Source organism: Musa acuminata, chromosome BXJ3-10 (genome assembly GCF_036884655.1).
Source record: "Musa acuminata AAA Group cultivar baxijiao chromosome BXJ3-10, Cavendish_Baxijiao_AAA, whole genome shotgun sequence".
Lineage (NCBI taxonomy): Eukaryota > Viridiplantae > Streptophyta > Magnoliopsida > Zingiberales > Musaceae > Musa > Musa acuminata.
In genome coordinates, this window is record NC_088358.1 from 18,140,643 (window position 1) to 18,428,045 (window position 287,403).

At 39.0% G+C, this 287,403-nt stretch overlaps 22 protein-coding genes and 1 non-coding gene across 45 annotated transcripts; 13 read left to right on the forward strand and 10 right to left on the reverse strand.

Moving 5' to 3' along the window:
• The first annotated feature begins 20,664 nt into the window (after nucleotides 1-20,664).
• On the forward strand, nucleotides 20,665-22,166 carry LOC103999627 (cationic peroxidase 1). The gene is made up of 4 exons (XM_009421426.3): nucleotides 20,665-20,898; nucleotides 21,003-21,194; nucleotides 21,288-21,453; nucleotides 21,547-22,166. Exons 1-4 carry the CDS (start codon nucleotides 20,674-20,676, stop codon nucleotides 21,936-21,938), a joined length of 975 nt encoding a protein of 324 aa, XP_009419701.2. The 5' UTR covers nucleotides 20,665-20,673; the 3' UTR covers nucleotides 21,939-22,166.
• Nucleotides 22,167-23,343: 1,177 nt separating this feature from the next.
• LOC103999611 (5-amino-6-(5-phospho-D-ribitylamino)uracil phosphatase, chloroplastic) lies at nucleotides 23,344-33,642 on the reverse strand. Of its 3 annotated transcripts, XM_009421404.3 has the most exons (12): nucleotides 33,456-33,642; nucleotides 33,227-33,343; nucleotides 32,139-32,207; nucleotides 31,951-32,055; nucleotides 31,397-31,451; nucleotides 30,593-30,666; nucleotides 28,720-28,803; nucleotides 28,502-28,642; nucleotides 28,340-28,405; nucleotides 26,505-26,614; nucleotides 23,973-24,181; nucleotides 23,344-23,751 (listed from the first exon to the last, which is right to left on the reverse strand). In XM_009421404.3, exons 1-11 carry the CDS (start codon nucleotides 33,546-33,548, stop codon nucleotides 24,013-24,015), a joined length of 1,083 nt encoding a protein of 360 aa, XP_009419679.1. In that variant the 5' UTR covers nucleotides 33,549-33,642; the 3' UTR covers nucleotides 23,344-23,751; nucleotides 23,973-24,012. The 3 variants fall into 3 exon arrangements, with proteins under 3 accessions (XP_009419679.1, XP_009419677.1, XP_065028119.1); XM_009421402.3 differs by lacking the exon at nucleotides 23,344-23,751 and having other exon boundaries at nucleotides 23,876-24,181; XM_065172047.1 differs by lacking the exons at nucleotides 23,344-23,751; nucleotides 26,505-26,614 and having other exon boundaries at nucleotides 24,053-24,181.
• Nucleotides 33,643-37,414: 3,772 nt separating this feature from the next.
• LOC135650614 (transcription repressor OFP4-like) lies at nucleotides 37,415-38,236 on the forward strand. The gene has a single exon (XM_065170097.1). It carries the CDS (start codon nucleotides 37,415-37,417, stop codon nucleotides 38,234-38,236), a length of 822 nt encoding a protein of 273 aa, XP_065026169.1.
• A 2,051-nt stretch (nucleotides 38,237-40,287) lies between these two features.
• On the forward strand, nucleotides 40,288-52,789 carry LOC135651704 (uncharacterized). Its single transcript, XM_065172043.1, has 5 exons — nucleotides 40,288-40,420; nucleotides 40,572-40,653; nucleotides 48,075-48,673; nucleotides 51,498-51,673; nucleotides 52,165-52,789. The coding sequence occupies exons 2-5, from the start codon at nucleotides 40,632-40,634 to the stop codon at nucleotides 52,649-52,651; spliced, it is 1,284 nt and encodes a 427-aa protein (XP_065028115.1). The 5' UTR covers nucleotides 40,288-40,420; nucleotides 40,572-40,631; the 3' UTR covers nucleotides 52,652-52,789.
• A 1,579-nt stretch (nucleotides 52,790-54,368) lies between these two features.
• Nucleotides 54,369-62,141, reverse strand: LOC135651342 (transcription factor TGA2.2-like). 11 transcript variants are annotated; one of them, XM_065171377.1, is made up of 12 exons: nucleotides 61,749-62,131; nucleotides 61,434-61,674; nucleotides 59,904-59,998; nucleotides 59,256-59,329; nucleotides 58,956-59,153; nucleotides 57,252-57,329; nucleotides 57,097-57,156; nucleotides 56,593-56,670; nucleotides 56,431-56,482; nucleotides 55,625-55,896; nucleotides 55,202-55,447; nucleotides 54,369-54,958 (listed from the first exon to the last, which is right to left on the reverse strand). In XM_065171377.1, the coding sequence occupies exons 2-12, from the start codon at nucleotides 61,529-61,531 to the stop codon at nucleotides 54,812-54,814; spliced, it is 1,398 nt and encodes a 465-aa protein (XP_065027449.1). In that variant the 5' UTR covers nucleotides 61,532-61,674; nucleotides 61,749-62,131; the 3' UTR covers nucleotides 54,369-54,811. The 11 variants fall into 11 exon arrangements, with proteins under 11 accessions (XP_065027449.1, XP_065027451.1, XP_065027456.1 ...); XM_065171379.1 differs by having other exon boundaries at nucleotides 59,904-59,995; nucleotides 61,434-62,132; XM_065171384.1 differs by having other exon boundaries at nucleotides 59,925-59,992; nucleotides 61,434-62,131.
• Nucleotides 62,142-63,330: 1,189 nt separating this feature from the next.
• On the forward strand, nucleotides 63,331-65,865 carry LOC135650615 (uncharacterized). Its single transcript, XM_065170098.1, has 2 exons — nucleotides 63,331-63,520; nucleotides 65,051-65,865. The coding sequence occupies exons 1-2, from the start codon at nucleotides 63,331-63,333 to the stop codon at nucleotides 65,863-65,865; spliced, it is 1,005 nt and encodes a 334-aa protein (XP_065026170.1).
• Nucleotides 65,866-67,043: 1,178 nt separating this feature from the next.
• Nucleotides 67,044-69,882, forward strand: LOC135650616 (uncharacterized). The gene is made up of 3 exons (XM_065170099.1): nucleotides 67,044-67,615; nucleotides 67,668-68,900; nucleotides 69,213-69,882. The coding sequence occupies exons 1-3, from the start codon at nucleotides 67,044-67,046 to the stop codon at nucleotides 69,880-69,882; spliced, it is 2,475 nt and encodes an 824-aa protein (XP_065026171.1).
• A 4,761-nt stretch (nucleotides 69,883-74,643) lies between these two features.
• On the reverse strand, nucleotides 74,644-78,531 carry LOC135651757 (calcium-dependent protein kinase 2-like). Its single transcript, XM_065172164.1, has 8 exons — nucleotides 77,766-78,531; nucleotides 77,076-77,219; nucleotides 76,840-76,992; nucleotides 76,048-76,163; nucleotides 75,546-75,713; nucleotides 75,309-75,436; nucleotides 75,136-75,235; nucleotides 74,644-75,019 (listed from the first exon to the last, which is right to left on the reverse strand). Exons 1-8 carry the CDS (start codon nucleotides 78,436-78,438, stop codon nucleotides 74,927-74,929), a joined length of 1,575 nt encoding a protein of 524 aa, XP_065028236.1. The 5' UTR covers nucleotides 78,439-78,531; the 3' UTR covers nucleotides 74,644-74,926.
• Nucleotides 78,532-79,199: 668 nt separating this feature from the next.
• On the forward strand, nucleotides 79,200-81,882 carry LOC135651760 (calmodulin-like). Its single transcript, XM_065172170.1, has 2 exons — nucleotides 79,200-79,386; nucleotides 81,215-81,882. Exons 1-2 carry the CDS (start codon nucleotides 79,311-79,313, stop codon nucleotides 81,586-81,588), a joined length of 450 nt encoding a protein of 149 aa, XP_065028242.1. The 5' UTR covers nucleotides 79,200-79,310; the 3' UTR covers nucleotides 81,589-81,882.
• Nucleotides 81,883-82,708: 826 nt separating this feature from the next.
• LOC135651758 (magnesium-protoporphyrin IX monomethyl ester [oxidative] cyclase, chloroplastic-like) lies at nucleotides 82,709-85,083 on the reverse strand. Its single transcript, XM_065172165.1, has 5 exons — nucleotides 84,583-85,083; nucleotides 84,298-84,362; nucleotides 83,864-84,191; nucleotides 83,665-83,763; nucleotides 82,709-83,046 (listed from the first exon to the last, which is right to left on the reverse strand). Exons 1-5 carry the CDS (start codon nucleotides 85,051-85,053, stop codon nucleotides 82,783-82,785), a joined length of 1,227 nt encoding a protein of 408 aa, XP_065028237.1. The 5' UTR covers nucleotides 85,054-85,083; the 3' UTR covers nucleotides 82,709-82,782.
• Nucleotides 85,084-85,910: 827 nt separating this feature from the next.
• Nucleotides 85,911-90,616, forward strand: LOC135651759 (UDP-rhamnose/UDP-galactose transporter 5-like). Of its 3 annotated transcripts, none has more exons than XM_065172167.1 (6): nucleotides 85,911-86,109; nucleotides 87,242-87,448; nucleotides 89,092-89,276; nucleotides 89,366-89,566; nucleotides 89,714-89,875; nucleotides 90,043-90,616. In XM_065172167.1, exons 2-6 carry the CDS (start codon nucleotides 87,319-87,321, stop codon nucleotides 90,370-90,372), a joined length of 1,008 nt encoding a protein of 335 aa, XP_065028239.1. In that variant the 5' UTR covers nucleotides 85,911-86,109; nucleotides 87,242-87,318; the 3' UTR covers nucleotides 90,373-90,616. The 3 variants fall into 3 exon arrangements, with proteins under 3 accessions (XP_065028239.1, XP_065028241.1, XP_065028240.1); XM_065172169.1 differs by having other exon boundaries at nucleotides 85,911-86,083; XM_065172168.1 differs by having other exon boundaries at nucleotides 85,911-87,448.
• Nucleotides 90,617-92,285: 1,669 nt separating this feature from the next.
• Nucleotides 92,286-101,242, reverse strand: LOC135651906 (uncharacterized). Its single transcript, XM_065172531.1, has 13 exons — nucleotides 100,914-101,242; nucleotides 98,777-98,850; nucleotides 97,997-98,080; nucleotides 97,803-97,883; nucleotides 95,569-95,649; nucleotides 95,318-95,410; nucleotides 94,011-94,190; nucleotides 93,813-93,880; nucleotides 93,658-93,709; nucleotides 93,268-93,321; nucleotides 93,101-93,190; nucleotides 92,929-92,995; nucleotides 92,286-92,702 (listed from the first exon to the last, which is right to left on the reverse strand). Exons 1-13 carry the CDS (start codon nucleotides 101,050-101,052, stop codon nucleotides 92,611-92,613), a joined length of 1,155 nt encoding a protein of 384 aa, XP_065028603.1. The 5' UTR covers nucleotides 101,053-101,242; the 3' UTR covers nucleotides 92,286-92,610.
• Nucleotides 101,243-102,107: 865 nt separating this feature from the next.
• LOC135650393 (protein ROLLING AND ERECT LEAF 2-like) lies at nucleotides 102,108-110,909 on the reverse strand. Of its 2 annotated transcripts, none has more exons than XM_065169667.1 (6): nucleotides 110,740-110,909; nucleotides 108,364-109,512; nucleotides 107,950-108,024; nucleotides 107,444-107,658; nucleotides 105,704-105,927; nucleotides 102,108-102,865 (listed from the first exon to the last, which is right to left on the reverse strand). In XM_065169667.1, exons 2-6 carry the CDS (start codon nucleotides 109,481-109,483, stop codon nucleotides 102,181-102,183), a joined length of 2,319 nt encoding a protein of 772 aa, XP_065025739.1. In that variant the 5' UTR covers nucleotides 109,484-109,512; nucleotides 110,740-110,909; the 3' UTR covers nucleotides 102,108-102,180. The 2 variants fall into 2 exon arrangements, with proteins under 2 accessions (XP_065025739.1, XP_065025740.1); XM_065169668.1 differs by having other exon boundaries at nucleotides 108,364-109,830.
• A 14,304-nt stretch (nucleotides 110,910-125,213) lies between these two features.
• Nucleotides 125,214-133,745, forward strand: LOC135650937 (uncharacterized). Its single transcript, XM_065170650.1, has 14 exons — nucleotides 125,214-125,410; nucleotides 126,422-126,690; nucleotides 127,432-127,474; nucleotides 128,642-128,668; nucleotides 128,752-128,850; nucleotides 129,295-129,476; nucleotides 131,300-131,489; nucleotides 131,578-131,691; nucleotides 131,832-131,933; nucleotides 132,132-132,152; nucleotides 132,376-132,434; nucleotides 132,546-132,636; nucleotides 132,780-132,901; nucleotides 133,462-133,745. The coding sequence occupies exons 2-13, from the start codon at nucleotides 126,452-126,454 to the stop codon at nucleotides 132,849-132,851; spliced, it is 1,239 nt and encodes a 412-aa protein (XP_065026722.1). The 5' UTR covers nucleotides 125,214-125,410; nucleotides 126,422-126,451; the 3' UTR covers nucleotides 132,852-132,901; nucleotides 133,462-133,745.
• Nucleotides 133,746-162,332: 28,587 nt separating this feature from the next.
• Nucleotides 162,333-163,782, forward strand: LOC135650396 (protein RETICULATA-RELATED 3, chloroplastic-like). Its single transcript, XM_065169671.1, has one exon. It carries the CDS (start codon nucleotides 162,394-162,396, stop codon nucleotides 163,513-163,515), a length of 1,122 nt encoding a protein of 373 aa, XP_065025743.1. The 5' UTR covers nucleotides 162,333-162,393; the 3' UTR covers nucleotides 163,516-163,782.
• Nucleotides 163,783-167,470: 3,688 nt separating this feature from the next.
• On the forward strand, nucleotides 167,471-167,974 carry LOC135650617 (uncharacterized). Its single transcript, XM_065170101.1, has one exon. The coding sequence runs from the start codon at nucleotides 167,471-167,473 to the stop codon at nucleotides 167,972-167,974; it is 504 nt and encodes a 167-aa protein (XP_065026173.1).
• A 1,762-nt stretch (nucleotides 167,975-169,736) lies between these two features.
• LOC103999629 (ABSCISIC ACID-INSENSITIVE 5-like protein 2) lies at nucleotides 169,737-173,200 on the reverse strand. The gene is made up of 5 exons (XM_065170369.1): nucleotides 172,731-173,200; nucleotides 172,032-172,319; nucleotides 170,385-171,867; nucleotides 170,243-170,314; nucleotides 169,737-170,137 (listed from the first exon to the last, which is right to left on the reverse strand). Exons 3-5 carry the CDS (start codon nucleotides 170,949-170,951, stop codon nucleotides 170,018-170,020), a joined length of 759 nt encoding a protein of 252 aa, XP_065026441.1. The 5' UTR covers nucleotides 170,952-171,867; nucleotides 172,032-172,319; nucleotides 172,731-173,200; the 3' UTR covers nucleotides 169,737-170,017.
• Nucleotides 173,201-173,352: 152 nt separating this feature from the next.
• LOC103999624 (RNA-binding protein P) lies at nucleotides 173,353-184,073 on the reverse strand. 6 transcript variants are annotated; one of them, XM_009421423.3, is made up of 2 exons: nucleotides 182,656-184,073; nucleotides 173,353-173,627 (listed from the first exon to the last, which is right to left on the reverse strand). In XM_009421423.3, the coding sequence occupies exon 1, from the start codon at nucleotides 184,015-184,017 to the stop codon at nucleotides 182,656-182,658; it is 1,362 nt and encodes a 453-aa protein (XP_009419698.2). In that variant the 5' UTR covers nucleotides 184,018-184,073; the 3' UTR covers nucleotides 173,353-173,627. The 6 variants fall into 6 exon arrangements, with proteins under 6 accessions (XP_009419698.2, XP_009419696.2, XP_065026440.1 ...); XM_009421421.3 differs by having other exon boundaries at nucleotides 173,353-173,634; XM_065170368.1 differs by having other exon boundaries at nucleotides 173,353-173,657.
• Nucleotides 184,074-197,610: 13,537 nt separating this feature from the next.
• TRNAC-GCA (transfer RNA cysteine (anticodon GCA)) lies at nucleotides 197,611-197,682 on the reverse strand. Its single transcript has one exon. It is a non-coding gene; the product is annotated as a tRNA-Cys (tRNA).
• A 200-nt stretch (nucleotides 197,683-197,882) lies between these two features.
• Nucleotides 197,883-208,766, forward strand: LOC135650735 (mitochondrial import receptor subunit TOM40-1-like). Its single transcript, XM_065170298.1, has 11 exons — nucleotides 197,883-198,229; nucleotides 199,266-199,347; nucleotides 199,420-199,519; nucleotides 199,611-199,706; nucleotides 199,804-199,854; nucleotides 204,366-204,431; nucleotides 205,443-205,544; nucleotides 206,628-206,696; nucleotides 206,780-206,863; nucleotides 208,074-208,169; nucleotides 208,325-208,766. The coding sequence occupies exons 1-11, from the start codon at nucleotides 198,040-198,042 to the stop codon at nucleotides 208,379-208,381; spliced, it is 993 nt and encodes a 330-aa protein (XP_065026370.1). The 5' UTR covers nucleotides 197,883-198,039; the 3' UTR covers nucleotides 208,382-208,766.
• A 128-nt stretch (nucleotides 208,767-208,894) lies between these two features.
• On the forward strand, nucleotides 208,895-210,093 carry LOC135650736 (non-specific lipid transfer protein GPI-anchored 11-like). Of its 2 annotated transcripts, XM_065170300.1 has the most exons (3): nucleotides 208,895-209,577; nucleotides 209,661-209,717; nucleotides 209,784-210,092. In XM_065170300.1, the coding sequence occupies exons 1-3, from the start codon at nucleotides 209,232-209,234 to the stop codon at nucleotides 209,927-209,929; spliced, it is 549 nt and encodes a 182-aa protein (XP_065026372.1). In that variant the 5' UTR covers nucleotides 208,895-209,231; the 3' UTR covers nucleotides 209,930-210,092. The 2 variants fall into 2 exon arrangements, with proteins under 2 accessions (XP_065026372.1, XP_065026371.1); XM_065170299.1 differs by having other exon boundaries at nucleotides 209,661-210,093.
• A 1,127-nt stretch (nucleotides 210,094-211,220) lies between these two features.
• On the forward strand, nucleotides 211,221-214,198 carry LOC135650494 (uncharacterized). Of its 2 annotated transcripts, XM_065169884.1 has the most exons (6): nucleotides 211,221-211,377; nucleotides 211,690-211,760; nucleotides 211,845-212,021; nucleotides 212,353-212,451; nucleotides 212,540-212,782; nucleotides 213,556-214,197. In XM_065169884.1, the coding sequence occupies exons 2-6, from the start codon at nucleotides 211,692-211,694 to the stop codon at nucleotides 214,018-214,020; spliced, it is 1,053 nt and encodes a 350-aa protein (XP_065025956.1). In that variant the 5' UTR covers nucleotides 211,221-211,377; nucleotides 211,690-211,691; the 3' UTR covers nucleotides 214,021-214,197. The 2 variants fall into 2 exon arrangements, with proteins under 2 accessions (XP_065025956.1, XP_065025957.1); XM_065169885.1 differs by lacking the exon at nucleotides 211,221-211,377 and having other exon boundaries at nucleotides 211,692-211,760; nucleotides 213,556-214,198.
• A 1,424-nt stretch (nucleotides 214,199-215,622) lies between these two features.
• LOC104000034 (protein PHYTOCHROME KINASE SUBSTRATE 4-like) lies at nucleotides 215,623-217,469 on the reverse strand. Its single transcript, XM_009421972.3, has one exon. The coding sequence runs from the start codon at nucleotides 217,378-217,380 to the stop codon at nucleotides 215,845-215,847; it is 1,536 nt and encodes a 511-aa protein (XP_009420247.2). The 5' UTR covers nucleotides 217,381-217,469; the 3' UTR covers nucleotides 215,623-215,844.
• Between the last annotated feature and the right edge of the window lie 69,934 nt (nucleotides 217,470-287,403).

Below are 287,403 nucleotides of genomic sequence, written 5' to 3' on the forward strand. Positions count from 1 at the left end.
AGCTTGCTAGAGAAGCTCATCAGAACTCACCAAGAAGATCATCGTGAAGTCCAAGAGCTTGTTGGGAGTCCACTGGAACATTACCGAGAGAACATCGGAAGTTCGCTGGAAGATCGTTGGAAGCTCACCGGAAGAAACTAGACTTACGGACTTGTTTAGCTTAGGAAATGTCTTAGACTTCGTAGTTAGCACGTAATTGGGATTGGATTTGGGCCAACCCAATTAGGGGCTAGTTGGGCCCATATAAGGGCTGTATTGGGCCCAATGAAAGGCTCAAACAATGACCCAAGAAGTAGCACCATCGTGGCACAGTCTTGGAGACTGTGTCAGGCAGTGGTACCACCAGTTTAGGCGGTGGTACCGCCTAGTGGCCTAGTGCTAGGCGATGGTACCGCCAGACTGGGCAGTAGTATCGCCAGACTGGGCAATGTTATCGCCAGACTAGGCGGTGGTACCGCCCAACGCAGTGTTAGTGTCAAACTGACACTGGCGGTGGTACCGCTCGAACCTAGGAAACCCGGGATGAGATATTTTTAGGCTCCAAGTTTGAATCAACTTAAGGCCTATTATCTCAAAAGTTCTAAGTATTAGAATAGTTTGAGAAAGGAGTAAGTGAGGGTTGTAAGGGTTATCTTCTAAACCCGGTAAAAGGAGAATCGAGCTGTAAAAGGTGGTTGGTCTTCGCCTATTGAAGGAAGACCAATAATGGATGCCGGTGGCCTCGACGGAAGAGGAATCGGCGGAGTGGATGTAGGTCACGACGACCGAACCACTATAAAATCTGGTTTACATTTACTTATTACAATTTAAATTAATTGCAAACTATTTTCAATACGTTTACGAACACACCTTCAATCTAAGCATCTTTCCGAGATCGGTTTTAATCATACGAAACATTTTCAAAACCGATGTTTTTACCGCTGCGCTAATTCACCCCCCTCTCTTAGTACCAACTCTTTTCCTAACAGTTGGTATTAGAGTCACGTTTTTCTCATTTGGTATAACTTCCAAAGAGAAATGGCTCTTTTCGGCTTTCAAGAGGGTCACTCTCTCATTCGTCCTCCCTTTTTCAATGGGACGGACTACACATATTGAAAAACTCGAATAAGAGTTTTTTTTACTTTCCTTAGATTTAAATTTATGGAGTATTGTTGAAAACGATTTTCGAATGTCTTCTCTTCCAATGAACCATTGGAATGATTTGGAGAAGAAGACTTTTTCTCTAAATACAAAGGCTATAAATGCCTTATTATATGCTTTAGATAAAACTGAGTTTAATCGGGTTTTTACTTGCAAAATGACTTTCGATATATGGCATACTCTTGAAATCACACACGAAGGTACGAATAGAGTAAAAGATTCGAATATTAATTTTTTAATGCATGATTTCGAGCTGTTTCAAATGAAGTCGAGCGAAACTATTGTTGACATGTACACCCGCTTTATGGATGTCGTCAATAGTTTAAAAGCTCTTGGCAAATGTTTTTTGAATCTTGAACTTGTGAATAAAGTTTTACGCTCACTTTCTAAAACTTGGGAATCAAAAGTAACGACTATTCAAGAATAAAAAAACTTAAATCATTTACCAATTGAAGAACTTGTAGGGTCTTTGATGACCTATGAAATAACGTGCAATGCACGTGAAGAACTTGAGAACCACCTTCCAAAGAACATGAAGGATTTCGGACAACGAACAAAAGAAGACTACTCGAGTGAAAGCTCAAGTGACGATGAACTTAAACTTCTCACAATAAAACTTAAAAAGTACTTAAAGCAATAATCAAAAAATAAAAACAAATTGAAGAAGAAGAAAGCACTTTGGGACGAAATGAGTACCTCCAAAGAAGAGGAGCAAACCAATAAAGGCGAGGTGGCAAACTATGCCTTAACGGTATTCGACGATGAGGTAATCAAAATGCCCTTAGTTTACTTTAAAATTACTTGATGTTCTTCATAAGTTGTTTTTAATTTAGTTTTAAAAAATTATATATTTTTTAAAAAAAAAATTACATATTTAATGATGTAATGAAAATACAAAAATAAAATAGGATCATGCTTATCATGTTAGTAATTTTGAAAATGATAATAAAAAGTACATGTTTTATGTTAAAGGAATAAAATGTTAAATTTAAATCTAATGATAATCATATATATGTTTTTCAAGAAGAAATAATATGTATCATTTTTATGAATCTCTTAAAAGTGACTTTGTTGATTTAACAAGCTGAATGATTTGAATATAAATGATGATTTTTCTCTTGATTATAACTTGTGATATTTTTTTATATGAATCATCATCTTGATTTCTCTATATTTAATACATGAGATTTCTCTATGAATCAAGATCTTGTTTTTGAACTTCTATGTTTCTTCTTACCATTTTTCTAAAAATGGAGAGATTAATGAATCTATCTATGTCCTTTTTATGAATCTCTTGAAAATGATTTTGATTTGATGATTTGAATTTGAACGAGCTTTATCTTGATTTTTTTAGATTTATAACTAGAGATTTCTTATGCATCAATCAAGATATTATATCAATTTTTCTCCTATGTTTCTTTTTGACAATTGCTAAAGAAAAATAAATGATCAAAATGTTGATTTAATGATGAATATTTGGTACCAACAATCATGAAGTGATAAATGTTTAAAAATATTGATTTAATATTTGGTATCATGAATGCTTTATTTTCATGCTTGGGAGTAATGATAAAGGTTTTGAACACCAATGTTAGTATCATGTATGAAATGATGATTGATATATTGTTAGTATCATGCATAAAGTAAGTATGAAATATAAGATTTTGAAATTATGCATATTTTAATTTGAAACTATTATGATGCACAAACATATTGAAAAAAGATTGATACTTCAACTTTGTCAAGATTTAAAAATTCATGCAAAGGGAAAAAAAGAATTACAAACATTGTATTCTTCCCTTCTTTTTAACAATGACAAATGGGGAGAAATATTGCTAGCTCAAACATTGCAAAGAAAGCAAAAAAATGCTAGCTTGCAAATTGCATGGAGAAAGAAGTGCTAACTTGCACATCTAGCAAAATTTACAAACTTGCATATTTCAAGAAGCAAGAGTTGCTTTCTTGAACATCTTAAAATTTACTAGATTGCATATTCTAAAATGATGCATTGCTATCTTGCTAGCTTGCTATCTTACATTCTTTTTCAAAACCTTGTTCATGATAAATTGAGACATCATGCATGAATCAAGTTTTCATGTGAATCTATTTATGTTGCCATCATTGAATTTTTCGAAAAGTGATTTTGATGATTTGAAGATTTGAATGAGTTTTATCTATATCTTGATCGATCTTGAATTCTTGGAATCAAAACTTGATGGTTTCTTTATATGAATCAAGATCCCTCACTTTTTATTCTCGAACGAGTTCTTGCATTTTATTAAAGAGAATATTTTGAATCATGTCTTTTGGCATTCATATGATCTCATCTTTCATGATATGATTTTTACTATGCAAGTATATCTCATCACCAAACTTTTCTTGTTATCCTTTATGTGATGATTTGAAAATTGATGTAATGGAAAAAGTTTTGCACAATTGTATTCTTCCCTCCTATTTGACAATGATAAAGGGGGGGTAAAATTTGCTAGCTTACATATTCTAAAATGATGCATTTCTAGCTTGCTATCTTGCATTCTTTTTCAAAAACTTGCTAGCCTTCGTACTTTAAAAAAAAGTAACACTTACCAAATTGCTAGCTTGCCTATCTTAAGAAGCAAAAATGTGAACTTTCAAAATGTACATCTTTAAAATTAATGATGATTTGGTGATTATGCATGTTGTAAAGTGATGAAAAAATTTGCTAGCTTGTATGTTGTAAAAACTTGCATATCTCAAAAATTGGCTAGATGCACTTCTCCTTTTTGTTGATGACAATGGGGGAGAAGGTATGATGATAATCATGCATGGGATGATGTACTTGGATATTTTGATTATGTATGATTTTATGATGACATATTTCTTGGATTTTTGAATTCAAGAGTTCTATCAATATGGCATATTAATAGGGGGAGTTAAGGTTAACTCTGTCATCAACTGGTTGTCAGAAGAATCATGTTGGGTCGAAGTGGAACATGTCAGAAGATTGGACATCGAGTTGGAGGATCGATCGAAATATCAGCAGAAGGCTTCATGCCATTAGTTCGGGCATCGAGCCAAGAAGAGTAAAATTTACGTAAGGAAATCGTAGTTGCGGAGATCAACTGGTCGATTGGACAATAGGCCGTAAGAGATGATGATACGCAGAAGAATTGGACGAAATATCGATAAACCAATGACATATCGGACAACATTTGATTAGCTTTATAATAATAAATCGAAGTAGATTTTACACGTAATTGGGTTGGAATTGAGCCAACTCAATTAGGGGTCAGTTGGGCCCAAGTTTGGGTTGTGTTGGGCTAAGTGAAAGGCCCAAATAGTGACCCAACAGATGGAACCATCGGTGGCATAGTCTCCGAGATAATTTGGGTGGTGGTATCGCCTAGACTTAGTCTCCGAGACTATCAAGCGATGGTACCACCCAGACACAGTCTCCCAAGCAGTGGTATCTCTAGGAACCGAAAAACCTGGGATGAGACCTTTTTTAGCTCCATTTTTTAAATCAATTGGGGTCTGTAAATACCCCAACTATTTCTGCATGGAACAATAAGAAAGCTAAGCAAAACTCTATGATACTAAAGTTGTAAATGTTATTCGAAAGTTGAGTTCCCTCCTCCTAAAGCTTAGAGAGAATTCTAAAGTAAGTGTGTGATGGATACCTTGTAAAAGAGGATGGTAAAAGGTCATCTCCTAAATCTGTGAAAAGAAGAAGAGGGGTGTAAAAGGGTAGTTGATCTTCGTCCGTTAAAAGAAGATCGGTAGTGGAAGCCAGTGGCCTCAAGTGAAAAGGAATCGGGAGTGGACGTAGGTCATGACGATTGAACCACTATAAATCAGTGTGCATTTCTATTATTATCATTTACTTACTTTGCAATTGCTTCACTTCCTCCTTACTTTGCTTTCACTATGCTTATGTACAAGCATTAAATTTCAAGTTATCTTCCGAGACCAATTTTTATCATACGGAGAATTTTTAAACTAATGTTTTTATCCCTATACTAATTCACCCCCCTCTTAGTGTCGACTCGATCATAACAGTGCACACTAGCAATTCTTTTTTCCCCCTTTGTCATTGGCAAAAAGGTAAGGAAAGATATAATAGTGCAAAATATTTCAATCATTACATGAGGCATACAAGCCATAAATACAAAGGAATCATATCATGAAAGATATAATATCAAAGATCATGAAGGATTAAGTTATGAATACCAAAAGACATAATTTATTTTGACAAATCCCCCTTTTAGTAAATAATAAAAAGAAACTTTAGGAGATCAAAGATGTTGATTTAAAAAAAAATTCAAGTATTAAATATCGAGAATTCAATATCACGATTTAGATAAAGATTTTCCTATTGCAGAAAGAGTCATGAGAGAACACATAAAAGATCTCGATTCATATATAATATATCTCAATTCATCATGAATCATAAAAAAATTTAAGTTATAATTCTAAAAAATCATGAATCATTTGGAAAATTCTCCTCTTTAGTAAATGATAAGAAGAAAGGAGAGATTGGTTCATGCATAAGAATGAGTCATCAAGTGAAGGGATCATGATTTATGTGACAAAAAGATTATCAAATGATAACTACAAAGGAGTCATATAAAAATCATGACATGAAAGATATTAATATGAAATATCAAGAAATATCAGTTCATGAATGATTCATCTTGATAAATTTTCTTTTTAGTAAATAATGAATAGAATCATAGGAGATCAAATAAGAGATCTTGATTCACATAAAATAAATCCCAAATCATTAATGTCAAGAATCAAGATTTATTTGGATAAATCTTCTCTTAGACGATAAAATCATATGAGAATAAAATGATTCATATAAAATACATCTCATGTCATAAACACAAATAAATCAAGTGTTTAGATAAATATGAAAACAAATTGGCAAATTCAAAATCATCATCAAAATCAAATTTCTTTCATTCAACAAATTTATTGAAAGCAGCATTGATTGATTCCTATAAGATTAACAATAGCTAGAGTTCTTTTAGTTCCAAATTTTGTGATTGATTTTATACTCTAGTCTTCCATACAAAAGTCATGCATCATCATTTAAAATTGAAAAGCAATATAGAAATCATCAAGATATACATAATTACTTTTTAAAACATATATAGAATTAATCTTATTAGGTGTACAAGCATTATATTTAAATCTAACATTTTGTTCCTTTATCATAAAACATGCAATTGTCATGATCTTTTTTTTAATAATTTATATATTTTTTTTAACCAATTTAAAAATAACTCATGAAATGCATCAAGTAATTTCGTAATAAAGTAAAGGGGTTTTGGTTGAGTCACTTACCTTGTTGTCGAAAACCACCAAACTGTAGTTCGCAACCTCGTCTTCGGATGTACTCGTTTTATCCTCCACTATCACCTTGAGTGCTTTCTTCTTCTTTTGTGCGAGCACATTCTTCTTTAGTTGTAGACATTTGCTTTTGAAGTGCCCTAGCCGATTGCATTCATACCAAGTTATTTTATCCTTTTTAAGTTTATTTTTATTCTTTAATTGTTGTTTCATAAACTTTTTAAATTTTATAGTGAGAAGTTCAAAGTCATCATCATCACTTAAGTTATCACTCAAGAGGTATTCTATTGTTCAAAGTGTCAAATCCTTCTTGTTCTTTGGAAAGTAGTTCTATGTTTATCAAGTTCATCATGTTCCTTGCACGTCATTTCATAAATCATTAATGACCTAATAAGTTCTTCAAGAAGAAACTTGTTTAAGTCTTTTAGCCTTTTATATTGTCATCCCTTTCGGATCCCAACTTTTTGGAAGGGATCTTAGTATTTTGTTAATAAGTTCAAAATTAGAAAAATATTTACTAAGACTTTTTAAACTATTGATGACATCTGTAAAATGGGTATACATGTCTCCAATGGTTTCGCTTGGTTTCATACGAAACAATTTAAAATCATGCATCAAAAAATTAACTTTAGAATCTTTAACTCTACTTGTGCCTTCGTGTGTAATTTCAAGAAAGTTTTAAATGTCATAAGCCATTTCACAAATATAAACTCGATTGAATTTATTTTTATTCAAAACACAAAACAAAGTATTCATAGCTTTAATATTCAAAGAGAAAGTCTTCTTCTCCAAATCATTTCATTCATTCATTGGAAGAGAAGACTTTTATTCGAGTTTTCCAATTTGTATAGTCCATCCCATTGAACATAGGAGGATGAATGATAGAGTGACCCTCATGAAAGCCGAAAAAAGTCATCTCTCTTGGATGTTAATCAAAATTAAGAGAAACATGGCTCTAATACTAACTATTAGGACCAAGTCATCATTAAGAGGGGAGAGTGAATTAGTACTTACGTAAAAATTATGTCAATTTGAAAACTCGTTCAATATAGAAAAACTATTTCAATAAAGCCCATATTAAAAAGTTTTTAAGTTTAGCTTAGAGTAAATGCAAAGTAAAGTAAGCAGCTAAGTAAGCAACAAAAGTAAGCAGTAAAGGAAAAGAGTACATCGGATTTATAGTGGTTTGGTCGTCGTGACCTACATCCACTCTCGATTCCTCCTCTGTTGAGGCCACCGGCATCCACTATCAATCTTCCTTCAATGGGCGAAGACCAACTACCCTCTGACAACACTTTCTCCTTTTCACAGGTTTAGGAGATAACATTTACATGTCACTCTTTTATAAGTAGTCCCTCACACACCTCCCTTATGACTAACTCTAAGCACTAGGAGGAGGGAACTCAAAGTTTTGACAGAGTTTACTCAGTTTTTTCCTAAAGAATTCTTGCTCCTTTCTTGCTACTTAAATGGAGTATTTTTATAGGCCCAAAATGGTTTCAAAAATAAAGCCAAAAATTTAAATTTTTGAGTCTTTCGAGTACGGACGATACCACTACCTGCAGCCTGACACAGGATGGTACCATCTCCCAGTCTAACGGTACCACCACCTGACACACTATCACTAGGTGGTACCACTGTTCAGTTTGACGGTACCACCACCTTATAGCCTTGGAGATCGGGTTTTTAAAGTTTTCCAATTCACAGGTGGTTCCACCACTTGTTTTGGTGGTGTCACCACCTGACCCAATTTTTAGTCATTGAATGGGCTTTTCTCTTAGCACAAAATAGCTCCAATATAGACCCAATTGGCCCCTAATTGAGTTGGCTCAATTCCAACTTATTTACAACTTAAAACTACTTCGATCTAGACAATTATTATAAAGCATTAATCACATGTTGTCCGGCATGTCATTGGTTCATCAACGCTTCATCCAATCCTTTGGCGCATCATCCTCTTTTACAGCCTTTTGCCCAATCGACATGTTGACCTCTACAACTCCGATCTTCTTGGCATAATGTCTACCCTTCTAGGCCTGATACCCGAATTTATGGCACGAAGCCTTCTGCCGACACGTCGACCGATCCTCCGGCTCAACGTCCAATCTTCTAACATGTTCCACTCCGGCCCAACATTGATTCTTCCTACGTTAATTGTCTCTTCATGATCGAATCTAGTCATACATAATGTAAAATGCAGATTAGATCATAAACTCTATCAATTGGTTTCATCATCAAAATATGAGATTCAATACCGACCTTCTCCGACCAAGGTGGAGGGATCAGCTTCTGACCTCCCTCTCTAACCATGGTGGAGGGGTCAAGCACCAACCACTTCTCCAACTAAGGTGGGCTGGTCGAGTGCCAACCCCCTCTCCACCTAAGGCAGGGAGGTCAAGCACCAACCGCCCCCTTTGCTCAAGATGGAGAGATCAAGCATTGGTCCCCTCTAACCAAGGTGGAGGGGTTGGTGTTAGGATCAAGAGCACTAAGAGGGGGGTGGGGGGGGGGCGGGGAGTGGTGAATTAGTGCAGCGAAAAACTTTTAACGATTAAAATTATGTTTGTACAATGAAATTGTTTCCGATGTAAAACTGTTTTCGAAAACTTAACTTGAAAGTGAGTTCGTAAAAGAGTGCAGCAAAAGTAATAAGGAAGTAAAGCACATATGAAGGTTTGCAGTAAGGTAAGCAGCAAGAAGAAATGCAAACTAGAGAGCACCGCAATTTTAGAGTGGTTCAGTTAATCTTGACCTACATCCACTTTTGGCTTCCTCCTCCGACGATATCACTGACTTCCACTAGAGGTCTTCCTTCAATAGGCGAAGGCCAACCACCCTTTTACAGTTTCACTCCTTTTGACAGGCTTAGGAGATAACTCTTACAAACTTTTCTCTCCTCTCTTAAAAGATCAAAACTTGGAAAAAGAGGGAGGAGAACTTCTAGCCTTTACAACACTTTTGAGCTCTAAAAATCACAGAGTAAGATTGGATTTTCAGTGCCCTTTCATGCAGGAAAGGGTGGGGTATATATAGGCCCCAAACTGGTTTGAATTTGGAGCTCAAAAATATCTTTTCCTGGATTTTCGAGGTCCTGACGGTACTACCGCTTGACTGGGGTGGTACAACCACTTGGCAGCTCAAAGACTGAGCCTCTGGGCGGTGCCACCACCCAGTCTCGCTCGGAGACTGAGCCCAAGCGGTGCCACCGCCCAGCTTTCCTAGGAGACCATCTCTTGGGTGGTGCCACCGTCGACCCTAGCGGTGCCACCGCCGACCCTGGCGGTGCCACCGCTTGGCAGGAATTCTGGTCCGAATGGGTTGATCCATTCGGCCCAATTTGGGTCTATCAAGGGTCCAATTGCCCACATATTAAGTTAATGGGATCACCTCCCATTCCTAACTTAATCTATATGCTAACTGCGATATTTCTTAAGACATTTACTACAACTTGCTCCGGTGCATCAATCGCTTCTTCCGGCGAGCTTCCGGCGAACATCCGACGAACCTTCGGCGATGCTCCGGCGGACTTCCGACAAACTCCCGGACTTGCGATGATCCACTTGGCGAGTTCCGATGAGCTTCTTTAGCAAGCTCCTGGACTTCTCAGATTTATTCCCGCATAACCTCCGATGACCGTCCGGACTTCCGTCGAACTCTCGAACTCCTAACGTGATCATAGTCTTGACTCCGGCGTAACTCCTGCTGCATATCTTTCTTCCATCATAGTTAATCCTGCACACTTATCTCAACATATGGATTAAAAAACAAATGACAATTGACTTCATCATCAAAATCCGAGATTCAACAATCTTCCCCTTTTTTACGATGATAATCAATTGATAACGGAGTTAATCTTAACTCCCCCTATCTACATGCCATACTTGAGATAAGTCATTCTTGAATTCAAAGCCTTTGAATTCAAGGGATATATTGATAAGTTAATATCATTTATCCTTATCAATACTCCCATCATGATTCCTATCATAATATATTTATCTGAAAATGATGCCGACTTGACATCCATTTTCAGGTTTTACATTGCAAATGTGAAAGATAGCAATCGTAGCAATTCATCATATGGTAAAATATCAACATGTAAAACTGTGATGTAAGTTCTTGATATAACATAATACAAACATTTTTAGCTATCATAGCATTTCATCACTTGACAAGATATCAATTTGTAGAATTGCGATGTATGCTCTAGATATCTTAACATAGTGTAAATATGACAATAACATAGTGCAAATATGGCATAGTGCAAATATGGCAATCATAGCAATTCTATCACCAATTTATCATATATTTCGATGCAAGCTTTTGATACCTTAACATAATTCAATTTCAAATATGGCACTCATAGCATCAATTTATATAGCATTAAATTCAAATATGGTATCAATTCATATATTTCTCCCCCTTTGACATAAACAAAAAGGAGAACGATATTAGCAAATTTTAACTAGGTTTATCTCATTTTTCAATAATGAGTGATAGGATACTAATTATACAAACATCTCAAGGAAAACATGACATGGAGATGATTTTCATTGCTTCTTCCTCTTTATTTGCTATTATCTTTTTGCATGAAGGAGGAAAGTCATTTGTGAGCTTACTCGAATGAAGTTAAAATTGATAAGATATTAAAGCATACTTTCAATTTTACAAGAATCAAGATATGTGTGTAAATCAAATCCTTGCACATAAAACTATTTCTCAAAAGATACAAGAAGGAATCATTAAATCCATTTCTCGAAAGATATTTTTCTATGAGAGATGCATTTGCTACTTGATTCCATATGTCAAAAATCAATGATATGAATCCAAAACTCGATATGGCATATGTTTATTAAGTTCGGAAGAGAATAATGTATCGAGAAAATCTGATTGTTAGGATCAAGAAGATCCGAAAATGAAATTTAATACTTTCATGCATTCAGACGAGATTTTGCTATAGATTTTCAAATTCAATCATGAAGATAAAACATACTTATTATCATGAAAATTTTTGTATCCAAAACACATAATTTTCAACATGTAATTAAGGCAAGTAATTATGTAAAATCATCATAGCAATTAAGTGATTTGATCATTAAATAAAAATCTGAAAAATAATCTTAACAAGTTCATGCATTCGGACATATTAACATTCCTAATTCTCTTCTAATGAAATCAAATTGTTCTTCACTTAGAGGTTTTGTAAAAATATCAGCTAGTTGATGCTTAGTATCTATGAACTCTATGATTACATCATGATTAGTAATATGATCTCGTATAAAGTGATGTCTAATATCAATATATTTTGTTCTTGAGTGTTGAATGGGATTCTTTGTTAAACATATTGCACTTGTGTTATCACATTTAATGGGAATGTTTTTAAGATGGACTTTACAATCTTCTAAGGTGTTTTTCATCCACATAACTTGTGCACAGCATGCACTAGCTGCAATATACTCAGCTTCAGTTGTTGATAGTGCAACCGAGTTTTATTTCTTAGATGACCAGGAAACAAGGGAATGTCTCAAAAATTGACATGTTCTTGATGTGTTTTTTTTATCTAGTCTACACCCAGCAAAATCTGCATCAACATAAGCAATTAACTCAAAATTCTTGGATTTTGGATACCATAATCCTATATTTGTGGTACCTTTAAGATATCTAAGTATTCTTTTAACTGCTTTGAGATGAGATATCTTAGGATTCGATTGAAACCTAGCACAAAGTCCTACACTGAATATGATATCCGGTCTAGTTGCAGTGAGGTAAAATAAACTTCCTATCATACCCCTATAAGTTTTTTGATCGAAGCTTTCTCCACTTTCATCAACTTCTAACTTAGTGGAGGTGCTCATAGGAGTGTTAATAGCTTTTGAGCTATCCATATTAAATCTTTTTAGCAGATCTAAAGCATATTTAGTTTGACTAATAAAGATGTCATTACTTAGTTGCTTAATTTGTAAGCCTAAGAAAAAGGTTAATTCTCCCATCAAACTCATTTCAAATTTGAGACTCATGGTTTTAGCAAAAGATTCACAAAGAGATTCATTCATAAAATCGAAGATAATATCATCAACATAAATCTGAACAATGAGAAAATTATTTTTAAAATTCTTGATAAACAATGTAGTATCAACCTTACCTTTTGTAAAATTATTTTCAATAAGAAAAGTACTAAGTCTATCATACCAAGCCCTTGGAGCTTGTTTTAAACCATAGAGAGCTTTAGTTAATTTAAATACATGATTAGGGAGACTATTATTTTCAAATCCGGGAGGTTGTTCAACATAAAATTCTTCAGAAATAAAGCCATTAAGAAAAGCGCTTTTAACATCCATTTGAAATAACTTAAAATTATTATTACTAGCATAGGCAAGGAGCATCCTTATGACTTCTAATCTACCCATAGGAGCGAAGGTTTCTTCGTAATTGATACCTTCTTTTTGGTTGAAACCTTTGGCCACTAATCTAGCCTTGTTTCTAACCATGATACTATATTCATCTTGCTTGTTTCTAAAGACCCATTTAGTACCAATAACTAAATGGTCATTTGGCCTAGGAACAAGCTTCTATACCTCATTTCTCTCAAATTGATTTAACCCATCTTGCATTGCGATAATCCATGAATCATCTTTCATGGCTTCGTCAATACATTTAGGTTCAATTTGGGAGAGAAAAGCGGCGTTGGCACAAAATTTTTTAAGAGAAGAATGTGTTTGAACCCCCTTAGATGTGTCTCCTAGGATTAGCTCCTTAGGATGAGCATCTACATACTTCCAATCCTTGGGTAAGGATGTTTCAGAAGTGGATGCATCCAAGTTGCTAGTTGGAGAAGGGGTTTCATTTAAATTCAAAGAATCGAAATTAACATCATCATCAAAATCATTTTTCTTGATTTCGAAAATCTCATTGAAAACAACATGAATTGATTCTTCTATAATTAAAGTTCTTTTATTGAAGATACGAAAAGCTTTAGAAATCGAAGAATAACCAAGAAAATTTTCTTCATCGGATTTAGCATCAAATTTTCCTAAGGCATCTTTTTCATTCAAGATAAAACACTTACACCCAAAAACTTTAAAATATGAAACATTGGGTTTTTTATTGTTCCATAACTCATAAGTAGTTTTGGTGAGTAAGGGTCTTACAAGAACTCTATTCAAAATATAGCATGCAGTGTTTACGGCTTCGGCCCAAAAATATTTGGGTAGGCTATGTTCATTCAACATTGTTCTTGCCATTTCTTGTAAATTTGTATTCTTTCTTTCTACTACTCCATTTTGTTGATGATTTCTTGGAGTAGAGAAGTTGTGGTTGTATCTATTAGATTCACAAAATTCTTGAAAGTCACGGTTTTGAAATTCACTACCGTGATCACTTCGAAATGATGAAATCATACAACCCTTTTCATTTTGAACAAGTTTACAAAACTTGGTGAAATATCTAAAGTATTCATTTTTATGTTTCAAAAAATAAGTCCATGTGTATCTACTATAGTCATCTACAATGACGAAGGCGTATTTGCTACCTCCTAGGCTTGATATAGAGATTGGTTCGAACAAGTCTATATGGATCAATTGTAAGGGCCTAGATGTGTTTATTTGATTCTTAGATTTGAAACTACTCTTAATTTATTTTCCTAATTGACAAGCATCGCACACATTATCTTTGATGAACTTGATATGAGAAATTCCTCGTACAAGTTCTTTGGATGATATTTGAATGATTAGTTTCATGCTAGCATAACCTAATCTCCTATACCAAAACCAAGCATCCTCATTCAAAACCAAGAAACGCATTTCATTGTAAAGATCATTGATGTCAATGGTGTATACGTTATTCTGTTTTAATACAATCATAGATGTGTTTTTATGTGGTTTTTCAATGATGCAAGCATTAGATTCGAATTTGACGATATATCCTTTATCACATAATTGACTAATACTCAAGAGGTTATGTTTTAAACCATCAACTAACAAAACATATTCAATAAAGAAGTTAGATTTGTTACCTATGGTTCCTTTGCCAATGATTTTACCCTTGTTGTTGTCTCCGAATGTGACATAGCCTTCGTCTATGCTAGTGAGCTTAGAGAATTGAGATGGATCTCCGGTCATATGCCTTGAGCATCCACTATCAAGGTACCATCTCTTGCTCCTAGCTTGTGATTGTGTATGTCTCTACAAGAAAGGATAATTTTTAGGTACCCATTTACTTTTGGGTGCCTCAAAAACTAATCTACATTGTTTATTATGTTGCATAGAGTTTATCATGGTTCCTTTAGGAACCCAAATCAGTGTGTTCGGGCTAATTTTCTTGAATGGACAATGATACGTTTTATGTCCATGTTTGCAATAAAAGTTGCATTTGCTTTGGTGCCGAACATGTAAGATAGGGCCTTTTATAAAGGTGGTTGGATTTTGGTAAGGACTTCTCACAAATCCGATTCCACTTCTTTTGGGAACGTGACCCTTATTTGTAAGGATCATGTTTAAAGACTTGCTACCAACCTCGAATTTCTTCAAGGCGTCCTTAAGTAGTAAGTTCTCCTTTTGGAGAGTTTCTAGGTCATGACATTTTTCACATTGAGCTAAACTATCATGATATTCAGTTTTTTATTTATCAAAATTGCTAACAAGACTATCATGCTTATTTTTCAGCAATTTATATTTTCTACTAATTGTTTTACATTCATCAAATAAGTCATGGAAGGCATTCAATAATTCATCAAATGATAAATCTGCATCAATTAAATTTGTTACCTCCTCTCCGATGGCCATTAAGGCGTAATGAGCAACTTGCTCGGTGTTGGACTCCTCTTCTTCGGACGCGCTCGAGTCATCCCACGTTGCTTTGAGCGCCTTCTTCTTTGATGTTCTCTTCTTGGCTTAGGGATAATCACTTTTGTAGTGTCCCGGCTTTTTGCACTTGTAGTAAATAACTTGGTCCTTTTTGGGTTCAAATTTATTTTTTGTGTCATTTTTAAACTTGTTTTTCTTAATAATTTTTTTGAATTTCCTTGTTAGAAGTGCCAAGTCATCGTCACAGTCCTCATCACTTGAATTTTCTCTCAAGTGGTCATCTAAAGTTCTAAGTGTCATATCCTTCCTGTTCTTTGGAAGGATGTCTTCTTGCTCTTCATGAGCCTTGTAAGTCATTTCATATGTTATTAATGACCCGATTAGTTCTTTAAGAGGGAAGTTGTTTAAGTCTTTAACCTCTTGAATAGTAGTGACTTTAGGATCCCAACTCTTAGGAAGGGATCTTAGAATCTTATTTACGAGCTCAAAATCCGAAAAATTTTTGTCGAGTCCTTTTAGACCATTGACGACATCCGTGAAACAGGTGTACATGTCGCCAATAATCTCGCTCAGTTTCATTCGGAAAAGTTCAAAAGAATGTATCAAAAGATTGATTTTTGACTCTTTCACTCTACTTGTGCCTTCGTGAGTCACTTCGAGTGTATGCCAAATATCAAACATGGTTTCACAAACTGAAATACGATTGAACTCATTTTTATCAAGCATACAAAATAAGGCATTCATAGCCTTTGCATTAAGAGTGAAAGTCTTCTTCTCCAATTCATTCCAATCGATCATTGGAAGAGAAGACTTCAAAAATCCATTTTCGACAAGATTTCAAAGTTTAAAATCCATTGAAATAAGGAAGATCCTCATTTGGGTCTTCCAATAGGTGTAGTCCGTCCCATTGAATATGGGTGGACGTGTAATAGAGTGGCTCTCTTGGTTTCCGGCGTATGCCATCTCTCTTGGGTTTTAATCCGTTTGAGAGTTAACCATGCTCTGATACCAATTATTAGGATCAAGAGCACTAAGAGCGGCGGGGGGGGGGGGGGGGGGGGGGTGAATTAGTATAGTGAAAAACTTTTGACGATTAAAATTACGTTCGTACGATGAAATCGTTTCCGACGTAAAACCGTTTTCAGAAACTTAACTTGAAAGCGAGTTCGTAAAGGAGTGTAGAAAAAGTAATAAGGAAGTAAAGCATATATGAAGGTTTGCAGTAAGGTAAGCAGCAAGAAGAAATGCAAACTAGAGAGCACCGTAATTTTAGAGTGGTTCGGTTAATCTTGACCTACATCCACTTTTGGCTTCCTCCTCCGATGAGGTCACATACTTCCACTAGAGGCCTTCCTTCAATAGGCGAAGGTCAACCACCCTTTTACAGTTTCACTCCTTTTGATGGGCTTAGGAGACAACCCTTACAAACTTTTCTCTCCTCTCTTGAAAGATCAAAACTTGGAAAAAGAGGGAGGAGAACTTCTAGCCTTTACAACACTTTTGAGCTCTAAAAATCACATATTAAGATTAGATTTTTGGTGCCCTTTCATATAGGAAAGGGTGGGGTATATATAGGCCCCAAATTGGTTTAAATTTGGAGCTCAAAAATATCTTTTCCCGGATTTCCGGGGTCCTGGCAGTACTACCGCCTGACTAGGGCGGTACAACCGCTTGGTAGCTCGGAGACTGAGCCTCTAAGCGGTGCCACCACCTAACCTGGGCGGTTGCACTGCCCAGCTTTCCTGGGAGACCATCTCTTGGGCGGTGCCACCGCCGACCCTAGCGGTGCCATCGCCTGGCAGGAATTCTGGTCCGAATAGGTTGATCCATTTGACCCAATTTAGGTCTATCTAGGGCCAAATTGCCCCCAGATTAAGTTCATGGGATCATCTCCCATTCCTAACTTAATCTACATGCTAACTATGATATTTTTTAAGATATTTACTACAACTTGCTCCAGTGCGTCAATCGCTTCTTCCGGCGAGCTTCCGGCGAACTTCCGGCGAACATCCAACGAACCTTCGACGATGCTCCAGCGGACTTCCGGCAAACTCCTAGACTTGCGATGATCCACTTGGCGAGTTCCGACGAGCTTCTTTGGCAAGCTCCTGGACTTCTCGGATTTGTTCCCGCAGAACCTCCAACGACCGTCCGGACTTCCATTGAACTCTCGAACTCCCAACGTGATCAAAGTCTTGACTCCGGCGCAACTCCTACTGCATGTCTTTCTTCCATCGTAGTTAATCCTGCACACTTATCTCAACATATGGATTAGATAACAATTGACAATTGACTTCATCATCAAAATCCAAGATTCAACAGTTGGGTGCCGATCCTCTTTCTGGTCGATATAGGCTAGTCGAGATGTGCTGACTACCTCGTTGCTCGAGGCGGAGAGGACAAGCTCCCAACCCCCCTTTTTATATGTGCCCAAAGTATTGAATCTCGTATTTTGATGATGAAACCACTTGATATATGTTTATGATTTAATCTACGTTTTGAGTGATGTAGGATGCTTCGATCAAGATGAGACAATTATAGCAGGAAAAATCATGTTATGCTGGAGGAACATGTCAAAAGATTGGACGTCGAGCCGGTAGATCAGTCGACGTATCGACAGAAGGCTTCATGCCATGGACTCGGGCATCGGGCCAAGAAGAGCGGGTATTGTGCCTAGGATATCGGAGTTATGAAGTCAACTGGCTGATTGACAATAGGCCATAGGAGAGGACGATGTGCCAAATAATTGGACAAAGCGTCGAAAGACCAATGACATACCGGATAACTTGGTTAATTACTTAGGATTAATTATCTTGATTGAAGTTTTGTTTTACATGTGCAGGATTAACTACGATGGAAGTAAGACATGCAACAGAAGTTACGCCAGAGTCAAGACCATGATCAGGTTGGGGGTTCGAGAGTTCGACAGAAGTCCGGACGGTCGTCAGAGGTTCTACGGGAACAAATCCGAGAAGTCCAGGAGCTTGCCAAAGAAGCTCATCGGAACTCTCCAAGTGGATCGTCGTAAGTCCAGGAGTTTGCCGGAAGTCCGTCGGAGCATCACCGAAGGTTCATCGGATGTTCGCCGGAAGCTCGCTGGAAGAAGCGATTGACGCACCAGAGCAAGTTGCAGTAAATGTCTTAAGAAATATCGTAGTTAGCATGTAGATTAAGTTAGGAATGGGAGGTGATCTCATTAACTTAATCTGGGGGCAATTGGGCCCTTGACAGACCCAAATTGGGCCGAATGGATCAACCCATTCGGACCAAAATTCCTGCTAGGCGGTGGCACCGCCCAGGAGATGGTCTCCCAAGAAAGCTGAGCGGTGCAACCGCCCCAGTCAGGTGGTGGCACCGCCCCAGTCAAGCGGTGGCACCACTTGGGCTCAATCTCCGAGCAAGATTGGGCGGTGCAACCGCCCCAGTCAAGTGGTGGCACCACTTGGGCTCAGTCTCCGAGCGAGAGTAGGCGGTGCAACCGCCCCTGACAGGCGATGGCACCGCCCAGAGGCTCGATCTCCGAGCTACCAAGCGGTTGTACTGCCCCAGTCATGAGGTAGTACCGCCAGGACCCCAAAAATCCGGGAGGTGACATTTTTGAGCTCCAAATTCAAACTAGTTTGGGGCCTATATATACCCCACCCTTTCCTGCATGAAAGGGGAACAAAAAAGGCACTGAAAATCCAATCTTACTCTATGATTTTTAGAGTTCAAAAGTTTTGTAAAGACTAGAAGTTCTCCTCCCTCTTTTCTTCCAAGTTTTTATCTTTCAAGAGAGGAGAGAAAATTCTATAAGGGTTGTCTCCTAAGCCCGTCAAAAGGAGTGAAACTATAAAAGGATAGTTGGCCTTCGCCTATTGAATGAATGCCTCTAGTGGACGTCGGTGATTTCATCGGAGGAGGAAGCCAAAAGTGGATGTAGGTCAAGATTGACCGAACCACTCTAAATCTCGATTTGCATTTATTTTCTGTTTTCTATCTTAACTGTAAACTACCTCCATAGCTTTACTTTAACTGCACTTCGCCTAATCTAAGTTAAAGCAACTTCTGAATCGGCTTTCATACCGAAATCACTTTTATCATACGAACGTCGTATTTCAGTTTGCAATTACTTTCTGTTCTCTATCTTAACTTCAAACTACCTCCATAGCTTTACTTTAACTACACTTCGCCTAATCTAAGTTAAAGCAATTTTCGAATCGACTTTCATACCGAAATCGCTTTTATAGTACGACCATCATTTTAAATCGTCGAAAGTTTTTCGCTGCACTAATACACCCCCCCCCCCCCCCCCTCTCTTAGTGCTCTTGATCCTAACACAAAGTACATTAATCAAGCACCCTTGCTCCTCTTCAAATAAGCAATCAAGGTAGTATAAGACTAACGTATCTGATGGACCAGATATTGTGCTTCAAGACCCTTGCCAAAGAGCTTTTGAAGCATAGCTTTGGGCGAGACAAATGATACGGAGGATATTATCGATAAATCATCATTTGACATATATCCTCCATGTAGCGTCCAAACTGAAAGAAGACAAAAGCTACCCCTCACCGATCTGCTTGCATGGACACAAGTCCAAAACAAATAGTTATAGGTTGTTTCCACCCTTGTCACCTATATGAACAAAGGACCAAATTGATATTATTAAAAATGATTAAAAATTATCTCCTAAAAGAATATTTTATAAAATATTTTATCCATTTACTGCTAAGTATACTCTTTTTTACTATTGATGATTGAATTCATATATCTCGGATTACTTACTTGGGCATCAAAGGGATCTGATCATGAAACATCTTTCGATCTCGATCTACATATAGGTGCCAAGTATTTGACGTTTCCATGTGTGTGTGTGTGTGTGTGGGAGATCTGATCATGAAATATCTTTCGGTCTCGATCTACATATAGGTCGCACCTCAAGTATTTGTGTGTGTGTGGGGGGGGGGGGGGGGATCTGAACATCTTTCGATCTCGATCTACATGTAGGTGGCACGTGTGTGTGGGAGAGGGGATCTGATCATAAAACGATCATAAAACATCTTTAGATCTCGATCTACATACGTATAGGTGGCACCTCAAGTATTTGACGTTTCTATCTTGATAGTACTAATTGAATTGATTTGGATTTCTGTGTGTGTGTGGATAGAAGATTTGGTCAAAGGTTTGGCTTTTCCTGTCAAGTATTTGACGTTTCCATCTTGATAGTACTAATTGAATTGATTTGGATTTGTGTGTGTGGTTGTGGATAGAAGATTTGGTCAAAGGTTTGGCTTTTCCTGTTGGTTGTATTTCTTTGTGATTTCCCTGTTTGAAGAACTTTCAAAGGGAAGACCAGTCATGATTGGCAGCCAGGTATTTATTAATAAGAAACGGGAGCAGGTGCTGACCTCCCTGCACAGAAATGGCTTCGTTCCGGGGCTTATCTTGCAGTATCGCTTTGTGCTCGCTAATCATCAGCTTCTTCTTCGTTCCATTAGCTTCAGCTCAGCTGTCGCCGACGTTCTACAACACCTCATGCCCGAATGCTCTCTCCATCATTCGCACCGCCGTGAGAGCAGCAGTGGCCAGGGAACGCCGCATGGGTGCTTCCTTGCTCAGGCTTCACTTCCACGACTGCTTTGTTCAAGCAAGTCTTCTTCTTTAGCTTGATTAGGCTTCTATTTAGATCACAAGCGCACAATTAGGATCAACCAGAGGAGGATTAATGGACGATGTGTTGCTCGCTCGCAGGGATGTGATGCTTCTTTATTGCTGGATGACACTTCGACCTTCACAGGGGAGAAGACCGCCAACCCCAACAACAACTCCCTGAGAGGATTTGAGGTCATCGACGCCATCAAGTCGAAGCTGGAGAGCGCCTGCAAGCAAGTCGTGTCCTGCGCCGACATCGTCGCCGTCGCTGCTCGCGACTCGGTCGTCGCGGTTGGATCTCGTGACCCCATTTCGCTGCCGTAATTGTAGTAAAATAGAAGGCTTCAAGTCTTATTAATCTGCTACGGGGAAAACATCTCGCAGTTAGGAGGACCGGCATGGACGGTTGAATTGGGCAGGAGAGACTCCACCACCGCAAGCTTGAGCTCCGCGAACACCGACATCCCCGGTCCCACCGCCGACCTCCGCACTCTCATCTCTTCTTTCTCCGGCAAAGGCCTTAGCGCCTCCGACATGGCAGCCCTCTCCGGTAATTCTCCGTCACAGCCATTCCTCACCCCACCTTACATCCAATTCTGGAGCTCCATTCGATCGAGTAAGCTGCATGTGATAATACCTGCAGGGGCTCATACGATAGGTCAAGCCCGGTGCTTCCAGTTCCGAGCCCGAATCTACACCGACACGAACATCGACCCCTCCTTTGCGTCGTCGTTGCGGTCGAACTGCTCGAGCTCTGGCGGCGACAACGAGCAGTCGCCGCTCGACTCGACGACGCCGACCGTGTTCGACAATGACTACTACGCCAATCTGGTGAGGGAGAGAGGGCTCCTGCACTCGGACCAGCAGCTGTTCATGAATGGAGGAGGGTCGGTGGAGTCTCAAGTCGGCTCCTACGCCACGAACTCTGCCAAGTTCTTCAGCGACTTCGCCAGCGCCATGGTGAAGATGGCAAGCATTAGTCCTTTGACTGGTAGGAGCGGAGAGATCAGGATCAACTGTAGGAAGATCAACTAAGAAATCCATGGGGTACGCTGTTGTGCATTTGCATTTGCATTTGCATTTGCATTTGCATGTTCCAGCAGTTCTCTGGCTCCATGTTTTGGCATTTAGCTTAAGAGAAGGGCAAAATGTCATAACCATTACCAAGACATGTGAGCTTTTTAGAGTGGGACGGTGACATAAGGTATATTTTATCGATGCCTTTCTCTATGGGTCTAATTGCATATTATTCTAATTCCTATACTTTTAAGACTTATAGTGATTTCTATATTTATGAAACATTTAAACCTTTTATTTCAACAAAATTTTTTCTTTCTTTATTTTTAATCCTATGAAATTATCTTTTTAATCCTATCTCAATATAATTTAAAAAAATATAAATATCGAGATATTAAAAGTAACTAACTACATGATATAATATATAATTAACTCTTCTCGATTTAATCCTCATTTTAGATTTTACCGAATGTTTCAACATAGTTAGACCTTATTAATCTTATATTTGAGCAATGTTATGAGATTAAATATTTTTTAATAACTATAAATATTTAAATTTAATTTTTTTTTAATATTAAAAATATCTAGCTATAAAATAATCGATAATTAGCCCAAATCGTACATGCAAACCCGTAGCCCCGTGGCTCACAAACCGAGGTGAACTGCACCACTCAACGCGGGCCTCAGCTTCTCTTTCCAGAAGCTTCGAACTGCATTATCGCCCACCTCCACCACCAACACATCGTCGGCAAACCTGTAGACCTCCACTGGTAGCACGAAATCCCCGTTCTTCCTCTCGATCACCTCCCCCATCCCCCTCTGGCCCGCCCTCCTCACCGCCAAGCCCTCTGTCTCCCCCACCTCCTCGACTCGATCCATGATTCGGTCCGTCGGCTCGCCCGCCCTCCTCACCGCCAAGCCCTCTGTCTCCCCCACCTCCTCGACTCGATCCATGATTCGGTCCGTCGGCTCGCCCGCCCTCCTCACCGCCAAGCCCTCTGTCTCCCCCACCCCCTCTCGCCCGCCCTCCTCACCGCCAAGCCCTCTGTCTCCCCCACCTCCTCGACTCGATCCATGATTCGGTCCGTCGGCTCGCTAGACGTGAACCGCTCCCGATCCGAGGCTGGATCCGTGAACAAGTCAGAAAGGTCGAGCCCGGACACGAAGGGTCTTATGAGGTCAAAGACATTGAGCTCACCGCCACCGATACGACGGTGGATCTTGCTACTGTTGGGGGGTACCAGAGCCAGCAATTGGTCGAGGTCAATGTCCCTGGCAAACCAGGGGTCGCGGAGGATGCCGTCGACGGAGATGCGAGTGTACGGTGGATACCTTTGATGGTGGCAACCACAAATGGCCGTCAGCACACAATGTTTAAACTCTATGATCATTGTTATTATTCTACAAGCTTAAACTACAAAACTAAGTCAAACAGGAGATCCACTTCATTATATTGATTCTTATCAAAATTCTAACTATAGAATTTAATTCAAATTATATTAACAGAAAAAAGAACTCCATGAACTTCTACACCCAAAAGTTTAGCAAGAGGACAACATTTCTCCTCTCAAATTACTATAAACTGGACACCTGTCGCACTGGAAAACTAATTGTCATCAACTCATTTTGAAGTGCAATGGGAGGCGTGGCACATGATTTCAAGTACCCAACTCGGTCGGTAGGAATGGCAGATTCCAGGTGAGTGAAACCCACCTGATTGACAATTCCCATAGCTTCGATCTTCCATTCCATCCCATCCCATCCCATCATTCATGGAATGACAGGTTCCAGTGTACACCTTTTTGTTCTCCGATGCTTTGACAATGATGTGCTTATTGCGTGAAAAAATAATAGAACCATATGAGCAATTTATAACTTCCAAACAAATGCCCCAAGAAAACGATAAAATAGAATAAGGCATAACAAGAGACACAATGTCAATAAAGGGGGAGAGAGAGAGAAAAAACTTATTTTCTCATATTTGAATCGTTTTGCAAAAATGCTTATTGGAGGGCTTCAAAGAAAAGTGATATGTACAGGGCTTTTCTTTACCTGAACCAAAAAGAAGAGACGTGCAGAAGGGGGGGGAAAATTAATAAATTGTATCGGTCATGAGCTTTCTTTTCGGTGGTGATTTCTCTATTATCTGCTTCTGCAAATCCATAAAACTTGATCCCTTGTGAGCAAATAATCTTCTAAGGTTAATCACAGAGAGCTCACTAAAGCTAGCAACAGCAAGATCGGCCTGTACCAACTCATACCTGCAGAAAGAGTAGCGAGAGATTACAGTCACTTTTACGACAATAGCTATCTAGTAAACAAATTTCAGTGGAGTGATGAAAGACCATCCAAAAATCATACGGAAACAAAGCAAAAGAAGACTACGGAACACAACATCATGTAAGTTTTCCTTATAAAAGCCCATTGATTGACAGGATGGAGAAGGAACTCCATGTTCTAATAATACTCCAGTTATTTTCACATACTATAGGGGTCTCATATAAGACTGTCATATCTCAAGGTAACCCTCAATGATCGGTCTGTTAATATTAGAACAGATAACAGTGAAGTGAAAAATTCTTTTCAGCTCAATTTCTAAGGAGGATAAATCCATTATAGAAAGCAAAAATCTAAACTGTGAAAGCCCTCTTCCCAAGTGCCAGAAATGATGAAATATATGGTTCACAACTATGAATTGGAATGCAAAAAAAATATCAGCAATATCCTGTACTAAACTGTGCCACAGATGCACCATTAGACCACTCTTGGCTGCCCTTGTAAGTGATGAAGAATGCCCTCATCTAAATTGGGGTGGTTTTCTTAACTGGCCTCGGAACCTTATTATGGGCCCACAGATACTCTCAAAAGCAACCTCCAGTTACTTGTCAAGCAACTGAACTATTATAAGTATATCAGTTGCTGTATAACACCTTCTCTGACAATCAATAAATTCACAGCATGTTTGTCCAAATTTCTTTTAGAGGTCAGCGATGTCTCATCCATGGTTACTATATCTTCATTCTACATGACCAAGCTATAGCTGCCCTGGCTGAAGATATTGCTTTTTTAATTACTTTCATCTGTTAGGTATCCCATGTAACATATTTTGGAACTCCAAGATGGCAATAATGTAGACAATTTGTCTATCACGCCCTACATATTTATTGTTCCTAGTCCTAGATTCACTTTGCTCACATCACAAAATTAAAAGTGAAACACAACTACTCCGGTCACCAACTTGCTATGTTACCTTAGTTTTGGTAATTTTCAAGTCATTCATATTTTACTTGCCATAAGTCATCCCTCCTCACTTTATTAATGAGGCAGACAACGGCCCTCACTACAGCATGCCAGTGTTCCTGATCAGCAACCAAACCTTCTGATCTCTGATGAAGATTGCAAAGATTGCACCTTCATCACCTCAGCTAATTAGTTCATGTGCAATCTCATGTTTATTACGCCGCTAACCTCAACCCACACCCAAGGAACAAAAGGGCCTACAGTCCTCAATCACTGTTACTTATTATCAAGTTCCAGCAGATCTGTCACATTTCATGTCCCTCTTATTTCAACACTGTAAGATGCATAATATGTGTATAATCCACCACAGTAATTAAAATCTTGATCTTCAGCCAAACACTGATTGCGGCCAGATTGATATGGTATTGGTATAAATCAATGTACTAACACTCACTATGGATTGATATCTTTTGGACCAAAGAGGAGGGTGAGAAGAAGGGAGGTAGAGAAAAGGAGGCAGAGAAGGAGACTACCAGTAGGAGGCAGAGGAGGAGATGGTGACTCAGAGGAGCTGGCAGCAGCAGTGGCAATGGGAGGAGGCGGTGGCAACAATGGTGCAACGGGGAGGAGGGGAGAGAGCATGTGTGAGAGAAAGAAAGAAAGAAAAAGAATAAGAAAGGACAGTGACAAGTGGCTGAAATTAAAAAACAATACTGGTATTAGGTGGTACAATTTGAAACCAGTCTGGTTACCCCTAGATAAACTCAGTACAGTGAGCTTATTAGACAGTACAAGCCCATACTGGACCAAATCAGGTTAAATCCCTTAGTCCACTTCTTGATTGACCGTTTGATCAGTAAATACCGGTCTCTACCAACCAATACAGGTGAATATACTTTGATCCCCAGATAATTAAGCTATCCATCTAAACAATTCTCATATATGGCATGCTCGTCGTGACTTGGTTAACAACAGTCTTCTCTTTATGTGATTAGTCCCATTCGTCACACCCAATAAGTTCATACTACAATCTACAACTTCAATGCAGTTGCTATATCCAAATAACTGAAGAGTTCAAGGTTAACGCTTTAAAAGATTTGCCGGGAACAATAACTAGTTGCAAGCAATAACTGATCTGAAGGCACGTGGGTTAGCCAACTATAGTGGATTCTTGCTAGTACCTGATAAGAATTTATTAATTACTACATATCGCAATTGAATACTCAGAATCATAAGTTTAAAGTGGGTATTAAGCATATCAAATAACAGACGCACTTTGAAGGTACATTACAATCAAGTAATCTAAATGCAATCAAACTGTTAAGAAAGATGAAACAAACGTACGCAGGATGAGCACCAATCAGAGCTACAGCCATCATTGTGCAGTTATGGGCAGCAGTAATGCCTCTAGGATCATCCTCGAATACAATACACTTGGAGGGCTTTCTATCCATCTAACACGGAAAATGAAGAACATCAACCAACTAAAATATAGCAACACATTATTTTGGACACAACAATTAGCCACCATGGCAAGAAGTATACTAATGTTGCTCCTAATATCTTAAATTCCAGAGAAAGAAAGAATAAGATACATGCAACTCAAATACTGAAAACAAATGTATATCCCACAACATTGGAAGTGAAAAAAAAAATCACAAACCAAATTGTCTACAAATTTTATATTGAATTTACAGTCCACATATTGAGTCACCCAATTTGGGAAAGAGAAAACAGGAACTTATGTAAATATCTTTAGTTGAAAGTAAAAGACATGTAATGCATATAAGATATTTTAGATTTCAGATAACCTGAGTGTGAAATAAACACAGTAGAGATCCCACAAGGACTAAATTCTGTACCAGGATTACTGTTTCATTTGCCACATCTGCCAAGCATGCCACCATGAGAACTCAACAACCAACCCTTGCATCATTCTTCCACTACCATTTACAACACCTTAACTTCAAACCCATCCTAGCTACTAGACCAAGGCACCCTGTCAATTAGAGTGGCTAATAGGAGTGACATGTCAATCCCGGTAGGAAGTTGGCAGGAAGGTAATGCCAACTTGAACACTGTAATCAGAATTCAGTTGTTTGAAGATGCTGAAAAAGACAATATTTGCAACAGTAGCTCCATTTTGTTCTAAGATTAGTAGCTGTGCTGGAGAGGAAGCAGGCTGGCGACACAGCAGGATAATGGTATTGTGACAATTCAATCAGCTGACAGGTGTTCATCAAGTCAATGAGCAGATGATATTAGGTAATTAGATAAGGCCAGCGGAAGTGAGATAAGATTATTTATCATTAAGAAAAATGACAAAAGAAAATCTGGAGTATGTCGGCTTCTTGAAGTGGCCAAGAGTCAAGAACCATGAATTCAGTAGTTTTCACCCTTGAACTCAGAAGCAATGAAAAGCAACAATTTGGAGAAAAAAATCTTGATCCATGATGGGTTTAAAATGAATTAAAATCTCGAGGTGCCAATGAAAATATGACAACTCCAAGAATGTGTTTTAATTATTTTTTTGTTGAATTTGTATGTGTTTATTATAATGTTTAATTTGGCCCCTTTTTTTTGTTTATATATTGTTTTTCTAAATTTTAGTTCTGTAGAATAAGAATTTACTTGATTTAGCATGACACTTGATATTGTTTTTAAGTAGTAGCTTATTAGTTATTTCTCTTTCAGTTGACTGTCTGCACTGCACCATAGCTGGTTGACTATACAAGGATAACTAAGTTACTTTTAAATCTGTCACAAATTATCTTTTCACATTGACCCATGCTTAATAATCCATTGTTTCCCTTGGGCTTCCATCCAGTTTAATGTCAAAAAAATAACCAGTAAAGTGAGAAATTTATCCCACTTTTGAACTAGTCTCAGGGCAAAGATTAATACTTCATTAAATTTTTGCAGTAAAATGGAAACAGATTAGTAATTATCCAACATTTGGGTTATTCTCTCAGGGTAAAGGTTTGAGTTTTTACTTTATATAATATTGGCCATTGTGACATTAAGCAACATCATCAATTAAGAGAATCTTAAAACAGCATCTTCATTATAGAGATGATAATACAGCCTAGTAAGAATTCAGAATGAAATTAAACATCCACGGGAAAAAGAAAAAGAGATGTAAATTTGTATTGACATCAAGTTTTAAGTTTTGCAAATACCTTTACTGCAGCTGAGAGGAATCGATGAGCTATAGACTCCATTCCATCCTCTTCAGTCACAATAGCCTACATGCCATGAGAAGCAGCCATCAAGCCTTGATGGCTGCATCAAAAAAAATATATAAAAAGTAAAGGACGAGTGGAGTTCTGCATAAAATCCACCTGGAAATACTTTTTAAGCCCCATTTTCTGCAAGGACTCGTGCATATATCTTCGATCAAGACATGATACAATGGCACAAGGGATGCCTGCTGTATGGACTGCATCTAGCCACTCTTTTAATCCTTCAACTGGTGCATCTAGCTGGACAAGCAAAAAAGTTTGTAACTAGCTCATAGAGAATTCATTGACGGTCATGCATGTAATAAGGAGAAACATACCTTAATAAGATTCTCATAGTATAACTGTGACAGCCGTGACTTCAATCTTTCCAATTCACTTTCTTCTTCCTCCCAGCACAAAACCTGGAAACTCAAAAAGAATCCTGCAACATCAGTCATTTACTAATGAATGCAGCTCTATATATTAAAAATTCTTATTTGATACCAAGAAAAGAAAAACTACTCAAAGAAAAAACACAGGATCGACAACAGCATTGGTCTATTTGGTTGCCATTTTATAGGAGCATGACATACTCAGAATTTAATTGAGATGATACAAAAAAAATTCTTAGCTGCTCCTAGTAATTTCTATGGAAGATATAAAACTTCTTCTGATTTGTGCTTAGTCAGCCTAAAATGACAAGATGCACTCTTGTGATAGTTATATTTGGTAGAATTTGTAAAGACATGCAACCAAGCACCAGATGTCAGTTCACAATCTGTCCTTTCAAATTTTAGTTAAATAAGCTAAAACTAAAATCTCTAAAAACTCCAAAAAATCAAAGTTTTGTCATTCATTTGAAATTCCCTTATTAAAGCTAGCATGTATTCAAGAAATATTTTTTTTCATTTTTTGCAAAGGGTAAGTGACAAAGACGGGATTTGAGACTAATATCTTGCGATAAACTCTCAAAGTCCTTATCAACCAAGCTAGTTGATACCTTTATATCAATGTAGCAAGGTCAGGCGAAAAAAATGCATAAAGACATCAATATCAGTGTAGCAATGTTACATCTCTGCTAAAGTAAAGCTGATGACCAAACCCATATATATAGTATATTAATCCTGATCTGGGTCAGCCAATTTTTTAAAGCTTGGACAATCGCCATCAGAACATCAATCTTAGCTCTGTGTGAGTCAATAACATTTCCATCTTTTTTAGTCCTTAGCTGATCGTATTGTTTTCAAGCAAATTCTAATGTAACCTAGTTGAACTGGAGTTTTAAAAGAATGTAGCAATACCATGAAACAGTATATTATAAGTGAGAAAGGATACAAGAGAAAGATTAAGGAAGAGAAGCATAAAGAGGCAAGAGACAAGGGGGAGGCAGAATCCACTAGAAGAAATTAGTTCAGTCTTTGCAGTGGCCGCTCCAATGTCCACCAAATATGAAGGTCAAAGGCCCTAAAGGAAAACCCAAAACTAACCAAATTATCGGACTAGCTTTATAAATATCTCACTTTGTTCAGCCTAACTCATGATAACATCATAACACAAAGAAACTAATGACCTTTACACCTTCAGTCAGCCACAATGCCTTCAGGTTCTAGTAACCTGTTCAAAATCAGTCTGTTTTGTGCATTGAGTTTCATAGGTGCACCTTATCAAGGCATCACAAATTCATATAGATATTGACTCAAATTGGCTCCAAAATCCCACACTGGCTAATAGAGATAAGGAAAAAAAAGCAACCATGCTCGGGTTTTAGATTGGATGATTTTTGTGCCATTTCAGCAAACATCAGCAATCAGTGCATCACCTAAAATGAATGATTTTCCATCAAAATAATGTTGTATTTAGAAATATGTAGTAGCTACAGGTTTCTTTTGGAGGAGAAGCAGATCCAGACAAATAATATAGTGTAGTTACAAGCACATCTGTGTTTTTAACAGTTTGATGAAGAACAAGTCCTTGAATGCCAATGTATTATACAGATATTTTCATATAGGATTTCCACCAGAAATACCTAGAAGGAAATCATCTCCCTTAAGATAAATCAAATACATTACACATTAAATGCTTTTAGTGCATCAAAGTTCTAGATTCAATATGCCATTATTCTGCTTACCACTCAAGACATGATCAACATCTAGAAAAACAACTACACTAAATCAGTGGCCGAAGTACAATTATCCAAGCATAGATCTTTACCTTACGAAGGACATGATCAGCAGCTGTATGAAGAATCAACTTGTTTATGTGTCTGTCACTTGAAAATTCATTTCCTGCATGAGAATAGGGTACAATAACAGCAACGGCATAAGACCTCCAAAACAATCGAGCAAAACACAAAGATAATATTCAACTGCAATGAAGAAAACATCATGCCAAAAGTGGTCCCAATCAGGATACAGGATCCATTATGTGCCTTGTAGATAATGGCATGCAAACAACAAATTGCTTTTAGTTCAAACTATTCCAATATCTCTAGAATTTATGTACAAGATTATTAGGCATTAGACTGACAGAATGGTCACAACCACGAAGTTCTGGGAAACAAATGAGATTCGAAGGAAAAAAGATGCATTAAAACACATACAATCTCCCAAAACCAGGGTGCTTTAGTAGACCAAAAGAATGAATAACTAGATGATCCAATAACCAGATACCTCCAATACAACTGAGTTGAGAACTTAAGTGGGAAATTATACAGTCATGCAAAGACTCCTGGTCAAGCACTTAGGTATTTTCGTTCACCCATTCTTTTGACTTGCCCAATCATTAATTTAACAGATTCTTGATTGTGAAAAAACAAGAAAACAAAAAATTAGTAAAATACCAACTCCTTCCCACCACTCGCTCACAGCCTTCAAAACCCAGGAACCATCACTTTTGATGCCATAATCTTGGTACAAACTAATTATACTCGTGCTTTTTCTGTGGACCACTAAATGCTACTGAATATGTTGAATGCGTGACAAAACAGCATAATCCTTATATCAGCAGCAAACATACCCTCTTCAGAAGCAAGCTGTCTCCAAGCATCCAATTTCAAAGATCGGGTGTCAGCCTGAGACAAAAACAAAAGTATGCTCATGTCATACAATACACAAAAAACAAAAGCAAAAGACACTGAAAAAAAATGCTCCAAGATACTTGCAAGTTGCAACTACTCTAAAGAAAATAGCAGCTTTTTGACACTCTTCCTATAGAACCTATAAGGCATCATCAGGCTGCAGCTATTCACAAGACCAAACTGTGGTCTTAAACTTCTGAAGTCAAGCCCAAGCTCTCACTAAACTCTTTTCCACTGTTGAACTTCCCTGGAGGTTCTGGTGTTTTTCAACTAATGTCACAGTTGATATAGCACAGTTTGTTACTTTTGCAAACAACTGTAAATGTTGAAGCATGGACAGGATCAGATTACTTGCCTACAGTGGGCTAGATGGTTCCAGGAAATGACAGGTACAGATCAACAAATGTTGGCAACAAGTGCCTATGATTGATTTGGTTCTACTAGAAAAGATAACAAAGAGATACAAAGATACCAAAAGAGTTTCAGTAATTACCACAACATTGTCCCATGAGAAGATAAGTCCAAATGCTTCATCTGGCTTCATGGCATGCCGTACCCGTTGAAGAAAGCACTCTTGCAATTTATCATTTAGATAATCCTAAAAAAATCAGCATCATCAATTTTTATCTCACAACAATGAATATCACAAGACTGCAAAGAACAAGAAGTCAAGATTCTTACCACATCAACCTTTAGTGGACCATCCATTCTAAACGTCTCAAAACCTTCTCCATATTCAGCTCCAATTGCCTGGAACCAACATATGCAGGCTTGAACCACTTTCATTAATATGGTGACAGCCAAAGGCAGAAGTCATTATACAACAAAAAGACGAAAGATATAAAATTCAAGGCTACATTTATCAAATATGAAATCCCGGTTGTTCCTTTCTTGCTAATCTTCAAAAAGCTGTCTCATCACCATCAATCTCTGAATTTAGGTTTTAAAATTCCATAAAAATGAATTCCAAGCTTAGAGCTCATCTTTTAACACTCTAATTGGAACCAACTTCATGTAAAACTTAATCAACTTTAACTTAATTATAATTAAATAGATTTCAGTTGATTGAAACTGAGTTCAATTGAATTGAAAGTTAGCTTTCTGTTTGTAAAATAATAGAAATGAATTGAATACCTTAATACCCTTTGATGTTTGGAAAGAAAAAAAGGAAATGCTTTGAGTCACCTATTATTCCTGTAGTATTCTTGTTTAAGATTTGAATTAACTACTAAAATAAAGAAAATCATATTTAGAATAAATAAATGCAATCAGATTGTATCAACCCAATTCAGCCCGACCAAGACATTGTATGGGTTGCATATATAACTGGCGGATCAAGTTAGATTTGAATAAATTGTATATGTATTTACCATTGTGCTGTCATTTAAACCAAACCAAAGATGCTTTTTGGGTTGGGGTGACACAAAAAGAGGAATTATACCGTGTTAAAAGAAAGACAATGAGTACAAGTGTTTTCATGAAGAATGATGCTATATCAGGCATTCAATAAATAGTACGACTTCAATAAACGAATTCCATTCAGACCCAGCTTAAGGTCACGTGATTTGCTCCTAGTCATAACATACCAATTCAATTCCATCCAAACTAACACAATTATAGTCGCTTGCTGCTCCAATTAAGGCATTCAATTCAAGTATCCCGAATTCTGCTTTTGGACAACTCAGTTCATACCAGACGACCGTAAAACCAATCGATCGCATTATCCTGCGGTAAGAGCTAGAAGGAACAGTGAAATCGGAGCCGCTCACCTCCTCCACGAAAACCTTGCTGGTGACTCTCGGGAACCCGTTTCCCAAATCCTTGTCATCAGACCCAGCCGCTCTACAGAACACCAGACGACTTCGGGCGATCGAGGGCTTCAACCCCTTCAAAAAAAATATATATAAGGAAAATATCTCACAAAAAAGGTTAACACAGAGGGGAGAAAAAACATAAAGAGGGAATTCAGGAAAGAAACAGAGAAATAAGCCTCTGTACCACTAATCGGGGCTTCGCGGGTACCGAGGAAGTTCCGAGGCGAGACGCCGGCCTCGGCGGCACCAGAGACGAGCTCCGAATGCTGCACTCCATGGGCTTCGAGAATGAGTGACACGAGAGGAGAAGAGAGAGAGAACAGGGAAGAAGAGGGCGAGAGAGACTCGTGACGGCTCTTAGGTTCACCGCCACATTTATTATTTTTAGGGCTTTTCTGTGGTCACAATTACAAAAAGGTCCTGCCCTTATGTTCACGCGGATTAGATCGGGTCAGGGCGAATCCATTTGGATTAGGTTTGACTCGACGAGTCAAGAGTTGTTCACATCAGACTGCCGTGCACGTCCTTCTCAATTTCGGATGCATGTGAAATATTGCCACAAATATACAGTAGTCATTTATAATATAGATTATTTATTTTTATTATTTTTTATGAATTCTCAAAAAAAATATTTTTTTGGATTTTTGCACGAAACATTTTTTTTTAATCTAATACCTAAAATACTTATAATCCGACAACCTATCTATTTTTTTTTCTCTTTTTTAATGGACCGAAAGTGAATCGGCTCAATTATAGTATTTTTACACTATGTTCAGATGTTTCCAGTAGTATTAAAAAAAAAAGTATAATGTAATAAAAATATTATGTTTAAGTATTTTTATACTACGTTATAGTGGTTTATTGATATTATTGAAAACACCATGATATAGTATAAACATTATTGTGTTTAATACAGTATTTTTTATAAAAATAATATTTTTAATATTATTGAAAACATTGTAATATAAGATAAAAATACTGTCACTTAGGTATAGATGATGGTGAAGTCAATGATACTTCATATATTAGGCAAAGAATACATTATTGGGAAATTCTGAAAATGGGAATACTTCATGAGAAAATAAATTTAAAAAAAAATATATTTCAGGAATTCATCCATTCTTTTTTGTTTTATGGAATTTTTATTCAAGACAGAAGTAGCAACAATTTTGAATGGAAGAAAACTTGAGGATGGAGATAACTTGTCCAATTCCATGAACCATGTTCACACAAAGCTTTGATGAGCATTTGGTGGAGGAAGACAACTTGTCCACTACCACCATCAACCACGGCTCAGGAATACCGAGAACTCCAGAATCCAAAGAGTGAGGGCGATGTGCAAGAAAGTGCAGCAAGAAGCACAATATTTTGGCTACTTTTAGTGTTGTAGAACTGTCAACTTCATGAGAGACTTGTGTCTTAAAGCCACAAGAGAGATCGTGGGATGTTGTGTAAAAAGATCAAACTCTGTATCCTTGCTTAGATCTTTCCTCCATTCCCTAACCACGTCATGTCACTAAAAGAAAGTGATGGTGTCGTGCCATTGATTTCTTTTGGATGGTGTTTCACGGTAAGAAATTGTACTCCAACACTCCATCCATCCATCAAAAACTCGATCCTTAATTCATCGGATTCCATACTTCAGTAATCTTCAGCTCTTAGCATTCCAAATGCCAAACCGGACGTTGACTCCGGTGGACAAGATGAATAAAAAGTCAAACCACCAATTGACTTCTTTCGCCGAAAGAATCAGTGGGCGAATGCCAGTATCTTTGACGATTCGATCGATCACCATTAGCTCCCTGTTGATCTACGTTCCTGCACGGGTATCCACCACATCGATCAAATGTTTAATCACCTAATTTCCCACTTTAACTCTCACAATAACGTGCCATCTTCTTCTTCCTCTACTCGTGAACGCATGTGGGAGTCAAACAACGGAGGGTTGGAGTCCCTTCGCTTCTCTCACCTCTGACGTAACCATTTCCGAGCTCTCCAACAAACACACCTTCCGTCTTCCCCCTTCGTTCACTTTGCTCGCCTCCACTCTCCTCTATAAATAACCTCAACGCAAGTGCTGCTCTGCACTACCATACTACCTCTTGTTATCCGCCATGGCAATCCAATACAAAGTCACTGCATGTCTTCTAATCCTAATAATCATCCAGCAATGCACTGCGAGACCTCTCGGTCCGGTCACCTCCGGCCCAGGGAAGACAGCTTCGAGTTATAGTCCTCCATCTGCCCAGCCATGCAACACGGCGACGGCCACCACCGTTGGCTTGGTGTCGAAGAATAAGAAGCTCGTGGCGACGTCCTCGTCGGCGCCGGTCCTCTTCACCATGTTTAAAGACATCGTGCCACCGTCCGGTCCAAGTGATGGATCCAATGGAGGACATTCTTAGATGACAGAAGAAGACTGTTACAGTATCCACGAAAAGATATATCTTTCTGGTGTTTTGAGAGTGCAAATAAAAAAGGACGAGAAGAAGAAGTTTACGATAGTAACTTGTAATGTTTCTCACGCTTGTGTGTTTAGCATAACTTAAGGACAGCAAAATGGATGAGAAGAAGCCAAGTTGCTGTATATGTAATTGTTTTGGGGATTTAAACATCATCGTATGTGCTACTTGATTGGGTTACAATGGTGCAGAAATATGAACTGTGAACCCTGACAACAACAGGAAAAAGAACATATAGTTATAAATATAGATTGGAGAAATCATTCTATAAATGATATGTAAGTAATAATTGTGCATAAAAATGCAGGAAAAAAGTTTTTTTGATTTTTGGAGAAGTCTGGACATAATTGAAGTCGAGTTAACATCCATGAATAGGGCAACGAGAACTCGAGAGAGTTGAGACATGCATCTTGGCTTGTTATCAAAGAACAGTTGATGAGAGAGCAACAGTATTAGGTAGGCAGAACCTGGAAAATGATGGGAGTTGACAAACCGATCATGCGTTCTCAAAGTTCATGGGAGTTTGAGCATCAAGTCAACCCCCCATTAATTTCTATCAGTAGTTTTTGATCTGGTCTACCCTGAAACATGTTGACAATAATTCGAATTCGTTAATTGTCACGGAAACACATGATGAACTGTAGCTCAAATCTCATGTAGAATAATAGATCAGGTAAAGATAGCTTGTGATTATATATATATATATATATATATATATATATATATATATATATATAGTATGTGTGTGTTGTACGGATCCACAGTTTTATTCAGTATGAATTATTATATAATACATAGATTCAGTATGATATATATATATATATATATATAATTCATTCTGGATAAAGGTGTGTCCAGATCTAAATTCAAACTCAAGTCAGAAATAAGCCGATCCATAGTTCGTTGCCGACGTGAAAGTAAATGACATATTTGCCCTTTACGTGTGGCTTCTAAGCACATTGAAATCGCTTGCCGCCCACCAATAGCTGCAATGTATGACCAAATCGCGCTGCACATGTCGTCGGCATATCCTTCTCTGCTTTTCTTCCTCTTCGCCCCTCCCCCACGTTAAAAGTCGACCTTAATCTCGCCGGCATGTCTGTTGTTACAGCGCACTCGGAAGCGCACGGAGAGTCACACCGCCCCAAAAGCGCTCCACGTTTGGCTGTAAAGCTGCGGACTTCCAGCCATAATGGCCTCGGCACTCTTCTAAAGGGTGTGTACTCCTACCACACTCCCTGCAAGCAAGCAGGAGAAGGCCATGCGTTGTGGCATCTCAAGTTCATCAATTGATGAAATCAAATAATACACTTTTCATGCTGAATATTAGCAGTCATCATAATTGTGTTCTCCATCTTTCATTCAGTAGTTCCCTGTTTCTGATTTGCTTTTAGTTTCTGAGAGGAGGATGCGGTTTATGTTTTTGATCCCACCACCATCTTTATCGACAATCCCAACCTTTTCTGCTTCCTACCAACCTTTCACCTCTCTTTGTTTGTCTCCCACTATCCTCCTCCTCCTCCTCCTCCTCGTGACATAAAGAAATCTGGAGGCTGGAGCTTTACGTTTCCTATCCGTAAGAAACCGCAGAATTAGCTCATGCTCTTCATGTGGATCAAGCTCTACTTATCTAGTAGTCCATCACAAAGTGTTCTTCTTCCATTGAGAGTGTAGTTTGCAGATGGGCAATCATCGATTTAGGTTATCTGACATGATGCCTGGCTCCTGGTTCTACAAGCTCAAGGATATAGGCAGATCAACCAGACGCCAGAGCATCCACAACACCATGAAGCGAAGTCATCCTCATACATCTTCGCCACCCAGAGAACTGGCTCAACTCCCTCGAAGATCCTCCTACTACGTCTCCACCAGAGAAAGAACAGAGGGGTTTCCTCGTTCTCCTGTCAACCACAAGGCCTCAGACACTCATTTCCCCGCATTATCTCCGAGAAAGACCAGAGCAAACATCCAAAGGAAGGCTACAGAGTCTGAAAGCCCATCGTATCGTCACTACGTTGGTCAATGCCATGAAAATTCCTCCACGGATGACAACACCATGGGCACCATGAGTGGAGACTTGGAAGTACTGTCGGAGCTTAAACTACCACCAATTCTGACGAAACCGATAAAGGATGTCCATGACGATGACGCACCGGACAAGACTTGCGTTCTTCGGGAGCACAGGAAGCGGATTGGAAGGAGACCAGAGGTCAGAGCTTATCGCACTCCACGCCTCGCCGGTTTCCAGGCTTACAGGAACCGTAAGTCATCAGTGCAACAGAGCAAGGCATTGCTGGGGAGCTTGGTGGTGGTGAAGTCGTCCTCGGATCCGCAAAGGGATTTCAGGGAGTCGATGGTGGAAATGATCATCGGAAACAACATTCGATCGCCGAAGGAAATGGAGGAGCTGCTAGCGTGCTACTTATCGTTGAATTCGTGGAAGTATCACAGTCTCATTGTCAAGGAGTTCCAACAAATCTGGCTCGAATTCAGCTCCACTTAGATTGTGACGAAATGTCTAGCGTGTTGTAGAAACTGATATTTGCAAGAGAAGCTGCGTGATGTAAAGAATGGTAGAATGTCCAGTGTAACTACGCTACACTGGTGATCTTGTGCTTCTCTGTTTTCGTGTATAGGTTCGATTTCTTTTGCAATCTGATTCGTACATTGTGTGTCGACAGCCTGTGGGACTCTTCACTTGCACACAGTTGAGCTTCTTTTAGCGTTTGTGCTTTGGATCGGATATCATGACTCCTGCCATTGGTAGGAGAAGCAGTATTGGATAACCAGCACGATGCCCAGTCGTCCCACTGTTTCCTCAGCTATTGCTGTTGTAAGATGGCTGCGACGTCGAAGACGTCAAGCTTAGTTCGTCTTGCCAACCAGTGAAGCCACCACCATGGCCCAGCCACGAATCTTGTTGATCCAGTACTCTGTTCTCAGTCTGTGATTCTCGTCTTCCTTCTCTTTCCGCAGTGCTGCTGGTTGATCGCTGGATCGTTATCTCGTCTTCTGCAGGCAGGTCTGGGCTCGAGTCTTCTTCCACCTCTTTATCCACTTCGATCTCGGTTGTGGTTTGAGCTGGTTCTCTTCATGGATTGAAGGTGAGCAAACTGGCTCTGGTCATCGTTGTCGGCCAAGGAGGATATTGAAGGATGTCGTTCCATCATTATGTGTACAGTATCGATCTCCACGAGAATATGTCAGTGTCCTAGGAACGTTATAGTAGTGAATTAGATAGAGGTGGAAGAGACACAGGGACGGACACTTCACCTGAATCTGATTGTTCAGATTCAAACTTTTATGAGGAACTATAAATACGAGATGGAATTCAAACTATGATAATTGCGTTAGACAAAGTGCAAGGCTTTCAATTGGTCTGCTGCCACCTCTAAAGCCAACAAGATTATATCTCAAGGACGAAGTCAATCATCTGTGGTACAAGAAAAATAAACCAACGGCTTTCCTTGTGAGGGTAAAGTCAAAATCATGTCTAGTTGACTTCTGGTCAAGCTGTAATCAAATCTAACCTTTTTTGTTTTTTGGAGAGAAAAATTCCAGGTTGGCTCCACTGGCGGGAGAGATTTGAAGCTCCCACTCCCTCGCTCTACTGCTTCCGTAAAGTTCGATTTGATATGGCTCATCTTCCCCATTAGAGTGAATGCCCTTTGGCGGCTGGGACGATCCCTGCGTCACGAATGGTCTCCCCCATTTTCTGAGACACGACTTCGAGGGCGAGGATGGAGGGAGCAGTGGTCTCTGCGGAAAATTTAATAGAAATATAAAACGTAATCAAATTAAACAATATGGCCTATTAGCTCAGTTGATTAGAGCGTCGTGCTAATATTTAATTTTTTTGAGCTTTCATTAGTTTAGTGGGCTTTGGGCTTTTACGGGTAACCTTTATCAGTTCATTATGAGATTAGATCCGAGATGAACATTAGCTAAAACTTTGGGAGGGTCAACGTCTAACCCAGCTTTCATTAGTTTTGTGGGCTTTGGGCTTTTATGGGTAACCTTTATCAGTTCATTATGAGATGAGATCCGAGATAAACATTAGCTAAAACTTTGGGAGGGTCAACGTCGGGTCAACGTCTAACCCCACAAGCTCCTCACAGATTGCGTGGCGATGCACGTCTCGGCTCACCTAATACCCGTGTCGAACCTTTTAATGCGACGACTTCCAATGCCTCTCGAGTGCTAGGCCCCGCTCCCCGTCATTGGACCGCACCTGGTGGCCCTCCTGGTTTGGCCCGTCACTTCTTGCTCGAGGTGGGATCGGCAACAATTATCGTCCCGTTGTGCGGACACCTTTCTCTTAAATGTCCACTTTTCGACCGTTCGATTTGCCAGTTTCCGATCAACCAGGCCACTTTCAAGAAAGCATTTGCAGAGCAGATCAGAAGAACAGGTCAGTCGCGTCGGCCCCACCAGTTCCCTGTTCCAATAAGCGTACTGTTGCTGCTACTATTCGGACGGCAAACAACTTTTGTCGGTCATAACTCTCTGCCACGTACAGAATATCCTGTTGCTATTGGCGTCCGCTGTGTTGTATGGAACGGTGGATCTCGAAAAGGTTTCCCCGCAGTCGGCACCGGTCTCATCTTTTAGCGGGGCAGCGAGGCATGTAGTGGCGAGAGGCCGCTTGCTCGCCTCTCTCGTCTTCCCTCGCTTCCGTCGCTTACATGTAAGAACGGCAAATCTGAGCCGAGAGAGATCCGGTTTTTTTTCTTCTGTTCTTCTTGATCGAATCAAGGGCTGGTTTGTTCGATTTAAGATGACGTTGTTCCGTTTATCCTGGTGGATTTTGATTTTGTTTCGATCGTGGTGGGTTTTAGGTCGATGATGGGGAGCAGAATCTGACAGTGACCTGGAGGAACATAGCGTCCTCTGGGATTATGATTCATCGGCCAGCCGAAGGTAGGATATTCTCATTGTCAGATCTTCGAATATTCGTGTGCTTTTCCGGTAAAAGATCGTTTCTTTTATGGGTTAGTGATCGGTCTTTGGGAGTTGTAATGTAGGGGCGGTGAGTAGTATGAACGATTTGATTTGTTTTAGATATGGGCTCTTGAATTGGAAGATTCTTCTGTTTGCTATCACCAATTTTTTTCTTGTTTTCTTGTAGCAGATGTATCAAAAACAATTCTTTCAGAGAGTAATGCGAAGATCAATTTTTTTTTGTCCTTTTTTGTTTATAGTTTGTTAAATAGCTGTGGTTGATTTTTAGAATTATTTGGGTTGTCATTCTTGTTAGAATTTTGTTAAATTCATATATACTTGCTTGTTTGTCTTTTTTTTTCTTGTGATATGATCTCTTGAAGAAATTAGCAATTCGATAGTATATTTCCTGAAGAGTGGAATGGGCTTTGCACTAGAATACATGTATTCGTTTGCCAATGTGCTTGGAGTTAGTTTTTAAGTTTTTTGGCAGACGAGTGGTACGTGAGGCAATTGAACTTTATTTGATGAAAACTTGCTCTGTTTTATATATTGTGCGTCTACTAGAACTGTATAGCATACTACTGGCACATGAAGCACCTAGTACTAGACCACTCAGGTTTAGGCTAACATTGGATTTATAGGGAAGAACACTCAGCTATATATTGTGCCTTGAGCAGAACTTTATGAATAAATTTGATAGGAGAAATGACGTAGAACAGAGTAGGAAAGTAGAGAGAGAGAGGGGAAGAGAAACAAAGAAAAGTGTGAGATAAGAGAGGAGAGTAACAGACTAGAGAAATATAATTTTTTTCATTCAAATCTGAAAAATGCTTGATCCATTGACAAGCTCCACTGTTTATAGGCATTTTGAAACCTTGATACAATTAATGAAGATAATGATTTCCAAGAGTAATCTCCTAGGGAATTAGTATACTTGTTAGAAATCCAAAATATGACTTTTAGGCTATCTAAATAGTAAATAAGTGCACTTAATACAAAGTGAGTTCCTAGAAAGACCAAAAGACTTGACAATGATCACGCTACTGAGTATCCAAAGTAATCCAAGTGGTATCAGAAGTTGGATGATCATGCCACTTGGCAAAAAAGTGTTGAGTAATGCTAGTAACAGATGTGACAAGGTGGTAATGAAGAATGGCCTCTACGTCATCCCCATGTTGTGAGAGAATCGGTGCTTTGGGAGGGTTGTCGCATGTAGGAACACCGGTCGTAGATAGAGAATGAGGCTCAAAAGTACCATCATATGGAGTTAAATCATCCACATTGAAAATTGGACTAATATTTAAATTGGAAGGCAAATCGAGCATATATGCATTAGGTCTCGATTTTTGGATAATTGGAAAAGGACCAATGGCTCGGGAATGCAACTTTTTGAATGAATTTTTAAGGAACTCTCAAGGCAAACGCAAACCAAGAGATAATCGCCAACTTGACTCTTGGCTTCTACAACGTGTATTAGTAGCAAGTTTGTAACTTTCGTTACTTATAGCAATTTTATGTCGAATCTCAACATGCAAATCATAAATATGTGAAGTGAAGGAGTAGGCTGGTTCTAAGGCATGATAGTTAAGTGGAAAGGGTGCAAAGCCAATGGGGGTACGAGGAGTATAGTCAAGGGCAGTTTGAAATAGGCTTTTTCCGGTAGAGTGACCGATTGAGTTATTGTATGCAAATTCTGCAATGGGTAAGGTTAAGTCCCACTTTTCGAGTTTCTCCTCAGCTGAACATCTAAAAAGATTTCCTAAGGAACGATTAACAATCTCAGTTTGACCATCAATTTTAGGATGTAAAGCTAAATGGACCTTCAATGTTGTACTAAATAGTTTCTATAAAGTTTTTTCAAAAGTACCTAACAAATTTCATATCCTTATCAAACACCATGGTTAAGGGCAAGCAATATAATTTAATCACTTTTTGAAAAAATAATTTAGCAATGTGTGAGGCATCGTTGGTCTTGGGATAAAGTGGCATATTTTTGAAAATTGATTAAAAAAAGCAAGAATAGAGTTATGGCCACGGGTTGTTTTGGGAAGTCCAAGGGCAACATCTAAGCTCACATCTTACCATGGTGAATGTGGAATGGGTAATGGGGTGTATAGACCAGTACTGTGCTTGCGAATTTTGGTAATTTGACAAGTGTGAACTGCGACACCACTCGAGCAATATCTTGCTTTAAGGAAGGCTAGTAAAATATATTCTCGACTAATGCAATGGCCTTGTGTCGGCCTAAGTGACTTGCTAATCCACCCACGTGCATTTCCCAAACAAGAAAGTCTCGAAGAGAGGATCGGGGAACACAAAATCTAATAGATCGAGAAAGGTAACCATCCTTAAGAATGAAGTCCGTATATTCACAATTGTTTCCATCTTGGACTTCTCGATATATGTGAGTAAAGTCTGGACATTAGGTATACTCTTCTTTTCATCACTCGAATCCTGTGACCTTGACACTCATTGTAACACCTCCGATTAGTCCCACATCAGAAGTGGGCAAGATTAAGATTGGTTTTTTAGGGTCTGATGAATATATTATTATCAACTTCAGCTTAAGCATTTTGGCTAATGGTTTAGGCCAAACGAAGTTGATAGGCCAGTTAGCCCATCAGGCTCGGGTTGTGATAGTCATGGTAGATAGGATTATAGAAATTCTACTAAGGGCATCAATAGCTTTGTTTTGAGTGCCAAAATAATGCATAATTATAAAAGATTTAGGATCCAATAAGTGGAGTCCCTTAGTTGTTGGGGCTTGTTGAGGAGACTTGAGAGTTCTTGATTTGTCTTTTTTTGACAATTTTGTCGATCGTAAGATGATGTTTTTGCCTTTGTATGGAAAGACATAAGTGTTTTTTTTTTCATGATTGGTAACATCAAGGTCATACAACCAAGGCCGACCTAAAAGAATGTGGGCAATATCTATTATTAGGACATCACAGTAAATCTCATCTTGGTAATCATCCATTTTGATTGGTACTAGGCATCTCTCGGTCACGGGTAGAGTGGTTTTGTCAACCTAGGCTGCTTTAAATGAGGTTGGATATGACTCTACCTTAATGTTTAGTCTCTTGATAGTAGATTTAAGATACGTTCATAGTTCTACCCCTATCAATAACCAATTTGCAAGTTCTTTCCCTGCTTCGGATAAGAGTATGGTAGATACTTATCCTCTTCCATTCATTGGAATCACTAATAGTAGAGAGAATAATGCAGACAATATTAACATGGGCATCTTTAATTTTTAGTTCATGTTCGTCTTCTGAGTAGGCTTTTGGTTCAACTATTTGATCTACTTCCTTGATTTGATCCTTTGGTTCTTGTTTTAAGGTAAAAGTATGTTGAGGACAACGAGAGGCAACGTGACCTCTATTATGACAATAATGATACTGGACTGAAGACGAACTAGTTTGAGAATCAATAGTTGAACGAGCTAGACGATTCATAGTTGGGCTAGGATTGTTGAGAGACTGGGAAAATGCTCGACGAATTAGATAAAGTTTAATGTACTTCTTAATCTCAAGGGCTCATTGAGAAGCTTTCTCCATGGTGTCAGGGAAACTAAGGGAGATTTCCCGTTGGATGTTAAACCTCACTATGTTGGTTTAGGGATTCATTAGGATTGGTTTGGTTTTCACCTCATCGAGTCATGATAATGCTATCAAAAATTATCCTTTGGTAATGAGGCTGTTAATTATTACAATGCACAAGATAGAAATGCAATGTTTCAAATGGTTCTCACTTTTTTTCCTCACTTTTTGTTTTGCTTTTTTGGACAACTTTCAAGGGTTCAAATTTTAGTGGTACTGTAGTTGTAGCTAAAGGGGAGAGAGAGGGTGATAAATAGAAAAAAAGAGAAGGTGCAAGGATCCTTGAGTGTTGATCGTAGCTTTTGCTGTTAGTTGGAACCTAATGGGGTACAGGGTTGGTTTCTTGATGTGCTCTGAGACCAAACTGATGTAGAACAAAGTAGGGAAGTCGAGAAAAAGAGAGGGGAAGAGAAAGAAATAAAGAGAGGAGAGTAGGAGATTAAAGAAGGTGCAATTCTTTTCATTCAAATCTGAAAAATGCTTGATCCATTGATAAACTTCACTATTTATAGGGTTTTAGGAGCCTTGGTATAATTAATGAAGACAATGATTTCTAAGAGCAATCTCCTAGGGAATTGATGTGCTTTTTAGGAATCTAAAATGTGACTTCTAGGATATTTAATATAAGAGCGCACTTAATACAAAAGGAGTCCCTTAAAAGATCAAGATTTTTTTTTTAATTTTCAACACAATGTTTAGAATTTCTAGACCAACTAATTGATGACTTTTTGTTGATTTTTTCCCTACAATAAATTTTTTTGAAATTCTTTGTAAAGCTAGATGGCTCTCCATCAAGAAGGTTTTGATATTATTCTCCTATATAGAAAAACTAAAAAACAAATTAATGTCCAAAATTGAAGTTAACCAGAGAGACTAGAGGTGGACTCCTGTACAATAATACTTCAATGGTCTAGTATTTTACTCCTGTACAAATTCATGTAGATTATTTAAGGTAACCTGAGAAACAAATTCATGTTGGCAAGGACCAGTTACACATGATATTTGCCGGTAATTTATTTGGATCATTATTTTACCAACATAATCATGGCTTGTGTGGAATCTTTAAAGGCATCACTGAATAAGTTGGAAGAAGCCACTGATTCTATTGTGACCACGTTATGTAAGAACTCAAAATTTTGAACTAAAATACATTGAAACATACAAATATCACCATATTCTTAACCCTCTTGATCGACTCATCATACCTCTTAATCATGGCCTCCATCTAGTTTGCTGGGCTCTTGATACTTGATGAACTTGCAAAGGTGGATCTAAGTGCTAGGTTGGAGGTATCAAACTTTACACCGAACAAGATTAGTAGATTATTTCAAATTAAACACAACCTCAAAGGTTTTTGTAATGGTTTCATGATGATGGATCAATAACAGTATGAGACATAGACATCATTGGCCATGCAATATCACTATTCATGGCAGATATGATTGGTAAGTATTTAACCACACTCCATTCATTTCTTTTAAACTATAACCATCTTATTTGTTATTCAAGAAAATTTACTCAAAATTTTATAGCCTAGTGACCATATATGATTCAGTGATTTAAAAAGTGCTAGGCGCTTGCTTGAGCGAAGCGAGACGCTAAAATATAAAAATATATAAAATAATTAATAAATATAATTATTTAAATAAAAAATACTATTAAATTAAGAAAATCGGGTATAAGCACAATGTCACATTAATAAAAAGTCTCAAAAATCAAAACAATAAAATTTTACATCAAATCTATTGAGTTGCTCCGTACACTTGCCGTTTATTCTGAAACCTAACAATAATTTTAAATAAATAAAAATTAATAGTATTAAAATTAAAATAATATATTATTAATGTAATAAATAAAAATACTATTATTAGTATATACTTAGCAGTATACTGTTAATATACTGTTAACAGTATAGTGAGAAGAGTGTGGGAAGACCGAGGCTGCTGAGGCAACGATAGCGATAGCAGGCGACAGCGGTAGCTGGAGCGGGAGCGGGAGCGGTGAGCGGCGGTGGCAGCGGGAGCGGCGAGCAACAGCGGGAGTGGGATCGGGAGCTGCGAGCGGTAGCGGGAGCGGCGAAAGCAGCGGCGAGCGACGACAGCAGCAGCGAGCAACGATTGTGGCAGCGGCGAGCAGTCGGTGAGCGGCGAGCTGTCGGTGAGCGGCGATTGTGGCAGCGGCGAGCAGCGACAGTAGCGGCGAGCAGCAACAGTGGCAATAGTAGCAGAGAGCAGCGACAGCGGAGAAGAAATCTCGGCGGCAAAATCGCAAGTGTTAGGGTTGGGGAAGTCGGGGAAATCGTGAGAGGGAGCATGATATCAGTGATTTAGTTGGTTCGATCAAACCAACTAAAGCATCGAAGACCAACCAAACCTAAAATCTGGTTTGGTCGCTTGGTTTAACCCAGGCGCTCGCTCGAAGCGCCCGACGCCTGGGCTCAGGCGAGTGCCCAGGCAACGCCTCTTTGAAGCGCGTCACTTGGAAAAGAAGCGAGGCGCTCGGGCCTCGCCTCGCCTCGCCCGAGTGCCTAGATAAGCGCCCGAGCGCCTATTGTAATCACTGATATGATTTGTTTAAAATTAGATTAGATGATTTCCATCAAGGCTTATATTCTCAAACTTCAAATGCTTATAAAATAACAAGCCATTCTTGATGGCATATGTAATGTGAATATGCTTTTGGTTAAAGGGAGATGTCAAGAAGTGTTAGCTTTAAATTGATCCAGAATTACATTCTTTCTGGTGGTGCTAGAATAGCCCACCTGAGGTCATGCAGATGAGTGAAATCTGTAGCATCCAAGTGCTTTCGACTCTCAAATGGGGCTAATGTCAACTTCAAGATAAGGGTTAGAATATAATATTATGCATGACCAGGATCACATAAGCCTATGCAGACAAAGATGCTCATCACTCCTGCAAGTAAGTGGAAAACTCATTTATCTCAACCAGAAAGATGAACGAGGATGAACATATACAATGATGAGAAATCATGCTATTGTATCATCTTTATCCTCTTTTCATGTCTTGGCACATATTAAAAAACTGAAAGAAACCTCTGAAGCTGTCTGAAGATTGTCCCAACATGACAAAAATTAATCAGCTTCTGCTGTGATCTACCAGAGCTTGTGTAATGGACTGTAATAGGAATCTGAGACAATTTCTGTTTGTTATTTGCTAAAACTGGAATGTGTTATGGTGGGAATGATCTCTGTTTCAACTCAAGAACATGGGTATGTTAGGTCACAGCAGCCCAATAAGTAAACGTGAAATGAGAAACAATTACGTATATGATGGGTCAATGGTATTATGGTGACTCCAGTGAGAGTAAGGATGATTACACATTAAGAGAATACCAACATGACTTGACCAGTTGCAATGGAGAAAATAAATGGCCCTTGGATTGTATGAGGATTGAACTAGATGGAAGGGAGGATCTGCGTAGCTGCCCAATGGTTGTTTCTTGTTATCATCATTAATCTCATTCCAGCTTCATCTTGTTTTCCAAGAAGCTAATCCTAGTTGTGCATTTATTTTCTTCTGATGTGATGGAAGTTTGTACCAATATGTGATTTGTTGCATGTTCTGCAATCTTAAAGACCATGTGCAATTGTTATCCTATAATATTGTTTGCTATATCGCACTGAAGATTTTGACCTCATCTTTAGGAGCTTGCAAAGCAGCCTTTCTCTTTTGTAATTTTTTTAGACAAGCTATGGTTGAGCTTTATCAGTTCCTGTTTAGTTGATTTTTCTTTTGTATGCAACTTCTGCCTTTGCTTATGTTCTTTCCTTGGATGCAGACAAAATGCTAGGAAACTCCGAGGCATCCCAAGGATGCCCCAAAGTTACCTCTTACTCTAACTCTCAAGAAAGTGGGGATGTTGTTCAACAGATTTCTGTGCCAAAGAATGCACCTGTTCATGATCCTATAAAAGCAAATAACTCGATGATCTGGGATCGTAATGCAGTACTAAATCAAGGTTATAGTGGACCTTTCTACAGACAAGAACCATATGCTCTGCCATATCTCCATACTGATTTTGTAATGCGGCAGCAAGTCCAACTGAATGCCTTTGATAGCAATCTTTATCCTATAAACTATTATTCATTTCCTGTTGGAAACAGATTTAGTTATATGCCACCAGTCAACATGTTTTCACAATCGCACCCACAAAAATATCAAATTCAAGAATTCCAGTACTTTGTAGTTATTGACTTCGAGGCCACATGTGACAAAGACAAGAATCCACATCCACAAGAGATCATTGAGTTCCCATCCGTGTTAGTCAACAGTGCAACTGGTCAACTAGAAGCTGTTTTTCAGACATATGTGCGGCCTGCATATCACCAACATCTTAGTGATTTCTGCAAGGAGCTCACTGGGATCCAGCAAATTCAGGTCATCACACATTTCAACCCCTACCCTCTTCCTTAGTTTTGTTTTTTCTTTCTTCTTGTGTTCCTTAACATAGGGCTACACATTGAAAGTCTTGACTATTCTATTCAGTTGTATACATACATGCATATATGGAAAACCATTTCTATGAAATGCTATTCAGTAGTGTGATTGTTGGTTGCACTGTTTTTTGACAAAGAGAAAGCAAAAATGTGCAGGAATGCTACTTGTGGAATCAAACCTTTGGATTGGACTCATCAAGGCCAACAAAATAGTGCTTCTTTGTATATTTCAGAATTTAATGCAATGTTGTAAAAGCCTAAAAGGAATAGATAATTTCTTTCTAGGCATAGTTTAATTTGAAAAAAAACAGTAATAAGGTAAAGCATTAATTTGCACAGCGCGCTAAAATGGCTTAATTGCTGACTTCACCAATTGTGAAATCATTGTTCTGTCTTTCAAAACTAAGGGTATTTGTAGGTTATAAGGCTATAACTAATTTGTAACCATTTGCCAGTAGTCTTTTTCTTTCTTCAGGCTAGAGTTTGTCAATTTTCTTACAGTATGTCTTTTGTAAACAGTGATTTAAAAAGCGCTAGACGCCAAAAGGCGTCAAGGTCCAAAAACGCCCGAGGCGCTAGGCGCTCGCCCGAGCGAAGCGAGGCACTAAAATATAAAAATATATAATATAATTAATAAATATAATTATTTAAAATTTTAAATAAAAATATGCTATTAAATTAAGAAAATCTATTAACAATATTGAAAATTAATCATTTCAAATAAACTTAATATTAACAGTATACTGTATACTGAGCCTGCTGACTGAGAAACAAGGAAGCAGCGGCGAGCAACGGCAGCGGCAGCAACGGCGGCAGCGGGAAAGGGAGCGGGAGCGACGAGCAGCGGGAGGCGCGAGCGGCGACAGCGACAGCGTTTGCGAGCAGTGGCAGCGGGAGCAGGAGCAGGAGCGGCGAGCAACAGGAGGCGCGAGCAGCGACAGAGGCAGCGTTTGCGAACTGCGACAGCGGCAGCGGGAGCAGGAGCGACGAGCAGCGGGAGGCGCGAGTGGCGATAGAGGCAGCGTTTACGAGTAGTGACAACGGCGAGCGGTGACAGAGGCAGCGTTTGCGAGCAGCGACAGCGGCGAGTAGCGAGATCGGGATCGGGAGTGGCAGCGGCAGCGGGTTAGGGTTGGGTAAGGGTTATATCGATTTAGTTGGTTCGATTGAACCAACTAACCAACCGAACCAGGACCGAACCAGACCTAAAATCTTGATTCGATCGTCTTGGTTTACCCAGGCACTCGCCCGAAGCGCACAGCGCCTGGGCTCGGGCGAGCGCCCAGGTGGCGCCTGTTTGAAGCGCGCCGCCTGGGAGATTAGCGAGGCGCTCGGGCCTTGCCTCGCCTCGCCCAAGCGCCTAGGTGAGCGCCCGAGCGCCTTTTTCAATCACTGTTTGTGAAGAGGTCTAAAGTTGTTAAGCTGTTATTTTGTCATGGATGATTAAATGAATTTGTTGTCTAGAATTTTCTTTAATTTCTTTGGCCCTAAATTTTTTCTCTCCATAGAGAATCAAATTTGAGGGTGAGTCTTAGTGTAACAAGAAGATTGTTTCTTTATGACCTGAGTGACAAAGTTTTTGCAGCTGACAAAGTCTTAGTTTGCAGTGATCTGACAAAGTCTTAGTTTCCTTGGTTTCCCATGCTGTAGAAACTTGGTTCCTTTGATTCCTTGGGTTGCAAAAGGAATGGTTGGTAAATTAGCTTTGGTGTGTGCATGAGATTTATAGAAGAAAGGGTTTTGTTTTGTAATGCTTCTTTTATAAAATCTTGATGCCTTATCTCATTACCACTCAACTGGAGTTGCCTTCTAATAATAACTCATCAAATGAACCTGGAACTTGTTGATGTGTTGTAACATGGTCAAAGTACTGTATTGGTGTTCACATCTGATTCTATATCTCAATTTATTTGAGTACTACGACTTATGAGATAGCAGGAAGGGGGTGTTGGGAATTGGTGCAAAAGACTTGTTGGAATGCTAAAATGGAATTTTCCTTGGAAAAGAAAAAAATGATGGTCACGCATCATCTACCATTGCCGGGTGATCTATGTGAAGGATAAGTTGAGCTATAGCCAATGATTGGACTAGATACATCTAGGAAAATTTTTATTCAATGGTTCATTTTTCCACCTTTACGAGGGCAACCTGCTTTCTATCTGGCTTAACCTTTTTAAATATGCTGTTATGGTTTAATTTGTACATCAATCCAGTTTGCACGTATATCAAAAACCTTGTCAGAATTGTCCTTGCCCTCCATTGGCATTGATTTGATAAGTTGAATTAAGATTCTTGGTTTAGCAAGATCCAGAACTCTATGGAATAATCTTGACACCTTGGTCTGTTGGCAAAGCATGATCGACACCGACTACCAACTAGTAGTGAGTCCCAAACGTGGCTTTTCTTTCATCTATAACTGGTTCAATATATGAAGAATAGATACCATCGAGTGCATTCTGATGTCTGTGGTTATGACAATTCTTTCTTTGGTTATATAATTTTAATGTTTAATTTATTCTCCTGGTCTGTATTGCTTATCGTGTATGATGGGCCTAATTTGTCATAATTCATGGTCCAAAGATCACTATGTTAATGTCCAAAAGTAGCTTTTGTTTTACTATTTTCAAATGCAAGTCGTTTGCAGACCATTAATAAAATGAACTTTGAGGGAAAAGTGCTACTTGAAATCATATTTCCAATTAATGAGGTTGCTTAATAGTACATTGATATGAAGGTATTTAACTTCTCCTTTTATGAACTTCCAGGTAGACAGAGGTGTTCTTCTAAGTGAAGCTCTGTTGATGCATGATAAATGGTTAGAAAAGAGAGGAATCAAGCATAACAGCTTTGTTGTAGTGACATGGTCTAACTGGGATTGTCGTGTTATGTTAGAATCTGAATGCAGATTTAAAAAGATTAGGAAGCCTCCCTATTTTAACAGGTAACCTTTTTCATGCCTTTCAATGGTTCACAAAATGTTCTTTATAGGTGGAACAGTACACTTCCTGGCAATTAATTGTGTTTCATTTGTGACCAATACTTGTGCTAGACTGAAATTAAATTTTGTTCATCAAGAACATTTTGTGCTACCATGATTCTGCTGGCAGAACTTCTACTACAAACTTGTCAGCCTCCTCTTTCTGTCAAAACTAATTAGACTTCAGTTCCTTGATCCAAGGATGTTGCTCTTGGTTCTACACAGACAGAAGTAAGAAATGATGCCAGTTGACCTTTTGATATCCTAGTTGTCATCATTGTATTTAGTTGACAACCCAGATGTAGGAGATTTGTAGTCTTGTTTTAAGAGTTACTTGATAAATCTGTTTTGAACAAGTTCATAATGTCTTTATTTCATGTCTTAATTCACTGGTTAATGAAGATATATCTCTGTCAACATATTCTGAGTTCAATTTGCTTTTCATAATTGGGCAGGTGGATCAACTTAAAGGTTCCATTCCAGGAAATGTTTCAAGGTGTCCGCTGCAATCTCAAGGAGGCCATCCAGCTTGCTGGATTGACATGGGAGGGTCGTGCACATTGCGGCCTTGATGATGCCCGTAACACCGCCCGCCTCCTTGTTCATCTGATGGATATGGGCTTCAAGTTCTCTATTACTGATTCCTTAACTTCGCAAGCTGTGGAGTTTCCCATAAAATACGAGCCATTCCGTGATCTTTTGTTGGACCAAAACCACTACACCTCAAAGTCCAAAGAACTGGTCGGTGCTCCTGTCCAGTTTCATCCCTTTGTGGACCCCAATGGAAAGGAGAGGCAAACCTGTTGCTACTGTGGGGTGTTGAGCAGCAAGTGTGTCGTCCGCAAGCCTGGACCAACCCAAGGCAGATGCTTCTTTGGGTGTGGCAATTGGACTGCTGCAAGGTATGCGGTCTGTAGCTACTTTGCATGGGCATCTCCTTGATGCTGGGCATCTCTTCGAAAGGTTGATGCTTACAAGAATCATCCCTGCCCAAGAAGCTGCGTGATAGAATTCTCTAACTCAAGGAAGCAATTAGGTAACGTAGTTTTCTCCACGTTGGCACATATATATATATATATATATATATATATATATATATATATATATATATATATATATATATATATATAGCTAGAACTGTGTCTTGATGACAAGTCTTTAGGTAGTATCTGACCTGTGATACTGACTTCTTTTTAGTAGAAGATAATGGGGATTAGATGCTGCTTAACATATTTAACTCTTAATAATCAACATTGTGGACCATTTCATTCCTTTCTTTGCTTAAATGTTGTGTCAGTGTTTGCTTGGTGCATTGTAATTGTTGTTTTACCTCAAAATCAAGAAGGCTTCATGTATGACTTAATGTAATTGTGCAAAAATCACCATCTATGCCTTGTGTTGATGTTAAGTTCTTAGCCAACTTACATTTAGGTAAAATTGGGAAATAGAGAGAAGGAACTCAAAAGTGCTTGGGTTGGTCAGAGAAGTTGCTTGATTCAGACATGTTACTCGTGCCTGTGGTTTTATATGGTATGATAAGCTTGAATAATCTCTTTTTTTCAACTGTATTTTCTGATCTTAAGTTCCTGCTCTGATTGCAGAAAGAACCAAACTCATATGCATCTGAACTTTATCATCACTTTTGGAATTGATTGAAAAGAAATTAAAGGGGTTCCAAAATGGAAAATGGAGAGAGAGAGAGAGAGAGAGAGATGATATGATATGAAAACAACTGTGCTGTTCAAAGGAAGAGGAAGACTGATGGTTAACACGTGAGAAAAGGTTGGATCTGCAGAATTTGAGGTTTGAAACATTTGATAAACATATGCTAAAACAAAATAACTCCCAACTGAGGATAAAAGTAAAATAAATTGGTCAGATTCAAATCAAAGGAAGATAGCAGTAACACGTAATTGAGATAATAACATCATATCGTACTGCCCAATTTACTATATCCAATAACTTTGGATTATTCTATATATCGAAAATAATTAAAATGAAAGAAAGAGAGTATGATTCTAATGCTAAAAAAAAGACAAAAAAAATCTGAAATCATAACATTAAGATAGTGAAAGAAGGAAGAAGACAAGACGATAAAATACTATCTAAAATAATTACATTTGTGATGGTGAAAGAAGGAAGAATGTCGTCTTCTAAATGGTGTGTACCATCAAGCTCTTCTCCATCATTCTCCCCTGGACAGGGAGGGAGGGAGGGAGGGAGGGAGGGAGGAGAAATAGTTGGAGAGCGTTTTCTTCAACCTAGTGTGTGTGCCAAGGTTTATAGAAGCAGCAGCCTTTGCATGTTATGGAAATGACAGAAAGATGAACTCTGCAGCCATAATGTACTAATTTGAGCTCATGACATCTACAATCAACATAGGAATGCCTATTTGTGCAAGAAGAAATGGCTTCCTGAACACTTGAGAGCAGGCTCTTGAGCAAACATCTTCAGGATACATTGTGCCTTAAAATCGAGATAGATGAACACCTGTAAATGAAGGCAGAGGCAGTTAGGAAGAACAAGCTGAAGAAACTGTTTGTCAGTGACCGGCTCGGTCGATGCTGAAGCTGCCAAGGTGTGTCATCAGATTCTACCCAGTTAATAGTAGAATATACAGATAAGAATAAGAAAAATTAATGTTTGAAACTATAAAAGATCAATGAAACGACAATTTATGCTTCACAACCTTCTGAGTTAACAATGCAGTGGCATCTACATCATGGATACAATAAACAAGGTCTGATCCTTGTAGGTGATTGAATTAAGAAACAGATGAAACATTAGCGACGAATCTGATAGATTATTGTGACAATTGTATTTTTATTTTCACCTGAGACTTACAAAAGTAGACAATGAAAACAAAGATGACAGACGAGTTTTTCTTACACAGGCAATGGTACATTGCATGGTGATGGTGACCACTCATGCTCTACGAGATCTGGGTTAGCTCCCCTGAGAATCTTGAGACTAATGCACAATCATCCAGCCATCAGTAGTAGAGGAGCCAACAACCAACCACAAGATAAATACTTCGGCAAATAAGCCCTTAAGCAGGAAGCACTGTGCTTGGATAGAACAACAACACATAAAATGGGTTTCTTACTCCTGGGGCCGAGCAAGCCACAGAGAGCTCAGGGCACGAAGACGTGAGAAGTAATCACTGATGGCAAGAAGTGCCCGTGCAGACTGACGAGTAGTTAATATCCGGTGCATTTGTTGCAGGGTTTGCTGTCGCAGGTTGTCTGCCTGGAAGAATAAATGGAGAAGACTTATTGGAGAATAGGATTCCAAGTTCTTAGACAATGAGAAGCAAAGTTACATGGGTATGTTGATTGAATCAACAGTGACGAATGAGACTTGTGAAACGTATAGGACTAAATTTTGACCGGAGAAATAAATCCTGTGCAACAGCAAAATAATTCAAACACAACATGACAATTCATGCAGCATCCTAAACCAGTGTCGCAAGCTTAATAATGATTACTTTACCTGGTGAAGGAAATTCTCAAGAGTTCCAAGTTTCCCCATTGCCATAGCCATCTGACCCATGTAATTTGCAACATTCCCTGAAGTTCCCGAAGGACCAAGAGACCCAGCCAAAGTTTCTGACAATGATTGCTGTAATGCGTCCATCCCTTGAGAGAGAGCATCCTCAGCCTGCTGTGATGACTGCTGGAGGTTGCATATGCCCATCATTTGCTGCTCTGTTAGCGGCTCCAACTGATTTGCAAGTAGCTGTATTGTTACAGCAAAAACAAATTAATGAATTAAGACAAAAAACAACATAAAAAGTGCCTACTAAAAATTTTACATAAAAACAAAGCCAATTTTCTCGAGTAAATTTCTGGTGGCACAAAAAAGAGGAGAAAAACAAAGACCTTACTCAAAAGCATAAGGTATAAGGTTCTGCACCTTTAGAAGCTCAGATGAACGGAAACCCCCCAGCCACAAGAAACACCTTTCAGCTGGTGTCTTCCACATGCCTGATAATATGTGAAACACATCTGCCTTGGCAGCAATGCCCTTAAGCCTAAATATCTCATCATAATGCGCCATGACACCATCAACAATAACACGAAGATCATTTTCACTGGCATGAGCATTCACTGCAGCCCTCAGTTCACTGATCTGCCGATTATGTTCTTCGAGCCATCGTGCATATTCTACATCAAAGGTCAAGGCCCCTGCAACAATGATTTAACACATACCATTATAGAACAGGAGGCAAATACTATTGGAACCCAAAATTTATACCAGCAGTGACAAGGTAGGACATTAATTTTCTGATGCAAATTTGAAATTACCATATGAATGAAGAGTAGTTAGCATTCTTGGAAGAGAACCTAAGCTTTAATAGTTTTAGATATAATTTTTGTTCATGAGTTAATCAAGTAACCTACTTAACTAAAAAGAAGAATTGGCATGTTACATTTTATGTATTTGATACCAAGGATATTGTGAAGGGGATGGCTGAAGAATATCCTGCAGTAGAACCTCAACAATTTTGTTGCATGATGCATGTTTATATAACCTTTTTGTGCAGATACTTATGTTTTGTTGCCCCAGACAAAAAAATCAGATAATAACTAATAAAAGTTACCACTGGCATAAATTAGTAAAGCAGTTATGGAACTTAGTAAAGATATGTTCTTATGTTCCAAAAAGGCTAATGATTCTAGACTTCAACATCAGATTAAGAATCATGAAAGAGAAACTACCATTTCCACCCGTAGCATGGGATTGATCTCCTGAGTTAGAAATAAAAATTCCCTGCCGAAAGAAAGAAACATTTCAGACTGATTACATAATCTACAATGTATGTGAAAGAAACAGGCTGAATGTAATAGAGAAGAAGATATGGCAAAAGAAAGGGACAATACCTGGTGACGAGCTTTTTGAAGCTCCTGCTCAAGTTGAGTAAGCTTCAGTCTACTACTTTCTAGCTGTTGCACGTAAGCCTTGTGATTCAAAGAATAAACAGGTGGACATACAATTAGTTGAAAATATATCCAACTAAAATTAACATCCAAAATATTATTTGAAAGAGGAGGAAAAAAAGAATATTAACCATACGTTCATCAAATGACTGATTCCACAAATTAAATTACTTTTCCAGAATATGCTTAAGCTAATTTATTCACCATGCCCAGCAACCAAAAGAGACCCAGGTTATCATTGTTATACAAATATGTCTCTATGATTACAAGATAGGTTACATCACAGATTAAAATTCGAAGCCCAGATGGAGGATTAACAGCTAGGGAATCAAGCTGATGTCATCTAGTTCCTAGTATCCGATACTTGTTCTCCAGGATATCATAATGCTCGTTACTGACAGTTAGAAAATAGCAAAATGGCTTGCAATTAATATACAGGTGAAATACCTTTTTTCTTAACCTACTCTTCCTGGCAGCTTCACGATTTTGGGCAAGTCGTCGAAGGGTCTGTGCAACAAAAAAATTCAATATAAGTAAATGTAATAAATATACTTTTGGCTAATACATGAAAGCACCAACTGAAGATAAAGCAAATAAGTTACCTTCTGGTCTAGTGTTTTGTCCTTCGACCTGTCACTAGAATCAGATGCTGCTGCAAAAGCAAGTTGTCCTCGTTCTAACTGCAATTAGAAGAGATAAAGATTCAAAGCCAAAAACCATAAAAGAATTAATCAATCCTGGTGAAGCGAGTTCCCTTTTGCAACATAGCATGAAGAGATACACACCTCAATTCAGCAAACACAAGATTAGCATTTCCATTTATTTGCAGTAGTCATAAACATATCTTCTAATTGTCAAACCCTATTGTGATATGCACCAATACTCAACAATTAATCATGGTGACTGCATGTCTATCAATGCTGTATGTGGTTTAAATCTTTGAGAAAAGGCTTACAGTGCCCTCCTACACAATCGTTTTTAAGTTTTCAATTGGCCCATCATTAATATGGTTTTCTGAATATCTAAAAAATCTCATAATCATTTATCTCAGTCGTGATACAGTCCATTCCCAGGACAATTTACTTTATAATACCCATTTTCACAACATTTCCCTAATACAAGCCAAGGAATTAAGTTTCAGGAATACCAGCCATAAGGCCTGCAAAGTGCTGGTTAACACTGGAACCACCTTGCAGACCAGGTAAGTTTATAAAGCCTCATTTTGCTACAGTATTGAAATTAATTGAATAAAACTGGAGCAAATGGATAGTTTACAAAATCAAGATTTGCTCCCACGTTAGTTAGGGTTCCTCTTCTCTTCATTGGCACAAGGAGAGTCACTCATCATTCACCTGTCCACCATCTGTCTTTTTGCCCCTATCCATTATGCAATCTCGCTCCACCCTTTCATTATCCTTCCCCTCAATACCTAAAGCTTTACCAAATGAGGCTCAAAACCTATTGCCCTCCTCTTGAAGCTTCAATTTGAAGACAGATTGGATAATGTTCTGTGCTCAATGAAGATGATGGACACTGCTCGAACAGAAAAGCCAGTTCAACATCATTTCTCTGGTTTCCTGTCTTCTTTCCTTTTTCCCTGTGGCTGTGTTTGTGCCAACATGCTGGCATGTAGATGTTTGAGCAACAACCAAAATACCACTGACACCCAGGCTTATATCCTTGACATAAACACACAAATTGATGTAGAATAATAACACACCTACTGTATTCGATCTGTGCTATTAATTACCATATATCAACCATGTCCTCACAAAGGAAAAGGCCATCAGTTAGATTTAAAAAGTTTACCCAACAACACATGGAAATCAGATGCATATATACAGAATGAGCAATAAACACAAAAGTAGAGGAGGCAGTGTGTAGGAAAGGAGTAGGGGTGTGCAAATTAATTGGTCAAACTGCAAAGTCAAAGCAAGGCCTTTGTCTCAGTTTCACTCGATTTTTTTTTTTTTTGTATTATTCAGTTTGGTTTAGTATTTCACATAAACAATTACATGAATTTTTAATACTCAAAAGTTACTATTACTTGAAAGTTTAAAACTTTAAACTATCTTCTATGCATTTAAATGTAAGCATGCAGGCCAAATAACAATCAATTTCAATTTCATGGTGCTTTAACAGAGTGGGGCAACCATAGTTGCAAAAGCAAGTCAGGCCCAGACTTCCTGATCATTTACTGGAAAGTGACAGCGTAAGAAATACAATCTAGTGTTCAGATGATGTGGTTTATTGAAATTGTTTATGTGTATATATATCCAAAAAAATGAAAGAGCAAAGAAAATCACCCTCTGATTTTTGTCATCAGTGTCCACGTCTGTGGAGGTATCTGTTCTAGGACTAGCATCTGCCATTGACTCTCCCCAATTCTCAAATTGACCACTGGAAAATGATATTAAGCTGTGTAGCTTTTCCTTATGTTGGAATGATGTCAAAGATTCAACTCTAGCTGCTGAAGGTGCAATTTCAGTGGAAGCAATAGGCTGCTATCAGGAAAAAAGGATCAGAAGAGCATTTTTCTACTAGTAGCAAGGTAGCCAAGAACACCTATAAAGTTAGTGAGTGCAAAAAAAAAAGTGAAATCTTACTTTACCAAGAACTCCAAATTGAGAAGGGTCAGAATTTATAGATTGTCCACTATGTTTCACAGTAACTGCTGGATCTGCACAAATGATAAAATACCCTTTAGGCCAAACCATTTGGCAAAAACACATGGATCCTTCTGTCACTTGGATTTAAAAGTAGAAATCAAAATGGTTATAAGCTTAGTTAGTTGCAGCCTTCCAGCAAATACTAAACTATTTTCATCTCAAATTATCTTCTTTAAGATAAGAAGGCTCCATTACTACTTATGAAAACTAAAGCAGATTTCTTCCTATTTCTCTCACATTACTTACTTTAGGTATCACTGACCTTTTAAAACATGTCATTTCTTATATTACAAGGAAAAAACAAAGACAACAAAAAACTTCTTTGTAGCAAATATCCAGTGAAAATGAGTTTTCTAAGAAGAACAATCGAACAAAACTAGTCCATTAAAATTAGCCCCACAATACTTCTTTATGCAAACAAGATTGCAACAGAACCAACAGTTGTGTAGCAATGCGACCTTATGTACTGCACCTAGATGATGGTAGATTTACTCAATTAGTAAAGAAAATTACAGAATCAGACAACAATTTGAGGAAGCTAGATTACTTTACTACTCAATAAATACAAAAGGAAACAACTCCTACATAGGAGGCCAGAGGCAGAACCTATATGAAATGTGATAGACTGCTCGAGCACGCCAAAGTCTGAAATTCTCTGTGTCGTGTTTCCTTCTCTGCTACTGAGAGAAAGCATTAGCCATAGATGAAGTACATAGAAACCTTTAAAGTAAAACGTGTATTACTTGTATTCATGTATATAATTGTGTGTGTATGTATGCATAATGGGAACAAAGGTTGAATTTAAGAAGTTCTAATATGTGAGCACAGGTCAAGTAAACCAATGTATTACTGGAATGGGGCACTAGACTAGACTAGTTCTAATTCCAACAAAGCACCAGACTTGAACAATAAACATGGCGATGATTCCTTAGTTAGGAACACATTCTTGTCATTATTGGAAGCTCACTTTTCTGGTTTTGATAAAAACGTCTCCTGTGGAGTTGTCTCCAGGTAAAAAGGAGAGCTTCTCTATAGTGTATCACTAAAAAATTTTGCCTTAGGTTCTTAAATCCAATATACTAAATTTGTCCTAGCTAGGTCAATGAAGTTGCTTCAATTTACAGACTTTTATGTTAAATCCAATGGCTTGGCATGCAACCAAAACCAAACCCAAGGAAACCCCCTCTCAAGTTTCTTATATAAACTCTGTATCACTTTTCATATATCAAAGTAGAAAACAGTTTCCATATATACTGAGTTTTGGGTTTATAACACTAGATGCATTGCTTATCAATTTCTATTTACATAATCCAACTCATTTTTCATGTAAACAATACTTAATATTTGCAAAGTTTAATGTTTGATGAGGAATGCCTACCTACAATAAAAAAAACCAATCCAATAAGCATAGGGGTTGCTTCTTATTTTGCAATTTGAACTTTAGTGTGGTGTAACCAAAACTTTGGTCAATAATTTTCTTCACACTCACAACAAAAGATGACTTTTGGCTCATATCTGATATCGCATGCAGGTCAGATAGAGTTGGTGGCTGATATAGTATGTTCTGTCAGTAACAACCACATAGCAAGATCCCGCCACATAATCTGCTAAGATTTGTTCCTTTGCCTCCATTCCAAAAGTTATGCACAACCTCCCTTTGTCGTTTTACTTTTTATCTTCTAGACTGAGAACAGCAAATAATATTCACATAATACCATATATATCAAAGAACCATTTGTCTAAGAAATCCCATAATCGATATATGCAATATACCCAGCTAAATAATTTAAATGCAATATGCATTCTCAAGTCACATACAGCTCCATTTATTACTTTATATTGTCTAATGCCCACGCTTGCCATTTTAACAAATCCATATTAAGATTGAAGAAAAAGCTGTTCATATTGATTGTTACAATTGTAGAAATAAGAAGATAGTTAAGATAAGAAAAAGCACAATCATGAAGAAAATACCACAGCTTCTAATCCAAGAACCAATGAGCTGATAACAATGATATCAAGCTGCGGCGGTCAATTAAGCATCGGAAGGTACCAGATTTATCAAGAAACAACACGAGGGAGAAAACGTAGAGGATGTATAGACCATGGACATACTTGTTCTGAACCACCGTCGTGGACGAAACAAAGCTCGGCATCCCGGCTGCGGTTAGCTTACCATCTTCGAATCCAACCCCATCTATGCTACTCCCCATACACCATCACCATCATGGCCACCGCCGGCACCGAGCACCAGAAAAGACCCAAAAATGATCCCAGAAAAATCTCAACTTTCCAACCCTAGAAGGCTGCTAAAGTCCACATGGCCACACGACAACGAAGAATCCAGAACCCCCCTCTGCTCAAAATCCCCCTATAAACACAGGGCAAGGGCAATCCCTAACCGAGAACGACAAATTCTCCAACCCTTACCCGTACACTGGAAGCAAGCGTCTCGAGGAAGTACGAACGACCCACGATCCCGGGCGAATCGAGCTACGAAGGATCGATCCTGGCGGAAGTCGAGGCGGCGCAGACCCAATTCTGCCTCCAAAACCTCAGATTTTGGCGGAACTTCTCGCAGCTCCGAAGGATCGGAGGGCGGCCGCTCCTCCCCACACCTACTGCTTTGACTCCCACTCTTCGTTCTCTCAGCCTTCTCCTCTTATTTCTCGTCGGCAATAATTCCGCAGTGGCTACAGCGAATTAAAGAACTGCATACGAGAAGCAATAGATTACTGATCTCGAGAAACAAGCGAAGTCGGAGGGCAATCAAATCTCCAGGCGGCGTCGTGTTCTTCTTTTGCTTATTCTGCATTGGTCAATAATGCGGATTATTTTGACTTAGTTAAGTGGGAAATCTTTAATGATTTCGTTCTGCTGTTCACTGGAAGCGGGAATTAGTTTTCCTTTCCTTCTTTTTTTGGACCTAAATATCCATATTGCCCTTTTTTATTACTTATTATTAATAATATTTCACGTGATTAGGTACGATGTCCGGTCGGAATAATATCTTAATTTGTACCAGAAGGATAAAATATTGATGGACATGTAAACCATGATTTGGACAATAGCCCTTCATAATTTCAATTGGACCGGTCAGACTTCCAATTTAATTCAATTGGACCGGTCGAATCAAGACCCGGGTTTGATCCGCCCTGCTATGAAAGGTCACGCTTGCACCAACTGGGCCGGTCCAGTCCGTTTCGTGGGCCATCGACACGGTTCTCGTTTCGAGTGAGTCGGTCTCTCCCAATCCCCCTGCCGAAGAGACTGCGCATGAAGCCGGCGGATACCTCAGGATCGGGGCGGATTCCAGCAATTCGCCGGAGGGGCCGGTGGCCTGCAGGTAAGTATACTTATCTTTTTCTTTCTTCTTTCGTTTGGAGAATTTGGATGGTGCCATCGAGTATCTTTTAGTCACAAGGCAGATGGCATGAAAAGTAGGGGCTTTCGCTTTGGTTTTCTGGGAAAAGTACTCGGAGTATGTATCTTCTCCTAAAAAGATGTTTTTTACTCGGTAGGATGGAGTTTTAAGAACTAGTGCTTTTCAAGTTTTAGTTCTAGTGATCGATTGCTAAATGATTCTACTTTGGGACTCTCATCTAACGACCAGGAAACACGATGAATGTAGACCCAACTAATGATTGAACTTTTTAAGAAAAAAAAAAGCTTCCTAAGACTTTTAGATCAAAATTTCATCTTTTCATAATGCATATTATGAGCAAATCATTTCCCAGATTTGGTCAACCAGCACATGCAATTTTCCATTTGTGAGATCTCCAATTGAAAAGAGCCACCAACCTGGAGAAAGGTCTTATGTGCTTTTCTAAATGTTCATTGGACCAATGATTGATTCGCTGTACTATCAGATTGCAATAGACAATTGAGTGTGGCATTTGTAATTTTCATCGATGGAAAATCCAACATTGGATTATGATTCTTGGTAATGGCTATCTTTGTTGGAAGATATAACTAGAAATCATTTTCCGTTTAATAGAAATGTTGATATACTATGGGTAGAAGGCATATCCAAGATGTACCTGGGGATCTTGGATCTTTGGGTCTGGGCCCTGTGCTCCCAGACTCTGCTGCACCTGCTTCTGCCATGCAGCAGAAAGCAGACATCGCAGTTGGAAATCCAAGGATTGCAACTAGTGGTTACAAGACAACACTCTGCAGCTGTTTTAACACTGCTGAAGGCTGTCAGTTTGGAAACTTTTTGTCATTTTGCTCATGGGGAGGGTGATATGCTTCAACAGAAAAAGAGGCCTTATGCCAAAATTCCTTCTGGAAGCAGTGGAGGCTACTTCAATTTCTATTCAACTCCTCCAGGAATTTTCTCAAGTTCTAATCACAAGTTTATGTTGAGCTTAGTTAACTCAGTGTAGCAGGTACCTCTGCCTGCCCTTTCTATTTCCCATCTTGGCCAGGTTGTGAAAATGTATTATTTTGCTAATAAAAGGGTTGTTGGTCTGACTGTGGTCATCATTTTATGTATTTGCATATCTCAATTTGAAATAAGAGCAATTTATAGGATCAGTTTTATGGTTCTGCGCTGTTAAGGCTTATTCTCCGTGCCGCAGGCGGCTCTTCTGTTATTAGAACCTTTTTTTTGACATTTATTATAAGTGGAATTCGAAATTGATGAGGACAATAATGGCGACAAGACACGGATTGATGTCAGTTGCCCCAAATGACGTCTCATGCCTCGATTGACCCGACAACACCTGGTCAAACGAACCAGAACATCGATCGAGGCGCTTTAACGACCTGCTCAGGCTCGACCCTCCACACCACGCCAACGCCAGTGTCAGACGCTATCAGGAGTACGAGCCTGCCCCCTGCAAGCGAGCACAGTAAGCTTCCCTATAAATACCCTTGCATGCTAAACGGAAGGGGGGAGAAAAAAAGACATACACAAAACAGACCTCTTCACATCACTTAACTTGATCGTCGGAGGGGTTGGGCCGAGTTCCGACCCGACCTGTGTGCAGGTACGAAGACCGAGCCACCTCTTCGCCAGCGCCAGGGAGAGGGACCCTTCCTCGCAGGACGTTCCGGTGAGCCCCGACGCTGCCCGATCCGCTCTGCCACCCCCGTCGGCAACCCCGAGAGACCTTCGACAGGATCCCCACCATTTGGACCCGGAACGAGCCGTGTCGACCCCGAGGCCATGGCGTAAAGTTGTTTACACGAATAGATTGGCGCTAGAGAAAGGGCCTGAATGTCGAGGAATCCTCAGACTGACCCCAACGAACTCCCCGCCGAGGGATCGTTCTTAACAGGGGCGCCGGCCGAGCGCCCCTCACGTGGCGGGCCACGGGCCGACGACCTCGACACAACCTCATAACGCTACTGGCGTTTGTTCAACGACCCGGGTCTGCTTCCGCCCGAGGGCGCTCCGAGCGTCCCTCTGCCCGTGTCATCCGAAGCCTTTCAGGACCTTGCCCTTCAGGTCCGAACCTTGGCGAGAATGGTGCAGACCGTCATCCCGCTCATTTCCCAATCAACAAACCCGTCGGCGGCCCACCCTACGTGCCGACTAGAGCCATCTGCACCGGTTCACGCGACCACCTCGGCGCTCCCTGGTTCACCCTAGACCCGAGCGTTTCCCCTTGGAGATCAGGCAGGGCGAAACCCTACCGGCCGACCCGAGCATGAGGCGGTATCTTCAGACTCAACGGACTCCTTTCGGGCTCAGCTGCGCCTTCTCAGTCAATGACTCGAAGAAGTGCAGAAGGAGGTCCGCACCTCAAAGGGAGAGCCAAGGGACGATGTGCACCGGGGGTCACCGTTCGCAACGGAAATACGCGACCAGCCGGTGCCCGCAAGTTTTCGACTCCCCTCCCTGGACGTCTATGACGGCACCACAAACCCCGCGGACCATGTGGCCGCCTTTCGGGCTCAGATGGCGCTATACGGAACCTCTGACGCTCTGATGTGCAAGGCGTTTCCCACGACCCTAAGGGGGCCAAACCGCACATGGTACAGCGGCTTGAAGACCGGAGGAATCGCCTCCTTCGACCATCTCACCAAGGAGTTTGAGCTCAACTTCTTAGCTTTGTCCCGACCGAAGCCATCCGTCGCCCTGCTCCTTGGACTAAACCAAAAGGAGGACGAACCCCTCTCTCGTTTTGTGAACCGATTCGCCACAGAAATCAGGGGCTTGTTAGATGCTCACCCCTCCTTATTGATGCAGGCATTCATGGCGGGTCTCCGTCCCTCTAGGTTTTTCTGGTCCCTCGTGGAACGACCCCCCACCGCAGTTTCAGAAATGCTGCAGCGAGCCAACCACTATGTTGCGACGAAAGCCTGGATGTCGGGGAGGCGCGAGGAGCATAAAAGGCCCCGGACGGAGCCACCACAAGGGCAACTGCCCGGCCCGCCGAGGCGCAGATCGGACCGGTCCGACCCGTCCGTGCCGCGGTCGCCACTCCCCGCTTTGGGAACGTCCCGAACGCAGATATTCCTCCAGATAAAAAAGAGGGGGCTACTCCAAAAACCCAGTCCGATGAGGAGCCCATGGGAGCTCGCGGACAAGACGTGATATTGTCGCTTCCACCGGCAAAACGGGCATGACACGGAAGAGTGACGCGAGCTGAAGCGACAGATCGAGGAGTTGATTCGAAGAGGGCACCTCAGCCGCTATCTACGGCAGGATAAAGAGCTTTCCCCGCAGCCCGAGGGCCCCATCGAAAGGCAGATCGACGTAATCACGGGCGGCCTGACGTATGGGGGAAACAACATGTCTGGGCGGAAAGCATACGCCCGTGCCCCCGCAGTCGAGGACTTGGGCACGGGCCCACGCCCAAGGTCACGTTTCCAGCTGAGAGAGCCGAACCGCTCGAACACGATGACGCGTTGGTGGTGGCCGCCAGAATCGCCAACGCCCAAGTGAAAGGGATCATGGTCGACACTGGGAGCTCGGTCGACATCCTTTATTTGGACGCTTTCCAGAAGCTCGGGCTCTCCCGCGACGCCCTGGAGCCTATGAGCTCAGCGCTCACCGGGTTCACCAGTGAATCAAGTTCGTCGTTGGGCGCGGTCACCCTGCCCTTAACCCTCGGGGAAGTACAGAGGACGAAGACGGTGATGGCAATCTTCTTGGTAGTCGACCTTCCTACCGTTTACAATGCGATTCTGGGGCGCCCCACCCTCAATAAGCTCAGAGCGGTTATCTCCACCTACCATCGGACCGTGAAGTTCCCGACCCATACGGGGGTCAGAGAAGCCAGGGGAAGCGCCCACGAGTCAAGGCGGTGCTACTTGACCGTGATCTCCCTGCACAAGAGGAGGAGGGCTGAACTGTCCCTCGAAGACCCCCGAGAAGCAAAAAGGCCATCCCAACACCCCGAGCCGACAGAACCTACGGTGAAGGTGCCACTACAGGAGGGGCGCCCAGATCGAACGGTCAGGATGGGGTCAGAGCTTCCTGAGCGGGAGCGAGCCCAGCTTATCAATCTCCTCCAAGAGAATGTCGATGTCTTCGCCTGGTCTCCCACTGACATGGCAGACGTCGACCCTGAGGTATCTCAGCACCACCTGTGCATCTCCCCAGACGCACAGCCAGTAAAGCAAAAGCCCCGACGTCTTGCCCCCGAACGCCAGTAGGCCGTCCGAGGAGAGGTAGAACGACTTCTGGCGGCAGGCTTCATTGAAGAGGCCAAGTACCCACACTGGTTATCCAATGTAGTCCTCGTGAAGAAACCTAATGGAAGCTAGAGAATGTGCGTTGACTACACCGATCTTAATCGTGCTTGTCCAAAGGACTGCTACCCCCTCCCACGGATCGACCAGTTGGTCGATGCAACGGCCGGTCACGCCCACCTTTCGTTCATGGACGCCTTCTCCGGCTACAACCAGATCAGGATGGCACCCAAGGATCAGCAGCACACCGCCTTCCTCACCGACCAAGGGGTGTACTTCTACAAGGTTATGCCATTCTGGCTGAAGAACGCCGGGGCTACATATCAAAGGACCATGAACAGAATGTTTGCTCATCAGATAGGGAGAAACATGAAGGTCTATGTCGACGATATGATTGTGAAAAGTCGCACGACAACGACTCACTTGTCCGACTTGGCCGAGACCTTCGACACAATACGAAGGTACAACATGCGACTCAACCCTGCCAAGTGCGCTTTCGGTGTCAACTCGGGCAAATTCCTCGGGTTCATCATACATGAAAGGGGAATCGATGTGAACCCCGAAAAGGTACGGGCAATTATCGACATGCAGGCCCCTCGGACAATCAAGGAAGTGCAGCGCCTGAACGGGAGGCTCGCCGCCATGTCAAGGTTCCTCTCTTGATCGGGCGACCGATGCCTCCCCTTCTTCCGGGCTTTGAAGGACCCCAAGAACTTCGCATGGACGGCGGAGTGCGAGGAGGCTTTTCGCCCATGTGAAGGAGCATCTGGCGTCACTCCCTCGCCTCGCTTCGGTGTCCCCTCGGGAAAGGCTGGGTGTCTACCTGGCCGCCTCTCGACATGTAGTAAGTTTTGTATCGATCAAGGAGGTTTCTGGAGAGCAGCTGCCGGTTTACTACGTTAGCCATGTTCTTAACGGACCTGAGGAGCGATACCCTCCGATCGAGAAACTGGTGCTGGCGCTCGTATTGACTGCCCGGAAGCTGCGCCCCTACTTCCAAGCTCATCCGATCGAGGTAATTACTGACCAACCGCTTCGGCAGATTTTGTCTAAGTTTGACCTTGCAGGTCGCCTCCTCAAGTGGTCAGTAGAGCTCGGTGAATTCGACATCCAATACGTCCCGAGGACCGCCATCAAAGCGCAAGCGGTGGCCGACTTCATCTCAAAACTAACTCAGCCCGAGGACAAGGATCCGAAATGCGTGAAGGTGGAATGGCTCCTCTGCGTGGACGGATCATCCAGCCGAAAAGGCGTGGGGGCCGGGTTGGTCCTAGAAGCCCCCGATGGGCGCTCGTTCGAGCGCTCCCTTCGCTTCGGATTCAAGGCCACCAACAATGAGGCGAAGTATGAGGCACTGCTGGCGGGGCTCAGACTAGCCGTCGAAATGCAAGTGGGCGACATACGCGTCCTCACTGACTCACAACTGGTAGCCGAACAGCTCATCGACGGGTATGAGGCCCGAGACCCAACCATGTCGAAGTATCTGGCAGAGGTAAAAGCTCTCGCCACCCATTTTTCTCGCTTTACATTATCCAGGGTGCCGAGACTCCAAAATGAGCGAGCGGATATGCTAGCAAAACAAGCCTCGAGGTCGGGTCCCGGGGGCAAGCCCGACGTGGAGGAACTCCCCACCCACGCCATCACGGTCGCGGCGGTGGCCACCGCTGGCCCACCAACGACATGGGTGCAAGAGATGTTACAATTCAAACGTCACGGGACGCTTCCCGAAGATGAAGTCGCGGCTCAGTGCCTACGCCGAACCCAAGCCTGGTACTGTGAAATCAGCGGACGGTTGTACAGGAGGTCGTATTCACTCCCCCTCCTGCGTTGCCCGGAGCCTGAAGAGGCTCAGTTAGTTCTTGCTGAGGTCCATGACGGGATTTGCGGTGAGCACATAGGTGGGCGCACCCTGGCGTTCAAGGCGCTCCGTCAAGGGTACTACTGGCCCACTATGTGCCGAGACGCGAGATCGTATGTGCAAAGGTGCGATGCATGCCAGAGACACGCACCGACGCCTCGGCAACCGACGGTACCGCTGACGCCCGTGGACTGCGCATGGCCTTTCGCGTAGTGGGGGATGGACCTTCTCGGCCCTTTCCCCCTAGCTTCGGGGCAACGAAAATATATTATTGTCGGGATAGACTACTTCACCAAATGGGTTGAGGCCGAACCGTTGGCAGTGATCACGGAGCGTTAGGTGGAGAGATTCGTGTGGAGGAGCATTGTTACCCGGTTTGGTCTGCCCAGAGTCATCATCACTGACAATGGGACGCAGTTCGCCAGTGCTCGGTTCAAAGAGTTTTGCGCGACCTATGGCATACAGCTGAGGTTCAGCTCGGTCGCGCATCCCCAAACGAACGGGCTGGCCGAGGTGACCAACCGAGCCATCCTGGGCGGACTCCGGAGAAGGACGCTCGTGGCCCGATCCGCTTGGGTCGACGAACTCCCGAGCGTCCTATGGTCCTTGCGGACCACGCCTAAAACCGCAACTGGGGAATCCCCCTACAACCTAGCGTTCGGTAACGAGGCCGTCCTGCCCGCCGAGGTGGAGATTACCACCCCACGAACGGAATCTTATGATGAAGGGACATCGGCCGACAGACTCCGAGCCGGATTAGATTTGCTCGAGGAGAGGCGAGCCGACGCACACCTGAAGGCCCTCTCATACAAAAGAGTCATCGCCAGGATTTACAATAGAAGGGTGCGCCCCCGACCTATCAGGTTGGGCGATCTGGTGCTGCGCAGGGCCGAGGTAAGTAACCCGACCCGAGCGCACGGTAAACTCACTCCCAAATGGGAAGGACCTTATCGGGTCGTTGAGATCGTCCGACCGGGCACGTACCGACTCGTGACATTGGCTGGCTGTTCTTTGCCAAGGACATGGAACGCCCAAAACATTAAGAAGTTTTTCGTATGAGAAAGCATAAGTTTGGCAGTATGCAAGAGAAGAAAATTTTCTTTCATTTAAGAAAAACTAGGAGTACAGGACTCGACCCTGACTTACAGACCGACCAACACCTTAGAAAAAACTACAAAAATTACAAGACCCTTTTATTCCTTCGGGACCTCCAGGCGGTCGTCGAAAGGGACGTCCTCAGGCATGTCCACCCCCAGATCTTCGGGATGGGAGGTGAAGGAATCCTCCTCTACCTCGAGGTCGAGGTGGTGGGCATGGAAGCGGGCCAGAGCGATCCGGTATCCATATTCGAAGGAGACCTGCCCCGTCCGCGTCAGCTCGAGTTCGAACCCCTCGGACTTTTTGTATGCCTCGATCAGCTCTTTGTCCTTGTCGGGTCGGAGGCGAGCCTCCTCGGCAAGTGCCTCGGAGGCTGCTCTTGCCTCCGCCCTCACCTCCTCCAACTTTTTGCTAAGGGTGCTCGCCTCCGTCTTTAACAAACGGAGCTCGGTCTGCTCTACCCACATAGTTTTCTGGAGCTCCTGATTCGAACTTTCAGATGTCTGGAGCTCCGACTTGAGGCGAGCCACCTCCGCCTCCAAATCTGTCGCGCGCTTCTCAGCGGCTGCCACGGCTTCCAGGCCCGCCCCGGTTCGGACCTCCTCCACTTGGCGGCATAGCTCGGCGTTGCGGCCGCTGAGGCCCCCGATAATCCGGCCAGCGTCACGCATCCGATCCATCAGGGGCGTCGAGTAGTGAAGGCCCTGTAAGAAAGAGGAGAGGTCAGGAGAAACACCGTCGGATGTATAACTAGAAATAGCAGGCACAATACTTACCAATGTCAGGGACTTGGCTGACTTGCCAAGCAGAGCCTCCGAGGGCAAGGTATATATGTCCCAAGCCATGTCGAGATGAAGTGCACCCCGTAGGAATGCGGCGGAGGAGTCCCCTCCGGCCCACACTCTGTCCCCCTGGGACAGGCCCCCCTAGTGGGCGACCAAGGGGTTGATTGCCTCCCCCGTCGGGATCTCGCCCACCACCCACGAAAGAAACGGCTCGTCGTCGCCCATGGGTAGTCGGCACAAGTCGCACACGGAGGGAGGGCACGGGTCCTTCCCTGTCGCCTCCCGACTGGGTCCCGCCGCGCCTCTGCTCGGTCCGCTCGTCCCGGGCCCACCTTAGCTCCCTTGGAGGTAGTGATCTTTGCCTTCTTCCGAGGACAACCGACCTCAATCTCCAACGGGGCATCCTTCGAGCCGGGCTTCGAGTCGGCCGAGGGGCGTGGAGAAGAAGCCGGCGACACCCGACCGCCTAGAAGGGATCGGAGGTTCACCATTTCTGGAAGAAGTAGGACAAAAGTTAGTACTGAGGACGAGCCACGAAATACCTGGACCGGGCACTATTAACATACCCCGAGGCGTCGGACTGAGACCCGCCTCGACCAACCACCGCTCGGTCATGTTCCGGATGGCATGGGAGCTAGGGAGAACCTCCCTGAGCCTCCTCAAATCCCAGCGCTCTTCGTCGCTCAGGCTCGGGGTGGTGTTATCGATCGCTCTCGCGGACCACCGGACCCCGAAACCCCAATCCCTCGCACAACTGACATAAAAAAACCCCCTCTTCCATCCTTTGTTATTGGAAGGGGCCCCCCCGACTCAAAAACCCGCTCGGGCTGACAGGAAATAGCCCCCCGACCCCTTGGAAAGACAATAGCAGGAAAGGAAAAGGTTGAGGGTAGGTGTGATATTGACGTAGTGGCATTCCCCCAGGAATGCCACTAGGTAGCGCCAAGAGTTCGACACCACCTGGGATGGCGAGATTCGCCATAGAGAGATACAAGAGACAATGAGGGGGTGAAGGGGAAGGCGTAGACCCGCCTCTAGGGCGTCTAGGGTTAGCGCAAAACCCTTCGGAATCGGGTCGTAGGCCCGTTGCCCCGGTTCGGGGGCGCCGAGGATATAATCCTTCGAGATACTATAGCGTTCCCAGAGTCTCCTCAGCGATGACCCGCTCACGGTGGAGTCGAGGTCGTGCGACCACATTAAGGCCTCAAGGGCCCGCGCCGCTTCCCCATCGGAGGACTGGACGGGAGACAGCAGAAGAGATCTCTCCCTAGCTCTATTGGAGGATGAAGAAGAGGAAGAAGAAGAGGAGGTCATTCTCACTGACCTTAACGGGAAACAGGAAGGGGCTACTTGGGGAAGAGAAGCGACGCTGGAGGCGAGGAGAACGACTGGAAAGGGGGCGGCGAGGTCCGAAGAAGAAGACTCAGCAGCGAGAGATGGGAACGGAGCCGGGCGCACACCACTTAAAGAAGAAATCCCGCCAAAGCCAGCACCCCTTCGCCTCCCGAGAGTGGGTGACAGCCCACTCATGTATGCGCTTATCCGCCACGTCACGTCAGGGAGGTCAAAGGACGTCCCACCATAATTAAGGCCTAGTGTGGCGACTCAGGGGCAAGCTAAGCAAACGGTAGAGCCCTGACGCCTTGATCTCGACGCCTAAAAGCGTGTTGCTGATGCAAAGAGCCCACCCTCAAAGACTCAACAAGGCACAGAAGTCCTGAGCCCCCGCCACTGTTAAATTGGCATGGAGGGACAACAACGCAAGGAGCTCCTCGGCCGCATGTTGCCCGAGAACACACCTGCGCGGCCAGCCGCCTGCGTCGTGCTCCCCTGCCGCATGTTGCCCGAGAACACACCTGTGCGGCCAGCCCGCCTGCATCGTGCTCCTCGGCCGCATGTTGCCCGAGACCACACCTGTGCGACCAGCCCGCCTGTGTCGTGCTCCTCGGCTCAATGCTCCCTGAGACCACACCTGCGTGGCCAGCCCGCCTGCGTCGTGCTCCTCAGCTCCATGCTCCCAGAGACCACGCCTGCGCGGTCAGCCCGCCTTCGTAGTGCTCCTCGGCTCCATGCTCCCCGAGACCACGCCTGCGCAGCTAGCCCGCCTGCGTCGTGCTCCTCGGCTCCATGCTCTCCGAGACCACACCTGCGCGGCCAGCCCGCCTGCGTCGTGCTCCTTGGTCGCATGTTGCCCGAGACCACACCTGCGCGGCCAGCCTGCCTGCGTCATGCTCCTTGGTTCCATGCTCCCCGAGACCACACCTGCGCGGCTAGCCCGCCTGCGTTGTGCTCCCTGGCCGCATGTTGCCCGAGAACACACCTGCACGGCCTGCCTGCCTGTGTCGTGCTCCTTGGCCGCATGTTGCCCGAGACCACACCTGCGCGGCCAGCCCGCCTGCGTCGTGCTCCTCGGTCGCATGTTGCCCGAGACCACACCTGCGCGGCTTGCCCGCCTGCGTCGTGCTCCTCGACTGCATGTTGCCCCAGACCACACCTGCGCGGCCTGCCCTCCTGCATCGTACTCCTCGACCGCATGTTGCTCGAGAACACACCTACGCGGCCTGCCCGCCTGCGTCGTGCTCCTCGGCCGCATGTTGCCCGAGACCACACCTGCGTGGCCAACCCACCTGCGTCGTGCTCCTCGGCCGCATGTTGCCCGAGACCACACCTGCGCGGCCTGCCCGCCTGCGTCGTGCTCCTCTGCCGCACGTTCCCTGAAACACACCCGCGCGGCCCGCCCGCCTGCGTTGTGCTCCTCGGCCGCGTGTCACCCGAAACCGTAGCCTCTGCCCGACCTGCTCGCCTGAGTTGTGCTCCTCGGCCGCACACTACCCGGTGTCACCGTTGCGCGTCCAACCCTTCTTAGTTGCTAAACCTCACGATTCTCACACCCTTGGCAACGGACCGACAAACGCCCGGCTGAGACAGTTTCTCAAATCCGAAGCCATGCCTCAGACCCCCCCCTCACAGAAACAGACGCATAGCTTCCTTCGGGGGGGGGGGGGGGAATATGATTAGGATAATAATGGCGACAAGACACGGGCTAACGTCAACTGCCCCAGATGACGCCTTACGCCTCGATTGACTCGACAACACCTGGTCAAACGAATCGAACGTCGGCCGAGGCGCATTAACGACCTGCTCAGGCTCGGCCCTCCACACCACGCCAACGCCAGTGTCAGACGCTATCAGGAGTACGAGCCTGCCCCCTGCAAGCGGGCACAGTAAGCTTCCCTATAAATACCCTTGCATGCTAAACGGAAGGGGGGAGAAAAAAAGACACACAAAACAGACCTCTTCACATCACTTAACTTGATCGTCGGAGGGGTCGGGCCGAGTTCCGACCCGACCTGTGTGTAGGTACGAAGACCGAGCCACCTCTTCGCCAGCGCCAGGGAGAGGGACCCTTCCTCGCAGGACGTTCCGGTGAGCCCCGACACTGCCCGATCCACTCTGCCACCCCCGTCGGCAACCCCGAGAGACCTTCGGCAGGATCCTCACCATTCAGACTCGAAACGAGCTGTGTCGGCCCCGAGGCCACGACGTAAAGTTGTTTACACGAATAGAAACTTCAGAAGGATACTGAATAGTATGTTTATCGGATAAAATCAGCCGGTTGGTGGTGTCAGAAAATAATTAGCTTTACCAGAGATTTTTTGATCAATTCTAGTTTGTTCTATTAGTTCTCATTTAAAGAAGTTTAATTTCTACCAATGTTGCTTCTGTGCTATGGTTTAATTCATTATAATTTCTGTGGTCTAACATGATATTGGTGGCTTGGACTTTAATAGTCAAGTTTGTGTCATTAATTTATTTTGGATTAGCTTAATATGTTTCTTAAATGCAAACAATTAATAGCTGTGGTAATGGTTGGTGAGGAAAATTAGGGTATACAATTATTCATGGTACTAATACTGTTGTTCGGGTAATGATTCAATTTGCATTGCTAAAATTTTCACTGGCATTAGCTCACATAAGATTGTTTAACTCTGTATAAAGTTCACAAAAGCTAACACCTTTATATGCCATAAAGATGTTTGATCACTTCTCCGCCTAATTTAATCCCCACAAGCAAGATTTGTACATGAAATATCCTCACTTCCCTGCCCCCATAATTAGCCTTGAATCTTCTGCATGATTTCTCCACCACACCAAAGTATAGGATACATAGTCAAGTTCAAACAGATCTGATCCTCTCCTCCCTCTTTTACATGCTCAGGTTAAATAACCACATCTCTTCTTTTCTTTGGATTTGGTTCAGGGTTCCCTTTTCTCATCATGGCCGCAAACTCATCATAATTAATTCTTCCATCCTGTGAATTGAAAGCAAGAAGAAAACAAAATTTATGTTTCCTTTGATTTCTGAGTCCCTAATTATCTAGTATTAGGCAGATTTATGCTGCTGCATGGCCTATATCAACCAACTTACATTGTCCACATCAGCTTCAGAAATTATGTTCTTGATCTCCTTTTCGTCATACAGCCCCTTCTCTTTCAGAGCTTGCTCAAGTTCTTCCCTAGTAATATAGCTAAAGAAGAAAGGAGAAATATTGATTAAAGGAAAAAAAATTGTGTTGTACTATCAGTTTGGTCATAACTTACCCGCTGTTGTCCGTATCAAAGTACTGGAAAGCTGTATACAGATGTTCTTCTCTGCCCATTCTGTTCATGTGCATTGTCGCTGTAATGAACTCATCATAATCTATGGTTCCGTTCCCATCTGCATCAGCCTGCGTTCAGTATCGTATTGTCAGAAGTGTTAGTACAGAAACTTGGCTCTTTCCTTCTTGATAGACTGATTGAATTTATTAGTAGGATTTTAATGCATATAGAACATACAGCTTCCATTAGCTGTTTGACTTCATTCTCTGATAGCTTTGTTCCTTGCTTTGCAAGACCTTGTTTCAGTTCTTCAAGAGTTATGGTTCCACTATTGTCAGAATCCATATTTTTGAACATTTCCTTCAGCCCTCTGATCTCTTCCTCAGATAAGCATCCTGCTATTACCTGCAGATATATGCATCAAAAGCTGACAACTGCATTTTGAGTTATGAATGCCTTTTTCTTTCTGTCTCTTTGAAGATAAAAAAAATTCTTCTTCTAGGCTGTTGCTCAAATAGAGCAATGTCTTGTAGGATATCCAGTTAATCAGCATGCTTTATGCTGCTTGCCATGCCACTGTGATTCTATCTAATGTAAATTTCTACAAGAAACAGTTGAGGTGTGTGTAGTATGAATCGGTCCCCATTAGTGATCCTTAATTTGTGTTACTAAGAAATTATGGTCAAGAAGTTTACCCTTGAATTGATGCAGCATGTGAATTGGGAGGCAAGAAGTTTACCCTTAAAGCAGCTTTCTTGAAATGGTTCATTGCTGTGAACTGTTTCAGTCTGTTGAGAACTGCATTGTCAAGTGGTGTATCAGGTGCTTCTCCATCTTCTTTGATCCAAGGATGGTCTGCATTATAAGCCCATAATTAGATGAGACAACTTGCACCAAATGCAATCTTCCATAAGATTCCATGGAAAGAAACTACAGATTCAGAAAAAAAAAAGAAAAGGAAAGAGACCATATTTAGAGTAGGAGATTCTAGGATTTGCCTTTTACATGTGACCTCACCTTTTTTTCTTCCCCTCGAAAAGAAGAAAAGAACAAAACATATAAGAAATGATTTTTTTTGTCTTAATTTTTCTGTCCATCTGATCTTGCCAAGATGTAAGAACTTTGTTTGATTACCATTAGGCCTTCACCAACCAAAAGTTAGATGCATTTTTGTCCTTTTTCTCTTTGGATGTAATTTATTACTCCAAGATTTTCAGCCAAATAAATGGCTTGCTGTGTGATAATTAAGAATTGGTTATGCAATGCAATTGCAAGCAAACTAAAAATGAAACATAGATAAAGAATGCATGAGTGTCTATTAATGAAGAATAGACATGTTCTGCTATGCATATGAACTATCCAAGAAACCTACTTTTGCAGACTAAAAACACATTAATTGTTTTACAACTAAGCTTTTGAGGTGGGACACCACCAACCAGAGTTGACATAGATCAAATTCCTGCCCAGAGAAAAAACAAAGCTAGTAATGCTAGTAAGTTAAGAAATTTATTATCCGGAAAATAGATCATACTGAGAACTTCGAATGCTGTTAGCCTCTGTTTTGGATCCAAATTTAGCATCTTTCTCACAAGATCCTTAGCACCAGGTGAAATGTTAGGCCATGGATCACTTGTGAAATCAATCTGTCCTCTCAGAATAGCATTGAAGATCCCCTGTTCAGATTCTGTTGGAAAACACCTTAGTTTGACTTTGTTTTTCTCGACTTAGGCAGTATCGGCTGCAGATTGCAGAGTAAAAGAAAATTACCAGCCCAGAAAGGAGGAACTCCACATAGAAAAATATAGAGCATCACCCCTATGCTCCAGATATCAGCTTCTGGCCCGTATCTTCGCTTGAGAACTTCAGGTGCTATGTAATATGCGCTGCCGACTATGTCTTTGAATACTTCTCCTGTTTACGGAAGATCTTAGTGAAGCAATCAGCCAGATAACATGGATAAGAACAAATGCTGTATGGAAAAGATGTTAAACACAATTGCTCATAGAAAAAAATGTAGAACATTAAACACAAGTACCGAAATGAGAATGACCGGACAACATACCACCACACAAAGGAGAGAATTTTTCATAGGTTTTATGTCGAACAGAAACTCTTTATCCGATCATAAGAAGTATTAAGAATATATACAAATTTGTCTATTAGATAACAATAGGATGTGGTGATCTGTATCTGACTTGGTAAAAGAGTTTGAGCTTTTCATTGTTGTAACATCACGATTAGATCCATGTGCAGGCATTAACTTCCAATGCCTTTCTGTTTATCTACGGAAGAAAGGCATTGTTGGATTGTTGTTTCTTTTTACTATGTATTTTTCCAAATTGCTTTGCATTAAATCACCACATAACAAGTAGCTCTGTTAAAGAAAGGGGAAAGGATGAGAACGAGAAGGAAGAGAGAAACGGATCGAATTGACCAAGGCGGATGGAGGAATCGTACCTTGCTTGAAGAAAACGGAGAGCCCGAAATCGGTGGCCTTGAGAGGCGCGTCTTCGTCCTTGCTAAGCAAGAGGAAGTTCTCCGGCTTGAGGTCTCTATGCATCACCCCCATGGAGTGGCAGGTATGCACGATCTGCACGATGGTCCGCAGCAGCGACGCGGCCGCCCGCTCGGTGTAATGCCCTCTCGCGATGATCCGGTCGAACAGCTCCCCGCCAGCGCACAGCTCCATCACCAGGTGCACCGACTGCTTGTCCTCGTACGCCCCCTTCAGCTCCACGATGTTGGGCTGCCCGGACAGGTGGTACATGATCTGGACCTCCCTCCGGACGTCCTCGATGTCCTCCTTGTTGGTGAGCTTCCGCTTGGCGATGGTCTTGCAGGCCAGCTTCTCCCCGGTAGCCTTGTGGGTGCAAAGATGCGTCACGCCGAATTGGCCCCGGCCGAGCTCCTTCCCGAGGGAGTATGTGGTGCGAACGTCCTCCATCGGGCGGCCAAGAACCGGGCCGATGGCGGTCGGTTTGGAGGGCGGGGTGAAGGCCGCCGTAGGGATCGGGGCCTTCTGGACGGGGGCATCGTCGGGGGCGGAGCTGGGGACCGGATCCGCGCCTGCCTCGCCCTCACCCTCGGCCGGGGCGGGGTTGGTGGGGTTCTTGGTGAAGCAGTTGCCCATGGAGGAGGAGGCGGAGTTGGGCTATAGCGCAAGGAGAGGCCGTCGCATGATGGAGAAGGGGCACGGGGTAAGTTTTGGGGACTCCGAAGGAAAGAGAGGATTAAGGGAGGATATGAGTTGTGCATGGAGGGGAGTTGCGAGGGGTGGTTGGAGTAGAGGTGTAGAGACATTAGCGGGAACCCAACTGTCTTTTGTCTACAAAAAGATTTCTTTTTTTCTTTTATCTCTAAATCTTATAAATTGAAACTTTCAATAATATTAACACATCATATTTTCAAATTATTATTATTTTTCTCAATTAAGGTTAAAATAAACCCAATTTTAGATTTAAGTGATCACTTGGGCCACGGTGACCCTTTAGACTTAGTTAATTGGATTGACATCTTGAGCCTCCAATTGGGCCCCAGAGGCCCAACTGAAATCCAAAGACTACAAGTAAGGAACGAAAGCCACAGATAAAAAGTAGAGGAGAATATATGATGCTGCTAAGCGTTTTACCTTTCATGCCCTCATGACTTTGACTAAATCTCGGAACTATTTCCCAACTTCACACGTTGTTAACAAACATCGTCTAATTGGGACCGTTGCCTAACGATCAGACGGTCAGAATTTCGCCAAGTATACACTAGAAAATGAGAAAAGTGGAGGAGTAAATTGTCATTTTGGACCGTTAAAGCTTCTTCGTATACCTTTTAACCTTAAAACAGCGATAACGTCCGTTACGGGACCGTCGACGTGCCGTTGATCGATGGGGCTTCTATAAAGGCGGGCGTCGGAGTCCTTTGAGATCTCGCTTTTGCCTCTTCCTCTTGCTTCCCCTTCCTTCACTGCGGGTCTCCGGATCGCTCTTGCACTCGATCCCCTGAGGAGGAATGGCGGAGCAGCTCACCGACGACCAGATCTCTGAGTTCAAGGAGGCCTTCAGCTTGTTCGACAAAGACGGAGATGGTTAGATCCCGTCGATCCGATGCTAATCGTTTGTATTACTAATTTCTGTCTCTTGCTTGATCGTCATTTCGATTTTTGTGTACTTTTGCCGATTCTTGGATGCTTGTGGTTGTTCTGCTTTCTGTTGGAGCAGAGTGATTTTTGGTTTATTCATTCTGTCCCCACTAGATTGTTCCTGTGATTCTTTATATTTTCCTTTGTTTTTCTACGTATAGTGATCCATTGTGCTTACATTAGGGTTCATCAGTGGTGTAATGTGGGTTTTAGGTTCTGTTGTACGAGTCTTTCTGGTTGTATCTTTTAGTAATGGAGCAAAATTCATCTGCGAAAACATTTATTATACCTTCCTCTCAAGATTTAGGGTTTTCAAAATGTGAGAAATATTACGTTGCTTTAGAAATATATCTTCTTACAAAGTGAGAAAAACAAACAATAATGTAAACAGGTTTGTCTTAACAGCAACTTTTATACCTTATATATTTAGGTGAACCTACAAGTTCTTATGTTAGGTGAGATTCTTATCTTATATATTTAGAAAAACAAACAATAAAAGTTTGTCTTATCACCTTTTGTCCAAGCTAGCAAGTCCGTCTCCTGGTGTTACCCTCGCATGATTGATGTGCCATATTGGATTATTAAACAACGAAAGATAGGTACTTTAAAGTTGGGAAATCGGTGAAAATAATGGTTGGTTTAGTTGATGCAATGCCAACCAAAAGAAGAAAAAAAATGATAATTTACTTTTAAATGATAACTTATAGCAGGCCCAACTACCAGTTTCTTGGAAAAAGATAAATAAGATTTGCGAGGAATGCAATTAAGATGTGATAAAGGGGGACTGAGATCCATAATCCTCATCGACTTGCCACCTATATAAAACTGGTACGGCTTGATATCTGTATCACAATTCTATATCTGTTGCAAAACTAGTACGTACACTTATGGACAGCAAAAACAGTACTATGACACATGGTTAAAAGGGGACAATATATACACACACTACGAAGATCCAGGCCATAATTGGAGAGTGGTAAATGTTGAAATTTGCACTCGAAGAATTTAAACAAGTTAAATGACTTCATTGAAGTACCAAACTGCTGTCAGACTAGCAAGTTGTTTACGAGCAGTTTATTTTTGGCATAATGTGTAAACAATCAAATTCTTTCTTGTTTAGTTCCTTCAATAAATAAGCTGAGTTTGAGCCTTGCCTACTATGCAATATGTAGTTATGATATATAAATTAACATTTTTCTTTATAGTAACAAAATTTTTGTTTGTTGCGACTGGCCAAACTTACTAATGTGCATTGTTATAAAGAAGAAGGAAAATTGTAACTGTTTTAGCTTGAATTAAGAAAGTCTATATACTTGTGAAAGACTTAATTAGCCTTAAGCTCTCAGTGATCTGCTAAATGGGCTGATCTTGAACAGAGCAGCAATGCTTGCAATCAGATGAGATGGCTTGATGGGCTTGAGCTAGGGCTAGCTTGATGGAGCTCAGCTAGTTTACACTCTTAATTTTAAGATACTAATGCATGCTAATACAGCTTCTGAACCATTTGTGGAAATGAGTGTTATACAAATATACTATATATTTTATTATGTTTTATTTGGTTTAGCAAGTTTCTAAATCTACACATTTGCTAGTTTTATCCTGTATGCTTCTGACAAGCTTTGAAAAGTTCTAACTTCTGTTATTCGCAGTAGATCTATCAATGACTGGAGCAGAAATACTTATTTGGATTTTTCTTTTCGATACATAATGTTAAATGGGATAAACTTTGCTCCAAATTTTAGTAGTGTATTTATTCTTTTTGGAATTTTAACAGGTTGCATCACCACTAAGGAGCTTGGGACTGTGATGCGTTCTCTAGGCCAGAATCCTACAGAAGCAGAGTTACAGGACATGATAAATGAGGTTGATGCAGATGGTAATGGGACGATTGACTTTCCTGAGTTTCTCAATTTGATGGCTCGCAAGATGAAGGATACTGACTCCGAAGAGGAGCTGAAGGAAGCCTTCAGAGTTTTTGACAAGGACCAAAATGGTTTTATCTCTGCTGCTGAACTCCGTCATGTCATGACAAACCTTGGTGAGAAGTTGACAGATGAAGAAGTTGATGAGATGATTCGTGAAGCTGATGTCGATGGTGATGGTCAAATCAATTATGATGAGTTTGTGAAAATCATGATGGCAAAATGAGTCATCAGAGAATAAAATAAATTGTGACTATGCCTATCCAGGTAGTTATCTCAATAATCATGTTTACTAGATTGCTCGGCCTTCTTCCCCCTTTATCTCTGTTCATGTGTGGTTCTGTTGTGCTAGGTTGCCTATGTATGAAACCTGCTTTACTTATGGTGCTATGAGTTTTGCTTGGATGTAATATGTGGACAATTGTTTCGTCTTTTATTCAACTCTCCCAACTTGTAACAAGGAAGACATCATGTCACTTGGTTAATTATATATGCAACTCTTCTTTGTTTTTTTCCTTTATGATTATGCTGTAACTAATGCTGCAGTGATGCTACTCAATTGCTGCTTGGCATGCTTGAATTGATTTGTGAGGATTCAGGCTAAATACATCTGAACCCCTTCCAATCCCAGAACTCTTGGTTTGTCGAAGCCTTCTGTAGTGAGTTGCCCGTTTAATACTTTAGCAGTCAATTTGCTTCAGATCCAGGAAGTAGTAGATCATTCTGTACCACCAGGTTGCATATGTAAAATATAAAATGTCTTAAAATACTGTCCTACCATCAAGAAACTAATGGATTTTTGTCGACTAGCATATGCCATGTGTAGTTATAATCTGATAAAATTTTCCATTTTTTTGCTTCCCTTAGAAAATAGTTTTTACAAAGCAGAAAAATCTATGTGGGTGACAAGTTCTGTGCATCATATCTAGCTATTGCTTGGATGAAATATATTTTTCCATTAATCATTTTCCTGGACAACATTTTGCAACTTTCTGTTCAGTATATCATTTTCTGATGGCCTTGTTACAACTGTCTTTTGGTCAGCATTCCATTTTCTGGTGGCCTTGTTTGTGGCTTCTTGACGCAATTACATTACTTGGGTTGATCCTAATTTCTTTACAAAATACACTGCTTAAATTAGATGTTGGGAACTGAGTTTTTTTCTGAAAAAAAAAAGAGATTTATGTAATGTCTAGGAACTTAGTGCATGCCTGTGAGAGCACAAGCAACAAGATCATGGTGTTTCAGGTTATTCAAATAGTGAAGCTTGAAATTGCAGTATCTACTCTCAATGTGCTTGAACCAGCTTGTGCTGGACAAATTGTTCTGGATCAGTTGATATTAGATGACTGAAACATGCATCAATATGTTTTCAACTGGTAATAAGAGTACACTGAAAGATATCAGTCTTCTACAAGAATCAGTAAACAATTTGTGCTTCAAAATCAGCAAAGTCAACAGATCCAGACTCAACAGGGGGCATGAGGTAGGCAGCCACAAGCTCAGACACCAGTCCAGCAATGAGAGGTATCCTCTTCAAGTTCTTCACCACAGGAATATCCTGGCTCTCACCAACGGCAACCAGCTTCTCATTGATCTCCACCATTCTATCCAGCTTCCTCTTGAACTCGGGGTTTTCGACATCCAAAACAGCTGGGAAAATCCTCGCGGTGGTGCGGTTTGTCTGCGACCATCAATTTGGCAATGTGAGTACCCAAGTAAACATCAATTTGTTCTATGACACTGACTTACAGAATTTAGTTTTTGCATATGAGTGAGTGTGCCGTACGACATTATAAATCTGTTCCTCTAAGTCTCTCCTAGAAATGAAGTTCATATATTATCATCTGATGACAAAAGCTAGTGCTGCATCATGACATGCATTGTAGTCTTACCACTTGTTATCATTCTTTCATGAGTAGGAAGATTATAAGAGAATTCCTGTTCATCTACAATTGTGTCACAATCTGTTGTCTGGATGTGTGATCAGCTGCTTTAGAGTCTGATAAATAAAAGAGGAAGGGTATTTTTTTCTTTTGTCTCCTAATTAGATTATAACTGTGTTAAAGTATCAAAGTTCCATGCCACAGTCAATTTGTATTTTTGGCATGCATCACATTTTTTTTTCTCTCCTTGCAGTTGAAAATCTTCATTTGTATATAAAAATCTCAGCTCCTTCTGATCCTTGAGAATTCAGTAAGTTAGAAGGATGCTCATGGCAGCATAGAATGCCAAGTTTTCCTGTGTGTGCTGCTATCTGGTTAATAAATAAGCAAAGCTGAACTGGCTATATTAGGATTACCTCAATGATGACATGCATGTCGAATTCTTTGGTGTCGAGGCCAATTCCTTCATAGAAAGCTGTTCGCTGGCAATCATTCAGGTACATGGTCACATAGACCTGCCATAATTGTGAGTTTGATGCAAACAGTTCTCATTAGCTTTGATAATGAAAGACCTCATTGCCTAATATGGTGTTGACAGGAAAAAGAGAGAAATACCGAGAGGCAGAAGAATCGAGACCACAGCTTGGCCTTCCAGTCATTAAGGAACTGTGGCTGAGCTTTGAGCAAAGCAGAGAAGAAGTCTCCATGCCTGTTCTCATCCTGGCACCAGTTCTCAAAGTACTTGAAGATTGGATAGAGTTGGAATTCAGGATTGGCCTTCAGGTGCCTGTATATGGTGATGTATCTCCAGTACCCAATCTTTTCAGATAGGTATGTTGCATAGAAGATGAACTTTGGCTTGAAGAATGTGTACTTCCTAGCCTTCGTCAGGAAACCCAGATCCAATGCCAAGTTGAAATCAGAAAGCCCTTTGTTCAGAAATCTGCATAAGTTTACAATCCCAAGATTAGGAATGTGATGCATCCATGGCTACATGTCACAAGAAAATAATGGCTCTTTAAAGTAGAATGACCAGCTGCTCTACTTACCCAGCATGCCTGGCTTCGTCTCTGGACATGAGGGAGAAGATCTCAGCCACAACAGGGTTGGTTTTCTGTCTCCAGATTTTTAGGTTAGTGACAAAACTATTCCAATTATTATTTGATGATTAATGTGATGAAATAATAATAAAAAAGTAGGTTTTGGTAAATTCACAGGAAGCAGCTACTGTTGTCTTCGAGAAAGAACTCATTCAAAGATTACAGCTTTGCACAGAGCAAAGCTATTATTGGAAGCTCAGACTGCTAAAAGAGAATGGGGATGAAGGGTCCGACCTTGAGCCTTCGCCCGAGCTCCTTGTAGAGCAAGAAGCCAGAGAACTCGGCGGTGCACGACCGCTCCAAGAACTCCACGAAGATCTGCCTCAGAGGCCCCTGCATCTTGTCCGCCGCTTCCTTGAACTCGGGGTTGCGGACGAAGTGCGTCTGGTTGTAGTCGGTCTTGAACTCGTTGAGCAGCGCCTCGAACTCCGCCTGGTTCAGCTTCTTGTTAATCTCGGTGTTGAACAGCTGCTCCATCTCGTCGAAGTCCGTGGTGTAGAACCTGGGCGTCAGCAGTGTCTCGTTTATCTCGGTCTTGCCCGACTTCTTCTTCTTAGGCGCGGCGGCAGCAGTGGCGCCGGACTGCGAAGAAGCCAAGACTCTGAGTTGGGAGCTGCGAGGCCTCAAGGTGCCACCTTTTCTGAACTTGGAGATGGGGCTGATGGGCTTCATGAGAGCCAGCTCTGCTGCTGCTGCTGCTGCCATTTTTGCTGCCTCTTAGAATGAGCTTTGAGGGAATTGGTAAGGGTTTGAGGCTATAAGAAGAGGAGAGGCAAGCAAATCTTTGAACTGGAGGGATTGGGGCTCTCATCCACGAAATCTATAGCTTCTAATGAGATGGTGGCATGTGTCAAGAGAACCATTTGGTGTGCAGTCGGATAGAATTAGAAGCATTGGCCAGGATAGATACAGATGTCCATGCTGACGACACCTGGTCGAGAATACAGTTTATTTTTTGTTGTGGTAGTAAGTTAATTTAATTTTATTTTTGTTAGGGTTGTGCTTGAATGTAGTTGTCATCTAAAATAAGTTTAAATTATGCAATTTTTTTTATATCGGAATGTTGCTCAATTAAGATAATGAGATGAAAGATAATTATCAAAATTTATATAAAAATAACTTCTTTTTGCATGTCTATTGATCATATTTTGGAAATAGTCTAATTTCTTCCTCCAATTTAATATAGTAAATATATCTCCAAATAATTAAACCCTTAAAGTATGTCTCTTGGCATCCATTCAATAAATTATAATTAATCATTACTAATTATTCCCAAATGCCTAAACTATTGTTGTTATCCTCACTTATCATTCTATTATCTATTTTCATCTCTCTTCTTTTTCACCTTTCTTTTCATGCTTTAATCGTATTTCTAAATATTATTATTAAACATCAGCATATACCTTGACATAAACAAATAAACATAAATTTCAAGGGATAAATAATTATTTTCGAAAAATATGAACTTAAATTCAAAGAGATAAATACAAAAATCACTAATTTTGAAGGTGTATAATTTATATTATATATATACATATATACTTATATATAATTTCCGCGGACCAAAAGAGAGGAAAAAAAAAAAAAAGCAAGAAAAGAAATCGAGAGGCGAACAGAAGAAGAAGGAATCCCCGCTGCTGCCGAACGCGTCTCAAATCGGAACGCTCGGTTAGGTTCCTTACGCGATCGAATGCGTCGGTGCAGGAGGCGCGGGTCCACGATTTGCCCGAGCTAGGTTTTGATCTTTCTCGGCCGGATCCAGTGAGTTGGATCTGTTATACGTCGGACGATCGTCGTTGTTTCTACCTTTATTCTGAATTCTCTTCATTCTTTCCGATCTTGGACGATTCCGATGTGCTTGTGGGTGCGTGAGCAGTGGAATCGCTGTGGGGGCTTTGTCGTTATGATCTGAAATGGTTTCTTGATTCTTACGAGGAAGCAGTCGGTGACGAATCTGCAGGACTAATATTTTCTTGAGGTTTTTTCGGATTAAGAGCAAGGGGCTTTGTGAAGGGTGTGAAGATGTAGAAAAGGGAGAAAAGGAGAGTAACGAGGGATCAAGGATTCAAGATTCGACTTAAATAAGTCTTTATACCCTGACTATGCAAGTGACTTTTGGGTAGTTGAACTGTCGAGATCGATGTACCTTAGAGGGCTTTTTACCCTATTCCTGGTGGGGTATTAGGGTTCTTGCATCATTTGCATGAATCGTATCAACGAACTCGACAGTCACTCCGACTTCGGTGGCTTTTCCTTCTCATAGACATGCCTGTAGATCTTTATTGACTGTAATGTGATGATTCCTTGATAGCATTGCAAGGCATTTGAAGGCTGACTTTATCTTAAGATGCGGTACAATTGGGCGGTCAAGATTAAGTTGCACGTACTTCGACGGATATAGCTTAAAATCCGTCCTTTAAATAGTGTTAGACCTTGTGATATTCCATTGTTAAGTAGAATTGTTTTGTTTACCTGCGAAAGCTAATCACTGTTTTGTCTGCTTCATCTGTTCAATGACGCATGTTTTACAGGTTAAGTGGAACTGTCCTGACGATCCTATATTTGATGTCCCTATTGGGCATTTTGGCCCCTATAATAAGTCTAACATCTGGAGGTTTTCTGTCAGTGGAGTAGAGCTGCCTCTGGACTACTTTCTTTCATTTCTAGTGCCTCTGAGATCAATGTATAAATAAATGGAGAAAATAGACATATTAAAGGAATCACAATTTTTTATACATTGAAACCATGATGCAATAGAAGTTGATAACAATTGATGGATTGAAAATCTAAGTGGAAATTTTGAGGATATCTGCTGAGATCAGTGCCTTTTGAAATGCATTTATTGTTCATAACGAGTAATTGACTTTGTTTGAGCTGGTGGTTTCTGATGTAGGTTCATCCGTGTTGCTATGCAAGACATCGTTTGGAGATTTATAAACTAAGCTTGACCGGTAGTACACAATCCACGCCATGGCACCTGCAAGCAAGAGTGATAGGAAGGCACCATTAGATGCAGCTGCTTGGATGTTCAATATTCTAACATCTGTTGGAGTTATCATGGTCAACAAGGCCTTAATGGCTACTCATCAATTCAGTTTCGGTAAGCCCATAGAAATTTCCTTTTTATGATTTTCTCATAATATTTAGGACATAAAACAAGTAGATATCTAACAAATTCCATGCTTGTAAGAAACAGTGTCCCATTTTCATTATGTACAATTCTTATTGAGTTAAGTGTTCCTTGGTGAGAAATTATGCCAGATTCCGTGTTTTCTCTTTAATGAGTATGTTATCTTGAAACTATAGACATTAAAAGATTAATGGCTCTTGATATTTTGCTTTCTTTTTTTCTTTGTATGAAAATTTGTAAGTTTAATATCTATATTGTTGCAATTGTGCTATTTATGGCTGATTTTTGGATTTTCAGCTGATCTGTTCAATGTTATTCTGTTTTTTTTTGTGCATTGTAAATACTAAATAGTACTTTTGACAGGTATGGTTTATGCTCAACAGTTATGTAACATTATATTCTGCTCTCTTATATTAGGTGTCCATGTCTAGTAAGGTGTTCCTTTCATTTAATATTTTTTTACCACATGAACTACTACAGTTCTTCAGCAATTCATACTTGACAGCATTTAGCCATTTTCTTTGGTATATCTTCTGACCTTTTTGCATAAGGTGCTGTCACTGTAGACTGGATATTTCTAATTGTTGTTTCATGTCAATCCACTAGTTCAAGCTGCTGTTGTCTTAGTCATTGTATGCAAATATTCTACACAAACAGTTATATAAAAAATGAAAACATAAATTATGAAACACAATAATCAGAAAACTTGTTATATAAAAACAATCAACTTTTCACCATTATTTAGATTCAACTGCAACTTATGTCAATGTTTAGCATAAGTCACAAGCGAAATGGATGTGTATTTCTGCATGCTTATATAACTTTGTAAATCAAGGTAAATATAATAAACAAGTCTAATAAACCAAGGAAGTTCGTTTATGAATTTTATGAATAGCATTGAAAATAATGCTATATGAAGCAGAGTCCATAAATATCACCTGTAATTCTTTGGCAGTGCCCTTCCATTTTGTAAATGTACCTTTCATTGCTTGCCTCAGTGTAACAATATGTCCTATGCATCACAAGTTACTGACATAAACCAATACTAGTGAGTTATTAATTAGTTGTGATCAATAGCTATTTATTTACTTTAGGTTGTTCTTTATAAAACTTTGATAATAAATCAACGGGAGATGAATAAAATTTCAGTTGAAAAAAATGATGCATAAAGAATTCTTAAATCTCAACTCTAGTACTGTCTAATGGCATGTATATAAAATTTTACTATCTAGTCTAGTGAAAATTGAATAATTTATACTTTTGCAACCACAATCCTTTATTAGGTCTTGACTGCTTTATGATTTTAAGATCCTGAATTTAGATGACTAAATTGCTTTGGAATAACAATTTATCTTTGCTTTTGAATTTTTCCTCGTCCTTTGATTTAGGTGGAGAAAGTGCTTTGTATACTAACTCTGCTTTGCTCTTGAATTGTTCCTCATACTTGCTTTGAAAATGAAATCCTTAGCAAATATAAAATTGAGAAAATTGATAGATTTATAAACTCCATTGGTGAAGTTCCTAACTTAAACGTTAGTTTTAATTTCATTTAACTCTTACAAGTGTTTTTGCTTGTTTTATAACTCTTTTGTGATGCACCATCTTAACTGCAGCTACAACATTAACTGGTCTGCACTTTGTCGCAACCACACTCATGACTATTGTATTTAAGTGGCTGGGATACATTCAAACCTCTCATTTACCTTTATCTGAGCTTATAAAATATGTATTTTTTGCAAACTTATCAATCGTCGGGATGAATGTTAGTCTGATGTGGAATTCCGTCGGATTTTATCAGGTTCGTTCTGATCACAGACTATGGTTTCCACCATCTTAGGTATGGAAAATAATTTCACAAAGTGACAAACTTTTGTAATGTCATGACAGATTGCGAAGCTGAGTATGATCCCAGTATCATGTCTTCTTGAGGTTGTGTTTGATAAGATTCGTTATTCTAGGGCAACAAAGCTCAGCATAGTGGTGGTTCTTGTTGGAGTTGCTATATGCACAGTTACTGATGTGAGCGTGAATTCTAGAGGGCTCATAGCTGCGACCATAGCAGTTTGGAGCACTTCTTTGCAACAATATGTGAGTAAATAGATATACAGATTGCTAAATGCTCTCTCATTTGTGCATTGTTGATATTGTTTTCTTGCATAGCGTATAGACTGAGTGGTTTTTTTAAATTTTTTTTTTTGAAATTCGGATGCTGATTGTATTCACTGGCTTATGTAGTATGTGCATTCTCTTCAAAAGAAATACTCTCTCGGATCGTTCAACCTCATCGGGCATACTGCTCCAGCTCAGGCGATGTCGCTGTTGATGTTAGGGCCTTTTGTTGATTATTGGTTAACAAGCAAAAGGGTGGATGCATTTGATTACAACGTAACCGTAGTGGTAAGTACCTGATGGTGTTTTCAAACTGCCAACTTTCATGGTGGCTCCTTGTGTATGTTCTCTCCTATGTTATGATTTGTTTTCATAATAAAAATTGACTCCTATTATATTTGCTGTTTTCTGCAAACACTTCATCTATTAACTCCTTTAACATTTGTGTGCTGCAGTTCTTCATCTTTCTGTCATGCATCATTGCTGTAGGGACCAACCTTAGCCAGTTCATCTGCATCGGACGATTCACAGCAGTGTCATTTCAGGTCCTTGGGCACATGAAGACGATCCTCGTCCTAGTTTTGGGATTCTTCTTGTTTGGAAGGGAGGGTCTCAATTTACAGGTAATATTCGGAATGATCTTAGCAGTTATGGGTATGTTGTGGTACGGAAATGCATCGTCGAAACCAGGGGGGAAAGAGCGATGGAGTTACTCATTGCCCATCGACAAATCTCAGAAGCACGGACTGCTCTCAGAATCAGGAGAACACGATGGCAAAGTTTGATCTATTTTTCTTCCATCATCCCACATGTTGAATCCTAAGCTGAGAGCAGTCTTTGGCACATGCAGTAGAACCGAAAAGAAGTTGCTGGGGGTTTCCTTCTTCACCTTTGTATTGTTTTAGGATTCCCTCAGGTTATGCTGACTGAGGCACTACAATTTTTCATTCTTTTCTATGGAATTCTTTCTTCCTGGCACGTTTATTATTTATATTAGAGGAGAAAAATTCTCCATCCCGTTTTATTATATATCTTATTTTTGTTGTAATATATGGATGTTCCATTCATAAAATGTAGTAATATAACTTGATTGGCACTCAAGTTGGAGGGGTATATATATATATATATATATATATATAACTGCTCATCAAGATAAGCAGCTTCTCTTCACTGCTACGTATGGACTGCAGCCAAATTGTTGTCTCGGGAAAACTTAACGGTTCAGAATCGGTTCCACATTGAACTGGAAATTTTTCTTAACCTCCAAAATTGAGCTGAACCAAGCCACCTTTCATATATAATGATAAATCGAACGAAATCTTGCATCTCATGGGTTAAGCTAAATTTCTACATTTTCCAAGTTGAAAAGCATCATGCAGTCGTTCTGGCTTAAGCAATAGCTGTATAATAGAATAGAACACAGTAAATGCCACAGTTTCAACATACCATCGTCCGTCTTGCTACGCTACGTAGATAACCCATCACGAATCAAGCACTGTTTGCTGTAACGGCTACTCCAAGCCATAACCATCAATTGGCTAATCAGAGCAAGCAAAAAGACTTGGCATTTTGGTTTACAAGGAAAAATAATATGACTATGAACACTACACTCCAAGAAAAGACATGCAGACGAAGACCAAAAACTGACCCGCTAATATCAACATCCAATATCGAAAGCACCATAACCCTAATTGCAAGTAATTTACCCTTGAACATTGCACTCCACGAGAGGAAACATGCAGAGAAGACTGATCCGCGACAGGTGCCAAACAATCATGAAATCTGTCACGCTAATATGAACATCCCATATTGGAAGCACAAAAACCCAAACTGCAAGTCAAAAGAGCCAGGTGATATTGTTGCAGCATAGCTAAAAGTACCTGACAACCATGCTCAACAAGAACACCTATGTAGCAGGAACAGTAAACAAGAGACGACACCACATATTGATGCAGCACCCCTGTAAAAGATGCAGTACATGTAAATCACGTGCTATCTATAGCTATCTATTATGCATTTGAAACGATGCATCAGTTCAAAGATTCTCCACACATGCACCATAGTGTGTGCGCAGACAGCACAAGATCAACTAATACACCATTTAACATCAACCAAACCAAACCTTCTGTCCACCAATGGACGAGCAACAAGTATTCATCTTTCAGAAACATTACTCTTCCATAAGCAAAGAGACACTTAAAAAAAAGGATAATCCAAGTTAGCAACAACATAATCAATACTCACTGAAACAGAAGTTTTCCAGTAAGAGAGACCTCACAATCCACATTTTCCTTCACCATTTCTCTGTCGTATTTGGACAAAAGAAATACGGCCATTAGACACAGATGATTACCTAAAGGTCCAAAATAATCCAGCTATCTTAACCATAAGATGGTCACTGCCTAACAGGACATTAATCTCAATTAAAGTCTCCTATAGTAGTCAAAGACAGTCAACTAGTGAAGATTAACTAAAAATATCAACTTTCGAGTTTTGCAAAGACATATTTTAAACAAAAAATAACTAACATAAAAGGCATGCTACACATACCTGCATTTTTGTGTTGGTTTAAATGAAGGGTTGATTATCTTCAACACTGATGACCTACCTCCCAGGGCAGAAGTATTAAGAGAATATGTATCTTTAACAGATGAGCATAACGCAACCAACCTTTCAACACTACGTCACCAGGTATCCATTTAGTTGAAAGCCAAATGTCAATCAGGGTTTCTCATTTGAAATTTGACTTGTATCAACTATCAAATACTTCTCAGTTCTCTCATCGGGAGGGAATGCCCACAAAAGAATTTATACATCATATATTGGATTTTCTGCGAGAACAGTTTCACTAGGATGACCAACCAAATGCAATGAGCAAAATGACCAAGAATCGAACTAATAACAATGGTTTCTGAACTCCAGCAGATTGGGTCAGGTGATTTTTGCCCCTTGCAGAATTCATTCCGATGATTCATACAACATCACATGGTCGAAGAAGGAATGAAACACTGGCTTTAACCATATCAGGTGTGCTTGCCAAGCTCCATCTTCTTCTTGATTGCACGGTGACCATGGTAGACAAAGGCATCAATGATTCCGGCAACAGTAAAAACACCTGATCAATTCCAAACAAGTTCAATTTTAGATAATCTCCTTTCAATTTCTTGGTTAGAGAAGGATAATGTTCATGCATATAAGTGTCAATGTTTTAACTATATGTCGTGTAAGGTGATGTGCAGTGTGAGCAGCTATTTCACTGTCAGATTAGGGGATACCATATCCTAGTTTCATTTGGTTAAGTTCAAGAAAGAGTAGCAGCACATTGACAGATCAGAACACACCTCCTATTATAGCACAGGCGTTTGTGAAAAGGTGCAAGAGTGATGCATTTTCTTCTGTAAATATAACCTGCAAAATAAGAAAAAGAACTGATCTCAGCTCTTTAAAACACATAATCCAATACATTGTGGAACAAGTGTGCAACAATATAGTCCATTCTTACTTTTAGCTTACCTTAATTGGTGAGAAGTCATAAATGAAGTATACCCCAGGTGGGGGCTTTGGATACACATCTGCATCTCTGAAGTGCTCTGTCACTGAAAACTGCAAAAGAACACACTTCAGTGCAAATCCATCCTTAAAATAACAGGAATACAAAACACAGTTCACGAACTTCTTACCTGGTTTGAGTGAATTTTATGTCCTCTAATATCAATATAGATTGTAGGAACAACCTGTGAAGCAGGAAAAAACAAAGTAATATTTACGTCCATACTAGTGATATCAAATCAGAATGATCATGTCACACATTTTCCAGAAAATTAAAATGAGAGTACAATAAAAAGCAAACATGCTATATTAAATACATAAATGGTATTCAAGGAATTACATAGTAATCGAATTAGAAATTACTCATTAGTTTAAGGCTAATCGAATTACATAGCAAACTTATTTAATTTGCATCTTTTAGCCATGGTAATTTCTAATCGAATTAGAAATTACCATGGCTAAAAGATGCAAATTAAATAAGTTGCATATTGAATACAGAAGAACTTAAAATGATTGCTCACTTTGATGAAATACTGATACATCCCAGATGTAGTTTTGTGTATCCACTTCACACTGGATTTTTCATGCAACACGTTAGAACAGAATCTAAAACGATCCAAAATTAATAGAGATAAAGCAGCAAGTAGAATAAATGAAGATAGCCTGCCCAACTTACCCGTCAAGTGGGTTTACTACACCTGGGAACTCCTTTCCAAAGGATAATTTGTTTATTGTGTGGCTTATCTGGTGTTAGTCAAAAGAGAAAATGATTAAAGTTGATCCTCAGGTAAATTTTATACCTGATGCTGAAACAGAAAATCACCTACAACCAAGGGAAAAGAAGCAGCAGTGGTTAATTTAGTACTCTACTCACGTTATAATTGTCTGTCTGAATGCCCAGCAAATCTTGCAAGAAACTATAAGATCCATGAAAGCTCTTTCCAGGAGCAAAGTGAAAATTTCCAGCTACTCTACTGACTTCCAGAAAACCATTGATGTTGCATCCTTCACCTTCTTCCTCCTTTATTTTGCCGATGAAGCCCTCTCTCTTGCACTAAATTGGTGATTAAAGTTGATTACAAAGAACCAAGTCAGATGCTTAAAAGTACATACAAACCAAAAAAGTAACAAAGTCTCATAGGCCCAGGAACAATCTTCAGAGACCAGCACAAGAGAGTTACAACAAGACACCACAGACTTAACAAGAGGTGGGGTACAGCACAGTCAAACCTTCATAGAAAGATGCATTAGGATGACCTACATTCATCACATGAAGCTGGACTTGAATCTCCAATTAGATATGTGGAGAGATGACTGTCCAGTTCTGATGCTTACATGCTGGCAAAAAGCATCACGAGTTTTCTGTCGGTGTTCGTCAGCAGCAATTGTCCAACTATTTAGTAAAAAATATTACATTGGAGATACATGTACAAACTTATGATCTGGTCATATCACTGTTGAGTTCACTACAAATGAAAATTTTATATGATGTGTCATGTATGAATTCTGATACAAGGGAGAAGGGCAGAAGACACATTTGAATTATAGAGAAAAACCCTAAACTAATGATGAAAATAATAACTTGCAGGATTAATTGGGGATTGGTAGTGTCTGATAACTAAAAACCCCCCTTTCAGTGGATATATCAAGATTGATCACAGATTTTACTAATCCTGGCTAACCAAGTGATCTCAGTAGTGTAATCAATTAGTGACTGGTCAGGCCACTCGCAACTGGTTATGACAAATTTTGCCATTTCCAGCATCTTGGAAATCTAAACCAGCTTCTGTCCATCTTCTGACAAATTGGAAATCCCATTTGGTTTCAAAAAGATTCACATATACTTAATCCCATGATCCAATTCTAGATCAACTACAAACTCTCCATTTGTAGAAGTGAGAGAGACAAATCCCTTTGTTTCTCATCCCCAAGAATGTCCACCCACAGAGACAAAAGGTGTGATTCACATGAGAATCAGTAAGCAACTCATTGGTCTCATTTCATGTCTGTGGGGGCATTCTTAAAAACATTCCCTGAGGATTCAGAAACTTTATTCAAATGACAATATATGGCATGACAGTTACAATACTACGGTTAATTCAGCAGCGTAAAAGCTCATAAGAAATTATTTATGGTAACTCCAAAACCAAAATTTAGGTGAAGGAAAGCATTTTTGCAAACCTGGTCAATCAGATCTGGATTTGTCAGAGACCACCCCTTCTTCTGGTAAGCTGCACGAACTTCTTCACATGAGTTACAGCAATCATCATCTGACTACAAAGGAAAATGAACTGCACTATCTTAGGATGCCATTGGACAACAGTCATTACTATTGCTGCCTCAAGTTAGAAAAGGAATTGACACTCAGGCTAAATTAGCTGCACTGGAAGTAAGACTTAAGATACAAAGTGAAACATGATTTAAGCACATACCACTTCTGCCCCATAGCAAGAACCACAATAAGATTCATTGTGATCAAGTCTTCCACCATGCCTCTGTAAAGGTCTTTCAATCTAAAAGAAATATAACCCTAAAAATTTTAGAATAATAACAGATGCAAAACCACAAATTGGCTAACAAAAGGAACAAAAGGAAAGCATATAAAAAAAGTGTGCCTCAAGAAATTATCTATGGTAGTGTAAAATTTTTTAAGTGAATTGATACATTTCAAGCTGAGGAAAATATATAAAGAAAAATTCATTTTTTTGCTAGGCGACTTATGCCCTATAAAAGCAACAAGAAACTCAAATCTGGGCCAAACCATGGACCCACAGCACAGAACCCTTATACTAGGTTATATACTTTTGAGAACATCAAATGATATCAACAGATCTACAAGAATTAAGGACAACTGTCTCATGGAGAAGTGCATGTCAATACCCTTGGGCATCGTCAATACTATGTTGTGTCCATTGCCACACCTACATGCTGGCTGAAATGAGTTGGCACCTCCAATGCCAGTAACACTGTTGTGATAATACCTTTTTGGTGTAATTTGTTCTACCCTGTGCAAATTGGCACATAGACCATTGAAAATATAAACTAAAGGTGGAGTTCTTCCTCACATGAACATGCCCTATCCACCACTAGATTGCCATGGGTCCTAGAAATTTTGATTGTTATAAATGCTGAAGAAATTAGTTTTTGAAGAGAACTTGTTAAATCTCTAACATAGTCCACTGAAATACATTTTCCCACAAAAGGAAGATGGCCAAACAGATCAGTCATATTTCTGTTCACAGAAAACCAGGCCATCATGTGCAATACTTTCTAACAAGGTGGCTTCAAAGAAGATCATTTAATATACTTCCTCAACAATCTTTTATGAGGCCGACTTGCAGCTTATAAAATACCAAAGGCACAGCACACTAGGGTCTCAAATTATTTATTAAGTTCAGCCAATGACATATAACTAACTGTCAGGTGAAACTTGACATCAGAAGTCTATGATTTAATTTGAGCTCAAGGTTGAATTTGTAAATACAAATACCTTCAAACTAGTCAAATTGACTCATATTGAGCAGTATTTCAACACGACTTGAGCAATACAAACACCTACTGAAATTGAGAAAATACAAATACCTTCCACTGAAATTGAACAATACAAACACCTATTAAAATTGAGCAGTACAGATACCTTCCTGAATATTTCTTACTAATACCAACAACAAATCTAAAGACATGCCTGGAGAAAATGACTGCATTAGGAATTGGAAAAATGTTAAAAATTGGATACCATAGCTTGTAAATACATAAATTTACAAAAGATTTAGCTCATTATTTCACGTTATGCATATTCTACTCACCTGATGCAAAGATTTAAAAAATGAATGGCTAATTATAAATTATCAAGAACAGGACTGGATTTGGGACCTAAGATAGGGATCAACTAAAACAGATGGTATTGACTGATCAGTAATTGACCAAAGAAACAATTTTACAATCAAAAAGGGAAAAAAAAAAAGATAGTCAGAAAGGATGTCTAATCTTAATTCATACATTTGGAAGTCTTTACATATAAATCCTTGGTCAAGATTTAGAAACCTAAAGGTTTACCTTTTGTAAGATTGAAATAGACAGAATTTATTAGTCACTTTGTTTGAATATTATGTTCACTGGAACAAGCCTAAAGTTGCCTGTCTGGTAAGATAAAATTTGTCCATCTGATGTCTTGTTTAAAGAACTGCTTCATTTATCAGCATGTAAAGTCAATATGAACACCTAATCTCAACAAGCAATCTATTCTCCTGAAAGAGAAGTGAAGCCAGAATAGATCTCAATGCTTATCGACCTCTAAGTAAATCAAGAGTCAAAAGTAACTTCCATTAACCCCATAAAACAAAACTAGACCTGGAATTATTTTTTGACGATACTAATTATCAATAGTGGGCTTCACAAAATGCTCCTTGTCTTCCCAATAGTGCAGCAAATCCACTATGTTTAACATCAAAATCCAACATTATGTCAACGAGACTATCAATAATTCTTTATATAAAGCTCCACCACCTGAATTGTCTCATGGTATACAATAAATGAAAATTGCATAATAAAAAGCTAAAAGATGTAGCAATCAATAAAGAGGTGAAAGATTCATGGAACATTAACTATAAAGATTGTATACATATGAGAACTCACATCAAGTGGCAAAATATCTCAAAAAGTATACCTTTGGTGCACCAATGCCATCTTGTTTTGATTCAATCACATTACCAAGATGGTCCATTCTTATCTTCACAATATCATGCCTCTGCAAAAAGTAGATAGTTTCACTGACATTTATTCTATATACAGAACATATTTGACATAAAAACACAGAAACTAAAACAGAACCATATAGTATAAAATATTGTGTATACATACTATATCATAATGCCGCTCTCCACTGATATCCATTGTATCGACACTAAGAAGTGAACAAGGAAGTGATGGGAAGGTAACATCAAACTGCAAAATAACAGTATATCAAATACTTTGACGATAAACCAACATAAATATTCTATCTTGAACTTCTGTGATCTTGTATCATGTTAAAGAGAAAACAACAATCTACAAAAATCCACTATACTCCTATCATATTATTTGGTAGACTAATAAGCAAAAGGGAATAAGCATAGATGCCAAGCACATAATAAGGATAACAAGATGCAGCACATGACTAACTATAATATATATATATATATATATATATATATATATGTATATATATATATATGTATATATATATATATGTATATATATATATATGTATATATATATATGTATATATATATATATATATATATATATATATGTATATATATATATATATTTATATATATATATGTATATGTATATATGTATATGTATATGTATATATGTATATGTATATATATATATGTATATATATATATGTATATATATATATATATATGTATATATATATATATATATGTATACATGTATATGTATATATGTATACATGTATATGTATATATGTATACATATATATGTATATATATATATGTATATAAAATATTATATATACATATATACATATGTATATATATATATATATATATAATGATAAACTAAATGGACATAGCAATCATGAATGTGTCTAATTAGACAAATCAAATGTGATGTTTAGGACGATATACTAACATTGATACGCAGCATTTCCCCTCTTGAATTATCTACTATCAGCTTAGTTTCAGTTGCTGAATAAAGATACATTCCTGAAAAAATACAATAGCAAACAACATTGAACAGTAAGAGGTTGCAAAAGTTTGCAAAAAGCTTAATGGTAAAATGCTTGCTGACTTTATGTAAAAGATTCTCAGTTATAGTTCATGAATTTACTCAAAAATGTATCTGATTATAACTCAGGCTATCAATTTTCTTATACATGTATAATAATCCTATAGAACATTTTTCGCAGGAAAACAAAATCATAGAGTCTAAAATTTTAAAATTTACACCTCTGTTGTAATAAGTAACTCTATGATATGATACATGACCGAACAAAACTAAAAAGGTGAAGAGTTTTTCGAAAATACTTCCAAGCCAATACAGACCTCAGCAAACTCCCTCATCATTATTACTAGAATTTTTGTAATAAGCTTTTGCATTATCAACTGCAAATATTTTGAGAAAATGCCAGGATTATCCTCTGTGACAGTAAATTTAAGTAGATGGGCCAATATAGACCAGTCATCTAAAATCTCCTGCTATAAATAGTTGCTCAACCAGAAAATAAAGGAGAAACATTTAGTGGTTCAATAATTCTGTCATCAATTAGGAATCCAAGAAAAAATAAAGAGGGAGAAAAGGTTAAGAGGAAAAATGAAAGTTGATTTCAAGAACTCATATCAACATTTGAAACACATACTCCTTCGTTCATTTTCTTCTAAAATGACATAGTTAATGATAGGAGTTTAGAAATGTGACATAGATTGCTCAGAATCTTTTAAATAAAGAATGCATTTCCTATTCAACTCATAAGCATCTTGATATCGATGCATCATTGCCACAACTCTTTTGAAGCACTTGCCTTTGTAAGAATGATATTCAATGATGAATTAATGTACATCGGAAGGGACTACTCATGGATAAACACTCTCTTCAAGAACATCAGTAGCACTAATATAGATATGGAAAGTTATGACACTTTAAATGATCAAATAGCCAATTTTCATCAGCAACCCACAGTAATTGCCAAAGTATTATTGTGATTATATACCCAATACTAGATCTGCATATCTTAAACTACATTATTATCCAGATTCTTAAAAGAAGTCTAATAACATATCATGCTTAAAAAAGTTAATACCACAAAACTTGGAGAGAGCATATTTAGAAGGAGAACTTATTCATTACGGCATCAATCAGGGAAACAGAAAACTCACAAGGATTGGAATCAAAATGAAATTTCAAAATTAATTCATGTGATAACTTCTTTCTTCACTTACTTCCTAGTGACTGGATGAGCATAACGAGAAGAAAAATCTGAAGTGATTATTAAGTACTCCTAAGGGACTACACTCAGAAAGCACACATCAAAACATATTGACCCATAGAGCTCTCTGGAAGAGAGAACTCAGTTATACTGCACAAATACACAAGCCAATGGCAAAAGTAGTGTGCATATAGGATGGTGTTGAGTGAAGTGACCAACATCAATTTTCTGGTTCATGCAGCCAAGCCAAGTTGAACTCTGGAGCAGCATACGCATGGTACAGGAACTTCGAAAGCCTACCAGGAAGCTTTAAAACGAGGTGATCCTCATCTTATAAAGAATCCTATGTGTGGTATCTACTGCCTAAATATGCCTAGAGACCTTACCGTACACCGCTTACCCCTCTGTTGCTGTGTATTGTTTTGGCACTAGTTTGTCCGTGTTCGATTACACATTTCACTTGCTCTTGATTCCAAAGAATCCAACAAAAATCGATCGCACCATCAAGAAAATCCAACTCGCAATCCAACAAAAGAATTACCAGGTTATTGAATAAACTAACATAAATCCTACCGGAAATCTCGAAGACAGAAAACCAGTGTGGAGTAGCAAATTATTCGCCTGGTTTACTGAATCCATTAAACGCGAAGAAATTAACGACCCCAAGCCCCAAATCGTGACGAGGTAGCTGCAGCAGACTACAAGATTCAAACCAAAACAGCCCCTCGAAACCGAATCGCCTTCCGCCATATTCCACCACCACATTCCCAGCACATTAACCCGAAACGCATCGAGAACTACAAACAACGCCGAGAAAATAAACAGATAACAAGAAGAACTCACGGATCTCGGAGAGAAACAAGAACAGCATGACGACAGAAGAAACGATGGTGATGAGGCTCCCCGAGAGCGTCCGGTGGTAGAAATCCTCGTTGATCTTGGGGTAGGCGTCCAGGTTCCTCAACCTGTTCAGGATCTCCATCACCGAACGACGGAATCGCGGCTTCGAACCCTAGAAAGGCGTGGGTGGATCAAGGAGTTCCGGTAGTGAATCTAGGGTTCCTCTCCGCGATCGTTCTCGGACCGCGGTCCTTCACAAACGGAACACGCGATTGGTCGCCAACGCCGCTGGGGGTGTCTTTAGGAATTTGCCAAACTTATTGGAAGTTTTCTCCATAGACACGTCGCAATACGCACATACGGTCCCCCAAAGTTATCGACTCGTATACATTAATCTCTATCTTTATAGTTCTAATTATATTAGTACCCTTTTAAGGACTTGAAACTTGTTGTTGTTTTGGTGGAGACTATTCAGAGTGTTTTAAATATATTATATTTTTTTAAGTAAATAATTTATTTAGAAGTGATCACTACCAACACACACACACACACCATCTCAGTTCATACATTACCAATAAAAAGGAATATAATTTTAAAATTAATTCTTGATATAAGTCTATATTAATTAGAAATCCATTAGACACACTCGTTACAATTAATAAACATATATCTTCTTTAAGGTCTACCATAACAAATGTGGATTGTATCATAACAATCATATGTAAATCCTTATTGTTTTATCTCCACTTTTTCATTAATTATCACTCGATTTAGTTATCAGATATTCTTTTTTTCATGACCCTTAAAGCATGAATTTTCAGGAAAAAATTAAATAGAAAGAGAGATAAGTCAATCATATACAGCAACAGTTTTAGAATCACATACATGACAGCAAACCCGCCTTCAGCAATGGATGTCCAATAAGCAGCATTGAGTTTTTTTTTTTTGAAGATAAGACGAATATTTGCAGGTATCACTGGCCACTCACTATACTAATAACCTCTTCCATTTCCTATGCCTGGCTAATCTAGATTATATTGCACTCGAATCATCGATTAGCATCCCTACTTACATCAACATCATCAAGAGCCCTTTTATTCTGCAAAATAGATGTACAAAGGAAGCAGTCAGCCAAGGACCCTCCCGAATATACTTCAAGGGCTTCATACCACCAGTTATTCAGCAAAGATTAATTACCATGCAATTCTCTGGTCCACCTTAGTTTTACTTGTTTTTACTCTGCCCCAAAGACGTTGGAAAATGGCAGAATTCATGTTCGAAGCACAGTTCTCTCGTAAGAAACTCGAAACTCATCGATCGACTTCTGGAGAGCTTCATACCCTGAAACCGATGACTTCGCAAAAGACTTCAGCTTATCTAGGAACTCCACGAGAACTGATTTCAGGTTGCCATAATCGAGACTACCATTGGCATGTGTATCATTTGTGAGAACATGTTCTCCTAGTTTATCACCCTGCTCTGCATTTTGTCGTAATGAGAATGATAACTTTGAAGTCCCATAGCCCTTCTTCTCTTGGCAAGGCAAGTAATGGGTTGTCACAGTTACTAGATCCTTTATAGCAGATTCCACTTCCTTGGTAGGCAGACTATTCAGCAGCAGCAACCAATCTTCACAAGTAACAAAGATGGGAGGAGCCATGTCTCTTTTTGGACAAAATTCTGGAGGCCTTCTCCTATATGACCTGTTCCGTTTTTGTGATAATACTAAGCCTTTACGGAGCCACTCACTGATGGCGTGGAGATAGGATTTGTGTGCTGATACCCATTCTGTGAAATTTGAACCCAGAGAATTCAGCTCAAACTCAAGGACTGTGGCCCGACACTCCAATTCAGACTGAATTGACAGTTTGTTGCTGCCATTGTTGAAAGCCAACGAGATAATGCTGTACTGACGGCTGTGGTGGTCAAGCATTGTTCTCCACATTCTTGTTAGGCTGCACACATATTAGCAAAAAGTAAATATCAAACCCTGATAATGCAATGCATTTGAGATCATTTGCAAATTTTAAATACAGAAAAGGGTAATCATGTCAAACAACCAGATAAAAAACAGTAGTTTTTTCTACTCTTCATAAATCATAAGTTCATTACAGAAATTGGCTGCAGAGAAATTAATGAGTACAAAATATACAGGTCCATGTCGTAAATATTCCCCTCTTTTTTCTGTAATGTGTGTGGTTCTACGACAACACAATTGTCCCTACTAAGTTTTCTGGCGATATAAAAAATAGTGCCTTGGAACATAGTATTCTTGATCAAATATAGAAACATTATCATCTTTTACAAAAGAAACAGGAGAAACCTGAGAAATATTGTTATGAGCTCAAAAGAGAAAAAAATCTATCAAGGCTCCACATGCTTGAACAAGGGAAAGCTGCAGAATCATTTTTGTGACACCTTGCAAGTGGTCTCTTGTCACCAAATTTTATTTATGAGACTATGTGGCCCATTGGCCAACTAGAATTGAGAATGTACTTCTACATGGGAATTTGAAGTAATAGAAATAAGAACAAGGACCAAACCTCAAAAGAAGTCAAGAAAGATTTTCAAGAGAAATTTCCACAAATTTCATCAATATCTAAGAACCCAGTCATATCAAATGCTAGATTTTCATTAACTTAAAGATAAAAGCACAGCAAAGGTTAAAGGATTAGAAACTATGAGGATGGTAATACTATGGCATTATTGAAGCAGGAAAAGAGGTGGTACACATTTGTTTGACCAGTTCCAGTGCATTAGGAAATAAAAAAAATAGGGTTCTTATAAAAAATTAGCAGACGCTTCAATAACAAACAACGCGAATTGGTAGTTTGTGCAGTAATTAGATTTTCTAGACCCACAAGATAACATCTTATATAGGTGAACTCCTCTATTTGCAGTCATTGAAACTATCAACGAGTTTGTACTTTGTAATAAGCACCTCTTTCTCAGCTCGTGTAATCTCCTAACGATGCCATCTAAAACTAACTATAGGTAACTGAAGTTTTCGAAAAATGGAACAGTAAACAAAATCTCCACAACATTTATAGCTTACCATGCAACTGACAATAAATAAAGGATTTCAGACTGCATGGTGCTTTCATAGTACACCAATGTTCTAGAAAATTGCAGGCTGGTAGGCAGGTGTCCATAATGATATGCACTGCATAGGTGCTACACAAACATCTATGCAACCACCAAGAAGTCGAAGAAATTTCAGAACTTTGGGAAATACATAATAAGAAAAGGACGAAGTAATGTGTATGTATTCCAAAGTCGTCCATAAACCAAGATCCAATTTGAAAAAAAAAAAAAAATCTATTCATCTAGTCTTGAATCACATACAGAACAAAGATTCAACAAATGCATATAAAGAAGATCTTGTATTGACCACATGAAACTCCCAATATTATGGAGGGCTTCGTCAGAAATTCTACAAAGCCCAGCAGAGAAAAGGACACATGCAGTTGAGGATTCCTTGAACAATGTCCAACAAAACAATTGAGAGAATTCTTGAAATTGTTTCATATGGATTAATATTTTCGTTGTCACACTTATATTATTTAGCATGTTCTACCTGGTACCTACCCAAGCCAACACAAAGGAATATTTAGAACAGCTACTATCAACATATGCTATTCTAGAAAAAGATACATTAAAGATATCCTGATAGCAGAAAATTTGTATCCAAGGTTGAACTAATAATATCACATCCTATCTGCACACTGAATTCAGAGAAACACCATGTTACCTTTTCTGCTAGTCTAACCAACATACTAATTAAAAGATATATTAATAGCAGGATTCTGTCAACCTAAACTAATCTAAAAGAAAACAACTCTCAAGTATCGGGTCTATAGCCAAAGTTGAAATACAGCAGCCAAAGTTGAAATACAGCAACATTTATGATCTGCATAGAGGAACAGCCTGTGCTAGCTTTTTTCTGCTAATCTAACCAAACAATGATGAAAACAATCTTTTAGTAGCAGGATACTTATATCCATGATTCATAGGAACAGGATTACTTAAGACAGTCCTAAGATTTCTTATCAAGATTGGATTATATTACAGGTTAGTATTCAAAAGATAATGTTTAGGAAAAAATGACATGCATGGTTTCCATGCAAAACCACAATAACATTGTACTAACAGATCAACAGTAACAATATCAAGCCATGTTCATTGGGACCATTACAAGGAACATTTCCATTATGCAGCTTTGCCAAGTGTAATGTCATTTATTGATCCAAAGAAATTACTAATATAGACTTGTTAACAATATATTTGAAACAAAAACATGGAGTATCCAATGTGATATTTGAAGATGACCCAACTTCAGAGGGTTCTTTATCATCACATACAAAATTGAGGGGAAGAGATTCAACCCAATAGTGTTGTGAACTTTTTTATTGTATTCTCCCTCCTCCCACTATACTTATTCCTCTTCCTCCTCCCCTCTCTATCATCCTCCTCCCCTCCTCCTGGGATTGGCTGTAGCAGCTTTGACTCACCTTTATAGGTTGATATTATTGATATCTGCATATAGTAACCGATCTGCACTGATCCAGAAATCTGGCGAGACAGATTTTTTTAGCACATTAACTAATCCAATTAGACATTGATTCATTCTGAGTTTCTCTACAGATTCTCAAATTAGAATTGTGGACGACATTAGTGCAAGACTGCAAGTTGGCATGCACATAAAAGTATTTTAGAGCCAGTACAAAAGTTTTGCAAGTTCATGTGCATGTTAACGAGATATGATATAATGAGATATGGAAAAGCAATCATACCCTCCAATCAACTCTTCCAGTTGTGGTTCAAGCTCCTTGTCCCTTATCTCCTCTATTTTCTTTGATATATAATCAATTCTCTGGATTGCAACACGGATTCTAGAATGGAGATCCTTGACAACGGCACGGATTTTATCAATGTTTTCTGGTTTTACTTTTGTAGATTCTTTCTGCCTCAGCAGTCTACACTTCATGTCATACTCCCTCCGGATTATACCACTTGCCTGATACACAAAAATGTAAAAGCTTAGATCTCGTGTCTTAAATAGCAATAAATTAATAAAAATAAGTAGCGTACAAGAGAATTACAAATTAAACTTAAGAGAAACATTGTGAAGGTCCAGGAACAATGCAATCAGGAACAATACAAATGTTCCCAAACATTTGTTTGGGAACATCTGCAATAACCAGCAACATCAAGTAACAAAATTCCCAGGAAAGAAACAACAATAACAACACTCAAAGATAGATGACAATAATCGTGTCTTCTGGAGAAGTCATAAAGTTTATTGATAGATGGGAATTATAATTTAAAGATCAGTGACCCATTATTTCAAGAAAGAAAACATGGCAAGATATGACATTGAGTTGTTAAACAAATCTAAAAAGGATTTTTAATTAGTCAATAAATGTGAATTGTATCATTGAACTCAGTCTTTCCTTCATTGATATCACCAAATATAAATAAATAATCAAGAACTTGAAGTATTCGCATAACACCCTAGATTTATTAAATTAGAAATAAAGAAAATGAGGAAGTATAAACAGTATATCAACCCACGCAGAAGGCATATAAAGTCAATCTTGCTGATAGTATTAGTAAGCCGCCTTATTAAATTAGAAATAAAGAAAATGAGTAAGTATAAACAGTATATCAAGCCACGCAGAAAGCGTATAAAGTCAATCTTGCTGATAGTATTAGTAAACCGCTCTCCTATCCACGTGAACCATTAATATTGGTCCAGTCAAGCCACTAATGGGCTAAGCTCATAAAATTTGTTTTGAGTCACAACTCTGACACGTTGAAGATGACAGCCATTATTACCAGCCCATTGGATCCAGTGATCTCCCTACAGGTATTGTACAAGATATATAAATGGGACCCTTCATATAGTTCATCATTTCTTATTCCTTTCTCCCAACTATCTCATTTATTTTGTCTTTACTATGCATTTGCTGCTTAGGCATTGGAGGAGGATCCCACCAGTTCCATCTCGGCCCTTCTCTTGCAAGTTAGAACACCAAATCTAAGTGGATATTCCAAGCAGCTCAAGCTCAATTTGGTGTGTGTGCCAGCACCCAAAAAAACGAAAAGCCAGATTGGGTCCGACATCATACATCAGCAGGATGACCAAAAAGTGCATCATCACTTACAAAGATGGTGTTGAAAATAGCGAATACTAAAAAGACAAGCCTCCAATTGGATGCGTCAACCCACAGATAATAAGATTCACAGAATGAAAACCAGATATATGTATCCACTGACCAACATATGGCTGATTACTAACCATAGACAGAAGTGCAAAATCAAAGGTCCTGTATTGAACTGTTGTACAACTTTTTTTTCTCATTGATCAGAAGAAGCAATTCTTGCCCTTCTACTCATTCTCAGTAATCTAAATTAACTGAAAATATAGTGAATAACAAAATAAAAGGACACCAAGTAGCAGACACATGCAAAAAAATAAAAATACAATGAATTCTTATCAGCATACAAGGCTTAAATGAATGACTACTAACCTTAACTTCATCATAAAGCTTTCTTTCCCATGCATATAGCCTATCTAATGTTGAGGCATGGCTACCTGAATTCATGTAAGTACCATTGAAGAGATTACCATTGGGTTCCTGTGTATCATCTTTTGTCATTGAACCAAGAAAATTCTCAGATGATGAGGAGAGCAATGACACCGACCTATGCCATGTTAAGTACTTCACTTCATTTGTAGCAGAAACTGCATTACAGACTTAAAACATTAGAAGCTTCATCATCAATAAAGCCTCCTCACACTCAAGTCCTTTTTCTTTTTTCTAATAAGTACCAATACTAGTTTCTGCACAGTAAACTTTTGGTAAACATGACACCTTACTATAGGTTAAAAATAACAATCAGAATCTGAGTTCACTAATTCTGCACAATTGCAGAAGATTGCATGTAACAGTTTTATTCTGACTTCAAGATTAACAGTTACATAAGACCAATGCTCGAGTAGAGGAACAGTGATGGCATTTAAAGGTATACTTACCCTGATGGTGAGGTGTTTCTGCTTTACAACAAGCAAGAAAGGCTGTCAAAAATGCAGACGCTTTTGATCTGTGAGCTGCATCGAAGATTTGTTATTAGTACCTACCATAATAAGGTGATACATTATAAACTAAGTATTCAGAATTGTAAAATTATTTACTAAATTTGTTGTAAAGATAAACAATGTGCTAACTAGTCCATGATAATTATAAGAAAATGATCCTGACATTTGATTAATAGGCAAATATGCTAACAAGCATATGCATCGGCACACATATAAAACACTTGGAAGTTTATATATCTGAGCAAGGAGTACTTTTAAGCTAATCAGGGGTATAGCCTTTGGTCGGAGTGTTATTCTCTTCCCCTGGAATGCTCAGCAGAAATTTAATGAGATTTTTTATTGTCTTCTTACCATTTCCTTCAGGAAATAAAGGCCGGAATTGCACTTTGTTTGCCTCCAGCATCCTTGGGACTTCTCTTCCAGATTCAGAAGCTTTCAAGAATAGGTCTTCAATTTCATTCATACACAACAAGAAATCCCTCGCCTTGTGATTAGTTTCTGGATTAGATTCTTCGGCCTTTCCATTTATAGAAAATGCAACTTTGACGGATGCTACCTTTGTTGGTGTCTTTTCAGGAGTTCTATCATTTTCATATATACCATTTTTAAGCTTCATATCATCCCCATTCTGGTGCGTAGTTGCAGAAACAATATCTACCATAGATTGGATGGTTGAATTGTCACTCTTTGATTGATGTTCTGAAACCAAATTTCGGTTCTTGAATATTCGAACCAATGGTTCATTGGAAGGTTGGTCAAAATCATCTTCCGAGTCCAAGTCATTTTTCCCATGTGCTATGTCCCCTTCTTCTTCTTCCAAATCTGGTATGCCCTCCTCTTCGCTGAGATGTCTAGTTTCATCAGCATTATCAAAACCATAGTTTAACCCTTTCCCATCTTGAAATGAAAGCTGATTGTCAATAGGATGAGGAACACCAAAATAATCCCATGGCTGCATCCCGGTCGGTGTGGGGGAATCTTCAAAGGATGAAATTTCATCTGATTGTGATGCAAGGTGCTTTGGAGTGGCAGGTGAGGTTTGTAGGGTCATCGTTACTGAAATTGGAGGTTTCTCTTTGACTGTCATGTAAGAAGTTGTTCTGGCTTTCATGTGATTCACATGAAGATGTCCAGATGAGAGGAGAGAAGGAACTGGAGAAAATGATTCAGCTGTCTCCATATGCTGTGAAAGAGATGGAGATGAGTTTGAGAACTGCGATACAGGCTTATCAGTTGGAGCAAGAGGCTCCGGTGTTGCAGATGTTGATGTATACAAGGAAGATTTAACAGGGGATCCAGGGTCTACAAATTGTCTAAGTGCGATTCCAGTATTTCTAAGGGACTGAACATAAGAAACATGAGCAGCTGCAAGCGAGCATCTTTCATCAAGAGCTTGTCTAACAAGCCGCCTCCTTTCTCTGCATAGCACAAGGGCCTTGTCTTCTTCGATCTTTGAGCTTGCAACCCCCATTTTTATAAGAAGAATCCACAACTCTGTACCTATTTTCCAGCATACGTAAAGTTAGCTACAAGTCCGCAAACAAATATGTATTGGCAGACATGTGTAGAAGGCCGTCATCCATCTCATGCAAAAGAGAAAGTTCTCACAGTCATCATAGCGGACAGGCTAAAATAGAAAAATTGGTCAGTCAGATGATGTAGGTTGGAGAATTGGTGTGAAACACTCCCAATAAAACTCAAGCACAAAGGACAATAATCGACATATATTGCTCATTGACTGCAAAGGGGATACAAGCCTTCACACCCTAACGTTTTGTCTAATGACTTCACCTAGAAGGATCACATTCAAGACACTTCCTGTAAACAAAAAGAAGCAAATATCTTAAACCCAGATCACTTTTCTTACATAAAATAGAAACCAACCCCAAAAACTCATGCTTCATCTTAAATACACATTCAAAAGCTTAGATGATCCTCTTGCATGTGGAGAAAAAAAGTAGATTGCAGAAAAACTGAGTGCCTGCTTTTTTGGCTCTATTTCAGAACGAAAAGAGCACATTTCTTAGTATTCATGTTGGCCTATAATTTTCAAGTCGCACGATTTAACCACATATGAGTGATCAACGAAGTAACACAAATAATGCATGTGATAAAGATGAAGGGCAATTAAAAATCACTTGTAGATTGATAAAAATAGAAGCTACCCCACTCTGAAAGATTGCCGACCGCGACTCTCAGAATATGGCTGAGTCCAAATTAAACAGACGTAACCCAATGTCAAAAGATCAAGCATAACTTTATTACAAGACGATGGACAAAAACAAAGCCCACAGGAGCAAAAGAAGCTTTATGCAGTACCAATTAACACGGCCCTGCTTTCGTTAACACGTAAAAGCCGAACCACGGAGAAAAAGAAAAAAAGGAAAAGAACACGGATCTCGGATTCAATGGTAACATAACCACAGACTGGAAGTACGTTAACTTTTGGGGGGGATCACATTTTCATCGTATTAACAGTAAAGATCTCAACATAAACAAGAAAAGAACGACAACAAATCAGCTCGGTGCATCGGGAACACTTAATCCGATGAATCTAAAACGGAAAAATGCGCCCGAAAGCGGGGGAAAAAAATCCTTTCCGGCCAAGAAACTTGCGACCCAAATCGTACCCACTAAAGCATATCGAACAACATCTGAATCAAAAGGAAGAGAAAAGGGATATAGAATAGGCAACAACTGCAGGAAACCAGGATTAGTTCCGTTCACCTGAGGCCCGAGCGGTAGGCTAAGGATTGCCCTCAATGAGGGATTTTGCGAGAGCTCTCATCAAAGCCGCGTAATGAGACGCGATGGAGCACGATCGAGCTCGATGGAATTCGTGCGAAAAGAGAGAAGAACACTGGCGGAGGAGGAGAGTATAGAGAGAGAGAGGACTGGGAGAGAATGTGGAGCGCTTCACGCCTTTTTTAATATAAAAATAATAATAATAATAATAAAGGTATGAAAAGAAAGAAATATATAAAATGAAATGACATATCTACCCCTTACATTAATATAGTATAACTTTTTGTTAATTAAAATATAATAATATATTAACCAATCGAATATCTCAGTAAAAATGATAAGATTTGAACTATTCAATTTATTAGATTTGATCATTATTCTTGAAGATTAAAAAAGGATAAATTCAACAGCGACTGCAGAATATGAGAAAAATCATTTCTTACAAACTCAAACTTTACGTTTAAAATTAATAGCATATGAGAATATTTCTCGATTGGTGGAAGCATCTCTAACATAAAAATACAATAAAAGGTTATGCCTCTGTTACAAGAATCATTCGGTGAGACATCTAATCACATCTATGTTTCAGGGGCATAAAAGGAAAAAGGCATGCACATAGGGATGTCAACAGCCATGGTCTTCCAAATCCGATGTGATGCAATAAACGATGTACTGCCTTCACTGTTGGGCACTTAACAATGAGGTACCGATCGCATTCACCCAATGCGAAGGCTTGGCTGCTTCGAGAGACGGGGGCCCACAAGGAATCTATGTGAGTCAGCAACACGTGGGTGATCTGAATCACCACACAGAAAAGTTGCAGCGGGGATGTAACACGAGATGTGATGCGTTACCAGCGCAAGAAACCGACGTGGCGAAACCGACCCCAAGTCATCGGCACTATGTGTCATTTGTCATGTACGCTTCTAATGGAGGAGAATTGAAAGGATCAAATGCGTCTGCTATTTTGATTTAAGCTTGAAAATTTTAGATTGATGGTTTAGCATAGGATTAAATCTCAATCGTTAAAAAAGATAATCAAATAATATAATTATCAAAATCGAAAATTTATGTTCATCATTGCATCTAACTGATTAGGTCGAGACTTTATATTCTTAACACTATCATCTCACTGTAGTCTTTCCCTAGTCCTGAAAACGACTGCTGTTCTGATCAGTTCTAAGGTCAACTCTTGGTCATAAACAATATAACTTAAAATACCTAAGAAAGGTCAATTAAGTAAGTTGGCAAGTCTGTAAATTAGTATAATTGACTACCAAAGAAAGCATAACTCATACATCAACATGTCTCAATCATTTACTCATTGTGACAAACAGTAATGATTACCCAATTATCTCCTTTATAAGAAGTTGGAAGATGCATGCATGCATGCATGCGTTTCACGTGGTTTATGACACCTTAAAAACAACTAGTTTTATTAAAAGAATTTATTATTTTCATATTTTATTATTATTTTTAATCAATCGCAATTCAACCCATATCATTATATCATGGATGAAGAGTTAGCTAGGACATATGATATTAGTATAGCTTCTAAAGGGTGTATTTTCGTTTAGAATAATAGTTATAAGAATAATCCTATATACGGTATAGTCATTTATCTATGTTTTCATTTACAACATGCTAGACTGATATTTAGGAGCATTGAACACTTATATAGATATACTAACTCAAAATTCTAATTAGATTTTGATTAAAATTATTAATTATTAACATGAAATTCTAGAAGGTCGAGCTAGGATAACGAGGAGATGACATTGATAAGAGAATTTTTTTAATTATTTTTTCTAGACTTCTGCTCTTGCCTATATGTATAGATAGATCTTCTAGGGATCATGACACGTGCGGATTATAGAGATTTATTCTCTTACCTTTCAGTCTCTTGCAATCCAATAAACAAAAAAGAGTCTAACTTCTATCCTATATAGATTCATGACAAGTGCGAATTATAGTATGTTTATTTCATGATATCCGAGGTATCCTGTAAATTATCATACTAAAAAGGTACCATGTTGATTAATTTTTTATATAGTAGTTTTATTTCTTACAATTGGTATCAGAGTTTATTATTTTGAAATCAAATATTTTAAATCATAAAAACACACATCAAATCTATTTTATAATTAAATATATTTGTTTAGGTATTACATATATTTGAGTGATCTATTTGCATTGCATGACTCGAAATATCTAGGAGTTTATCTTGAGTTGCCCATGGGTGATATATGTTACCTCATCTCCATAGGATGGATAAGAAAGAAAAGGATGTGTAGCATTGCTATCGGTAGCTTGTTGTCGATGGTGGAGCTTTTGTGAGTGATAACTCTATTAGGGGTGCCTACTACACTTATTGACTATTGTGTGGAGCAACCTTACAGCGGACATTGGCGCCATTGCATGTGACAATACTTTTGTCGACAAAGATGAACTAGGGTCGCACGACAACCATTCGAGGCTAGGTGTCATCATATTGATCCATGTGATGACCGGGGTTACGACATTAGTTTTGGCTGTGACGATGGAACTCGACAATATTAGGCGACGGTGGACAATGTGGCATGGAGTATAGTAGCAAGGCATGACAGATAGTGATTAGAGCTTAGGAGATGGTGTACGGTGGTGCTGCTATCATCGATGACACAATAAGAGAAGGTGGTCGCTCGATTGTGCATTTGAGGTTGGCGATATGCAATAGGATAGATTATAAAATCGTAGCGTAGCGACAAATGACTGCACATTATAGTGGCTACTTCATTGCAAAATAACAAATGGTGGTGATGCTAGTGCATAGTTGAGCGACAACGGTAGGGGTGCAAGCTATGGCTAAGGCAATGCACCGTGAAAGAATCTATGGTGAGAAGTCGACCACAAAGAGAAATATCGATTTTGATTATAGAGAGAGGCAAGTAAAGAGAAGCAAACTAATTTATATTAGGTTTGTCTTCCTGATCTTCATCTACTCTTGATTCCTCTTCCCTTCAAGATACTAGCTTTTACTATTAATCTTCTTTCCAATAGGTGAAGATCAACAACCCTTATTACAACTTTCTCATTTTTTTAGTTAAGAAGATAACTTTCATACTCTCTTTTTATATAAGATCTCTCATCTCATACAACTTAGAATTATAATCAAACTGAAAAGGAGGAAGAAACTCAAACAATACTAAAATAAGAGTTTATAAGATTTATTAGTTTAGGAATAGATGCTTCATCAACTAAGCCTAAGTAGGGTATTTATAGGTCCCAAAATACTTCAAGAATGGAACCAAAAATTTAAATCTCTAAAATTTTGGAGTACAAACGGTACCATTGCTAACACTAGACAGTATTACCATTGCAACTACATTATAAATATGGACTCTAGTGATACTACTACTAACCTATGTGGGACTACCATCGACCTATTTGGTACTACCATCGACTTAGGTTGTACCATAATAAAAAAAAAGCTAACAAAGCACAAAGAGTACTTGTTGATTGACTCAAGCAATACTACCACTTGAGCCTAGCGGTATCACAACCTAGACTTAGTTTAAACCATCAATTTGGCTCGAGTTCAATCCTAATAACTTTTTTTTTTATAAGTTGGCACGGTTTCGACCTAATACCAGCTTAAATTGACTTATAATGACCTCGATCAAAACTTTGATAAATCAACCACACATACAACACATTTACGAAGCTTTCGACATCATCAAAATTAGATATTTAACAATCTCTCCCTTTTTAACAATGATAACTAATTGATAACAAGGTTTTAACAAGAATCCTTATTTGTTTGTTATTTTAAAAAATTATGATAAACCTGAACTCAAATGATCATATATCCTTTTAAAGATATATACTGAATTCAAGTTGAAAAAAAATTGTTCTTGTTGATATTATGATTCAATCATTCAAGCCTAAAAATTAATATTTAATAAAGTTTGAAATTTTAAATTATAATCATAAATATTTTAAGTTTTAAATTTCAATTGTTATCAATGTGTAATGTCAATTAAAATATACATATAAGTTAACCATTTGTAAAAATCAAACATGAGTTATATAATAACAAAAAAAAAATATAAATAAGATATCATGATTTTCCCGGTTAGTCATCATTTCTTTCCCTTTGTTAATAATAAAAAGCATCAGCTATTACTTCTTTCCCTTTAGTATTAGCAAAAAGAAGAGAGTATATTAATAATCTAATTATATAAAAATAATAATTACTTTGACAACATGATATATGAAAAATGTTAATATTGTATTATCAAAGATAAATTTAAGTTATAGACATCGAGAAGTCAATTAATGATGGAGTTTTAATAAGACTCCCCCTATTTATACACCATGATGAATTTGAATTCAAGTTGAAACAAATTCAATCTTGTTGTTTTTATCATTGCAAGCCCAAATATTCAATCAAGTTTTAAATTTCAAAGAATAATTAACAACAGTTAGACATGAGTTACTACTAACAAAAAATTTATAAAATCATTATAAGTCTCATTGTTGTACGCATAAGTTAAACATGAATCACTACTTATCCCTTCTTAGTCATAAAAAAAAATGAGTTACTTCTTCTCCCCTTTTGTCATCAACAAAATGGAGTATACGAATACAAAATAAATCTCAAGTCGTGAACACTAAAAGATCATAAGTTATTTGGATAAATCTCCTTCTTAGTTATTAGCAAAAAAAAAAGAATCATAACAGAACAAATAGCAAAAGAAAGAATCATGAATTTAAAAGATTCAACATGCCTAATTCTCTTCTAATAAATTAAACTATTCGTCACTAAGTGGTTTAGTAAAAATGTTTGTTAGTTGATGTTTTGTGTCAATGAAATCCAAGCATATGCCATGATTACTTATATGATCGCTAATGAAATGATATTTAATATCAATATGCTTGGTTTGAGAATGTTGAATAGGATCCTTTGATAGACAAATTGCACTAGTATTATCACACTTGGATATTTTTAAGTAAAGTTCATAATCTTCTAAGATATTTTTCATCTAGATTACTTGTGCATAACATGCATTTATCATAATATATTCAACTTCAATTGCAGATAGTACTATAGAGTTTTGCTTCTCGGATGACTAAGACATAAGTGTATGACCTAAGAATTGACAAGTTATAGATAAACTTTTTCTATCTATTTTACATCGTACAAAATCAGCATTAGCATAAGTAATCAAATCAAAAATTTTAGATTTATGATACTATAATCTCATATTAGGAGTTCTTTTAAGTATCTAAATTTTTTTTATTACTTTATAATAAGATTATTTAGGATTAGATTAAAATCCTATATAAAGCCCAATACTAAATATTATATCAGGTCTAGATATAATAAGGTATAATAAACTACCAATCATGCCTCTAAAATCTTTTGATCAAGGTATTCTCCTTACATTCCTTGGGTATGATTTATATGAAAGTAGATGTATCCAAGTTGTTTTAGCGAGTATAATCCTCATTTAAATTTAATTTATTAAATTTAAAATTATCATTAAAATTATGTTTTTAACTTTAAGAGATTTATAAAAAATAACATGAATAGATTTTTTTAATAACTAAAAATCTCTTATTAAAAACTCGATAAACTTTAGAGATAAAGGAATATTCAAGAAAAATACCTTCATCATATTTTGCATCAAATTTTTCTAAGACATCCTTGTCATTTAAAAATAAAACATTTATAACAAAAAACTTTAAAATATGATATATTGGATCTTTTATTGTTCCATAATTTATAAGGAGTTTTAGATAAATAAAAGTTTGTTCAATATATAATATGTTGTGTTAATAACCTCGGCCCAAAAGTATTTGTGTAGGCTATAGTTATTAAGCATAGTCTTTGTCATCTCTTATAAATTCTTATTTTTTCTCTCAATAACTTTATTTTGTTATAGATTTCTTAGAGAAATCATAAAACTTTTTTTCATTTTGAACTTATTTATAAAACTTGATAAAATATTTGAAGTAATTATTTTTGTATAAAAAATATGTCCAAATATATCTACTATAGTCATCAATAATTATAAAAACATATTTACTATCTCGTAGACTTATAATACCAATATATCTAAATAAATTCATATAAATTAGTTGTAATAGTCTAGAGGTACTTATATGGTTTTTTGGTTTGAAGTTACTCCTTATATGTTTTCCTAATTAGTATACATCACAAAATTTATCTTTAACAAATTTGATTTTATATATTCCTCTTACAACTTCTTTAGTTCTAATTTATGAAATTAATTTTATACTAACATTTCCTAGTCTCTTCTATATTAAAGTCATGCATCATCATTCAAAACTAAAAAATAAGTTGCATTATGAAAATCATCAAGATTAATAGTATAAACATTATCATTTCTTAGGGCTATCATAGATTTATTCTTACTTGGTATTTCTATGATGCATGAAATTCAAATTTAACATTATATTAGTTATCACAAAATTAGCTAATGCTTATTAAGTTATATTTTAAGTCATTTACAAATAGCATATTTCTAGTCAAAAGATTTAATTTGTTACCAATATTTTCAATACCAATTATATTTCCTTTGTTATTATCTCTGGAGGTAATATATCCTTCATCTTAGCTAATGAGCTTTAAAAAATTTATAGGATATCCGATCATATGTCTTGAGCATTTATCATCAAGATATCATCTTTTACTCTAACTCTTGTTTGGAGATATACCTCATTGTTGAAAGCCATTAAGGTATAATTTGCTACTTTTTCTCTATTGATTTGCTCTTTTGACTTACTTGATTCATCATATATTGTTTTGAGTATTTTTTTTTTTGTTGACATCTTCTTTTTCAATAAACACTAATTTTTAAAGTGTCCTGACTTTTTTGTTCTCATAACATATGACTGTATCTTTCTTGGATTCACTTTTATTCTTACATTCTCTTCTTACTAGATTTGTCTTATTTTTTCTCATGAACTTTTTGAATCTTTTTATAATAATTGTTATGTCTTCATCGTTATCACTTGAGCTTTCGTTTGAGTAATCTTCTTTGGATTTAAGAGCAATAACATTTCTTTTCTTTAGAATGTTTCTCTTCTTTATCGTGTGCTTTGCATATCATTTTATAAGTCATTAAAGATCTTATGAATTCTTCAAAAGGAAGGTTGTTCAAATCTTTAGCTTATTGGATTATCGTTATTTTGGATCCTAACTTTTAGGAAGACTTGTTTGATCAATTGTAGAATGCATAAGTATTTTCCAAGATTGGTCTGTGGTCACTATCTATTGGAGATTAAGGAGGAGGAAAACAAAAAAAAACTAATCCTTATCTTTTCATTGATAATATATCTCATTTTTAAAATTTACGTAATGATCTATTTGTAAATCGGAGGACCTGTTAGGCTGCAAGAAAAAAAAGCGGGGGGGGGGGGGGGGGGGGGGGGGGGGAGGGGGGAGGGGAGAGGATAATGGTTTTATCTCATCGCCTCCCACGCACTCCCATGTGAAACAGAGAGAGGATCTATGGGGCATCGGGGAGAAGAAGAGAAGTAGAGAAGAAGAGAAGAAAAGGAGAAGAACATATGAAGAAGAAGAGGGGGAGAAGAGAAGAAAAAGAAAAGAAGAAGAAGAGGGAGAAGAAAGGGAAGAAGAAGAAAAGAGGAAGGTGGCTACGGTAAGGGCTACAGCGAGGAGGTGTGAGGTGTTGGAGAGGAGAAGAAGAGAAGGAGAAGAAGAGGGATAAGAGAAGAAAAGGAGAAGAAGAAGGAGAAGAGAGGGAAGAGGGAGAGGAAAGGGAGGTGGCTGTAGCTAGGGCGGCAGCACCTCTATTTCCTATACGAGGAAACAAAGGACGTGTGGGGCATCGAGGAGGAGAAGGGAAGAAGAAGAAGCAGGAGAAGACACTGCGGCACCTCTATTTCCCACAGGAGGAAATAGAGGAGAAGAGAGGTAGTGCGTTGGGGAAAAGAAGGGGAGGAAGGAGAAGAAGAAGAAGAAGGGAAGCAGAAGGAAGAAGAGGAGGGAAAGAAGAAGGGGTTGTGGCTGCAGAGGTGGCATCTACAGCTAGAAGAGAAGGAGAGGAAGAAGAGTAAGAGAGGAAGAAGAGGCTGTGGTTATGGTTTGGCTACGGTCGTGGCTGCGGTTGCGGCAGCGGTAGTGGTACGGCTGCGGCAGTGGCATGGCTGTGGCAGCGACGATGGCTGCGGCAGCTGTGTTTGGGAAAGAAAAAGAAGGAACGAGAGAAAGGAAAAATGAAGTATGCAGTGGGAAGGGGCTACGGTTGTGAGAACGGCTACGACTACGGCTACGGTTACAACTGTGACTGTGACAATGGCAGTGGCGGTGGTTATGACAGCTACATTTGGGAAAGAAAAAAATAAAAGGAATGAGTGTAAAGGAGACCAGGTGACTATATCTCTATATACTGTACGAGTTGTAGTTGTGGAGGAAGAAAGAAGACAATTGATAATTTAAATCATGTGTCCAATGTGCCTCTCGAATTCTGCCAAAAATCGGGCTTTGGTCGATTTCGCTTGTTCTTGTTCAATTCCCTTTGGAAATTGATTTCATTTAGCATTCTTTCTTCAATTGAGCATTATATTGCTGCTTTGAATTCTTGTATGATCTTGTCATTAAATTATTTATATTCTTGAAACTTTTTATATAAAGTTTATATTGTATCACATTGTTTCGTATGAATATATGTATATTCTATTGTTCCATATGTGCTTTTGATATATGCCAAAATCCTTGTATACTTTTACCTTTAGTTCCTTTCAAGTTTGAATGCATTTGTGAAAGATTATGTTTGCATCGTATTGACTCATAAAGGCACATGTGCGTTTCGTTGTTCCACATGTGCTTCCGACATGTGTTAATTTTATTGTTCACACTGTCCTTTTGTACTATGGTGTTTGTGGGATACTATAAATCTTTGCTAGAATTAGTAAAGGGAGTTATGCATAGAGCCTGCGATGCTTTGTCGGCCCCCTCTAACTTCACCTAAACGTGAGTGGATGAAGCTCCTAGACATGGGAGACTTCTGTCTGGTGGTCATTCAGAAATAGATGAATCATATTCTGTTTGTGATCTCATTTCACCTTTTGTATGTTTGATATAATATCCAGAGCTTTGGTTATGTTTTTCTATACATGCTTTGGATAAAAATGATATGAATGCAATGTCAAATACGACGTTTGAGCTTCTGTTTCGTATTTATTTTTTGATATACTTCGAAATGGTTCATATGCTATTGATATGTTTCGAAATGCTCCCTATGCCTCTGAAATGTTCATACACTATTGATACGTTTTGAAATATTTCATATATCATTGATATATTTCAAAATATTTCATTCGTTATTGATATACTCTGAAACATTTCCTGTGCCATTGATATGCTCCGAAATGTTTCATCTGCCATTGTTATACTCTGAAATGTTCCATATGCTATTGATATATTTCAGAATATCTCATACGCTATTGATATGCTCCAATTACTCTGTACTCCATTTGTTATGAACCAAATATATTTTGATTGAAATGACATTTACGATTTTATATCTAATAAGATGGTATCCTTGAATCTCTTGTATTCTGTCTTGCATTGTGATATCTTGTTTGTTTGAAATTATCCTTTTTCATTCTAGATATGTATTGTCACTTGGTGAGCTGTTTTTAGCTCCCTCTGTTGTTATCAATCTTTCAGGTCAACTTATCACTCTTTGAGATGTTTAAATTAGGCTAAGGTAATGGAGAGCTATTTAGAATTTTTGGAAGTCTTGTTGATTCTTATGTTATTATTGTATAAGCATATTTTGTACATAATGAAATGTTATCGATGAACCTGAATGGATATATCATGTAAAAGTGTTAGAAGATCTCTCTTATTTGGAATTTCAAAATGTTTAGTTTACAATGATATGAACTAGTGGTAAATGATTGGAGTTCTAATTGTATAAATTGTTTAGCTTGTGGATTTATAAGTGTTGTTAATGTTTTGTTAAGTTGGCTTGGGTTTCCATAAATGTGAATTATTGAGTGATGTGATACATGATTATAAACTGTACAAGTTTTATGGATATGAATATGATTGAATATTTTTCAGTATCCTCAAATATTAGTTTGGTTCCTGGATCGATTTGTGATGAAAAATTTTAATATTATCAATATTATTCGGGGGGCGTGACACTACCACTATAACCAAATTACAAATATGGATTCTAATAGTACTACTACTAGTATAGATAGTACTACCATAGGCGATACTACTATCAAAAAGGTTAAGAAAATACAAACAATGCTTGTCAACCAAGCCTAGTTTAGGCCATTGGTTTGGCCTTCTAACAAGCCTAGTTTGGCTCAAGTTCAAGTCTAATAAGTTTTTTAATAAATTAACATGGTTTTGACTTAAAATAAACTCAAATTAATTTATAATGATCTTGATTAGGACTTTGACAAATTAACCACACATATAGCATATTTACAAATCGTTCGACATATTGTATACTATTCTAATATATTGTCTGATTTTCTGGTACTTCATTTAAACTTATGGCACATCACTCTTTCCTATGATATCTAGTCTTTCAATTAAATATCTGATCCTTCCATCACGATGCTCGAACCCTTAGCATGAAGTTCAATGAAATATACATTGACCAATCCTTCAGCTCGACTCCAATTTTTGACATGATAATTTCTTAGTATAATGTTTGACTATCTTGCTCAATAGTTGGCCATTTGGTGATCCAAATTCATGATCAAAATATTTTCTATAAACTTATCAATTAATTTCATCATTAAAATCTAAGATTTAACAGAAATTAATGAACTAGAATGACATACAAGAACTCACCGAATTGTCTAATAATTATAAAAATATATATTATATATGAGTCTTTAATACTAAACATGACCCAAATGGTAACTTTGAATAATGACCAAGGTTTTACTCATCAAGAAAACATTAACCATAATGAGATATTTTCTCTAGTTTATCTAATGGACTTATTAAAAACCATCAAAATATTAGTAGCTTATTATGATTTTAAGTTACATCAGATGGATGCAAAAATAATTTTTTTGAATAAAAATCTAGATAAAATAATTTATATTGATTAATCTAATGATTTGTAGAGAAAAGAAAGAAATGTAAAATTTGGCATACAAATTTAGAAAATCCATTTAAAACATAAATAAGTTTTTAAACAATGACATATAAAATTTCATAATACTATTACTTCTTTTATATTTAAAAAAAATAATTGATCAGTATTTATATTTGAAGATCATGGAAGTAAGCTTGTTATATTAGTTTTGTATATGAATAATATTTTACTTATAAAAAATGATCCTGGTTTACTACACGGAGTTAAAAAAAATTTTAATAAAAATTTTAAAATGATTAATATAATTGATACAACTTATCTTATCGATATAAAGACATTTAAGGATACATCTTAATAATTATTAAGACTATCTCATAGAGAGAGATTTAGTGTGTAGTTTTGTTTGACAAATGATAAGGGTATAAGATTCAATTAAAGTCAGTGTTTCTAAATTGACTTAGAAAAAAAAAATTAAATAAAAAATATTTTTTATATATGCATAGTTGAAAATCTATTATTTGCTCAAGTTTATATCAGACTAGATATGAATTATGTAGTTAAAACACTAAGTAAATATTAGATATATCCAAGAATAAAATGTTGGAAGGCAGCAAAGAAATGAAGCAAGATATCTATAAGTGATAAAAGACTATATGCTCACATAAGGAAATTCAAATCAATTTGAAATGATGATAATTTTATATAGTGATTTTATAAATTACTTCAATAATAAGAAGACTACTTTATGATTTATATTATCTAAGTATAATAGTATAATGCAAATTGTATTATCAATAATAGAAGCCGATTTGATAACCTGCTTTGAGGCCACTAATCAAGTTTTCTAATTGTAAAATTTTATCTAAGGATTTAGTATGGTCAAACTAAATTGTTAAGTTGCTAAAGATATTTTATAACATATCACAATAGTTTTTTTCTACGAGAATAACAAGTATTATAGTAATTCTAAAGATATTGATATAAAGTATTTGGTGGTTAAAGAAAGAGTCTAGAAATGATTAATATCAGTTAAGAATCTAAATTTTATTATATTAATTGTTGATCTATTCACTTAGGTCTTATGTCATAAAGTATTTAAAAGTACATTTTTTATGATTGAGTTTATGAAAAGATATGCTAATATGTGTTTGGGTGAATTTTATAATCGATATTGTTATTTATATAATTAAAATTATTTATTTTTGTTATCCTATTCATATTTATTTGTATATATATTATGATCGAATATGAATATTTTCTTAACAAGATAAATTACGTGGATAATTTTGAATTATACTAGGAAACAGTAAAAGTGTTGTAGTACATAAAAGAAAGTATAATATTGATGACATACAACTACTATGACTCACATTGCTAATCAAATTTAATATAATTATATTTGTTGGACTTATTGGTATATTTTTAAATTTATACATATATAAATACTTTTCTAAAATTTTAGAATCTAATTAGGTAAAATTATTTTTAAATAAATTTTAATTTATTTATTTTAATTTTAAACCCTTTTATATCTTATCAATTAATAAGTCAATTAAGAAAATATTAGATTTTATGACCCTAATTAATTGGTTAATATATATTAAATTTCTAACTAGATTTTGATTAAGATTATCATCTAATCTTAAGAAAGTTCATTTATGTTAGGATACCTTAAGATGATTTTGATGGGAGAAACTCTGCTAATTATTTTTGACTCATTTGCTCTCGCCTATATATAGACAGAACCTTTTACGGATCATATGATGATCATATAGATCTCTTCTCTTATTTCTCAATATGTCCTTATTTTATCAATTATAATAATTCTAAAAATAAGAAAAGAGAATAAGACAAGTCTACCATATGAGTTTAGCTTTTCTGTACATATTCACAATATATATAGATCACGATCTATTACTTTGCGACAAGTAAGGTATCATATTGATTATCATATTCAAAAGATATATATTTTTTGTCATGATTCTCTAATATCTAATCAAATATATTTTACCAAACAAACTCTAATTTTTTTTATCTGTTGTAGGAAGGAGATATGCATATCTTTCACTATCAAATCCAAGTGGGACAATGGACACATAATGTGAATGACTTTTGCTTTGAAAACAAATTCTCTTCCCCTCTACTCATATCACTTCTAGATATGATTGTATTTAAAAAATAAATCAAGTCAAATTAATTTTATAAAATCGAATTGACAATCAAATAAGATCATATCACCTATTAATAAATACTAACATTTGACTTTCCATATATGGATTAACTACAAGTATTTTAAAAAAATACATAATTAATTTATAAATATTTTTGGGTTCACACAATTAAGACATTCATGTTGCGTTCGTATACAACTATCTCTCTCTCTTTTTTTTAAAGTAAAAAAAAAATTTATTAATCAAAAAGTTTATTATCTCAAAAGCTATATTATTTCTCTGTAACTGAGGAGGGATAAAAGTAGTTCTTATAAAATTAATAAAGCTTAAAGGTTAGACTATCAATTAATATATACCCAATCTATCTAGTACATTTAGTTTGAAAGTCAACATGAAGATATCATTTCAAATATTATGTAAAAACCAAGGTATCAGTTTGCTATGATTAAATATTTTTAATTGTATCAGTTCTTATAAAATTTAATTGTAGCAATTCACAAAAAAATTCTCGCTAAATTGAGAAAAAACAATATACGATGAGAGGAGTTTTCTCGTAGAGACATAGTTGTTGCCTTAATCTATACAAAATTTTACTTTATTTATTTATTCTAGAAGGTTTTTTACGATAACCTAATCTAGTGATAAAATTAAGATGAGACAGATGTCATCCTTTTTGTTTGCTCCTTTCTCTTTAATTATTTTACTCTGACTAATCATCTCAATTATTCTTTTATTATTAAAGTTTTCACAACGACTATACACAATTTGACAGTAAGTCCTACTTATTGAAGCCGTTATGTCGCCAAAAATATTACGAATCATATAACTAATACGTTTAGCATCTATCGATCATAGAGAACCAATTAGCTCGTTCACGTGAACAGTTCAAATGTTCCTCAATAATTTTAACGCTGCGTATATGTTTGCATCGATCAATCAACTGACAGCTGGCAGCGCATGTGATCCGGCGAACATCCCGCTTCCCGCCACGTGGTGATAAAGCCCCTTCAAAGCCGTCCATCGCACCCCTTTCTCTTATCCCGACCGTCCGCTTGATTTGAATAAAAATGTTGCATCAAATCAGGCGGTTGAGATGGACGGTGGTGGAGGGATTCCAAACAGCCTCCACCACAGAATTTGTTTTCGGAAATAACTCCGCCTCATGCCTCTCTCAACTTAAAACGGCGGAAGAGAGGAGACGAGAACGCACGAGACGCTCGTCCTCCTCCTCTCGTTCCGTGCACTCTCAACCTCAGCACTCTCATCTCCGCAGTAGTACTACATCGGCGCTCAGAGAAGAGAGGGAACCCTCGATCGAAGTGCTTTCCTCTCTCTCTCTCTCTCTCTGTGCAGCCGGGATCTCTCTGGAAACTAGAGGTGATTTTGATCTTTAAGCTTATCCATGGTCTCTTTCCGATCTGGTCACACCCCATGCGCCTCTTTGACATGTAGGATTCGTGTTGTAGTTGAGGTTTTTGTTCTGTTCTTTCGTTGTCTGAATTGGAGTTGTCGCTTGATTTAGCAATAATGAATCGGCAGTGTTTCGTGGCCGGTTTAGTTTCATCGTGTTTTGGTCCTTGTGGTGGTTTTCCGGGTGTTCTTGGATCTGAATGATGTGTAGTCTTATGTGTTTCTTTGCGGGTATTTCCTGATTGAGGCTCTGCCTTGAACGCGATAACTCTGTTCGGTATCGAGATTAAATCATGGCTTAGTCTGATTTCGTGTTACCGGAAGCAACTATCTTGATCACCATTGTTAGGGTTCTGATCGATGTTTTCGTTTCTTGTGGTATTACTGTGGCTGCTTGCAACGATGCTGCTTTGGTTTTTTGGCCCTTGTGCATGTTGATGTCTTGTATAACATGCAGGCAGGAGCGACTTTATATGTTTGGAATATCATTCTTCACAGGATAGGTTTTGTGCTCTCCATCATGCGAAGATTATAATTCTGCACAAATTATTTCTGTTACCGTAAGATATATGGTGGCCGACTAGTATGGATTATTATTCTCGTAAAAAATCCAAACCATATGGATTTATGCACAACTAAGCCGCATTACGATTATTTTGTGGTTTCAGAGCCGCTGCACAGTCTGATATGATTTGGTTCTGAATATGTTTCACATGTGAGCTATGAGACTAAGAATCTTTTTTTAACTCGACCTTAGAACTTCGTGGGACCTTTAATATAGAGCAAGTGCTGTTGTGAGTCACTGTGTATATTATATTCCTCAAAACTATAATTTGATGCTCTGAAGGTATAAAAAGTTTGATGACTTATAGTTCTCTGTGCAGGCAGTGGAACTTATTTTCGATGTGTCAGTACTCAGATTTATCGGTCATGTGTTCTCTAAGATTAATCTTGAATCTTTTCGTTGAAATTGTCTAGGTTGGGACTTGGGAGTAGTTAACTTCTGCAATGAGTTTTCTTAAAACAGCTCCTCCGCCTGATTGCTTCTTAAACCAACATTGCTCGCGATGGGCTCAAATGTACTTGAAGTATTGCCTTTGTAGTACAAAGGATGGAATTTCCTTATTTCTTGGAGCTGCCAGTATCATCAGCTGGGTAATTGCAGAGATTCCTCAAATCATGACAAATTACTGTGAGAAATCTACAGAAGGCCTTTCAATTGCTTTTCTAATGACATGGATCGTTGGGTAATGTTTACTTTTATCTCGCACCATGCTTCAAATTTTAACGAAGTGTTCTCATTTGGGTAATGCTCTGCATTTGAGTGTTTGGCTGAATCAGGATGTTTTACACGGTGTAACCTGTTCTTGGTTCATGTCAGCATAAAGCCGTTTTAGTTTGAGTTCTTTAGTTTCCCAGACGTACCAAGTTTTGTTCTCTATATTAAGAACAAATAGGGAGTGCAAGAATGGTGTTGTCATAATTGCAACATGTTGGCTGCTTGAGTGACGAATAAACTATTCAACATGATATCTACTCAAATACAAATTGATAGGATAATGTTACTAATTGACTTGCTGATGCTTTATTCGTCTTATGAATGGAGATAACAGAAGATGTTCTGATGCCTGTTTCACACATATAACTTGTTCCCAAGTTGATGATACAGTCCATTTGAGTCCTTTTCATGTACAGGCCTTGTGTTTCTAAGATGGCAAACAAATTCAGTGTTGAATTGTCTTGCATTTGTGCACTTTGTTTGTTTCATATCTGGGAGTGCTAAACGTTGTGTTCTTAAAAAAGAGAATTCACAGATATCATCATTAGTAGCAATTTGCATCCCTATATACTGCTTATTAGACATATATCAAAGCTAAACATGTTAAAGCACCATTTAATTTGATGGGTTCAAACCCCTTCTCTGTTTCCAGCCTTACCTTTTTCCTGTTTCTTTATTAACTTCTAATGATGGATCCATTTACTTGCAGAGATTTATTTAACCTCATCGGCTGTCTGCTAGAACCTGCTACTGTAAGTTTCATTGACATCTATGCATGTAGAATTGATCATTATATCATTCTCCAGGTTTTCTCATATGGAGATCATTAGAAGTTCATAGTTGACTAAGTAACCTTTCTAATAAGCTACATTGCATTATTTTGCTAAGCTTGGTGTACGGTGTTTGCAGATTTAGATCTATAAACTGCTGAACTCTGTCAGGAACACGTTGTTAAACTTGTTTCCTGATTGTGCTTTTTTCTGTTATCACCTTTTGTATCAGCTGTAAAAAGTTATGATGCCCTTCTGACTCCTCTCATGCTTATTCTGAAGTTTAAGAGTATGGTCTGACTCCTCTCTGCCTATATCCATTGACCTAGCTCTTCAGCATGGATATGCATTTGATCTTGCATTGTATCAGTTCCCATCTCTGATCTAATGAATTATCTACATTTTTTAGAATTTATCACAAGTGCATGTGCCTAGAGTCTAAGCCAATATTTTCCATAGTGATTACTGAACCCATTCTCTTACTATAGTTATGCTAGAAGTAGATTTGCTTGGTTTTCTACTTTTTAAACTTACTAGGGGCATTGTGTATCCACTTTTAAGAGTAACAAGGGGCATTTTCTGAGTATTCAATGTGTGCTGTCAGCACTCTTTTGTCAAATGATTTCAACTTTATTCATTACTTTCTATTGGGTATGGGCAGTTAGGCACAGTGCCTTCTTCCGTCTTCCATTTTTGATGTAATCGTCCAAGAATGTTTCCCTTCTATCCACTCTTTTTTCAAAGTTATACACAATACGGGCACTATATCTACCTAATTATTTCTTCCTAGTGTAGAATGTCAAGCAAGCAATGATCCTTTCACCTAAGCCAGGTCAGTTGATCAGATTAATCTCAGGTATTTGCCACAATCTCATTTATTTGCTCTCACTTCTGATCCCAGTTGTATCCCTATTATGGACCACATCATATCTTCCCAGCTCTCTGATATTAGGTTCTAGAAAAGCCTACCAAATTGTGAACTGGGTTTTAGGCTAAACAAACATTCATTGTGATGTCACGCTGGCAATGGTGTCACAGTAATGAAAAAGGATAATGTCTTAGATATTTTACAATATGAAGTTGATTGCCAAAAAAAAAAAAAGTTGATTAAGAATTCTGATTTGCTAACTTCTACGTTTATTTTTGCAGTTGCCGACACAGTATTATGTGGCATTGGTGAGATTTTCAACTTAAATGACAGTAAATGTTGTATAATTCTACTACTTATCTTGGTTTATGGTTGTTATATTGACTTGCAGTTATACACAGCAAGTACAGTTATCCTGACTGGGCAGACTATGTATTATGGTTACATTTACCATAGACTTGAACCAAACAAACATGGAATACATGTCAAGGTAATACATACTATCTGATGTTATAGACCCCCAGTAAATAAATGGAGATCTTAATGTCTTTGTTAAAATATTGCTTGAGGCAAAACTTTCACTTCTTCTTTTGTTGCCAGAGACTTGGTGTATGCTAGTAATTTGTACCATTTAACTCATAGGTAATATATTGGTCCTCATTTGACCAATATAAACTGAGATTACATATGTTATATATCAATTTAAATAATTACCGAATAGTGAATCTTAAATTTTGGGTCCTTATATGTGGAAATCTCAATTGTAGTGTATGGATAAAGTTAAGATAGTTGTTGTTACCTGTTTGTACCTCCATGCTTCCATCTTGACTAAATTCTATTCTGCATATTTTGGTAAATTTTGATTTGATTGAATGGAGATGATTTACTTTCTTTAGAACCTTATGGTTTTTGATATCTTTAGCTATGATTTCAGAGCCAAAAGCATCATCAAGAAGATGGATCAGCAGAAGAGTGCCTGCTGGGAGATTCAAAGAAAACTAGAGTTCATGGTTACCAATCAAATGGCACAAGTCCCTCAAAGGAAGTCAACATACCAAGCTCACCAATTCCAGTTGAAGTACTTTGTGATTCCTATGGGAGTGACTTCTATTACACGTAGGTTTCTTGTTCATTTTAATTCTATTTTTTAGGTTTTAAATCTGTATCTTCATTTATGATTAGACTGTTTTCTGTTGGCAAATGAATTTGTACAAGTTATGATATAAATATATTGTGCGAGACAAGTGACTTGAGTATCATCTTTTGATCCTATTGTAATAGATTAAGGGTTTACTATATTTATTTTTCTTTGTAAGACACACCTTGTAGAGTCTCATCTAAATCATGACCTACATTACTAGGTTTCTATTTCTTATGGTTTGGTATGACTGAGTCAAGAAATAATGTTTAAGACATAGGATTTCTAAATAAATCCAATATGACGTAGGACATCACCACATGGACCATTCTTGGGCATTATCTCTTCATGATGGCTTGCTTACTAGAAACTCTTACCAGCCTGTATTCCAGATTTAGTAATCTAGCTGCCAGTTAATTATCTGTCAAATTGAATGGAGGGACTGGTGGCATATCTTTTTAAGCTTTATTCAGTCACATCTGCATGATTCAGCAAAGTGTAAATGAATGATCCTATTATGATTAATTGATCCTCAGGTCCTGATTTCTTTTAATTCTTTATCTGAAAAGTAATCTCCAGTGTGGTTTAAATAAGGACAACCTGTAAGTTATTAACCATTTTAATCTGTCAAAAATGCTTTGTCACATTAATTTCTCTTATAGCCAGCCGTGAGGCCTAAAATATAAGTAGGATATGGTGAAATTTTTAAGATAGCTAATCATTCCTTCTCACTGGTTAGGTGTAAGGTTCAGATCTCAGATAGTGTCAATTGCAGACTTTGCTACTATTCAGGAACTTTTGCAGCTTATGTTCCCAATTTTTTTGCTGCTTAGGTTCTTATATTTGGATTGTTTCCTTCTATCCAATAACGAAAACTTTCTCATTTGCAACCAGAATCCCCTTCTCCGATCCCTCCTCTTTCAGATCAAAATGAAAATGCTTTCTACATTTTGCACATTATGAAGAAAGAGTCATTGTAATGCACATATCAACCCTGTTATGATTTTTCTTCTAGCATCAGCCTTTGCTAAGTGTTTCAGGACCCTAATATCTTTCTTTTGGTAGAAATGACAAATGGCAAGGCAAGAAATGTTATCATTGTTAAATATATAATCAATCATGTTTTTTTCAAGGGGGAACTGCCTCAAATATATTCACGAGGAATGAACAAATATCCAAGGACCTAGGGAACTAAAGTACAAAATGAACCTTGTAATATATAAAAACCTAGACAAGACTAACCTAATGATTCTACATATTGCAGGATGTGTTCTCAGATATTTCCTTCAAAGAGTTTGTGAAATGATTTGGAAGTCTTGCCATGTTTCTAATAGACATTGTCAACATTCCTATTTCGTGTTCCCATTCCAGATGCTCCATGTCTATGTCATGTATAAGCCTCTCCATAGATCAAGGAAATAGTTATTTATTTTGGCATTTTATTTTACTGACAAGGTTGTCAGCTTCCAACCAGTAACAGTACAGTTGCAGCAGTGGAACAAGTGATTCTTCTTTAATGTAGCATTGTTATATTAAATCAGTTCCATAGCGAATGTTACTTGTGAAGTGAATTTAATCAATATTTCTTTCTTGGTAATTCAGTTTGTGCTTGATGTGTTAGTCTTGGCAAATGTTCCATGTGAAGTGAATTTAATCAATATTTCTTTTTGGTGATTCAGTTTGTACTTGATATGTTGTTCTTGGATGTATGCTAATCTGTTTTTGTGGTGTTCATTCATTGTTATTCAGTTTATCCTCCATTTGTTCTTACTTTTGCATATTTACCAATCGTTGATGCCAGGTCAGCACGGTCTTTATCTAAAAGCCCCGTGCCTGCTTTTGGTGCTTGGTTACCACATTCATGTGACAATGGAGGGTCACCACCCAGAAGTGGCAATCAGCAATCTGTAGCAAAAGAGCCTCTACTTGACAGGGTTATTTTCCCGCAATCTGCACCACCGAATTCGAGTACTAAAAATATGCTTGCTGTAGTGAGTACAGAATAGCTGCATAAAACTTTTCTTTTTGGATTTTACATAATGTGATAATGAATTGTATGGGCACATGCTTCAAATTCAGGTACCTTCAGCTGTATTTTTCTTTGGTATGTGTGTTCTTCATCTTTGCACCAATGATGTGCACACTGCATCACCTAATGGAATGGTCATACGAGTCGGACGTAAGTTGTTACAGGTAATGCTAGTCCGTATTCCTGTTTGAGTTAATGCTGCATATTTGCTTGAGCATGTGAAGTCTTCTTTTATCTTGTCTTTTGATCATCTTTAAAAGATCGCTGCAGAAATGAATTACTTATTTTACTTAACCATTCATAGGACCATGTTCAAGATGATGGAAGCATTGGAGTCGGAAACTTACTTGGTTGGGCAATGGCAGCTATTTATATGGGGGCAAGGCTTCCTCAGATATATTTAAACGTGAGAATGAACTCTATGCGTATGAAATACTATCAATAGTCAGCAAATTTCTTTATCTTTGGCACATTGCAAGGACTTCGGCAACTTTTTTGCAGTGGGAACATGCAACTCTGCTATTTTGTTGTATCCTCATTTTTACATGGCTATTTCACTTTATGTAAAACTTAATCTGACTCTGTGTTTTCGAATGTTTTGCAGATTAGAAGGGGCAATGTTCAGGCAAGATCTCATATCTTATGATGCTTTGTGTGGCTAATTTTTTGTTAAGACCTCCACCCATACATTCTGCCCCACCATACTTACCTGACCCCCACCCCACCCCACCCCATTCCACCGGAGGATGTGGAAATTCTTTTTAAATGCTTTGATTAACATGTTATTACTTTTTGTTAACTATATTGGTTAGTTGACCACTTGGTGTGATCATGTGTCTCTCTTACAGGGCCTTAACCCATTAATGTTTGTTTTCGCGGTGAGTGGAAATGCAACATATGTGGGAAGGTATGGTGTATGCTGAATATTTTATGGCACTTATGGAAACTTCACATAGACTTTCTGGGATTGTGCTTTTAGTCGAGGAGCAACTACCATATTCTGCATCTTTCTGTGCAGTATTCTTGTGGAAAGCTTGGATTGGCATAAAATCAGGCCCAATCTACCCTGGCTAGCTGATGCTGGAGGATGTATACTACTGGATGTTTTTGTATCCTTCAATGATATTGTTTGTTTTATGTTCTATCAATGGTTTTTCTCAGATGAATGGAGTTTTTCTCTCACTGCCAAATTCCATATTTGTTGTTGATATCTAGCGATCGCTTGAAGCAAAAGTCTCTTTAACTAAATCAGATTCTGATCCAATTTGTCTATTTTCAATATCGGAAACAGCAGAGGTCTGAATCTAAAGATAACCCAGCTTAACAGAGAAATATGATAGTAGAAGAAATTCCAGAGACGAAATTTCCACTCAGGTACCCTCTTTTCTGAGCTCTAATTTACTATTGAGTACCTCTTAGCAAAGACACTATTGAGATAAATTTACCAAGGGATCTATAATTTTGATTCTTCTTTGTAAATCGACCTCCTAATTCAATGAAATGCTACTGTGTTTTGAGTGTATCATCAAATTTATAAGTCAATAACACTTTGCTACTCTTACGCTTTAATTTTCCATAATTAGAGGCCTGAACAAAAATATTTTGCCTGCATTCTAGCTGCTATCAGTGATGTATCCGGGAAACAAGATTTTGAGTTTTCGATGAATATTATAGCATAGACTAGGTTAGCATGGTTGATGGAAAATTTGAGCATGGCTTGACAGATTGTTGCCATCCCTCCCGGAATCATTTCTCTAATTAAACTCACTATCACTGTGAAGTTTTCTTCAATGTGACAACCCAAGCCTGACACTGAATGATTTTTGTCCCCAAAAAAGCACTCATGGAATCCGTTTGGTGTATCCTATCCTTTTTGAGTCTTGTGATCTTTCTGATGGTAAATGTTCTTTTTGTTGCTGGTGAATACACTGCAGGGGGATTCTCTGGTTGTTTTACTTCTACATGATCGAGGAGGTACCACATCGGACTACCACTTACAGAGTATTGCATTTTTTTGCAAGCTCTCACAGACATATTCGGACCATGTGCATTAACAGGAGTTGGAACTCCGGACATCTGATGACAAGGGTCATTTTTGCTTTGCTTTTGTTATTCTCCACTGGTGACTTGAATTAGTTTGTAATGGATTTGAAATATTAGAAACCAAGTTATTTTTTTGGCAGAAAACCCATAATACATTTGAGAGAGGTTGTTGCTACATTTAGTGTACATAATTCAATTTAAATGCACCAGAAAAGCTACTTGGTATTTATATGTGCACCAGTTACAAACAGATTCATCTATGGCCAAATTGATTCGACGGAGACCTTGGCATCGCTATGGTCGGTCTGATCGTATCGCTCCTCCCTTGGAGGAATGTAACAGCAGAAATGGCGTCGAGGGAAGAGTGAGCACTCGGCAGTAGCTCCGCCTTTGCCGCCCTGAAGACCTCCGAAAGGATATGGACTAGAGAAGCCATCGCAACAGCTTACTTTTCTATGTTCGGTGATCAAGGGTGCGCAACCATGGTTTGCGTGTTCGCTGCATAAATATAATGAAGGGCTGTGTGCTTCAGCACGTTGATTCCGATGTCTTGTCTGTCTCTGCCTTCGCTAAAAGTGGGACTCGGTCAAATCACGGGAAGATATATATATATATATATATATATATATATATATATATATATATATATATATATATATATATATATATATATATATATATATATATATATATATATATATATACATACGATTAAGATTCATTTTATTTCATATGATTTTGATTATGGATCTCTTGAACCGATTTACTCATGTCTAAAATAATATATATATATTTAAAAATATAACATATAAGTCCCTCTCATCAAGTCTGAGTTAACAAACATTAGAGTTTGTATGGCATGTTGACTCATAATAAATTATTAATATAATGATATGTATGATTTAAATTAAAAAAAACTAAGACTACCATAAATTATGGGAGGAGACGTCATCATATATATATATATATATATATATATATATATATATATATATATATATATATATATATAGCTCTTATCATTTATTCATATTTAAAATAATTATTATATTTTTAAAAATATAATATATAAGTCCCTTCCATCAAGTTTGAGTTAACAAACGTTAGAGTTTACTTACGTAGTATGCTAACTCATAATAAATTATTAATATAATGACATGAATAATTTAAGTTAAAAAAGGGTAAAGATCTATTTTAGTTTATATGGTTTTGATTATGGATCTCTTGAGTCCTTATAGTTTACTCATGTCTAAAATAATATCTATATTTTTAAAAATATAGCATATAAGTCCCTCCCATCGAGTATGAGTTAACAAACATTAGAGTTTGATTACGTGGCATGTTGACTCATAATAAACTATTAATATAATGACATATATATTTTAAATTAAAAAAATAAGACCATCATAAATTGTGAGAGAAGACGTCATCATAGAAGCGACCACCAATAGTAGCACCGAGTTGTTGTTGCCTAGTACGGTGTCGTACGCATGTAACCTCTCCCGCGTTGACGATGAGCTTAGGAGCTTCTGGTCCTATCTTAAGTGGATGTGCGTCGACTAGTCTGACGCTAGGCATGTAGTGGTCTCCTGGTCCCTCTTCTATTGAATATCAGATTTTGATGATGAAATCAATTGATGAGTGTATGAACTAATCTGTGTTTAAAAAAAGTGATGCAAGACTATTTTCGATCATGAAAAGGCAAATCGATTAAAGCAAGAGAATCAAACATTCGGTCGAAGTCAAAGATCAGGCATCAGGCTGAAAGAATCAAACATTATGCCAAGATCGGATGTTGCAAGAGTCAACATGCCGATGAATCAAGCAATATACCGAAGAAAAGCATGATGCGCCGAGAATTCGGATGAACCAATGACATGATCAAGGTTTGCCGTACCGGACTGTACCGCCCGGTACGGGCGGTACGTACCGGTCCGACAGGTAGCGGTACGCGGACCGCCCTGTATCGGTCCGCCCGTACCGAGCACTATAGCAGTGCACTGTAGCACTGTAGCACTGCTACAGTGCTCGGTACACCTGAGTGTACCGCTCGGTACACCTGGGTGTACCGAGCGGTATACCGTACCGTACCGGTACCGAGCCCGGGTCGAAACGCCGGTACGGTACGGTATGGCGAACCTTGGTTTTGATCATTATAGTTTAGGTCTTAATTGAATTGGTTTTGGATATAACCATGCCAACTTAATTAGGGGATCATTGGGTTTGAATTAGGGCTGATTTGAGCCGATTGGAAGGCTCATTCGATGACTTATAGTTGGGTCAAGCGGTGGCACCGCTAGACCAAGTTGTCACAGACTTAGATGGCTTTGCCTAAGTCGTGCGGCACCCTTGCATGTCCGTCCGCAAAGGTCAGCCTCCCCGAAGCCTCCAATTGTCCCTTAGGACCAACAAAAGAGAGAACGGGTTAGAGAGAACGCCTCAATCGGGATCCACAAGCAAACATCTCCGAAAAACACTTCATTGACAATGCAAATTACAAACAGACTTTACAAGCTCTGAATAGTTACACAACAAAGGGTAAAATGGTCCATTATAGACTGAAAATCTCTCACACGTGTCCACATGACATAACCTTTATTTACAAGCCTAAAGAGGCCACCAACCTAACTAAAATGAGACTATTAAGCCTTCGGCCGTCCCTCTACATGCTGTACAAGGTATGAACATACCCAAAAGACACGGACATACATAAGCATTACAGCAAACATCTTGTTTAGAAGTTTGTCTGTGACATTCTCCCCCACTTATTCCTTCGACATCCTCGTTGAAGCCTTTATCGACACTGCAACTCCTCGCCTTTGTTGAGTCTTCAATCTTCTGCTCCAGCTACAATGCGCCTCTTGGCTCCCAGCTGCTCTCCGCTGTTGTTTTTGAGTAGTCGAACCTTTGATCTGCCATGCTGCTTCAACTCGCCAATGACTCTGACTCTAGTGTGGGGTTGGCTGAGTTGTATTGATCCCTATTGGTTCCTACGGATCCTCCAAATGAAGGAAAAGACCATTCTTACTGCGCCAATCTCTCAAATGCCTCATGCTGCTTGAATTGGGTGGATGCTTGTTGGAGCTTTAACGAGCATCGTCTCGCAAACTTCTGAAGTTTTGGGTCCTTCCTCCACAACATTTGCTCATTGACTCTTCTTTTGCTTAGTTGTCACATCCAAGTAGGTTCGCATCACTTTCGCTTTCGATTGACATTTCGTTGGGAAATGAAGCGGACAATCTACTCTCAGTAGCACTGATCACCGTTGGTGAGGATTTGACAACTATTGTCTTCCATTATCTTCGAAGGGTCTTTGAACTTGTGCAGAGCTCCTCTGTTGGATAGATAAGAGAATTGGGGTACTCGGTTTCGCCCATGCTCTTGAGGGTTGAGAAGGCAAAGGTTGCTTGACTTCGCCCGCCTCCTCGAGATTGTACTCTATGCATCGAGCTGGTTACTAGCTTTCGCCTGCTCTTTGCTCACACTTCTGAAGCACTTGAAGTGTTTGCACTTCTTGCGTTGAGATAGTTACTGTGATTCACCTTCTCAATGCCATCAAACTTCTGGAATGCAGGAAGTTTTCACCCCAACTTGGAGTAATTCTCTCAAAGGTTTGGTCGCCTCTGGGATTGTACCGTCTTCTCCATCAACCCTGCCACCTACTCCACTGAGTAGCAAAGGTACAGTACCGTGTACTGCCTACTTCGTTCCTTGGTTATGCACTCTTGCATGACCCGAAGTCCTTCACTTTTGGCTATCTTGATGAGAAGCTCATTGACACCGGTCTTATGAAGTTCCTCGGCCCCTACCCTTCAGCCTTGTCTCGGTACTTGGAGATTGCCTCTGCATGCTCCACCTCCTCTGCCCCTTTCACGACCAAGCGCTCTCCCTCCATGAGAGCAAGGGATCAATGACTTTCACGGAATTCCCAACTCTACGGTACCATGGCGCTGCCATGCTCATGGCCCTACTATCCGTCGCCTTGCATCTGTATCCCTTTTCTTCACAATCAGTAGATATGCCTCTGTGGCACTCATCCGAGTCCACCTCCATTCTAACTGATGCTTGATTTTGGGTGGTTAAGTCCCTCTGGACTCGTCGTTGCTTTCTCGCCTCTTTCGACCCCTTGCTTCAACACCTTTGTGTTCTCTAAGCAGTCTGTTTGGTCGATGGAAAGACAGACTACAACTCCCATACATGGCCTCTACCATCACGTTGTAGGGTTTGCACTGATTCTGTTCTCCTTAGCTTCCTTGGCAGCAACGTTCGCTTACTCGACCTAGTCCTCTGACTTGCCGGGCTCCCTTAAGCGAATATGAGCTCTGGAGCAGTTCAAATCTCCAGCTGCTTTGATAATACCTATGTATGATCAAGTCCCTCTCATGGGACTCACTGGTACTTGCATTCAAACTTTTCCCTTGGTGGAACATAGCCCCCATATGCTGATGACCAAGGTTTTCATCCGATGCAAAATTCGATGTACGCACGAAAGACCCGCCTCTGCGGTACCATAGCCTTCACTCCTTAAATCCATAGCCCTTTTTGCCATCGTGTTGTTCACCGAAGTGGAGCTTCTAGTAGCTCCCGATTATGCCTCCGTATGATCTAGTCCCTCACGGGACTATGTCGTGTATATCGCATTTACCACGAACTGTTCAACCACGATCCGCTACACCATGTCGCCTCCTGGTGACATCTCCATTGCATTCTGATCCTTGTGGAATAAACTCGAATTGTGGTCCCTCCATGTGTGGCCTCTGCCAATATATCGCAGGGTCACTTCCACCTTCGATTTTGTTCGTTCCTTTGGCAATCGACCTTCATTCACCCACTCTTGGGTCACACCTAGATGAAGCACTGCTCTAGGACAGTCTGTCGCCTAGTAGCTCCCGAAGTCCACCGACTTCATTGTAATTTATGCACCATTGTTTGGATCCTAGGCCTCTGCCCCTACCAACACAATCTCCGCTGCACACCGCTTCCTTTATAGTAACTTGAATGACAACACTGTGGTATATTTTTCAAGAGTACCCACCTCTGAGTCCTCTTGCCCTATGCTAAGGCCTTCTGAACCCAATTTCGCCTCCGCAAATTGAGTCGCCTTAGTTCCTCCATCAAATGCTTCTTCAAGATAAAGTGCATGTGCCCAGAAGCTCCTTTCGTCTTTGGCACCATACAAGATAAGTCCGCTCCGTCAGAATGAAGGACCCATGGAACAACATGATTATACTCTTGCCTCTGCAAGAGTTCATGTCCTTGACCTCTGTCTAAGGAAAGCACTGTGCCTTCGCTCCATGTTTCAACTTCTATGCTGGCTCCCTTTATGCGGCTTGGGTACTTCGCCAAGTTACACCCAAGTTGCTCCGCTCCTCGTTTTTGCATTGAGTTGATGGTGGCCCTCGTGCCCACCATTCCATGGGTCAGCCCTCCCTTGAGTCCGATCTCCATATTGACTCTAAGTGTGCCTTCATTTGTGTTGCTTTGGGTCGCTCCCCCACTTGATCTCGCAATTCATCCACCAATGCATTCTCTCAAGCGAGATCATGCGACGACTCCTTGTAACTTGCTCAGTCCATTGAGCTTCGTGGAGTTATTGTTTGTTGAGGTATTTCTCCTCAACTCGTGAGGTCCGTCCCACATGATTCTCCCTCTGGAGAGCCGGGACTTATCTCTCCTGGATAACTGTCCCATTGGAGCAACATCTCTCTTTGTTTCGGAGACCACCATCCCCTTGGACTACTCCGATCTACTGAACAAATTGTGCATTGATCAGCCTCCTGCAAACACACTTGCTAGATTGCGACTCCACATCAATACAGCCCCCGCTACACCACTCAAGGCCTAGCAACATGCTGAACTCGTTGCACACTTCAGCCTCCTACGGACGTATCCTTCACATGCCGAAGAGAAAGTTTCAATGCTCCATGGCGCCGAGTTTCGGTCACCTTGGGATGGCCACGAATATTCCATCGTCCGCATACAAGTCCATGCATGAGTACCAAATTCTTTGAGTTAGCAATTCCCCTCACCTCTGTGAGCTTTGCATAACTCTTTTGGTCGTTGAGCAACTCATTCCACCTTGCATGGTCTCATCCTTTACCAAGCGCCTCGCTTGTCATGAGCACCATCAAGTATAGTTGTCAACGTTGAGCCGTAGCTCAAACTCAACCATCCCAACCTTTGTGCGCTTCGCATTCTTCCAAGCTTGCCTTTTCTCGTAGTGCCTCTTGTGCAAAGGGTTAGCGCCATTCCTCTGAATGCCAATGTCAAATGCCCGCTCCTCCGAGCGACTCCTTTTCCCTATATCTCCATGCCCGTTTTCCTTCAAACGGTCATGCGTGTGCTGACTGCCCTCAACGCAGCCCCGCTAGGTCCCCCACGTTTGCATGCTAAGTGTTTATATGAGTGCTTGTCTCGCTCTGATACCATCTATCATGGACTTAGCTGGTTTTGCCTAAGTCGTGCGGCACCCTTGCGTGTCCGTCCGCAAAGGTCAGCCTCCCCGAAGCCTCTCATTGTCCCTTAGGACCAACAAAAGAGAGAACAGGTTAGAGAGAACGCCTCAATCGGGATCCATAAGCAAACATCTCCGAAAAACACTTCATAGACAATGCAAATTACAAACAGACTTTACAAGCTCTGAACAGTTGCACAATAAAGGGTAAAATGGTCCATTATAGATCGAAAATCTCTCACACGTGTCCACATGACACAACCTTTATTTACAAGCCTAAAGAGGCCACCAACCTAACTAAAATGGGACTATTAAGTCTTCAGCCGTCCCTCTACATGTTGTACAAGGTACGAACATACCCAAAAGACACGGACATACATAAGCATTACATCAAACATCTTGTTTAGAAGTTTGTTCGTGACAAAGTAGTGGAACCACCTATGAGCTGGAACATACGAAGTGTACATTCTTGAAAAACCCAACGGTGGTCGCTAGTGTCAAGCGGTGGTACCGCCCAAACTGACAGGTGGTATTACCGCCAGAACACAGTTTTTAAGATTGTGTCAGGTAGTAGTACCACCTAGACTGACGGTGGTACTACCAGTGCTTAGTGTTGTAGGCGGTGGAACCACTAGTACCATGAAAACCTAGGGATGAGACTTTTTGGATTTATTTTTGAAGTCATTTAGGCCTATAAATACCACATTTATTCTTGCTTGAGATAGCAAGAAAAGAGCTCGAAAAACTTGTAATTCTAAGTATGCAATCTAAAGTGTTTAGTCCTTCCTCCTCAATCTTATAAGTCAATCTAAAGGAGTTGTGAGGACTACTTGTAAAAAAAAAAAGAGTTAAAGAAGATCGTTAGCGAAAGCCGATGGCCTCGACGGAGGAGGAATTGGGAGTGGACATAGGTCACGACAACCGAACCACTATAAATTCAGTGTGCATGTCCTTTTATGCTCTTTATTGCTATTGCTTTCTGATTTATTTACTTATTACACTTACTCATTTTCTAAGTCAAGCATATTTTTTATATTGGTTTCATCGAATGAATTTTTAAATCATAATTTCTTGAAAGAATTAATTCATCCCCCCCCAGTGACTTTACGATCCTAACAATTGATATCAAAGCCAAGTTCTCTTAGTTGGTTTAACACCCAAGAGATATTATATGGCTTTTTCCTACAATCAAGAGAGTCACTCTATCACTCGTCCTCCTATATTCAATGGGACGAACTATACGTATTACAAAACGCGAATGAGGATTGTTTTGATTTCTTTGGACTTTGATTTATAGAATATTATTGAATATGATTTTCAAAAATCCTCTAGACTAATGAATGAATGGAATGATATAGAGAAAAAATTATTTTCTTTAAATGCTAAAGATATGAATATTTTATTTTGTACTTTAGACAAAAATAAGTTTAATCGTGTTTCTATATATGAAACTGCACATGATATTTAGTACACACTCAAAGTTACACATGAAGGCACAAGTAAAGTTAAAGAATTTAAGATTAATCTCTTGGTGCATAGCTATAAATTGTTTAGAATGAAACCAAGTGAAACTATTGGTGACATACACACCCGTTTTACAGATGTTATTAATGGTTTGAAAGCTATTAATAAAAGTTATACTAATCTTGAACTTGTTAATAAAATTTTACGATCGCATCCAAAAAGTTGGGATCCAAAGATAACTACTATTCAAAAAGCAAAAGACTTAAACTATTTTCCTCTTCAAGAACTCATAAGATTATTAATAACCTATGAAATGACTTATAAGACACAATGAATATGAGAACAACCTTCCAAAGAATAAGAAGGATATGATATTTAGAACTAAAGAAGACCACTTGAGTGAAAACTCAAGTCATGATGATGACTTGACACTATTCATAAAATTTTTAAAAATTTATAAAAAGGAACAAAACAAATCTCATAAAATAAGACACTAAAAATAAAAATAAACTAAAAAAGGACATAATCATCTGCTATGAATGCAAGAAGCTAGAGTACTTCAAAAGTGAGTGTCCACAACTGAAGAAGAAGATGCTAGCACAAAAGAAGAAGAAAGCACATAATGTGACTTGGGATGAATCTAAATGCATCAGAAAACGAAGAGCAATCCAATGAAAATGAGGTGGCGAACTACGCTTTGATGGGTCTCAACGACGAGATATATGACTCAATCGAAACTCCTTTATCTTATGATGAATTACTTAATGCATTTTATAATTTATATGATGAATTCAAATTAGTTAGTAAGAAATATAAATTGCTAAAAAAGATCATTCTTCTCTCTCTAGTAAATTAAAAAAATTAAAAAATGAGTATGACAATTGAATATTAACCTCTTGTACTCAATGTGAAGAGTTAGACTTAGTCAAAAAGGAAAATGTGGTATTACAACAAATATTAGAAAATTTTAAAGTTGAAAACATATCATTAAATATGATCCTTGCTAACAAAGGTAATATACATAAAATAAGGAATCGACTTTGTGGGTAGTAACACTCAACAAAACCTACTATATTTGTTGAAGGACCCACATTGTATGTTTCCCCTAAAAGTAAATGTAATTTTTATAGTAGATATGGTCATTATGCCTATAAATATTCATTTAAAAGATATAGCTCGCATAAATTAGTTTGGGTTCCTAAAGGAATCATAAATAACTTAATGCCAATAGTCAATATAGGTAGATCTATTCATGAGGGACCCAAAGTTAAATGGATACCGAAAACAAATCCTCATTTCTTTTAGATATATCTACAATCAAAAGCTAGGAGCAAAAGATAGTATCTTGATAGTGGATGCTCAATGCATATGACCAGAGATCCAATACATTTCTCTAAGCTCACTAGCCAAGATGAATGATATATTACATTCGGAAACAAAAACAAAGAAAAAATTATTGATAAAGGAAATATAGGTAACAAATCAAACCTCTTGATTGAAGACATTTTATTAGTAGATAGTTTAAAACATAACTTACTGAGCATTAGTCAATTATGTGATAAGGGATATAACATTAAATTTGAATCTAATACTTGCATTATAAAGATATTATACAAAAATAAAAATAAATTTATGATTGAATTTATGATTGCCTTAAGGATTAATAATGTGTATACTATTGATCTTGATGATTTTTATAATGAAACTTACTTTTTAGTTTTAAACGATGACACATGACTTTGACATAGGTGTTAGGATCAAGAGTCGACACTAAGAGAGGGGGGGGGTGAATTAGTGCAGTGGTAAAATCACGTCTTCAAAAACTTCGTTTCGATAAAATCGGTTTTCGACGTAAAACTATTTCTTAAATATCTTAACTTAAAACACGTTCATAAATGAATTGAAGGCAGTAAGCACTTAAAGAGGTTTGTAGTAAGGTAATAGCAAGAATAAAATGCAAACCAGAGAACACGGCAGTTTTAGAGTGGTTCGATCAACGTGACTTACATCCACTTTCAGCTTCCTCCTCCGATGAGGTCACCGACGTCCAATAGAGGCCTTCCTTTAATAGGTGAAGGGCAATCACCTTTTACACCCCTCTTCTCCTTTTCATGGGTTTAGGAGACAACCTTTACAAGCACTCACTTACTCCTCTCTCAAACTAGTCTAACACTTTAGAAGAGGGAGAGATCACATAAGATTTTAACAGTGTTTCTTTGCTTTTAGACTCTCTATGCTTGTGTGCTTTAACCAAAGATGAGAGGGGTATTTATAGGCTTCAAGTTGATTCAAATTTAGAGCCTAAAACTTTCTCATCCCGAGTTCCCCGGGCACGGGCGGTACCACCGTGTAGTGTTAGTCTGACTGACACTGCCCTGGGCGGTACCACTGCCCAGGTCTGGCTGTACCACCGCCCAGGTCTGGCTGTACCACCGCCTGGGGGGCAGTGTTGGGCGATACCACCACCCAGACTGGCGGTACCACCGCCTGGCACCTTGCTAGGGGTGGTACAATCGCCCAGACTGGCGGTACCACCGCTTGACACAATCTCAAAGACTGTGCCATGATTGTGAGACTTCTTGGGGCACTATTTGGGCATCTTATTGGGTCTAACACAATTCTTACATGAGCCTAGCTGACCCCTAATTGGGGTGGCCCAAATCCAAGCTCAATTACGTGCTAACTATGATTCTTAAGACATTTGCTAAGTTAAATAAGTCCATATGTCTATTCTTCCGGCGAGCTTCCGGCGATCTTTCGACGAACTTCCAACGATCTCTCGGCAATGTTCCAACGGACTCCCAGTAAGCTCCTGGACTTTACGATAATCTTCTTAGCAAGTTTTGATGAGCTTCTCTAGCAAGCTCTAAGACTTCTCGGCTGGTTCCTCTAGAACTTCCGACGAACGTCCGGACTTCCGACGAACTCTTGAACTCCCAACGTGATCTCGATCTTGACTCCGGAATTTCATTTTGCTTCATGCCTTGCTATCGTAGTTAATCCTGCACATGTAAAAAACATACTTCGATCTAGACAATTAATACTAAGCATTAATCAAGTTGTCCGACATGTCATTAGTTCCTCGATACTTCGTCCGATTCTTCGGTGCATCATCCTCTCTTGTAGCCTATTGCCTAATCGGCTAGTTGACTCTGCAACTTTGATATCCTTGGAACAGTATCTGCTCTTCTTGGCCCGATGCCCGAATCCACGGCCCGAAGCCTTCTATCGATACGTCGACCGTTCCTCCGGCTTAACGTCCAATATTCTGACATGTTATCCTCCGGCACAACATAATTTTTCCTGTTTTAATTATCTTATCTTGATCGAAGCATTCTGCGTCACTCAAAATGTAGATTAAAATATAAATATAATTATCAATTGGTTTCATCATCAAAATACGAGATTCAACAATAGGAGATTAGGTCATACAAGTAAAAAATTAATTTCATAAATTACAACTAAAGAACTTATAAGATGTATGCCTAGAATTAAATTTATCAGAGATAAAGTTTGCAATGCATGCCAACTAAGTAAACAAATAAAGAGTAGCTTTAAATCTAAAAATCAAGTAAGTACCTCTAGACTACTATAATTAATTCATATGGATTTATTTGGACCAATTGATATTACAAATCTAGGAGGTAGTAAATATACTTTTGTGATTATTGATAATTATAGTAGATATACTTGGACATACTTTTTAGTACATAAAAATTATTGCTTTAAATATTTTTTTAAGTTTTGTAAATATGTTCAAAATGAAAAGGGTTTTATGATTTCCTCTATTCGTAATAATCATGGTAATGAATTTAAAAATCATATTTTTTAAGATTTTTATGATTTAAATGTGTATGATTATAATTTCTCTACTCCAAGAAATCCATAACAAAATGAAGTTGTTGAAAGAAAAAATAGAAATTTACAAGAGACGACAAAAACTATGCTTAATGAATATAGTCTACCCAAATATTTTTGAGCCAAAGTCGTTAACATAACTTATCATGAATAGAATTCTCATAAGATCACTACTATCTAAAACTCCTTATGAATTATGAAATAATAAAAGATCTAATATTTCATAATTTAAAGTTTTTGGTTATAAATATTTTATTTTAAATGAAAAGGATGTCTTAGAAAAATTTGATGTAAAATCCTATGAAGGATATTCTTCTATTTCTAAAGCTTATCGAGTTTTTAATAAAAGAACCTTAGTTATCAAGAAATCTATCTATATTATTTTTAATAAGTTTTTGAATTTAAGAAAAATAATTTTGATGATGATTTTGATATTGATATTTTGAATTTAAATAAAAATTATTCTCTCCCAGGTAACTTGGATACATCTACTTCTAAAGAATCCTTACCTAAAGAATGAAAGTATGTAAATACTCATCTTAAGGAGCTAAGTATTCAAACTTGTTCTTTATTTAAAAATTTTTATTCTAATGCTACCTTTTTAAAAGATGACTCATGGGTGTTTGCAATGCACAAAGAGTTAAGTCAATTCAAAGAAAATAAGGTGTGGAAGCTTGTTCCTAGACCTAGTGATTATTTTGTAATTGGCACTAAATAGGTCTTTAGGAATAAACAAGATGAACTTAATATCGTGGTTCGAAACAAAGCAAGATTAGTGGCCAAAGGTTTCAACCAAGAAGACACTCCTTGCCTATGCATGTTGTAATAATTTTAAGTTATTTGAAATAGATGTCAAAAGTACTTTTCTTAATGGCTTTATTTTCGAAGAAGTTTATGTTGAGTAACCATCTACATTTGAGAATGTTCTTTTTTTAAACCATATTTTTAAGTTATCTAAGGCTCTATATAGATTGAAGCAATCCCCAAGAGCTTGGTATAAGAGACTTAGCTCATTTCATATTAAGAATAAATTTTTAAAAGGTAAGATTGATACCATATTATTTATTAAATATTTTAAAAATAATTTTCTTACTATTCAAATTTATGTTGTTGATATTATTTTTGGTTATATAAATAAATCTTTGTATGAATCTTTTGCCAAAAGTATGAGCTAAAATGAGTTTAATGGGTGAATTGATATTTTTTTAGGATTGTAAATTAAGCAACTAAGTGATGAAACTTTTGTTAGTCAAACTAAATATACTTTTGATCTACTAAAATGGTTTTACCTTGATAGTGCTAAGGCTATTAATATACCAATGTATACTTCTACCAAATTAGATATGGACATTGATGGAGAATGCATTGATTAAAAGACTTGTAGAGATATGATAGATAGTTTACTATACCTCATAGCAATTAGACCTAATATAATGTTTAGTGTTGGATTTTGTGTTGGATTTCAATCTAATTCTAAATAATCTTATTATAAAGTAATTAAAAAGATTTTTAGATACTTAAAAGGAACTCAATCTAGGATTATGGTATCCAAAATCTAAAAATTTTAATTTGATTGCTTATGCTAATGCACTTGTTGTTTCTTAGTCTTCTAAGAAACAAAATTTTATTATATTATCTATAGCTAAGGTTGAATATGTAGCAATAGGTGCATATTGTGTACAAGTAATATCGATGATAAACACATCAGAAGACTATGAACTTTACTTGAAAAACATCCATATAAAATGTGATAATACTAATATAATTTGTTTAACAAAGAATCTCATTCAACACTCTAGAACTAAACACATTCATATTAGACATCATTTTATTAGGGATCATGTTAATAATCGTGATATATCTTTAGATTTTATTAACACAAAACATCAATTAGCAGATATTTTTACTAAACCATTAAATGATGAATAATTTGATTTTATTAGAAGAGAATAAGGCATGTTAAATCTTTCAAATGCATGAATTCTTCTCATATATTTTTTTGTGAATTATTATCTTAATTTCTTGATTTTTATGACTTAAGCTTTTTTTTTGAATCAAAATCATTTCCTATGATTCTTTCTTTTTATTTACAAAAGAAGAGATTTATCAAAATGATTTATGATCTTTCGATATTCATGACTTGATCTTTCATTTTTCATGTGATGATTGAAACATTGATGTAAATTTTTACACCATTGAATCCTTCCCTTCTCCTTTTTTTTATAATGATAAAAAGGAGAAAGAAAAGTGTTATTTTGTACATCTCAAGAGAAAAAAAATTACTAGCTTGCCCATCTCAAGAGAAGTAAAAAGTATTAGCTTGCATATTTCAAGAGAAGCAAAAATTGCTATCCTACACATTTCAAGAGAAGCAAAACAAGTTAGCTAACTTACATATCTCAAAAACTTACTAGCTTGTATGTTATAATGTGAAGGAAAACTTACTAGCTTGCATATTTCAAAAACTTACTAGTTGCACTTTTCTCCTTTTTTGTTGATGACAAAAGGGGAGAAATAATAATGATTTGAAATTTTAATATTTTAGAATCATACATAATGATTTGAAGTTATGCCAAAATGATGATTTAAAATTTTATATTTTGGAATTATGCATAATGTACCTTGATGCTTTGAAATTATGTATGCAATACTCATGATTTTATAATGATAATATATGTAATGATATGCATATGACGTAAGTAATAATTACTTTGATATGATGTGTTGCATATGATCACTATGATTTAGGATTAAAATTGTTTAGACTTGAATACAAAGATATTATGATTAGAAGGTTATCATTTTCTAAATTCAAGTTTATTTTGATATGGTATATAGATAAGGGAGTTTAGTTAAAACTTCATCATCAATTGGTTGTCATCATCAAAAAGGAGAAGATTGTTGAATCCTAGATTTTGATGATGAAATCAATTAATGAGTTTATGATCTAATCTGTGTTTGAGAAAAGTGATGTAGGACTATCTTCGATCATGAAAAAGTAAATCGATTGAAGTAGGAGAATCACATGTTTGTCTAGAGTTAGAGATCAGACATTAGGCTAGAAGAATCAGACATTACGCTAAGATCAGATGTTGTGAGAGTTAACATACCGATAAATTGGGCAATACACCAAAAGAAAGCACGATGCGCCGATAGTTCGGATGAACCAATGACATGTCAGACAACATAAGATTCATGTTTTGTAATCATTTATGTCTTGATCATCATAGTTTAGGTCTTAATTGAGTTGGTTTTGGGTGTAACTATTAATCGTAAGAGCCTTATAAGCCAGTCACGTGAGTGATGACACGTGTGATATGACATGTAGTCTTTTTGCTTATTATTATTATGATATTTTCTCACTAGATATTTCTTGTTGCATGTATATATTGTGATGTCAGCAATGGGAATCGAATCGTGATGAAATCACAATAATGAGACTAATTCGCTTTTAAACACAGATCCTAAATAATCCTGGTCATAGGTTACTCGAGAGGGATATCGAGATAACCAGACAGATTGGTGTAATTATATATTCATCCATATGATGGAAGCGGTTGGTCTTATATATGCTCTTATGGGGACACTAAGGATATAATGTAGGTGCTCATTGGAGAATGAGTTCATTGATTGATCCGCTCATGGAATGCTGGATGGTTGATGATACCTCATTGTTAGACAATGATTCCGTCATCCGAATGGTGTATCTGGTCCTTAGACTTGAGATACCAAAGATATCCTGTATGAGTACTCCACTCTTTGATACCAGACTTATAGGTCTAGAAGTTTCAAATCTATTACAGTCGGTTATCGGGAGTGACAGCCAACCTTACGAGGGCTATTGAGTGTTGATAGAGGATCATTCATTCTCAGTATCATGAGAGAAATATCTCATATATTCTTACTCAGACAAATCCATGACTGTGGTCATTTGTATTGAGAGAGAAAGAGTTCTGGGGGAGAATCTGATTAGAGAGAGACTCAAGTAAAAATCGTATGGGCCTAATCCATGCCAGGTATACGATCTCTAAGGTATTAGACGGATGAGAAACTTTAGATACATGATAACTGAGGACAGATAGGTCTAAATGATTGGATTCTCCTGTATCGTTTGAGGATTACGACGTAGTGGCTTAGTACATCCGTAGTCAATGAGTCGAGTGAGTTATTATAAAGATAATAATTCATTGAGCTAGAAGAAGTTCTAACAATTATGACTTATGGCCAACTTGATATTGGGCCTAGAGGGTCGCACACATATGGTAGGTATTGCAATGAGTAGAGGTTCAGATATGAGATATTCGTTGAAGCCCCTATCTAACTGGATATATAATAAGCTCCTAAATTATTGGATCTAATGGATAAGATCCAATAAGAGCCAATGAGAGATTATTGGATAGAGATCCACTAATCTAAAAGAATTGGATAGTTAGATGAAAATCTAGTACCCAATAAGGTAGGATCTATTAGGGTTAAGTTGATAAAGTGCCTCTATAAATAGGAGGGAGCCAAGGGCCATAGGCTAGGCCTTCTTGGCTGCCACCTCATATTCTTCTCTCCCCTTTTCCTCTTCTATAAAGCATGTCTTTTGGGACTCTAGCTTACTCAAGAGGTTCAAGTCTAAGACTTGATAGTGTTTAGCAACTCGTAATTAGTCATGAGCCAAGTGGAGGGGAGTTACGAGGCCCAAGATGCAACTATGATGAAGTACCTCGCTAATATATGAAAATTAGCTTAGTTTCTCCCAACTCAATGTGTTAGGGGTCTCCCGTGAAGAAAACACGCAAGCTGATGCACTTGCTAGGGTAGCATCCACCTAGGCTTTTAGCAAGGGCTAGCCATTGGTCAAAACACTATCAATTTGAACCACTGAGAAGCATGACGTATCCATGGTCGAAGAGGAACTAAGCTGTATGGAGGAGATCTTACACTATAAAAAAGATGGGATCTCCCGATTGACCCACAACAATCAAAATAGTCAAGTATCATCAAGCATAGTATTATATAATTAATGATTGTCTGCATCGTAAGTCCTTTAGTCAACCACTCTTTATATGCCTGATACCCCAAGAGGCTGAGAGGATACTTACCAAGGTGCATGAAGGTATATGTAGGGAGCATATTGGTGGATAGATCTATGTTATGACATGGGTTTTATTGGCCAACATTGCACAAGGATGTAATATCCTACACCCAAAGATGTTGCAGATGCCATAAGTTTACTCAAATACAACATCAATCGATAATTCCTTTAAGGTTAATCAATTGCAGATAACCTTTCGCTCGATGGGTGATGGACCACCTCAAACCTTTTTTGTTAGCCTCAAGCTAATGAAGATTCCTCATCATGAGAGTGGACTATTTCATGAAGTGGATAGAAGTTGAACCATTGGCATTGATCAGCGAGAAGCAGGTTGAAGGACTCGTATGAAAAAATATCATCACTCACCTTAGAATTTGAAGGGCCCTCATCATCGATAATGAAACATAATTCAATAATGCAATGTTCAATTATTCTCATCAATCTTACAAGAGTCAACTAGGGTTTAGCTCGGTGGCTTATCCTTAAACCAACGGTCTTTCCGAGGTCATCAAATGAGCCATTCTCAAAGGATTGAAGAAGTGGGTTGTCGGAGCCAAGGGTACCTAGGTGGATGAACTACCGAGCATCTTGTGAGCCTTCTAGACAACACCTAAGATCGGATCGGGAGAAACACTATCTGACTTAGCCTTTAGCACTGAGGCTATTAGCCATCTGAAATAGTCTTCTTCCTAACACCTCAAGTTAAGAGCTTTGACAAGAAAACCTCCGAAGGACTTTGAGTCGGACTTGACCTAATCACCAAAGTCAGAGCAAAAGTATATCTACGGGCGCTGAGATACAAAAAGGTAATGGCCAAGTTGTATAACTAAAATGTTTGCCCTTGAGGAGTTGATTTAGGAGACCTGGTGCTTTGTAAAGCTAAAGTCAGCAACCCGATCGATTTTTGGGGAAAGATGGAACTAAACTAGGGAAGACCATACCGAATCATCGAGGTTGTCCAAGATAAAATATACCACCTCAGGACAATAGAAAGTGTGGCATTACCGAGAACATGATACATTGCAAACCCTTAGGATCAAATTAGGGAAGACTGCACACTAAGCATTGAATATTGATCTATAAAGCATAGGGCACCAATTGTTGAGTGTATCTTCAAGATACCATCATTGTGAATTAAGAAAAAGAAACTTCATTACTTAAGAAAGTTATAGCAGCTTAATCTGACCTCTACATCTAAAATAAGATCTTGACCTATTAAAATAAAGAATTAATGGGGCAGACTCCCCTAACATAAGGAGCAAGTCGGGTAGACTTACCTAATGATTCTAACAAAAGATCAATATAATGAAATATGGTAGCCTAGGTGTCGGGACAAGACGGTGAGTCAAGGTTATCATTAAAGGGTACCTCGACCACCATATGGATATTTTAATCCTCAGGATAATCAATGAACGGGTCCTCCTTGAGCTCCAACTTGGGATACCTCACCTTGAAATGGGCTAAGGTGATTTGGTACCCAAAATGGTGCGAGACTACCCCCATCCTCTCTAGACTCCTTTAAACATAATAAATACTTTATAATCGGTGATTACCTCCTCCAGATATTTTGGTATCGTGTGTTGCTTGACCTCCAGCTCATCCCTCAGATCTTGAGCCTGCTCATTAGCATTCATCGAATCCAACTCTCGTGTGAGCTACAACAAATTATCCTTTATAGCCCGGTTATTGCTCTAGACTTTCTTTAGCTGTTTGGTGAGGTCAACAAGGCATAGCTTGGATTCCTCATGTTGTCATGCCAGCTCAGCCCTCCGAGCCTCCGCCTCAGCAACAGTAATAGGAGTAGGATCTCTTCCCTCCTTCAGCCCCTCGATCTCTTCCCTAAGATCATCAATTATGAGGGCTTGATGATAGAGCCAACATTACATACATGGTCAATAAGGGTCATTATGTAGTGATGATGCCGCAAATAAAAAATGAACGGATGAGCAAAGCAAATCTAAATGGGCTAGCCATAATCTAGCTTACCAACACTTGTTGCACACAGGTATCGATCAGAACCTCTGAAGGGAAATGATAGATCAACTTCGCCACCCCCAAACACAAGGATCAACAGTAGTACTCCGAGGCCTTGCTATCACCCCACATCTTCTGCCCCTCCTATAAACCCTTCTATCTCAATTGTAGAGGTGCATCTGGGGTTAGGTCTGGCAAGTTAACTATTTGTATAGACATGAAGAGTAGAGGCTTCCTCTTATATAACTCAAACATTGACCTCGGCTTATCCCCTCTTTTCCCTAAAGAAGATTAGGAACTTTGAGGACCCTCTTATTGGAAAATCTAGGGGTGACATCATATGCGCAGCGGAAGAACAGAAAACAAAAACCTCAAATTTCCCAAAAAGGTGTTCGTCGTCATGCGAAGATTGATGCACAAAAATATATAAAATTTAAATCCATATGCGAGATAGTGTTTTACCTAGAGAGATCATATATCCCTGAATTCCTGTATATCTATGGGATTGAATGAAGGAGTTCAAGTGCCCTCCTCTCTAGAGGTGATCCACACAGTAGGGTTGCGACAACGCACCTCAAATCGCTACTCAAAACTCCACACTTATTATCTAAGGAGAAGAAGGGGAGAGGAGCATAGGAGGTGGCAACCAGGAAGCCCCAACCTGTGGGCCTTTGGTTCCCTCCTATTTATAGAGGCTCTCAGTTAACTTAACCCTAATGGATCCTACCCTATTGGGTATTAGATCTTTATCCAATTACCCAAGCCTCTTAGATTAGTAGCTCTCTACTCAATAATCTTATTAGCTCTTATTAGATCTCATACATGGGATCCAATAATTCAGGGGTTTATTGGATATCCAATAAGATATGGGCTCCAACGGATATCTCATATCCGAGCCTCTACTCGTCACAATGCTTACCATATGTGTGTGACCCTCTAGGCCTAATATTGAACTGGTCGTGAGTTATACCTATCAGAACTCCTTCTAGCTCAATGAATTATTATCTTCATAATAATTTACTCGACTCATCGAATGCGGATGTATTAGGCCACTACGTCGCAGTCCCCAGACGATACAAGGGAATCCAATCCTTTAGACTTATTTATCTTTAGTTACTATATACCTATAGTCTCTCATCCATCTAATATCCCAAAGATCGTATACCGGACATGATACTGTTAAGCCCATACGGTTTCTCCTCGAGTCTCGCTCTAACTAGATTCTCCGGAGGAACTCTTTTTCTCTCAATTCAAATGACCTTGGCTAAGGATTTGTCTAAGCAAGAATATACAATATATTTTTCTCATGATACCGAAAGCAGAGGATTCTTTATCGACACTTAATGGCCTTTATAAGGTTACTTGTCACTCCCAATAACCGGTTGTACTAGATTTTGAAACTTCCAAACATATAAGTCCGATATCAAATAGTGGAGTATTCATATAGGATATCCTTGGTGTCTCAAGTCTAAGGACTAGATACACTACTAAGACTACAGAATTATTATCTGACAGTAAGGTATCATCAATCATCTAGCATTTTGTGAGCGGATCAATCAGTGAACTCATTCTCCAATAAGCACTTACACTATATCCTTAGTGTCCCCACATGAGCAGCTATGAGACCAGCTGCCTCCATCATATGGACGGGTATATAACACACCAATCTATTCAATTATCTCGATGTCCTTCTCGAGTAATCTATGACCGGGATTATTTAGGGTCCGTGTTTAAAGGTGAATCAATCTCATTATCGTGATCTCATCACGATTCGATTCTCATTGCACAAATCTATTGACATCACAATATATGAAATATGCAAGATAAAGTGATAAAATATTAAATAATGATAATAAGTAAAAAGAGTACATGTCGAGTTCCCCATGTTAACTTATAGGAAATCTATTACTAGCACCTCTAAAGGGGTCGGCATTGTGAAGGTAGGAGGCTCCTTCTGGGAACTGGCTTCTCGGGTTCCCCATGTTAGGATCGAGTTAGCACTAAGAGGGGGGTGAATTAGTACAACGAAAAAATTATATCGGTTTGAAAATCTTTGTACGATAAAATTTCGATTACAACGAAAACCATTTCGTTTTTCTTGAATGAGTAGAGAAGCATAGTGTAAGTAAGGATTCAGTTTGCAATAAAGATAAATAGCAAGAAGTAAATGCAAACCAGATTTTTACAGTGGTTCGATCATTGTGACTTACATCCACTCCTTATTTCTCTTCCGTTGAGGTCAACGGCATCCACTAACGGTCTTCCTTCAATAGGCAAAGACCAACCACATTCTTATAACTCTATTCTCCTTTTTTCAGGCTTAGAAGAGAACATTTACACCCCCCATAACCTCCTCATTTAGACTTCACTAATACTTAGAGTTTGAGAGGAGTTTACACAAGATTACAAAAGCATTTTCTTCCTTTTTGCTCTCAATTCTTATGTGTGTTAACAAGGGATGAGAGGGGTATTTATAAGCCTCAAGTGGATTCAAACTTAGAGCCTAAAAGTATCATCCTCGATATTCGAGGTATTGACGGTACCATCGCCTATGCTGGGCGGTACCACCGCTTGCAGCATTGACACTGGGCAGTACCACCGCCCAATCTAGCGGTACCACGGCCTAACACCCTGCCAATGGGTGATGCCACATCCCAATCTGGCAATACCACCACCCAATCTGACGCAACCACTGCCTGACGGTCTCTCGGAGATTATGTCTAGGCAGTACCACCACTTAGTTTGGTTGTACCACTGCCTGACATAGTCTCGGAGATTATGTCACGATAGTTCCATACCTATTGGATCACTTTTTAGACCTTTCACTTGGCATAACACAACCCAAACTTGGGCCCAATTGGCCCGTAATTGAGTTGGCTTAATTCCAACCCAATTATGCATAAAACCTATTTCGATCTAGACAATTATTACAAAGCTAATCAAATATCGTCCTCTCTTATGGCTTATTGCCCAATTGGCCAGTTGACCTCTGCAACTCCAATTTTCTTAGCATAATTTTCACTCTTCTTGGTCCGATGCCCGAACCTATGGCCCGAAGCCTTCTGCCGATACGTTGACTGATCCTCCGGCTCAACGTCTAATCTTTTGACATATTCCACTCTGGCCCAATATGATTCTTCCTACTTTTAATTGTCTCTCCTTGATCGAAGCTTCCTGCATCACTCAAAGTACAGATTAGATAAACACTATCAATTGGTTTCATCATCAAAATCTGAGATTCAACAATCTTCTCCTTTTTTATGATGACAACCAATTGATGACGGAGTTAACCTTAACTCCCCCTATCAATATGTCATATTGATAGAACCTTGAATTCAAAATGAATTTAATTCAAGGCAATTTTAATCATTAATCTAAGCAACATGTCATCATAAAATCATATATAATCAAAATTTTAATACATCATTCCATGCATAATCATTATCATAATTTATACCCCTTTGTCATCAATAAAAAGGAGAAGTACATCTAGCAAGTTTTTTATATATAATTTCAAATCATTGCATTATAAATATAATCTCAAGTTTTATCATCATGTAAGCTAGTAATTTTCTTTCTTCTCTTTTGAGAAGTTTAATTTTTTGCTTCCTTGGCAAAGTGCAAGCTAGCAAAATTTTATAAATTTTATAATTTGCAAACTAGCAATAATTTTGAGTTGTGTAAGTTTACAAATTTAGTGTCTTTTTTTTTATATGCAAGATAGCATTTTTACTTCTCTTGATATTGCAAGTTAACAATTCTTAGTGATGTTCAAGATAGCAAGTTCTTTCTTCTCTTTTGAGAAGTATAAGCTAGCAAGTTCTTTTCTTCCCTTTGAAATATATAAGCGAGCAATTTTTCTCCCCCTTTTTCATTGTCAAAAGGAAGGGAATGATACAATAGTGTAAAATATTTCAATTATTACAAGGCATGCAAGTCATAAATATAAAGAAATCATGTCACGAAGGATTAAGTCATGAATACTAGATGACATGATTTATTTTGATAAATCTCCCAAAAAGAAACATGGCAGTTCAAAAACAAGATCTTAATTCATAGAAAAATCTAATGTATCAAATATCAAGAAATGAAGATCATGATTTGGATAAAAAAAATATATCTTAACCCATAAAGTTTTCTTGTAAGAAGTACTAAGTCATCATCATTATCACGTTGGGCATGATACTAAATCAATAAATTTTTAAATCAATATTACTTGGGTATGCATGATACTAAAACATGGTTTCAAGTCTTCAATATATAATATGCATAATTTCAAACCATTACATTTTATCCTTGCTTCATACATGATACCAATCAATTATCATTATGGGCATATCATACATGATACTAAAATATTCATGATATTAAACATTAAATCAATATTTTTTAAGCATTTATGACTTCCTGATTATTGGTACCAAATATTCATCATTTATTTTCTCCCCCTTTGTTATAGGCAAAAAGAGGGGAATAACACAAAGGTGTAAATATTCAAGTCATCACATGGAAGATATTAAGAAAAATTTGATGATGAGATATACTTCATAAATTTAAGAAATTATAAAAAAATCATATCATGAAAAATAAAATCATATGAATACCCAAAGACATTATTCATATAGTAAATCTCCTCTTTAAATAAACTACCAAGAAAAAATCGTAGGAGTACAAAGAAGAGATCTTGATTTGAAAAAAAATCTTAAGTAATTCCAAGAAATCAAGATCATGATTTGGATAAAACTCATTCGAATTTAAATTATCAAATCATCAAAATTACTTTCAAGAGATTTAAAATGACATAAATAACTTTATCAATCTCTTAGTGAAAAATCGATAAGATAGAGAAAAAGAAAATTTAAGAAAAATACTTTCCTCTTTTTAGTTGTTTCAATTTAAGTGATTTGATTTCATATCTATCTTTTATACCAAACAAAAATATGCATCATTGTTTAAAAGCAAAGTTCATCACGACAAGATCAATAAGTCATACATCACAAAGATTATCATACATAATTTTGAAATATAAACTCATTAAGCATGATTTCAAATCATCATTACTTCAAATCATCATGCATAATTAAATCATTAAATCATCAAGCATGATTTCATTAATCATAAAGTATTTTTAATTAAATTTTTTTAAAAATTTATTTTTGACATAAAGTAAAATGATTTATAAATTCGAAGTATACAAATTGATCATTTTCAATTAAGTGAATCTAACTCGTCATGCAATTGTCATGCTTTAATTTTTTTTTTCAAAATGAAAAGAAGCATGATATTTTTTGTATTTATTTTTATTTATTTATTTTTAAATTTAAAAATAACTCATGAAATACATCATGTCATTCTGAAATAAAGTAAAGGGATTTTTGTTATCTCGTCGTCGAAAGCCATTAACACATAGTTTGCCATCTCGTTTTTGTTGGTTTATTCTTCATCTTCAAATGAACTTGATTTATCCCAAGCCACCTTGAGTGTTTTATTCTTCTTTTGTAGCTTTTCTTTTTAGGTTCATTTTTGTTCTTAGATTCTTATTTTTAAGAAATTTTTAAGCTTTATAGTCAAGAGTTTAAAGTCGTCATCAGTTGAGCTTTCGCTCGAGTGGTCTTCATTTATTCTAAGTGTCAAATCCTTCTTGTTCTTTGGAAGTTTATTCTCAAGCTCTTTATAAGCTATACAACTCATTTCGTAAGTCATCAACGACCCAATCAATTCTTCAATTAGAAAATAGTTCAAGTGCTTTGATTCTTGTATTGCCGTGATTTTAGGATCCTAACTTTTTGGAAGGGATATTAATATCTTATTAACAAGTTCAAAATTCAAAAAACATTTGCCAAGAGCTTTTAAACTATTGACGACATCCGTAAAACATGTGTATATATCAACAATAGTTTCATTTGGCTTCATACTAAATAATTCAGAATCATACATCAAAAGATTAACTTTAAAATCTTTTACTCTACTTGTGCCTTCGTGTGTAATTTCAAGTGTGAGCTAAATATCAAAAGTCATTTCATAAATAGACACTCAATTGAACTCATTTTTATCTAAAGTACAAAACAAGGCATTCATAACATTGGCATTTAAAGAGAAAGTCTTCTTCTCTAACTCATTCCAATCGTTCATCGGAAGAGAAGATTTTTTAAAGTCATTTTCAATGATATTTCATATATTGAAATCTAAAGAAATCAAGAAATCTCTCATTCATGTTTTCCAATATGTGTAGTCCGTCCCATTGAACTTGGGAGGACAAATGATAGAATGACCCTCTTGAAAGCCAAATAGAGTCATTTCTCTTTGGTGTTAAATCAAATGAGAAAAATCGTAGTTATAATACCAACTGTTAGGATCGAGTCGGTACTAAGAGGGGGGTGAATTAGTGCAGCGGAAAAATTACGTCGATTTAAAAATCTTCATACGATAAAAATCTAATTCTGACGAAAACCATTTTGTTTTTCTTGAATGAGTAGAGAAGCATAGTGTAAGTAAGGATTCAGTTTGCAATAAAGGTAAATAGCAAGAAGTAAATGCAAACTAGATTTTTATAGTGGTTCGATCATCGTAACCTACATCCACTCCTAATTCCTCTTCCGTCGAGGCCATCGGCATCCACTAACGGTCTTCCTTCAATAGGCGAAGACCAATTACATTCTTACAACTCTATTCTTCTTTTGACAAGCTCAGGAGAGAACCTTTACACCCCCACAACCTCCTCTTTTAGACTTCACTAACACTTAGAGTTTGAGAGGAGTTTACACAAGATTACAACAGCGTTTTCTTCCTTTTTGCTCTTAATTCTTATGTGTGTTAACCAGGGATGAGAGGAGTATTTATAGGCCTCTAGTGGATTCAAACTTAGAGTCTAAAAGTGTCTTATCCCCGATTTTTTGGGTACTAGTAGTACTATCGCCTATGTTAGGCGGTACCACCACCTACAGCACTAACATTGGGCAGTGGCGGTACCACCACTTGACACCCTACTGTTGGGTGGTACCACCGCTCAATCTGGTGGTACCACCGCCTGATAGTCTCTCGGAGGCTATGTTTGGACAATATCATCGCCTAGTCTGGTGGTACCACCACCTAACACAATATTGGAGACTGTGCCACGACGATTCCACCTATTGGGTCACTATTTGGGTTTTTCACTTGGCCCAACACAGCCCAAACTTGGGCCCAATTAGCCCCTAATTGAGTTAGCATAATTCCAATCCAATTACGCTTAAAACCTACTTTGATCTAGATAATTATTACAAAGCTAATCAAATATTGTCTGACATGTCATTAGTTCATCGACGCCTCGTCCGATTCTTTGGTGCATCATCCTTTCTTGTGGCCTATTGCCCAATCGGCCAGTTGACATCCACAACTCCAATTTTCTTAGCGTAATTTTCGCTCTTCTTGGCCCGATGCTCGAACCCATGGCCTGAAGCCTTCTGTCGATACGTCGACCGATCCTCTGCCTCGACATCCAGTCTTCTGATATGTTTCACTCTGGCCTAATATGATTATTTCTACTTTTAATTGTCTCTCCTTGATCGTAGCTTCCTGCGTTACTCAAAGCGCAGATCATATAAACACTATCAATTGGTTTCATCATCAAAATCTGAGATTCAACACCCCACCCCTTTGGGGGCAAGGCACCTTCTTCACGATAACCTTATACTTCTTTCTCAACTTGTCAATGCTAGCGTGGTGGTTGGATCGAGTCGGGCTTGACATTTCAAGCAACGGCTCACGGATAGTGGCTGAAGTTGAAGAGGCCATTATCGAGCCCGAAGAGGAGCCAGACACCTTCCTCTTTAAGGAATACAGATTCATAGAGGATCACAATCATAAGGCTACAGAAGATTAAAAAAAAGGATGAGATGAAGTGATGGGAGGTTCAATTCGTACTCCGAGGGGCCAGGTTGAGACTCGCATCGACTTGGCATGTAGAAGAGCGAGACCCAAGAATCAATTCACCATATAGGGAATCGCGATAAAGCAAAGAAGGTTTCTTAGGAGGCTTTGGATAATTAAATAGAAGAATGAACCTCACCCACTAGGTGAGGGAGGATTTATAGGGAGGGAGTCGGTCTCTCTCCTCCCACGATTGAGATAAGTGTCCCCTCCAAAAGGATGCCAACAAAATAAAGGATTTGAAAAGCATCGAATGAAGGATTCAAAATGCCTTAGATGGAGAACTCAATAAGCGTCGAAATCCGCCCCACGATGGAAGCACAAGGTAAAATTTGCCCAAGGTGCATGAATTAGGAAAACTCAACCCGCGTGAAGAGAAATTCACCATAGCGGAGGCACAAGACTAAATGTGCCTGAGGTGCATGAGTGAAGAAAACCAAACCCATAAGAAGAGAAATCCACTATAGCGGAAGCACAAGGCTGAATGTACCCGAGGTGCATGAGTCAGGAAAACCCGACCTATGTAAAGAGAAATCCGATACGGTAGAGACATAAGGTAAAATGTGCCTAAGGCACGTGCATCGAAATAACCCGACTCGCATGAAAAGAAATTTACCATGATGAAAATGTATGGTAAAATATACCCAAGGCACGTGAGTCAAGAAAACTCAACCCATGAGAAAAAATCTCAAACACTCTCATGTCGGATGAACTAGACATCGCACTTTGAATCTCTATCGAAAGAGTTCGAAGCATACCTTTGGGGGGGAAACAAATGATAAGGGATATATTGTTGGCCAATTATTTCACACATCACCTTCACGTGGTGCCCAAAGAGGAAGAAGATGAAGCTTCATTCTTGTCATTTATGATTAGAACGATAATCATAAGCTTCTTTCTCGTCATTTATGACTAGAAAGTAATCGCAAGCTTCCTTCTTGTCCTTTACGATTAGGTATAAAAGTTCGTCTTTAACATAGATAAAGAAAACTTTAGGGGACAACTCGTACCTGCACTCGTACATCTTGGGTTACTAACCTAGGAGTCGTAGGGACTAAGTTGGAAAACCTTTCTCGATCTCGGACTTTAGTGGCACCTTAGGAGTTCATTGTTTCCGCCTTAGAGGCACCTCAAATAATCCTACTTATACAGGTTTGGACCACGTCGAGCTAACCAAGATATCAACAACATCTTCCCCTAACAACTATTCTAGTTGATCTTAAATTATCATAAAATTTTATAAAAAAACTAAGAGATAAAATTAAATACACATAAATTTTTAGCTTAAGATAAAATCATTTGGAGATTAAATTACCCTCTTAATTGACGACCAATATCCATTCTATTATGCTAAAACTAGGTTGAGATTATATATAATTTTAATTCTTGATGCATAGAGATTATATTCACTTAATTTTAATTATCTTAAGAGAATATTTTAAAACATATCAAAAATATAAAATCTAATCATACGGAGTTAATTCAATTTAAATATAATTTATTCTCAGAAAATAAATCGAAATTGGTTGTCGAAATGAGAAGAGATTGATTGTGATTATCTAATTTAAAAATCAGAGTATAAACATAAATTCAATTTAATCCATTTCGGATTAAACGTTACGTGAAATCAATTGGTATTTCTAATTCACATGGCCCAAAAAAATATATAAAAAATCTCTCAACATAAACGGCCACTTAACGCACTCCCATTTTATCCCATAAATACCCTTGAATATGATTATAATCCCCAAAATGTCATTGTTGCACGATAAAATAGAGAGGGCGGATGGAATCGTACCGCTAATCTTGCTACAACCCAAAGAAGAGAGGTCTCACTAATCATCAATGCGAGAGCATGAGGTCTCACTAATCATCAATACACACAGGAAACAGCAAAGTTCCCATCTAGAAATCTTCAACGTCATCACACATTCATTATATTTGTCTTTAAAGCTGTTTCCTTATTCAATTAATACAGCGACTCTAACAAGGAACCTAATAGTTTGCGTTGTTCAACTCCCCTTCTCTCTCTCTTCCTCTCTCTCTCTTTCTCTCTCTCTCTCTCTCGTGAACTACGCCATCATGGCTGGCGTCGCGGTGAAGCTCCACCTCTCTCCGGTCCCAGATCTCGCCGAGAGCCGCCGCCTCCACGGACGAACCAACCACCATTACCATCCTTCCTTCGCCCTACCCTCAATCCCCCGCACTTACCCTTCCATCTCCATCCCCCTCCTCCTCCCCCGTTCCGCCAACCCTAGTCTCTCCCAGACTCTACCCTCCACCGACCCCCCCGCCCCCTCCAGTGGCGGGCCCTCCAAACCACCACACGGTCCCAGCGATAATGGCCGCGGCGGAGGCGGCGGCGACGGCGCCCCCGGCGATGATCACCACAGCGAGGAGCCGAGGTCGTCCGATCCGGGCGGTCCCCTTGGGCTCTTCCTCGAGGGTTGGCGTTCTAGGGTCACGGCCGATCCTCAGTTCCCCTTCAAGGTCCTCATGGAGGAGCTCGTCGGTGTCACCGCGAACGTCATCGGTGACATGGCCTCCCGCCCCAACTTCGGCCTTAACGAACTCGACTTCGTGTTCTCCACCCTCGTCGTGGGATCCATCGTCAACTTCGTCCTCATGTACCTCCTCGCCCCCACCGCCGCATCCGCCGCTGCCTCCTCCGCCCTTCCCGGCATCTTCGCCTCCTGCCCCACTAGTCACATGTTCCAGCCCGGTCCTTACTCCCTCTTCTCCCGTCTTGGCACCTTCCTTTATAAAGGTGCCACCTTTGCCGCCGTCGGCTTCGCCGCGGGGCTTGCAGGGACCGCCATCTCAAATGGGCTGATCGCGCTGCGCAAGCGGATGGATCCTGCGTTTGAGACACCGAACAAGCCTCCGCCCACAGTGCTGAACGCACTGACTTGGTCACTGCACTTGGGATTGAGCAGTAATTTCCGGTACCAGACGCTGAACGGTCTGGAGTTTCTGATGGAGAAAACCTTGCCATCCGCCGGATTCAAGGCATCCGTGGTGGTGCTGAGGTGCTTGAACAATGTTCTTGGCGGGATGACTTTTGTTATGCTCGCCAGGTTGACAGGTTCGCAAAAGGCGGGGGAAAGTGAGGAGGAGACTGGAGAGATCAAGGAGAAACTGGTAAGCCACTGTGTTCCAGTCGCAGAGGATGGTGATGGGGAGTCCCAGAGGAGCGAGTCTTAATAAAGGTGTGGTTTCTTTAGCTTCTTTGGTTTCTTTACTTTGTTAGTATAAACAAAGTTGGAACAAAGAAGTGATCTCGGGCTAGCAAGGAACATGAAGTGAAATTTATGTGGCCTTGTAAAGTGCTGTGGCTAAAAGGATGGATTTTAGTCAGGGTTGAAGTGAATCAATAAATGAGAGCCTGAGCGGCTTCTCTTTTCTTTGAAGTGCTGAGACTGGAATTTGGAATTCTGATCAACAATACTATCGTGAAAAGTTTCTACTTAACCACAGTGGTTACTGTGTGTGATGAGTGGTTGTTTTTTATGGTAATCTGCTACATGATTAATTATGATTAATAAAATATACGACATGCAAGTAAAAATGCGTTTTTTCTTGTATGGCTTCTTAACATGTCTTCATTTTAGATTTACTACTATACTGAATGATCTGAAACATGTCTGCATATGCATCTTATGGTAGGATAGGGACATGCTGCGTTTTGTGTTTGCTGTTTACATACACACACATTTCGTCATTTCTCTTTGTACATGATTTTTTTATGAAAGTGATATACTCTGAGAACATGAAGTAAATTATTGCTGACAGTTCTTTATTCAAGTGGATTGATCGTAACCTGTGGAACATATTGAGAGATGTGTTTACTTGCATTGCATCAAATGGTATATACCCTTCTTAACCAGTGAAGCAGCCTTTTGATCGATTTTCTCCAACAGAATTGAATGTGTTCCATTGTTATCTGAGTTCGTCTTGAAGTGCTTGGCTGCAAATTTCGGGATGCTGATAGAAAGTTTTGGTTTTCTTAATGAAGTGTCTCTGGAATATGGTGTAAGATTCCTACCAGTGGTTTAAGTCACTAGCAATTGTGACATCTTAGAAAGGGGCTTTCTGATGATTTGTATTGTGATGTTTTCCTTTGAAAATTTATGGTTACTATTGTACACATTTCGACACATTTGTCTACCAGAATCGATCCAACAATGTTGAAGTAGTGCCCTTTACAACAATTTCCCCAACATTGTTTTAGTGGCCTGTGTTCGACCACCTTTCTAGCCCTAGCATACTCTTTATCCCTCTATTGCCTACAGAAACAGAACACTCCAACCTGTTCAGAACTTTTGTGGATATCCCAATTCAAAATACTTGTTACTTCATTGTTCTGGACATCTGCTTGAAGATCAATAGTTATTGGCATTCTAAATATATGTTTCATCCATTAATTGTTAACGCCATCTACCCCCCCTTTTTTTTTCTCATTCAACCAGAAACAAATATATCAAATTCTTAGCCAGCACATAATTGGGTTAAAATCATTTTGTTTTTTTATCATGCAACATCATAGTAGTTTAGTAGTTGATTGCATCTATGATATTTATTCAGAAGTGTCAGGATCCTCTTATGCAAATAACTCATACTGTACTAAGATAAAGATGCTATGATGGATGTGTGCGGTGCTAGAAAGAGAATAAGAAATCATGAATAAGCATGGACTGGTCCTACTAAGCTTAAATGGTGGAAAAATTGTTTATGGCGAAATGTGAATTTCCATAAACATATTTATAAAGTCATACATTTTTAAGTCTTCGTGGATGTGAGGAGTTTTCATGGATTGGAACTTACAGCTGAAGCAGAATGATTCGAAGGGTGCAACAGGAAGGGTCTTCATTTGCAGTCACCAGAATGCACAACACCTCCACCTCTCAACATTTGACAGTCATTTCTTATCGCCAACGGTTAGGATGCAAGACTTCGTTGCAGCCATGTTCTATGATTGCATTAGAATTGATTTCCTTATGAATTAGATGCAACATAAACTGCAGATTCAATGAATGCTTATTCTTGCATATTGATAGCCTGATTTTGTTTCTTCTCAACAATTCTATCAGTGTCTATCTTGAAGTTAGAAGTCCCTTTTGGGGAAGAAGTATTTCTTTTCCTTGATCAAAGTCTTTGGGAGGTTGAGGATGCACATTATGTTATAATGGCCTAAATTTCTGTAGTAATCGAGTAGATTCATTCTCGGCAGCTTTTCTTTCTCTTTCCATGTTCTATCTATGGTTCAACAAATTATCTTCTTTTATCATAATTTATGCAGTGATGCCAAACACTATGGTTCTATTCAAATTATTTGAACTCCAGGACTACAAGAATGTAGACTTTCAAATCCTGCATTGGTACTCTTGTCCAATATTTTGAAGGTGTTGATTAGTTTAGTCGGTAAAGATATAAATTGTTGATGGTAATATCTTGTTTTAAATCTGAGTTTTCCTCTTACAAGTGTTAGCCCTGGCGACGAGCTTAGCCGCACCAAGCTTCGTCAATAGAGATGGAACTCTCAACATGTGAACAGGTACATAAAAATACTTGATACATTTGATCTAGTTTTCTTCTAAATAGTAATTTACTCATACCCCATGCCTCATTATCTTGGCGTTAATATATATTTTAGTCTTTATTATTCCTTTCTCGCCCTGTTTGGAAAGAAATGTCATATGACTCAGATTCAAAATGTGGTGTGTCCCATGGCTTCCTACTTTTCCTCTTCTTTTCTTTTCTCTCTTTGTAGAATGATATGTTTCTATCTTCTGTTTGATCTTCCTCTTGTCCATTTTAGATGACAAGAAGTTGATATCTATTTCACAGACTTGTGTCATATGAAGACTGGACAATGCATGTCAGTCTGTCAAAAATGACAAAAAGTTCATCATATATATTGCCACATGAAAGAAAGACTCTTCCAGTTCTTGTCAACTCTGGTCATTTATCCACTTGAGGCAATAATCGCTAATTTGAATGTTCGAAGTTGCCATCAGTCTGAACTTGGTACTTTTTTTTATTGGTTACGATATTGCTAGGCATTAAGTTACTATGTTGATACATAATTTATGAATTACTTAAATTTGTAAAATCAAGATATATTTTTTTATATCAAAATCTAAGAAACAAAGAGTGGATAGTTTTGTTTACATACAAAGGATGATTGTTCGAAAAAATATATCTATCTTTTTTTTAGGTTTATTTTTTTGGATGGTACCTCTTTTCATAATCTTAAACAGTTCTTTTTTTTATTTCAAAAATACTTTCTAAAAGCTATCATATATTTGTTTTTGTTTTAAAAACATTATATAGTGTTTTTCTTACAAAAACAGTGTGACATTAATATTTAGTTTAAAAACACAATGTAGTGTTTTTGAACTATTTTATGGATAAAAATATTATATGTATAATATTTTTTTTATTTTAAAAATACTGAATAGTGTTTTTTGAAGAGGTATTTTTGGAACATTAAAACTCAAAAGAAATAAAATTATTTTCCTAGACAGTCGCTTTACATGCCATGACTAATTATTTTGTATTAAAGAAGTAGGTTTTATGGCAGGGAGAAAGGACACATGGTAACAGTGAAGAAGACGAGGTCAGTTGGCGACGAGCTACTGTAGCTCTCCCTCGTAAATACGACACCCCTTCCCCCCATTTCTTCTCCGTTCAATGAAGCTGAAACATGAGCAACAATTTTTGAACCCCGAACCCTAAATCTAAATGACAAGTGCCACTTTATCGTCGGCCAATGTTTATTACACCCCCATTAATTTTGATGTTATTGGAAAGCATTTCTGCGCCTCAACCTATAAAGTAAGAACATGCAACATCGCCATATTAAATGAACCGATGTAGAGTTCTCAGTCGACGTTAAATCCCTATAGATTTGAAGCTCTACATTTCATCAAGGAGAACCACAAGTGTCTTTTCCTTGAGACTTGAGACAACATCATCTCCATAATGATGGTCGATTTAGCTTTCCAGATTAAATCCAGATGTCTGCATCCATACACCCGTACACAAATACGTAGATAATTTACTTGTGTTGTTTAGATCTCTAACTTGGATAGTAGTTGATCTTTGTCTACAAATAAAGAGTCTTTCTTCCTCACCTTCCATGCAACATGATATGAGCATGGGACTACTGACATGTCTGCTCGTCTCCATCCTCTCCATCCCCTTCTCCAACCTGTTGATCTTCCTCACCAGAACTCTTCTCCGGCTCGCCATGCCCATCATCCAGATGCATGCAAGAGCTCACTTTACGTGGCCGCCGATCTCCCAATTTCTCGGCCACGGTGCACCTTGGGACGACCAGGTTCTGCCACCATGCGACGTCGGCCTCGGCGTAGCGCAGTATAAGCGCGGCGTGGACGCGCCCAACGAGGACGTGGACTGCGTCTTCTGCCTCTGCGGCATCGAGGAAGACGACGAGGTCAGAGAGCTCCGGTGCCAGCACCTCTTCCATCGGCGTTGCTTGGATCGGTGGCTGGCGCACCGGCGGGCGGTGTGCCCGCTGTGCCGGGACGCCTTGGTGCCTCACGGATCGGTGGCGACGAAGAGCGGCGAGATGGACGAAGAAGAGCTCGACGATATGGCTGGGGTGTGGTTTGCAAGCTATTCGTGGTGGATGTGGTGACATCCGCTTCTCGCTGTAAACTTGGTGCAGCTGCGTTCTGCCTTGATCACTTGCCTTTAACGTTGGATTATTATTAATATCTTTACTATTATTGTTATTTTTAGGACACATGATATCGAACAAGTTCGTATGGTTGTCTATGTTTCTTTGCTCTCTCCATTCATTCCACTAATAAATATATATATGTATGATTTAGTTAAACATTATTTCTTCCAAGAAAGAAAAAGAAAAAAAGAAGATAAGAAAAGAAAGAATGAAAACATTATATCTTATCATTTGGGAATTGCGATTCTTCTCGATTCTTATGGATCAAATTCACTTTTCCATCTTTCTAATTCTCATGTTCTTAAATATCATGACTATGATAAGGTGATAGGCAATTGAATGTTTGACAATGACAAGTTCAACAAGTGGTGCTTGTGGCAATTGATGCGTAAGAATTGGGCATTGCATTAATTTGGTAGATAATATGATGCACATTGACTTTCTATCTTTTAGACTTAAATAATGTAGTTTTCAAGTAGTACAGCTATATATATATATATATATATATATATACAAAGTCCACTTAAATTGAGTTTGAGTATCCAATTTTATGTTCGACTTCCTCTGGGGTTTGGTAGCTAATCCCTTTTTTTCTCCTTCAAATAATAATTGGCGAAGAGAGAATTTAATATCAAAATATTGTTATTAAACGTCAGGTAAATTAGTTGATATTTTTATTAATTTATTAAGTGATATTTTGGATCCTCAACTTGTGGATATGGTATATGATTATTTTTGTTCGTAATTTAAAATATAAATGAGAATGGATCAATATGTTTAGTTTGTTTGACTCACTTAAATCAAATTTGGACATGATAGATCATACGGATTTCGGATCAAGTTTGTATATCTTTCATCGTCTTCGTATCCAATTCAAGTTCGACTACCTTTAGGGTTAAATATTTTTTTAAAAATAATAATAATAATCAATAGATATGAACTTAATCTCAAGATTTTTCTATTGCGAGATCAATTAATTAAGCTAGTTAACATCTTAAAATATTTAAGAATTGATATCTCGAACCTTAGTCCAAATATTTAGTTTGTTTGACTCAAATCGGGTATGGATATTCTTTAGTCGAGAATATGATATATTTAAATAGAAAAATTCGAGTAAGAACATAACCTTTCAGATTTATATTCGGATTTGTGTTCGAATAGAACGTGTAGACAACCAATCTGTTCCCAACACTGCACTCACTGCTTGGCAAACTGTTTATGCACATTTTTTCTGTCTGATGAAACGTCATGATCTAAGCTTTAATTGATACATAAATCACAATCGACCTCTATTATTATGCTGTGAGTCCTCATATTTAATCGCCAGAAACTATATAGAGAAGCTCAGTTTTCAAAATAGGAGGCACAGAGATGCCATGAATTTATATTAGATTGGTAACATTAACAGCGGTAATTAATTGGAATCCATAAAATTTAAATATTTCTTTGTATTTTGATGTCTGGAATAATGGATTTCGACTTCCAGAAATGAGTTCCTATCGAATAGAGTTAAGACTGATCCATTGACTATTATTGCATATAAAGCAATTTCATCATGTATGATGTTCTTGTAATGGGTGAGATACATAGTTTCCAATGTTCAAGTCTGTTGGTGTCGTCCTAATCAACACTGGTTCAAATTAAATGCAGACGGTGCGATGCTTTCGATACATTGACAGGTAAGGGTGGAATTGGATTTTTCAATCAGAAATAGTATTTTTAATGCGAAATCCTATGAAGCATTGGCAATCGAAGAAGGAATAACTCATTTTACAAGTTCAATGTGATGAACTAAATCTCATCGAGACATTGAAGAAAGAACTAAATCACATCCCATCTCCAAAGTAAAAGCATCCATTAGCACCACAAAGAGAGCACAGACAGCATTCGATGCTAGGAAGCCGAAACAAACACGGCAGCCACGGCCTGTTGAGCTTCCACCATCTCCCTCGTGAACATATCGAGCTCGATAGCTCACGTAACAGATGGGCAAATGTTTCACCGGATTACCTCATCAAAGATCGATATTGACATGGTCAGAATGGAGCTGAACTCGTACCGTCGGAGCTGGTGTTTCGGATCTGGATGTGGCATGTTACGTTCTACTGCTTCTAATTCCTGCAAGGAAGAAGAATCAAAGATGATGAACTTGGCAAGCTCAGCTGCATGCTTAGAACTTGGAGGGCTAAAAGATGTGTCAGGTTTGAGATTTAAGGACACTGCCTTGTGTTTCCCGAGTCTTTGGTTCTCTTCTTCAAGGAGGACGACCTTGTTCTCTAGCTCGTTCGTGTAAGCCTGTCATGAGATCCAAGCATGTATAAGATATGGAGGAGGGCGAGAGAGGGGATCGGTGTAGCCTCCTTACCTGCCTCCTTGCTCGAGATCGAGCAGCTGACTCCCGGTTCTTGATCATTCTCTTCTGCCTCCGCTCTACCATCTTCTCGGCCACGTCCTCTGTTGCTACGCTCCTCCGTCGTCTTGAACGCGGCGGCGCGGTCGCTGCAGCAGCCGACGAATTGCTCCCTCGGCCGGGGGAACGCACTGCATGAGCGTCCGCAACACCAGAATCCGTGCCTTGTGCAGCCGCGCCCGCTTTCGGCAAGAAGTCCTCGACGGTCATTTCGCCGAGCACAGCGCGTTCACTGCTCCCCTCCTCGTGCCGCAGCTGGATGTCCCTCCACGCCTCGACAATGGTCTTGTTGCTCAGGGCACGCGGCACGCCGCCGCTCCCACTGCAACGGAGCCCGTCGGCGACTAGAGGGGCACGCTCGAGGAGGTCGCCGAGGCTCAGGCCGTGCAGGGGCTCCCCCAGGCGGCTCTGGACCTCGTTGAGCGTGAGGCCGTGGAAGGAACCGTGTTCGGCGGCGGTCAGAGGCTGCAACTGCTGATCCCGGCCGCCGCCATGATCAGCCATCGTCTCCAAGCACGCCATTCGCCAACTTGCTTGCTTGGAGATATAGGATCAGAGCAAAGCCCCATGGGCCAGTGCCCACTTGCATGGTTCTTGGAATCCTACAAAGGCAGCTCCTTTTCTTATTTAACTCGTGATCCAGCCAACCAACAACTGCATGCAACATCCCGGGAGAGCTATTTGCAGGTTAAAATAAGAGAGCCAACAAACACAACATAATGAGCTGTGTCTTTCCCATACAAAAGATGGAAAGAAACCTAAAGAACACAAGTGGCCGAAAGATTTCATCTGCTGCACCACAGAAACCTACTTCAAGAATGCAGTAGGGAAAATGACAGAGAACCTAATCAGAAGAAGTTGCAGAGGCTCCCAACTCTCTACTCGGAAGTGATGCAGACAGCTCCAAGAGCAAGGGAGGGAAATCACTCAACACAAACCCAGGTTCTTCTTGCCTCCTGTCCCTGTGCTTGGTGACATAAATGAGACAAACCACCTGCACCATGCGCCGGGGATTGGCATTGGCTTCTTGTTAACACTCATCATCCAGACGATCCGGTATTTGACAGACATGAATCCACTGTCTCCACGTTCAAATTCAATTGGCTATGACGATAGAACTTGCAGAACCTTTTCTGCTGTACAACCCCCCCAAAAAAAAAGAGGACATCAGTGTGCTCATCGCTTGGGGTTGTGCCAAGTGGTCAGATCTCTGAAAAGCAGCAACAGAGACAGAGGCAAAAGTATGGAAATGTCATTGCCTAGTCGAAGATGTGCCATGTGTCACTGGTTGATTCCCTTGCAAAAGATTAAGTACGCAAAACCTTTACAAAAGCACTGCATTGGTGATTGTTTAGCTTGTGAGCAAAACTGTTGTTGAAGCTGCCCATTTCCTCATCCCACTTCTTCTTGTCCGTCCCTGATGCATGAGATCTAGCTTCTGCATTCGACCAAAATTCCCCAGCAAGAATCAGTTTGAATTAAAGCACGAGAAAGGACACTGGACTCTCTGTATGCATGTGTATGCACTATATACCGAGTCCCCATTCCTTGTGTCCTTTCTTCTTCGTTTAAGCTCAAGTTGCGTAATAGATGATGACTCACGGATGGGAGGATTGTAACGGAGGGTCACTGTGGAGAAACGCTTTGTATCAGAACGACCTCTTGAGCTTCACTCTTTCGAGGCAATTGGCTTTGTTCTTGGAAACGAGGGATCAACGCAAGTTCCGATGATGTATCGACTGCGTCCGCCCGTGCAGAAGTTGGCCGCCAGAAAAGCTTGAGATGAGCGAACTCGGTGATCGATAACGAAACTTGAAGTTGCAAGTTGGCTACTTTTACCCAATTGCGGTGAAGTCTGTGGACACTCTTAATTAGTTGCCCTCCAAAATCCTATAAGAGATTAGGAGAGTAGAGTTACCATCGAAAGAACTCGAGAGCAATGGCTCTGCTCTGAATCATTTAGCATGTCAAAAGAATTGGATATTTTGTACTAAACTGACCGACTTAAGATGGGTCATGATATTAATTGAGTTCAAAACGAGTATGGATAGAAAGGTACTGAAATATTTAGTTAAATGTAAACTCCGGTAACGTAAAAGTCATGACTATACATAAATCAGATTAAGATAAATGAGTGCAAGTAGAAAAACAAATACATAAATCAAATTCAGGACTGATTCATGCACTTGGGTAAGTTGTTGGATTCATGCACCGATTAAAAAGAAGAGGTAAGAATCATAAAATCCTGAGATCAAGATCCATCTTCATCATTTATTCTTAGAAAAAAAAATTGGTACATACCTTTTATGCAGGCAAACAATTAGGTTAATACCAAAAGCTGATCGATCAAGAGCTTTATTCGCTTGCACGTGCTTGAAAGGATTTCTCGAGGGGGATTCCAGTCGTAATGTAGTTCCTGTCAAAACAAACAGGTGCTTTCTGCAAACTATTTAGCAAAACAAACAATGTTTTTTATTTTATTTTATTTTGGAAGTAAACAGATGAAATCCCAATCAGGTGATTTATGTATATTTAGAAAAACATATACATAAATCTTAACAACTTTCTTTTAGCCTTTATTAAGCCAAAATTTCAGCATTGTCTTGGCACACACAAGATAGCGCAACCACAGCCGACGATCCTGTCCGTTCATAATAAGCTGGCCGGACTAAACCAAGAAAAGAAATATCGCACAAGTACAAAAAATTGCAGGGGTCAGAAACACAGTAACATAGAAAAGTACATCCAAGAGTAATTACCAATATCTAAAACTAGAACTTGCTTATACTAAAAAGGAATGGACTAGCTCATTGATCACGATAGATAGCCCAAGAAAGTTCTCATGGAAAATTATCCATTCGTCATTGACCTACCAAAAAAGGGCTGATTGGCAACCAACTGATTCATCACAAAGATGTCATCATAAAAAAGCGACAAGAAATTGCTTAGTATGAAAAAAATACTTCAGTTATGGCAACAACTAATATGTTCAAATAACCAGGACAATTCAATAAATAACCACAAAAGCTCACTGTAGACATAGTAATACAGTGCCCGAGTGTCTACTTAACAAGGAGAACCTGAATCTTCTAAAAGGATCTCTGTATGTCTCCTGAAAGCATAGCCTTTATGTCTGATGGTTCATCACACCTTCCAGCTCCTCTAGTATGGATATATTTCATTGTAGCCTGATAATACCTGCATTCTAGGAAAAAGGCACTATTTGTCCTTCTTTCTAGCAACAATAATAATCAGAAAAATACCCGAAGAAAGGTCTAGCTCTTACATATAGATATTGCGTCCAGTATGTTAAACATCAAATTAAAATTTGTATTCTGCAAATGGCACAAAGAAACAAATATACTCGAAACTGAAGTTTGCAAGCCAGCAAAATAACCATAAATGGGCTACCAGATTGTCATGGATAAATCTGTATAAAACGTTTTCGATGTAATATTTGTATATGTCTGTCTTTCAATTTTATTCATACTTTGCATAACCTGTAGAGGGCTTACAATAGACTTGACAGCCCTATTTTGGTTGGCTTTTGTGGCCATTTTAGTTCTATAAGCGTAAGTTGTGTGCAGGTAAAACTGTCAAAAAATAGGTCATCCATGTATTTTGGAGGTTTTCTAGCTTCACAAAATAGTGCAGAGTGTCAATCAGTACAGCAAGTGACAAATGGCTAGTGGGCCTTTGGGTCTTGTCTAGGGCTGGTTCATTGTCTTGTTCCGTAATAATGTCATGTGACCACTTGTGGGGACTTTTGGTTATGCAAGACCACCTTGGACCCTATTGCGCGACCATTCAAAGTTTGCGAAGTCTATGTTTGTAATTTACATTATCTATCAAGTGTTTGCTGAAATATCTACTTGTGAGGTCTCGAGTTAAACATTTTCTCTAAACTGCCTTCTCTTTTGTAGGTCCTTATGAAACCATATGAGGTTTTGGTGAGACTGATTCTTTGCAGACGAACACTCAAGGGTGTCACACGACTTAGGCAAAACCAACCAAGTCCGTGACATATGATATCAGAGTGATATAAGTACACTTAAAAACACTTAGTATGCAAATGTGAGGAACCTAACGTGGCTGCATTGAGGGTAGCTAACATGCGCAACTGTTTGAGGGAAACAAGCATAAAGACATAGGGAAAGGAGTCGCTCAGTGGAGCAAGCATCCGAGATTGGCATTCAGAGGATTGGGCAATCCTTCGTGCGAGAGGCACCACGAGTACAAGCGAGCTGGGAAGAACGCGTAATGCACAAAGATTGGGATGACTAAGTTTGAGCTACGACTCGACGTTTACAATCAAACTTGACAGTGCTAAAGACAAAATGGGCGCTTGGCAAAGGGTGAGACCGTGCAAGGAGGGATGGATTGCTCGACGACTAAAAGAGTTATGCAAAGCTCACAGAGGTGAGAGGAATTGCTAACTCGAAGGATTCGATACTCATGCAAGGGATTGTATACGGACGATGGATTGTCCATGGCCATCCCAAAGTAACTTCTCTTCAGCATAGGAAGGATACGTTCATAGGAGGCTGAAGTGTGTAGTAGGTTTAGCATGTTGCTAGGCCTTAAGGGGCATAACGAAGGCTATATGGGCGAAGAGTTGCAATCTAGCAAGTGCATTCACGGTGGCGAAACAATACACAGTTTATTTAGCAAGGCAAAGTAGTATAGGGGGATGGTGGTCTCCGAAACTTCTTAAGAGAAGGATGCAAAGAGAAAAGTTGCTCTAACGGGACATATATCCAAGAGGGATAAGTCTCGATTCTTCACAGAGAAAATCATATGCAACGGGCCATACATGTGGAAAGGATATCTCAAGACAATAGCTCCATAAAGCCCAATGGACCGAGTGAGCGACGAGGAGTCATCGCATGATCTCACACGTGGTAATGTCTTAGTGGACATATTGTGAGATCAAGTGAGGGAGCAATCTTAGGTAACACCAAACGAAAGTACACTTAGAGCCGATATGGAAATCGAATTCAACGAAGGTCTGACCTGTGGAATGGTGGGTGCAAGGGCTACCATCAACTCAATGCAAACCAAGGAGCAAAACAACTTAGGTGGAACTTAGTGAAATGCCCAAGTCGTATAAAGGAAATCAACATAGAAGATGGAACATAGAGCGAAGGGGTGAAGTTTTTCTTGGATAAAAGTCAAGGACATAAACTCTTGCAAAGGCAAGATCGAAATCATGTCGTTCCATGGGTCCCTCGTCCTGATAGAACAAACTTATCTTGTATGGTGTCAAAGTCGAAGGGAGCTTCGAGGCACATGCACCTTATCTCAGCGAAGCAATTGACGCAGGAACTAAGGTGACTCAACTTGCGAAGATGAAATTGGGGTTAGAAGACTTTGGCATGAAGCAAGAGAACACAAAAACAGCTACTCTTGAAGGATATGTTGTAGTGTTATCATTCCAATTATCGCAAAAGAAACTATGAACAGTGGAGATTGTGTTGGGGGCAGGGACCCAGGATCCAAACAATGACGCACCAATTTTAACAAAGTCAATGGACTTCGAGAGCTGCAAGGCAACATACTATTTTAGAGTTAAGCTTTGTCCGTGTGTAACCCAAGAACAGGTGAGCAAAAATCGATTGCCAAATGAACAAACACAATTGAAGGGGGTGGAGGCCCTGCGATGTACTGCTAAAGGCTACACATAGAGAGATCACAGTCCGAGTTCATCCCACAAAGATCAAAATGCAATGAAGATGTCATTAGGCAACGTGGTGCAGTAGATCGTAGTGGAACAGTTTAAGGCAATACAACACATATGGGAAAAGTCCCGTTAGGGATTTGATCATACAGAGGTATGGTCGGAAGCTACTGAGAGCCCCACTCCGGTGAGCAACATGACGACAAAAAGGGCTATAAATTCAAGGAATGAATATTATGGTACCACAAAGACGGATCTTACATGCGTGCACCGAATTTTTCATCAGATGAAAGCTTTGGTCATCAACATATGAGAGCTGTGTATCACCGAGTGAGATTTTAAGTGCAAGTGCCAATGAGCCCCATGAGGGGGACTTAATCATACAAAGGTATGATCAAAGAGATTGAAAAGTTAAACTGCTCCAGAGCTTATATTTGCTTGAGGGAGATCGACAAGTCAAGGACAAGGCCGAAAGAGCGAACGTTGTTACCAAGAACGCAAAAGAGAACAGAATCGATACGATCCCTACAGCATGATGGCGAAGGCTATACGTGGAAGTGACAGTTTGTCTTTCCATCGAGCAAGGGAAACTGCTCGGAGAACACAGAGATATTGAAACAGGTGGTTGAAAAGAGCAAAAAAACGACGACAAGTCTAGAAGGACTTAGCTACCCAAAACCAAGCGTTGATTAAGATAGAGGTGGACTCGAAGGAGTGCCACAATGTCGAAGAAGCGGATGTACCGATCACGAAGAAAGGGACACAGATGCAAGGCGACGGATAATAGGGCCATGGGCATGGTATCGCCATGGTATCGCAGAGGCAAGACTTTCATGGAGTCAACAATCCCTTGCTCTCATGGAGAAAGAATATATGGTCATGAAAGGGGGACGAAGAGTGGAGAATGCAGAGGGAAACTCCAAGTACTAAGACCACACCAAAAGGCAAAGACCAGGGGATTTCATAAGACTGGTGTCGACGGGCTTCCCATCAAGATAGTCGAAAGTGGGGGACTTCAGGTCGATGTAGGAGTGCTCGACCAAGGAACGAAGTAAGCAACACATGGTGTTGCATCTTTTCTACTTAGAGGAATCGGCAACGAAAATGATGGGGAAGACGATACAATCCAAGAGACGACCAAGGCTATCAAAGACTTACTCCAAGTTGGGGTGAAATTTTGCTCTTTTCAAGCAAAACTTCTTACATTCCGAAAGTTCGATGGCAATGAAACTAATTGCAATAACTAACACAACATAAGGAGTGCAAATATTTCATGTGCTTCAGAAGTATGAGTAAATAGTAGACGAAAGATAGTAACCAGCTTGATACATAAAGTACAACCCTCGAGAAGACGGACGAAATCGAGTAACCTTTGTCTTCTCAACTCTTAAGAGAATAAGCGAAACCGAGTACCATAATTCTCTTATTTATCCAGCAAAGGAGTTCTGCAAATGTTCAAAGAAACTTCGAAGAAACCTAATACAAGACAACAGTTATCAAATCCTCACCAACGGTGATTGTTCTATCGAGAGTAGATTGTCCACCTCATTTCCTAACTGAATGTCAATCAAAAGCAAAAGTGATGCGAACCTACTTGGAGGCGACAACTAAATAGAAGAAGAATCGATCGACAAATTTTGCAAAGGAAAAACCTTCAAAACTTCAAAGTCTGCAAAACGATGCTCATTAAAGCTCCAACAGGCATCCAATCAGTTCAAGCAACACAAGACATTTGAGAGATTAACGCATAATAAGGAAGATCTTTTCCTTCATATGAGAAATCCACAAGAACCAGCTACGAATAACACAACTCAATCGACTCCACACCAGAGTCAAAGTTATTGACCTAGAGCAGTTGGAAGCCGAGGGAAGTGCATTGTAGCTAAAGCATAAGATTAAAGGTTCAGCGAAGACAAGGAGATGTAGCGTCCACAAAGGCTTCGACAAGGATGTCAAAAGAATAAGTGGGAGAGAATGTCATGGACAAATCCGTACAAAGGGTGTTCAATGTAATTTTTGTGTATGTCTGTGTCTTTTAGTTTGTTCATACTTTACATAACATGTAAAGGACTTACAGTAGGCTTGACAACCCTATTTTAGTTAGCTTTTGTGATCATTTTACTCTTGTAAACACAGATCATGTGCAATCGTCGCACAGAGGCAAAATTGCTTAAAAATAAGCCATCCACCAATGATTTAAAAAGCGCTAGGCGCCAAAAGGCGCCAAGGTCCAAAAACACCCGAGGCGCTAGGCGCTCGCCCGAGCGAAGCGAGGCGCTAAAATATAAAAATATAAAATATAATTAATAAATATAATTATTTAAAATTTTAAATAAAAATATATAATATATAATATAATTAATAAATATAATCACATTAACAGTATAAACCTGCTGACGGAGAAACGAGGAAGCAGCGGCGAGCGGCGGCGGCGGCAGCAGCGGCGGCGAGCGGCGACAGCGGCAGCGGGAAAGGGAGCGGAAGGCAGGAGCAGCGGAAGGCCTCGAGGGAGGCGCGAGCAGCGGGAAGGCTCGCGTGAGGGCTCGCAGGAGGCGAGAGGGCTCGCGGGAGGCGCGAGTAGTGGGAGGGCTCGCGGGAGGCGTGAGCAGCGGGAGGGCTCGAGGGAGGCGCGAGCAGCGGGAAGGCTCGCGGGAGGGCTCGCAGGAGACGCGAGCAGCGAGAGGGCTCGCGGGAGGCGCGAGCAGTGGGAGGGCTCGCGGGAGGCGCGAGCAGTGGGAGGGCTCGCAGGAGGCGTGAGCAGCGAGAGGGCTCGCGGGAGGCGCGAGCAGCGGGAAGGCTCGCGGGAGGGCTCGCGGGAGGCGCGAGCAGCGACAACGGCGAGCAACGGCAGCGGGAGCAGCGGCAGCGAGCGACGAGATCGCGATCGGGATCGGGATCGAGAGCGGCAGCGGCAGCAGGTTAGTGTTGGGTTAGGGTTAGGGTTGGGGTTATATCGGTTTAGTTGGTTCGATTGAACCAACTAACAATCGAACCAGGACTGAACCAGACCTAAAATTCTGGTTCGGTCGCCTTGGTTTACCCAGGCGCTCGCCCGAAGAGCCCAACGCCTGGGCTCGGGCGAGCGCCCAGGCGGCGCCTGTTTGAAGCGCACCGCCTGGGACATTAGCGAGGCGCTCGGGCCTCGCCTCGCCTCGCCCGAGCGCCTAGGCGAGCGTCCGAGCGCCTTTTGCAATCACTGCCATCCACACAACCATTTTGGGGGTTTCCTAACTCCACAAAGTGGTGCGCAGTGTCAGCCAGTATAGCACACTAGAGCTACATGAGTGACACATAGTTGGATGAGCCTTTGGGGTATTGTCAAGGGATGGTTCACTGTTTTGTTCGGCAACAATGTCATGTGAGCACTTGTGGGGACTTTTGATCACAACAAACGACATTAAACCCTTGGTTGCGTGACTGTTCAAAGCTTGCAAAGTCTATATTTGTAATTTGCATTACCTATCAAGTGCTTATTGAAATGCCTACTTGTGGAATTCCGAATTAAACGCTTCCTCTGACTCGTCTTCTCCTTTACAGGTCCTTACGAAACCATAAGAGACTTCTAGAAGACTAACCCTTTGCGAATGGACACACAAGGATGCCGCACAACATAGGCAAAATCAACTAAGTCAATGACAGTATGGCACCCACTAATAGAAAGTGTAACAAAACACATTAACAATCAATAATAAAAAGAAAATCAGCAAAGCATAACGGCCAACATAGTTTCTTTTTCTGGCTTCGAAGTTTATCTAAAACCCCAACTTCAATTATCAAAGACAACTTACCATCTTCATTTACTAACAGCTTGCTTCTCTACATTTTGTCATCATTGCATCCTGATAACCAGCATTAATAATAAACTGCCAAGCTTAAGACAGATCAGTTGCACTAAGTTCTTTTCTTCTGGCAGTCAATCTACAAGAACATCCTCACTAAACTTCTATTCATGGGTTACTGCCCTTAAATCTGAACTTTCCAATTCCATGAAGCACCAAGATGCAAAGTCATCTGATATTCAAAGTAATATATGGACTCTAATAGGTATCCTTAACAAATATAAAATTCCAACCTAAGCAGACCATGTTTACTTTAATATTGACGGGCACTGCCACTGCTCAAGCCCCTGCTTGGGTTAGAAAACCAGGCCCTAGCTGAGCTCACTTGTGGTATAAATTCAAGTGTTTTTCAACCCTCATCTGACCATTTTCAGTGCCCAGTGTATGATACTCAAAAGTAATCTGCATGTGAGATGGAGAGATTTAAACCCTAAATAGACTCCTACCTCATTAAAATTAACCACTCTCTGTGTTTTCTTTTTCCCTATCCCAGGCCATCATCACTGTTCCTTGAGTCGTCCATATTTTATTCACTAATTCTAATGGTGGCTTTTTGCTGATGCTCCATGCTAAGCTTGCAGCTGGGTCGAAAACTCTACAGGTCAGGTTCCACTCTAAACTCCCAAGCTAATACGGTATGATCCTCCTATTGGGATATTCTCTATTCGAGGAGAATTGACCTCCCAAAGATGAACAAGGGAAGGAAAACCACCACTAGTCCACCATTGTTTTATTGCGTCGGAAAGATGCTCAATTTCAAGCACAATTCCTATGATTTACAATCTCAAATATCTAAAGGAGTAATAAGAGTTCCTGTGAGGAAAAAACATTTCCCTCACAGGAGATCTCATCTCACACAAAATTCTATACAAAGACATCTCTCCTAGTGGCTTATATATATCTGGTCCAACCTCTCTATATATCCAAAACAGAACTTTTTAGCACTACAAGGATTCAGAAAAAGACTTTGATCATAAAATAATAAAAAAACAACAATGAAAAATCAAAAGGAACACAGTAGTCTATCTAAAAGACCATTATCTAGGGCTAGCTAAGGTGTGACCCTGACAGTGGTTGGGGATTTGGTCACTCGATAACACAAGCTCACATAATCTTCCTCTTACCTCCATTTCTCTCTGCACTGCAAAACCTCTCATCTAGAGTATTATAACTGATATTCTCTCTTATAAAGAATAACTGGGGCTTCTTTACTCTTTGTTTCAATGGTCCTCACAGCAATCAGTCATTTGGTTCCTCATTGTCTGGTGACCCTAAGCCAATGCCTTCCTTGATCCTTCCTGCTGGTGGATGGATGCTGTGTAAACTGACTTTGACCAAGTTTCGAAAATAAGCTATTGCCAGACTCAGGTTAAGGACGGTGGTTTTGAGGTCTAATCAGGTTTCAGCTAGTGTTTGGTCATTCCATAAGAAAGCTCGCATGATCTTTCTCTCGCCTTTGTAAAACCTCCCATATAGAGTATTACAACTGTATTTTTCACTACATAAGAGATCTCTTAACCTTCTATATGCTCTCTGTTTCAGTGGTACTCATCTAAACCCTGCCATAGAGTCCATCACTGCCTATGTGGCCCTAAGCCAAAACCTCCCTTGATCTTTCCTGCAGGCAGACAAATGCTGAATAAAATGACTTTAACCAAGCTTTGGAAATAAGCTAGTGCTGGGCTTAGGTTAAGGTTTTGATTTTGAGGTCAGATCAGGTTTCAGCTGGAGAGTCTTAATCCTTTGGCAATAAATAGAATGAGCTCTAGCAAACAAGCCTCAGCTACAAATATGAATTCCGGTGACATCCACACATGTTCATAAATCAAATGCTTCACATAACAAGCCAATATTATAAAATTTTAAAATGGCCTTTAGTGCAAACTCTCCAACAAATTCAACACCTCATGTTTTAAGATCATCATTGCACTAGATGTAAGTTTCTGGCACATAGCTGATAAGAAAAGTAACAAAATATTGTAATTCACATAATGTTGTGTGATATTGAGCTACTAATATTCTTACAAGGAGTAGAACTCCATTAGTATCATTAACAATTAACATATATGTACAATGAAACATTACCAGTTTTGTTCATTTAATACCAGTTGTAAAAGACATTTATATCTTATGTTAGTCTAGATGCTGATTCTCATATAAAATAATAGGCTCACTAAACAAAGAAGGCAAAGGATGGCAAAAGAAATGTCAAGCAAATCATCATAAAAACTTACCAATTCCACACTGAATAATAACCAAGCACAAAGATATTAACTACAGAAGAAGCAAATGGCCACAGCTTAAATACTTGACGGCTTTCACCTTTCGTATTCACTAATCTAAGACTTGCAAAAATCCATTATAAATTATATCAGCTTATTTTGCTTTAGCTTGTATTTTGACTTCCTTTTAGAGAAACAAGATTTGATCCTCTTTTAGATAGACATGATTCAATCCTTCCCTGGCCTATGCATAACTGAAATTTGTCCTTCTTTCTGTTGCATTTTCCTTGAATTAGTTGCCTCCAATTTGTTTGATGAAGATGCTAGCACATGAATGCTATGACTAGAATGACTAGATGCAATAAAATTTATCAGCATGCCATGTGGAACTATGTACTTTTTGCAATTAAACCAGAGAGATGTAAAAGTTCAATAAAAGCAAGCAAGCTTTGCTATGTTAACATTGCAAGGACTTCAGAATAACTCACCTAGCGCCCAAAGTATGGTGGCAAGCCATTACCAAGTGATCCAATATCAGACTTTGACCTTACCCCTGTTGATGAAGACAAGTAACTGTTCTGATAAGCCCCCAATCCTTGCAAAGCTACCTGCGATTGATAGCTCCCAATTACACTGGGACTGATACTATTCACCCCTGTCCCACCTCCACCAACCCCTCCTAATCCAACTCCATAAGGTGGAGGAGTCATCCCACTCCTACTCAGAGATGGTGACATCCCTTGAGCCACCGGACCCTGGTTCAGCACTCCAACCCCAACATTCTGCCCCAACAACCCCACTGCAGGGTTTAAACTCTGCCCAACTAAACCAGCCACCGGATTGAGACCCATTAAAGATTGTGAAGCATAGGTCAGCGCTAAATCGTTTGGCTGCAACATCGCCGGCACATTGGCACCCCCAATTGCCTGATTTTTCGGCTTAAGCCCCTCGACCGCCCTCTGGCAGCTCAGCTCACAGCCCTCGAAGAACTTCTTCGGCTCCTCCAGGGCCTTCCTGCACCCCTCGACCGTCTTGTAGACGAAGATGGCAAAACCCCGCAGCTTCCCCGTGGTCTTGTCGTACCCCAGCGGACCTTCCTCGATTTCCCCAAACTTGGCAAATAAGGCACGCAGCCGCTCGGGGTTCACGTGTTCCCCAATGTTGCTGACGAAGATCTTGCGGCCGGTAGCCTCGGGGGCAGGGCCCTGGGCGCCGGGAGGGCCAAAGGATGCCAGCTGGCAGGAGGTCATGCGGTTGCCGATCTTCTTCTGAGGCTCCAGGAGGGCTCTCTGGGCCGCAGCACGCGTGCGAAAGAGGACGAAGCCGTAGCCCTTGCAGCGGCCAGTGGCGCGGTCCGTGACCACCTTGCACTCGTCAATGACGCCGTAGGTGGTGAAGGCGGCGGCGAGGACCTCGGTGGTGGCATCCCAACCGAGGCCGTGGACAAAGATCTTCCGGTGGACGGGGTCGGAGTCGGCCGCAGAGGCGATCTGGGAGAGGAGAGAGGGGTTACGGAGCGCGGCCTCCTTGAGGAGTTCGATCAGCTGGTCCTTGCCGAAGGGCTCCAGGAGCTTGCGTATTGACTCACGGTCCAAGACATCGGCTTCTTCTACTTCTACCTGTTCCTCCTTTTCCTCAGATTTCGCCTTCTTCTCTTCTTCTTGGTCTTTGGCTTCGTCTTCTTCTTCGACTTCTTCTTCTTCCTCTTCCTCCTCCTCCTCCTCCTCTTCGGATCCTTCTTCTTCTACTTCTTCCACCTCCTCCACCTCTTCGACTTCTTCTTCCTCCTCCTCTTCCTCCGACGAGGAGGGTTCGGGGATTTGGACAGGTGGCTTTCGCTTTTTCGCCATGGCGACGATGAGGTACGGATTACCCTGAAATTAGGGTTTCGGAATGGAACAAACAAGAGGGCTTCGTTTTCTTATATATATATATATATATATATATATATATATATATATACATAGGCCTTTAATACAAGTATTTATTTATAGGTCCAAACAAATAATGAGCAAATCTTCTAAAAAGAATCTTTTTTTATTTTCCTATTTGTTCTTATAAAGTTTTTTTTTTTAAGACAAATTACTTTTATCCTACCTCTGTCGATCATTGCCTTGGCCTTCACCCCATGCTCTCAACCCCGCTCTCTACATCTCTCATCTTCTCTATGCATTCTTCCCATTGAGATTGTAGCTATGACAAGAGATGGGAGGACAAACGAGGGTGATGGTAATTACATCATCATCGTTCTTGTATGTGCACTCTCGTCTTCGTTGTTGTCCTCCCTCACGACAACTTTGTCCTCGTTATTATTATTACCATCGAGTAAGACTACAACCTCTTCGATGTGCTCATCCCCTTTGACCTCATTGTCTTTGTCTTTCATCGTGCTCACCTCGTTTACACCTCTAGTTGTATTGTGCATGCCAATGATCGAATATGCGTTAACGAGATTTAAGAGACCACGAGTGAGGACGATGGTAAGTATTTATACATAGGTCCAAAAAATAATGAGCAAATCGTTTAAAAAATTATTTATCCTTCTTTTTCTAATTAGCATTTCTTTTTTTATTTATTATGGTAGAATGTTGTTTTTCTAAAAATAAAAGTATTTCTATCCTCTACTTGTTGGTCATTGCTTTCGCGCCGCTACTCGCACCTATGTTTCTTTTATCTTGTTAGGATTAAGTCGACATTAAAAGGGGAGGTGAATTAGTGTTTATGATAAAAATTTCATCAATTCAGAAAATTTTAATGATTTTAAAAAATTTGATTCTATCAAACCTATATCGGAATTCATATCAAAGTATTTTACTTAAAGTAAATATAATAAGCAATTAAAACCAGAGAACAGTAATAACAAAGAGAAAAAGAGAGTGCACATCAAATTTATAATAGTTTGTTCGTCATGACCTACATTCATTCTCGATTCCTCCTCCGTTAAGGTCATCGGCGTCTACTAATGATCTTTCTTCAATGGGGAAGACCAACCACCCTCTTACAATGCTTCCTCCTTTTTACAGGTTTAAGAGATAACTCTTAGAAGCCTCATATCTCTTCTTGAATTATTACAAAACTAGAAAGAGATGAGGACGCTTAGCAATTTTACAACTCAAAATATCAAGATTTTTGTCCATACTTTCGTGCTCTTTCATGCAGGAAAGAGTGGGGTATTTATAGGCCCCAATGGCTTCAGAAATTGATCCAAAAAGTGTCTCATTCTGGGTTTGGTTTCTGGTGTACTGACAGTACCACTATCATTATTGGACGGTACCACCGCCTCTAGATTAACATTAGGTGGTACCACCACCTAGTTTGGGTGATACGATCGCCTGACAGAGCATTGGAGATCGGACTCTAGCGGTACCACCGCCTAATAGGGTAATACCATCGCCTAATAGCATTAATTGCCGATGGTACCATCGCCTAAACCACTTGGGAGGCTAAGCTTCAAGCGATCCCATCGCCTAATCTGGGTGGTGCCATCGCTTGACGTGGCTCCAAGTGGCTGAATGAGCCATCCAACCAGCTTAATTCAGCCCTGTTAAAGGCCCAATTGACCCCTAGTTGAGTTAGTAGGATTTCCCTAAAACTAACTCGAATTGAAACTCTAGCTATAACAATTAAGGCTAGACAATTATAATGTAAGCAATCTTAGTTGTCTTGTATGTCAATTATTCATCTGAACTCTCGGTGAAGTTCCAGCAAACTCCCGACGAGCTTTCAGCGAACTCTCAACGAACTTCCGGTAAGCTTTCGACGAACTCTCAATGAACTTCCAGCGAGCTTTCACTGCATCATTCGATCCTTTGGTGTATCCCTCGATTCATTCGGCCCAATGCCCAATCATTAACTCCGGCCCAACTTCGATTCTTCTTTAATCGTTTTATATTTCTAATGATCGTAGTTAGTCCTGCATCACTTATTTCAACACATAGATTAGATCATTAATTCACCAATTGATTTTATCATTAAAATCTGAGATTCAACAATCTCTCCCTTTTTTATGATGACAACCAATTGATGACAGAGTTAACCTTAACTCCCTCTAACTATATGTCATATTAAGATAAGGCAAACTTGAATTCAAAAGAAATCATAACCTTTAAATTTAAATGAAACTATTTCAATTATAGTAATCAAATGTAATATATCATATCAAAATTATGCATCGCTTCAAATTATCAAAATGTAACATGTACAATGATACCAAAAATAAATCAACATTACTTTAGCCATAACATACATGATACTAAAGCATTCATAATTTCATGCATTACATCATATCAAAAATATGCAGAATATCATGCATGGTAATATTAAAGAGTACATAGAAGAATATCATACATAGTAACATTGAAGAGTATATGGAAGAATCTATCGACTTTTCCCCTTTTGCCATCAACAAAAAGAAGACATACATAAGCTATTCTGGTGGTGGTAAATCGAAATACCTAAATATAATATTAAGCTGTCGATGAATTTGTTGCATCTTAGTTAAGATTTGATCTTGATGTAGTTCAATTCGATCCAATCGAGTCACTATGGTATCGACAGATAAGGAGGTGTTGGCTTTGTTGGAGGTGCTGCCTTAAAGGAACTAGTAGGAAGAGATTGACTTTCCCTATATATAGGTGTTTCTTATTCTGGTTCAGGTGGGGGAGGGTCAATCCTCTTAGATAATCTAGTTCAAACCCTATTTCTTATTATACATCTTAATCTTCTTAGTAGGTTTCTATTTATGATATTAAATCTATCTAATTTTAAGGTTTCTTCGTTTAGTAGAATGACTATGTCATATGCATGCATTAGTCTAGTAATCAAGCCACCATATGGAAGTATCATATCTTTTGTTGATTATTCAATTATATTTTATCGTATCAGATATCCAAAATAATTATCATGTCCTACCATGATCCAATATATTGTTCCTAATTCCATTTGACTAACTTCATCATGATGGTATTGTTTTGGAAGTAGAATGCTTATCATGATATGATAAAACAATTTTGTGTTGAAATGTAGCAAATGTTCATAGCTTTTTGAAATGATAAACAAATTTGGGTTACCAAAAATGTTCATAGCCTCAGAATATGTAATCTCAACCGATTATATGTTATATTGTCCTCTAAAGTAACAACCTTTTTTTTTCTCACGAATTCCTATTAGGTTGCAAATCACGTTATCCGAACAAGTCTAGGATAAATGTATTTATTTATTTGAAGAATTGGAAGAACATCTAAGTTAGCAAACTATTGAATTGGTTTCAAATCACTTAAGTCCATTATATCTATATATTTTCCCTTATGTATACTTCTAGACTCAAAGGTTAAGAATTTAAGGGCATGTTGAGGGGAATCAATGAGTATGGAGTCAAAGGTTTCATCTAATATTATCTTTCCTTTATCCCTTGAGGATCTTCTAGATGTCATTAGGACTACATATATTACAAAAAATAAGAGGCAAGAATAAGTAATAAATGAGAGAAATAATTAGGTTTAAGAATTACCTTTGTAGTTTAACCTGATCACCAAAAAGGGGTTTTGAGATTGATCCTTAGCTTTGTAAAGAATAGTGGTTTTCTTGAGTTTCTAGAGGGAGAGTAAGGGGAATGAGGGGTTTGGAGCAGTTTAGAGAGGTGTAGAGTGGGTTGGGGGCGATTCTACCACCGGCCCTAACTTAGGTTTTTATAGGGCAGGGTTACGGGCGGTGGTACTGCCAACTAGGTGATGCTACCGCCTATAAACAGTCATACTAGCGGTGCTACCGCTAGTCTAGTGGTGCCATTGTCAGTGCATTATTTTGCTATTGATTGTCTTTGTCTAGCATTTTTTATTTTTCTTTTGAGATGCAGCAAGCAAATACTCTTGCCTCATTTTCTTTTGAGACAAGCAAGATCACAATCATTATGTGGTGCAAACACTCGTTTACATAAAAATCATATCAAGTCATTTCATGAAACAAAGTTCTACTTTCATAAATAGAAAGAGAAATGATTCACATGGAAAAGATCAAATATACCAATGATCCATGAATTAGATCTCTTCTTTTATGAATTGCAAAGAGAAGGAATGATAGTAAATGATCTTGAAAAAGAAAACTCAATTTTTAAAAGTCGAGAAATCTAAAAAATATAAAAGAGGAACGCATGCATCAAAAAGATTTAGCAGACTTAATTCTCTTCTAATAAAATCAAATTATTCCTCGTTCAATTGTTTTGTAAAAATATCAGCTAATTGATATTTAGTATCACTAAATTCTAAAGATATATCATGATTATTAATATGATCTCTAATAAAATGATGTCTAATGTCAATATGTTTAGTTCTAGAGTGTTAAATGAGATTTTTTGTTAAACATATTATACTAGTGTTATCACATTTTATATATATGTTTTTCAAATGAATTATATAATCTTCTAATGTATTTTTTATCCATATAACTTGTGCACAACATGCACCTGCTACTATATACTCAACTTCAGTTATAGATAATGCAATCAAGTTTTGTTTCTTAAAAGACCAAGAGATAAATGCATGACCTAAGAGTTGACATGTTCCGGATGTGCTTTTTCTATCTATTTGACAACTAGCAAAATCAGCATCAACATAAGCAAGTAACTCAAAGTTTTTAGATTTTGGATATAATAATACTAGATTATAAGTTCCTTTTAGTTATCTAAAAATCCTTTTTAACAACTTTTAAGTGAGATTACTTGGGATTAGATTGAAATCTAGCACATAATCCAACACTAAACATAATATCAAGTCTAGTTACTATGAGGTATAATAAACTACCTATCATACCCCTATAAGTCTTTTGATCAAAACTTTCTCCATTAATGTCCATATCTAATTTTGTAGAAGTGCTCATTAGTGTATTAATTGTTGAAAAATCTTGAGGGCGACATCACATGCGCAACGGAAGAACAGAAAAAATAAAATCCTTAAATTATAAAATATATGTTCGTCGTCATGTGAAGATTGTTGCATAAAAATCCGTAAAACTTAAAATTGTATATAAGATAGATTGTATTACCTAGGAGAGGCAAACCAAAAAGACTCTGGCCAATGAACCACTAGTTCCCTCCTATTTATAGAGGTCTCCTATCAACTTAACCCTGATGGATCCTGCTCTATTAGGTATTGGATCTCCATCCAACTATCCAAGTATCTTAGATTAGTGGATCTCTATCCAATAATCTCTCATTGGCTCTTATTAGATCTCATCCATAGGATCCAATAATTTAGGGGCTTATTGGATATCCAATAAGATATGAGCTCCGATGGATATCTCATATCCAAAACTTTACTCATCGCAATGCCTACCATATGAGTGTGACCCTCTAGGCCTAATATTGAGCTGGCTGTGAGTCATACTTGTCAGAACTCCTTATGGCTTAGTGAATGATTATCTCCATAACAATTCACTCGACTCTTCGACTATGAATATACTAGGTCACTATGTCGTAGTCCCCAAACAATACAAGGGAATCCAATCCATTGGACCTATCTGTCCTCAGTTACCATATACATATAGTCTCTCATCCATCTAATATCCCAAAGATTATATATCAGGCATGGTGCTATCAGACATATACGGTTTCTACTCCAGTCTCGCTCTAATCGAATTCTCCCGAAGAACTCTTTCTCTCTCAATCCAAATGACCCTAGCCAGGGATTTGTCTAATCAAGAACATATGGAATATTCCTCTCATGACACCGAGAGTGGATGATCCTCTATCGACACTCAATAATCCTAGTAAGGTTGGCTACCACTCCCGATGACCGACTGTACTAGATTTGAAACCTCCAGACCTATAAGTTTGCTATCAAATAGTGGAGTACTCATACGGGACATCCTTGATGTCTCAAGTCTAAGGACCAGATACACCATTGTGACTACGAAATTATTGTCTGACAATAAGGCATCATCAACCATCCACCATTCCGTAAAGCGAATCAATCAGTGAACTTATTCTTCAATGAGCACCTGTACTATATCCCTAGTATCCTCATATGAGCAACTATGAGACCAGCTACATCCATCATATGGACGGGTATACAACACACTAGTTTGTAATGTTATCTCAATGTTCCTCTCGAGTAACCTATGACAGGGTTTGTGTTTAAATATGAATCGATCTCATTATCGTGATCTCATCGTGATCCGATTCACATTGTACAAATTCAAGAACATCACTATATATATATATGTATATATATGTATGTATATATATGTATGTATATATATATATATGTATATATATATATATATATATATATATATATATATACAATAAGCAATATAAAGTGATAAATTCAAAATATAACAAACAAAAAGACTAGTGTCTAGTCACACGTGTCATTACTCACATGATTGGCTTGTAGGGTACCTATGACTAGTATTAATAGCTTTAGCACTATTTATATTAAATCATTTCAATATATCTAAAGCATACTTAGTCTTATTAATAAAAATTCTCACTTAATTATTTAATTTGTAATCCTAAGAAAATATTTAATTCATCAATTAAGCTAATTTCAAACTCTTGATTCATACTTTTGGCAAATGATTCACATAAAGATTCATTTGAAGAACCGAAAATGATATTATCAACATATATTTGGACAATAAGAAATTTATTTTTAAAATATTTAATAAATAATATAGTATCGACCTTGCCTTTTATAAAATTATTTTGAATAAGGAAAGAACTAAGTCTCTCATACCAAGCCCTAGGAGCTTGTTTTAATCCATTGAGAACCTTAAACAACTTAAACACATGATTCAGAAAAAAAAAAAATTCTCAAATCTAGGTGATTGTTTAACATAATTTTTTTTAAAAATAAAGTCATTAAGAAAAGTACTTTTAACACCCATTTGAAATAACTTAAAATCATTACAACTAGCATAGATAAGGAGAATCCTTATGGCTTCAAGTGCGAAGATTTCTTCATAATTAATACATTCTTCTTAGTTGAAATCTTTGGCCACTAGTCTAGCATTGTTTCTAACTATGATACTAAGTTTATCTTGCTTATTTCTAAAGACTTATTTAGCACTAATTACCAAATGGTTACTAAGTCTAGGAACAAGCTTTCATGCCTTATTTCTCTCAAATTGATTTAATTCTTCATGTATTGCAAAGACCCATGAATAATATTTTAGGGCTTCGTTAATACATTTAAGTTCAATTTGAGATAAAAAGGTTGTATTTGCACAAAAAAATTTAAAAGAAGAGTGAGTTTGAACACCTTTTGATATATCTCCAATGATTAGCTCCTTAGGATTAATATCTACATATTTTCAATCCTTATATAAGGATTCTTTGGAAGAAGATGCATCCAAATTACTTGGGAGAGGAGAGTGTTCATTCAAATTTAAAGCATCAAACACAAAATCATCATCAAAATTATTTTTCTTAAATTCAAAAAGCTTATTAAAAATAACATGAATGGATTCCTCTATAACCAAAGTTTTTTTATTAAAAACATGAAAGGCTTTAGAAATAGAGAAATAACTAAGAAAAATGCCTTCATCGAATTTAGCATTAAATTTTTCGAAGACATCTTTTTATTTAAAAAAATATTTATAACCGAAAACTTTAAAATATGAAATATTGGGTCTTTTATTGTTCCACAATTCATAGAGAGTTTTGGAAAGTAACGGTCTTACAAGAACCCTGTTTATGACATAGTATGTCGTGTTAATAGCTTCGGCCTAAAAATATTTGGGTAGGCTATGATCGTTTAACATGGTTCTTGCTATTTCTTGTAAGCTTATATTTTTTCTTTTAACTACTCTATTTTGTTATGGATTTCTTGGAGTAGAAAAATTATGGTTGTACCCATTTAACTCATAAAATTTTTAAAAATCATAGTTTTGAAATTTACCACCCTAATCACTATGAATAGATGAAATCATAAAACCCTTTTCATTTTGAACAAGTTTACAAAATTTTAAGAAATATTTAAAATAATCATTTTTATGAGCGAAGAAGTATATCCAAGTGTATCTACTAAAATCATCAACAATTACAAAGATATATTTATTATCTCCTAGCTTGTTGTATAAATATGGTCCAAATAAATCTATATGGATCAATTGTAGTGATTTAGATATGCTTATTTGATTCTTTAATTTGAAACTATTTTTTATTTGTTTTTCTAATTGACATGCATCACAAACTTTGTCTTTGACAAACTTGATGCTAGGCATTCCTCTTACAAGTTTTCTAGTTGAAATTTGAGAGATTAGTTTTATGCTAGCATAACTTAATCTCCTATGCCAAAGCCATGCATCATTGTCTAAAGCCGAAAAACACGTTTCATCATAAAAATCATCAATATCAATAGGATACATATTATTATTTTTTAAGATAATAATATATCTATTTTTGTATGGTATTTCAATAATACAAGCATTAGATTCAAATTTGATAATATATCCTTTATCATATAATTAACTAATGCTTAGTATATTATGTTTTGAACCATCTACTAATAACACATCTTTAATTAAAAGGTTTGATTTATTACCTATATTTCCTTTCCTAATATTTTTTTTTTATTGTTATCTCCAAAGGTGACAAATCCTTCGTCTTGGCTAGTGAATTTAGAGAAGTGTGTTGGATCTCCAATCATGTGCCTTGAGCATCCACTATTAAGGTATCATCACTTGCTCCTAACTTGTGATTGTAGATATATCTATAAGAAAATGGGGTTTTCTTTTAGGTACTCATTTAACCTTGGGTTCCTCATAAATATATCTACTTATCATTGAGTGATTTATAGTTCCTTTAGGAACCCAAACTAATTTATGTGGACTATATCTTTTAAATGGATATTTGTAGGAAAAATGATCATATTTTTCATAAAAATTATATTTTTCTCTAGGTGAGACATGTAATATAGGTCTTTTAATAAAGATAGTTGGCTTTTGTTGAGTGTTACTCACAAAGCCAATTCTTTCCTTTCTATGAACATAACCCTTATTAGTAAGGATCGAGATTTATTTCTTATTTTAAAAATTTTTAACGTTTTTTATAATAAAACATTTTCTTTCTTAAGTGAATATATCTCATCACACTTAGTGCAAGAAGCCAGCATACTATCATCATGCTATTTTTTTAATTTATCAAATTCACTAACAAGAGAAGCATGCTCCTTTTTTTAACAACTTATATTTTTTACCAACTAACTTACATTCATTGTATAGATCATTGAAAGCGATAAATAAATCATCATAAACTAAATGAGATTTGATTGAGTCACTTACCTTGTCATTGAGCGCGCGTAGTTAGCAACTTATTCTTTATTGGTTGACTCCTCATCTTCGGATGCACTTGAATCATCCCAAGTTGTTTTAAGCGCCTTCTTTTTATTTGATTATTTCTTCTTCACTTGGGGACATTCATTTTTGAAGTGCATCGGCTTCTTGCATTCATAGCAAATTACTTGGTCATTTTTCAGTTCACTTTTGTTCTTAATGTCTTATTTTGTTTTGTTCCTTTTTAAGAATTTTTTAAACCTTCTTGTAAGAAGTGCTAAGTCATCATTATTATTATCATCATCACTTGAGTTTTCACCCAAGTGGCCTTCTTTGGTTCTAAGTATTATGTCCTTACTGTTCTTTGGAAGGTTGTTCTCAAGTTCATCATGTGTTATACATGTCATTTCATAGGTCATCAAAGACCCGTTAAGTTCTTCAAGTGGAAAGTTATTAAGATCTTTTGCTTCTTATCTTGTCATTATTTTAGGATCTGAACTTTTTGGAAGAGATCTTAATATCTTGTTAACAAGTTCAAAATTAGAAAAACTTTTACCAAGTACTTTTAGACCATAGATGACAATCATAAAACGGGTGTATATATCTCCAATAGTCTCGCTTGGTTTCATACGAAACAACTCATGGCTATGAACCAAAAGATTAATTTTTAACTTTTTAATCCTACTTGTGCCTTCATGTGTGACTTTAAGTGTGTGTTAAATCTCATATGCAGTTTCGCATATTGAACCCGATTAAATATGTTCCTATCAAGAGCACAAAATAAAGTATTTATCGTTTTAGCATTCAAAGAGAAAGTTTTCTTTTCCAAATTATTCCATTTGTTCATTGGTTTGGAAGACTTCTTAAAACCACTTTCAACAATGTTCCATAAATCGAAATCCATAGAAAGTAAGAAGATTTTCATTTTGGTTTTCCAATACGTATAGTTCATTCTATTGAACATAGGAGGATGAGTGATAGAAAGATTCTCTTGGTTGCCAACAAAAGTTAGCAGCAGAAGCCATCTCTCTTGGGTATTAAACCAAAAAGAGATAAACCTCGCTTTGATACCAATTGTTAGGATCGAGTCAGCACTAAGAGGGGGGGGGGCGTGAATTAGTGCTTATGATAAAAATTTCATCGATTCAGAAACTTCAATGATTTTAAAAGGTTTGATTCGATGAAACCCATATCAGAATTGATATCGAAAGTGTGTTTTACTTGAAGTAAATGTAATAAGCAATTAAAAACAGAGAACAACAATAACAAAGTGCAAAAGAGAGTGCACACCAAATTTATAGTGGTTCGATCGTCGTGACCTACATCCACTCCCGATTCCTCCTCCGTTGAGGTCACTGACATCCACTAACGATCTTCTTTTAATGAGCGAAGACTAATCATTCTCTTACAATTCTTTCTCCTTTTACGGGTTTAGGAGACAATCCTTACAAGCCTCATATCTCTTCTTAAATAATTTCAAAACTAGAAAGAGAGAAGGATGACACCTAGTAATTTTACAACTCAAAATCTTAATATTTTTGTTCACACTTTTGTTCTCTTTCATGCGGTGGGTATTTATAGGCCCCAATGACTTCAGAAATAGAGCCAAAAAGTATCTCATCCTGGGTTTCTAGGGTATTAGTGGTACCACTGCCATTATTGGATAGTACCACCGCCTGCAAATTGACACTATGTGGTACCACTGTCCAGTTTGAATGGTACGATCGCCTGACAAAGCCTCGGAGATCGAGCTTTAGTGGTACCACCGCCTAATAGCATTAACTGTCGATGGTACCACTACCCAGATCACCTGGGAGGCTATGCCTCAAGTGGTTCCACCGCCCAGTCTGGGCGGTGCCATCGCCTGACGTGGCTCTAAGTGGCTGAATGGGCCATCCAACCGGCCTAATTTAGTCCTGTTAAAGACTCAATTGATCCCTAATTAAGTTAGTAGGATTTTCCCAAAATTAACTTGAATTGAAACTCTAACTATGACAATTAAGACTAGACAATTACAATGTAAGTAATTCTAGTTGTCTAACGCGTCAATCGTTCATCCGAACTCTCGGTGAACTCCCAACGATCTTCCAACAAGCTTTCAGCGAACTCTCGATAAACTTCCGGTGAACTTTCGGCGAGCTTTCACTGCATCGACCGATCCTTCAGTCTATCCCCTAATTCATTCGGCCCGATGCTCGATCATTGACTTCGGCCCAACTTCGATTCTTCTTTAATCGTTTTATCTTTCTCATGATTGTAGTTAGACCTGCATCACTTATCTCAATATATATATTAGATTATTAATTCACCAATTGATTTCATTATCATAATCCGATATTCAACATATCTCTCCTACCTATTTGCGCAACCTCCCCATCAAGTTAATAGTCATGGATAAAGAAGGGAGAGGTGATAGAGTGGTGGCAACTACATCATTATTATATTTACCTATGTCCTTGCGTTCTCATTTGTCCATGTTTCCACACCCTCACCCTCATCATTGTCATTGTCGTTAATTGGGACTACAACATCTTCAACATCGATTTTATGCCCATCTCCTTCGACCTCCATAACATAACCCTACATCATATTCGCCTCGCCATCTCTTGCCTCATTTGCACCTTCTCCAATCTGTCATATAGAGCAAAGATCAAATATAAAGTTGGTATCAAGATTACTCACCTCGTTGACTTCTAGATATAACATGATACTTTATACCAGATCGAGGGGGCCACGAACGAGGACGATAACGAGGATATAGGAAAAGAGGAGGAGGGACAAGGGTGATCATGAAAGAGAGAAGAGAGGCTAGGGCGACAGGATAGAGACGTTGGGCGAAGGTGAGAGCCGACAATGGATAATTTTTATTTTTTTAAATTAAAAAAGATGCTCTACACAAGTAAATGAAAAAAGATGCACTAATCGGTCAAAACAATAGATTTTATTTTGGAGAATTTATCTAAAAATGATAACAATATATTTTTTATATTTTAAAAATAATATTTTTACCCTTATTATATTTTAATATAGCATATATACCGTTACATATCTACCTCTCAGTCAAACTTAGACCATCACTTGTAGCATATTCAAAGCATATATATTAAACTCAAATTTAAGAGGTTAAATACGAAAACTAGTGTTTGTAAAATTTTTCCTTTGAGCCATCACAATCTTTCAATGTTTATTATTATTTTAAAAGTGTCATTTACCAACAAAACAACGAGATCCATCAAAATCGAGTCAACCACTTTGATTTTCTTCTCGGAATACATAATTAGTATAAAATTATGCATGTTAGATTAAGTATTATCTAAGATAGATAAAGATAGAGCATGTGTGTTGGATCTCTACTCAAGTTTTCTACCATAAAAGGAAATTAATTATTTACTATAATTATTATAAACATCCTCTTATATATATATATATACATATATATTTAAAATATTAATTTAATGGTGACATACTACATCTATTTACTAAGGTTGAGGGTTTGAATATATATTTTGGATTTGAATCATGTCTTCATCATTTTATTTTTTTTTTGAAAAAAAAAAAATTTCTCCTATTCATCACTTATTCAAAAAAAAAAAAAAAATCCTCTCATATAAGAGAGAGACTAACATCAAAGATTGAAAGGTTTAGGTTTTCTATCAGAAGCTGTAGAGATAATATTCATTTGGCAACTTTTCCAGATTAATGGTCAAATAATTATCTGCTCTATCTTTATCTCACTCTCTGTTAAAAAATAGTCTCTTTGCATGAGGATGTCAAGAGCCCAATTACCATACCAAATATTAAATTCCCATTGAACAGTAAATTTAGAGACAAACAATTTAATTTATGTTAATATTTTGTCTAACAAAATGTTTGACATATGATGGTTCGAATAATAAATCTTTCTAAACACATAATTATACTCTACTCAAAACGGGATGGAATAATAAAGCCTAATTCATGATCAAATTAGCCAAAAAAATCTGAGGTATATGATAAGATCCTTCATTTTCATATTAGCCAAAATGAATACTTGAAGAATGAAGAGGAAATGTATTCATCTATATATAGAGTTTATGATAATATTTTTATCTAACAAAATAACGATTGATTGGGTTTCAAATAATATCCTTAATTTAATAATTATCAAAGTAGCCAAAAATTAACTTACTCAGAGGGCCAAACCGGGTTTGAACCGGTGACCATTCGGTCTGCAGTCGAATGCTCTACCACTGAGCTATAGACCCTTTACGTTAAATTTAATCTCATTATTATTTTATATTTATTCTGTAGAATTGGTAACGGGTATTCTTATCCTAGGAGAGCTAGAACATCCGATCTCATCATTCCGACGGCTGAGGAACGATTGAGAGGGGCGACTGGGTGATATGGGGCGGAGCTTCGGGTTCGGGTCGGCGTCGGGGCACGAGGCGCCATCCATGTGCGACCGAGGGAGTGACTCGCACGGAGCCGAAAGAAAACCCTCCCAAAACCTCTCTGTAAGCCGCAGCCGCAGCCCCAGCCCGAAACCCTTCCCTTTCTCTAACCCGCGCACACAAGCAGAGGGGTAGCAGAACGGGGTCGGCTCCTTTGCTTTCTCCCCGATGGGATCCTCTGTAAGCCACGCCGCCGCGCCGCCACCGCCTCTGCCTTCGCCTTCTACGCCTCCTTCCTCAGTCGGCCTCGCGGCGGCGCTACCACCGAAGCAGGATGAGAAGGCCGAGCCGGAGAAAGTCGACTGGCTGAATCTCCCCTGCCCCATTCCCTTCGAGGAGATCCAACGAGAGGCATTGAGTGAGTCTCCTGACCAATCTTTGTCGCTTCAGCTTCTGATTTGGCTTTCTTGTTGCCATTGTTGTTGGTAGCTGAAAAATTCTCAGTTACCTGTTTAATTGAAAGTGTAATGCTAACGGATAAAGCATAGGTGTTTTGGTTGTCACTGCTGCGATGTTTATGGATGTCTGAGTTTCGGCATATTAGTGCACGGAGTGATTTCGGGATCTTAAGCCGAAGAGTAGATCTTGGAGCTTCCTTTTGCCCTCTTGTAGATGGATGGGTTAGTCCTTATCAATTCTTGCGGCGGCACACATGGTTGTTTTGAAAACATTAACTCTGTGTCTAACATGCACCTGCAGGACGTTGATCCTGATCCCAAATATCGAATGGGAAATGTCAAAGGCGCATCTTTGCTGTCGAATCTTAACATACCTTGAAAATATTAACCTTGAGGTTGTTTGTTGAAAAAGAATTATGATTATTGTGAAATGAGATCATATGACCAATAAGAAGTTGATAAATGTGATTATGTTATAAACTTACGAATGACAGAAGGACACCGTATAGGCCACTATGAATGAATACACGATAATTATCTTCCATCCCTAACCTATTAAAATTGTTGGCTGTTGAAACTATTACATTTTTAGAGAAAGAATTCTTGCTGAAAAATAAAACTAACTTTTTCTCAGAAAAAAAGAATAATTTGTTTGTCATTTAAACTGGTGAAAACATAGTCTCTTACTAACACATACAATGTCAAGATTGGTTGAGTTCATATTAAGGTTGAAGCCATAATATGAAGAAGCACGTTAAAGGAGCATGAGAGGGGGTCAACAGAAAATTCATAAAGCTAGGTCATTACACTTGGTTCTACCTATGACTACAATTTAGTACTCATAGTATAAAGAACCATATACTTATATTTCTTCTACTTCCAATAGAAGAGACTGATTCTAATACAAATAAAGGAAATGTGAAAACTAAAATGATTCTAGGTGGGGATTCTTTTTGCTAATTCAAGTTCTAAATATCCTTTCTATGCATCATATAGTGTCCTTGAAGCCCGAGCTTTTTGAGGGATTGAGGTTTGACTTCACAAAAGGGCTAAATCAGAGATTTTCACTGAGCCACAGGTAGTTTAATTAATATTTGATTATCTTGTTGATGTTATCTTCGTGATTCTTAAATTGAGGACTCTCCTACAGTGTTTTCATGGGATCCATGGAGGTTCCATCACAGTCTTCTGACACGTTGAAGGTTCCTACTGCACATTATGAATTTGGTGCCAACTTTCTTGATCCAAAGGTTTGCATTCTGTAATTATTCATTTTCTTTCATAGTGTTTTTTTTCATCCAGTTGTGTTTCTTAATGAACATCTACATTGCAATTATATAGTTGATGCTTGTTGGAAGGGTACTGACTGATGGAAGACTAAATGCACGAGTAAAATGTGATCTGACTGATAACCTCACTATGAAGATAAATGCTCAGGTGCTTGATTGTTCTCTATTATTCAGAGAAGAACCAATTTTTTTCTTCTATTGTCATCCTTATTGATTGTTCACTATATATCTGATATGTTTTTCAGCTCACGAATGAACCACATTTCTCCCAAGGAATGTTTAACTTTGATTATAAGGTTAGTCTTTCAAACAAAAAAAAGACTCATTGGTTCTGTTCTTCTAGCAGTTCAGTTATTCCATTTAATATAAAATTTCTCCTTGTTGCACATTCTCCCTATTGCACTAATATAATGTTCAAAACGTTTTCATTTGTTGATTGGCCAATAATATTTACAGCAATAGATTCTTAGACTGTAATACCTTAATCCTAAATCCACTCATACCATACATAGGATGTCACCTTTCCATTTACTTAAGCTATCAACATCATAGCGGAAAAGTGGGCAAGTTTGAAACATTTCACTTGCCAAACAGGACAACATGGTTCTCCCTGTATACATTGGTGTTTGACAGCTGTACATATGTTATAAACATATAAAACTCAAGCATCACATATGCATACCATGTCTAAAATTTATATGCACAAAAATGATCACGCCATCATCCATATTTGCGTTGGCATGGGCCCGCACCTGCTCACCTCCCTGTCCATCACCTAGGTGGGGTACTAGTTCCCTTACCTATAAAATAGGGTCTACGATGAGTGATAACTCAATAAGTATAAACTTTGATAACCTTATTTAGGTGAGCATGTATTGTGTCATATATATAACATTTCAAAATTAAATGCATGAAACATTTTATGGTAAACTCACCTTCTTATAGCCTCTTTAGCAGCGTATAACCTCGTAGCATGAAAGATGCGTAATAAAGAGGTAAAACATTGATTCAAATTAAGTCGTAATACATCTATGCAAGAGTAGGTCATAGTACATACAATATGAAATCATAATACATACATGTTCGTCCACATCACATATCATCACATATATGTGCACTTCCATACTGCACGTATATTCGAGTGCATAAAACATTTCATGATAAACTCATCTTATTATGGCCTCTTTAGCAACATCTAATCTCGTAACAGGACAACTGCATAGTAACGAGGTAAAATTTTAATTTAGAGTAAATCAGAACACACATGTGCAAAAGCATCCATGAACTTATACAGTATATTTTATAATATGTACGCACTCCCGCACCGCACATTGTATATATGAATGCATAAGATATTTCATAACAGATGCATCACAACATGACAAATGCATAACAAGGAGGTAAAATTCTGATTTCAAGTAAATCTCAACACACTTGTGCAAGTATAATTCATAGTGCATGCAATCAAAAACCATAATACATTTATGAATCTCATATGACATTCGATAACATATACGAGCACTCCTATATCGCACACTGTAGTATATACAAACACATAAAACATTCATGATGGATATATTATAGCATGACATATGCTTAATAGAGAGATAAAATTCTGATTTAAAGTGAATTAAAACACATATATATAAGGATAATTCATAGTACATGTAATAGGGAATCATAAAACATTCATAAACTTCTACATCACACTTTATAGCATATACATGTACTCTCACACTACACTGTCATGAACGGTCATCGCGCACTTGTAACATCTTTGCTCAACGAACTGTCCGTTGCTTTTGCATGCTTGTACATATGCATGGCAGCATGTTTTGTCTTGTTTTGTGTGTTTTTGCTTGAAAAATGTAAGTAAGAATAGTTCACAGCGCTGCAGTGTGTCATGCCAAGCAAAACTACCCTAAAATGGCTTCGTTTTTACTTGCCATGGCCTGTTTTCTGTAGACCGTAATTGCGCGCGAAACATTAGCCATCTTAGACCCCTGGAACCTCTCGGGTGGCACAGGGGTGGATGGGGTTTTGGGGTAGTGTTGGTTGTTGATCGGTTTACACAAGTTCGCACGTTAACTTGACGGGAAATTGCCATCGCGCCCGACACCCGGTGAGCAGTCGTTTGTAGACTTGCGACTGTTCGTTTTGCCTTCTAAAGTCATTGTTTTCTTATTCCTCTCTTGTATTCAAAGTGTTTGCTGAATTGCTTGTAAAGCTGCTCTCTTCGCAAGACGTCGGGACTTGTTCGTCGCTCGTTTTCGAACTAAGCAACTTGCTCTTTTTATAGGTCCTCCGGGACCCGAGTGAGGTTTTAAACTGGTTGACCCTTTGCGGACGCATATCGCAAGTCCGTGACTGCACGTCATAACTTATATGTGCATTCCCACATTCCACGTTCTAATATATCCATGCACTCCTATACCGCATACCATAACATATGCATGAACTCCTACATGGCACATCATAACATGTGCGTGCACCCTACATTGTATATCACAACATGTCCATGCACTCTCATATCGCACATGATAACATATACATATATTCTTATATCGCACGTCATAATATATACATGCATATCTTTTATCTTATGTAATGCATACATTAACATCATGTTTGTAGCTATCTCATCGTAATCATCTCATTCAAAGCGTGCTTTCAAAAATACATTTGAATACACGTAATGCATATGTCCACTATTTTGTAGTAAGTTAAGCTTATAATTGATTCAGCTTAAAAATGAAGTTTCCATCAAAGAGCCATGGTCCCCAGTGATTGGGTGTGCTAGGGAGCTGAAATATATCAAATTGGAACTCAATGTCATGATATGCCCAAATTAAAAACCTTTCATTTTAAATCACTCATAACTCCCAATATAACCAATGATTTGTAGCAAAATTCTGGTAGTATCCTCTTTTAATTAAATTATACCCAATTTGTAAATTTACCTAAATTCCATCACCAATTCGTCAACAATTCCACCTATAATCAAATGACCTTGTTGTTACCAATCAAACAATTATATGATTCAGCTAAGGAATCTTGTTTCACTATTACTGTCGATCAAACCATCTTAGATTATCGTAAAATTTTGTAGGAGTTAGGAGACCTATAAAACTAAATATATACAATTTTAGCTTAAAGCAGAATCATTAGGAGGCTAAAGTACTCTCTCAATCTAACTACCATCACCTATTCAGTTCTACTGAAACTGGATTGAGACTATATTAATTTCTAAAGCTTATATCTTGGTGTATAGAGTTGGTATTTACTCAACTGCAAAACCTACAGAGCCCTAAGGGACCCTTTTAAGACATAGTAACAAACAGAAGCTAATCGTGCCCATAAGGGTGTTAAATCAGCTTGAACATAATCCTTTCACAGAAAACAAGGGATTTTGAGCATCTCAGATTGCAGCATCTATAACTCTATATACCAATCTCAGATTAAAGTAATACTAGAGGCCTTGGAATCATAACAAATTCATACACAACATTATCCAAAAATCAAAGATTAAATCAAACTCTAGGTTACTTAAAAAGCAGCTGAAAGTATCAGCCTATAATCTATTAAATTGAAAACCCTGGGTTATATCTAGGAAAAGGTTATGATTTCTTACCATGTTCTTCCTTAGAACCAGGGTCTTTGACCTCAATGAAGACAAGGTGAAGAGCTGGAAGAATTGCTAAACAAGGAGAAAAAGGTTTCGTGGCTTATTAGGTTGGTGAGAAGGATGAGGTCAAAATAGAGTAAAGGTGTTGTATGGGCTGCTTAAGAGGCTGCCAAGAGGTCTCGAGTTCAATCCCATTAGGTCTCATCTCAATTTTTTTTCTTTTTTTACATAATTTTAGGGTTGTTGGAACTTAATTTGATCCTACTTTGGATTGACAAAAATGACAAGTTTTGCTCTAAATGCATTATTTAATCTCACTTATACATCTTAATATTTTTAGTGTAACATTTCTCTTAGATTTTCATCTCCATGTAATTATCTACTACATCCATGTATAAGTAAATCAATTTACTATCCTCCACACATATAATGCTTAAACCTCAAACTTACTTTAAACATGATCAAACTCGTTCAAGCCTTGAAAATCACTTAAGACTCGCAAAAATTTCTTCTAATGACCGTGTGCATGCTTATTGGCATGACTTAACTCATACTCAAGTTTGCTAGTACACTTGGGCTTATTGCATCGTAGGATCGTTACTGTTTACTATAAAACATACTTAAATATGCATTAATGCTTGTATATACTTCAAATAGCATTTGGAAGGACTTTGTGCATAGCATTTTTGAAAGTGTGCACTTCAACTTTAAAAATCAATAACATTAGCATGCCATATATCATGTTTCTGAAGCATAAATATCACAAAATATATCTTTAAGTGATGGTAACATATGCATATTATTTGCGCTTCCATTGGCATGCTAAGTGTGCTGTGTGTGTGTGAAACTTGGGCACTACATATACCCTTTCATATGTATAAGAAGAATTAGAATTTCTGATGCCACACGTGCTCATCATCCAGTGGAGCACTATTAGGCCCACTGGACAAAGGTGTCTCTTGAGAATGCAATTTGTTCCACAATCTTGTGCTAGTAGGCCAAGGCTACTTTTAGTTCCTTGGAGACCTGATATTATGTTAATTATTTCTTTTTTTTAACTTAACTGCACTCTTACAGTACATAAAGCAGATGGAGACTGCTACCTGTTGTTGTTGTACAGTTTTTTGGGGTCAATCTTTCGTTTATTTAACTTCTAATGCAGAATACTTCCTGCATGTACAGGGAACAGACTTCAGGAGTCAGCTTCAAATAGGGAACAATGCATTCTATGGTGGCAATTATATTCAGGTAGGTTATTTTTGTAGTTTTTGGATTTGGTCTGGTTGATTGCTTAATGAGTTGAGTTCCATAAGTTGTTGTTACTTGGACCTCTCACCTAAAGTATTATAATATTGTGCAAGTGACTCCATACTAAATGGAGTTGCCTGTCAACCGAGGTAAGGACAAATGGTGTGTGGAAGACTTGGGCATTATTTATCTCACATCAAGAATATTCATTTTAGTGCTTCATGTTTTTGCTTAGCACCTTAAATTGTTGGTGTGAGATAGTCCTTTCTCAAGTACGAGGATTGATAAAGTAACAGTTAGAATTCTGGTTGATATCTTTGTAAGCCCTCTTTGTTAATGCACTTTTTTTTTTCCATTTGAAGTGCTGTTGAAAGGCCTGTGAAATATTAGCAACCTCAGTAAGCGAAAACCTTTGCATCATTAGCTATGAATTTTATATAGGTTTAAGGAACCTGAAGGTTCTCCATCAGAAAATGTTGCATATGCATGTAACTTTGCATTATATATGAAACAAACCATCAATATTTGATGTTTCTTACCTCATAAAAATCTGTTACTTCCACATTGTCTCATCCTTCAGTTCTTGGGTGGAACTAGAAATAAGATGATCTTTGTTGTTTTCATGATTTTATATAATTTGTAAATACATTTTTCATTCTAAAGATATAATCCATTCTTATCACCGACAAATCAAGTTTCTAGTCTTGACATATAAACAAATGTGGAGATTATAACACTTGTGTTATGAAATTCTAAATCCGTGGAATTGTTGAGAGCAGATGCACTAACTTGTACAAATTAAATCTCATTATTTGCCTGCTACTCACATAAGATGTTTATCCGTATTCCTTTTCATTTAGGTGCAACTGTTCAAGCTGAGAGGATCTTAAGGCATAAGTTTGATTAATACCACATTGGTCCATGAAAAAATAGTTTTCACTCTTCTTATCATGTAACTTCCAGTTACACTTATTTAGTATTCTCACCAACCCTTTTCTGTTTATTCTGCAGAGTATTTCACCACATTTATCCTTGGGCACTGAAATATTTTGGCTTGGTCATCAGAGGAAGTCTGGTATTGGTTTTGCTGCTCGGTACAATACTGATAATATGGTAAATCTCTCTCTCTCTCTCTCTCTCTCTCTCTCTCTCTCTCTCTCTCTCTCTCTCAGACACAAACACACACACCCTCCCAAAAGGTAAATAATTGCAATAAAGGTTTGGCTTCATCATTTTTGTTAAAAGTGTCTTAGTATCCTACCATATGAAGGATATATTTCTGTTTATGTCAATTAGTCCTACGTTATTCTTTTGCCAACTTTTTGGATACTGGCTTTCTGAATGTTCTGGTGCTGAACTTTTGGTGTCAACCATAGTTGTCCTCAATGGCTAGGATCTGGAAGAATTCTGTGCCTGCATTAAAGTTCACCTGCTGTTGGATCTCTGTTGGGTCCTTCATTAACTTGTCTTTGTTTGCATATGCTCACTTCTTTAGAATCTCCTCTTTTAGGATGCCCTATTGACTAAATCACAATTGTTTTGGTAGACATGTATGAGATTGGCCATAATGCTGAACAGTGACAGTGACCTAAGGCAATTCCTTCTATTTGTAAAATCAATCTGCTAGTGCAGTATGCTGTGAAGGTATATTGTAAGTTTTAAAACCTTTAATTGCCCTGCATACCTTCTTGGAAAAATGATAAGTGAGGCACTAGTGCCTGGAGATAATGTCATGTAGAAGGCATTAGGCTGGTTATTCTCTTTTCTTTTTTCCCTCAGGGAAGCGGCATGAGATTTCGATAACCAGAATATCTGAAAATAGTAATAGCTTTGGTTTCTTTTTTCTTGGCAGCAAGGGGCATAGGATTAGGTTTCTAAAAATCTTAATACTGTAAGTTTCTCCTTTCTTACTTTTACTTTTCTGATCTTTTTCGTTTGGGGAAAAATTGTGCCCCTGCTGTTTTCGCTATAGCAACAAGGGAGGTAAATGTTCTCTAAAAGCCAGGGAGGGCCATGGCACCTTGTGGCCTCAGTACTGCTCACCATGTGTTCTTTCTCAATTTTCTTCTAATTTTCAATCTATTGGCTTTGTCAAAATCCACTTCAGAGCTACATGCTTGGAAGCCGTTCATTTTAAAATTGTCAATGTGCTTAGCTTTGGTTAGTTGCTGACAGTGTGATGAATAATTTATGCAGGTTGCAACAGGGCAAGTTGCAAGCACTGGTATAGTTGCACTTAGCTATGTGCAGAAAGTATCTGAGAAGGTTAGGAATCTGAAATTTGCAGGAAATTTTTATTCATTCTGTATCTATTTATTTGCTGTAATAAATCTTACCACTTCTTGCAGGTCTCTCTTGCATCTGATTTCATGTACAATCATTTAACACAAGATGTTACTTCAAGTTTTGGGTATGATTACATCCTTCGGCAGGTAACTTCCTACCTGCTTCTTTCAATTATCAATGTGGCCATTGGCTTCAATAGCTATTACCTTGCTCTAATTTATGCCCTTTATAATTCTAATTGCAGCTATCTGTAATCCTAGAAAAACACTTCTACTTATTGGGGCATTGGATTTCGTGAAATAGGATTTTATGCATCATGATTCCTGCTTTCTTGGTTTTTGGTTGCATGAAAAGATTCAATTAGTAAACTAAAAGAGCACACAAAATAAAGGGAACAAAACAAAAAAGGTAGGAAAAACCTCAAAGTCTATGAAATTGTCTTAGTAGATCTCTTATTATGAATTTTTATATCTAACTTTTACTGGAAACTTTGGCAGATTCCCATTGAGTATATGACACTTTTACTTGCATATCATAACTTCATAATTATTGACTTAATAATCAACTAAGGCATTTAAAGAGTTTTGACAATTCTGTGACATTATATGGGCAGTTTCCAAGTTAGCCTCAGGTTCCTGAGCTGCCCTTTTGGACTATTATATGCACATACAGACTATTGTGTTTGATTTCATGGAAAATACTGGTGAATGCAAATGTTGTGTATGTGTGCATGCCAGTGTGCATGTGTCTGGCATGGGCATGTGCACATAAGCATGTGTGCACGCAATATAGCTTTATGTAACTTTGGCTAAGAGTACATCTATCATAATTTTCTTTTGTTGCATATGTGACATTAAATTGATTTTATAAACTAGACATTATAGTATACTCAAATGGTTAAGTTTCTTATATGCAAACTAAAACATACTAACTATACAAACAAAAACTTTGAAGCATTTTTGGACTATAAAAAAATGAAGTAAATTTTATTATAAATTCATTGTCTGGTCTATCGCATTTGCACATAGAATATCTTGTGTTCATCCAAAGCTCATTGCTTGATCACTTGTTGGCGCTGAGCTACAAGAACAACAATTTGTGATGCTGTCTTTTATAGTTTTTTTGGATAAAATAGTTGTATATCGACGATGTTGCTTCATCTCCAATAGTACTTGAACAACAACCATTCTTTTGTTGTAGAATGAAGATATGATTTCTTCCAATATGTGCTTAGAGTTTATTCTACATAATATTGTGGGTAGACTGCTAGCTATTAATTTATTAATATTTAAAGACCTAACTCATGATATGTTGAGCCTCTGTTCTTCCTTTTGTATAAATAAAATGTTTTTGCAGTGTCGCTTGAGGGGAAAGATTGATTCCAACGGTGTGTTTGCTGCTTTTCTGGAGGAGCGACTGAATATGGGTGTTAATTTTATTCTTTCCGCAGAGGTGATTAGAACTTCTGTACTCGATAGTCTCTCAAAGTCTTCAAGCTTTCTCTCTGCCTTAATTAGTCTCTGACAAGGATTGTGGGAGAGGAAATAACTGATAGAAGAATTTGCTGTACCATAATTGTTCCTAATCAATCGTTTGCAATGCTGCAGGTTGATCACCGAAAGAAGGATTACAAATTTGGATTTGGCATGACCGTAGGAGAGTGAAGTTTTCTTGTGTAGTTTCTTCAGAAGATGGAATAACTGGTTTTCTTGGTTCCCTCGGCCTCTGGTGATTAAAAGCTCCACAGTTTATGGCTGCTGTGCGCATATATGCTGAAGTCAATAGAGAGAAACTTCCATTATTTATGGTTTGATGAGTTAGATTTTTAGCAATTTCCATCATCGGTAGCCATTTGGTGATGCGTCATTCTGTTGTCATGATTTATTCACTCATGGAGCAAGATCTTCAACAGGTTGCAAGACAATGCATTCCCTGTCACCTCAATTATGCGAGGACCATACTGCTAGAAAGCCAAAGATCATGCTGTCGTCTGTGACTCGATATTTTTCATGCTTTACTTGTCTAATCCTACCCAGAATTGACCATCTACTTCTGCTTGATCATGTTGCCTTCATGGGTTGTGAATCTTGTAATTACTGCAAGCATGATGTGGAGTTCATGAGGTTCTTGACACGCATCTCTTAGATGTGTAAAGACTGTCAGCAGAGGCAGGTCTCTCGGCGATTGCCTCAGAACCCGCACCCACGTAACTCATGTGATCTCCTCCCAGGAACAGCAGCTCTGCCTGGCGGCATTAATGCTTTCGGCTCCAAGTCTGCAACAATCTCTCTGGCAAACACAATGTATTCTTACAATTTGTAGCTGTCACGGTTTTATCAGAGAGGTGATTACAGCTTTTAGAATCAATCCCTGTTTGAATCAGCGACTCTATTGATTTGCTCGTGCGAGATCGAACGAGCAATCGTTCAAATGACTGTGTGATCGTTCGCACGCCACCGACTACACCAGCTAACGTTGAGCAGGGAGAACGGATTGCGGAGGAGGGCTCGACGCATGTCGAACACACGATGGGTCGTGGTCTCGTTCTCGGTGTTCCTCTCTCTGCTCCATGGCCCGCTATCCCAGAGGTCGGCACCAGCCCCGCCGCCCGCGCTCGACTGCACCGGCGCCATGATGAACTTGTCGGCGTGCTTGACGTACGCGGAAGCCGGCAGCAACCTGACCCGCCCTGCCAAGGGGTGCTGCCGTGGCCTCGCCAGCGTCGTGGGCACGGAGCCGGTCTGCCTCTGCCAGCTGATCTGTGACAACGATGTGTTCGGCGTGGAGATCGACACTACCAAGGCCCTCGCGCTCCCCACTGCCTGCCGCGTTGACGCGCCGCCGGCGACCCTGTGCGCAGGTCGGCATGCTCAATACTCTCGACGTTCCATACATCTCCTACTGCCTGTTAGCTTCACTCCTCCTTGCGCGTACCATCTGCAGTTCTTGGAGCTCCAATTGCAAGTCCGTCACCATCAAGTGGAGATCCAGAAGAACCAGGTATGGCTGAAGTCTTCTTCTTCTTGTACGTAGACATACTTGAGTTTATGTTAGAATCTCCAGCAGGATCCAGTTCATCGCTGGAAACAGAGACGCCAGCCACCGCACCACCGAACAGCCACAACAGCAGTTCGAGATACGGGACGACCGGTTTGGCGTTTCTCATTCTTCTGTCTTTTGTTGATGTGATCCTTGCAAGTCTACATGCGTAGATGATAGCCTGACATATTGCAGGGATAGATCAGCAATAACAAGCTTATTCCCAGGACTGCGCTTGTTGCTTCTGAAGCATCTTCTATTAAGTTGTGTTGGAAACCAAAACTACTTGTATTATTTTGCCATGGATTCTTTCTGTCTCCTCTAATCCTCTTCATTGATGACTTCTCTAATCCTCTTTCATGATAAGACGCATAGCTTCGTATCTTCTCTCTCTACGCGAATTGTTTATACCACAAGCTTAAAAGCAAGCTTTCCTATAAATTCTCAAGAAAATTATGAGCCATATTGTTTGCCATGTATTCGACTTTATTCCCCACCAAATATACGACGTTTTAACTGCGACGATAGCACTTCACGGCGCCCAAATTACTCGATATATATATATATATATATATATATATATATTTATATATACATTCTAAACCTCACTTTTGTTTAAGTTGGCCCCTAATTGAGTTGGTTTAATTATATTCTAAACCAACTCAATTACGACCTAAATTAACTCGAAAAATTATTACAAAGCACGAATCATCTGTTGTCCGGCATGTCATTGGTTCTTTCGGTGCTTCGTCTGATCCTTCGACGCATCATCATTTTCTTCGGTGTATTGTCCAATCGACATATTGATACCCATAACTTTCGATCTCCTTGGCGGAATGTTCGATCATGCGAATCGATGCCCGAATTCACGGGACGAAGCCTTCTACCAACACGTTGACCGATCCTTTGATTCGACGTCCAATCTTCTGACGTATTCAACTCCCACCCAACATCCGATTCCTCCTGCTTTAATTAATTTGCCTCTTCTGATCGAAGCTAGTACAACGTTACTCAAAACGCAGATTAGATCATAACATTATCAATTGGTTTCATTATCAAAATTCGAGATTCAACAATTATCACATTTGAAGATAGAAAAAAATAGATTACAAACACTTACTCAAATGCCTACTATCTTTTTTTTTTTTTTTTTTTTTTCCTGGATCTACTAACCTTCCTTCTTTTTTAATCGATATACTTCTGTTTTCAATCTGTAATATTTTTAGATTGATCTAACAATACTTATTTATATTGATTAAAAGATAAAATTAATTTATAAAAAATAAAAAAATATCATATCATAATAAATCTTTCACCCTTATCTATTTATTTAAATTTAAATTTAAATTTTTTATTTTTTCATATCCTAAATATTTGAATTAATTTTAACAAGTGTCATGGAGGAAAAGCTGTTGCTTGCGAGGAATTGAAGGCCAACAGCTGGTCAGACACGCATGGCAGTCTCCGCCTTCGGCCACCAAATCTTCCATCTTCCTCCGCTGTTTTCATCAACCCTTGTCGCACCACATCTCCCGGTTGCAGGCGCAGGGTTTGTGCTCTCTTTAAAGGCCGTGAGAAGCCAGCATCTCACGATTTATTCTTCAGGCAGAAGTCCTAACTGGTAAGCAATATTATTCCCTACTTCCTGCCCAACATCCCAAGTAAGAATCTGTTCCTGCTTTCTGCTGCTCCTTCGATTTCACAACTGGTTGTCTCATTTTATATGAGGTGAACTATGCATGGGATTTTATAGGAGTTCTTTTCTTGATTTGGTTTGGAGATCAAATCACTCATCAAATTTCCACTTCGTTACAGATCGGAGAATCGTGTTGTTGTTATCCAATGTGTTTGCGTGCATTTATAGACCCATTTTTGACTAAGATATTATGATTACTTGAGTTGCAAATCCCTTAGGCTTTACTGATTTATGTAGGGATGTATCTAAGAAAACCAAGAGCTAGCAGTGCAGAGAAAGCCTTGTCATACCAAGAACAGCAAACGAAGGTTGGAGATGCTGAATCAAGCCAACAAATGCACTTAAATCTCTGTCTGATATGTGTAATGATACTTTTGTTCCGTGGCATTCAGATAAATGAAGTCCGATGTCTCTTGGGTCAATTGGCAGAAAGGCTGCCAAATTTCTGTTCAGATGCTTCAATACTGCGGTATCTCCGAGCAAGAAATTGGGATGTTCAGAAGTCAGGTAAAATGCTGAAGGAAACTCTAAAGTGGAGATTGGAATGTAAACCGGAAACCATCCGCTGGGTATGCACTGTCATCTCTATAGCAATTTCCACAAAATCTTGTCCGAGTCAAGTTACTTGTAATTAACATTAAAGTATTATGTTCAATCTTCTAGATATCTAAACACAACAAATATGCCTGATCAAATAAAATTTTGATAGCTATTATATATGTAATCTGGAGTCTACGCATTGGTTTCTGACATTAATATGGCCAGCACACACATGGAAGTAAACGTGCCTCCGTGGGTTGATGAGTTGTTACTCTGACAATATCATAATCAGTGATTAAACATATGCTTTGTTGTGTCAGAATCAGATTGTGATGCATTTTCTTTGTTTCCATTGTTCAGGAAGATGTTGTCCATGAGGCTGAGACAGGAAAAATCTACAGAGCTAATTATCTTGATAAGTATGGAAGAGCAGTTCTTGTAATGAGGCCTGGATTTCAGGTTTGGCGTATAGAAGATGCTATGTGCTCTTTACCTTTTGGTTTTCATGGTTTTGTTCTTTTGCTAATTGCTCTATGTGTTTGATTAGAATACTAGCTCAGCCAAAGGGCAGATCAAGTACCTGGTGTACTGCATGGAGAATGCCATCTTGAACTTGGCAGCAGATCAAGAACAGATGGTGTGGCTTATTGATTTCCAGGGCTGGACCATGGCAAGCACATCGGTGAAGGCGACCCGTGAAACAGCTCGTGTGTTGCAGGATTATTACCCCGAAAGACTGGCTCTAGGAATCCTCTACAACCCCCCAAGAATCTTCGAATCCTTTTCGAAGGTAACCATCTGATCTTACATGCTGATCCTTTCCTATGAATTCAAGATGATGGTTGCATGACACCAACAATACATTCACCAATTCTGATACTTGAGATATCCATATAGACAAAATGAAGATAGAACAGCTGATTCCCCTTGGTCACACTAGAAATTGCATCAACAACACATCATGCTGTATTTGTTTACTGATCCAGTATTGGTGTTCATACATGGTGTTTAAAATGCATAATCATGCCTATTATACGTTGAACATCTACAAGAGTTTTTTTGTGTGCCAAATACTGACACTAATTGGTGTGTGCCAATGAACTTCAGAATCAGGAATATATGAGTAGGCATGTCATTTCCATCTTGAATCATGTAGATAAACAACTTGCTGACCATGCAAGTTACTGGACTTGAACAAGAAATCTGTTTATAAGGTTCCAGATTGATTGATACTTCTACTTGGTCACACAAGAAATTGCATCAAGAACAACACATCATGCTGAATGTATTTGGTGATCCAATTCTAATGTTCATACATGGTGTTTAAACTGCATAATCATGTCTCTGATAGTTTTGTATGCCAAATGCTGACACTAAGTTGTGTGTGTCAATGAACTTTCAGAATCAGTAACATGTGAATAGCATGTCATGTGCGTCTTGAATCATGTAGATGAACAACTTGCTCTCTATACAAGTCACTGGATATGAACAAGAAATCTGTAGTAAGATTCAGCTCAATGTGAGTTGAGAAGTTTCACCTTATCAACTTACCATTTTTTGCAGGTAGTGAAGCCATTTGTGGACCAGAAGACATACAAAAAGGTTAAATTTGTTTACTCGGATGATGCAGAAAGCCAGAAGATTATGACAGACCTCTTCGACATCGATAAGCTGGAATCTGCGTTTGGGGGTCATAATCAAGATGGATTTGATATCAGCAGTTATGCTGAACAAATGAAAGAGGATGACAAGAAGATGTCTGATTTCCTCAACTCAGGAGGTTCTGTGCTCTCCAAAGAACCATCCCTTTTGTCCATTCTCCAGAAACCAGAGCCCTCGACATCTGAAGCCCTGTCACAGGGCTCATCAGATTCGTTTTCCTCGGGTGATGAGGAATCTCCCAGGTCACTTCATGTCAAAAACTCAAACCAAAATTTGAATGCACCGCAGGTGAACCGCAGTGACAGTGGAGCTGCTAAATCAGAAGCTCAACACGAGCTGATGATTCAAATGAGGGAGTCTGCTTAATTGATGCATAAACCTTTTCTCCGTCATGAGATAATTGTTGCAATGTTAAATTAAATTTTATATTTAGATTAGAAGTTCGACTTTGAGATTCCTGATATAACCAGGAGTCCCAATAAATCAAGTTAGATCATGGTGCATATGACTTTGTAACATCAGAGATTAAAAGAGACATTGAAAAATGATAAATAAAGTTTTTGTTATCCATATATTATTCTTCTCCTCTATCATTCCTTTTCTATGTAACAGTGAAGCCCTATAGCCCTTTTGAGAACTTTTTGGACAATAATGAGTCACAAGTAATGGTCATGAAATATGCATGCAATGAGAAAGGTAGCTAAGTTTGGCATTCATGCAATAGTAGGGACTGGACCAGAAGAACAATTGGCTTCAAATTGAGCTGGCAAATGGATGGGCAAGTTATGGGTTGATGTCTGGTTTTGGAACCATTATATTATATTATATTATATTATATTTTTTTTGCAAACTCAAAAGGAGATATATAATATTCGATTCAAGAATATGGCTAATACCTTCCAAAATTTATCGAATGAGATTTTAAACTATCAATATGACACGATTGGATGAATCTTCAATAGAGGGAGAGATACTTATATTATTAAAGATATTAGTCAAGAAAGAGTATGATAATTTTGTACAAATGCTTGCATAATCAAAGGTGTCAGTGGTGATATATTTAATTTTCTTCATATATGTCTCCTTAGGCCACTAAAAAATTATGGTCTCACTTCGATCCAAGCTTTACTCGTGCCATTCATGATTCAAACCAAAATAATAAAAAAAAATATTTTTTCTTCGCGTGCACCGACATGAATAAATTAAGAAGAATATATATAAATATAATTATTAACATATGTTTTAGTTGTTACATAGCGAGTTTTTGTCGTAATTTATTATTATTTAATTAAAATGATATCAAACTGAGAATTTTAGCTGGTTTACAAATTTTGATTGTTAATAACAAAATCTTACGATCAAATCTCGTCTTCACTACTATCATTTTCCCAAAAAACAAAAAACAAGGGGGAAACTTAATCTAATAAGAGTGCTCAAGTTTAAATTACTATCATCATACACTATATTTGATACGATGACTATTTTATCCGGACTATACTAGTAAGATGATACATGAATCCTAATTAGTTTGATTCGTATCAAAATAGACTAACCTCATCCACCATCTCAACATCTAGCCTTTATTCAGAATATTCCATCAATTAAATGTGGCACAAAAATCTTTCCTAACCATATGCGACTGCAGTTTAACTCATCATAAATGAACCTCCTACTTAGGTACCCAACAAGTTCTACACATCATCAAAGAGACGTTTTTCGGGTACGCCACGCCACATGTATTAGTTTTGTACCAACTCTGCACCACTAAAATCCTTGAAAGATGAGTCTGGTCGGATTAGACTTATTTCTTGAGTTCACAATCAAAATCAAACTTACGGAAAATTGCAGCATAAATATAAGACAAAACTCTGTCGAGTTGTGTTCTTTGTAGAAAATATCAGTAAGCATCTTGTCCAGTTCATGGCGTTCTAATATTGTGTCCCATGTCTGATCCAGAAGACATTGCTATCAAAAGAAAGCCAAGATTGCTTGCACGTTAAGCCAAAATGTTGGGGACAGAGACCCAATTGCTCACAACAACATCTATATCAAGACTTAAGCCTATGTGAGCAACAATAAGATTATACGTATATAATACAACTCAAAATAGCACAAAGTTAAGCACTTATATATATTTAACCCAAAAAAGGAACATAAGTGAATTGGACGATTAAACCGGTCCGAACCGGTCTAATGTTTCTGAACCGGGCGGCCCAGACGTTCTTGCGCTCTCCCCATCTTGGTTACCCGCGGCACGACGTCCGGGTCGACCGGAGGCCGAATACGAACCGGGCTTGGGCCGACGCTGACGGCTTTCTCGCTACGGCAGTCCAGAAGCCCGTTCGCTTTCCGCCGCGGTCCCGCGGGCTCGCCGCCCATCGCCGCCGCGAACCGGTTGTGCTCCTCCTCGATGAAGCGGAACTCGTCGTAGTTGGAGGCAGCGCTGGAGAAGTTTGCGGCGCTCGCGTGGTCGAACCCCTCGGCGGTCGTGACGCTCCACTCGACGCTCGCCTCGCTGGGCTGGTAGCACTCGCTCGGGGCGATGGATGGCGCTGCCGCCCCCTCGAGGCTCCGACGGAGCTGGAGGATCCCGGCAGCCGCGCCGTTGCCAACGAAGCGGCGTCCTTCGAGCTCGTCGAGGGAATCACGGTGGCGGTACGTCATCTGGGTCGACAGGCTCTGGATCTCGAAAAGGTCCGAGCTTTCGTCGCTCGCCGCGTCATCCTCCGGCTGAGGCTTTGGGCTCGCCGGGTAGGTGAAGCTGGGGCTGTCTCGCTCGGCAGGAAACGGCAGCACCGTCGCACGCCGTTGGAACTCCGACGGTTTCTTCGTCATCTTCGTCGACTCATCGGTTGGTCGGAAGACTTCCAGCGAATCCCGCGGTGGCTCTTCGGCGAGGTTCGAGGATGGTGGACAGAGGATCGGGAAGGAGAAGCCGGATGAGTCAGTCAACGACTTCCCGGGGTTCATTATACGGTGGCCAATTTCGGTCGGAATGGTCTTTTCCGGCGAAAACCGATTCGCAACGTGGAAAAAGCTCCGATCTTTACCCCAGTTTCCCGGAGTAATCTTCACCTTCGTCACTTCCTCGACATCGAATTCATTCTTGGGTTCTTCGGCCGCCACTCTCTCTGGGATGCTACTGAGACGCACCTCCCCTGTTCGATAGCTCTGTTTCTTCGCGGTTATAGTGGCATCCGACTCCATAGACGAGCGAGCCGGGCTCTTCGTTTCGAAGTGCCTCTCCTCGACGTCGACGGACTTCTCCCCGGAGCAGGGGCAGCTGCGACAGAAGAGCCAGCGGGAGCCGGAGGCCCGCGGCCTCCTCGGATCTCTTACGGGGGACGCTCTCAAGGTGACCGCTGCAGAATCCTGCGGCTTGTAGAGGAGGCCGGATTTGCTGTTCCAGCTAGCCTCGGAGGACGCGGTCGGCGTGTCCAGGCACGAATCACTCCGGCCGTGGCCGTTCCGCTCGAAGCCGTCGACGGAGGAGGCCGTGAACTCATGCCTACCGGTCTGTTTGGCGGCCGCATCGTCTCCCTCGCGGAAGTACCGCTCCGCGTCGAAGACGTTGAGCTCGGTGCCATCGACACGGCGGCCGATGCGGTGATCGTGGGTGGCGCGGGGAGTTTCGTGTCCAAGGTACGAGGAGGCGAGGGGCTCACCGAGGTGGGTCATTGGGTAGAGGCTGCCGTTGAAGCTTGCTCTTCCGCTGCGCCTCTCCATGCTCGCTGTTTCGGTCTCGGAGTTGAAGAAGACGTAAGGGTTGGATTCCGCCTCTGCAGGGAATCTGCGGCTTCGGGGTTTTATGGAGCAACTAAACTGATCCCTACCCGCCTCATAAGTGGCAAGTATGGGTCGGTGGTCCTCACTTTGTCTCCAATCATTACGAAGGTACAAAAGAAGATTAAAAACGAAGGTAAAAAAAAAAAGAACGATTTACTTATAAAATACTCACATTTTGATTTTTTTTCTTAATCGTTACCTCTTTAATTTTTTTCCAAAAAAAATTTTAATTTAGAAAACACTCAAAATACCCCTCAAGAAATTTTTTCCATTAATTTTTTATCTATTTTTTTATTAATTATAAACTATTATAGTATTTTTATTTAGCTCATTTATGGTATTTTTATTGTGGTGACTACAATATTATAAAAAGTCAATTTTTAGTTTTTTACTTAGATAATATTGTTCCTAATTCATTATAAATACATATTTGAATCGTAGAATGATATATCAAATGATTTTTAGTATATTTTAATTTTATTTGACTCATTTATTATACTTTAAAGTAAATTTTATAGTGTTTTTATTCAGAAAATCAAAATACTTTAATAAGCCAAAAATACTATAACAAACAAACACATTGTAAAAGATGAAAAAAATAATCTATAGGTACTTTCAAATTAGGGGCACTATTTACAAAAAAAAAGTATAAATTAAAAAATTTTAAAATATGATTATTTTCTTAAAAAATCATAGAAAATTGATCCATATACATGCATGTGTGCGTACCATATACTATTTACCTACTAATGCTATGCGTTTTTACAATTACATCCTTGTAAAGTTTCAAAATAATACATAGAAAATATATAATACTTCAGATATATCTAATATTTTTGCCATCAGAGATAGTTTTCAAGGGATAGTAATATAATTAGAATTTCATCTAATAATCAGCTTTTATTTACTAATGGAGATTAACTAAAATTAAATTTAGAGTAAATACCAAGAGAGGGAGAATTTCAATCAAGTCAAAATCCTTTTGTGTCATGAAGCATTTTTAGGTTGGTGCCACGGTGGAATTAGGTGCTATATTTAACAATGTTTAGATAATATTTTAATTGATGTGTTATCATATTTTGTTTAAAGGAAATAACCTATATTACCTTAACCCAGAGCTAAAAAGAAAGGAGTCAAGAGGCCTCAAAGATAGACAAAAAATGGGCATAAATATTCGTCCTATAAAAATTAGAGTGATCATGAGCTACAAGATTTATAGATATCTCAAAATGATTAAAATGGACAAAATGAGATATAGGTTTAAAGTCCTCAATGAGTCACTTTGATAGAGTTGATATTGTTGATTAGTTAGGGGGAATCGATATGCTCTGAGGTGCTGCATATCGTGGTGTATTATCATAGTTAAATGTCTAATGCAACAAATAGAACAATTCATAATATTTCTGTTCAATTCATAATATTCATTAGAGAAGACCGCATATATAATTTTAAAATTTTGGAAATAGTAACAATTTAAAATTTTCATATTAAATATCCCTTCAAATATTATAATCCTTCGTATATAACAAATAATCATGCTTACTAATAAATTTAAAATAAAATTTTAAATCCCTAAAATGTCCATTGTCATTCACAATTTGACTACTATATCTAAACTTCAATTTAAAATTATAAGCATAAAAGTAATTTAGGATATATAGTATTTTTATAGATAACTAATTTATTTGGAATCTCAGAACCATTACATTGACCATCAACTAAGAATATTATATATATATATATATATATATATATATATAATAATAATAATAATAATAATAATAATAATAATAATAAAATCACTAATTTTTATAATTTCTTACCCTAACTTCAAAAAATTCTCATAGAATATTAATTTTATTAAAATAACCATTTAACCCTTGTTGGTTCTTACCCTTCGTCAAGCCCTTAGTCGCCTAATTGTGTCTCGCCTTGTCGACGACCCCCCTCTACTTCGAACAGTTACCTAGTGTTCATGGTGCATACGATTACACATGTAGGCGACTAGTGGTGGAGACCTTGCTCTTGTTGGACCCTAGCACTCGTCTCCCCTCCCCTCCCTTCCCCTTTACTCTATTAGATCTGTAGTTCATAGCCTTCGCATAGGAAAGAAGGAGGCACGAGCACGATAACTGTAATTACCTTCACTAACCCTATCGACTTCCCCCCTGTGCACCTCGCTTGTAACCCTCTCACAAGGAAGGTGGGGGGAGTAAGGGTTGCCACTACCTTTGTTGGTTGACCCCATCAGCCATGGTGCCCCCTCTTTCCCCACACAAGGACTATGGGTGATGAAATTGATGAGGGCGAGAGGATGGAAAGTGGTTGTTGAGGGTTGGTGAGGGAACAAAGGGTAGTGACAGAGGCAACACAGGTAGTGCAGATTGGTGGTATAGAGAAAAGGTGCTGATGAGTTCAACAAAGATAAGAGTAAATAGTCTTTTTTTTACGGAACCAAAGATGCTCCGTAAGTATTTTCAAAGTTGAATTACTCTGCTGAAAATTCTTAAAGTGATAATTTTTTTAAAAAATTTACTTATATATTAAATTTAGATTTAAAAGGATAATTGCATAACTACTGTTATTTTTTTTAATATAAAAGTATCTTGTTATCCTCAAACTTATTCATCGTTAACATGTATTTATAGATGAAATCTTAGAAATGAGCTAATAATACCATAAACAAGTAGAATCCTCAAATGTCCTATATTTTTATTCAGCACATCCATGTTTATGTAAATCACCTATATGTCAATCCTCTTTCTTGAAAGAACCTAACCTTATAAAACAATAAAGAACTTAAAAAAAAAAAAAAAGAGAGATCAAAGGAACACCTCCAATCCATTATCGTATATGAGTCCCCTACCACCCTAACCTGGTGTCTTCTTCTGCACTTTAGGTTGGGAAAAGTGCATTAATTGGCCTACACATTCATATCTAGCACCCTATAAAAGAACAGCTAACATATCATCACCCAAAACACAACAATGACAAGAGGAGAGAGATGTCTGTCTCTTCCCATGGAAAGCCTTCAAAGAAATCAGTGCAGAATAGTACCATCTTATCTTCTTCCCTAAATTATGGCTAAAGCTATGGGCATCAATTTGCCACACAGGAAGCTGAAGCCCTAACATCACTCGCATCCACAAAATTGATTTCACATGTTGCAGTAACCTTATCTGATGCCTCTAATCAAACCCCAACCATGGGGACCTCTCTATGATCCAGAACAGCGTGGCTGCTCTTCCTTGTGATATCAGGAAAAGCACATCAGCTTGAACTATTTCTTTCCGTGTCAGCTTATCCTTCTTTTCTTCGTGACCTCGCCTTTGTAGGACCCTGTTACAGTCTTCAGATAGGATTCTCATCAAGCCATGTGTTACTACTCTATCAAATTATTCACATATGACGTACCGCCGCCGTGATTCCCTCGACGAGCTCGAAGGACGCCGCTTCGTTGGCAGCGGCGCGGCGGCCGGGATCCTCCAGCTCCGTCGGAGCCTCGAGGGGGCGGCAGCGCCATCCATCGCCCCGAGCGAGTGCTACCAGCCCAGCGAGGCGAGCGTCGAGTGGAGCGTCACGACCGCCGAGGGGTTCGACCACGCCAGCGCCGCAAACTTCTCCAGCGCTGCCTCCAACTACGACGAGTTCCGCTTCATCGAGGAGGAGCACAACCGGTTCGCGGTGGCGATGGGCGGCGAGCCCGCGGGACCGCGGCGGAAAGGTAACGGGCTTCTGGACTGCCGAAGCGAGAGAGCCGTCAGCGTCGGCCCAAGCCCGGTTCGCATCCGGCCTCCGGTCGACCCGGACGTCGTGCCGCGGGTAACCAAGATGGGGAGAGCGCAAGTGCGTCCGGGCCGCCCGGTTCAGAAACATTAGACCGGTTCGGACCGGTTTAATCGTCCAATTCACTTATGTTCCTTTTTTGGGTTAAATATATATACAAGTGCTTAACTTTGTGCTATTTTGAGTTGTATTATATACGTATAATCTTATTGTTGCTCACATAGGCGTAAGTCTTGATATAGATGTTGTTGTGAGCAATTGGGTCTCTATCACCAACATTTTGGCTTAACGTGCAAATGTGTTGAGGCCCTGTTTTGCAAGCAATCTTGGGACATGGGACACAATATTAGAACGCCATGAACGGGACAAGATGCTTACTGATATTTTCTACAAAGAACACAACTCTACAGAGTTTTGTCTTATATTTATGCTGCAATTTTCCATGAGTTTGATTTTGATTGTGAACTCAAGAAATAAGTCTAATCCGACCAGACTTATCTTTCAAGGATTTTAGTAGTGCGGAGTTGGTACAAAACTAATATATGTGGCGTGGCCTACCCGAAAAAAGTCTCTTTGATGATGTGTCGAACTTGTTGGGTACCTAAGTAGGAGGCTCATTTATGATGAGTTAAACTGCAGTCGCATATGGTTAGGAAAGATTTTTTGTGCCACATTTAATTGATGGAATATTCTGAATAAAGGCTAGATGTTGAGATGGCGGATGAGGTTAGTCTATTTTGATACGAATCAAACTAATTAGGATCCAAGTATCATCTTAGTAGTATAGTCCGGATAAAATAGTCATCGTATCAAATACAGTGTAAAATGATGGTAATTTAAACTCGAGCACTCTTATTAGATTAAGTTCCGAGCTTTCATTGCTCGCCGTGTCAACCTCCGGCTGAGGCTTTGGGCTCATCGGGTAGGTGAAGCTGGGGCTATCTCGCTCGGCAGGAAACGGCAACACTGTCGCACGCCGTTGGAACTCCGACGGTTTCTTCATCATCTTCGTTGACTCATCGGTTGGTCGGAAGACTTCCAACGAATCCCACGGTGGCTCTTCGACGGGGTTCGAGGATGGTGGACAGAGGGTCGAGAAGAAGAAGCCAGATGAGTCAGTCAACGACTTCCCGGGGTTCATTATACGGTGGCTAATTTCGGTCGGAATGGTCTTTTCCGGTGAAAACTGATTCGCAACGTGGAAAAAACTCCGATCTTTACCCCAGTTTCCCAGAGTAATCTTCACCTTCGTCACTTCCTCGACATCGAATTCGTTCTTGGGTTCTTCGGCCGCCACTTTTTCCGGGATGCTACTGAGATGCACCTCCCCTGTTCGATAGCTTTGTTTCTTTGCGCTTATAGTGGGCATCCGACTCCATAGATGAGCGAGTTGGGCTCTTCGTTTCGAAGTGCCTCTCCTCGACGTCGACGGACTTCTCCCCAAAGCAAGGGCAGTTGCGACGGAAGAGCCTGACATGGGAATGTCTAATTTACTACAATCTGATCATATGAACCTTGATTATGATATTATATTTTTTTCACCCAACAATGATACCTCATAATCTTTAACTCAGCCTACTCAAATATGATAGCTCATCAGCATATTCCCTGCATAAAGTTAAAGCTGTTTCAAAGTACTTTTCTTCATGACCAAGGAATGCATTAAAAAAGTTGGTTAGTAGCTATGAACACTTAATTTCGAAATTCCCTATGCATGAAGGGTTGTTTCATAAACTAGTACTTATGTTGGTGTTTAGGGCTTAGAAAGGACTTTAGAAACTGATAATATTTTGGCAGAAGCTCTCTTGGAGTGCTCCCATAAACTCTGTATCTCTTGGATGTATCCTTGAGTGGTGAGTCTTTTATTTTCTAGTTCTGTATCCTTGTTTAATTTCCGTTGGGTGGTGAATTTTCTGTATCTCATTGTGATTTTAAACTTGGTGGTGAGCTGCTTTTTGTTTTTATCAAAGTTTCTTCATTAGTTTGCTCCTTTTCTATTCGATAAATTGTACTATCGATTTTCTTTCAAATTCTATTCTACTACACCCCCCCATTCTGCATCACACCGATATTAATTTGGTATTAGAGCTAAAGGCTATAGATCATGGCGAGGCGGAATGGAAAAAATATTGTTGGTAAAAGTAGTGACCATGAAGATGATACTAAATCATTGAGGCTGTAGCTACGAAGATTGCTGCATAGTCTGTAAGAAAAAAATGAAATAATTGAAGAACTTCGAAGTAGACACAACCAGCATAAAAATGATATCCATGAATTTACTTCTAATGATGATACACCTCCTCATCCAAGGGAGTCGAGAAGATTTCATGTAAGACATGAAGTCCAAGATGAGTGGTAGAATAAATATAACCCAAGATTGGAGATTCCAGAATTTGAAGATAAATTAATGTTGATGACTTTATCGATTGGGTTAATACAGTAGAAAGAATTTTTGATTTTCATGAACCATCAGAACAAACGAAGGTCAAACTTGTGGCACTCAAACTCAGACGGAATGCATCTTTTTGGTAGGAAAATTTGAAAAAACAAAGAGAACGTGAAGGGAAGAGTAAAATCGTGACATGGGAAAAAAATGAAAAAGGAGCTAAAAAGAAAATATTTACCTCACAATTATAAGCAAGAGATCTTTCTAAAAATCTATGATTTCAAGCAAAAAGATCTTAGTGTGGAGTACACTAAATTTGATAATCTGATGTTAAAAGAAGAGCTTGTGGAATCGAAAGAGCAAACAATTGCAAGATACTTAGGAGGTCTGAAGTATGAGATTGCTAAAGTTGTTCAATTGCAGCCATATTGGTCTTTAAATGATGTGAGCAAGCTAGCATTTAAAGTTGAAAAACAACAGAAGTTTGAAAAGAGTTCTCGATATGGTTCAAAAAAATGATATAAAAAAGGAGGAAGTTTAAAGCCTACTATCCAAAGTAAGGTGACTTCGAAGGTGTAAGAAAAGGGTGAAGAATCTACTAGCAGTAAAAAAGCACCTAACTCTTCTACCCCAAGTGGCCGAAAATGCTTCAAATGTCATGGTTTTGGGCATATTGCTTCAGATTGTCCAAATAGGAGGATTGTAACTTTGGTTGAAGATCATAGTAATGGAGGAGAATTTGAAGCCGACGATGAACCAAAATATGATGAAGATGAGGAAGAGGTTACTTATGCAGATCATAGTTTATCTATTGTATTGCAACGTAGCTTATAAGTGTCTTATATGGCCGAGGATGAAAGTTAGGTGAGAAAAAACATGTTTCACACTAAATGCACTTCTCTTGGCAAGGTGTGCTTGGTGATCATAGATAGCGGCAGCTTTGAGAATATGGTATCTTTGGAGATGGTACAAAAGCTAAAGTTGGATACAATCCCTCATTCAAATCCGTACCAATTATGTTGGTTGCAAAAAGGAAATGATATCGTAACTAAAAGATGTTTAGTTTCGTTTTCTATTGGCAAATATTATAAAGATGAAGTATGGTATGATGTTACTCCTATGAACGCTTGTCATTTGCTGTTGGGAAGACCTTAGCATTATGATAGAAGGGTGTTGTATGACGACTATAAACATACTTATTCTTTTAAAGTGAATGAAAAGAAGATTATTTTAGCTCCATTACAACATTCCGAAATCAGTACACCAAAGAAGGAAGTTAGTGTTTTTATGTCTTATGGTGAATGCAAATATGAATTAAACAAGGGTGGTCATGTTTTGGCCCTAATGGTAGCAGAGGAGAACGAATAATATAAGGAGAAAACGACAATCATGAAACCAATCCTAGAGGAATTTCAAGATGTTATAACGGAAGAGATTCTACATAGCCTTCCACCTTTGAGAGACATCCAACATCACATTGATTTTATTCCGAGGGCTGTTCTACCTAATAAAGCAATGTACAGAATGAGTCCCAAGGAGCATGAAGAACTTCAAAGGCAAGTTGATGAATTGGTAAAAAAGGGGTTAATTCAGGAGAGCATGAGTCCTTATGCAGTTCCAGCCTTGTTGGTGCCTAAGAAGGATGGTTCTTAGAGAATGTGTGTGGACAATCGCACTATCAACAAAAATCATAGTGGATTATCGTTTTCCCATTCTAAGGTTAGATGATTTACTTGATCAATTATGTAGTGCTTCTATTTTCTCTAAAATTGATTTGAGGAGTGGCTATCACCAAATAAGAATGAGGCTTGGAGATGAGTGAAAAATAATATTTAAAACTACAGAAGGCTTATATAAATGGTTGGTTATGCCATTTGGGCTATCTAATGCTCCTAGCACTTTCATGAGATTTATGAATCATATACTTAAGCCATGCATTGGAATATTTGTTGTAGTTTACTTTGATGATATATTGATGTATAACAAGAGCGAAGAGGAGCATATGAATCATCTGAAAGAGATCTTTCTTATTTTAAGATAGTAAAAGTTTTATGCTAATATAAAAAAGTGTGATTTCTTTACTTCTAGCGTTGTGTTTTTGGGGTATATTGTTTCAAAAGTTGGAATCATGATGGATCAAAGTAAGGTAGAAGCTATTCTCAATTGGCCAACACCTACTTCATTACATGATGTGAGGAGTTTCCATGGCTTAACTTCCTTTTACAGAAGATTCATCAAGGGTTTCACCTCTATTATCCTCTAATCACCGAATGTCTGAAATGTGATAAATTCAAATGGACTAGTGAGGCTAATGATAGTTTTGAGCTTTTAAAAAGAAAGGTGACCGAAGCTCCTATCTTAGTTCTACTAAATTTTGACAATGTGTTTGAGGTTGAATGTGATATATCTAATGTGAGAATTGGTGCTGTTTTGAGTCAAGACGGAAAGCTCATTGCTTGTTTTAGTGAGAAGCTAAATGATATAAGAAGGAAATATTCTATTTATGATAAGGAGTTCTATGCCATATATCAAGTTTTATCTCATTGGAATCGGTACCTTCTTGCCAAGCCATTTGTGCTATATTTAGATTATGAAGTATTAAAGTTCATAAATCACCAGCACAAGCTAAACAAGAGGCATGCAGCTTGGGTGGAGTTCTTACAATCTTATAACTTTACAATTAAGCATAAATCTAGTATTCAAAATGTAGTTGCTAACGCATTAAGCAAAAAATAATTTTTATTATCAGCAATGAAAGTCAAAGTTGTTGGATTTGAGACGTTCAAAGATCTATATAAGAATAATATAGATTTTTGCTCAATATGGTAGAATTGTAAATCAGGTTCCTTTTAACAATTTTTTATCTTTGATGGTTTTGAGCTAATGCCTTGTGTGTTCCATCTTGTTCTTTGAGACAAGTAATTCTAGCTGAAGCTCATGGTGGTGTTTTGGGAGAACATTTATGTAGGGACAAGATTCTAGCTCTTATTCAATCAAATTTCTACTGGACTAAGATATTTAGAGATGTGGAGATATATGTGAAGCAATGCCGAGTGTGTCATTTGGCAAAAACAGAAAGTCAAAATTTTAGTTTATATAGTCTATTGCCAATGCCAAATACTCTATGAGAGGATGTGAGTCTTGATTTCGTTTTGGGATTGCCAAGAACTCAAAGGAACAAGGATTCTATCATGGTTGTTGTTGACAGATTTTCAAAAAAGGTCTCACTTTGTTCCTTGTAATAATCTAATGATGCATCTCATATTGATGATTTATATTTTAAAGAGATTGTTAAATTGCATGGTATTCCAAGAACTATGATGTCTAATCGAGATTCAAAATTTGTTAGTCATTTTTAGAGAACTCTTTAGAGGAAACTAGGTACTTCTTTGAATTTTAGCAGTTCGCATCATGCATAAACCGATGGGCAAACTGAGATAACTAACAGAAGCTTGAGAAATTTGCTTAGAAGCTATTCTGGTAAGAATATTAAGCAGTGGGATGTCATTCTTCCACAAATTGAGCTTGCCTACAATCATTCTATGAATTATAGTATTGGTAAGAGTCCTTTTGAGGTAGTTTATGGTGCTATTCTTGCTGGTTCTTTGGACTTAATCCCTCATTCTACAACAAAGCAATTTAGTGGAGATGCTAATGAAAGAGCTAAGCAGATAAAGAAGCTGCATAAGGGTGTGAAAGCAACCATTGAGAAGCAAAATGAGAGGTACATGCAAGCTACCAACAAACACAGAAAACATATAGAGTTTAATTCGGGTGATTTGGTCTGGATTTATCTAAGGAAGGAGAGGTTTCCACCGAGCAAATTTGGATAACTGAAACCAAAGGTTGATGGTCCATTCAAGCTACTTAAGAGAATTGACAAAAATACTTATGAGATTGAGCTACTTGAAGATTACGGAGTATCCCGAACATTTAATGTGGTTGATTTAAGTCCATTTTATAATCATGTTGATGAATCAAACAAGGACTTGAGGACAAGTCTTTTTCAACTAGGGAAGATTAACATGGGAGTGTCTAATTTACTACAATATGATCATATGAACCTTGATTATGATATAGTATTTTTTTCAGCCAACAATGATGCCTCAGAATCTTTAACTTAACCCACTCAAATATGACAGCTCATCAGCATATTCTCTATACAAAGTTCTTCAAGCTGTTTCAAGGTGCTTTTGTTCATGACCAAGGAATGCATTAAAGGAGTTGGTTAATAGCTGTGAACACTTAATTTTGAAATTTCCTATGCATAAAGGGTTGTTTTATGCACTAATACTTATATTGGTGTTTAGGGCTTAGAAAGGACTTTAGAAACTAATGATATTTTGGCAGAAGCTCTCTTGGAGTGCTCCCATAAATCATGTATCTCTTAGGTGTGTCCGTGAGTGATGAGTCTTTTATTCTCTAGCTCTATATCCTTGTTTAATTTCTATTGGGTGGTGAACTTTCTGTATCCCATTATGATTTTAAATTTGGTGGTGAGCTGCTTTTTATTTTTATCAAAGTTGCTTCGTTAGTTCGCTCCTTTTCTATTCGACAAACTATACTATCGGTTTTCTTTCGAATTCTATTCGACTATACCCCCATTCTGCATCACATCGGTATTAGAGCCAGCGGGAGTCGGAGGCCCGCGGCCTCCTCGGATCTCTTACGGGAGACGCTCTCACGATGACCGCTGCAGAATCCGACAGCTTGTAGAGGAGGCCGGATTTGCTATTCCAGCTAGCCTCGGAGGATGCGATCGGTGTGTCTAGGCACGAATCACTCCTGCCGTGGCTGTTCCACTCGAAGTCATCAACAAAGGAGGCCGTGAACTCACGCCTACCGGTCTGTTTGGTGACCGCATTATCTCCCTCACGGAAGTGATGAAGATCCTCCTGACATAGAACAAGCCCTGAAGCCCTAACATCACTCACAGTCACAAAATTGATTTCACATGTTGCAGTAACCTTGTCTGATGCCTCTAATCAAACCCCAACCATGGGGACCTCTCTATGATCCAGAACAGCTTGGCTGCTCTTCCTTGTGATATCAAGAAAAGCACATCAGCTTGAACTATTTCTTTCCGTGTCAGCTTATCCTTCTTTTCTTCGTGACCTCGCCTTTGTAGGACCCTGTTACAGTCTTCAGATAGGATCCTCCTGACAGAGATCAAGCCATGTGTTAGTACTATATCACATTATTCATATCTCAAAAGATGCCTGTCTGCAAGGATCTTTTGTCTACTGAAATGACACGTAAAACAGCATATGATGGATGCATCATGATCCATTGTCAGGAAAGCAGCATTAGAACTTTGATTCGGAGATGGGAACTCAAAAACAAAATGTTTCGCTGATAAAAACTTTGTAGTAAATGATGAGAAGGATTGAGATATGTATAAAGAAAGTTTTTCCTTGGGAAATTTAGGAATCTTTTGCCACAACCTAGATATTGCAACTATGTCAAAGTTTACAATCACAAATATAGTCATTGGGTGTAAGGTTTCAAAACAATTGGCCATTTAGTTTTGTTTGGAGAGAATACTGTCAATCGTGAGCCAAATCGTGAGTTGGCTTGGTTCTATCTAGACCCAAAGGCAAAAAGGCATATGAGAAACCCATGAGATAATCTTACGAGATGATTGATGGGGCACGGAGGTGTCTAAGGCACTTCTGAGGTAGTCCTCAAGTAGAATTTGAGTGTCTGAGTTGGTCTCGAGGTTACGCCGAGGTAGAATTTGGCTCTTTGGTGGGTTCTTGCACAAAGATCAATGTTAGACGAAGTTTCTCGACCCAACTCCTCCGATGCTCAAATTAGCTTTGGAATGGAATGTAGTATAAAAGCGTTAATTACCGAGTGGAATGGAGTGGAATATAGTGGATTCGACTCTCATCTTCCACATTAGTGCCTCTATGGCAACTAGCTGGTGAGATGGAATTAGTTACCAGAATATTTTCTATCATTTGTCTCCCTCAAAGACATACTTCAAGGCTCTTGAGAGAGGGGTTCAAAGCACATCGTCTAGTTCATTCGACATAGGAGCATTTGAAATCTCATCTTATGGGTCAGGTTTTCCTAATTTGTTTCAGGTATGTTGAGAGTATGTTTCCACCATAGTAGATTTCTCTTGGTAGGGGTTGAGCTTTTCTAGCTCACATGCCTTGGGTGCATTTGACTTGGAGTCTCTATCATGGTAGATTCACCTTGGTATGGGTCGAATTTTTTCGACACATATGTCTCGAGCATATCTGACCCAAAGTCTCCATCGTGGTAGATTCGTCTTAGCTTGGGTCAAATTTTTTCGACTCACATGCCTCGAGCACATTTGGCCTGGGGTCTTTATCGTGGTGGATGTCTTAGCATGGGTTAGATTTTCTTGACTCATATGCTTCAAACACATTTGACCTGAGATTTCTACTATGACAAATATCTTGGTATGGGTTAGATTTTTCCTAGCTCATATGCCTCAAGTACATTTAGCTTGGGGTCTCTGTTATGGCGGATATCTTGGAGCAGGTCAGATTTTTCCAACTCATATGCCTCGGGCATATTTGTTCTATAGTCTTCATCATGGTGGATGTCTTAGTGCAGGTTATATTTTCCCAACTCACATGCCTCAGGCACAGATAGCCCAATGTCTCTATCATGATAGATTTGTCCTCCCTTCTCCACTATAGTGGATCTCGGGCTTTTGCCATGATGGGGTTTGAATTTTCCCTTTGCTATAGCATACTTCTTCCCTCCTCCACTGTAGTGGATTTCAGGCTTCCACCATGGTGGGCCTTGAATCTTTTCTCAGTTGTAGCAAACTTCTTCCCTTCTTTGCTGTTGTGGATCTTGAACTTCCATTGTGGTGAGCCTTGAATCTGATAAGCAGATAAGATTTCCTCAAGACAAATCCTTTATTTTGCAACACTACCCTTTCCAACTAAACAAAAAAGAGGAGCAGCAGAAGGCTTCGGCGGAGCTGCCTACATCCGCAAGGAAGAAAGCTCTGATACCATGTAAAGAATTAAACAAAGAAGATAGAAAGATAGAAATTGTAGAAGAAACTATAAAATGTATGAGATGTAATTGCCTCGTTCATTTTGATAGTGAACTCTTGATAGCTATTTATATACATTCAGTAGGAAGGTTATACACATTCAGCAGGGAGGATTTTTCTCAACTGCTTAGAGATTTTCTCAACTTCCTTGAGGAAATCTTATCTGTTTATCAATGGTAACTTTCATAATTCATGTAAAGAATTAAACGAAGAAGATAGAAAGATAGAAATTGTAGAAGAAACTATGAAATGTATGAGATATAATTGCCTCATTCATTTAGATAGTGAGCTCTTGATAGCTATTTATACACATTCAGTAGGGAGGTTATACACATTCAGCAAAGAGGATTTTTCTCAACTGCTTAGAGATTTCCTCAACTGTCTTGAGGAAATCTTATCTGCTTATCATGCCCCCGCAAGATTGAGCTTCCATCAAGGATGTCGATCTTGGACCGATGAGATGAAAATAGTTTGCGGGCAAGAGGCTTTGTGAGTGAGTCTGCTAGTTGATCAGTTGTATGTACATGAGAAACACGGAGTTGATGTCTGATAACTGGATCTCACACGAAGTGGAAGTCGATAGCAATGTGTTTCATGTGGGAATGGAATACTAGATTGGCATATAAGTAGGTAACTCCAATATTATCACAATATATTGTAGGAATAACCGTGGAGTTGACATTGAGTTCCTTGAGCAGATTTATGACCCAATTGAGTTCAGCAGCGGGGGTGGTGATGGCATGGTATTCAGCTTTAGTTGTAGATCGTGCAACCGTCTTTTGTTTTTTAGAACTCCAACTGATTGGAGTAGCTCCAAGGAAGACAATGTACGCTAACGTAGATGTTTTATCATCAAAGTTCCCTGCCCAATCAACATCAGCAAAGACATGGAGATGGAGTGAAGTAATTTTGCGAAGAAAAATGCCATGATTAAGAGTCCCTTTAAGATACCACAAAATTCATTTAACCACAGACCAATGCGTAGTAGATGGTCGATGCATGAATTGTGATAATTTATTGACGACAAATGAGATATCTGGACGGGTGAGAGCCAAGTACTGTAAGGAGCCAAGGACTTGTTGATATTGAGTCGAATCTGTAGTAGGACTTCTATCACATAACTTAAGTGATTCACTGGTAGTGAGAGGAGTTGTAACCTCTTTCGCATCCTGCATGTTTGTCTTTGATAATAAATCTTGAATATACTTTCTTTATGATAGGAAGAGACCTGAAGATGTAAATGTTGTTTCCACTCCCAGAAAGTAGCTTAAAGTTCCTAGATCTTTGAGGGAGAATCGATCGGCCAAGTGCTTTGGAAATGCCTGAGTCTTTAAAGGATCATTTCCTGTGATAATAAAATCATCCACATATACTAAAAGATATATTGTGCTTCCATTGTGCTGGCAAATGAATAACGATGTATCAGACTTGGAATTGATGAAGCCAATTGAGGTCAAAAATGAGCCAAGCTCGGTATACCAAGCCCTTGGAGCTTGACGAAGTCCATAAATAGCTTTTGGAAGTTTGCAGACATGCCTCGGATACCAAGGATGAATGAAACCAGGAGGTTGTTGCATAAAGACTATTGAATCTCGTATTTTGATGATGAAACCACTTGATATGTGTTTATGATTTAATCTGCGTTTTGAGTGATGCAAGATGCTTCGATCAGGATGAGACAATTAAAGCAGAAAAATCATGTTGTGCCGGAGGAACATGTCAGAAGATTGGACGTCGGGCCGGTGGATCGGTCAACGTATCGACAGAAGGCTTCGGGCCATGGATTCGAGCATCGAGCTAAGAAGAGCGGGTATTACGCCAAGGATATCGAAGTTGCAGAGTCAACTGGCCGATTGGGAAATAGGCCGCAAGAGAGGACGATGCGCCGAAGAATCAGACGAAGCGTCGAGGGACCAATGACATGCCGGACAACTTGATTAATTGCTTAGGAGTAATTGTCTAGATTGAACTTTTGTTTTACATGTGCAGGATTAACTACGATAGCTTGAAGACATAAAGCAAGTCTACTAAAGTCAAGTTTGATGGGTGTTTGAGAGTCCGAAGATTCGTCGGAGATGCTGCTGGAACCAACCGAGAAGATCGGGGACTTGTCGGAGTTTTCGGAAGTCCTTCAAAGAGATCGTCGGAGGTTCGTGGAGAACACCGAGAAGGCTCGGCTACTCGTCGAACTCGCCACAAGATCGGGAGCTTGCTGGGAGTCCGCCGGAAGAAATTCGAGGGTGTATCGGAAGTCCGTCGGAAGATCGTCGGAAAGCTCGCCGGAAGGAGACTCGACGTTTGTCGGTTGAAAACTTGCTTAGGACTATGTTTTTAGTTATGTAGTTTGCATGTAATTAGGGTTAGGATTAAGGGATAATCCTATATCCTAATTAGGGGCCAACTGGGCCCGATATTACCTAGTTTGAGCCAGATTTGAAGCCCATCTAGTGACCCGTAGGACCAGGCGGTGGAACTGCTGGACTGGGCGGTGACACCGCCCAGAACCCGAGGATCGGGTGGTGGTACCGTCGGACTGGGCGGTGGCACCGTCCAGCAACCGAGAGATCCGGTAGTGTCACGCCCCTCAAAATATCCATGATATTAAAAATTTTCATCACAAACCAATCCAGGACCCAAACTAATATTTGAGGTCACTAAGAAAACATTAAGTCAAAATTTTAACTCTATAATCCTCAAATTCATAAACCTTGTGTAGTTCATAAACATACAACACGCTCGATAATTCATAAAATCTGAACTCAACTCATCAAAATAATAACCACGACATAAATTCACAAGTGGGGAAGTCTATGCAGTCACAAAACCAACGATTATCATAAGTTCATATCATTACACGAATTAAACTTAACATTCTAGAGTCCTAAACATGAGAGATCCTTTAACGTATACAAAATCCGCAAGTTTAGATTCATCGTCAATATTTCATTAGATGCAGAGTGGCTTATACAACAAAAACATAAATGCTAATAAAGATTTGCCTAAAACCTTCTATCCTTCCACTGCCTCAGCCCAATCTTAACATTTAAGCAAGCGACAAGCTATCCTGAAAAATGTATACAACAACGGAGTGAGCATATAAAGCTCAGCAAGTGACTAACATATCCATGTCAAAAGAGGACAATTTTCCAAAGGGATAAAGTTTCAAAATGCAAGGCAGAATATAAGAATTCATAGACGTAATATCATTAGGTGCAGAATCACAAATGTCATTTCAATCAAACATATTTGGTTCATAATAGATGGGGCATAGAGTAATTGGAGCATATCAGCAATGAATGAAACATTTCAGAGCATATCAATAACAAATGAAATATTTCAGAGCTTATCAATGGCGTATGAAATGTTCCGGAGCATATCAACGGCGTATGGAACATTTCGAAGCATATCAACAATGAATGAAACATTTCGGAGCATATAAATAACAAATGAAATGTTTCGGAGCTTATCAGTGGCGTATGAAATGTTCCGGAGCATATCAACGGCGTATGGAATATTTCGGAGCATATCAATAACAAATACCAAACTGAAGCTCAAATGTCATATTTGACGTTGCATTCATATCATTCTTATCCAAAGCATGTACAGAAACACATAACCAAAGCTCTGGATATCATATCAAACATACAGAAGGTGTAGTGGGACCACAGATAGAATGTGATTCATCCATTTTTGAATGACCACTAGACAGAAGTCTCCCACGTCTGGGAGCTCCATCCACCCACGTCTAGGTGAAGTCAAAGGGGGCCTACAGAGCATCGCAGGCTCTATGCATAACTCCCTTTACCATTTCTGGCAAAGGTTCACATTATCCCATAACACTAGAGTACAAAAGGGTAGTATGAACAATAAATAGCATATATTGGAAGCACACGCGGAACAACAAAACGTACATGTGCCTTTACGAGTCAATACGATGCAAGCAACAATCTCTCACAAATGTATTCAGATTTGAAAGGAAATGAAAGCAAGAGTATACATGGATTCTAAGCAATCATATATAGCTCAATTCAAATAAGAAGGTTAGATGAATTCAATATCTAAAGGAATGAAACTAGAATAGGCACATATCAAAAGCAAATGCGGAACAATGAGATATACATGTGCCTATATGAGTCAATGCGATATAGCATAAACGTTACACAAAATGTTTCAAGAATGTAAATAATTTACAGACAAGAGCAAACCAAAATTCAAGCACTAACATAGGCCTCAATTGAGCGAAGAGAACTGAATGGAATCTATTTCCAAACGAATGAAACAGAATATGCGAAATCGACCAAAGCTCGATTTATGAAAGAATTCAAGAGGCACATTGAACAAATACTTTCGATTATCAATTATGCTCTAATAACCTTAAGAAAACTACTATCGAAAGATATATCAATCTATTTTCTGATGAAATAAGTTTCATATGAATCAAAGTTTCCAACAAGGAGTTACCATTGATTTAGTGACCAAAGGTCAAAAACTAAATCACTGTTTTGCAGAATCCATAGGGCGGAATCAACAGATAGCAGAATAGGCATTTGAATTCCAAATTTTCCAATCTATATATCAAAAGAAAAGTATATAAGTCTAATTTCAAACGAAATTAGTTTGGTACAAATCAGAATTTCCAACAGGGACTTATAGGCATTTTAGTATCAAAAGGTCAGAAATTTTGATCCCTATTTTGTAGCATCTATAGGCTCATTTGAAATAGATGTTTGGGTAAGTATTCGGTGTCCAAAATTTTCAAAATTAGTGTCAAAAGAAAGGTATAAGAGTCTATTTTCAAATAAATAAGGTCTTGCCTAAATCCACATTTGGTACTAAAAATTATGGCTGAAACAATGTATAGGGGTCACTTTACCGAAAAATTTTAGATCCATAATTTTTGTATCTAACAAGAGAAATATCAAGTTCTAGGCTGAAATCTTTCCGATAATTCAGAATAAATATGAGATCAAAGATAAGTAATTCTGTAGGATGGGATTAGAATACTTGCCTTTGAGAATTATGACCCTAAATGAGAAGATTTGAGCAAGAAACCTCAAAGCCCCAAATGTTTTCTTCTTCTTCTTCCCCCTTTTTTTCTCTTCTTCTTTCTTTCTTTCTCTGTTCTTCCACACAGCTGCCTTCTTTGGTTCCTTAAGAACGAAGGCAGAGAGGCTTAAACGGTGGGATTTGTAATTTTATATATTTTACAGTTTAGTCTTTGTATTATTATATTTACGATTAGGTCCTCAGGATTTACATATAGGTCCTCAGAATTTTTTTTTGAACAAATCCCCCAAATCTTATGAATAAGTTCTCAGATTCATACTTTGGCTCTTTTATCAAATTTAAAATAGATACTTACATTATAACTAGAAACTTATATGAAAATTCAGAAATGAGGGATGTTACACTCTCCCCCCTTAAAAGAAAAATTTAGTCCTATAAATTTATATACCTCTATCGATGAAAAGATGGGGATAAACCTTTTTCATTTCCTCCTCTAGCTCCCAGGTTGTTTCCTCTCCAGAATGATGTCTCCAAATTACTTGAACCAAAGGGATGACCCGATTCCTTAGGATCTTTTCTTTCTTATCAACAATCTGAGTGAGCTCTTCTACATAAGATAAATCTTTATCGATCTCCATCAGCTCATACTTAATGATATGAGAAGGATCAGATATATACTTTCTAATCATCGAAACATGGAATATATTATGGATATGGCACAACAATGGTGGCAAGGCAATCTTGTAAGTGACAGAACCAACCCTTTCAAGGACCTCAAAAGGTCCAATAAATCTTGGGCTTAACTTTTCTTTCTTCCTAAACCTTATAATGCCGTTGGAAGGGGAAACCTTTAAGAACACAAAATCTCCAACTTCGAACTCAATATCTCGTCTTCTATTGTCAGCATAACTCTTTTGACGACTCTGAATAGTTTTTAACCTTTTCCTTATAACTTGAATTTTCTTGGTAGTTTCTTGTACTTTGTCTGGTGCTAACAACTTTCTGTCACCAACTTCCTCCCAACATATAGGTGTTATGCACTTTCACCCATATAAAGCTTCATAAGGAGCCATCTGAATACTTGAATGATAACTATTATTATAAGTGAACTCAATAAGTGAAATATCTTTATCCCATTCACCTTTCCAATCCATAACATAGGCTCTAAGCAAATCCTCAAGTGTTTGAATTGTTCTTTCCTTAATTTGTTGAATAAGATCATATTGCACCTGAATGGAGGCCATCAATATCATTGAGTCTTGCTCTTTCCTCATAGAATTCAAATCAAAATTTTCTTCTAAGAACTTCTATTGCTTCATGACCAGACTAGCCATAAAACATGTAGATTTTTTTTTTTACTAAGAGCATTAGCTACCACATTGGCTTTGCCCGGATGATAACGGATGACACAATCATAATCCTTTAGAAGTTCTATCCATTTTCGCTGCCTCATGTTTAAGTCTTTCTGAGTGAAAACATATTTCAAACTCTTGTGATCAGTAAAAATTTTAAATTACCGATCATACAAATAATGTCTCCAAATCTTTAGAGCAAAAAAAATTACTGCCAATTCCAAATCATGAGTTGGATAATTCAGTTCATAACCTTTTAGTTGTCTAGAAGCATAAGCAATCACTTTCCCTTCCTGCATCAAAACACATCCGAGGCCCTTTCTTGAAGCATCAATATAAATTACAATTCTCTCACTACCACTTGGAATAGTGAGAATAGGAGCACTAGTCAATCTTCTTTTTAACTCTTGAAAACTTTGCTCATAATCATCACCCCATACAAATTTCACATTCTTTTTAGTGAGTTTGGTGAGAGGTTGAGCGATTCGAGAAAATCCCTCTACAAATCTCCTATAATAACCTGCCATGCCCAAGAAGCTTCTAACTTCTGTTACATTTGTTGGTACTTTCCATTCAACTATAGCTTCTATTTTCTTTGGATCAACAGATATACCCTTCCCTGAAATCACATGGCCTAAGAAAGCAACTTCATTCAACCAAAATTCATATTTGCTGAACTTTGCATACAACTTCTTTCCTCTTAGTATGGACAATACATTTCTCAAGTGTTTCTCATGCTCCTGATTACTCCTTGAATACACCAATATGTCATCAATAAATACAATTACACAGCCATCCAAGAGCGATTGAAATATCCTATTCATTAGTTCTATAAAAGCTACAGGGGCATTAGTCAAACCAAAAGACATCACCAAGAATTCATAATGACCATATCGAGTTCTGAAAGCTGTTTTTGGAATATCCTCCTCCTTGATCTTCAACTGATAGTAACCTGACATCAGGTCAATCTTAGAGAATACTTGTGCACCCTGCAGTTGATCAAACTATTGAATCTCGGATTTTGATGATGAAGTCAATTGTCATTTGTTGTCTAACCTATATGTTGAGATAAGTGTGTAGGATTAACTACGATGAAAGTAAGACATGCAGTAGGAGTTGCGCCGGAGTCATGACAATGATCACGTTGGGAGTTCGAGAGCTCGACGGAAGTTCGGACAGTCGTCGAAGGTTCTGCGGGAACAAATCCGAGATGTCCATAAGCTTGCCAAAGAAGCTCGTCGGAACTCGCCAAGTGTATCGTCGCAAGTCCAGGAGTTTGCTAGAAGTCCGCAGGAGAATCACCGAGGGTTCATCGGATGATCGACGGAAGTTCACCGGAAACTCGCCGGAAGAAGCGATTAACGCACCGGAGCAAGCTGCAGAAATTATCTTAGAATTTATCGTAGTTAGCACAATGATTAAGTTGGAAATGGGAGGTGATCCCATTAGCTTAATCTTGGGGCAATTGGGCCCCTGAAAGACCCAATTTGGGCCGAATGGATCTACCTATTCGGACCCTGATTGCTGTGGGAGGTGCAACCGCCCAAGCCAGGAGGTAGCACCGCCTGGGCTAAGTCTCCCAGGGAGACTGGGCGGTGCAACCACCCCAGCCAGGAGGTGCAACCGCCTGGGCTCAGTCTCCAAGCGAGACTGGGCGGTGCAACCTCTCCTGACAAGAGGTAGCACCGCCTGAGCTCGATCTTCGAGCTCTGGCAGGCGGTGCAACCGCCCCAGTCAGGAGGTGCAACCGCCCCTGACAGAGGTGGCACCGCCCAGAGGCTCAGTCTTCGAGCTTTGCCAGGCGGTGCAATCGCTCCAGTCAGGAGGTACAACCGCCTGATCCCGGAATTCCGGGAATTGACAGTTTTGAGCTCCAAATTTGAACTGGGTTGGGGCCTATAAATACCCCACCCATTCAGCACTAAAAGGAGGAACTAACACTCGAAATCTTGACATATTTCTGTGATTCTTAGAGCTCAAAATTGTTGTAAAGGCCAAAAGTTCTCCTCCCTCTGTTCTTCAAAGTTTTGAGTTGTAAAGAGAGGAGAGAAAATTTCTGTAAGGGTTGACTCCTAAGCCCGTCAAAAGGAGTGAAACTGTAAAAGGGTGGTTGGCCTTCGCCTATTGAAGGAAGGTCTCTAGTTGACGTCGGTGGCCTCGTCGGTGGAGGAAGCCAAAAGTGGAGTAGGTCAAGATTGACCGAACCACTCTAAATCTCGGTTTGCATTTACTTTGAGCATTTTATCTTTTCTGCAAACCTCCTAAATAGCTACTGCCTTCTGCGCTTTTACGAATGAGTTTCTAAGTTCAGAACTTTCCGAATCTGCGTTTAGACGTAAATCGGCTTTTTCGTACGATCATTATATTTTAGTTTACGTTTACGTTTTGATTTCAATCATAACTGTAAACTGCCTTCTGCGCATTTATAAAACGTATCTCAAAGTTCAGTATCCTCAAAATTGGCATTTAGACGTAAACCGATTTTATCGTACGAACGTCGCATTTCAGTTTGCGCTTGCATTCTGATTTTTTATCATAAACTGCAAACTGCCTTCGTAGATTTACTTTAACATCATCTCGCTTAATCTTAAGTTAAAGTAATCTTAGAATCCGCTTTTACATCGAAATCGTTTTTATCAAACGAACGCAGCTTTCGGTTTTAATCGCTGAAAGATTTCCGCTGCACTAATTCACCCCCCCCTCTTAGTGCTCTTGATCCTAACAATTGGTATCAGAGCGGGGTTAACTCTCAAATGGATTAAAACCCAAGAGAGATGGCTTACGCCGGAAACCAAGAGGGCCATTCTATTACACGTCCACCCATGTTCAATGAGACGGACTACACCTATTGGAAGACCCGAATGAGGATCTTTCTTATTTCTATGGATTTTGAACTTTGGAATCTTGTCGAAAACGGTTTTTCGAAGTCTTCTCTTCCAATGATCGATTGGAATGATTTGGAGAAGAAGGCTTTCGCTCTTAATGCAAAGGCTATGAATGCCTTATTTTGTGCACTTGATAAAAACGAGTTTAATCGTGTTGCAAACTTGGACACAAAACGCATTATTGTCCATTCAAGAAGATTAGTCCGAATAAATTAATTTGGGTCCCTAAAGGAACCATGATAAACTCTATGCAACATGATAAACAATGTAGATCTATCTTTGAGGCACCCAAAAGCAAATGGGTACTTAAAAATTATCCTTTCTTGTAGAAACCCATACCATCGCAAGCTAGGAGCAAGAGATGGTAACTTGATAGTGGATGCTCAAGGCATATGACCGGAGATCCATCTCAATTCTCTAAGCTCACTAGCATAGACGAAGGCTATGTCACATTTGGAGACAACAACAAGGGTAAAATCATTGGCAAAGGAACCATAGGTAACAAATCCAACTTCTTTATTGAAGATGTTTTGTTAGTTGATGGTTTAAAACATAACCTCTTGAGCATTAGTCAAATATGTGATAAAGGATACTTAGATTCGAATCTAATGCTTGCATCATTGAAAAACCACACAAAAACATGTCTTTGATTGCATTAAAATAAAATAATGTATACACTATTGACATCAATGATTTGTGTAATGAAATGTGTTTTTCGGCTTTGAATGAGGATGCTTGGCTATGGCATAGAAGATTAGGTCATGCAAGCAAGATAAAAATGGTATCATGGTTAGAAACAAGGCTAGATTAGTGGCCAAAGGTTTCAACCAAGAAGAAGGTATCGATTACGAAGAAACCTTCGCTCTTGTGGCCTGATTGGAAGCCATAAGGATGCTCCTTGCCTACGCTAGTAGTAATAATTTTAAGCTGTTTCAAATGGATGTTAAAAGCACTTTTCTAAATGGCTTTATCTCCGAAGAAGTTTATATTGAACAAACTCCTGGATTTGAAAATAATAGCCTCCTTAATCATGTGTTTAGAAAAACTAAAGCTCTCTATGGTTTAAAACAAGCCCCAAGGGCTTGGTATGAGAGACTTAGTTCTTTTCTTATCGAAAATAATTTCACAAAAGACAAGGTTGATACTACATTGTTCATCAAGAATTTTGAAAATAATTTTCTCATTATTCAGATTTATGTTGATGATATTATCTTTGGCTCTACGAATGAATCTCTTTGTGAATCTTTTGCTAAAACTATGAGTCTTTAATTCGAAATGAGCTTAATGGGAGAATTAACATTCTTCTTAGGTTTGCAAATCAAACAACTAAGCAATTACATCTTTATTAGTCAAACTAAATATGCTATGAATTTATTAAAAAAGTTTAATATGAACAACTCAAAGGCTATTAACACTCCTATGAGCACCTCCACTAAGTTAGAAATTGATGAAAGTGGAGAAAGCTTCGATCAAAAAACTTATAGGGGTATGATAGGAAGTTTACTTTACCTCACTACAACCAGACCAGACATCATGTTCAGTGTAGGACTTTGTGCTAGATTTCAATCAAACCCTAAGATATCTCATCTCAAAGCAGTTAAAAGAATACTAAGATATCTTAATGGTACCACAAATCTAGGATTATGGTACCCAAAATCAAAGAATTTTGAGTTAATTGCTTATGCTGATGCGGACTTTGCTGGCTGCAAACTAGATAGAAAAAGCACATCTGGATCATGTCAAGTTTTAGGACATGCCCTTGTTTCCTAGTCATCTAAGAAACAAAACTCGGTTGCACTATCAACAACCGAAGCTGAATATATTGCAGCAAGTGCATGCTGTGCACAAGTTGTATAGATGAAAAACACCTTAGAAGATTACAAAGTTAATCTTAAAAATATTCCCATTAAATGTGATAACACAAGTGCAATATGCTTGACTAAGAATCCTATACAACACTCAAGAACAAAACACATTGATATTAGACATCACTTTATACGAGATCATGTTACTAATCATGACGTAACCATAGAGTTCATTGATACTAAACATCAACTAGCTGACATTTTTACAAAACCTCTAAGCGAAGAACAATTTAATTTCATAAGAAGAGAATTAGGAATGTTGATGTGTCCGAATAGATAAACCAGTCAAAATTATTTTTTGAACTTTATTGAATGATCAAATCACTTGATTGCCATGTGTTGAAATGTTTTAATTTTTAAAAAACTGTAGCATAATCTTGTCCGAATGCATGAAAGATTTCATCTCATTTTCGGATTCGCTTAACAGTTGGAATGACAAAAATCAAATACACTCTTATGAAAAATATTTTAAAATGGATTTGATAAAATGACTTTCCTCCTTCATGCACAAAGGATTATAACAAAAAAGGAGAAGAAGTATTCAAAGCATTATACGTATCATGCCTTCCTTTATATGCTTGATAACTTGCTTATATTGTTCTTCTAGTATCACATCTACCATGCTTTTGTTGATGACAAAGGGGGAGAAATATATGAATTGATGCTATAAACACTGATGCTATGATTATGCCATGCCTGCATCATCAAGAGATATATGAATAGATGCCATATATAGAAATGCAACACTTGCTAAAATATTTGAAATGTGTACATCTGCTAAAATATTTGAAATGTGTACATCATGTAATGATATCAAAATCTTACTTCACAGCTTTACATGTTGATATCTTATAATATGATGAATTGCTTCAATTACATTCATTCAAAATTGTTATGTAAGAATGAATGTCAAGCCTTGACATCATCTTCAGAAATGTCATTTGAATTCTTTGGTCTTGAATTCAAGAACGACTTATCTCAAGTATGGCATGTAGACAGGGGGAGTTAAGGTTAACTCCATTATCAATTGATTGTCATCATCAAAAAGGGGGAGATTGTTGAATCTCGGATTTTGATGATGAAGTCAATTGTCATTTGTTGTCTAACCTATATGTTGAGATAAGTGTGTAGGATTAACTACGATGAAAGTAAGACATGCAGTAGGAGTTGCGCCGGAGTCATGATAATGATCACGTTGGGAGTTCGAGAGCTCGACGGAAGTTCGGACAGTCGTCGGAGGTTCTGCTGGAACAAATCCGAGATGTCCATAAGCTTGCCAAAGAAGCTCGTCGGAACTCGCCAAGTGTATTGTCGCAAGTCCAGGAGTTTGCCGGAAGTCCGCAGGAGAATCACCGAGGGTTTATAGGATGATCGACAGAAGTTCGCCGGAAACTCGCCGGAAGAAGCGATTGACGCACTGGAGCAAGCTGCAGAAATTGTCTTAGAATTTATCGTAGTTAGCATAATGATTAAGTTGGAAATGGGAGGTGATCCCATTAGCTTAATCTTGAGGCAATTGGGCCCCTGAAAGACCCAATTTGGGCCGAATGGATCTACCCATTCGGACCCTGATTGCTGTGGGAGGTGCAACTGCCAAAGCCAGGAGGTAGCACCGCCTGGGCTAAGTCTCCCAGGGAGACTGGGCGGTGCAACCACCCCAGCTAGGAGGTGCAACCGCCTGGGCTCAGTCTCCAAGCGAGACTGGGCGGTGCAACCTCTCCTGACAAGAGGTAGCACCGCCTGAGCTCGATCTTCGAGCTCTGGCAGGCGGTGCAACCGCCCCAATCAGGAGGTGCAACCGCCTGAGCTCGATCTTCGAGCTCTGGCAGAGAGGTGCAACCGCCCCTGATAGAGGTGGCACCGCCCAGAGGCTCAGTCTTCGAGCTCTGCCTGGCGGTGCAACCGCTCTAGTCAGGAGGTGCAACCGCCTGATCCCGGAATTCCGGGAATTGACAGTTTTGAGCTCCAAATTTGAACTGGGTTGGGGCCTTTAATACCCCACCCATTCAGCACTGAAAGGAGGAACTAACACTCGAAATCTTTAAATCTTTCTATGATTCTTAGAGCTCAAAATTGTTGTAAAGGCCAAAAGTTCTCCTCCCTCTGTTCTTCAAAGTTTTGAGTTGTAAAGAGAGGAGAGAAAATTTCTGTAAGGGTTGTCTCCTAAGCCCGTCAAAAGGAGTGAAACTGTAAAAGGGTGGTTGGCCTTCGCCTATTGAAGGAAGGCCTCTAGTTGACGTCGGTGACCTCGTCGGTGGAGGAAGCCAAAAGTGGAGTAGGTCAAGATTGACTGAACCACTCTAAATCTCGGTTTGCATTTACTTTGAGCATTTTATCTTTACTGCAAACCTCCTAAGTAGCTACTGCCTTCTGTGCTTTTACGAATGAGTTTCTAAGTTCAGAACTTTCCGAATCTACGTTTAGACGTAAATCAGCTTTTTCGTACGATCATTACATTTCAGTTTACGTTTACGTTTTGATTTTAATCATAACTGTAAATTGTCTTCGGCGTATTTATAAAACGTATCTCAAAGTTCAGTATCCTCAAAATTGGCATTTAGACGTAAACCGATTTTATCGTACGAACGTCGCATTTCAGTTTGCGCTTGCATTCTGATTTTTTATCATAAACTGCAAACTGCCTTCGTAAATTTACTTTAACGTCATCTCGCTTAATCTTAAGTTAAAGTAATCTTAGAATCCGCTTTTACATCGAAATCGTTTTTATCAAACGAACGCAGCTTTCGGTTTTAATCGCTGAAAGATTTCCGCTGCACTAATTCACCCCCCCCCTCTTAGTGCTCTTGATCCTAACAATTGGTATCAGAGCGGGGTTAACTCTCAAATGGATTAAAACCCAAGAGAGATGGCTTACGCCGGAAACCAAGAGGGCCATTCTATTACACGTCCACCCATGTTCAATGAGACGGACTACACCTATTGGAAGACCCGAATGAGGATCTTTCTTATTTCTATGGATTTTGAACTTTGGAATCTTGTCGAAAACGGTTTTTCGAAGTCTTCTCTTCCAATGATCGATTGGAATGATTTGGAGAAGAAGGCTTTCGCTCTTAATGCAAAGGCTATGAATGCCTTATTTTGTGCACTTGATAAAAACGAGTTTAATCGTGTTTTGATTTGTGAAACCGCATTTTATATTTGGCACACACTCGAAGTGACTCATGAAGGCACAAGTATAGTGAAAGAGTCAAAAATCAATCTTTTGCTACACTCTTTTGAACTTTTCCGGATGAAACCGAGTGAGACTATTGGCGACATGTTTACCCGTTTCACGGATGTCATCAACGGTCTAAAAGGACTCGGAAAAAGTTTTTCGGATTTTGAGCTCATAAATAAGATTCTAAGATCCCTTCCTAAAAGTTGGGATCCTAAAGTCACTGCTATTCAAGAGGCGAAAGATCTAAACAACTTCCCTCTTGAAGAACTAATTGGGTCATTAATGACCTACGAGATGACTTGCAAAGCTCATGAAGAGCAAGAAGACATCATTCCAAAGAACAGGAAGGATATGGCACTTAGAACTTCAGAAGACCACTTGAGAGAAAACTCAAGTGATGAGGACTGTGACGATGACTTAGCACTTCAAACAAGAAAATTTAAAAAATTCATTAAAAGAAACAAGTTTAAAAATGACACAAAAAACAAACTTGAACCCAAAAAGGACCAAGTCATTTGCTATGAGTGCAAAAAGCCGGGACACTACAAGAGTGATTGTCCCCAAATCAAAAAGAGAACTCCAAAGAAGAAGGCGCTCAAAGCAACATGGGATGATTCGAGCGCATCCGAAGAAGAGGAGTCCAACACCGAGCAAGTTACTCATTACGCCCTAATGGCCATCGGCGAGGAGGTAACGAATTTAATAGATGCAGATTTATCTTTCGATGAATTATTAAATGCCTTCCATGACTTATTTGATGAATGCAAGATTATCAATAGAAAATACAAATTGCTAAAAAAGGAGCATGATAGTCTTACTTGTGATTTTGATAAGTTAAAAACTGAATATCATGATAGTTTAAATTCATGCATCAAATGCCATGATCTAGAAACTCTCCAAAAAGAAAACTTGCTACTTAAGGACACCTTGAAGAAATTCGAGGTTGGTAGCAAGTCATTAAACATGATCCTTGCAAACAAGGGTCACATTCCCAAAAGAAGTGGAATTGGATTTGTGAAACGTCCTCACCAAAATCCAACCACCTTCATAAGAGGCCCTATCTTACATGTTCGACACCAAAGCAAATGCAACTTTTGTTGCAAACTTGGACACAAAACGCATTATTGTCTATTCAAGAAGATTAGTCCGTATAAATTAATTTGGGTCCCTAAAGGAACCATGATAAACTCTATGCAACATGATAAACAATGCAGATCTATCTTTGAGGCACCCAAAAGTAAATGGGTACCTAAAAATTATCCTTTTTTATAGAAACCCATACCATCGCATGCTAGGAGCAAGAGATGGTACCTTGATAGTGGATACTCAAGGCATATGACCGGAGATCCATCTCAATTCTCTAAGCTCACTAGCATAGACGAAGGCTATGTCACCTTCAGAGACAACAACAAGGGTAAAATCATTGGCAAAGGAACCATAGGTAACAAATCCAACTTCTTTATTGAAGATGTTTTGTTAGTTGATGGTTTAAAACATAACCTCTTGAGTATTAGTCAATTATGTGATAAAGGATACATTGTTAGATTCGAATCTAATGCTTGCATAATTGAAAAACCACACAAAAACATGTCTATGATTGCATTAAAACAAAATAACGTATACACTATTGACATCAATGATTTGTGTAATGAAATGTGTTTTACGGCTTTGAATGAGGATGCTTGGCTATGGCATAGAAGATTAGGTCATGCTAGCATGAAACTAATCACTCAAATATCATCTAAAGATCTTGTAAGAGGAATTCCTCATATCAAGTTTATCAAAGATAATGTATGTGGTGCTTGCCAATTAGGTAAACAAATTAAGGGTAGTTTCAAATCTAAGAATCAAATAAGCACCTCTAGACCCTTACAATTGATCCATATGGACTTGTTCGGACCAATCTCTACATCAAGCCTAGGAGGTAGCAAATACGCCTTTGTCATTGTGGATGACTATAGTAGATACACATGGACTTACTTCTTAAAACAGAAAAATGAATGGTTTAGATCTTTTATCAAGTTTTGTAAACTTGTTCAAAACGAGAAGGGTTCTATGATTTCATCAATTAGAAGTGATCATGGTGGAGAATTTCAAAGCCATTATTTCCAAGAATTCTGTGAATTCAATGGATACAACCCTAATTTCTATACTCCAAGAAATCCTCAACAAAATGGAGTAGTAGAAAGAAAAAAATGAAATTTACAAGAAATGGCAAGAACCATGTTGAATGAACATAGCCTACCCAAATATTTTTTGGCCGAAGCCGTAAACACTGCATGCTATATTTTGAATAAAGTTCTAGTTAGACCCTTTCTCATCAAAACTCCTTATGAGTTATGGAACAATAAAAAACCCAATGTTTCATATTTTAAAGTCTTTGGGTGTAAATGCTTTATCTTGAATGAAAAAGATAACTTAGGAAAATTTGATGCTAAATCCAATGAAGGAATCTTTCTTGGTTATTCTTCAGTTTCTAAAGCTTTTCGTATCTTCAATAAAAGAACATTAATTATTGAAGAATCCATTCATATTGTTTTCAATGAGGTTTCCGAAATCAGGAAAAACGATTTTGATGATGATGTTAATTTTGATTCCTTGAATTTAAATGAAACCCCTTCTCCAAATAGCAACTTGGATGCATCCACTTCCGAAACATCCTTACCCAAGGATTGGAAGTATGTAGATGCTCATCCCAAGGAGCTAATTTTAGGAGACACGTCAAAGGAGGTTCAAACACGATCTTCTCTTAAAAATTTTTGTGCGAACACCGCCTTTCTCTCCCAAATTGAACCCAAATGTGTTGACGAAGCCATGAAAGATGATTCATGGATTATCGTAATGCAAGATGAATTGAATCAATTTGAGAGAAATGAAGTGTGGAAGCTTGTTCCTAGGCCAAATGACTATTTAGTTATTGGTATTAAATGGGTCTTCAGAAATAAGCAAGATGAAAATGGTATCATGGTTAGAAACAAGGCTAGATTAGTGGCCAAAGGTTTCAACCAAGAAGAAGGTATCGATTACGAAGAAACCTTCGCTCCTGTGGCTCAATTGGAAGCCATAAGGATGCTCCTTGCCTACGCTAGTAGTAATAATTCTAAGCTATTTCAAATGGATGTTAAAAGCGCTTTTCTAAATGGCTTTATCTCCGAAGAAGTTTATGTTGAACAACCTCCTGGATTTGAAAATAATAGCCTCCCTAATTATGTGTTTAGATTAACTAAAGCTCTCTATGGTTTAAAACAAGCCCCAAGGGCTTGGTATGAGAGACTTAGTTCTTTTCTTATCGAAAATAATTTCACAAAAGACAAGGTTGATACTACATTGTTCATCAAGAATTTTGAAAATAATTTTCTCATTGTTCAGATTTATGTTGATGATATTATCTTTGGCTCTACGAATGAATCTCTTTGTGAATCTTTTGCTAAAACTATGAGTCTTTAATTCGAAATGAGCTTAATGGGAGAATTAATATTCTTCTTAGGCTTGCAAATCAAACAACTAAGCAATGGCATCTTTATTAGTCAAACTAAATATTCTATGAATTTATTAAAAAAAATTAATATGAACAACTCAAAGGCTATTAACACTCCTATGAGCACCTCCACTAAGTTAAAAATTGATGAAAGTAGAGAAAGCTTCGATCAAAAAACTTATAGGGGTATGATAGGAAGTTTACTTTACCTCACTACAATCAGACCAGACATCATGTTCAGTGTAGGACTTTGTGCTAGATTTCAATCAAACCCTAAGATATCTCATCTCAAAGCAGTTAAAAGAATACTTAGATATCTTAATGGTACCACAAATCTAGGATTATAGTACCCAAAATCAAAAAATTTTGAGTTAATTGCTTATGCTGATGCGGACTTTGCTGGCTGTAAACTAGATAGAAAAAGCACATCAGGATCATGTCAATTTTTAGGACATGCCCTTGTTTCCTAGTCATCTAAGAAACAAAATTCGGTTGCACTATTAACAACCGAAGCTGAATATATTGCAGCAAGTGCATGCTGTGCACAACTTGTATGGATAAAAAACACCTTAGAAGATTACAAAGTTAATCTTAAAAATATTTCCATTAAATGTGATAACACAAGTGCAATATGCTTGACTAAGAATCCTATACAACACTCAAGAACAAAACACATTGATATTAGACATCACTTTATACGAGATCATGTTACTAATCATGACGTAACCATAGAGTTCATTGATACTAAATATCAACTAGCTGACATTTTTACAAAACCTCTAAGTGAAGAACAATTTGATTTCATAAGAAGAGAATTAGGAATGTTGATGTGTCCGAATAGATAAACCAGTCAAAATTATTTTTCGGACTTTATTGAATGATCAAATTACTTGATTGCCATGTGTTGAAATGTTTTAATTTTTGAAAAACTATAGCATAATCTTGTCCGAATGCATGAAAGATTTCATCTCATTTTCGGATTCGCTTAACAGTTGGAATGACAAAAATCAAATACACTCTTATGAAAAATATTTTGAAATGGATTTGATAAAATGACTTTCCTCCTTCATGCACAAAGGATTATAACAAAAAAGGAGAAGAAGTATTCAAAGTATTATACGTATCATGCCTTCTTTATATGCTTGATAACTTGCTTATATTGTTCTCCTAGTATCACATCTACCATGCTTTTTATTGATGACAAAGGGGGAGAAATATATGAATTGATGCTATAAACACTGATGCTATGATTATGCCATGCCTGCATCATCAGGAGATATATGAACAGATGCCATATATAGAAATGCAACACTTGCTAAAATATTTGAAATGTGTACATCTGCTAAAATATTTGAGATGTGTACATCATGTAATGATATCAAAATCTTACTTCATAGCTTTACATGTTGATATCTTACAATATGATGAATTGCTTCAATTACATTCATTCAAAATTGTTATGTAAGAATGAATGTCAAGCCTTGACATTATCTTCAGAAATATCACTTGAATTCTTAGGTCTTGAATTCAAGAATGACTTATCTCAAGTATGGCATGTAGACAGGGGGAGTTAAGGTTAACTCCATTATCAATTGATTGTCATCATAAAAAAGGGGGAGATTGTTGAATCTTGGATTTTGATGATGAAGTCAATTGTCATTTGTTGTCTAACCTATATGTTGAGATAAGTGTGCAGGATTAACTACGATGAAAGTAAGACATGCAGCAGGAGTTGCGCCGGAGTCATGACAATGATCACGTTGGGAGTTCGAGAGCTCGACGGAAGTTCGGACAGTCGTCGGAGGTTCTGCTGGAACAAATCCGAGATGTCCATAAGCTTGCCAAAGAAGCTCGTCGGAACTCGCCAAGTGTATCATCGTAAGTCCAGGAGTTTGCCGGAAGTCCGCAGGAGAATCACCGAGGGTTCATCGGATGATCAACGAAAGTTCGCCGGAAACTCGCCGGAAGAAGCGATTGATGCACCGGAGCAAGCTGCAGAAATTGTCTTAGAATTTATCGTAGTTAGCACAATGATTAAGTTGGAAATGGGAGGTGATCCCATTAGCTTAATCTTGGGGCAATTGGGCCCCTGAAAGACCCAATTTGGGCCGAATGGATCTACCCATTCGGACCCTGATTGCTTTGGGAGGTGCAACCGCCCAAGCCAGGAGGTAGCACCGCCTGGGCTAAGTCTCCCAGGGAGACTGGGCGGTGAAACCACCCCAGCCAGGAGGTGCAACCGCCTGGGCTCAGTCTCCAAGCGAGACTGGGCGGTGCAACCTCTCCTGACAAGAGGTAGCACCGCCTGAGCTCGGTCTTCGAGCTCTGGCAGGCGGTGCAACCGCCCCAGTCAGGAGGTGCAACCGCCTGAGCTCGGTCTTCGAGTTCTGGCAGAGAGGTGGAACCGCCCCTAACAGAGGTGGCACCGCTTAGAGGCTCAGTCTTCGAGCTCTGCCAGGCGGTGCAACCGCTCCAATCAGGAGGTGCAATCGCCTGATCCCGGAATTCCGGGAATTGACAGTTTTGAGCTCCAAATTTGAACTGGATTGGGGCCTATAAATACCCCACCCATTCAGCACTGAAAGGAGGAACTAACACTAGAAATCTTGACATCTTTCTATGATTCTTAGAGCTCAAAATTGTTGTAAAGGCCAAAAGTTCTCATCCCTCTGTTCTTCAAAGTTTTGAGTTGTAAAGAGAGGAGAGAAAATTTCTGTAAGGGTTGTCTCCTAAGCCCGTCAAAAGGAGTGAAACTGTAAAAGGGTGGTTGGCCTTCGCCTATTGAAGGAAGGCCTCTAGTTGACGTCGGTGACCTCGTCGGTGGAGGAAGCCAAAAGTGGAGTAGGTCAAGATTGACCGAACCACTCTAAATCTCGGTTTGCATTTGCTTTGAGCATTTTATCTTTACTGCAAACCTCCTAAATAGCTATTGCCTTCTACGCTTTTACGAACGAGTTTCTAAGTTCAGAACTTTCCGAATCTGCGTTTAGACGTAAATCGGCTTTTTCGTACGATCATTACATTTCAGTTTACGTTTACGTTTTGATTTCAATCATAACTGCAAACTGCCTTCTGCGCATTTATAAAATATATCTCAAAGTTAAGTATCCTCAAAATTGGCATTTAGACGTAAACCGGTTTTATCGTACGAACGTCGCATTTTAGTTTGCGCTTGCATTCTGATTTTTTATCATAAACTGCAAACTGCCTTCGTAGATTTACTTTAACGTCATCTCGCTTAATCTTAAGTTAAAGTAATCTTAGAATCCGTTTTTACATCGAAATCATTTTTATCAAACGAACGCAGCTTTCGGTTTTAATCGCTGAAAGATTTCCGCTGCACTAATTCACCCCGCCCCTCTTAGTGCTCTTGATCCTAACACAAACAAATCATCAATTCTGGGTATGGGATACTTGTTTTTGATGGTCACCTAATTCAACCGTCTATAATCAATACAAAGCCTTAATGTTCCATCCTTCTACTTCACTAATAGTACCGGAGCACCCCATGGAGATACGCTGGGTCGTATGAAACCCTTATCTAATAATTCTTGTAGTTGCTTTTTTAATTCCTCTAGCTCGAGTGGTGCCATTCTGTAGGGAGGCTTAGATATTGGGGTTGTATTGGGGACCAGATCAATAGCAAATTCACCCTCTCTATCTAGAGGTAAACTAGGCAAGTCATCTGGGAATACATCAGGGAACTCTTTGACCACTGAAATTTCATCTAAGTGGGTTTCCTGATTTGAATGCTCCTTTACACACACCTTATAACAAAAACAACCCTTCTGCATAAGATGATAAGCTTGAAGTGCTGATATCAAGCAAGGAGGCAAATCATGCCTAATGCCCTCAAAATAAAATATAGGCTGATCTGGTATGTAGAAAGTAATTATTTTTTTGTAACAATCAATACTAGCATGATGAGAAGATAACCAATCCATGCCAAATATAATATCAAACTCCAAATCTTTAGGAGAACTAAATTAGCAAAAAGTTCAAGTTCTCTAATACAAATCAGACAAGAGGACCAGATTCAAGTTTATTATCAAAGAATCTCCAATGATCGTATTTACATATAGCATATAATGTAGTGGTCTAGGTTGAATACCCAAGTGATAAGCAAAATATTTTGAATCAAATCATAGATGGGACCCGTGGTCAAACAAATATTTGCATTCTTTCATAAACATGAATAATACCTTCGATCACTAATTCAAAAGTTTTAGAATCATATTCAGTGATAGCATACACTCTGACATGGGCTGATGATTTAGGAGACAGTGACTCTTTCTTCATGTTCAAAGGGCAGTATTTTATTTTATGATCCAACTTTCCAAAAGCAAAATAGACTCTAGTCACCCACAAACACAAACTTGTTTCATAATTTAAACTTGCATCACATATGATTGAGTCTTTTGTGGTGACTTCCCTTTTCAAATCTAAATGTCTTGACCCTCTTGTTATCATTTTCTAATTCATTACCAATCATATTTTTATTGGTAAACTTATCCTTGTCATTCTTGCCATTGATCTTCAAAAATTCTTTTCAATGTTCCCATTAATGATCAGCCTCTACTTCCAATATAAGGTGGCAAAAGAAATCTTTTGATCATTGAAGCAATTTCGTACATCAAATATCTTTTCCATTCGCATCATCCATTATTTATGCCACCAACAAAATTAGGTTCACCATGCTTTCGCTGTGCCACTCTGATTTGATATCCCCGATCAACCCTTTCATCCCATTTAATTAATTAGAAACAATTGAAATAGGAGGACCAAATTGCCTCATCATCCTTGATTCTTAAAATGCATCAAAGAAAATTTCCACCAATCACTATAATTCACTAGACCTCAATATATTTTGTACATCAACATATCAAATATTTCAGTGCTCCTCAAACCATGCTCTAATACCACCTCTGTCACGCCCCTCAAAAATCCATGATATTAAAAATTTTCATCACAAATCAATCCAGGACCCAAACTAACATTTGAGGTCACTAAGAAAACATTCAAGTCAAAATTTCAACTCTATAATCCTCAAATTCATAAACCTTGTGCAGTTTATAAACATACAACATATCGCTCGATAATTCATAAAATCTGAACTCAACTCATCAAAATAATAACCACAACATAAATTCACAAGTGGGGAAGTCTATGTAGTCACAAAACCAACGATTATCATAAGTTCATATCATTACACAAATTAAACATAACATTCTAGAGTCCTAAACATGAGAGATCCTTTAACGTATACAAAATCCACAAGTTTAGATTCATCATCAACATTTCATTAGATGCAGAGTGGCTTATACAACAAAAACATATATGCTAATAAAGATCTGCCCAAAATCTTCTATCCTTCCAGTACCTCAGCCCAATCTTAACATTTAAGCAAGCGACAAGCTATTCTGAAAAATTTATACAATAACATGGTGAGCATATAAAGCTCAGCAAGTGACTAACATATCCATGTCAAAAGAGGATAATTTTTCAAAGAGATAAAGTTTCAAAATGCAAGGCAGAGTATAAGAATTCATAGACGTAATATCATTAGGTGCAGAATCACAAATGTCATTTCAATCAAACATATTTGGTTCATAACAGATGGGGTATAGAGTAATTGGAGCATATCAGCAACGAATGAAACGTTTCAGAGCATATCAATAACAAATAAAATATTTCGGAGCTTATCAATGGCGTATGAAATGTTCCGGAGCATATCAACGGCATATGGAACATTTCGAAGTATATCAACAATGAATGAAATATTTCGGAGCATATAAATAACAAATGAAATGTTTCGGAGCTTATCAGTGGCGTATGAAATGTTCCGGAGCATATTAACGGCGTATGGAACATTTCGGAGCATATCACTAACAAATACCAAACAGAAGCTCAAACGTCATATTTGACGTTGCATTCATATCATTCTTATCCCATGTACAGAAACACATAACCAAAGCTCTGGATATCATATCAAATATACAGAAGGTGTAGTGGGACCACAGACAGAATGTGATTCATCCATTTTTGAATGACCACCAGACAGAAGTCTCCCACATTTGGGAGCTCCATCCACCCACGTCTAGGTGAAGTCAGAGGGGGCCGGTAGAGCATCGCAGGCTCTATGCATAACTCCCTTTACAATTTCTGGTAAAGGTTCACATTATCCCACAACACCAGAGTACAAAAGGGTAGTATGAATAATAAATAGCATATATCGAAAGCACACACGGAACAACAAAACGTACATGTGCCTTTACGAGTCAATATGATGCAAGCAATAATCTCTCACAAATGTGTTCAGATTTGAAAGGAAATGAAAGCAAGAGTATACACGGATTCCAAGCAATCATATATAGCTCAATTCAAATAAGAAGGTTAGATGAATTCAATATCCAAAGGAATGAAACTAGAATAGGCACATATCGAAAGCAAATGCGGAACAATGCGATATACATGTGCCTATATGAGTCAATGCGATATAACATAAACGTTACACAAAATATTTCAAGAATGTAAATAATTTAAAAACAAGAGCAAACCAGAATTCAAGCACTAACATAGGCCTCAATTGAGCAAAGAGAACTGAATGGAATCTATTTCCAAACGAATGAAACCGAATATGCGAAATCGACCAAAGCTCGATTTCTAACAGAATTCAAGAGGCACATTGAACAAATACTTTAGATTATCAATTATGCTCCAATACCCTTAAGAAAACTACTATCGAAAGATATATCAATCTATTTTCTGATGAAATAAGTTTCATATGAATCAAGGTTTCCAACAAGGAGTTACCATTGATTTAGTGACCAAAGGTCAAAAACTAAATCACTATTTTGCAGAATCCATAGGGCAGAATCAATAGATAGCAAAATAGGCATTTGAATTCCAAATTTTCCAATCTATATATCAAAAGAAAATTTTACAAGTTTAGTTTCAAACGAAATCAGTTTGGTACAAATCAGAATTTCCAACAGGGACTTATAGGCATTTTAGTATCGAAAGGTCAGAAATTTTGATCCATATTTTGCAGCATACATAAGCTCATTTGAAATAGACGTTTGGGTAAGTATTCGGTCTCCAAAATTTTTAAAATCAGTGTTAAAAGAAAGGTATAAGAGTCTACTTTCAAATGAATAAGGTCTTACCTAAATCCACATTTGGTGCTAAAAATTATACCTGAAACAATGTATAGGGGTTAGTTTATCAAAAAATTTCAGATCCATGATTTTTGTATCTAACAAGAGAAATATCAGGTTCTAGGCTGAAATCTTTCGAATAATTCAGAATAAATATGAGATCAAATACTAAAAATTCTGTAGGATGAGATTAGACCACTTGCTTTTGAGAATTATAACCCTAAATGAGAAGATTTGAGCAAGAAACCTCAAAGCCCCAAATATTTTCTTCTTCTTCCCCCCTTTTTTTCTCTTCTTCTTTCTTTCTTTCTTTCTCTGTTCTTCCACACAGCTGCCTTCTTTGGTTCCTTAAGAACGAAGGCAGAGAGGCTTAAATGGTGGGATTTGTAATTTTATGTATTTTGCAATTTAGTCCTTGTATTATTATATTTACGATTAGGTCCTCAGGGTTTACATATAGGTCCTCAGATTTTTTTTTTTGAACAAATCCTCCAAATCATATGAATAAGTTCTCAGATTCATACTTTGGCTCTTTTATCAAATTTAAAATAGATACTTACATTACAACTAGAAACTTATATGAAAATTCAGAAATGAGGGAGGTTACAAGTAGTGGCACCATCGGACTGGGCGGTGGCACCGTCGGATTGGGCGGTGGCACTGCTAGTTAACGGTCAATGTGATATTGACAGGCGATGGCACCGTCACCGACAGGCGGTGGCACCGCCAGCTTCGGAAATCCAAGAGAATTCAATTTTGGAGCTCAAATTTGAATCCTCTTGGGATCTATAAATACCCCTCAATTCTCAGTAGAACACAACCTTTTGAGAAGCAATAGATTGAGAAAAAAGCCTTAACAAAGTCTTTAGCAAATCTTGTTTTCAATTGTTTGAGTGTTCACCTCATTCTTTCTCCTTGATAATTTGTAAGAGTGTGAACCACTTGTAAAAGGTTGTAAAAGTGGTATTTGTCCTTCCCCTTCAAAGTGATTTGCTAGTGAAAGTTGGGAGCCTCCTCGAATAAGGCTTCGCAAGTGGATGTAGGTCATTTTGACTAAACCACTTTAAATTAGTGTGTCCCTTGAATATGTGAGTATTTATCTTTCTGAAACCATTATTATATAGCAACAAAGCTTTCGGTTTTCATCTTCTTAGTTTACTCGAGCTACTCATTGTTGAATTGAAATATCTACATATTTAAAAAATTATTTCAAACATACAAGTTTTAATCCGCTGCACAAATTCACCCCCCCCCTCTTAGTGCCGCTCCGATCCTAACAAAGACATCTTCAGTAAGTGACCCCTATAAAAAGGCATTGTTAATATCCAATTGTCGTATGTGCCAGCCCTTGAGATGGCCAAACTCAGGATAAGATGGATTGTTGTGGGTTTAACAACGGGACTAAATATCTCTATGAAGTCGACACCAGATCGTTGATGAAACCCTTTGACGACTAGATGTGCTTTATATCTGGCAACGGATCCGTTTGGGTTCCGCTTAATTCAAAAGACCCATTGACACCCGATGATAGTTTGTGTGTGATGAAAGGGTACTAAGGTCCATGTAGAGTTATGGAGGAGAGCATCATATTCGTCACACATGGCTTTACGCTAGTGAGAAGATTTTTGAGCTTGAGTGATTGTAGTGGGTTCACTGGCTTCAGTGGAGGAACTTGTTAAGCATGTACGTCAAGGACTTGACGTGGTTTGAAAATACTACTTTTGGAGCGTGTTGTCATTGGATGTCTAGGGGGGATGGAAGTGGTAGATTGTGTTGTTGGTATAGCCGAGGATGAGTCATTGTCATGGACCGGGCCAACCGTCGGCACGACAATGTCACTAGGTCTAGGAGAAGGTAAAGCCAGTGGCAATGTTGCCAAGGGTATTACTTCATTAATAGGGGAAACCTGTGAGGAAGGGAGTGGAGAAATAGAGCGAGTGAGAAGCTGTTGAACTAGAGTAATAGTAGTATGCGGATCTTGAGGGTAAGGACTGGACGGAGTAAATTGGAGGTTCGTGTGATGAGATCGAAGGGATATTCCAGCGATGTATGTTTATCGGAGTAGTCTGCATAGTAGGATTGTTTTGAAAAGGAAAGACAAACTCTTCAAAAATATCATGATGTGATATAAAGACTTTTTTAGTTTGAGGTTCATAGCATCGAAAAGCATTATGTTCAAGAGAGTAACCTATAAAAGTGTAAGGCTTAGATCATGATGTTAGCTTATGTGAGGCATAGGGATGGAGCCTTGGATAACATAAACAGCCAAAAATTTTGCAGAGTCAACTGGCCGATTGGGAAATAGGCCGCAAGAGAGGACGATGCGCCGAAGAATCGGACGGAGCGTCGAGGGACCAATGACATGCCGGACAACTTGATTAATTGCTTAGGAGTAATTGTCTAGATCGAACTTTTGTTTTACATGTGCAGGATTAACTACGATAGCTTGAAGACATAAAGCAAGTCTACCAAAGTCAAGTTCGATGGGTGTTTGAGAGTCCGAAGATTCGTCGGAGATGCTGCCGGAACCAACTGAGAAGATCCGAGACTTGTCGGAGTTTTCAGAAGTCCTTCGAAGAGATCGTCGGAGGTTCGTGGAGAACATCAAGAAGGCTCGGCTACTCGTTGAACTCGCCACAAGATCGGGAGCTTGCTGGGAGTCCGTCGGAAGAAATTCGAGGGTGTATCGGAAGTCAATCGGAAGATCGCCGGAAAGCTCGCCGGAAGGAGACTCGACGTTTGTGTTAGGACTCTAGCTTGGAGAGTCCTAATTGAGAGGGACATTCATGTAAAACTGTTAGGACTCTAGCTAAGAGAGTCCTAATTGAGAGGGACATGCTATTAGGACTCTAGCTAGGAGAGTCCTAATTGAGAGGGGCATTCATGTAGGAGGTTTTTTCTTAGAGAAGAATTAGGAGTTGTAAGGGAATAGGAGTCTTGAGTAGGAGTCCTATTAGGAGTTAGTTAGAAGTAAGAGTCTTAAGTAGGAGTCCTATTAGGAGTTAGGGTTTAGAAGCCCTATAAATAGCCATGTATTTCTTCTCTTTTCATAAGCAATAGATGAATCTTTTCTGCAGCCTTTGAGCAGCAACTTGGAGGGAGGAACCCCTATAGAGTTCCAAGGAGGCCGATCCCCTAAAGAGATCAACCCCAAGTTTAGAATATGCAAGGGTTCTAACACTTGGTATCAGAGCAGCATTCTTGGCGTCTCGCTGCCCTTCCACAGCCATCCATCAACCCTCTACAACCATCCAAAGCAATTCCCACAATTGCTTAAAAGATCATCACCGAATTCCGTCATCATCTCCACCACCGCGGATCATCCTTTGATCTCCCCGTGAATTGCAACAGGTTCTGGTTTCCTACCTTACTGCTGCTGCAATTTAGTTATCCTTATTCGAAAATCAAAAAAAAAAAAAAATTGTTCCTATATTGCTGCATAAACTTTTCGTCACAAAGTTTTCATCTCTACGACGAAAGATACATTGCAGAATTCCAGCCGCATAGCACCATCTGTTTGATATTGCTACTGTGCTTTTTCTATCCAAATTTCTACAAAATTTTTATGACATCTTTGACAATTCATAACAGTGGATTTTCCTTTGGTTTCATAAAAAAATTCTTAATATAAACTACTGATCTTTTATGTCCAATCTGCTGCACTTGAATTGCAGAATTCAAGCCGTATAGCACCATCTGTTTGATCTTGCTACTATGCTTTTTCTATCCAAATTTCTATGAAATTTTTATGACATCTTTGACACTTCCTAACAGTGTATTTCCCTTTAGTTTCATCGAAAAATTCTTAATATAAACTACTGATCTTTTATGTCCAATCTGCTGCACTTGAAAATCTATGCTGCAGAAAATTTCAGCTGCATATCGTTGCCTTAACTCATCTATTTGCAATCTTTTTTGAATGAAATTTCTTATACACTTCATAGATCATCTTGGCTTCCATCTAAGATTTATATATTAAGAAATTCATCTCTAAAAATGATTTTATGTTGCTGCAAATTTTCATCATAGCCCGCTGAAATTTTTTGACGACAATTCTGCAATTGCAACTTGCACCAATTTCCTTGCTGTTATACTGCCAAAATTTTCTTGATTAAATTAGATATCCTTGCTGTCATATAAACTGTGATCTTGCTATCAATTCCCTCCTCAATTCTCTCAAGTTTTTGGTAGAAATTACGTCGAGAAACCATTGTTTCTTCGACGACAATTCTACTCTTATAAGACAGCACATACTTGCTGCAACTTCCACGGATTTCTGTCAAACCTTTGCTACCATCTACCACAGATCCAAAACTTTCATCCACAATCCTAAAACTCTACCAAACCACACCCTCAAACTGCACCCAAAATAGCCACAAAACAAGCCTAAACCGCAGCCTACATCCACCAATCCACCAACCCTTTCAACCATCACTTCTCTCAACCTATACATGCCTTTAACCCAACAACAAAAGAGAGATCTTAACATCATAGATTTGGGGGCATATACTATGGCATCTAAGGAGGCAATCATAGCTAAATTCGAAGCTTTGGAGGCGCGAATGGAGGATAAGATTCGGATGCTCTTTACCGAACTCAGATTGGGCCGACCACTAAGCCCGAAGAAATCATATCAAGGAGAGAGCTTTACCCAATCACACCAAGCCCGAAGAGATGACTTCCAAGGGAGGGGAGGCTATATGACTGACTCCAACTATCCATGCATGAGAGTGGACTTCCCTAGATGGGAAGAAGGAGACCCGATTGGTTGGATCTCGCGCGCGGAGCGATATTTTCGGTACCACAAAACCGTGGATGCATCTATGGTGAAAATTGTAGCTATACATCTTGAAGGGGATGCTATACAGTGGTTTGACTGGTTTGAATATACTTATGGAGTCCTTTCATGGCGATAATTTAAAGAAGGATTACTGATCCGCTTCAGACCAACCGATTACGAGAATATTGACGGACAACTAGCAAAGATCCGACAAACCTCCACCATTCAAGAGTACCAAACCAGGTTTGAAAGATTATCTAATCAAACTCATGATTGGTCTCAAAAACAGCTATTGAGGACCTTCATTGAGGGCTTGAAGCCGGAGATCCGAGGAGAAGTTAAAGCGCGACAACCGTATACGCTTATGGCAGCCATCTCTTTCGCACGACATCAAGAGAAGCAATTGAACGATGAAGCTCGGAGGACTAGGGTCGCTCCTCAACTAGTAATATTGAAGCCCTCAGCCCCCCCTACTGTCGACCAAGTCCCTACACCAAAGAGGTTATCAAGAGAAGAGCTTCGGGAGCAATATGCGAAGGGGTTATGTTGGCATTGTGACGAGCCGTGGAGCCGTGAGCATCGCTGTAGTAAAGGAGGACTTCTTATGATTGAACCAATAGAAGAAGAGGTCATTGAACATTTAGAAGAGAGCCTTGAACATGAAGAAAAAGATGCAGAAGAAGAGCCACAACCGACCGAAGTTACGATACATACACTAGCTGGCTACTCAAACCCGCAAACGATGAAAGTTGGAGGCCTTCTCAAACAACAACCGATCACTGTTCTCATCGACATGGGCAGCACTAATAACTTCCTAAATAGTAAAGTTGCTGTCCATATGAACTTACCTATTGAGAATTACAGTAGGTTTGTAATTAAGGACGCCAACGGACGGATTTTGAAGTGTGATCATAGGTGCCCGCAGGTGAAATTGTTGCTGCAGGACCAAGAGATAATTGCATATTTCTTCCTCCTCCCTCTTGATGATTATGAGGCCATACTCAGAATTAAATGGTTGATGACATTAGGTGATATTTCTTGGAATTTTATGCAACTATTTATAAAACTTTACAGTAAGGAGAAACAGGTGATACTGCATGGGAAACGTGAGGGCGATGTAACGATGATTTGCACACAACAAATGGAGAAGGTTTTGCATAAAGCATGAAGCAGTTTTTTGGTACAACTTGAGCAGCAAACTAAGGGAGAGCTAACAAAATTTGAAGATCCAAATCTACTTCCTTTGCTTGCTGAATTTTCAAATATATTTGACGAACCGCGCAACCTTCCTCTTACCCGTCGGCATGATCATTGTATAACGATTCTTCCAAGCAAATCTCCAGCAAATGCTCAGCCATATCAGTATCCACATCTCCAGAAGGATGAAATAGAAAGGATTGTAAAAGAGATGCTCAAAACAGGAGTTATTCGGCCATGTTGCAGCCCCTACTCTTCACCGGTGCTCCTTATACAAAAGGATGGAATATGGCGATTATGTGTTGATTACCGAGCTCTCAATGGCATAACCATCAAGGATAAATACCCTATTCCAGTAGTAGATGAGTTGCTAAGGGAGCACAAATCTTCACAAAGCTGGACCTTCGATCCGGGTATCATCAAATACGAGTATGCGAAGAAGACATACCGAAAACCACCTTTTGAACACACAACAACCACTATGAATTTTTGCTTTCTTCAAAAGAAGGTGGAATATCTTGGGCATATCATATCAGAGGAAGGTGTGACAGTGGACCCCTTCAAAATTGAAGCAATGCAAAACTGGCCTACCCCGAGGAACGTAAAATTGCTACATGGCTTTCTGGGTTTAATAGGCTAATACTGCAAGTTCGTGAAAAACTATGGCGAGATCAGTGCACCACTTACTTCCTTACTAAAAAAAGATGTCTTCCAATGGTCGGACAGAGCCTCCGCTGCCTTCGACAAACTTAAGGCAGCCATGACGATGATGCTGGTGCTAACACTACCAGATTTTAACCGACCCTTCATTATTGATGCCGACACATCTGTAGTCGAAATTGAAGCCATTCTCATGCAAGATGGTCGACCACTCGCATACACTAGCAAGGCATTATCTCCCTCCAATCAAAATAAGTCAACATATGATAAGGAGATGCTTGCCATTGTGCGTGCAGCAACGAGGTGGAGACCCTACTTGATTGGTCGACGATTTCAAATTAAAACCGACCATAAAAGCCTCAAGTACTTTTTGGAGCGAAAGATACCATCCCCTGAGCAGCAAAAATGGGTAACAAAACTTCTTGGATTTGATTTTGAAATAACTTACAAAAAGGGGAAAGAGAATTTTCTTGCAGATGCGCTTTCGCAGCTACCCGAGCAAGTTGAAGTTTCGGCCGTTTCACTTCCGACCAGCGACTTCTTTGAGGATATTAAGATGGAATGGCAGGAAGATTCAGATACTAGTAAGATTATAAAAAAATTGGAGGAAGCACCAAGCCCCATGGCTCATTACAATTGGGACTCAAAAGAATTACACTATAAGGGACGCATTGTGCTTATGATAAATTCTACTTTCATCTTCATGAGCAGATTTTGGACAAAGTTATTCTATATGCAGGGTACTAAATTGAAAAGGAGTACGACATATCACCCATAAACTAACAGCCAGACAGAAGTTTTAAATAGGTGCTTGGAGACAGCCCAAAGCCATCCACCAAATATGACTACCGAAAGAGAACTCTAGACCCAGCCAAGTGCCATTATTGATCGACGGATCGTGACTCGACGACGACGACCCACTAATGAAGTGCTAATACAGTGGGCGAACCTACCAATAGAAGATGCCACTTGGGAGAACTATGACGACATGAAGATCAAATTTTCAGAATTCATGAATTATCAGCCTCGAGGACAAGGCTGATTTGAAGAGGGCGGGTCTGTTAGGACTCTAGCTTGGAGAGTCCTAATTGAGAGGGACATTCATGTAAAACTGTTAGGACTCTAGCTAAGAGAGTCCTAATTGAGAGAGACATTCTATTAGGACTCTAGCTAGGAGAGTCCTAATTGAGAGGGGCATTCATGTAGGAGGTTTTTTCTTAGAGAAGAATTAGGAGTTGTAAGGGAATAGGAGTCTTGAGTAGGAGTCCTATTAGGAGTTAGTTAGAAGTAAGAGTCTTAAGTAGGAGTCCTATTAGGAGTTAGGGTTTAGAAGCCCTATAAATAGCCATGTATTTCTTCTCTTTTCATAAGCAATAGATGAATCTTTTCTGCAGCCTTTGAGCAGCAACTTGGAGGGAGGAACCCCTATAGAGTTCCAAGGAGGCCGATCCCCTAAAGAGATCAACCCCAAGTTTAGAATATGCAAGGGTTCTAACACTTGGTATCAGAGCAGCATTCTTGGCGTCTCGCTGCCCTTCCACAGCCATCCATCAACCCTCTACAACCATCCAAAGCAATTCCCACAATTGCTTAAAAGATCATCACCGAATTCCGTCATCATCTCCACCACCGCGGATCATCCTTTGATCTCCCCGTGAATTGCAACAGGTTCTGGTTTCCTACCTTACTGCTGCTGCAATTTAGTTATCCTTATTCGTGTGAGTATTTATCTTTCTGAAACCATTATTATATAGCAACAAAGCTTTCGGTTTTCATCTTCTTAGTTTACTCGAGCTACTCATTGTTGAATTAAAATATCTACGCATTTAAGAAATCGTTTCAAACATACAAGTTTTAATCCGCTGCACTAATTCACCCCCCCTTCTTAGTGTCGCTCCGATCCTAACAAAGACATCTTCAATAAGTGACCCCTGTAAAAAGGCATTGTTAATATCCAATTGTCGTATGTGCCAGCCCTAGAGATGACCAAACTTAAGATAAGATGGATTATTGTGGGTTTAACAACGGGACTAAATGTCTCTATGAAGTCGACACCAGGTCGTTGATGAAACCCTTTGACGACTAGATGTGCTTTATATCTGGCAACGGATCTATCTGGGTTTCGCTTAATTCGAAAGACCCATTTACACCCGATGATAGTTTATGTGTGATGAAAGGGTACTAAGGTCCATGTAGAGTTATGGAGGAGAGCATCATATTCGTCACACATGGCTTTACGCCAGTGAGAAGATTTTTGAGCTTGAGTGATTGTAGTGGGTTCACTGGCTTCAGTGGAGGAACTTGTTATAGCATGTAAGTCAAGGACTTGACGTGGTTTGAAAATACCACTTTTGGAGCGTGTTGTCATTGGATGTCTAGGGGGGATGGAAGTGGTAGATTGTGTTGTTGGTATAGCTGAGGACGAGTCATTGTCATGGACCGGGCCAACCGTCGGCACGACAATGTCACTAGGTCTAGGAGAAGGTAAAGCCAGTGGCAATGTTGCCAAGGGTATTACTTCATTAATAGGGGAAACCTGTGAGGAAGGGAGTGGAGAAATAGAGGGAGTGAGGAGCTATTGAACTAGAGTAATAGTAGTATGGGGATCTTGAGGGTAAGGACTGGACGGAGTAAATTGGAGGTTCGTGTGATGAGATCGAAGGGATATTCCAGTGATGTATGTTTATCGGAGTAGTCTGCATAGTAGGATTGTTTTGAAAAGGAAAGACAAACTCTTCAAAAATATCATGATGTGATATAAAGACTTTTTTAGTTTGAGGTTCATAGCATCGAAAAGCATTATGTTCAAGAGAGTAACCTATAAAAGTGCAAGGCTTAGATCATGATGTTAGCTTATGTGAGGCATAGGGATGGAGCCTTGGATAACATAAACAACCAAAAATTTTGCAGAGTCAACTGGCCGATTGGGAAATAGGCCGCAAAAGAGGACGATGCGCCGAAGAATCGGACGAAGCGTCGAGGGACCAATGACATGCCGGACAACTTGATTAATTGCTTAGGAGTAATTGTCTAGATCGAACTTTTGTTTTACATGTGCAGGATTAACTATGATAGCTTGAAGACATAAAGCAAGTCTACCAAAGTCAAGTTCGATGGGTGTTTGAGAGTCCAAAGATTCGTCGGAGATGCTGCCGGAACCAACTGAGAAGATCCGAGACTTGTCGGAGTTTTCGGAAGTCCTTCAAAGAGATCGTCGGAGGTTCGTGGAGAACACCAAGAAGGCTCCGCTACTTGTTGAACTTGCCACAAGATCGGGAGCTTGCTGGGAGTCCGCCGGAAGAAATTCGAGGGTGTATCGGAAGTCCATCGGAAGATCGTCGGAAAGCTCGTCGGAAGGAGACTCGACGTTTACCGGTTGAAAACTTGCTTAGGACTATATTTTTAGTTACGTAGTTTGCATGTAATTAGGGTTAGGATTAAGGGATAATCCTATATCCTGGTTAGGGGACAACTAGGCCCAATATTACCTAGTTTGGGCCAGATTTGAAGCCCATATAGTGACCTGTAGGACCAGGCGGTGAAACTGCTGGACTGGGCGGTGACACCGCCCAGAACCTGAGGATCGGGTGGTGGTACCGCTGGATTGGGCGGTGGCACCGTCCAGCACCCGAGAGGTCCGGTAGTGGCACCACTGGACTGGGTGGTGGCACCGCTAGTTAACGGTCAATGTGATATTGACAGGCGGTGGCACCGTCACCGACAGGCGATGGCACTGCCAGCTTCAGAAATCCAAGAGAATTCAATTTTGGAGCTCAAATTTGAATCATCTTGGGGTCTATAAATACCCCTCAATTCTCAGTAGAACACAACCTTTTGAGAAGCAATAGATTGAGAAAAAAGCCTTAGCAAAGTCTTTAGCAGATCTTGTTTTCAATTGTTTGAGTGTTCACCTCCTTCTTTCTCCTTGAAAATTTGTAAGAGTGTGAACCACTTGTAAAAGGTTGTAAGAGGGGTATTTGTCCTTCCCCTTCAAAGTGATTTGCTAGTGGAAGTTGGGAGCCTCATCGAATAAGGCTTCGCAAGTGGATGTAGGTTATTTTGACCGAACCACTTTAAATTAGTGTGTCCCTTGAATGTGTGAGTATTTATCTTTCTGAAACTATTATTATATAGTAACAAAGCTTTCGGTTTTCATCTTCTTAGTTTACTCGAGCTACTCATTGTTGAATTAAAATATCTACGCATTTAAGAAATCATTTCAAACATACAAGTTTTAATCCGCTGCACTAATTCACCCCCCCTTCTTAGTGCCGCTCCGATCCTAACAAAGACATCTTCAGTAAGTGACCCCTGTAAAAAGACATTGTTAATATCCAATTGTCGTATGTGCCAGCCCTTGAGATGACCAAACTTAGGATCAGACAGATTGTTGTGGGTTTAACAATGGGACTAAATGTCTCTATGAAGTCGACACCAGGTCGTTGATGAAACCCTTTGACGACTAGATGTGCTTTATATCTGGCAACAGATCTATCTGGGTTCCGCTTAATTCGAAAGACCCATTTACACCCGATGATAGTTTGTGTGTGATGAAAGGGTACTAAGGTCCATGTAGAGTTTGTTGAATCTCGGATTTTGATGATGAAGTCAATTGTCATTTGTTGTCTAATCTATGTGTTGAGATAAGTGTGCAGGATTAACTACGATGAAAGTTAGACAAGCAGCAGGAGTTGCGCCGGAGTCAAGTTCATGATCACGTTGGGAGTTCGAGAGTTCGATGGAAGTTCGGACGGTCGTCGGAGGTTCTGCGAGAACAGATCCGAGAAGTCCAGAAGCTTGCCAAGCGAAGCTCGTCGGAACTCGCCAAGTGGATCGTCGCAAAGTCCAGGAGTTTGCCGGAAGTCCGCAGGAGCATCACCGAGGATTCATCGGATGATCGACGGAAGTTCGCTGGAAACTTGTCGGAAGAAGCGATTGACGCACCGAAGCAAAGCTGCAGAAATTGTCTTAGATTTAATCATAGTTAGCACATTGATTAAGTTGGAAAATGGGAGGTGATCCCATTGGCTTGATCTTAGGGCAATTGGGCCCCTGAAAGATTGAAATTGGGCCGAATGGAGCTAACCATTCGGACCCTGATTGCACCAGGAGGTGCAACCGCCCAGGCCAGGAGGTGGCACCGCCTGGGCTAAGCCTCCCAGCGAGACTGGGTGGTGCAACCTCCCTAGCCAGGAGGTAGTACCGCCTGAGCTCAGTCTTCGAGCAAGACTGGGCGGTGCAACCTCCCTGATAGAGAGGTAGCACCGCCTGAGCTCAGTCTTCGAGCAAGACTGGGTGGTGCAACCTCCCTGACAGAGAGGTAGCACCGCCTGAGCTCAGTCTTCGAGCAAGACTGGGCGGTGCAACTTCCCTGACAGAGAGGTGGCACCGCCTGAGCTCGGTCTTCGAGCTCTGCCAGGCGGTGCAACCTCTCCAGTCAAGAGGTGCAACCGCCTGATCCCGGAATTCCGGGATTTGATCGTTTTGAGCTCCAAATTTGAATTGGGTTGGGGCCTATAAATACCCCACCCATTCAGCACTGAAGAGATACAGACCTACACCGAAATCTTGATCTTTTCTGTGATTCTAAGAGCTCAAAAGTGTTGTAAAGCCTTTAAGTCTCCTCCTTCTGTTCTTCAAGTTTTGAGTTGTAAAGTGAGGAGAGAAAGGTCTGTAAAGGTTGTCTCCTGAGCCTGTCAAAAGGAGAGAAACTGTAAAAGGGTAGTTGGCCTTCGCCTATTGAAGGAAGGCCTCTAGTTGACGTCGGTGACCTCGTCGATGGAGGAAGCCAAAAGTGAAGTAGGTCAAGACTGACCGAATCACTCTAAATCTCTAGTTTGCGTTTATTTTGAGCACTTTATCATTACTGCAAACCTCCTTCATAACTACTGCTCTCTGCGCTTTTACGAACAAGTTCTAACTGCTGTTCTTTCCGAATCTGCATTCAGACGTAAATCGGTATTTTCGTACATTACAGTTTACGTTTACGTTTTGATTCTGCAAAACTGTCTTCTGCGCCTTCACGAACAAGTTTCTAAGTGCTGATCTGTCCGAATATGCTTTCAGACGTAAACCAGTGTTTTCGTACGATATTTACATTGTAGTTTACGTTTACGCCTTGATTCTGCAAAACTGTCTTCTGCGCTTTTACGAACGAGTTTCTAAGTTCAGATCCCTTTAAAACTGCGTCTAGACGTAAAATTGCGTTTAGACGTAAAACTGCCCAAACTGTGTTTAGACGTAAACTGAGTTTAGACGTAAATCTGCGTTTAGACGTAAATCTGCGTTTAGACGTAAATCTACGTTTAGACGTAAAACTGCGTTTAGACGCAAACTACGTTTAAAACGTAAAACTACGTTTTAGACGTAAACTGAGTTTAGACGTAAATATGCGTTTAGACGTAAATCTGCGTTTAGACGTAAATCTGCGTTTAGACGTAAAACTGTGTTTAGACGCAAACTGCATTTAACTGTAAAATGTGTTTAGACGTAAACTGCATTGAATCTTAAGTAATCTTAAAATCGGCTTTTACATCGAAATCGTTTTTATCGAACGAACGCAGCTTTAATTTTTTAATCGCTGAAAGATTTCCGCTGCACTAATTCACCCCCCCCCCCCCTCTTAGTGCTCTTGATCCTAATAGAGTTATGGAGGAGAGCATCATATTCGTCACACATGGCTTTACGCCAGTGAGAAGATTTTTGAGCTTGAGTGATTGTAGTGGGTTCACTGGCTTTAGTGGAGGAACTTGTTATTGCATATAAGTCAAGGATTTGACGTGGTTTGAAAATACCACTTTTGGAGCGTGTTGTCATTGGATGTCTAGGGGGCATGGAAGTGGTAGATTGTGTTGGTGGTATAGCCGAGGGCGAGTCATTGTCATGGACCGGGCTAACCGTCAGCACGACAATGTCACTAGGTCTAGGAGAAGGTAAAGCCAGTGGCGATGTTGCCGAGGGTATTACTTCATTAATAGGGGAAACCTGTGAGGAAGGGAGTGGAGAAATAGAGGGAGTGAGAAGCTGTTGAACTGGAGTAATAGTAGTATGCGGATCTTGAGGGTAAGGACTGGACGGAGTAAATTGAAGGTTCATGTGATGAGATCGAAGGGATATTCCAGTGATGTATGTTTATCGGAGTAGCCTGCATAGTAGGATTGTTTTGAAAAGGAAAGACAAACTCTTCAAAAATATCATGACGTGATATAAAGACTTTTTTAGTTTGAGGTTCATAGCATCAAAAAGCATTATGTTCAAGAGAGTAACCTATAAAAGTGCAAGGCTTAGATCATGATGTTAGCTTATGTGAGGCATTAGGACGGAGCCATGGATAACATAAACAGCCAAAAAATTTGAGTTTATGAAGGTTTGGAAGCTTGTGGAATAATTTTTCAAATGGTGACTGGTATTATAAGACTAGAGTGAGCATACGATTAATGAAAAAAACTACAGTTTAAAAAGCTACTGACCAAAAAGATGGTGGCATGGATGCTTGATGTAGAAGGGAGAGAACAGCTTCAACGATATGTCGATGATTGTGTTCGGCAGAGCCAATCAATTGGGGAGTATGTGGGGGTGACTTAAGGTGTTGTATACCACAAGCGAAGAGACAGGATGCGAGGGCTTGATATTTACCTCCGCCATCAGATTAAACTGTTTTAATGAAAGATTGAAAAAAATTCTCGACCAACTTTCAAAAGTTGGTAAATACTGTGGAAACATCAGACTTATGGTGGAGAGGATATAACCATGTTGACTTAGTACAATTGTCTACAAAAAGGACATAAAAGTGAAACTTGTCAAAAGAAGGAATTAGGGCAGGGCCCCACACTGTCACGGACAAACTTCTAAACAAGATGTTTGATGTAATGCTTATGTATGTCCATGTCTTTTGGCATGTTCATGCCTTGTACAGCATGTAGAGGGACGGCCGAAGGCTTAATAGTCCCATTTTAGTTGGGTTGGTGGCCTCTTTAGGCTTGTAAATAAAGGTTGTGTCATGTGGACACGTGCGAAAGATTTTCGATCTGTAATGGACCATTTTACCCTTTGTTGTGCAACTGTTTAGAGCTTGTAAAGTCTGTTTGTAATTTGTATTGTCTATGAAGTGTTTTTCAGAGATGTTTGCTTGTGGATTTCGATTGAGGCGTTCTCTCTAACCCGTTTTCTCTTTTGTTGGTCCTAAGGGATAATGGGAGGCTTCGGGGAGGTTGACCTTTGCGGATGGATACGCAAGGGTGCCGCACGACTTAGGCAAAGCCAGCTAAGTCCGTGACAGATGGTATCAGAGCGGGACAAGCACTCATAGAAACACTTAGCATGCAAACGTGGGGGACTTAGCGGGGCTGCGTCGAGGGCAGTCTGTTAGGACCGGAGCGGCATTAAGAGGGGGGGGGGGGTGAATTAGTGCAACGGTAAAGTATGATAAACTTTCGACGATTTAAACACTTTCGGAAACTTCGTACGACAAAAGCAATGTTTTGTTTGAAACCGTTTCGATTGCGTTTTAACTTGAAGGCAGTAAGCTATTGAAGGGGTTTGCAGTAAGGTAATAGCAGGAAGTAAATGCAAACCAGAGAAGATGGTAGTTTATAGTGGTTCGGTCAATCGTGACCTACATCCACTCCTCTAATTCCTCTTCCGTCGAGGCCACCGGCATCCACTAATGATCTTCCTTTACTAGATGAAGATCAACCTCCTTACACCCCTCTTATAACCTCTTACAAGTGGTTCACCCTTTTACAAAGATTTCAATGAAAAGAAAGGAGGTGAACACTCAAGCTATTGAAAACAAGACTTTTCCTAAAGCTTTTCTCAACTTCTAGCTTCTCAAAAGGTTGTATTCTCTGCTGAGAAATGAGGGGTATTTATAGGCCTCAAGAGGATTCAAATTTGGGCTCCAAAATTTGAATTCTCTTTGGTTTCCGAAGCCGGCGGTGCCACCGCCTATCAGTGTCTGACACTGACAGTGGACTGGCAGTGCCACCGCCCAGCCAAGCGGTGCCACCGCCCAGCTCTCGGGTGCTGGGCAGTGCCACCGCCCAGTCTAGGCAGTGCCACCGCCTAGGCCAATTCAGCTCACTGGTTGGGCTCCAAACTTGGCCCAAACCAGTCCGAACTCGGGCCCAATTGGCCCCTACTTGGGTTATAGGATTAACACCTAATCCTAACCCTAATTAACGTTCTAACTACGAATTTAAAGATATTTTCTAAGCTATTATAATGTCCGTAAGTCAAGACTTCTTCCGGCGAGCTTCCAGCGAACTTCCGGCGGTCTTCCGATAAACTCTCGGAAACCATTCTACGGACTCCCGGCAAGCTCCTAGACTTCACGATTTGATCTTGGCGAGTTCCGATGAGCTTCTTTGGCAAGCTCCGATCTTTCTCGACGAGCTCCACGAACTTCCAACGAACCTTCCGGCGAGCTTCCGAAAAACCCTTCGGCAAGCTCCCTACTCATTCTCGGCTAGTTCCGGCAGCATTCTCGACGAACCTTCGGACTTTCGTCGAACTCTCAAACTCGCAACAAATCCTTCGCGCTTGACTCTGACACTTTGTTTCGCTTTATGTCTTCATCGTTATCATAGTTAATCCTGCACACACAAGCGAAAACTATACTCCGATCTAGACAATTATTACAACGCAAATTGACATTCTGTTGCCCGGCACGTCATTGGTTGGCACTTCGTCCGATTCTTCAGCACATCGTCCTCTCTTACGGCTTGTTGCCCAATCGGCGGTTGACCTCTGTAACCCCGATATCCTTGGCGTAATTCCGCTCTCCTTGGCCCGATGCCCGATGCCCGACGTCCGAAGCCTTCTGTCGTTCAATACCCTGACGTGATCTCCTCCGATGCAATGTCAATTCCTCCTGCGTTAACTGTCTAATCCTGATCGAGTAGACCTGCATCACTCAAAATGCAGTTTAAATTATAAACACGTATCAAATGATTTCATCATCAAAATACAAGATTCAACAATCTCCCCCTTTTTGATGATGACAACCACTTGATGACGGAGTTAACCTTAACTCCCGGAGTTTAAACAAACTCCCCCTATCAATATGCCATATTGATAGAACCTTGAATTCAAACAGAATTCAAGTCATTACAATATTCATCATGAATACTTGCAACACATCATCATGAACATATGCATAAACTTATGCATCACATGTCATGTCATCAACATACTTCTCCCCCTTTGTCATCAACAAAAAGGAGAAGTACCACAATCAAGTGTTTGTTATATGGGTTCAACTCATTGCATGAAAAACATAATATTAAATTTTTATCATCATGCAATCTAGCAGTTTTACAACATTTTAGAACTTGCAAGCTCATAATTTAGAGATGTTCAAGAAAGCAACTCTTGCTTCTTGAAATATGCAAGTTTTATAAGCTAGCAAATTCAAATATATGCAAGTTGGCATATTTGTTTTTCTTGAGATAGGCACGATAGCACATTTTTGCATTTTCTTGATGTTTCAAGCTAGCAATTCTCAGTGATGTTCAAGATAGCAATTTCTTCTCTTTTGAGAAGTGCAATTTTTGCTTTCTTCTTGAATTGTGTAAGCTAGCTATCTCCCCCTTTGTTATTGTCAAAAAAGAAGGGAAAAACCCTTTACATCAATTTCTAAATCATGACAAAGGTAAGTAATCATTCTTATTTGTGCATCATTATAGTTTCAATGCACAAATTCATTAACATTACATTTCATTTTTTTATGCACGATACCGAAAAATCAATCATCATTATGAGCATATCAAACATGATATTCAAGCATTCATGATATATCATTTTGGCAACATGATCATAGCTATTCAAATGATGGTATCTAAATGTCAACATTCATTACATCCTATCATGCATGATCATTAACTTCTCATTTGTATTTCATGCATTATTTCATTTCATCTCATAAGGAATCTCAAGAAGAGTTATTGGGTGATGAGATAAATATTTTATGAATACACGGAATTGTATAAAAATCATATCATAAGTGTTTCATGTATTCATATTATCACATGAAGTATACAACAATGCAAAGAAATCATGTCATGAAGAATATTAAGGTGAAAATTCAGCAAAGATCACATGATACAATCGCAAAGCATGATATAATTATGTGATATATCATGAGATGATAATTTATCATATCAATGAAAGATATCAATTGTTAAACATGATATGATAATAGTCTCAAAATTTTCAATTTGTGATACATGTGATACATTGCGATACACTAAAAACTTTAATGCGATGCTTTTAAGGATATCAACCTATTTTTGATATAAAGCATGGCAAGAGCAATTATATTGCAAGTTTTCTAAGTTTTGCATTTTTTTTTTGCTTCTTTCGAAATAGCAATTCTTTGCTTCTCTTTATATTGCAAGATTTGTAATTCATTGGTAGTGTTTATGATAGCAAATTCTTTCAATGAAATGATCGAGCTAGCAAATTTTTCTTCCTTTGAAATATGCAGACTAGTAAACTAACTCCCCCTTTATCATTATCGAAAAGAAGAGAGAACTCAATGGCTAAAAATTTCAACCATTCAACAAGCCAAATATGCAAAGAATTCATGAAAGATATCAATAAGGATCAATTCGTGAATACCAAAGATATGATTCATGGTTCATTAAAATTCTTCTTAACAAGTTCACGATCAAGATTCATAATAAAGCAAATTGATGTACAATCATCACACAAGACATACAAGGCAAAGAAATCTTATTATTTCTATATTATGAAATATATGATATCAAGGCTCATGATTCATTTGAAAAGATATAGCACAAAGAGCAAATTGAAACATTCTTATCAAGATCACATTTTACAAGAAATTTTAAAATCAAATATCAAGTAATCATCATGTTTCTTCAAAATTCTTAAGTCAAGAAGTCAAGGGAAAGTTCATGATTCGGTTAAAACAAAATTTCATTCAAGTTAATTCAAAAAAATCATAATCAAATCATCATTTTTGAGATTCATAACATGAATAACGTTATTACTATTTCATCAAACTCAATTTCGAGATTCACACAATATCATGAAATCATTAATCTCGATAAGATGGGAAAAGCATTTTCTTTTTAAGTGATTCTTTTAACACATCATAAAAAAAACTTATTTATAATTCAAGTGATTTACAAGATATCATAAACGAATTTATCACTTGTATTTCATCAAAATCAAGAACTTTAGAGATAGAAAATGATTGAAGCATTTAACATGATTGAAGCATGATTCATATTTAAAATGTATCTTATGTCGTAAATACGAATCAAACATTTGTCAAATCTGAAATCATCCTCAAAATTACATTCAATAAATTCATATATGACAAGCATAGATTTATTGAAAAATCAATAAGATAGAGGATTACATTTCATTTTTATAAATTTCTATTCATGTGATTTGCTTCTTATGAGTATGCCTTTGCTTTAAAAAAAAATGTCAACATTCAAGATAGAAAGGTAAATTTCGTAAAATAAATTATCAAGCATGATTCCATGATAACATCCTTTTAATATCTTGATATTCATTATCAAGTATGATTTCAAAAAGTATGTTTAAGAGAAATCATTAAGACCAAATGCATGATACACTCATTTATTTTCAAAATATTCATCATGTTTATTTTCATGAGATTCACAAGATTGGTAAAATAAATTCATTAATCTCAATAGGATATAAAATTCATTTCCATTTCATACAATTGATTTCATGTGAGGGTGTTCAAGTATTTTTGTAAAAACATTTTATCATCATTTAAAGTCAAAACATAAGTTTTGTCATAAAGCCGTCAAGACCAAACACATCAAAAATAAAACATCATGATATCACATCTATCATCAAAAGACTATCAAGAAATTCATACATAGATGTACATGCACTATGTCATCTTAATATGTCATGAGAATGTCATCTTAATTCGTCATAAAAATGATTAAACCAAAAACATGTTAATCCAAAATGAGAGTATCAAATCAACATTTACTTCAAAAACTCATGCATGACATAAAATTATCAAAATATACATGCATGGATTAATCCTAAGCATTATCACATATCATATAACTATCATCCATAATGTTGCATACATCATTCAACATTTCAAAACATAACATGCATGAAACCTTAGCAATATACTTTTCATGATCAAATTTTTAATTTTTTCAAAGATGCTAAAAAGAAAAACATGATATAATTTTAAAAAAAACAATTTTTTATTTCCTATTCCTACTATCTAAATTAAGAACTCATGAAAAACTTCAAGTAATTTCAAAATAATTCAAGAGAGTTGAGTTACTTACCTTATAGTTGAAGCCCGTCAAAGCCCAATTCGCCGTTTCACCTTTGGAAGTTCTTGATTCATCCTTGGTTGCCTTCCTCTTCTTTGGCCTCTTCCTCTGTTCAAGTTCATTGTTTATTTTAGATTTTTGTTTAATAAACTTATTAAGATTTAGTATTCGAAGTTCAAGTTCATCATTGTCCTCATCACTTGAGTCATCGCTCAAGTGGTATTCATTTGTCCGGGGTTCCAAATCCTTCCTGTTCTTTGGAAGGTGTGTTCATTGTGTTCATCATGTGCATTGCGCACCATTTCATATGTCATCAATGAGCCAATAAGTTCTTCAAGTGGAAAAATATTTAAATCTTTTGTTTCTTGTATTGCCGTTACTTTTGATTCCCAAGCTTTAGAAAGTGATCGTAAAACTTTACTAACAAGTTCAAAATTCAAGAAACATTTGCCAAGAGCTTGTAAACCATTGACGACATCCGTAAAACAGGTGTACATGTCAACAATGGTTTCGCTCGGCTTCAATCGAAAAAGCTCAAAATCATGCATTAAAATATTGATTTTCGAATCTTTAACTCTAGAAGTGCCTTTGTGTGTGATTTTAAGAGTGTGACATATGTCGAAAGCCGTTTTGCACAAAGAAACCCGATTGAACTCATTTTTGTCCAAAGCGCAAAATAAGGCATTCATAGCCTTTGCGTTTAAAGAAAAATACTTCTTCTCCAAATCCGACCATTCGTTCATCGGTTTAGAGGGAAGTTGAAAACCATTTTCAACAATATTCCATATATCCAAATTCATAGAAATCAAGAAAACTCTCATTCGAGTTTTCCAATAAGTGTAGTCCAATCCATTAAACAATGGTGGACGAACAACCGAAAAGCCCTCTTGAAAGCCATGAAGAGCCATTTCTCTCGGGTGTAAATCCGAAATGAGAAATACCGGGCTCTGATACCAATTGTTAGGACCGGAGCGGCACTAAGAGGGGTGGGGGGGTGGGGTGAATTAGTGCAACGGTAAAGTATGATAAACTTTCGACGATTTAAACACTTTCGGAAACTTCGTACGATAAAAGCAACATTTTGTTTGAAACCGTTTCGATTGTATTTTAACATGAAGGCAGTAAGCTATTGAAGGGGTTTGCAGTAAGGTAATAGCAGGAAGTAAATGCAAACCAGAGAAGACGGTAGTTTATAGTGGTTCGGTCAATCGTGACCTACATCCACTCCTTCGATTCCTCTTCCGTCGAGACCACCGGCATCCACTAATGATCTTCCTTTACTAGGCAAAGATCAACCTCCTTCTTACACCCCTCTTACAACCTATTACAAGTGGTTCACCCTTTTACAAAGATTTCAATGAAAAGAAAGGAGGTGAAAACTCAAGCTATTGAAAACAAGACTTTTCCTAAAGCTTTTCTCAACTTCTAGCTTCTCAAAAGGTTATATTCTCTGCTGAGAAATGAGGGGTATTTATAGGCCTCAAGAGAATTCAAATTTGGGCTCTAAAATTTGAATTCTCTTTGGTTTCCGAGGCCGGCGGTACCACCGCCTGTCAGTGTCTGACACTGACAGTGGACTGGCGGTGCCACCGCCCAGCCAAGCGGTGCCACCGCCCAGCTCTCGGGTGCTGGGCAGTGCCACCGCCCAGTCTAGGCGGTGCCACCGCCTAGGCCAATTCAGCTCACTGGTTGGACTCCAAACTTGGCCCAAACCAGTCCTAACTCGGGCCCAATTGGCCCCTACTTGGGTTATAGGATTAACACCTAATCCTAACCCTAATTAACATGCTAACTATGAATTTAAAGACATTTTCTAAGCTATTACAAAGTCCGTAAGTCAAAACTTCTTCCGGCGAACTTCCGGCGGTCTTCCGATAAACTCTCGGAAACCATTCTGCGGACTCCCGGCAAGCTCCTAGACTTCACGATTTGATCTTGGCGAGTTCCGATGAGCTTCTTCGGCAAGCTCCGATCTTTCTCGGCGAGCTCCGTGAACTTCCAACGAACCTTCCGGCGAGCTTTCGAAAAACCCTTCGGCAAGCTCCCTACTCATTCTCAGCTAGTTCCGACAGCATTCCCGACGAACCTTCGGACTTCCGTCGAACTCTCGAACTCGCAACAAATCTTTCGCGCTTGACTCCGACACTTTGTTTCACTTTATGTCTTCATCGTTATCGTAGTTAATCCTGCACACACAAGCAAAAACTCTACTCCGATCTAGACAATTATTACAATGCAAATTGACATTCTGTTGCCCGGCACGTCATTGGTTGGCGCTTCGTCCGATTCTTCAGCACATCGTCCTCTCTTACGGCTTGTTGCCCAATCGGCGGTTGACCTCTATAACCCCGATATCCTTCGGCCAATTCCGCTCTTCTTGGCCCGATGCTCGACGTCCGAAGCCTTCTGCCGTTCAATACCCTGACGTGATCTCCTCCGGTGCAACGTCAATTCCTCCTGCGTTAACTGTCTAATCCTGATCGAGTAGACCTGCATCACTCAAAATGTAGTTTAAATTATAAACACATATCAAGTGGTTTTATCATCAAAATACAAGATTCAACATAGTCAGCACATACGCGACCGTTTGGGGGAAAACTGGCATGGAGATGTAGGGAAAAGGAGTCGCTCAGAGGAGCGGGCATCTGACATTGGCATTCAGAGGAATGGCCAACCCTTCGCGTAAGAGGCACCACGAGAACAGGCAAGCTTGGAAGAATGCGGAGCGCACAAAGGTTGGGATGGCTGAGTTTGAGCTATGGCTCAACGTTGAGAACGATACTTGATAGTGCTCAAGACAAGCGAGGCGCTTGGTAAAGGATGAGACCATGTAAGGTGGAATGAGTTGCTCAACGACCAAAAGAGTTATGCAAAGCTCACAGAGGTGAGGGGAATTGCTAACTCGAAGAATTTGGTACTCATGCATGGGCTTGTATGCGGATGATAGAATGTTCGCGGCCATCCCAAGGCGATCAAAACTCGGCGCCATGGAGCATTAAAACTTTCTCTTCGGCATGTGAAGGATACGTTCGTAGGAGGCTGAAGTGTGCAACGAGTTCAGCATGTTGCTAGGCCTTAAGTGGTGTAGCGGGGGGGCTGTATTGACGTGGAGTCGCAATCTAGCAAGTGCGTTTGCAGGAGGCAGAACAATGCACAGTTTGTTCAGCAGATCGGAGTAGTCCAAGGGGATGGTGGTCTCCGAAACGAAGAGAGATGTTGCTCCAATGGGACAGTTATCCAGGAGGGATAAGTCCCGGCTCTCCAGAGGGAGAATCATGTGCGACAAACTACACATGTTGAGGAGGAGTACCTCAACAAACAACAACTCCACGAAGCTCAATAGATCGAGCAAGCGGCGAGGAGTCATCGCATGATCTCGCTCGAGAGAATGCATTGGTGGATGCATTGCGAGATCAAGTGGGGGAGCCTCCCAAAGCAACACAAATGAAGGCACACTTGGAGTCGATTTGGAGATCAGACTCAAGGGAGGGCTGACCCGTGGAATGGTGGGCGCGAGGGCCACCATCGACTCAATGCAAAAATGAGGAGTGGAGCAACTTGGGTGTAACTTGGCGAAGTACTCAAGCCGCATGAAGGGAGCCAGCATAGAAGTTGGAACATGGAGCAGAGGCACAGTGCTTTCCTTAGACAGAGGTCAAGGACATAAACTCTTGCAGAGGCAAGAGTAGGATCATGTTGTTCCATGGGTCCTTCATTCTGATGGAGCGGACTCATCTTACATGGTGCCAAAGATGAAGGGAGCCTCTGGGCACATGCACCTTATCTCGGAGAAGCATTTGATGGAGGAACTAAGGCGACTCAATTTGCGGAGGCGAAATTGGGTTCAGAAGGCCTTAGCACGGGGCAAGAGGACTCAGAGGTGGGTACTCTTGAAGAATATGCCACAGTGTTGCCATTCAAGTTGCCATGAAGGAAGCGGTGCGCAGTGGAGATTATGCTGGTAGGGGCAGAGGCCCAGGATCCAGACAATGGTGCACAAATTACAGTGAAGTCGGTGGACTTCGGGAGCTACTAGGCGACAGACTATCCTAGAGCGGTGCTTCATCTAGGTGTGACCCAAGAGTGGGTGGATGAAGATCGATTGCCAAAGGAGCGAACAAAATCGAAGGTGGAAGAGACCCTGCGATGTATTGGCAGAGGCCACACATGGAGGGTTCACAATTCGAGTTTATTCCATAAGGATCAGAATGCAATGGAGATGTCACCAGGAGGCGACATGGTGCAGCAAATCGTGGTGGAACAGTTCGTGGTAATGCGATACACACGACATAGTCCCGTGAGGGACTAGATCATATGGAGGTATGATCGGGAGCTACTAGAAGCTCCACTTCGGTAAACAACACGATGGCAAGAAGGGCTATGGATTCAAGGAGTGAAGGCCATGGTATTGCAAAGGCGGGTCTTCCGTGCGTGCATCGAATTTTGCATCGGATGAAAACCTTGGTCATCAGCATATGGGGGCTGGGTTCCACCAAGGGAAAAGTTCGAATGCAAGTACTAGTGAGTCCCATGGGAGGGACTTGATTATGCAGAGGTATGATCGAAGCAGCTGGAGAGTTGGACTGCTCCAGAGCTCATATTCGCTTAAGGGAGCCCGGCAAGTCAGAGGATAAGGTCGAGTAAGCGAACGTTGCTACCAAGGAAGCTAAGGAGAACAGAATCGGTGCAAACCCTACAAAGCGATGGTAGAGGCCATGCATGGGAGTTGCAGTCTGTCTTTCCATCGACCAAACAGACTGCTTGGAGAACACAGAGGTGTTGAAGCAGGGGGTCAAAAGGGGCGAGGAAGCGATGACGAGTCCAGAGGGACTTAGCTACCCAAAATCAAGCATCAGTTAGAATGGAGGTGGACTCAGAGGAGTGCCACGGAGACATATCTACTGATCGTGAAGAAAAGGGATGCAGATGCGAGGCAACGGATAGTAGGGCCATGGGCATGGTAGCGCCATGGTACCGCAGAGGTGGGACTTCCGTGAAAGTCATTGATCCCTTGCTCTTATGGAGGGAGAGCGCTTGGTCGTGAAAGGGGCCGAGGAGGTGGAGCATGCAGAGGCAATCTCCAAGTACCGAGACAAGGCTGAAGGGCAGAGGCCGAGGAACTTCGTAAGACTAGTGTCAATGAGCTTCTCATCAAGATAGCCGAAAGTGAAGGACTTCGGGTCATGCAAGAGTACATAACCGAGGAACAAAGCAGGCAGTATGCGGTGTTGTACCTTTGCTACTCAGTGGAGTAGGCAGAAGGGTTGATGGAGAAGACGGTACAATCCCAGAGGCGACCAAACCTATGAGAGAATTACTCCAAGTTGGGGTGAAAACTTTTAGCATTCCAGAAGTTCGATGACATTGAGAAGGTGAATCACAGTAACTAACTCAACGCAAGGAGTGCAAACACTTCAAGTGCTTCAGAAGTGTAAGCAAAGAGCAGGCGAAGGCCAGTAACTAGCTCGATGCATGAAGTACAACCCCGAGGAGGTGGGCGAAGTCAAGTAACCTTTGCCTTCTCAACTCTTAAGAGAATGGGCGAAACTGAGTACCCCAATTCTCTTATCCAACAGAGGAGCTCTGCACAAGTTCAAAGACCCTTCGAAGATAATGGAAGATAATAGTTGTCAAATCCTCACCAACGGTGATCAGTGCTACTGAGAGTAGATTGTTCGCTTCATTTCCCAACGAAATGTCAATCGAAAGTGGAAGTGATGCGAACCCACTTGGATGCGACAACTAAGTGAAAGAAGAGTCAATGAGCAAATTTTGTGGAGGAAGGACCCAAAACTTCAGAAGTTTGCGAGACGATTCTCGTTAAAGCTCCAACAAACATCCACCCAGTTCAAGCAGCATGAGGAATTTGAGAGACTGGCGCAGTAAGGATGGTCTTTTCCTTCATCTGGGGGATTCGCAGGAATCAACAAGGATCAACACAACTCAGCCAACCCCACACCAGAGTCAGAGTCATTGGTGAGTTGAAGCAGCATGGTGTTGGGGAATCATAGGGGGGGCGACATCATATGCGCAGCGGAAGAACAAGAAAACAAAAATCCCCGATTCCCAAAAAGATGTTCATCGTCGTGCGAAGATTGGTGCGCAAAATCCGCAAAAACACAAAAACTGCGTATAGAGATTGTGTTACCTAGGGAGATCGTATATCCCTGTTTCCTTGCAGATCCTTAGGAGAGGGTGAAGGAGGTCAAGCGTCCTCCTCTCTAGCGGTGATCCACACAGCAGGGTTGCGACGACGCTCCTCAAAACTCCAGGCCTACTCTGAGGTGGAGAGGGAGAGGAGAATAGGAAGGGCAAGCAAAGACTCTCGCCTATGAGGCTGTGAATCCCTCCTATTTATAGAGATCCCGTGTCAAAACCCTAATGGGTCCTTTCCCTAGTGGGTATTGGATCTGCATCCAATAAGACAAGGGCTCCGTCGGATATCTCATATCCGAACCTCTACTCATCGCAATGCCTACCATATGTGTGTGACCCTCTAGGCCCAATATCGAGCTGGCCGTGAGTCATACCTGTCAGAACTCCTTCTAACTCAGTGAATTATTATCTCTGTAATAATTCACTCGACTCATCGACTACGGAAGTACTAGGCCACTACGCCATAGTCCCCAGACGATACAGGGGAATCCAATCCATTGGACCTGTCTGTCCTCAGTTACCATGTACCTATAGTCCCTCATCCATCTAATATCCCAGAGACCGTATATCGAGCATGGTGCTGTCAGACCCATACGGTTTCTACTCGAGTCTCGCTCTAATCGGATTCTCCCGGAGAACTCTTTCTCTCTCAACCCGAATGACCCTGGCCAGAGATTTGTCTGAGCAAGAACACATGGGATATTCCTCTCATGATACCGAGAGTGGATGATCCTCTATCGACACTCAATAGCCCTCGTAAGGTCGACTACCACTCCCAATGACCAGCTGTACTAGATCTGGGAACAGCCAAACCTATAAGTCTGGTATCAAAGAGTGGAGCACTCATACAGGACATCCTTGGTGTCTCAAGTCTAAGAACCAGATACACCACTAGGACTACGGAATCGTTGTCTGACAATAAGGCATCATCAACCATCCAGCATTCCGTAAGCGGATCAATCAGTGAACTCATTCTCCAATGAGCACCTGTACTGTATCCCTAGTGTCCCTACACGAGCAGCTATGAGACCAGCTGCATCCATCATATGGACGGGTATACAGCACACCAGTCTATCCGGTTATCACGATGTCCCTCTCGAGTAACCTATGACCGGGATTATTTAGGATATGTGTTTAAAGGTGAATCGATCTCATTATCGTGATCTCATCACGATCCGATTCCCATTGCACAAATCCAAGGACATCACAATATATATGCATTTATGCAATAGTTATAAAGTGATATACGCCAAAATATAATAAGCAAAAAGATTCTGTATCAAGTCACACGTGCCATCACTCACGTGATTGGCTTGCTGGGCACTTATGACTAGCAATCTCCCACTTGACCTAAAGCCAATCACCTATGTGTCTGATCCCCATCAGACCCCTGTGACGCTCAAAGACAATCTGAGACAATGGCTTTGTTAGTGGATCTGCAATGTTATCTTCGGATGGAACTCTTTCCACTACTACATCTCCTCGGGTCACGATCTCTCTGATAAGGTGGAACCTCCTCAGAACATGCTTAGATTTCTGATGAGACCTAGGTTCCTTCGCTTGAGCAATTGCCCCGTTGTTGTCGCAATATAGGGAAATCGGCTCCTCACTATCCGGCACGACTCCCAAATCTGTGATGAACTTCTTCAACCAGACTCCCTCCTTTGCTGCATCTGATGCAGTAATGTACTCCGCCTCTGTGGTCGAGTCAGCAGTGGTATCTTGCTTGGAACTCTTCCAGCACACTGCTCCTCCATTCAAGGTGTACACATACCCTGAATTCGACTTGCTATCATCGACATCAGACTGAAAACTTGAGTCAGTGTAGCCTTCAACCTTAAGGCTATTACCTCCATATACTAGTAAAAGATCCTTAGTCCTTCTCAAGTACTTAAGGATACACTTTACTGCTTTCCAGTGCTCCAAGCCTGGATCCGCCTGATACCTGCTCGTGACACTCAGAGCATGCGCTATATCAGGCCTAGTACATAGCATGACATACATGATAGACCCTATTGCTGAGGCATAAGGTATCATATTCATGTTTGCCCTTTGGAATTTTCCATGCCAAACCTTTTGACAATAGTTTCTATGTACCTGGACTGGGACAAGCCAAGCATCCTTTTGGATCTATCTCTATAGATTCTAATCCCCAAGATATAAGATGCTTCTCCTAAGTCCTTCATAGAGAAGTGTCTAGATAACCAAGCCTTTATTGTGGATAGCATTCCTATGTCATTCCCAATGATGAGGATGTCATCCACATATAACACCAAAAAGCTAATAGCGCTCCCACTTACCTTTCTGTATACACAAGGCTCATCTTCGTTCTTAACGAAGTCATAAGATCTGATTGCCTCATCAAATCTTATGTTCCAACTTCGGGAAGCTTGCTTTAGTCCATAAATGGATCTAAGCAACCTACACACCTTATCTAGGCAGTTCTTGGACACGAATCCCTCAGGTTGCATCATATACACCTCCTCCTCCAGGTTCCCGTTGAGGAATGCGGTTTTCACATCCATCTGCCAGATCTTATAATCATAGTGTGCTGCAATAGCCAATAGAATTCTGATGGATTTTAGCATTGCTACGGGTGAGAAAGTTTCGTCGTAGTCAACACCTTGCCTTTGACGATACCCCTTAGCCACTAGCCTTGCTTTATAGGTCTCTACCTTTCCATCTACTCCGATCTTTTTCTTAAAGATCCACTTGCAACCGATGGGTACAATACCTTCGGGTGCATCAACTAGGTTCCAAACCTTATTGGAGTACATAGAATCCATCTCAGAATTCATGGCTTCTTTCCACTTCCCGGAGTCTATACTCATAATAGCCTCCTCGTAGGTCTGAGGATCAATATCCTCTACATCCTCTGCTCTAATATGTCCCACATATCTCTCAGGAGGATGGGATACTCTATCAGACCTGCGTAAAGTTGAAACTTGTGTATTAGATACCTGAACAGACTCGGGCTGTAGAATGGTGCTTGAGCTTGGTTCTCCAACCTCGCTCAATTCTATCATTCTCCCACTGTCTCCGTCAAGAATGTGTTCCTTCTCAAGGAACACTGCTCTCTTAGCTACAAAGACCTTTTGGTCCTCGAGATGATAGAAGTAATACCCACAAGTTTCCTTGGGGTATCCCACAAATTTACATCGCCCTGTCCTTGATTCTAACTTATCGGGGTTGTGTCTTTTAACATGGGCAGAGCAGCCCCAAATCTTAACTACTTTAAGATCAGGCTTCTTCCCTTTCCATATCTCATATGGTGTAGACACCACCGACTTAGTTGGAACTCTGTTCAGAAGGTAAGCTGCGGTTTCTAGGGCATATCCCCAGAATGAGATGGGTAGGTCAGCGAAACTCATCATGGACCGTACCATATCTAATAATGTACGATTTCTCCTTTCAGAGACACCATTGAGCTGAGGTGTATAAGGAGGTGTCCATTGGGATAATATCCCATAGTCCTTGAGGAAGTGTGTAAACTCTGTACTTAAGTACTCACCTCCTCGATCTGATCGAAGAGTTTTGATACTCTTTCCAGTCTGGTTCTCCACCTCATTCTTATACTCTCTGAATTTCTCAAAGGCCTCGGACTTGTACTTCATTAAGTACACATATCCATACCTTGAGAAATCATCAGTAAATGTAATGAAGTAGGAGTAACCTCCAATGGCATGAGTTGACATGGGTCCACATACATCACTATGTATGAGTTCCAACAACTCAGTGGCTCTCTCTCCAGTTCCACTAAATGGAGAGTTGGTCAGTTTTCCACGAATGCAAGGCTCACAAGTTGCATATGACACATAGTCGAATGGATCTAGATATCCATCATTTAGCAACTTTTGAATCCTTCTTTCATGGATGTGACCTAGCCTACAATGCCACAGGTATGCACTGTTCAACTCATCTCGTTTCCTTTTGGACACATTTATATTCATGATATGTGGAGTGGTGTCTAACATAAATAAACCATTATGCAATGTTCCTTTCGTGATGATCTTATCATCTAATAATATCGAACAACCATTGTTCTCAAAAACAAATTTATATCCACTAACTGTTAAACATGAAATGGAGATAATATTTTTGATAATAGAAGGAACAAAATAACATGCATCTAATGCAATAAAAGCTCCACTAGGCAGATGTAGGGCGACCTCGCCAACAGCTAATACAGCAACTTTTGCTCCATTACCCATCTTGAGGTCCATCTCGCCTCTCTCTAGTCTCCTAGGCCTTGCCAGAACCTGCAACGAATTACATATATGATAAGCACTACCGGTATCTAATACCCATGTGTTATCATAAGAGTCTGACAAATGGAGACTGATCATGAATGTACCTGAAGCTTCATCAAGCTTTTGTTTCGCCCTTTCTGCAAGGTACTCTTTGCAGTTTCTCTTCCAGTGCCCATCTTTACCACAGTGGAAGCACTGGCCTTTGTCCTTTGTTGGGTCTTTCTTAGCAACCTTTGCTTTACCTTGTTTGCCCTTGCCCTTTCCCTTCTTAAGGGACCTTTCTGCTTTCCTTTTCTTTCTGGTCTCACCAGTGTAGAGAACTGGCTTCTCTTTCTTAATAGTACTCTCTGCCTCCCTCAACATATTGAGGAGCTCTGGGAGAGTCACCTCAAGCTTGTTCATATTAAAGTTCATTATGAACTGTGAAAAGGAATCTGGTAGGGACTGAAGCACAATGTCCACACACAAGTTATCCTCTAGGACCATTCCTAGACCTGTGAGTTTCTCTATCCACTCAATCATCTTTAGGACATGGTTCTGAACCGGTGTCCCCTCAGTCATCCTAGCGCGGAAAAGGCTCTTGGATATCTCATATCGTTGAGTCCTTCCCTGTTCCTCAAACAATTTACGGACATGTAGGAGAATGGATCTGGCATCCATCTTTTCATGTTGTCTCTGTAACTCTGGAGTCATAGAGCCCAACATATAGCACTGAGCAAGAGTGGAGTCATCAATGTACTTCACGTAGCGAGCGATCTCATCCTCGCTTGCCCCTTCTTCGGGCGTAGGCATCACTGTATCAAGGACGTACACGATTTTCTCCGCTGTGAGAACAATTCTCAAGTTACGGAGCCAATCCGTATAATTTGGACCAGTGAGGCGGTTGACATCAAGTATGCCACGTAAGGGATTTGAAAGCGACATTTTCTGAAAATAAAGATGTAGCAAAAATGAATAACATGCAGATTTTGCAAGAAATAAACTATCAAGATATGGACTTCTATCTTAATATGCTCCCACTATTTTACTAACGAGTCACGCGACACCCTCAGCACGTGAAACGGAAGTCTCCGGCAGACTTCTAGTGGGGATCAGGATCCAATCAGCGTCTTAGTGTAACCTCGAGGGACTCGACCAATCACACTAAGCCTAAAAGGTAGACAACTCTTGCCGATCACAACTCCTTGTGATTCCCGTCCTGTTCGGCCTCCGAATCACCATGGCCTCGAGGGACTCGACCAACCATGATGCTCGGTTAAGTCAACACCTTCGTTACAAGATGAGTCTGATTTGATGATATACCCTCGAGGGACTCGACCAAGCATATCATGCCCTCAGGTCACCGGTGACATCTCTATGTCGTAAGCAAGATAGCGAATCGCGATATAGGTGAGTCTCGAGGGACTCGACCAACTCAACCTACACCGGGATTCGGTTCCTACTCATAACGATGGAAGGCCACGTGGGTCAATCT

Bases quoted from the DNA above. Each gene is read 5' to 3' on its own strand.
- LOC103999627 (XM_009421426.3), top strand. From the start codon at position 20,674: ATGGCTTCGTTCCGGGGCTTATCTTGCAGTATCGCTTTGTGCTCGCTA. The intron at 21,195-21,287 runs GTTGGATCTCGT...AACATCTCGCAG, and splicing joins CTCGCGACTCGGTCGTCGCG to TTAGGAGGACCGGCATGGAC. The intron at 21,454-21,546 runs GTAATTCTCCGT...TAATACCTGCAG, and splicing joins CGACATGGCAGCCCTCTCCG to GGGCTCATACGATAGGTCAA.
- LOC103999611 (XM_009421404.3), bottom strand. From the start codon at position 33,548: ATGGAGTGCAGCATTCGGAGCTCGTCTCTGGTGCCGCCGAGGCCGGCG. The intron at 28,804-30,592 runs GTAAAGATCTAT...TTGAGTTTCCAG, and splicing joins CTGATCATGTCCTTCGTAAG to GTTTTGTGCTGGGAGGAAGA. The intron at 26,615-28,339 runs GTATTTGCAAAA...TTTCCGTGTTAG, and splicing joins TCCTCTCAGCTGCAGTAAAG to ATGGATAGAAAGCCCTCCAA.
- LOC135650614 (XM_065170097.1), top strand. From the start codon at position 37,415: ATGGGCAATCATCGATTTAGGTTATCTGACATGATGCCTGGCTCCTGG.
- LOC135651704 (XM_065172043.1), top strand. From the start codon at position 40,632: ATGATTCATCGGCCAGCCGAAG. The intron at 40,654-48,074 runs GTAGGATATTCT...CCTTGGATGCAG, and splicing joins GATTCATCGGCCAGCCGAAG to ACAAAATGCTAGGAAACTCC. The intron at 51,674-52,164 runs GTAACCTTTTTC...ATAATTGGGCAG, and splicing joins AAGCCTCCCTATTTTAACAG to GTGGATCAACTTAAAGGTTC.
- LOC135651342 (XM_065171377.1), bottom strand. From the start codon at position 61,531: ATGGGGAGTAGCATAGATGGGGTTGGATTCGAAGATGGTAAGCTAACC. The intron at 55,448-55,624 runs GTGCAGAACCTT...GTAACAATACAG, and splicing joins GTTCATCTGAGCTTCTAAAG to CTACTTGCAAATCAGTTGGA. The intron at 54,959-55,201 runs GTAAAGTAATCA...TTATTCTTCCAG, and splicing joins TTGAGAATTTCCTTCACCAG to GCAGACAACCTGCGACAGCA.
- LOC135650615 (XM_065170098.1), top strand. From the start codon at position 63,331: ATGGGTAGAAGGCATATCCAAGATGTACCTGGGGATCTTGGATCTTTG. The intron at 63,521-65,050 runs GTCAGTTTGGAA...GACTCGAAGAAG, and splicing joins TTTTAACACTGCTGAAGGCT to TGCAGAAGGAGGTCCGCACC.
- LOC135650616 (XM_065170099.1), top strand. From the start codon at position 67,044: ATGTGCGTTGACTACACCGATCTTAATCGTGCTTGTCCAAAGGACTGC. The intron at 67,616-67,667 runs GTTCCTCTCTTG...CGGGCTTTGAAG, and splicing joins AGGCTCGCCGCCATGTCAAG to GACCCCAAGAACTTCGCATG. The intron at 68,901-69,212 runs GTACTACTGGCC...TGGTCTGCCCAG, and splicing joins TTCAAGGCGCTCCGTCAAGG to AGTCATCATCACTGACAATG.
- LOC135651757 (XM_065172164.1), bottom strand. From the start codon at position 78,438: ATGGGCAACTGCTTCACCAAGAACCCCACCAACCCCGCCCCGGCCGAG. The intron at 77,220-77,765 runs GTACGATTCCTC...TTCCGTAAACAG, and splicing joins CTCCGTTTTCTTCAAGCAAG to GAGAAGTATTCAAAGACATA. The intron at 75,437-75,545 runs GTATGTTCTATA...TACTGAACGCAG, and splicing joins TCAAACAGCTAATGGAAGCT to GCTGATGCAGATGGGAACGG.
- LOC135651760 (XM_065172170.1), top strand. From the start codon at position 79,311: ATGGCGGAGCAGCTCACCGACGACCAGATCTCTGAGTTCAAGGAGGCC. The intron at 79,387-81,214 runs GTTAGATCCCGT...GAATTTTAACAG, and splicing joins GTTCGACAAAGACGGAGATG to GTTGCATCACCACTAAGGAG.
- LOC135651758 (XM_065172165.1), bottom strand. From the start codon at position 85,053: ATGGCAGCAGCAGCAGCAGCAGAGCTGGCTCTCATGAAGCCCATCAGC. The intron at 84,363-84,582 runs GTCGGACCCTTC...ATCTGGAGACAG, and splicing joins AGCTCGGGCGAAGGCTCAAG to AAAACCAACCCTGTTGTGGC. The intron at 84,192-84,297 runs GTAAGTAGAGCA...AAACTTATGCAG, and splicing joins GACGAAGCCAGGCATGCTGG to ATTTCTGAACAAAGGGCTTT.
- LOC135651759 (XM_065172168.1), top strand. From the start codon at position 87,319: ATGGCACCTGCAAGCAAGAGTGATAGGAAGGCACCATTAGATGCAGCT. The intron at 87,449-89,091 runs GTAAGCCCATAG...TCTTAACTGCAG, and splicing joins TACTCATCAATTCAGTTTCG to CTACAACATTAACTGGTCTG. The intron at 89,876-90,042 runs GTAAGTACCTGA...TGTGTGCTGCAG, and splicing joins ATTACAACGTAACCGTAGTG to TTCTTCATCTTTCTGTCATG.
- LOC135651906 (XM_065172531.1), bottom strand. From the start codon at position 101,052: ATGGAGATCCTGAACAGGTTGAGGAACCTGGACGCCTACCCCAAGATC. The intron at 95,650-97,802 runs GTATACTTTTTG...TATTTCTTTTAG, and splicing joins ATGGCATTGGTGCACCAAAG to ATTGAAAGACCTTTACAGAG. The intron at 93,322-93,657 runs GTGAGCAATCAT...CCTGCTTCACAG, and splicing joins TGTATCAGTATTTCATCAAA to GTTGTTCCTACAATCTATAT.
- LOC135650393 (XM_065169667.1), bottom strand. From the start codon at position 109,483: ATGGGGGTTGCAAGCTCAAAGATCGAAGAAGACAAGGCCCTTGTGCTA. The intron at 107,659-107,949 runs GTAAGTATACCT...TCTGTAATGCAG, and splicing joins AGAAACACCTCACCATCAGG to TTTCTGCTACAAATGAAGTG. The intron at 102,866-105,703 runs GTATGATTGCTT...ATATGTGTGCAG, and splicing joins CTGGAAGAGTTGATTGGAGG to CCTAACAAGAATGTGGAGAA.
- LOC135650937 (XM_065170650.1), top strand. From the start codon at position 126,452: ATGAGTTTTCTTAAAACAGCTCCTCCGCCTGATTGCTTCTTAAACCAA. The intron at 128,669-128,751 runs GTGAGATTTTCA...ATTGACTTGCAG, and splicing joins CACAGTATTATGTGGCATTG to TTATACACAGCAAGTACAGT. The intron at 131,934-132,131 runs GTGAGAATGAAC...AATGTTTTGCAG, and splicing joins TTCCTCAGATATATTTAAAC to ATTAGAAGGGGCAATGTTCA.
- LOC135650396 (XM_065169671.1), top strand. From the start codon at position 162,394: ATGGCTGGCGTCGCGGTGAAGCTCCACCTCTCTCCGGTCCCAGATCTC.
- LOC135650617 (XM_065170101.1), top strand. From the start codon at position 167,471: ATGGGACTACTGACATGTCTGCTCGTCTCCATCCTCTCCATCCCCTTC.
- LOC103999629 (XM_065170369.1), bottom strand. From the start codon at position 170,951: ATGGCGTGCTTGGAGACGATGGCTGATCATGGCGGCGGCCGGGATCAG. The intron at 170,315-170,384 runs GTAAGGAGGCTA...ATCTCATGACAG, and splicing joins GATCTCGAGCAAGGAGGCAG to GCTTACACGAACGAGCTAGA. The intron at 170,138-170,242 runs GCAGTGTCCTTA...TCTTCCTTGCAG, and splicing joins AAAGACTCGGGAAACACAAG to GAATTAGAAGCAGTAGAACG.
- LOC103999624 (XM_009421423.3), bottom strand. From the start codon at position 184,017: ATGGCGAAAAAGCGAAAGCCACCTGTCCAAATCCCCGAACCCTCCTCG.
- LOC135650735 (XM_065170298.1), top strand. From the start codon at position 198,040: ATGGGATCCTCTGTAAGCCACGCCGCCGCGCCGCCACCGCCTCTGCCT. The intron at 199,348-199,419 runs GTAGTTTAATTA...ACTCTCCTACAG, and splicing joins AGATTTTCACTGAGCCACAG to TGTTTTCATGGGATCCATGG. The intron at 205,545-206,627 runs GTAAATCTCTCT...TAATTTATGCAG, and splicing joins GGTACAATACTGATAATATG to GTTGCAACAGGGCAAGTTGC.
- LOC135650736 (XM_065170299.1), top strand. From the start codon at position 209,232: ATGTCGAACACACGATGGGTCGTGGTCTCGTTCTCGGTGTTCCTCTCT. The intron at 209,578-209,660 runs GTCGGCATGCTC...TACCATCTGCAG, and splicing joins GCCGGCGACCCTGTGCGCAG to TTCTTGGAGCTCCAATTGCA.
- LOC135650494 (XM_065169884.1), top strand. From the start codon at position 211,692: ATGTATCTAAGAAAACCAAGAGCTAGCAGTGCAGAGAAAGCCTTGTCA. The intron at 211,761-211,844 runs GTTGGAGATGCT...CGTGGCATTCAG, and splicing joins ACCAAGAACAGCAAACGAAG to ATAAATGAAGTCCGATGTCT. The intron at 212,452-212,539 runs GTTTGGCGTATA...GTGTTTGATTAG, and splicing joins TAATGAGGCCTGGATTTCAG to AATACTAGCTCAGCCAAAGG.
- LOC104000034 (XM_009421972.3), bottom strand. From the start codon at position 217,380: ATGGAGAGGCGCAGCGGAAGAGCAAGCTTCAACGGCAGCCTCTACCCA.